Source organism: Tachyglossus aculeatus, chromosome 10 (genome assembly GCF_015852505.1).
Source record: "Tachyglossus aculeatus isolate mTacAcu1 chromosome 10, mTacAcu1.pri, whole genome shotgun sequence".
NCBI lineage: Eukaryota > Metazoa > Chordata > Mammalia > Monotremata > Tachyglossidae > Tachyglossus > Tachyglossus aculeatus.
In genome coordinates, this window is record NC_052075.1 from 16100345 (window position 1) to 16388702 (window position 288358).

General features: G+C 43.7%; 1 protein-coding gene across 2 annotated transcripts; it reads right to left on the reverse strand.

The window, feature by feature from the left end:
• Positions 1 to 6054: 6054 nt before the first annotated feature.
• Positions 6055 to 173479, reverse strand: ARAP2 (ArfGAP with RhoGAP domain, ankyrin repeat and PH domain 2). Of its 2 annotated transcripts, XM_038752400.1 has the most exons (35): positions 173440 to 173479; positions 167309 to 167451; positions 146826 to 147844; positions 142960 to 143018; positions 137665 to 137744; positions 130957 to 131045; positions 125609 to 125968; positions 109087 to 109156; positions 99186 to 99306; positions 97740 to 97918; positions 88130 to 88245; positions 84041 to 84240; positions 81992 to 82077; positions 80857 to 81039; positions 75384 to 75558; positions 73765 to 73899; positions 68889 to 69033; positions 65845 to 65947; positions 61861 to 62059; positions 59435 to 59498; positions 52268 to 52431; positions 50311 to 50523; positions 47008 to 47113; positions 45744 to 45891; positions 44248 to 44316; positions 40742 to 40816; positions 38990 to 39107; positions 33579 to 33707; positions 30501 to 30578; positions 27563 to 27702; positions 24046 to 24128; positions 23561 to 23596; positions 21620 to 21683; positions 14800 to 14934; positions 6055 to 8807 (listed from the first exon to the last, which is right to left on the reverse strand). In XM_038752400.1, the coding sequence occupies exons 3-35, from the start codon at positions 147704 to 147706 to the stop codon at positions 8463 to 8465; spliced, it is 5148 nt and encodes a 1715-aa protein (XP_038608328.1). In that variant the 5' UTR covers positions 147707 to 147844; positions 167309 to 167451; positions 173440 to 173479; the 3' UTR covers positions 6055 to 8462. The 2 variants fall into 2 exon arrangements, with proteins under 2 accessions (XP_038608328.1, XP_038608329.1); XM_038752401.1 differs by lacking the exon at positions 30501 to 30578.
• Between the last annotated feature and the right edge of the window lie 114879 nt (positions 173480 to 288358).

Consider the following 288358-nt stretch of genomic DNA (forward strand, 5'->3'; position numbering starts at 1 on the left):
CAATCAATAGTATTTACTGAGTGCCTGTACTAAGTGCTTAGAAGAGTGAAATAGAGTCAGTAGACTTGACCCTTCCCTTCAAGGAGTTTGCAGTCTAGGGAGAGGGAGACACACAGAAATACATTACAGATAAAAGAAAGTAACAGAGGAGAACAATATGTTAATATCTAGATTCTAGAATAAACTTGTTAAGGGCTGGAAACAAGCCTGCCATCTTTGTTGTACTCTTATATCGTACGGACCTTTGCACGTAGTAAGCACGCAATAAATATGATTGATTGATAAATAAGCCAGAACACAACTTTTTCATTGCTACTTTTTACAGAATGTGATGAAAGGATCGGTGAGCATAGTGCCATAATGCAGCCGGGTATTGGCTACTGTGTTGTGATGAGATTCTTGCACAGGAAGGCTTTCCAGTAAAATCTCATGTCTCTGTTTCAGGAACACTGTATCGGTTCATTAGCAGTTTACATGGAACGAATTGTAGGCAGGAAGTGTGATTCAGTGGAAAGAGCACGGGGAATGAATGAGGTGGCCCAGGTCCTAATCCCAGTTCCGTTACTGACCTGCAGTGTGACTTAAAGCAAGTCTCCTTGTCTTCCTGGGCCTCCCTTTCCTCATGTCTTCTCTCAGACTACAAACAGCATTTGGAACAGGGATTGGGTCTGATTTGATAGTCTTATGATTATCAATCAATCAATCGATAGTATTTATTGAGTGCTAACTGTGTACAGAGCAGTGTATTAAGTTCTTCAGAGAGTACGATACATCATAGTTGGTGGGCTCATTTCCTGACCACAACGAGTTTACAGTTTAGAGTGTACATTCTAAACTACCATTTACTACCTCACTAAACTTCTACTACAGCCCAGATCATACACTCCAGTCCTCCAGGGCCAGGACTTTGCCCTGATCTGGTCTATCTCACTGCCGACCGTTTTCCCACATCCTCCCTCTAGCCTGAAACTCCTTTCCCCTCCATGTACACCAGACCACCACTCTCCACCTTCAAAGCATTTTACAAAGGTCGCATCTCCTTCAAGAGGCCTTCTCCAATTAAGCCCTCTTTTCCCCGACTTGCTCTCCCTTCCTCATCATTAATAAACCTTGATATGTGACCTTTATTATTATCATTATTTGCTGAACACCATCAGTCAGGATGTAAAGCCCAATGCAAAACTAGTATAGAAAAGATCAACACCTAGAGGGACTAGTCTAGGAGAGGAAAGAAAAGGGAATTGTGTGAGAATTGTAGCATTTTACTCTTCAAATTGTTATGTAAAATCCTTCAAGGTGATCCTCTAGAGGTGTGTTTTAGAGTGTCTCCTGCTGTGCTGTCTGCATCCTTGAATGAATGAATGAATGAATACTTTAAATTAGGAAGTGCCGACCCTCCAAGCAGGGAGCTGCAGGGCAGGGGAGACACCAATCTGGGCTCTCTAAGGTGGGGGCAGGGGGCTAGCGCTGCTATCACCACCACCACTGATGCACCCGGGACTATGAGATAATAATAATAATAATGGCATTTATTAAGTGCTTACTATGTGCAAAGCACTGTTCTAAGCGCCGGGGAGGTTACAAGGTGATCAGGTTGTCCCACGTGGGGCTCGCAGTCTTGATCCCCATTTTACATATGAGGTAACAGGCACAGAGATGTGAAGTGACTTGCCCAAAGTCACACAGCTGACAATTAGCAGAGCCAGGATTCAAACCCACGACCTCTGACTCCAAAGCCCGGGCTCTTTCCACTGAGCCATGCTGCTGGTCCAACTGATAGTGCCCCAGGACGATTTTGTATGCCAACCAAACACTTCTTACGCAAATTACACGCCCATCGCAGACCTGTCTTGTGACCATGATGAAGACAGGCAGGACCTCAGTTACTTTTCATTAAAGAATTAATCAATCAATCCATGGGATTTATTAGCAAGCCTCTGCATGCAACACACTGTACTAAATCACTGTAAGCACTTAGAACAGGGCTTGTCATATAGTAAGTGCTTAACAAATACCATTGTTACTAAATGCTAAGGAGAGTAGCATAGAGTTGGAAGTAGCTTACAATCGACTGGGGGGAGGCAGATACCAAATAGTTTATGGAAAGGAGGAAAAAGAGGAAGCAAAGATGGCTTATGTGGATGAATGAATGTTTACGTAATAGGACTCTAAGTCAATATGAACCCACACTTTACGGATGGTTGTGAGTGTGAAAGTGTGGAGGTGGTGAAAGAGTTAGGAGGTGGTAGGTGGGTGGTTAGAACGGGAGGGATAAGAAAAATTAATGGAAGGGCCATAAAGGGTGATTTTGAGAGTATTAGCGAGACAGTTATGTGCCAGGAAGCCCTATTGCCACACTGAGAGCTAAACAGACCATTTGGCACATTGCTGAACTTTTTTAGGAATAGATAAAATACCAGACAATAGCATGGGCTAGTAGCCTGAGCACAGTCCTGGGAGTCATAAGGACCTGGGTTCTAATCCCAGGTCCACCACTTGTATGCTAGTGGTGGCTAGTGGCTAGCTAGCTCTCTTCCTCCCTTCAAAGCCCTGCTGAGAGCTCACCTCCTCCAAGAGGCCTTCCCAGACTGAGCCCCCTTTTCCTCTCCGCCTCCCCATCCCCCCTGCACCTGTATATACGTTTGTGCAGATTTACTACTCTATTTTACTTGTACATATTTACTATTCATTTTAATGATGTACATTTAGTTTTAATTCTATCTGTTCTGACGACTTGACACCTGTCCACGTGTTTTGTTTTGTTGTCCATCTCCCCCTTCTAGACTGTGAGCCCGTTGCTGGGTAAGGACCATCTCTATATGTTGCCAACTTGTACTTCCCAAGCACTTAGTACAGTGCTCTGCACACAGTAAGCACTCAATAAATATGATGGAATGAATGAATGAATGCTGTGTGACCTTGGACAAATCACTTAACTTCTCTGAGCCTCAGTTCCCTCATCTGTAAAATGGGGATTGAGACTGTGAGCCCCATGTAGGACAGGAACTGTGTTCAACCCGATTTCCTTGGATCCATCTGACAAGTGCAGTTGGCACCGTACCTAAACAACGAGTTAAAACTTAAGGCCCTTTGGCATATCGCTTCCTGTGATTGCAGCCAGCCATCTTGTACTTCCCGCTGGGCTACTCACAGCCTGGACCCTGGAAGTGAGCTAGGGCCACTCTCTTGCTGTGGCTGGGATGGAGTGCTGAAGGAAAATAGGCCAAGCAAAACTCCCTGGCATGAGAGCGACCCCTGACCCATTTCTTGAGACACTCTTTTCAACATTAACTCGATCCCAACCCACTTCCTAAACTAACTCTCTCAACAAACATGATCCTCCTCATTCTGCTTTTCGCATCCCGCTAAGGTGGAGGGACCTCCAGCTAAGCCATCGGAGAAGAAAGAAAACTGCATTGTCATAACAAATGCCCCAAACCGAACTATTTGTTAGTGATAACATACCTGGGAGAACCTTGACGCACAGTATAAAAGGAGGGGGAAATGAGACCTGTTCAGTGACAGCTAAGGTCCAAAGGATCACCTTGGCTGGGGACACCTGTGCCCTTCTGGCTCATTAAGAACCTAAACACGAGAAGAGATTGATTACCACGCAGTAGGAAAACCCTTTACCTGTGTTGGACAGGGAATGGCTGCTTTGTCACTTTAGTTGAACATCTGATTTTCTTTTGATTGCGTGTTGTATATTAAAGTATCTAGTTTCTAAGTTGTGGTGATCATTCCTTCGGTGGCTCTAAGACACAAACCCTCTAATACAATCTCAGGCAACAAGTTAGCCACTAGGGACTCGACACCACCCCAGTGCTTAGTACAGTGCTTGACACATAGTAAGCGCCTAACAAATATCACAGTTGGTATTATTATCATTATTATTATTAAGCATGGGACATTTCCCAGGGGTCATGATCAGTTCTGCCTTATACTGGCGGCATCTGAAATCAATAGAGAGGCCCTCTGTCATTTGGGGCACTGAATAGAGACACTTCATCGAGTTTCAGCCTGCCATTCCAAATTCCCAAGTGACCTCTTTTATTCATTCAATCGTATTTATTGAACACTTACTTGTTAAGCCCTTACTATGTGCCAGGCACTGTAATAAGCAATGGGGTAGATACCAGGTTGGACATAGTCCGTGTCCCACATGGGACTCACAGTCTTAATCCCCATTTTACAGCTGAAGTAACTGAGGCCCAGAGAAGTGATTTGCCCAAAGTCACACAGCAAACATGTGGCAGAGCTGGGATTAGAACCCAGAACTTTCCAACTCCCAGGACCGTGCTCTATCCAGTAGGCCACACTGGCCCCTGGAAGGTAAAGCAGCATACATCAAGCCATTCTGTTGGTCCATGAACGTCATCACTGCTGGCAAGAACCGATTAACATGTGAGGGCATGGCTGAATAGACAGCAGCTTCATTCTTCACTATGAATACTGAAATACCGTAAATAATATCCTTTGACCCCTAGGCCCTTAATCACTAGTTGGTGAATGCCTATTGTGAACAGAGCACTGGATTAGGCTTCGACCTCCACAGCTCAGGGAGCCGAACTTTCAGACTGGCTCAGCCCATGTCTCTGAAAAGATAAGTTTCCAATCAGGGCCGGAGAGGCTTGGAATGGTGTCTTTCCACTCTATTTTCAGTCTTGGAAGCCTTTTTCCTCCACAGCCCCATCCTTCTCATGGAACAGCTGTCCTATTTTGTTCCTCACACTCACAGGAGAAAGTTGGAATCTCTGGGAGAGCACAATCAAAGCAGAAAACATAGCCCCTGGCCTTGCGGAGCTTACAAGCTAGTGCGGGAGAGAGGCAGACACAGATTGTACACAGCCAGCCTGTTATACTTCCCTTCTTTCCACGCTTTAATGATGAGAATGCAAACAAACAACCGAACGTTTACACAAGTCAGGAACATCCAGACTGGTAAATGTTCATAGCTGCCGAGGAGTCTAACTCCCCTCTTCTTCAGGTAAGCAGTTCTTAGTTCTCAAACAAACAGTGTGGCTTAATTGGCAAGGATATGGCCTTGGGAGTCAGAGGACGTGAGTTCTAATTCCAGCTCTGCCACTTGTCTACTGTGTGACCTTGGGCAATCCACTTAACTTTTCTGTGCCTCAGTTACCTCATCTGTAAAATGGGGATTAAGACTGTGAGCCCCACGTGGGACAACCTGATTACCTTGTATCTACCCCAGTGCTTAAAACAGTGCTTGTATCTACCCCAGCACTTAGCTTGGGACATAGTAAGCACTTAAATACCAAAATTATCATCATTATTATTTGTTACAAACCACCTGCAACAACCCAGGGGTTCAAATGTGGGACTTCCAGTGGCCAGTGTCCTGTGGTGCTAAGAGATGTTGATCTGGAACTAGGACCAATTGACCCATTAGGTCAATCTGAGGGTCAGGGTTGCCTAGCTCTTTTTCCCTCATTGGCTGTTGCTTACCTCACCCTCTCTTCCTTTAAGATTTGAGCTGCTATAAGTCCTGGGGAACAACAGCTACGTTCTGTGGCTACTGAATGCTTTCCCTGAGAAGTGATTCGGCCTCTGTAAGGTTAATGAAACATAGATATGGCTAATGAGAGTTTTTTGGTTTTGTTTCAATTCCCAGGTAGCCCTTTCCTTCTTTATGCTGACCCACCCCGTGGGCTGGGTTTTCTGGATTGCCCGGCCCTCTCTGATTGCCAATGTCTTTTCCCTCAGCATTGACAGAAACCCATTTTATATTTCAACTCATTTTTGAAAAATATCAGTGACCTTCTGTCTGCTTTCACACTCCAAGCAATCAATCAATAAATCAAAGGAATTTTTGAGTACTTACCTTAATATGCAGTGCACAATACTAAATGTTTGGCAGAGTACGATAGCCAGTAGACATGATCTCTTCCCTCGAGTTTATTTTTTGGGGGGGAAGATAGGTAGACACTCAACTGTTGCTGAGTAGATACCCAAACACTGTTGTTTGATCACCATCACTCTGGGTGGTGTGTTTTCCACACCCTTCTGTCCAACGAGAACTCACTTTTTGAAGAAAATATTATTTATTCTCTGAAATATACAATGCAGTCATGTTTCACTTTCATAAAATACAGGGCCTTTAACAGCGAAAACCAGTAGCCGTTGGAACCCCAGGGTCTCCACGTCATATTTCCGCTTCAGTTACTTATCCCTCCAACTGGAGTTCTCAGTGCAACATTGGTGGGATATTGAGTAATAATTCAATTGGAATAAATAGATTCTCAATTCCAAAATGAATTTTAGTGAGCAGAGAAATGAGTCACAGCTATGTCCCCATTCAATTCTCTGCAGTGCATGGAAAAAGGGTCTGAGAATCTTTACACTTGAATGAGAAATGTTCCACTACAATGTACGAATCCTAGATTTGGGAACATTTAGTCACTGTCAGAACAGCTGACAGCACCTGTTTCAAGTAAACATTAAAAAAAAATATTTTGATACCTCTCTCCTGGGTCAGGATGGATTTTCCTTCTGTGAAGAGATTGGCGACTGTGGTAGACTAGCTCAAATAGATTTTTAAAAATCTAGTTTTTTCTGAATAATGGATGGGAAGTTCTTAATTAATCTTTTAATACAGAATGAGAGATAGTGGGAAACTCCTCAATCAGGGCAGAAAGGACAGGGCTTTGGGGGCTTCCGCCCAGAAGACCAGTCTCCGGATCCCATAACAATGTCCTCCAGTGCGTCACCCTGCTGCAAAAATCCCAAAAGGAAAGAAAATTAAGAATAACAATAAGAATAACAACTCTTGGGAGTTGGAAAGATAAATTTCATTCTTGAAAAATTGTAGTTTTCAGCTTTTTTTTAAGCCAAAAGCCCTGTGATATCTTAAGAAACTGCCTGCAGTTTTTCTCTGTTTTTCCCCCAAAATACCAGTCACTGAGAACTTGGCATTCAGACAGAATGCCTCCTTTGCCCTCTTCCGCGTGAGGCGTGATTTCTGGACTGTGTCAGGGTAGCGATCGATCTATTCATCGTGTAAAATTGAGGCAGAGTCAGACTGCACCGTTCCATTAAACTGCTCAATCTGGCATGGAGGGGGTAGGATTAATAAGAGGAAAAGTTGTCAATCATTCAATAAGTGTTCTGGAATCTAAGGAAGAGACATGGGCGGTGAAGGAAAAATAAACCTAGGAGGAACATCAGCCTGACAGATAGTGTGACTTCAGGATTCAGCAGAGATTCCGGCCTTCTCTGGAGGGACTATAATGCTTTTGTGCAAACACTGTGGCAACTTCAGTCTTGGGCCTGAGGACCAAACGGGACCAGGAATTCGCAGGTAATTAGGGTGGTGGACACTGGTTCATTAGCCGTTGGAGGGAAACTCCCATCTTGTTTGTAGAAGGCCATTGTGATCTAGATTCAAACCACCTGAATAAATGACTGGATATTCTGCCACCAAATACGACAACCAGATCCTCTGTTCTCTCAGGGAAGAGTCGGGTGTTGCCTTAATCGTGGACCCTGACTATTCCTACTGTTGGGAATTCCCCGCTCATGAACGGAGCCCTGGAGAATGACAGCCTCAGTTTTATGTAGTAAGTGGGGCAAGGGAAATATTGGAAGTCACACAACCATCTTCCCACCCCCTGGTCAGTGCAATGGCCTGGACCTCTCTGTAACCATCTAATTAGACCCTCGCCACTGTCCCAGGGCTCGAAGGATGATTGCTTCTGTGCTGATATTGTTGGACCCATTGGTTTTATCCTAAGTCAAAGAGAAACATTGCCATAGCAGCTACTGGGTCCTTTTGGTCTGAGGTCCATCTGAGGTAGCCTCTTAGGAATGTAGCCAGCATCCCTGACAGTTTCCCGCCTTTCAGTTTTCTTCTGTGGGCCGCTTTCACACACCTGTTCCGGTTTCGACAGACTGGTGACCGATGACAGCATTTCCCTTAATTTGAAGAATAAGACCGCGTAGATGAGTTTCAGACTCTAATGCCAGACAGCAGCCCAAGGAACACAAGGTTTCTCAAAGTGCAAAATGCTTTTCTTGTCCTCATATCCCACAAGATCACCAGACCGACTCTGGGTGAATACAGAATTTTGATCTCTGCTCTCCGAGGATGCCTCTTGGAACCGAGAGGTCAGAAACTCAGCTTAGCTACTCACTTGAGTCAAGCCTTCAAAAATGTCAAACCTCCTTTCACCCAGAGATCGCGAAGGATTCCAACTCCCGACCTGTCCCGGTTTTCAGCTAACCTCACTTCCAAATGCAACAGACCTTGTAGGCTTAGAGCCGCTTAAATTAAATTTCCACATGTACATATTTTTCAAGTACTCTGAACATTTCAACTATCTACAAACAGAGACACCCAGCCACCTCAAGGCCATTTCATATCTTCGGTCCTTTGTGGCTCTGTGGCTTAATTCCAGTAATTAACTGGGAAGGTGAAAGGTGCTGTGACCCTCTCAGAGTCGGCCCTAAGGGTCCTTCGGGAGAGTCCGTGTGCGCTGCAGCACGACGCTTAGTTCCTCGATGACTTTGGAAGGCAGCTTATGATCTGAGTCCAAACCACTCTTGCTCCTTTCATCGGGTTTCCTCTGTGCCTTGGAGTCCTTGTGGAACGGGGGGTGCCCCGGGGGATCGGTCCTGGGGTCCTCCAGGCAGTTGAAGCTACGGTGCTTCTTGGTCCGATTTCGGAGTCGGTCCTCTTTGTGTTCCAAGCAGGAGGCGATCACGGAGGCACGTTCTTTCAGACTGGACTCCGGCACCTCCCTTCCCTGAGCTTCGCCGTCTTTTGGCTTCTCGGGCTCCAACTTCCCAGTCTGAAAGTCAAAAGACTCAAATGAACATGCTTGTCAGTGGCACTGGATTCTTGCCATTTAAGGCCTCGGGAAAGGAGGGTGGGGGAGCATGATTTCAAAGCTTTCAATTTACACAGTGTGGGTGCATTCCATTTACTAAAGTATTTCTGATTCCCTTCAATGCAAAGGGCACATGTGAAAGTTATGGGTGCTTTAGCACTACTAAGTTGAGCCACAAAAAAATGTTTTTGACTGCACTCTGTTTAATCTGCTTTTAGTTTCTTTTGCTTCACTTCAGTGAGAACACATCTGCATAAGAGTACCTGCTTAGTACAGTGCTCTGCACACAGTAAGTGCTCAATAAATATGACTGAATGTACCATACCTGAGCTACAATCCCCCTTCAATGGGATCACCCTGGGGACACAAACTTTACGCTCTGTTGAATACACAGAGTGGGATCTGACATGGTTTTCAGTAGCTGCAAGTGAACAAATTCCATCCCCCTCCCTTCTTTCCCTTGCCCTGCTCCTGGCCTTCCCTCCTCTGTTCCCAAAGGAGAGGTTTTCCTGCCACTGCCCTGTCTGACCCCAAGACTATTCTCTCTCCTCTCCAACTCCCCATAACTGTGATGAATACTTTTATAATAATGATGGCATTTATTAAGCGCTTACTATGTGCAAAGCACTGTTCTAAGCGTTGGGGAGGTTACAAGGTGATCAGGTTGCCCAGCTGGGGGCTCACAGTCTTAATCCCCATTTTCCAGATGAGGTAACTGAGGCACAGAGAAGTTAAGTGACTTGCCCAAAGTCACACAGCTGATAACTGGTGGAGCGGGGATTTGAACCCATGACCTCTGACTCCAAAGCCCGGGCTCTTTCCATTGAGCCACGCTGCCTCTCTATTATTTTCCCTTTTGTTTCCTACTTTTTTCCCCTTTTGAAAAAATCGAATCTTATCCTCAGTGGCATCTATAGCAACTCACTCTTCTCCAATACCTTTCTCTGGCTAGCAAGCAGCCCTACCTTCCTGTCTTAAATCAACAGCCATGAGGAAGAGGAAAGGGTCTGACTGGGATGGGAAAGTGGGGAGGGGAGAGCAGGCATTGGAGGCAGACCTATCAGAGGAATGTGCTCATTCCCTGCCAATCCTATGATGGGTCAGTACCAGTCTCCATGGAGTGAGTGGGAGGTGCTTCAGGAAATAAAATCAGTTAGTTGTATTTGCTGACCCCTTACTTCATGGAAAGCACTGTACTCAGTGCGTGGGAGAGTACAATATAACAATAAATGGACACATTCACCACCCACAACGAGCTTACAGTCTAGAGGGAGGATGGGAGATGTTTCTCTGTGTGCGTGTGTGTGTGTGTGTGTGTGTGTTTGTGTGTGTGTGTGTGTGTGTGTGTGTGTGTGTGTGTTGGGTGGGGGAGGGAAGAGGTAGCCACTGTGGCAGCTTAAATTAAATATCAAGGCAGGAAAAAGAATTGTCCAGTGTAAAGGGAATGAGATAAGCATGGGGAGAGTGAGGCCAGGAGTGGGGAGAAAAGTGAGGACAGGGTGTGGTGAAGGGGACAGGAAAGCCTCCATAGAGAATGGTGGAGAGGGAGTGAGTTGACCATTGGGAGGGGGGCAGGGAAGAATTTCCACTGTAACACAGTGTAAACTATAAAATGTAATATAAACGCAAAATACAGTATAAGCTATCAGGCATGATCTCCCTAAAAATCCCCCCTGTTCCTCTCCACTCTCTTCCTCCTCCTGCCCCTTCTTCAACTTTCCCATCTTTCCAAGCAGTATTACAAGAGGAGATCTTGAGATCATCCAATCCCTCCACCTGTGCATCCAACACCATCCCTTCACACATTAACCAAACACTTGCCGCCTCCCTTCTTCCCTCCCCGACCGACATCTTCAACTGTTTGCTCTTTAATAGCTTCTTTCCCACTGCTTTCAAGCATACCCATGTCTCCTCATCCCATAAAAATCCTCCCTTGACCCCAGGGCTCCCTCCAGATATCACCCATCTTCCTCCTACCATTCCTCTCCAAGTTATTTAAGCAAGCTGCCTACACCCACTGTCTCAATTCCTCTCCTCCAATTCTCTCCTTGACCCCCTCAAATTTGGCTCCCATCCCCTTCACTCCACAGAAACCACCCTCTCAAAAGTCAGAAATAATGTCCGTCTTGTCAAATCTAACTGCCTCTACTCCATACTAACCCTCCTCAACCTCTGAGCTACCTTCAACACTGTCAACCACCCCTTCTCCTGGAAACATTATGCAACCTCAGCTTCACAGACACTGAACTCTCCTGGTTCTCTTCCTAGCTATCTGGTCACTCATTCTCAATTCTCTTCACAGGCTCCTCCGCCTCCAACCCCCTAACTATGGGGGCCCCTCAAATGTCAGTTCTGGGTCCCCTTCTATTCTCCATCTACACCCACTCCCTTGGAGAACTCACTTGCTCCCATGCCTTCAACTACTAATGCCACTGCGATGATTCCTAAATCTACGTCTCCAGCCCTGATCTCTCTCTCTCACTCTCTGCAGGCTCGTGCTTCCTCTTGTCCTCGACATCTGCACTTGGATGTCCTGCTATCACCTCAAACTTAGCATTTCCAAACTCCTTGTCTTCCCACCCAAGCTCTGTCCTTCCTGTGACTTTCCCATAACTGTAGACAGCCCCACCATCCTTCCTGTCTCACAAGCCCATAACCTTAGCAATATCCTTAACTCTTCTTTCTTGTTCAACTCACATATTCAATCTCTCACCAAATCCTGTCAGTGCAATCTTCACAAGTGCAATAAACCCATCCTTTCTTCTCCATCCAAACTGCTACCACGTTAATTCAAGCACTATCCCGCCTTGATTGATAGAGTTATCAGCCTCCTGGCTGGCCTTCCAACCACCTGCCTCTCCCCACTCCAGTCCACACTTCACTCTGCTGCCCAAATTATTTTTCTACAAAAATGTTCAGTTCATGTTTTCCCACTCCTGAAGAACCTCCCATGGTTGACCATCCACCTCTGTATCGAACAGAAACTCCTTACCATCAGCTATGAACTCAATCACCTTGCCACCTCCTACATTTGCTCACTACTCTTCTGGTACAACTCAGCCCACATACTTCACTCCTCTAATGTCAATGTTCTCACTGTACTTCAATCTTTTATCTTGCTGCCAACCTCTCACTCACACGCAGTCTCCATTCTGGAATGCTCTCCCACTTAACATCCAACAGACAATGACTGTCCCCACCTTCAAAGTCTTTTTGAAGGCACATCTCCTCCACAAAGCCTTCCCTGACTAAATCATCATTTCCTTTTCTCCCATTCCATGTCACCCTGACTTGCCCCCTTTATACATTCCCTCTTCAGCCCCACCACACTTATGTAAATAACTGGAACTTATTTATTTATATTAATGTCTTTAATCCCCCCTGCCTCTAGATGGTAAACTCGTTGTGGGCAAGGAATGTGTCTGTTGTGTTGTACTCTTCCAAGTGCTTAGTACAGTGCTCTGCACACAGTAAGTACTACTAAATGATCGATTGATTGAACATTTACTCTCCCATCTAACTGGGGTTGATTCTGAAATGAATCTTACAACACATAAATCTATAGGAAAACGTGCTGCACAAGACAACCATTCAAAATACATCCATATTTTCAAGGAACATAACCAGGTTGGGCTATCTTTGGATAAATTTTTTACTCTATTTTACACATATTTTAAAATCAATCAAATTATTTTTAATATTTATGATCCTAAATTCACGCTAAGTTCTTAGAACATGGATCTTAATTTGATTTGCTACATTAACGTGAACTTTTCAAGCACATTACATGTATGCATGATGTAAATCTCACTGATTCAAATAAAAATGTCTCTTACAATTACACACATGAATAACAGCAGAAAAAGGTATTTTTCATCTCACCAACAGTGGTAGCTAAATGGATTTTTTTTTAAATTTCCACATGGATAAAATTCACCTTTGCACACAAACCTGGGTTAAAAAGTTTTGTCGCTAAAGAAGGGTTTTTCAGCAAGTTATGAACAAGTGAAAAATGGCAATGGTGGAGACTATTAGAATGAAAATGGTAACATCTTCTTAACTATAAAGTTTACTACTATATAAACTATAGTACTTAGTGATCTCTGGAAAACTTCCAAAGAATTTTAAACAGGACAGTCTGTTGTCATCCTAAAATGCAGTAGTATATGCTGAGTGACTTAAATGTCAGCAGATCCAGATATTAAACTATATCCTGGACATTAAATCTGACAACTATAATTGGAGACACTGACAAGCAATGTTACAATGTGCATCTTCTCCTTCTTAAGTTCAGTACAATGTTAATATCTTGCTTTTTAATATCAATTCATTTATAGGATACAATCTTCAACAGGGATTATTAAAATGATTCCATTTTGTTTCCCTAAAGGACTCTCTCCTACAGACTGTAGAAAACAGAACAGACAGCTCGTTGTGGGCAGGGAATGTGTCTGTTTATTGTTATATTGTACTCTCCCAAGCACTTAGTACAGTGCTCTGCACACAGTAAGTGCTCAATATAAACAACTGAGTGACTGACTGGCTGACTAATTGAGGAACACTATTGCAGTCATAGTGTTGGCTAACAGGTAGGAATGTTTGAACCAGAACATTGCATATTCTACTGATTATGACCAGAGGCCTTTGGATGAAGTCTGAATCAATTATCAATCAATGCAGAGCACTATACTCAGTGCTCAGGAGAGTATAACACAACAAAGTTGGTAGACACATTCCCTACCCACAAGGAGCTTACAGTCTAGAGGTTGCTACTGCCTAATGGAACAACTGTGTTTTTCCAGCTGGCTGAATCTGGATCTTATGAAAAGGGCATGGGGAAGGATGCCCAGGGGATTCCTCACTTGTTTTCCTAAAACATCACCTGCCCACAAGACCTTCCTCAAAAACCTTCGGCAGTCACCCATTTCTCACACACATCAAGAAGAAACTCTTTACCATTGGCTTTAGGGCAATCCTTCAGTTGTCTCCCTATTATCAGCTCTCTTCTGCCGTTATACCCCTGTTCTTCTGCTTTGTTCCTCCCAAGCATTTCAACTCAGCAGACATGTGGTGAGGCTGGGATTAGAACCCAATTCCATGCTCTTTCCACTAGGCCACACTGCTTCTCAGTGTGCCTCTGATCTCATGCTCATATCCTTCCCCCTGCCTGTAACTGCCTTCCCTTTCAAACCATCAGATCACAACTCTATCCATCTTTAAAGCTCTCCAGAAAACTCATCTTCTCCAGAAAGCCTTCCCCAATTAGGCTCCCCCTTACCAGTCCACATTTTCTATAGCAATTCTTTTTATGCCTTGGCACACATGCATTTTTGGACTTATTAATTTACACTTTTCAATAGTATTGACTGGACACTTACCGTGCAAAGCACTTAGTAGAGTACAAAAGACCTGCTCTCAATGAGCTTACAGTCTAGTGGAACTTATTAACTTTTGCTTTCAACGGTCCCTGTATTTTGTCAATGTCTAATATCTGTCTTCCTTGTTATTTTTTAAACTCCTTGAGGCAGTATTCAGTTTATCATATGGTCTCAGTGGATTTTAACAGCCCCATCAAAACAATAATGATATTTCTTAATAATGATGGTATTTACTAAGCACCCTGTGCCAGATATGTGCTAGGAACTAAGATAGATAGAAGATCAACCCAGAGAGGACTTCTGGTCTTAAAAGGGAGGAGGAAGATGACGATGATGGCATTTGTTAAGTGCTTACTATGTGTGAAGCACTGTTCTAAGCGCTGGGAGGTATTCTATGTCCATTTCACAGATGAAGACACTGAAGCCCATAGAGGTTAAACAGCCCATAGAGGGTCTCCTAACTCCCAGTCTTGTGCTCTTTTCACTAGTCCACAATGCCTCCATATAATGCATTAAATGCAGGAAAGTACAGTGTTTTTAAGTTCACCCTGCATCGTCTTCAGTTACCAGCTTACCTCTGCTGTCCTTCTGATGTGAGGAAGAGTTCTTTCCTGCTGAATGGGTATTAAAGGAACGCCTCCCACCTTGGGGTTTTTAGTTATTGATCGTTTCCGTTCTTTTCCAGCTGGTGGACAGATGTCATTATCATGCTGGGGAAATAAAAATCCTTTACTGTTGAAAGGCAATTTTATTATGAGGGCATTATGTTTTACGCAAAACCAACAAATTACTAAACACTCGTCGTTACTCCCATTCTCATTCATTCATTCATTTAATCGTATTTATTGAGCGCTTACTGTGTGCAGAGCACTGTACTAAGCACTTGGGCAGTACAAGTTGGCAACATAGAGAGACGGTTCCTATCCAACAACGGGCTCACACATTTGACGATCTTTTCACAGGAAGAATGTTCACCTTGTATTCATGCTGATGTTATACTAGTTTTTGATTGAGGATGGGAGACAAGTGGATTCTTAGATCGTGAGCCCCCTGAGGGGCAGGGTTGGTGTCTAATTCCCACCTGTGTATTCTTTCCCAGAGCTTAGTAGAGTGCTCTGCACAAAGTAAGCATTTAATCAGTCAATCGTATTTATTGAGTGCTTACTGTGTGCAGAATTCTGTACTCAGAGCTTGGGAGAGTAAATGATATTACTACTATTTAAGTATCAATTCAATTTCTAAGTGTCAAACATTTGCTTTCTACTCTTTATCAAAGAAAAAAAATGGGAGAATGGAAAACAAATGCATCCATTTTGGATTTCTAGGTCCCTGAATCAAAGCAAATTTGTTTTCATGCCTTCCCCTAAACCAAAGAATAGGAAAAAAGTTTTGAACTATAATAATTCGGTCTTACAAAACAAAAAAAAATCAACTCACAAGGAACCACAATTCACTCAAGGCCTGGCTATCTGATAAAAAATAAATAAAACAAACGCCACTACCTCATTTTTCATCTTTACCAAAATGTAACTTTCTTCTGTATTTGGTTTAAAGAGAAACCTTCTTTTGTAGTTGTGCAAATAGGAAATTAGAAACATTCGTCATCTCGGTGTGGCACCTTTATCCTGGCTCATCAAGCATTTATCAACACATCCTCCAAAAGAATTCATTTTCAATATGTGTTGGTTAAAACCTTAGCTCTTGATGCCGATAAAGTCATAAGATAGAATGTAAAAACATCTTCAAGAGTTCTTTTTAACTAGGAATAGTCTAATCTTCCTCTAGGGGAAAAACATGAGTTGGATATTAATGAAATGACTACTTCATTTTATGTAGTATCACACAACTCAAAATGAGATACAGCATGGTCTAGAGGAAACACCACGGGGCTGAGTCAGAGGACCTGGTTTAAAAACCCAGCTCTGGCACTTACCTATTGGGTGACTTTGGGCAAATCATTTGCCAAATCTTTGCCTCAGTTTCTTCATCTGTCAAATGGGGATTCAGAACCTATACTCTCTTCTCCTTACACTGTGAGCTCCATGTTGGAGAGGAACTGTGTCTGCCCTATCTTGTATCTACCCCAGAATTTAGTACATCTCATTGCATATAGTAATCACTTAAATACCTCATCACTTTCTTTTATTAGTATTGTAATTCTAATATTAACTCTTTGGCATATCATTATTATAACTGTGGGATTCAAAGGTGTTCATTTTAAGGTCAGTTTTATCCCTAGGGAAGTCATAGAGAAGAGAATTCATTGCAATACTCAATCCTAATCTTGTTGAAAGTTGATGCTGAGGATATTTTTCTTGCTAGAGTGTGAAACTGAATTTTCAACTGAAACATAACATTTACCAAGAAAAACAACCCTCAGAGGCCTAAGCACAATTCAATTTCTCTTTTTGCAAACTGCCGACAGGTATTTCAATCTTTCATTTCAATAATTAACATTCATTAAGCACCTAGATACATAGGAACACTTCTAAATCCAGAAATTAGCCTGGCCCATCCCCGAAATGTAGAAGAGAACGCTGCTGATAAGCAGTGTTGCCTAGTGAATAGAGCACTGGCCTGGGAATCAGAAGGACATGGGTTCTAATCCCAGCTCTGCCACTTGTCTCCTGTGTGACCTTGGGGAAGTCACTTCACTTCTCTGTGCCTCAGTTACCTCATCTGTAAAATGGAGATTAAGGCTGTGAGCCCCCCGTGGGACAAGCTGATCATCTTGTACCTACCCCAGGTCTTAGTATAGTGCCTAGGACATAGTAAGTGCTCAACAAATACCATTAAAAAAAAAAAAAAGACAGAGAGAGAACACTTCACCTTACTTACTTCACTGAGTGATAAGTCAGATCCTTCCAGAGTGTAAATTCTCCCTCAGAGAAAATTAGGGGCTTTTGGATATCTCATCTCTCCACAAATCTAAAACAAGATTTACAATGCAGAGCTCCTGGGGATCTCCAGGAATACGTTCCAACATGAAACTCCTGTCCTGTAGGGATCTAGGTGAGGGGCTGCTAAAGTGTCCTGAGAGATTTGCCAGTTTTTTTGAAGTCAAAATGAGCATTCCCGGCAATTTGTGGACTATTCCTTCTAGCCAATAACTAAGTTCATCCATTGCCACCTGGTTCAAAGATTAGTACCTTCCCCCTCACCGCCACTCACTAAACTGGAATGTCAGCACAAAACTATGTTGGAGCTTTGATCCTAGGGATGGAGGAGCAGGGTCAGGAGGGAGGGATGGGGTAAAAAGAAAAGATTTGAGGGGAGAGAGGCAGGTAGGCTGCCTGCTCTGGAAGGCTTGGGTTTACACACTTCTGAAGGTGCTTTTATGTGGATTGCGTTAGTCATTCCCTCTTCCTGCTCTTACCCAAATTTTAGATGATCCCCAGAAAAATGGGTGTGGGAGTCAAAAAGATCTGGATTTTAATCCCAGTTCCACTATGTGCCTTTTGTGTGATTGTGGACGTCACTTTACTTCTCTGTGCCTCAGTTACCTCATCTGTAAAATGGGGATTAAGATTGTGAGTCAGGGACTGTGTCCAACCCTATTTTCTGTACCCACCCCGATGCCTAGAACAGTGCCTGGCACATAGCAAGCACTTAACAAATATCACAATTATTATTATTAATTATTATTATTATAATTGTGCTTCACTTGGAAAAGCCACCAGTAACCCAAACTGGAAAATTTCTATCACAATTTGCTTTTCAAAATGGATTTGTCCAAAATTATTTTATGCACATCAAATTCAATGAGAAGAATCTTCCTCTCAATCCAAATTTAAAATGTGCAAATTTCCAATTCAAGAATGGGGAGAAAATTACATTAATCGAGAGTTGACCAGGATGAAAACCACCTTGGATATTCATATGGAGAGAATATTAATAACCATAAAGTCAGATTTTTTTTTCCCCACACAAGGTCTCTCATTCACCATAGAAAGTTCACCGAGCTTAACCTTTAAAAAAACGTAGCACATTCAAATGCACTTTATCATTCATTCTGTGTTCACGGTTGGCCGAGATTCCTCGTCAGAGTCTGTGACACAGAGTGTGGCTGTGGAAACTGAAATCTCATCCTAAGGGAGAGGGTTGATAACTTCATTTGGGACAACCTGATCACCTTGTATCCTCCCCAGCGCTTAGAACAGTGCTTTGCACATAGTAAGCGCTTATGCCATTATTATTATTATTATTATTATTTGGGAGAAAAGACCAAGAAGTTAACCAACAGAAATAGGAACTTCCCAGAATCGCTCCCGGGAGTCAGAAGGGACTCAGGCAGAAGAGAGAGTGAAACATTCCATGACACAGAGAAAGTAGTTTTGAAAACTAAGATGTTGAGTTTGGAGAATGCCATCTGTAGTGAGGGGGTGAGGAGAGTGGTAGCTCAGATAACAGAGTGGCACCTTAATTGCTACCAATGAATGCCACTGCTCTAGCGTAGTGTTGCTAGAAAAGTAATTATTCAGTCTGATGGGATAAAAGAAGAGGCTAATTCTGTGTACATTTCTCTTATAGCCTGTCCTCAGAAGAATTTTTTTTTTTATCTACCAGAGAAGTAGGACTCTTTGCAAGTAAGAAAACTCCTTGTCGATGCCAGTGTTTCTAAACCTGAAGCCACGTATGAACAAAACAGTTGTTTTGGCTTCATTATTATTTTGTTGAAGGCCACTCACATCAGCAAAACCTGAACCTATTGGGCCCAACTCTTCTCCTATTGTACATTGAGAGTTGTTCTAAATCAAGCTGATGAGAGTTTCTATGGTTTCTAGAATTTGCCCTTTTATCTCCAAACTGCTACCATGCTGTTCCAAGTACTCATCTTGTATCTACCTCCTTGACTACTACACTAGCCCCCTCACTAATAATAATTAACAATTATGGTATTTGTTATGCACTTACTATGTGCCAAGCCCTGTTTTAAGTGCTGAGGTACATACAAGGCAATTAGGTTGTTCCACGTGGGGCTCACAATCTTAATCCCCATTTTACAGATGAGGAAACTGAGGCACAGAGAAGTTAAGTGACTTGCCCAAAATCACACAGCTGACAAGTGGCAGAGCTAGGATTCAAACCCACAACTTCTGATTCCCAAGCCCGGGCTCTTGCCACTAAGCCACGCTGCTTCTCTAACCTAACCACTAACCTCCCAACCTCCTGTCACTCCCTACTACAATCCACATATGGCTGCTGGACCATTTTTCTAAAAAAAGCATTCAGTTCATGACTCCCCATGCCTCAAAAAACTGTAATGGTTGTCCGTCCACTTCTGCATTTAACAAAAACTTCTTACCATAGGCTTTAAAGCAATCACCTGGTTCTCCTCCTACCTTTCTTTGCTGCTCTCTTACAACACAACCTGCACAATCTGATCCTCTACTGCCAGCCTATTCATTCTACCACAATCTCTTCCATCCCACTGTTGGGTAGGGACCGTCTCTATACGTTGCCAACTTGTACTTCCCAAGGGCTTAGTACAGTGCTCTGCACACAGTAAGCGCTCAATAAATACGATTGAATGAATGAATGAATCTCAGTATTGACCCCTTGCCAACCTGCTCTCTCTGTCATGGAACTTCTTCGCCCTTCATATCCAACAGACCACCACTCTCCACACTTTGAAAGCTCTCCTAAAAATCACATCTCCAAAAGGCCCTCCTTGACTAAGCCCTCGTTTCTGCTAATTCACTCTCCTGTGTCACTGATGTCCTTGAAACTACATCCTACTAGCATTGGATATTCACCCCACCCTCAGCTCCAGAGCACTTAAGTAATATCCTTATGTTCTCCCCATTTTCCCTACCTGCAGTTTATTTTAATATCTGTCTACCCCTCCAGACTTTAAGCAATTATGGGTAGGTTTTGTGTCTACCAACTTTACTGCACTGTACACTCCCAAGTGCTTAGTTCACTCCTCTGGACATAGTAAGTGCTCAATAAATACCACTGATTGATTGACTGATTTCTATAAAAGTATCTCCTGCAAAAAGTAACCCCAGAGACAGATATACCCATCACGATTGAAAAATATGGGTTACTTTAAGGTGATTGCATGGCGTGAACAAAATGTTCCATTAGTGATTGACAGTTCCTGGTGGTGAAACTGGGGCCTTTTGAAGGACGATTGTCTAACTTGACCTCATTTGCCCCCAGAATAGAATGTCCACGGCTGACTGCAACTAGTTCCAGTAGTAGTAGCAGTTGTAGTAATAGTAGTAGTAAAAGTATGTATTTTTATTGAACACCCACTGGATGCAGTGCTCTGTACTAGGTGGTTGGGAAAAGAAGCACAAAGACACATTCCCTGCCCAAAAGGATGTTGCATTATAAATGGGGAAGGCAGAAATGATTATTTTCATAAAGTATTCAGAATGTCAGATGATCCAAACTACGGCTATGAGAAGGGATGAGCAGACTGAAAAATAATAGGGAGAGAGGGAGAAAAGGGGAGAATTTGGAGACATTTCTAAGCCTGTTCGATCCCCTTGCTACACGGTAAAGATCACATGGGGAAAAAAAAGCATAACTGAATGCTCACTTAAAAATGATCTGAGAGGCTGTTTACCTACCTAAGGATGAGGTAGGTGGTTTTGAGCATTCTTTTTTCAGGCTAACCCTCTTTTCAGCACTAGAGTAAGAAACATTTCCCATGACTCTGTGGTCAAGGAGGAAGTTTTACTTATTATGCCTTCCTCAGATCCACAAACCTTTGGGTTTGAAATCCAGTGAGAAATACCAGAAAGACAAGTATACAGATTCCATTCCAGAAGGTAACCTGCAAGAAGTTTGTTTCAAGTGAATCCTGGAGACATGAACCTGCCTCAGATAGAAATGGTAAGAAAGTCAAACCTTCTGAGGCTTTTGTGCAATGCCGTGAAAGAGAGACCCCAGCTACAAATTTAGGCTTGGGGAGCAAACAAATTAAAAGCCATGGACTGCTTTCAAATGAATTAAAAGCCATGGACTGCTTTGGCTGTTGGAACACAAGTATGTCTTGGGTGGAAAAAGAATGTAAAGCCAAACTAATTTGATTTCTAATTGTTCTGTTTTTAGCAGGGTGGAGTACAAACTGCATTTGTCCATCCTTCAGGCTGGATATTGGAGGTACACTTGCAAACACACAGACACAGACACACTCTCACTCAAAATATCTAGGCTCCCTACCTGTACATGAGAAAGGCTTTAATTCTGGATAATATCTATCTTTCCAGAGAATGGCAATGAACAAATGATGGGCAAATAAACCCATCCATCCAGGTAAATGGCACAACTCAGCACTCCTTCTTTGCATTTTACTTGATATTTTTTTGAAAGATTTTCCCATTTCCCCCCCTAACCCATACATAAGAACACACAGGAGAGTTAGGGCGGTTGTTATAATACCTGAGCAATGAAAATACTGGTCATCCACTCCATTTGGTTCTGTTGATTCTCACAACACATGTGCCTGCAAAAGATAATGCCTAGATATCATGGAATTTTCAATATAAGTGATGACTTGCTTAACACTTGAAAATCTTTCTGCATTTCTTTTGATTTCCTGGCCTAAATTCTAAATAAATTCTAAAGTAAAGACTATTTCAGGTTTTTTGGTAAATGCATGTAATCGAGAGTTAAACAGCCCACCTTCTGAATGACAGTGAGAGAAAGTCTTGGCTTCCGAAGTGCCAAAATTGCAGTTATTTCTTATAAAAGCACATATTGTACGAAAGGCAAAGTACCTATAATACAAATGGCCACAGCAACAAAAACAGTCACCCTGGAGCAGGAAAACTGGAAGCCAGTTCATTTGTTCCTGATAGGAGGCAGACGATGTGGATCCTGCTCCCATCTCAGGCACTGGCCTGCTGTATAACCTCAGGTGAGTTATTTAAACAATCTCTGCCTCAGTTTCCTGAGGGGAATAACAATACTTGCTTCTCCCCAACTCAGAGGGTAGCTGTGTTTCTAAAATGAGATTAAATAATGTGAAATGCAACAGTGCTGTCAAATTTCAATTTATATCCTCTAGATTTTAAATTTCTTGAAGTCAGCGATCATGTCTACCAACTACATTGTACTGCACTCTCCCAAGCATTTAGTACAGTGCTGTGTAAATAATAAGTGCTCGATAAATACTATTGATTGTTTATGTGGTTGGGATGTCCATGCTGTGCATGAGGATATTCATTCTGAGGTAAAAGATATTCAGATTGAGAGCTCTTTGCCAAAAGGAACCATGATTGGTGGAAGCTCTATTACTCACAATACCTGGGACCAAAAAAAGTCCAGATCCCAGATATCGTGGTTAATTGAGTTTCCTCCCTCAGTTCCTTCCAGGTCAGCTCTCTTAGTTTAAGGGTGACCATCATTTGATGAGAAGGGAAATTAAGCTGTTTGTCATGGTGGCATGTCGGCAGCAGTTACCGTGGTGATTGGGCTGAAGTTAGAGTGCCTACCTAATGCTGTGGCAGAAATCATGATAATAGACTCCATACTTCTGAACTCAATTCCAGAGACTTATTCTGACTTCCAGGGACCTCAAGGTGTCTGCAGTGGTTCAACCTCAAAGGCAGAGTCACTGGACTGTCCACTGGACTGAAGACTGCAAGCTCTTTGTGGGCAGGCAATGTGTCTGTTATACTGTACTCTTCCAAGCACTTAGAACAGTGCTCTGTACACAGTAAACACTGAATAAATATGATTGACTGACTTAGCCCTGACTGGATCTGGAGGCCATTAGTCACAGTAGCCTACAGGTCTAACTTGCAAGACCTGGTAGACGTTTTCTTTGTGCGTTTTTGGAGTTGAACTATGGGACCATTTGGTTCTTTAGAGGTGGGGTCAGGCTTCCAGACATAATAATAATAATAATGTTGGTATTTGTTAAGCGCTTACCATGTGCCAAACACTGTTCTAAGCACCAGGGGGGATAAAATGTAATCAGGTTGTCCCACGTGGGGCTCACAGTCTTAATCCCCTTTTTACAAATGAGGTTACTGATGCTCAGAGAAGTTAAGGGACTTGGCCAAAGTCACACAGCTGACAAGCGGCGGAGTTGGGATTAGAACCCATGACTCCCAAGCCCGAGCTCTTTCCACTGAGCCACGCTGCTCCTCTTAAGACCTCTCTCTTCTCTTTAGACATCTAAGTGCAAGTTCTCTTTGGTATTCCTGCTAGAGTCAGAAAAGCAGCAACACAGGCTGCCGATTATTTCTGAACACCCAATTCATACAGGTGTCGCAATAGGAGGAAGGCTTCAACTCAATCTTCCAGGAACCCTGTGTCCTGATGACGTGGTTAAGATGCAAAAATCAAAACAATGCCTTTTGGACGGTTTCTTACCAATGGTGCTTTTCTGAATAGACAGTAAGACCCCAACTGTGGTGAAAAAAAAAATACAGGTTAAAAAGAATTAGCACAATGCCATATAGAAAAATAACAAGTCTCAAAGAGAGAAAACCAATTTCTCCCAAATGAGAGTGAGAATTAAAGGAGAGATATTTAGAAAAGATGAAGCTAATAGTGGAGATAAGTTTCAAGCCCTAGGAAGAATGTTCTGCACATGGGACGCACTCAATATCACTGGTTGATTGATTGATTCAGGGCAAAAAGGGAGACTGTTTTAACATTAAATTTCCCTAACACATTTCAACCCATTTGTAACTGTGATAAAGTGCATTTCTGGGAGCAAGTAACTCATCAGGAAGGTCAGATTCACTGAAGGGGGCTTTAATTCTCCAAATCTTTGTTTTCCTTTTTTTTTCATGGAGTTATTCAGGGTACTTAATTATTAATTATTCCTAAGATTCTTTTGATTTAATTCTTACCTGGTTGGTGGCTTCATTTTCTTCTTCACTCCACGGTAAAACTTCAAGGAGCTGAGTGGGAGGGTTTTATCCGGTTTGCTACTCTGTAAATTTGCATACAAATACATAATCACACACAACATCTTTTCTAAGATAGCTTTAATTTCCATTCTTCAACTTCTTAATTCTAATCGCCCAAAAGCTAACTGTGAGTGTCCAAAATACTGTAGTTGAATTTCTCCAAATGTTCAACAGAACCGATGCTAATTAAATATTTAATATAATGGAGAAGATTTAATATGGTGGGTTCTTTTAGGTTCTGGGTTGATTCAATTGATGGTGCAGTCTTATCCATGTGATCGGTTTTGGCTGACCAAGTGTGGCCAAGGGGGAAGAGCTTGGGAATCAAAGGACCTGAGTTCTAATTCCAGCTTTGCCACTTGCCTGCTGTGTGACCTTTTACAAATGACAACTTCCCTGTACCTTCATATTCTCATCTGAAATACCTGTTCTTCCTCTCCTTTAAGGCTGTGAGCCTCATGTGGGACAGGGACTGAATCTGATCTAGCTTCTAACTACCCCAACACTTAATACAATATGTGACACACCAAAATTATTATTATTATTGCCATTATGATGATTATACTCAACTGTGAGGACGTTAAGAAAGCTCCTTGCAGCATTGATGTGATTCCTACTTGCAAGGCCTGTTGTTGTTATTGAATCTGTCTTCTAGTCTCCTAAGTTTTTGGAAGTTTCTGCTTAAGGAGAGAAACCCCTGTTCTGATCGCCACATGCCAAGCTATCTTTCTGCTGCTGTAAACTCATCAGTGCTTAGAACAGTACTCAGTGCTAAGAACGGTGCTTGGCACATAGTAAACGCTTAACAAATACCATCATTCTTCTTCTTCTTCTTCTTCTTCTTCTTCTTCTTATTATTATTATTATTATTATTATTATTGTGGGAAGAGAGCACATCTACCAATTCTGGACTGTACTTGTCCCAGTACTTCCTGCCCACCATAGGCAACCAATAAATACCACTGATGATTTTTTGTGTTTATTTTTTTAAATGATATTTGTTAAGCACATAGTAGGTGCCAAGCACTGTACTAAGTGCTGGGGTAGACACCTAGTAAGCACTTCAATGCCACCATCATGATCATTATTATTATATTATTATTATTATGTAATGTATTACCATGCTGGGCACATGGTAAATGCTTAACAAATACCACTATTACAATAATGGAGTTTCTTCTAATCAGTAGTTGCCCAGTGGTTGGGGTGGTCCGTTATCTTTAAATAAAAGTTCCAAGAGTTTCCCCTGAAAACTTTTTCTCTAATATGGAATGAGGAAATCAGGAACTTTGTGACAAATGTAAACCTGGGACAAGGTAGTCCCCAAACTGGTAGCCTGTTTTTCAACACCTGGTTTTCCAATGAATTTCTTAACTGAGTCAATGGCATTGCCACGCTCCTCAAGCTGCTCATGTTATCAGAGGAATTCGCTTACTGTGGCGAGTAAGTTGTAATGGCCACAGGGCAGTTAGCTTTTTTTCAGACCATTAAAAGAGCTACTGTAAAGAATGAAGGCAAAAATACAGGAAACCTTTCCCCTTTTGGATAAATTAAAACTGTGAGAAAGTTCTAGCTACAAAAGAATCCCATTACACAATATATATTCCACTATAATTTACCGTAAATGAGCATTCACAAACGATCTCTAATTAACACACATAGTCACTTAACACACTTCCCAATCTTTAATTTTCACTACCTCCTCAGACCCCTTTCTTCTAAATAGATAATACGCTTTTTTAATAGGTAACTGTCAAAATGGCCAAAAAATCTCATATCTCGAGGAGTTTTGAAAAATACCATTTAATCCTGTAAAATCCCTATAAAGTTTAATGTGGCTACTGCCACTTAACCCAAAACTTGGGAATTCAAAATCGTGAAAGAGTAAACAGGAAAAAAAGTTAAAATTTAATAACAAGAAAAGTAAATGTTAGAGATTTACTGTAAGCCTCTCATCTGCTCTACTTAAGGTGTTAATTAAGGTTGTAGACACATTCATTTCTTCTCACATGTTCAAATTTCAACTTTTAGCACTTAATGATTAGAGAGTATCTGGGATAACTCAAGGTCATTCTAAGCTAAAGAAAGACTTCCCGTGCTTCATTAAAATGTCCATCATCCTTTGAGCAGCCTTATAGTAGCTAATGATGCACACTCCTTCAAAATACATTTTCTCACAAAAGTTACACGGGAAGCAGAAACGGGAAAAATGTCCCAACGTGTGCTATTAAAAGTCACTTTGTTCTCAGTGAAAGCACGGTGTTACGATAGGGTAATCTTGTTATTGCGACTTTTCTCTCTACACATTCCTATGGAGGTTAAATTTCCTTTTTTTTTAGTCATAAAATCATTAGAAATAGAAAACTATTTTGAGGTTCAATTGGGAACTTGTGCTTGCGGAAAACCCACTGAGTGATTTATAATTTCCACATTTGCAGCCAAAGAAGACCGTATCAACTCACAGACTAAGTGCTGCACAGGGACACTTTGGGGGCTGGAAATGCTCATAACGCAGGTGGAATGATAGCCTTGGTGTTCCGTTACTGCTTTTGTTTTTAATTTTTAATTTGAAAAGCCTGAGGGAAAGCAGCAAGGCATAAGCATTTTGAAAGACCACTGGTTTCAACTGTTTTCAGCGGCACATATGACAAAACTGCTTCTATAAACTCCAACACCTCCCCACGGAGCCTCACATCGAGTGCTGGTTTCTGACAATTCACACCATGGACAGGAGGGTGAAAAATGGGTATATATGACAAAGGACTTATGCTAACCAAGACACCGGGAATCTGCTCTCTCTGCAGCCTAAATTGCTTCCTCGCATACAGTTAGATGCTGGAGAAGGTCTACGAAAGTATAAATCCAGGGTTTCCATATCTACAGGCATGACAGAATTAACATCTCCATCAGAACGCCAAATTTCTACAAGGAAGATACTAAAGACCCAGGGAGAAATAAAAGTCAGTCAATGTACAGTTAAAACCAACTAAAACCAAATGAAGTAAGCCTGATGCTTGTGAGAAGAGGCATGGCTGAGGAGAAACATCATGGCTTAGTGAATAGACCACAGGCCTGAGAGTCAGAAGGACCTCGGTTCTAATCCCGGCTCCGACATGTCTGCTGTGTGACCTTGGATAAGTCACTTCAATTCATGTGGAACAGAGACTGGGTCCAACTTAACTATCCTAGTGCTTAGAACAGCACATTCCACCTAGTAAACACTTAACAAGTACGATAATTGTTATTATTATCATTCCCAGCTCCGCCAAGTGTCAGCTGTATGACTTTGGGCAAGTCACTTGACTTCTCTGTGCCTCAGTTATCTCATCTGTAAAATGGGGATGAAGACTGAGCCCCCATGGAACAACCTGATCACCTTGTATCCCCCCCAGCGCTTAGAACAGTGCTTTGCACATATTGAGCGCTTAATAAATGCCATCATTATTATTATTATTACCTTCGTATCCCTGTAAAGAAAGAGGTGACCATCACGTAAAACACAGTAGCGCTCTTGAAATTTACTTCCGGACAGTATTTTAGATGGCTCTTCTTTGAATTTCAAGAATCCTTCTTTCACACTTTCCACTGAATTCCTCTCTGCAAAACACATGAGTAGCATTGGGGTATTTCTTAGAATTAGAAAAATAATGATAATGCTTAAAATTATGTCAGTACAGCTTTGAAATGTAATTTAAGAGGACACATCAAGAACATGCTCATAGAACCTTGTTATTTTCTCTTTCCCAAAATGCAAATCAATAGCCCGAATAATTATTAAGAACCTAATCCCAAAACATTCATATTAGAAATTCAATGCACAGGTCAAGTTTGTCCATCAGCACCCTCTTCTTGTCAAGGTTTTAACGTATCCAAACCCTCTTTCATCAAGTCACCCAATGAATGCCAAAATCCCGCCTTTTTCCTGGAGGCATTTCCCAAGCACTTAGTCCAGTGCTCTGCACTCAGTAAGTGCTCAATTGATTGATTTCTAGGTTTTGCTTGGACTTGCTTGCCCAAAGTAATTCCCTTCCCCCATCCCTACTGCTCTCTGTGAAAAGCCTGGGGTTAGAATCCTGGCACTCGATGGCTCTTTGGCCAGCTAGAGCAGACTCCTGAATACTTCAATCAATCGTAATTATTGAGCGCTTACTGTGTGCAGGCACTGTACTAAGCACTTGGGAGAGGACAAGACAACAAGATCACAGACACATTCCCTGCCCACAATGAGCTTACAGTCTAAAGGACTGTAAGCTTTGATCCTTTCCCTGGGGAAGGGATAAAACATGCAGTGGAGGAGAAGGGGAGGATGGGGGGAGAAAGAAAGCTTGGCTGCTATTTTACAGCTTTTTAGTGTCCCATAAAACATCCAAGTATGAGCTCAGGAAGAAAAATAGAAGGGATGGCACCGGCACCATTGATTCTTCCTTTCTTACGGAATTTGTTAAGCACTTACTACGTGACAGGCACTGTACTAAATGCTAGGGGTAGATACAAGCTAATGAAGTTGGGCACAGTCCACGTCCCACATGGGGCTTACAGTCTTAATCCCCATTTTACAGATGCGGTAACTGTGGAAAAAAGAAGTTAAGTGGCTGCTAAAGTCACACAGCAGACCAGTGGCAGAGCTGGGATTAGAACTCAGGTCTTTCTGATTCCCAGGCCCATGTTCTATCTATGAGATCACATTACACCTCTCAAAATATCCTGCCACCTCTGAGGCTTGAACTCACAAACGCTTCCTACTGCTCTGAGGAGGCGATTGTTCCACGTGCCTGCTAATTTTGTTAAACTGTGCTGTCCCAAGTGCTTAGTAGGGTCTTTTTTCACACAGTAAGTGCTCAATAAATACGAATAATTAGTTGCATACTGCTGCCAAATCCTGGGGATCACCTGGAATTTTAGGTACTTATACACACGTGTGTATATGTGCACATACATAATAATAATAATAATAATGGTATTTGTTAAGCACTTACAATGTGCAAAGCACTGTACTAAGCACTGGGGGGATACAAGGTGATCAGGCTGTCCCATATGGGGCTCACAGTCAATCCTCATTTTACAGATGAGGGAACTAAGGCACAGAGAAGTTAAGTGACTTGCCCAAAGTCACACAGCTGACAATTGGCGGAGCCAGGATTTGAACCAGTGACCTCTGACTCCAGAGCCCGTGATCTTTCCACTGAGCCACACTGCTTCTCTGACATACATGAATGTCCACAAGTTTATACATGCACACATATGTGCTCAGAGATCTGTAGTCTATTCCAGTTCCAGATAGAACATCCTTGGATTCAGAAGCAGATGGAGAAGCCTGAATCTGTGATTGGAGTCTATGTGCACAAAAATCAGCTAAAGTCTGGGATTGGAATTGGCTTCGTTAAAATGGCAGGGGGAATACACACACACAGAGCAGAGAGATTTTGAGATTTAACCCCAGGCGGATTTAGCGTTCTTCTCGTGACAATTAATCAAATGTTGCACAGAGAGAGCAAACAAAAGATACTCCAGATCTTATCCCAGTACATCTCATTCTGCTGCTGCTCCAGCTTCAAACTCAGAACAAACACAAATAGAACAGAACTTTCAAAAGTTATAAATGGTGACATCCTTTAAAGGAAACCGTTAGGGGCTAGGCTATGAGTTTGGTTTTTTTTTAAATCTGGCTACGGCTGACTTCTCTAAATCACTAGATCCACTGCTGGTTTAAAAGGAAAAATCAAAATCCAAGAAAAACCCTAAAAAGCAAAGAACACTCTTAAGCCCTGTTCCTTTTCTGTGATGAACAGAAATAGTGTTTCTGAAATGATGCCAGTTCTGCCAGTAACAGATTGACAGTGAAATCATATCTGATTTACTTTCATTATTTTCTTTTTAGATCCCAATTTTAAGGTGTTTCAGACGTAATGAAAGAAACAATCGCCCTGGAGTAGCTGGTCACTGTGATGGATTCAGAAGACATTTGCCGAGACAGAGAAAAAGTAAACTGAATATCCAACTACTCCCAAACCCCTGGCCAAGTTCACTCACATAAGGACCATTTACAAGGTTCTGGTTGCTACAAAACGATTAAGGGGTTGGGGTGGGGGAATGAAATGCCAGTGTTCAGGGATTACAATTTATTCCAGACAAAGCTTCTTCAAATGACTGCCCCAAATTCAAGAATAGAGCCTACTAATGGGAAAGATTATCTAGCTGAGAAAACGTGTGTATTGCAATTAGTGTCCCTTACAGTAATGTTAAAGAAAAAAAAATCAAGCTGCTTTCAGTACTTTGCCAAACATGTTCAGCCCCAGTGCAGAAATAAGCAGTTTTAGTACAGTGCTTTGCACACAGTAAGCACTTAAGAAATATGATTGAATGGGCAAAAAATAACATAATATTGACCAGCGTACCTGACATGACCCACTCCAGCTGGGCCATGGTGGACAAGAGGGATCCTGCTGTTTTCTGACACTGAGAAGCAGCATGGCCTAATGGACAGAGCACACAACTGGGAGTCAGAGGGCCTGGATTCTAATCCCAGCTCCACCATTTGTCTGTTGTGTGACCTTGGGTAAATCATTTCACTTCTCTGTGCCTCCATTTCCACATATACAGAATGGGGTTTAAATACCCTCCAGTCTGTAAGCTCGTCGTGGGCAGGGATTGCGTCTACTAACTTTTATTTTGTTACATTGTACTCTCCCAAGAACTTAATACAGTGCTCTGCACACAGTAAATGCTCAATAAATATGATTGATTGATTGTTCTCCCTTTTACTTAGACTGTGAGTGCCATGAAGGACAGGGGCAGTGTCTGACCTGATAATCTCGTATCTATCCTAGAGCTTAGTACAGTGCTTGGCACATAGTAAGTACGTATCATTACCAAGTGTTATCATTACACTTGGTTACCAAGTGTTATCATTACAAGCAGCGTGGCTCAGTAGGAAAGAGTCCGGGCTTTGGAGTCAGAGGTCATGGGTTCAAATCCCAGCTCCGCCAATTGTTAGCTGTGTGACTTTGGGCAAGTCACTTAACTTCTCTGTGCCTCAGTTACCTTATATGTAAAATGGGGATTGAGATTGTGAGCCCCACGAGGGACAAACTGATAATCTTGTAACCTCCCCAGCGCTTAGAACAGTGCTTTGCACATAGTAAGCACTTAATAAATGCGATTATTATTATTATTATTATTACTGGAAGCATCCAAGAGTGTCTTCTCCCTTGCAGAGATGAAAGCAACCTACCCAACCTGGCTAGAGATTAGAGGGCTGTCAGTCCTCTAATAGCCTCTACATTGGAGATCTGGGGTGAAGAGCAGGGCTCTACTTTTGTCTGGGGATTAGACCTGGGTATCGTTCACTCATTTTTACTCATTAAGCACTTCTTCTAGACTGTGAGCCCGCTGTTGGGTAGAGACCATCTCTATATGTTGCCAACTTGTACTTCCCAAGCGCTTAGTACAGTGCTCTGCACACAGTAAGCTCTCAATAAATACAATTGATTGATTATTGTGTGCACAACACTGTACTAAGTGCTTGTGAGAGTACACTATACCGGGGTTGGTAGACACATTCTCTGCCCACATCGAGCTTACAGTCTACAGACTGCAGCAGTGTGAGAAGCAGACTGAGAAGCAGCGTGGCTCAGTGGAAAGGGCCCAGGCTTTGGAGTCAGAGGTCGGAGGTTCAAATCCCAGCTCTGCCAATGGTCAGCTGTGTGACTACAGGCAAGTCACAACTTCTCTGGGCCTCAGTTACCTCATCTGTAAAATGGGGATTAAGACCTTGAGCCCCCCGTGGGGCAACCTGATCACCTTGTAACCTCTCCAGCGCTTAGAACAGTGCTTTGCACACAGTAAGCACTTAATAAATGCCATCATTATAATAATTATTATTATTATTACAGGGGAAGACAGAGATTGATATCAATAAATTATGGAAATGTGCATAAAGGCTGTGGGGATGAGGGAGGGGTGAATAGAAGGAGCAAAACCAAGGGCAAAGGTGATGCGGAAGCAAGTGGGAGAAGACAGGAGGTATGAGACATTACGTTATACCCTGTGTCCCCTGACACAGGTCTTCCCCTCAGCTTGACTTGGGACCTTGTCAGGTCAAAGATGGTGTGGTAGGACTATCTCTCCCAACCCTGTCTTCCTCCCTCTCCATTTTCTTAAGATAGCTGATGTGTGCACACGCATGCACACATCACACATACACACGCGCATGGGCACTTACGCACAGAGAGTCCCTCACCAAGGGGAGAATTTGACCTCTGTAAACTCTCTGCTAGGGAGAAGCTATTGCACATATCGAGAGGACCCATTCTCCCACTTTTCTGCCAGTCTGCAATGATACGACAAAGCAGTAACCATCATCACTGCCAGCGAGGTCCTGGAATGCTTTCATCTCAACAGCTTCGAGGCAATGATTGCAACCACCCACCTTAACTGAGTGCATTATCTGAGGAGAAGGGATGTCAGCAGGATAGCCAGGAAGACTCTGGGGTGGTGAACTGAATGGGGGCAAGGTCCAACAGGGAGGGCATGAAGAACAATTCAGTTCTGCGTTCCCGGGAGTCCACAGTAGCAGAAAGAACAGTCTGCTCAGCAAGAACTGGGAGAGACCTTACCCTTCTCCAGCTAAAACTGTACACGGATACCAAGAGAGAGCCTGAAAAACAGACTGGACCAGTATGGGGCAAAACCATTAATACTGCAAGGATCCATCCTTATATGCAAACAGATAAGGCTGAAAACTGCTCTGTGCCTCAGTTACCTCATCTGTAAAATGGGGTTTTAGGATATAGACTATGTTCAAACTTTATCTTGACTCTATCTCGGAGCTTAGGACACTGCCAGGAACAGAGTAAGTGCTTAACCAACACCTTTAAAAATGAGCCCCATGTGGGACATAGACTGTGTCCAGCCTGATTATCTTGATGTACCTCAGTGTTTAGAACAGTGCTTGGCACGTAGTAAGCACTTACATATGAATTAAAAATGAGCCCCATGTGGGACATGGGCTGTGTCCAACCTGATTAGCGTGAACCTACTCCAGCACTTTAGAAAATTGTCTGGCACATAAGTGAGCGCTTAACAAATACCATTAAAAAAGTACCACCACCACAAACTGGGAGTCAACTGCCAACGATAAACCTACATGGAGCATCACCATTGAGAAAGGAGTGACTCTCTGAGCAAAGATTTTACGTGGAAAGAGATTCAAAGCGGCAAAAGAGAAAACAGCGTTAGGCACTGAAAGCATTAAGCACGATAACCTAGCAAGGGACAACCTTTTTGTACGCACGGTATGACTGGGACCATGGATCCCATGATGGCTTTGTCCGCCACCCACGCACTCATAGTTGAACTTCACAGCCGTGTGAACGGAAACTACACGTGCGCAAACACCATGGGTGTGAGAACAATGAAGAGATGAACTCCTCTTGACTGTTCAAAGTCTGGTTCAGGGGAATCATACCACGCACCATTATAGTGTTGAATGACATCCATGGAGAGAAACTTCTTCACCACGAGATAGGCAGTTCCAGGCTCTGCCAATGAACTCCACTGGAGCACTTGTTCCAGCACATTGTCCGTGTAGTGCAGAGGGCGCTCTGAAAAAACACCGAAAGGAGAGCATTCAGTGGGTTAATCACTGAGCTCCTACTGTGTGCAGAGCACTGTGCTAAGTGTTTGGGAGAGTACAATACAGTAGAGCAGGTGGTCACGATTCTTGCCCCTTAAAGAGCTTACAATCTAGAGGGCAGAGAGCTCATGACAAGCAGATGGTTACTGTATAGCCCGGGCATACAAAGGAGGACTTGACAAATCAATTAATCGATGGCATTTATTGAGCATTTATTTTGTGCAGAGCACTGAGCTATCACCTTGGGAGAGTACGACAGACACACGACTGAAAGGTGACTCTGTGACCTTACAAATGCCTTGCGTCCTATTTGTCCCTTTGTCTTACTTGTGTAGCACACACACTCAGCCCTAAGGACTTTAACATAAAAAATAAATGATTCCTATGCCGACTGAACCCTGTCACTTTAATTTTTCATTCAAGAGATGATTGCGAATCCAGCGAACAATATACTTTAAGCAAAGAAAACAATCAAAACATTAGTAAAAAGATAAAACATGACTGTTCATTGCTCATCTTGTTTCATGACGAGATTCCTTGGGGCACAGGCTTGCTTCCATTTTTCTTGCCCATAATGCTATAATGTATTCTAGTACAGTGTACTCTAGTACAGAGTACTCTAGTACAGAGTACAGTGTACTCTACTATAGTGTAGAGAAGCAGCATGGCTCAGGGGAAAGAGCCCGGGGTTGGGAGTCAGAGGTCGTGGGTTCAAATCCCGTCTCTGCCACTTGTCAGCTGTGTGACCTTGGGCAAGTCACTTAACTTCTCTGTGCCTCAGTTACCTCATCTGTAAAATGGGATTAAGATTGTGAGACCCATATGGGACAACCTGATCACCTTGTATCCTCCCCAGTGCTTAGAACAGTGCTTTGCACATAGAAAGCGCTTAACAAATACCAAAATTATTATTTTTATTATTACTCTCCCAAGCACTGAGTACAGGGCTCTGCTCCCAGGAAATGCTAAATATGATTGATTGACGGCAACAGACCCAGTGAAGGACGCACGGGGAGACTCACAGTAAGGAGCTCAGGAGAAATGCTTGAAGGGCTCAGCAAGTGAATTGAAGCTTCGGATAACAGAACTGAAAGCCAGCAGAGGACCAAGGACAATAGCAGGTAGAAGCGTCAGACACTGATCAAGGAAGCATGGCTCTTTTCTAGTAAAAGCCACAAAAGGATCCAAAGAGGCTCTAGGCACCACAAACAGTACAACTAAAGCAGTTTAGGTTTGGGCTAAAGATTACAACCTGAACTGTCAGTCACTCAATCATATTCATTGAGGACTTACTGTGTACAGTACACTGTACTAAGCACTTGGGAGAGTGCAATATAACTCCCATTTATATTTCTAGTTACACTCACACCCGTTGGTCACTTTACTGCCACTAGTTTTTATCCTTTATTTTTTATTTTTTTAATGGTATTTGTTAAGCATTTACTTTGTGCCAGGCAGGGTATTAAGAGCTAGGGTAGACACAAGATAATTGGGCTGGACACAGATCCTGTTCCACATGGGTTCACAGTCTTAATCCCCATTTTACAGATGAGTTAACTGAGGCACAGAGAAGTGAAGCGACTTGCCTTAGATCACTTTTCAGACAAGTGGTAGGGCTGGGATTAGAACACAGGTCCTCTGACTCCCAGGCTGCTACAATTTCCACCAGGCTATGTCATCTTCTAACACGAAGATCAGCTACACAGGGGTGGGGTTCTCTGATGCATGTATTTAATAATAATGGCATTTGTTAAGCACTTACTATGTGTAAAGCACTGTTCTAAGCACTGGGGAGGATACAAGATGATCAGGTTGTCCCACATGGGGCTCACAGTCTTAATCCCCATTTTACAGATGCAGTTAAGTGCCTTGCCCAAGGTCACACAACTGACAATTGGCCGAGTCGGGATTTGAACCCTGTTGCTAAAAAACCCAAAGGAGATGATAGGTGTGATGGAAAAAATGATCAATAGCTCTTTCAGAGCTCTCTCTTTGGGTCTTGAAAACATAAAGAAGAGGGATGCATCTAGACTGACAATTGATTGATTGACTCTGGGTTAGAATTAAATGCTGGATATTTAGGACCAACCATAAAAAGTGCAGTTTTCTCCACCTGCTCTACCTCACCATGGGGAGAGACGGCAGGGAATTGTGTGTTTTCCCCATTCATTCATTCAATCGTATTTATTGAGCACTTACTGTGTGCAGAGCACTGTACTAAGCACTTGGGAAGTACAAGTTGGCAACATATAGAGACGGTCCCTACCCAACAGCAGGCTCACAGTCTAGAAGTGACTGCTAGAAACTGCCACTGCATGGGAGGGTTGGCTGCTGTGGGGAGGGTTCACTATCCAGGAGGGCTTTCTATTAAGCCTCATTTCCCTAGGTTTTCAGACCTGGTCAGCTTAACATTTATTCCTTTACACAAAGTCAGGATGGTGCTTCATGATGACCTCAAAGAACAAGTGCCACTTATAACAAGGCATAACCTTCTTCCGGGGAGTGACTTCACCCACGGGTAGAACGCGGCTCATGTGAAATAAAATGAACAGGCTATTTGGAAAACCTCAGCAATACCCTGTTACCCTGCTGGGTGAAACAGCCGAACCAGTTGGGCATGGATGGTGGAAGGGCTGAATTTTCCCACCTCGGGTTAGTTTTAATCGTTTCATAGTGGAGTTCACCCACCAAATGCAATATTATTCTAATCGTAAACCAGCAGGGATGGGAGTAGGCCGCTGAACGCAAGCCCAAAATCTCGGAGTCTTCAGTCAGCTCTGGGAAGGCCTTTTCTGCGGCTATAATAAGGTTAGGATTACAGATATTCCCAGACACCAAATCCTCAGACACGAAGGGACAATTTACAGGGCTGAATTTAACTCAATTTGGCCTAAAGAGGGAAGATGAAGTCTGTTTAAATGTCTTTTAATTTGTGTAAAAATAAATGTGGCCGGCCGATTGAAAATGAGCCCCGAAGTCTACTCTAAATACTCCTTCCTTTTCCTCTTTCTCGTGTGACGGAAGATCGGCAAGCTTAGTTAGGGAAGGCATCAATTTCTACCATCAGTTTCTCTCTCTCTCTCTAGTCTTCAGAGTCTTTTTCTCATCTCTTCCTTGACCGTCTCACCTTTTCTACCCTGCGGGAGGCTGGAATCAAAGCAGTTAAAGCTTCAGAAGGTCAGAGGGAAACATGCAGACTTCAATTACCTTCAATAAACTAGCAAGATCAGCCCAATCATTGGGATGTTTCCCTGGCACTTGACCACAGCAGGGCACAGCACTCTCACAGGTGGGTAGCAGGAAAGGACTGCAGCCACATCTGCCAATGAGGAGAGCTAGATGTGCCACCTGCCCTGTCTCCAACTGAATGGGGAGGAGGAGGAGGACCTGCTAAGAGAAGCAGTGTGGCTCAGTGGAAAGAGCACAGGCTTTAGAATCAGAGGTCAAGGGTTCAAATCCCAGCTCTGCCAATTGCCAGCTGTGTGACTTTGGGCAAGTTGCTTCACATCTCTGTGGCTCAGTTCCCTCATCTGTAAAATGGGGATTAAGACTCTGAGCCCCATGTGGGACAACCTGATCACCCTGTAGCTTCCCCAGTGCTTAGAGCAGTGCTCTGCACATGTAAGTGCTTAATAAATGCCATTATTATTATTATTATTATATCCACAGAGACGGTCATCCTGAAGAGATCCAGGAAGCAGCCCTGGCCTAGTGGATAAAGCATGGGCCTAGGAGTCAAAAGGACCTGGGTTCTAATCCTACCTCCACCACTTGTCTGATGTGTGACCTTGGACAAGTCACTTCATTTCTCTGGGCCTTAATTCCCTCATCTATAAGCCGGGGATAAAGATTGTGAGCCCTATATGGGACAGAGACCGTGTCCAACCTGATTAGCTTGTATCTACCTCAGCGCTTAGAACAGTGCTCGACACATAGTAACCACTTAACTACTGTTATTATTATTATTCGATCTGATGAGACCAAGAGGAGATGTCAATGGACACTGCTCAGTAAGGAGCAGCTGATACAGGGCACACCCTGAAAACATATGTCACCAACTATTGCTGGATGCGAAATCTAGATGTCAACATAATAATAATAATAATAATAATAATCATGGCATTTATTAAGCGCTTACTATGTGCAAAGCACTGTTCTAAGCGCTGGGGAGGTTACAAGGTGATCAGGTTGTCCCATGGGGGGCTCACAGTCTTCATCTCCATTTTACAGATGAGGACACTGAGGCACAGAGAAGTTAAGTGACTGGCCCAAAGTCATACAGCTGACAATTGGCGGAGCGGGATTTGAACCCATGACCTCTGACTCCAAAGCCTGTGCTCTTTCCACTGAGCCACACTGCTTCTCTTGGATCCAGAGAATGGAATCCAGGAGCCCCGATCTCCCACCTTGACCCGAACACTGAATAGGAGGCAGGTTTAAAACAGATTTGCTAACCTAGCATGCTGCCTGTTCTGAACCCCGGGGGTGTGGACTGCTGCTAGAGGAGCACCATGGCTTAGAGGAAAGAATACTGATCTTGGAGTTAGGAGACCTGGGTTCTTAACCCAGCTCCACCACTTGCCTACTGTGTGACCTTGGTCAAGTCACTTCCCCATGCCTCATTTTTTTTTTAATGGTCGTTGTTAAGCACTTACTATGTGCCAGGCACTATACTAAGCCCTTGGCTAGATATAAGCTTAAACAGGTTGGAACCCTCCCTGTTCCACATGGGGATCACAGTCTTAATTCCCATTTTAGACTGTGAGTCCCATGTGGGACTGGAACTTGTCTGACCTGATCATCTTGTATAAATCAATCAATCAATGGTTTTTATTGAGTGCTTACTGTGTGTGGAGCACTGTGCTAAGCACATGGAAGAGTATTATATAATAGAGTAGGGACACAAAATATACCCCAGTACTTAGTACGGAAGTTGGCACAAAGGTCTTAATCAATATTATTATTATTATTATTATCATCATTAACATGTTCACTGCCTGAGGGAGGGTGTGAGAAGAGAAGAGGCGGGGACTTGGACATTTCTCTAACATCCTCTTTTTTTTAATGGTATTTATTAAGCATTTACTCTGTGCCAGACACTGAATTAAGCACCGGAGCAAACAAGCTAATCGGGTTGGACACAATCCCTGCCCCATATAGGGCTCAACGTCTAACAGTCCCTCTGTACTGATGATTTCTCTAAAAGGATGTACTCTTTAAAAAGGCTCCAACCCCACCGGGGTCACCAACCTAGTTCTTCATTTTCAATGACCTCAAATGTCGCCCAGACATCCCCCTTGGCAGGGACAATGTTTTTGATGGCCATCACGTCGTTGGTTAGCTCTTCCGCCTCTGTGACAGGAGATATCTGAAAGACAAATGGCACCTATTCAGAGAGAGAGGAAGAGAGGGCAATGCTTGGTCTCTAAAGTCAGTAGCAGAGGCCTACTCCTTGTTCCACGGTTCCCTACTTGGGTTGCGATCACTGGCTTCAGGGCAGCAGAGAGGAGCAGCATAATCTCGTGGAAAGAGCATGGGCCCGGGACACAGAACACCTGGTTCTAATCCTGGCTCCTCCACTTGTCCGCTATGTGACCTTGGGTAAGTCACTTCATTTCTCTGGGCTTCAGTTACCTTATCTGAAAAATGGGGATTAAGACTGTGAGCTCTATGAAGGACAGGGCTGTGTCCAGTCTATCTCGTAACTACTCCAGAAATTAATACAATGCTTGGCACATACTACGTGCTTAACAAATACCATCAAAAAAAAATACAGCAGAGCAAACCTCAATCTCCAGTCAGAAACAGAAGCAGCTGAGATTTCCCTGTATTCTCTGTGTTCGTAGCCCAGGGAGCATCATGGTCCCGGTGAACAGTCGGGATCTGCTCCTGCTCATGTTGGGCTGGCATGGGCAGACGCTGCCAGTCCAAGGAGTGAGACAGGAGACCAAGGCGGAGTGGGGGGAGAGAGAAACTTAGCCATAGAGGTGGGCTTGAGAGGCTGAGGCGGAAGGCTAGGACTCAAGGCAAGCTGGGGAAACAGCATGGTTTAGTGGAAAGATCGCGGGCCTGAGTGTCAGAGGATGTGGGTTCTAATCCCGGCTCCACCACTTGTCTCTTGTGTGACCTTGGGCAAGTCACTTCATTTCTCTGTGCCTCTGTTGCTTCATCTGTAAAATGGAGACTAAGACTGTGAGCCCCATGAATACTATCCAGTCAGAAACGGAGCAAGGAGGAGGGGGCTAGTCACGAATACAAGGGGAACTGGGAGCAGGGAAATGCAATTTTCCATTTGGCTGGCTGACTCTCAACACTCTGGATCCCAGCAAACTGTTGGGGTTTCCTGTTTGGTCTCTGATGGACCTCAGCATCACAGCTGGGCCAACGTGGCCCAGAAATGAGGTTAGTGTCCAGCTGGAGCTGCTGACGACTGCACGCTGCAAGACAGAATTATCCCAGGACCTGATCGAGGCAGGCAGCTTCTGGTAAAATAGGGCTTCGAGAGGAGGGTCAATTCTATAGCTTTGCTCCACTGGGAGAATGTCAATTGTTTTGTACTAGAGGACTGAATCACTGTCAAATACCAAACCAACCGATCCATAAATGATATTCTTTGAAGGCTGTCTGCAAAGCACTGTACTAAGCATTTGGAAGAATACTATACAGTTGGTAGACACTTTCCGTGTCCTTTTTGAGGAGCTTTCCCTTTCTGTGCACTGTAAGTGCAGGGGTCTGCACCTGGACTTAAACTCCAACTTTTCCTAGGAACCATAATAGCAAATCAAAGAGGAAAAAGAGGGCAAAAAATGACAGTTGAATTAAATTAATTTGGATTAAACAATGATTCCATGTTATTTTCCCTTCCACCGTTGGAGCCGGCTGTCAGGCAGATTTTTTTTGGAATACAAGGAAATTGTGGGGGAATTCCCGTGGGGCTTTCATGACCATGAACGAGTGGCAGGAGCCACCCCTGCTTTCAGCCCACCCAGACCCGATTAATACCCTGATGATGGAACTGAGATCCGGCGACTTGCTTCCCACAAACACTTCAATCAACAAGTCTCCAGCCTGGGACACCTGAAAGAAGAAGATATGTTCAAAGTCCAAGAGTTGATATCGGATCCTCTGTGCTGCCCCAGGATCCTCCCACTCAGATATCTGGGCTCAGAGAGGGGGAAATGACTGGGATTGCAATTTAGCAGCACTGTTCAATTTCCGGTCCTATTTCCAGTCACTGGGTATGTTCTCCACCACCTGCACCTCAAGGAACTACATTGGACCCTGAGTCAAAAGCCTGAGACTACAATCAATCAATGCTATTTATTGCGCTGATTCTGTTGTACTCTCCCAAGTGCTTAGTACAGTGCTCTGCACATAGTAAGTATTCAATAAATCCCATTGATTGACTGAGCACTTCGTGTGCATAACACTATACAATACCATAGATATCGCAGACAAGATCCCTGCCCACAAGGAGCTTACAAACTATGGGGGAGACAGATAACAAAATACATTACAGATAAGAGAAATGGCAGAGAATAAGGAGCAGAATATTAGTGGGTGGGATGAATATCTAGACCAAGTTCCATCGGTGATGCGGAAGGAAGGATAAGGGAAGCAAGGGCTTAGATAGGGAAGGCCTCTTGGAGGAGATACGATTTCAGTAAGGCTTTAAAGATGACGAGAGAGGTGGGCTGTTGGATTTGAAGAGGAAGGGAGTTTCAGGCCAGAGGGAGGACGTGGGCAAGGGGTAAGTGGTGAGACAGTGGCTTGGTGCACAACTTTGGAGTGGAAAGAGACCGCACCAGACAAGTTCTGAAGCCTACCAAGGATTTATCCGAGTTCCTTCCAGGACGTTATTAGCCCGATACAGGACTCTACTGGCCCAATATACTAACGTACTGGAAGGAGCTAGAAGTGGATACAAAATAACCCTGATTAAATGCCCCTAAAACCTAACTTGTCTCCTAAAAACTTTTCCTTCCAGAAGCTTTCTGACCCACGCAGGAGATGCAAGGAGGAGATGCACGAGATGCAAGTACATGCAGAGCAATGAGATCTGATGATAACGTAGACAAAAGTTGACTTATGATCATAAATGACAAAATAAGGAGGGGAAAGTAAATTGTTTTAAAGGAAATGATACCGAATTCTACAGTTGTACAGAGCAAAGCTTCAGGGGGGAAAATTAAAGCAATGAATTGATAGTGCAGGTTGTAAGAGCAAAATAAGGCTACTTTTCATTTTAATGTTTTTGATTTAATTTGTGGGAAAGCATGGAAGTGATAAGTGATGCAGGGCTATTATTTGGCATAGAAATGCTCAGTAAATTATAACGAGGACAGATCCAGAAATGAAAAAGTGGAGGATGAGGCTACATACATAGTGTGATACTGGGGAGATTAACGAGGAAACATGGGAAGCCAAGAGGAAGCTTTTTTGTGATTTTTAAAAAACGGGCTACCCCGGAGAACACTCCAAGTGATGGCCAAAATAGAGGTGTGGAGACTTTGAAAGACTGCTTTCCTCTGAAAATTGAAATGACTTGGGAAGAAACCATTAAAAAACTACTTCTGCAAAACTGTCCTAATTATTCAAGCACCAAAGGCTTAGAAAAATCATATCCCTGTATGTTCCATCCCTTTTAGATGGCAGTGCAGAAAAATACTGGCGTGGGGAGGGTGATGAGGATGAAGTTGTTATTGCAATTTCCAATGGGCTTGTGTCAACAGTTGTAGATGGAAAAAATGTATTTCAAAAATTAAAGCAGCAGTTAAAAAACGGTTCTTTCAGAGGGAAGGAAGATGAAAAGTGGTTGACGTAAGCTCCATAGAGCAGGAAAACAGATAGTCTGAGAAGCATTTCAGTGGAGACTCAGGTGGTTTCTAGAAAAAGGGAACTCGGCATTGCCTTCATCCTGAGGTATTAACAACATCAGCAGTTATGGAAATGGAGGGCATGGATTTTTTCCCTCCTACAAAAACAGGTCCTGCCAATGTTAATAGCCAGTAATTGGTCCAAAAGACCTTTAGCTACAATCTGGTCCCACAGTGGAAAGTGGTGAGACCCTGAAATTGTGTAGGAGAAGCTCTGTGGCCTAGTGGAAACACCCCGGGCCTGAGCATCAGAGACCCTGAGCTCTAATCCCGGCTGCATCACTTGCCTGCTGTGTGATCTTGAGCAAGTAACTTCACTTCTCTGTGTCTTAGTTTCCTTATCTGTAAAATGGGCATTCAAAACCTCTTTCTCCCTCATCCTTGGACTATGAACCTTGGGAGGGGTAGGGACCGAAACCGATCTGATTAATAATAATAACAATCAAGGCATTTGTTAAGTGCTTGCAATGTGCCAAGCACAGTTTTAAGCACTGGGGTAGGTACAAGGTTATCAGGTTGTCCCAGGTGGGGCTCACAGTCTTAATCCCTATTTTACAGATGAGGTAACAGGCACAGAGGAGTTAAGTGACTTAACCAAAGTCACACAGCTGACAAGTGGCGGAGTCGGGATTAGAACCCAAGATCTCTGACTCCCAAGCCCGCAATCTTTCCCCTAAGCCATGCTGCTTCTGATTTTGATTAATTTGTATCTACCACGATCGTTGGCATCTAGTAAACCCTTAAAATGTACGACAGTCATTATTCTAATGGTTCTAATAACTATGGTATTTTTAATGACTTACTACGGGTAAGTCAACTCTTTCCACTTTCCTTTAGAATAAGGCGACAATGGTGGCATCTTTCAAATTCTCCCACGTGAGCAAATGTAACCTTACTATTACTTCTTGGCCTCAGGTCTCTTATATAGGGCCCAAATGGGAACTCCTGGAAGACTATCTGAAAATTAACTCCTTCCACATACCCTTGAACAAAGAGTGTAGCTGAACACTTTAGACTGTAAGCTCACTGTGGGCAGGGAATGTGTCCGTGTATGGTTATATTGTACTCTCTCACATGCTTAGTACAGTGCTCTGTACACAGTGAGCGATATGATTGAATGACTGAACAATCTGCTGATGATAATAGAAGGGAGGGATGACAGCGGTGATGGTGAGGACGGTGGTGGGGATGACTTCATTTATCCAGTCAATTCATTGATACTTATTGAGCGCTTACTGTGTGAACATCACTGTACTAAGTGCTTACGAGAGTACAATACAACAGAGATGGTAGACACATACCCTGCAGACAATGAGTTTACAGTCTAGGGGGGAAAAGGTCATTAAAATATATTACAGATAAGTACATAACTAGCTGGGGAGTTGAGGATTGGGTGAATAAAGGGTACAGATCCAATTGCAAGGGGAGAAAGAACAGTTCCAGGGAAAGAAGGGAAAATGGAATTTGGGTGAGTTGGTAGCTTGGACCCACTGTGAATGAAGAATGACTTAACAGTGGGTGACTTTAGGAAATGGACAATGTCCCACTCAAGTTGCTGTGTGGATGAGAAGGGGGAGGCAAAAAGGCACAATTTGCAGCTTTCTCTTCAAACACATGATTCGTTCCACTTACTTGGGTATCCTTCCATTTGGTGATGAAACTATTCTCTATGTCCATTTGTTTGACTTGATCCTCTCTAATCTGGTGAAAACACAATTAGATTAGTTCTGGTGAGTGTACAATAAGAACTGCAAAGCAGTTCTGCAATAAGAACTGCATCCCTGGGGATCGTCTTACGTCAGTGCGCTCCTATAAAGTCATGTCCAGTGTGAATCAGGGTGGCCATTGGGCCACAGGACTGCCTGCTTTAGGTCTTTGTCACGCTTCTTGGAGCTGGGTAGGGACCGGAAGAGGGGCCAAGATAACAACTCCATTCACTGCCCTCCGTCCTCAGGCTGGACTCCTATCTTCTCCCCATGTGTTTGAAGCCACAAATGACCATGGAGCCAGGACAGAGGCTACACTTGACCCACCCAGAGAGCCTCGAGAATGTCCAGTGAGGGGGTGGGGGGTGCAACTCGGGAGATTGAGAGGGAGGTGAGTGGGGGGAGAAGAGGGGCACAAAGGCAGGTAACTAGGCACCCAAAGTGGCCATCCTGTCCAGCCCCTACAATACACTTATGGCTGGTGTCCTAATGATAATAATAATTATATTTGTTAAGTGCTTTACTATGTGCCAAGCGCCAAGGGCTGGGGTAGACACACGATAATGAGGTTGGACACAGTCCCTGTCCAATATGGGGCTCACAGACTTGGGGGGAAAAGAGCAGACATTTGATCCCCATTTTACAGAGAAGGAAACTAAGACCTGGAGAAGTTAAGTGACTTGCCCAAGGTCACCCAAATGGCGAACAATGGAGCTGGGATGAGAACCCAGATCTTCTGACTCTCAGGCTTGTGCTCTTTCCATTAGGCCACATTTCATTATCTTCTGTGTTAGTCCCCCCACAGCCCAGCTGGCCAAACCTGGATCACTTGGAGGGTGCTGTCAGTGACCAAAAAAGGACAGTGAAAACATAGCAGCAGCCTCAGTCACTGTCCCATTCTAATCCCGCCTCTGCCAGTTGTCTGCTATGTGATCTTGGGCAAGTCTCTTTACTGGGCCTCACTCACCTCATCTGTAAAATGGGGAATCAGACTAGGAACCCTACATGGGACGTGGACGACTGCGTCCAACCCACTTAGCTTGTATCTACCCCAGCGACTAGAACAGGTCTTGACACATAATAAGCACTTAACACATACCATCATTATTACACATATATGCACACACACACACACACACACACACACACACTCTGATTTCCAAAAATCCCATATATATAGGAATGATTCTGTCCAGTGGAGGTAGACCAGATGGTAAGTAAGTAGCAGAAGTAGCCTGAAATTTAATGAGTGATCACTTCCACAGTTTGAAAGAGTTGATTCACTCTATAAACTCTGAAAAACTAGGAAAAAACATTCTCATCAAAAGAGACACATTCATCCCAGTTCAGCCGGGAAGCCATGATGTGGTTCACAAGAGGCAGTGCCAATGATCAGTTAAGCTTCGGGCCAGAAATACACACCTCAAAGACATCCACATAATTGTCAATCAGGTCCTCGATAACAGAGACTTCTTCACTGGTTTGTCCTTTTGTTTGGAACATGTAGGATGAAAACACCATGGCGAGGCTGTGAGAGTTCATATGATTGATTTCACAGCATTTCTGAACCCTGTTGAAAGGTAAAGCATCCCCAATTAGAAAATCCAATTTTAACTCCTCTCATTCATCACAAGACCCCACAGCCCTTACTGAACACGATAAAGCCATTATCAATAATCAGGTTTATTAAGCACTGCTAGTACGTTTCTTTTCAGTGGTTTGGGGAACTGCCCCCACACTTGCTCCCCTAATAAAGACTAAAAAAAGTTTCAGAGCTCCTCACCATCAGTTTTCTCATGGCTCGTTAAAACATCCCTTCATGGTACATATACAACATTGGGAAGGCTTTTCTAGAGAAATCATCTTATTCTTTAGTGGGTAGAACAGCTGATTGATGGATTTTATCTGAAACTTAGGGTGTACTCTTTTTAGTTTGATCCCATGAGAAAACACCCTAGTCCAACTTTCACCAATCAATTGTATTTATTGTGTTCACTCCGCACTACTAAGTTCAGAGCACTGTACTAAGCGCTCAGGAGAGTACAATTCAACAGAGTTGGCAGACATGTTCTGGGCCCACAATGAGCTTACAGTCTAGAGGGGGAAACAAATGTTAAATATGAATAAATTATGATATGTATAAAAGTACAGTGGGGCTGAGGCAGGAGTGAATAAAGGGTACAAATCCAAGTGTACCCACCTTTACACTTGTGGCTTTAATGATCATAATTTTTAGGCACTTCTAATGTGCCAAGCACTGTGCTAAGTGTTGGAAAAGATATAAAACAATCCTACTGGACCCAGGCAGTAATACGGTGAGACACGTCCAGAGCGGATATATAATAGCACAATTGCCAACCACAAGCCTGTTTCCTCTACAGCCTTGATCAGGTGGCTTCTTAAACAATGGTCTTTACCTTTCTTTCTTCTTCATTTGGAAACATGATCAGCATTATCTGGTGGCTGGATTTCTAAATCAAGTCAATGGCTGTTTAAATTTAAGTACAGAGAAATGGGGAGTTCATCTGGGAGCAAGCCTAGCCTAAATGGAACCTGAAGATTTCCTATTGACAACCAGCTGATTACAAGTCAGTAAAGCCACTGAAGTGCGAAGTGCTTAGAGAATGATACCTGCCACCCTGGAAACTGTTAAAAGAAGAAAAAAAAATGTTTGCAAGAACCTGACCTGTAAAGGTGTTCAATAAGAGCAGCCAATGTGGCCCGGTTGACCACAGGAAGGGTGCGTATAAAAGCTCCGTATTTTTTTGCACGTTCCTTGTCATCCTGGGTGTCTGAAAGAGAGAAAATGTTGGTGGCGACGATGCACCGGCCACCGATCAGGCTGATCAGGTTCCCCACAGGGAAGAGAAGAGTCATCCCATCACTCTAAACTGCAGCATTAACAACTGCACATTGGTTAGGATTTGATCATCGGCATATTTGAACTGGTAATACACAAACGTTCATGTTCAAATTGCTGCAAAATGCCCGAAGATGTGTCGGTTCCTGTCCTGAAACATCCAGAGCCTCCACACACGTCCAGAGTATTTATAGGGAATGTGTGCCAGCCCTTGGGATCACATCAGGTTCATGTATTTTGTTTGGCTTCCTCCTCCAACACGGGATATGTCTCACCACTTTTGGCCCTAGAATTCCCAAGCTACTTGGAGGGTCCCATTTGACAGACATAAAGCTGCCTTTTGTTTTTCATGATGCCTTTTATTCTTTTATGATGAATAAATCCACAAAGAGGGGCTGGAGAGGTAGGGAAATGATGAGAGGAGCAATAGTGTCTGCTTACTTTATTGCACTCTTCCAAGCACTTAATACAGTGCTCTGTATGCAATAAGTGTTCAGTAAATACCACTGACTGACTGACTTGATTGGACCGAGTCCTCACTGCAGAAGAGCTGCAGGGGAGAAGCCCAATGAAAATCTGCTTCTTCAAACAATGCATACTGAGGAAATTCAGCCAGTGAAAGACAATAGAAAGAGGGTTTTAAATTTAATCAGGTCCTGATTTATCTCACATTTGTAAAAACAAAAAAAAATCATCACAGTGCTCATCAGCCACCAAAGATTAGCAGTAGCTTAGGATGACAGGTTTTCTGTATTGGTCAACAGGGGCAGGTGGCAACCACAAAGTTACTTGGCTTTCAGGTCCAGTCTCTCCTTATCATTCTGCTGACAAGTGATTAGAGTGGTTCCCAAAGCGGCTTAGCACTGGTTTCTGTCTCTTTTACAAGATATCCTTTGAGCTGTCCAAGTGAAGTGCACGTTTTGAATGAGGTAGCATCCTCTAGGGACTAACAGGCACAGAGGAAAATTCTACCTCGTTGGGTATCCTTTCAGCGGGATGCTATTTGGAGTTAGCCCATATCAAATTACTAAGTCTCGCTGTACTCATCCGGAATCTGCCCGTTGTTCTTCAGTGCTGATTCTCTGGGAGTTGGAATTATTTTCCGGCACTTTGGTACTATTCAGGGACATCAGAGCAGTGATATAGCAAATGATGCTGTGGTTGCCTGAAATAGTTAATCGCTTCCCTAAATGGGTTGTGGGGGAAGAGGGACACCTGTTTCTGAAGGAGGGGGGTCAAGATAGGAGGCAGTGTAAGAAAAGAGAGAGCAATCACAGAAACAATTGTCTAGATTCCAAATAACCCCTTAAAAACTTTAGAAAAGAAATATAATTTTATACGGTAAAGCTGTGGGCCAGGGACTGCACTTGATCTACTTCAACCGTTCAGTTTCCAAGGGTTCCTTCCCCACTGCTTTCAAATACTCCCCATTTTTTATGGGATTTTTTTTAATGGCACTTAAGCACTTTCTATGTACAAGTTACTGTACAGAGTGCTGGGGTAGATACAAGCTGATCAGGTTGGACATTGTCCATGTCCCACATGGGGCTCACAGTCTTAATCCCCATTTTACAGATGAGGTAACTGAGGCACAGAGAAGTTGAGACTTGGCCAAGTCCACACACCTGACAAGTGGTAGAACTGGGATAAGAATCCAACTCCTTCGACTCCCATGCACATGCTCTACCCACTAGGCCATGCTGCTGCCCAATACATCCTCTATCCTAAAATAGCCCTCCCTTGATCCCACAACACCCTGCAGTTACCACCCCATCTCCCTCCTACCTCTCCTTTCCAAACTGCTTAAACTAGTTGCCTCCATTCCCTCTCTACTTCTCTGACACATGGCAATCTAGCTTCCTTCCTCTCTAATTCATGGAAATTGTCCTCTTTAAGGTCACCAACAACCTTCTTCATACCAAGTCCAATGGCCACTACTCCATCCTCAACCTCTCAGCTGCCTTTGACACAGTCAACTACCCACTTCTCCAGGAAATACTATCTAATCTTGGCTTCACTGACACTGTCCTCTCCTGGCTGTCCTCCTCTCTCTCAGGCCTGGGATTCAGAAGGACTTGGGTTCTAATCCCAGCTCTGCCACTTGTCTGCTGTGTGCCCTTGGATAAGTCATTTCACTTCTCTGGGCCTCGGTTACCTCATCTGTAAAATGGGGGTTCAGTCTGAGAGCCCTATGTGGGACAGGGACTGTGTCCATCCTGATTAATTTTTATCTACCTCAGCACTTATTAGAGTGCCTGGCACATACTATTTGACAAATGCCACACACAAAGAAAAGACAATATAAAAAATGGTAGGGTTTGCTTTCAGCCTCACTTGCTTCCCTGCAATAAATGATCTGGATTTTTCCCAGAGCCAGACAACATATATCTTTCAATCAGTCAATCAATGGTATTTACTGAGAGCTTACCATGTGCATAGTACTGAAGTAAGAGCTTGAGAGCTGGAATATAACAGAGCTGGAAGACACACTCCCTGCCCAGAAGGAGCTTACAGTCAAGAATCAGCACACACAGAAAAGAGTCCAGCCAAATGATTTTTCCCACCAGGAGGGGAAATTCTGAACTTTCAGGTAACTGCATTGTTAACACCTCTCCATCAGTGAGAATACATTAAAGTGGGTTATTTTGCTTTCTAATTTGAAAAACAGAGTAGGGTTTTCAGGCCATGCAGTAGTTGAAACTATAAATCATGCCTCAACATAACTGAAAGAGATCTCTCTGAGCAACCTTGTCCCAATTTGAAGGTTCTGTATTCAACAGGAAGCTGCCACTCCTTTACTCTCTGAAAAGGTCATTTGGGATGACTTGCATGGATAAAATCCATATATCTGAGGCTGTTAAATGGATCTCTTTGAACTGACTCAAGAAGTAATAATTAAGCAGAAAGACAGATCGAATATAGCATGGTGCGGCCATGGTTTGCTATGAACGAAAATGCTATTCTGAAATGATAAGTTCTCCTCACTCTAGCCCACCTTGTCTTTTGCAGAAAGAGTTTATTTACAGTTCCCCAAATCTGGCCAAATCAAAGGTAAAAGCATGAAAACGGTTCTACTGACAGCCTGCAGAAAGCCAAACACACCATTTTCTTAATTTCCAAATATTTTACCTAGTGCAGAGACCCAGTAGGGATAGAGTTCTTTGGTGAGAAGGGCATCGTCTGTGTCAGCCAGGAAACGTTTCAGGACGTCCGTCACATCTTCCACCTGATGCTTCCCAGCCCTCAACTTGAAGCTCCTGGCATCCTTTTTGAAACTTTCAAGGAGCTCATTGACCCGACATGGATCACCATTCTGCTGATAGATGTGCCTGCTCCCTAAGCCTCCAATAAAGGATGAAAAATGAAAAGGCTAGGGTTAGACAAAAGTTCCAAGACGTTTAGTGATATTGTTTTATATGTAGATTCAAATTTGATGGATCACAATGTGGCTGGGACTTTTGACCCCACATTGGGCTGTACAGTGACATACACGCATACACACCACACAGGCAAACTTCACTGTCAGAGATGAATTCTTCGAGGGAAAAAATAGCAATCTGCACAGATCTGGCAGTCAGGAGATTTAGTCGTGTATCCCAGCTCTGCCACTGACCTGTTCTGGTAAACTGGGACAGTCTATCTGGGCCTCAGTTTCCCATAGACACATGCAAGTGTCCCAGCTTCATTACTTGTGCTTTTGGGTGTCCTTCCAGCACCACGCAGACATGCTATTCCTAGAATCCGGGGTGGACGGGCAGTTTGGCTTCCTTGAAGCCCCTGAATTCATGCTTCACTTGCGCTCTAGCTTGGTACCTTCTGAATCGCACAGAAACCCATAAACACGGAGTTATCCATACTAGGGGAAGTGAACATGGATCACGTTTCCTTCTAAAATAAATTTCCTGCAGTGCATCAGTGCATTCCCTCATCGATTACCAAACTCATGGCAAATATGAACCCTGTTTCTTCAGGAAATCTTGGGTTTCTGAAGGGGGATACAAAAGCAATAATTGTTGGAACGGATCCATCACATTAATTCTTTGATCCAATTATAAGGCGCATGTAGCCAAATATATAGGAGAAGGAACAGCTACACCGTCTGAGAACACTGGGGAATATTTTAACTGTCAGCTTAGGAACAAGGAGAAGAGAGGCTGACCTGGAAGGAGAATCATCAGACCCTGAATAAATTGGAGATGTCTCATCAGTCTTTAACTCCCTGCCCCATGATACCGTGCCCCAAGTCTGTGACTTACTGTATCAGAAAACAGTTCATCAAAAAATTCCCCTGGCAAATAACTTCTCACAGCTCTAGAGGAAACCTAACATTCTTATCTTGGGGATTAGCACTTGGCAAACGGTGCCCTGAGGTTAAAGAAAATCATTCTCACTCATTTCTGCCTTTGTCTTGGCTTTAAGAGCCGTATAATTAACCTCTTTGGTGCCAAATGGAGCTTGTACAGTATGTTGTTAAAGAAGGGTTAAGTACCATGTGTTCTATTGAAAGCAGTGTGGCATGGTGAAAAGAGCACTGGGAGTCAGAGGACCTGGGATCCCAGTCTTTCACTTGCCTGCTCTTTGACCTCATTTTTCTGTGCTTCAGTTTCCTCTAATGTAAAATAGAGGTTCAATGCTCCTTGCTACTTAGACTGTGAGCCCAATATGGGACAGGGACTGCGTCCAACCTGATTAACTTGTATCTACCCCAGGGATTTGAACAGTCCTTGACACACAGTAAGTGCTTAACAAATACCATAATGAAATAATAATACTATTAATAAAAACTACTAAGACTGAGAAATGCTAGTCTACTTGCTCCACACTTCAGAGAAACATTTCAGTGGACCCAACAATCAGCAGTACAAAACCCCAAACAAAATTAGGCAGGCGATATTCCATCTTCTGAATGAGTATATCAAAGCTGGGACAGGGACAGAATGTGCTGGGACAGGGATGATGTTCCGATGACTGTGATGTAATATAGAATATAAACGGATTTAATTCAATCCAAGAGAGACATTGCTGAGGGACTAGAAGAATGATTCAGTGAGTTCAGTGAGATGGAGAAGAACTCCACAACACTTACCATACTGTGTAACAAATGCTATGCAGCTGTTCACTATAATGGGAACGTCGTTTCTGCTGAGCTGCTGGTCCTGTAATGCATTACCATCTGTACCTGCTGCTTTTTCAATTGCAGCATGCCAGACTGTGAAATCCGACTTGGTGTGACCATGGATGTATAATGTTCTGCAAAGTTTAAAAACATTTTGGAAAATCCTGTTTTAATCTGAACAAAAGCACTATCTTTACTAAAGCAGCATAAAAGGCTACATGTGAAAAAATGAATATTGAGCAAATTACAGTACTCAGAGAAACCACTGTGATTAGGCCAATATCAAGAGAGATATCAAATTCCTCTTAATCTTCCTGTGGGGGGGGGGGGGTATCCAAAGGTAATATTTGCTCAAATACTCTCTAATGGTAACCCTCAGTCTCCACCAATGGCACCTTAAGCGCCTTCGCTCTTCCATGAAATTATGTGCAGGCTGGAGGAAACAGTGTCAGGAGGTTTGCCATGTAGATCCCAGAATAATGTCAATCCTACAACTCTGTACCACATGACCAGAAATGTTGCCAAACTCCTCAGAATGGACTGAATGCTCCTAAGAAATTCAGGGGCAAACCTTCCACAGGCCTCAAAGCGCAACCCTTTTCTCATTCACTCATTCATTCATTCAATCATATTTATTGAGTGCTTACTGCATGCAGAGCACTGTACTAAGTGCTTGGGAGAGTACAAGACAACAACGAACGGACATATTCCCTGCCCACAGTGATCTCACTGTCTAGAGGGGTCTGGGAAGAACAGTTACCTCCCACTGGCGTCTTGGAGAATCTGGTGATGGGTCTTAATCAATCTTTCCCCTATTTAACATCTCTAATATGAGGTTGAAGTGAGACACGGTATCACACAATCTCACGAATCTGGCTTTTTTGTTGATGGTGGGAGGTAGAGGTCTGATAAGTGTTGCCTGGAGCAAAATTTAGGCCACAAACACACACACACTGGCCCCCCTCACCCCAGAGGCCTCAAATTCTTAAATCATCACTCCCTTCTTTCTACCACCTGTGGCTCTTTCCACTTCCTGCTCTAACTCATCTAACCTCACCCAAACCATTAGTTATATGGGAGGAGTCATTTAGATGTCTTACTGCCAAGATCCAGGTACTTTCTGGTCAGCCCATGGATCCTCCCTTCAACTGCAGCACCAAAGAATACCTGCAGACTGCAGAGGGGTCCTTGGGGTTTGTTTTGGGTAAGGGAGCAGCACTTGTCTCAGAACAAGAAAAGAGAGACATTAGTTCTCCAAGGAAACTTCAAAGTTCTTGAAGGCCCACATTTACTTTTCAGAGTCACTTTGGGGGGTTCCTAGAGAATAGGAAGAGTCTAGTTCTAAACCTGCTGCCTCTGCACTTGACATTTTGTGTGTGTGTGTCTGTGTGTGTGTGCGCACATGTGAGCGCACAGCATTTGTGCACCTCTGGGCATTAGCAGGTCCAGAATGTACAATACTTTAAAGGTGAGTGCTTTAGAAAGGAGGGCACAGGGTTTGAAAGACAATGCCGATTCCCAAATACCAGCATAAATCTTGAATTAAACATGAACCTTTCAAACCTCCCATTTTAGTTCTAGTCGGAAGGACTGCCTGGGGACAAGAGTTTGAAGTGACTGCCTTTGTGTTAGTGAGTGGCAGCAAGGACTGGTGACAAGCAAATCTGGGGGTCACCTTGTCACACTGCAAATCCCCAAATATCATGTAAAATGGGACAGCAGATACAGTACTTCCAGCTGAATGAATAGAGCATTGGTGCTGAGCCAAACACTGTGACAGAATACCCTGTGTGATATTTTCAGGGGAAATACAATTGATATGGAAATTTCCAAGGAGGTACCGTGGCCTATGATAAAATACCTAGGTATACTTTCCAAGGGGAACCCATGATAAACTGCATCCAAAGGCCAGTGCATTACTGCAGCAACTGGGTAGAAGAGAATTGTTTGACTGTTTTCTCATATTAAAAAAAAAAAAAGGACAGAGGGAAGAAAAAATAGGCTAAAGGGTGGTTGGCCAAGCAAATCAATCAAATGTCTAGAGAAGACAAAGAGGAAAGAAATCTGGAAAGATTTGGTGGGAGGAAGGCAGAAGACTAAGTCATTATAAAATTCTGCTCTTGTTCCTAGCCCATCTCCATTAAAGTTTCCATGGTAATTTCCACTTCTGGCAGAGCCTCAATCTGTGGAAGCTTGCCCAGTGTGCAGTCTGCTTCCATTTTGGTAAAAATCCAAGGTGACCGAAGAAAAAATGTATTGTACCTTTGCCCGGGTTGCTACCCGAATACAATGGAGTCTGGGGTGAGCTTGGCCCCTGGATCTTACTGGACCATGGGGACAGTGTATCAGGGAGCCACAAACTGGCAATCACTCAGTAGTATTTACTGAGCACTGACTATGTACAGAGCACTGTATGAAGCACTTGGAAGAATACCACAGAGTTGATAGACATGCTCCCCAACCACAAGGAGCTTAAAATCAATAGGAAGGCACTTACAGTCTACAGGGCAAAGAAGAAGTGCCCTCCACCCCAACCCTAAGTGCACCCCCCAGCCCCCAGCCCAAATGTTCCAGCGTTGTGGCCATGAGGAAGACAAAATCTCCTACCGGGAAGTATTACGGCCTTAAAAAACTACTTGGCTCAATACCAGCACTCACCAACAGATGAGGCAAACAAAAGAAAGGGACATTAAAATAATTTATTCTCAAGACTGTGAGCTCCTTGAGGGGAGCGGAGACCAAGTGCTTTGCTTCTGACAAGGTAGGGTGGCCTTAATGTAAAGAGTATGGGACAAGGAATCAGGACTCTGAGGTTCTAGTCCCAGCTCTGCCACTTATCTGCTCTGTGCCTCAATTACCTTATTTGTGAAATTAGGATAAAAAAACCTGTCCTCCCTCTTCCTTAGACTTTGAGGCAAGAGTGGTACAAGGACAGTGCCCAGTCTAATTATCATGCACCTACCACAATACTTATCACAGTGTTTGATGATGATGATGATGACATTTGTTTGTTGCTTACTGCGTGCCAAGCTCTGTACTAGACCCTAGGGTAGATACAAAATAATCAGGTTGGGCACTGTCCCTGTCCCACCTTGAGCTCACAGTTTAAATGGGAGGGAGAATGGGATTTGAATCCTCATTTTATAGAGGAGTCAACTGAGGAACAGAGGAGTACGTGACTTGCCAAGGTCACACAGCAGGCACGTGGTGGAGGCAGGATTAGAACACAGAACCTCTGTCTCCCAGGCCCATGCTGTAGGCCACAAAGCTTGGCATATACTAAGTGCTTAAAAACACCATCATTATTATTATGAGCTCACCCAAGGACTTAGTAGGTGCTCGGCACAGAGTATTTGCTCAATAAATACCACTGATCGACTGAATGCAAATGGATCAGTGTGGCTACTGTCTATCCCATTAGAAAGTAAGCTCCTTGTGGGCAGAGAAATGTATCACTTCTGTATTCTGTACTTCCCAAGCACCTAGTACAGTGCACATGGGCATTCAATTAACATTGCTACTACTACTACGAATGTTGCATTCTGTTTACTCCTCTTAATTAGTTCCATAGTAATAGCGTTATGTAACAGAGTAACAAAAATAATGATAATAATAACAATAGTGGTATTTGCTAAGCGCTTACTGTGTGCCAGGCACTGTACTAAGTATTGAAGCAGCATGGCTCAGTGGAAAGAGCCCGGGCTTGGGAGTCAGAGGTCATGGGTTCTAATCCTGACTCCACCGCTTGTCAGCTGTGTGACTTTGGGCAAGTCACTTAACTTCTCTGTGCCTCAGTTACCTCATCTGCAAAATGGGGATTAAGATCATGAGCCCCACATGGGACAACATGATCACCTTGTATCCACCCCAGTGCTTAGAACAGTGCTTTGCACATAGTAAGCACTTAACAAATGCCATCATCATTATTATTATAAGGGTAGATACAAGATAATCAGGTTGGACACAGTCCCTGACCCACATGAGGCTCGCAGTCTCAATTCTCATTTTACAGATGAGGTAAATGAGGCACAGAGAAGTGAAGTGACTTGTCCAAGGTCACAGAGCAGACAAGTGGCAGAGTGGGATTCGAACCCAGGTCCTTCTGACACCCAGGCCCATGTACTAAGCAGGGTTCAGCTTCCCATGGGAAATAAGGTAAAGTGGGCTAACATTTGACCAAAACAACACAGGCTACAATTACTTCTGTCACAATGCAAGGATTGTGTTCCTGAAGTACCTGAATCATAGTCAGCTAGGTCTGACATCATCATCAAAGAAATTTACTGGGTGCTTACTACCCACAAACTACTGTACTAAGCACTTGGGAGAGAACAACGGAACTAACAGACACATTCCGGGCCCAAAATGAGCTTACAGTCTAGAGACCCAACACAGGCATTTCCAATTCCACAACAGGACATAATCAATCAATCAATGGTATTTACTGAACGCTTACTGTGGGCAGAGCACATTACTAAGGGCTTGGGAGAGTACAATACAATGTATGTTGACAGAGGTTGTCGCAACAATTACCAAATTGGGCAATTCCATTCTATCCAAAATGCATAATGAAAATATGTAATATGGCAAAGCTGACTATTAAAAATCAAGTGAGAGCATCTATTGAGAACTGTCTGCGGAGCACTGTACTAAGCATTTGGGAAAATACAATAGAGACAGTAGAAATGATTCCTGAGTGCAAAGGAGCTTAAAATAGAGTGGGGAGGATAGGCACTGAAATAATTTAAGGATAAAAGGAAGGAAAAGGTATAATGTTGCTTAAAATGACTAATGCTTCTAAGTATACACTTGAAGTATACACTTCCCCTGTTTCCCCCTTTCCAGTGGGCACCTACAGTGTTAAACCTTTTCAGAGTACGAGTTGTCATACATGTCTTCATTTCATAAAACTTAAAGAAAACTCTCGTTTTTCTCCACAACTTCCACACAGAGAGCTCTCCAGAAACTAAATCATCTAGAAATGGCCCATACAATAGAGTGCAAGTTGTAGGCAATTGGCTACTGTTTAATTTGCAATTACATGCACGATTTAGAAACTACTTTTGGAAATGGAGCCTCAAGAGAGTTGCTAATATGTCGGTGGCTGTAAAACATAATTTAAGAAAAAGCAATATGAAATAGGAAGATATCAAGTAAGGAGTTCTGAACTTGGGGTCTTAATCTCCCTAATAGAGAGAAGTAGCTGGCTCCACAATTGTGGAACATATTGAGAAAGTGTTTTATTGCCTAGTGTTCACTTCTTTATGACTGGGATTTGCAATTAAAACTGAAATACTCTCAAGGCCTGGAAGCCACCCAATGGATTCTATTTTAATACCGGTCAACTATGGAATTTTTAAAATCTGCCTTTGTGTAACTGGCACCACATGCTACTTTATTTCAAATGAGAACCTCTTAGCTACACTTCAGCAATAGACTCGTTTGGGTCATGAGAAGTTACTGGGTGTAAAGAAGGGGAGCCCATGGACACATTTTTTTTAAACTTAGAACAGTGCTAAGAACCACACTTAGAAAAGTGCTTGGCACATAGTAAGTGCTTAACAAATACCATCATTATTATTATTTTAAAAAAGACGTAGGAGAAAGGGATCCAAAGGTCAATCATGTCTTCTGAGAGGCAATGAAAGGTTTTGAAAATTGACTAAGTATCCAAATCTATGGGGAGATACATGCTCTTCTCAGAAGATGGGGTTTTCAGTTTCTTCTACATTCATGTCTATTCATTCATTCAATCATATTTATTGAGCACTTACTGTGTGCAAAGCACTGTACTAAGCACTTGGGAAGTACAAGTCAGCAACATATAGAGATGGTCCCTACCCAACAACAGGCTCACAGTCTAGAAGGGGGAGACAGACAACAAAACAAAACATGCAGACAGGTGTCAAAATAGTCAGAACAAATAGAATTAAAGCTATATGCATGTCATTAACCAAATAAATAGTAAATATGTACAAGTAAAATAAATAGAGTAATAAAGCTGTACAAATATATATATTTGTATATATATATATACAGGTGCTGTGGGGAGGGGAAGGAGGCAGGGCGGGGGGGATGGAGAGGAGGAGAGGAAAAAGGGGGCTTAGTCTGGGAAGGCCTCCCGAAGGAGGTGAGCTCTCAGTAGGGCTATGTCTATCTGCCCTAATACTCAGTCTCTTTCAACCAAGTGAAAATCTGACCAATGGTTGACTTAAAAGTTTGTGATGCCATTACCCCAGGAGCCAGAAACCCTTAAGGCTGAGTAGGAAAGGTTTATTCTTCAAAAGATTCATTTTTAAAGTACAAGGGAGTACACATGAAAAGGAACCAGCTGGAACACCTCCTTTGAGGTTTTTGGTTCAAAGATTTAGCCCGAAAGTGCCCCATTAGAGTAAAAAAAAAAAAAAGCCAACTGTAATATTATTCTTTCTGATGGCATTCATGTGCAAATGAGAAAAAAATTGCAACGAGGTCATCGTAGCCAAAAAGAAGTGAGGATTTCAATGATCTGGTTCATTCAATGCCTACAGATGATCAACCTTGATAATACAGAGTACAGAATGGATTTTATTACTAGAACTGTCTTCTTAGATTGACTACGCAGTTCAAATACTTTGGCTGTGAAGACCCATCTTCAATTTACTGCTGATGGGCCAAAAGCAGTAGAACTGGATAGGAAAAAATTGTTTCAGATTTGTAGTCCTGGCCATGGCCTTGGGCAAGTCAGTCTCTGTGCCTCAGTTCTGCAAAATGTGGATTCAACACCTGTTCTTCCTCCCCCTTAGACTGTGAAATCTGTGTGGGTGTTGTGTCTGATCTGATTGCACTGTATTGACCCTAATGCTTAGTACGGTGCTTGGCACACAGTAAGTGATTGATAAATATCAGAACTGTTGTTATTATTATTTCACTTAGTTATGAAACTAGAATGAAAATCTATACACTTTGGCTCTCTCGTTCTAATCAATAAACAAATGGAATGAAAAGAAAAAAAGAACTAAGTTGTCACATTAGATTTTTCAGGCCATTATGAATAATTCTGCCTTTTTAACCCCATCAGCTGCATTACTGAAGACAATCTACCAACATTTCAAAATAACAGTAATTAAATATCCAAACACACAAGGAAAACATTACCTTCCTTTTTCTACCAGGAGCAACACATCTATTTTTTCTCCATTTTGGACCACTGTGCTGATTGCTAGGGATGCAAAGAAAGAGAAAAGGTGCATCAATTTCCAGGTGACAGCAAAAATTAATAGATTTTCGTAACAGAATGAACACATGTGGGATAGCGACTATGTCCAACCTGATTAACTTATATCTACTCCAGCACTCAGAATAGTGCTCGACACACAGTAAGCCTTTACAAATATCATTACTAGCAGCAGTAGTAGTAGTAATAATATGTGAGGTTTCCAGAAGCTTTAATTTTAAGTAAATTTTTGAAGGACTTCACTGTGAATCAGAAAGTCTAGCCAGGAAAAATTAAAATATTTGAATAATAAATCAAAGATAATGAAAGGACTCCCTAAAATGACTGCAATGACAATGCTTATGTTTCAGAAGGTCAAGCTTCATGCAAATTCCCAGCTGTTTTTTCACAGACTTACGGATTGTGGTAAGTCTTAGGAATTGTAGTAATTCATCCTCAATATTCACTTAAACTCTCCAAATAAAGTAAAACTAAAATTTTAATGATGTTTCCTGAAACAGCTTCTCCTTACAAAGGCAGTTTGGATAAGATCAGAAGATAAAATAACTGTAATATTTGAAAAATCTCAAAAGCACAAGGTAAAATATGATGAAATTTCCTGAGTACCTATGTGGGCCGGGAATGTGTCTGTTATATTGTTGTGCTGTACCCTCCCAAGCGCTTAGTATAGTATTCTTCACACAGTAAGCACTCAATAAATGATTGATTGATTCATAAAGGAGAAGATGAAAGAGACCTGGTACCAGAAATAAAGAAGTTGATAAACACTTCCTACAGGACTCAGATACCTTTTATATGAAGTGTTTGATGTAAATTATATTCTTACTTCTAAAATATATATTTACAAGCACTGTCCTTCAATCAATGGTATTTATTAATAATACTAATGATGGCATTTATTAAGTGCTGACTATGTGCAAAGCACTGTTCTAAGCGCTGGGGAGGTTACAAGGTGATCAGGTTGTCCCACGGGGGGCTCACAGTCTTAATCCCCATTTTACAAATGAGGGAACTGAGGCACAGAGAAGTTAAGTGACATGCCCAAAGTCACACAGCTGACAATTGGTGGAGCCGGGATTTGAACCTATGACCTCTGACTCCAAAGCCCGTGCTCTTTTCCACTGAGCCACTTACTGTATGCAGAGTACAGTGCTAAGCACTTGGGAGAGTACAGTATGATGGAGTTGGTAGATACGATCACTTCCGATAACACTATATCCCAAAAGTTTAATACAATGCTCTGCACACAGTAAGTGCTCAATAAATACCACTGATTGATTATTGCGTGCTCAGAAAACTAGTGACTTGTTGCACTGATGCATTTTTTGCTGTATTTCAGTGCTGTCTATATGCCAGGCATTTTTCTAAGTGCTGGGGTAAGTACAAGCTAATCACATGGGGTTCACAGTCTTAATCCGCATTTTACAGTTGAGGTCATTGAGGCACAGAGAAGTTGACTTGTCTAAGGTCCTAGAGCAGACAAGTGACAGAGCTGGGATAAAAACCTAAGCCCTCTGATTCCCAGGCCCATGTTCTTTCCATTAGTCACACTGCTAATTGTCAGCAGGGATCACATCTACCAACTCTATTGTATTACATTCTCCCAAGCACCTTGCACAGCGCTTGCACATAATAAGCATTCAATAAATACCACCGATCAGTTGATTGACTTCTCTGAATAACTCCTGCAACAAATCCCGTGGATCAGTGACCACCTCCCAGGTATTTGGATAACTATCGTTTTCTAGAACCACAGAATCATTTCTGTTTATGTGTGGAGATTTTTCTCTTCACTCCAGATAGAATTTATTTCATCAATGTGTTACTGCCCACTTTTCAGCATTGCAGAAAAGTGCATTGGTTATAAGGAAAAATATCCCAATAATGAAGTCCACTGGACTGCGAAACTGCCTTCTAATGAAATGTTTGAAGTCTCATCACTTCAATCAACATGATCAAAAACGCAGATCAAACTGGAGCCAGCATCGCTGCACTGGAAAGAGGTTGATTGGACTCGATTAAGAATTCAAACTGAAAATCACCTACAATCCTATTCACAAGACACCAGAATGGCACTTTAAGTTTTTCCCCACACCATGAAGAAGTCTACCATGCAGTGGGGAGTGTGCAAAATATAGGGAAAATAACATTTAGCAAATAGTAAATTTCATTTGTTTCAGATAAACAACAAATACATAATACAGAGTAGGGAATTACTTGATTTGTTTTGTTGCAAAAACGAACAATGTCTGGTTTAATAGCATTTATATTTTCAGACGAGATGAACCACGAGAAACCCAATAAAAATCTAAGTGCTAATGGAATGTTTAAGAAGATAAAACCATACTTAGCTCCTGGAGTCTCCTCAGATGCATTAAACTTTCTTGAGCATTCTCAAGTTCAAGACAAAAATGCAGACTGGACTTGTCTATGGCAAACCAGCCTTTTCTCCATTGATCTAGGGTGTGACAATCTTTGTAGTAAAGTTGCCCGATCAGATCATAATCTGCTTCTGCTAGGCTTTCGGCGACAACTGGGACAAAATGCTTCAAAGCAAAATGCAAAGAAGTACATGTTACAAATGTCCTCACTGGCATAGACATATTCAGGCTATGAGAATCATCATTCCTTGGGTCAGTCCCACCATCCATCCAGCCACAAATTGATTTACCCTCCAACATCACTAATATTTACTGAGCACTTATTGCGTGCAGGTCACTGTGCTAAGTGCTTCGGAGAGTACGCTATAACAAAGTTAGAAGACATGTTCCCTGCCCACAACAAGCTTACAGTTTAGTCTCCAATAGTGGCTCTGCTACTGGGATTCATGAAATGGCTGGCTTACTAGATAGCCATCTCCCTGCTACAGGATGGACTATTGAGCATCCTTCATTCTCCCTCTGATAACCTACTGTAGACAGGTTTTCCAGGTACCTATCCAAATCCCCCTCGAACCTTCACTCAGTTCTCCATATAAACCTGAAAGATGCCCTCTTCAGAAATCCTATTAAGGACAACTCACTTTGCAATATTCTCCCCACATCCAACACCGAAATGATCATTTATTCCGACACCCGCAACACACTGCATTCAGACAGACATGTACTAGCAAGAGAATGTCTACTAGCTGTGCTGCACATTTTAACCAAAATGCACAAGGAAACTAGCAGTCAGGCAGATATTTCTGTTTGCATAGCTTCCTGTGTTCACCACCTTCTGTAAAGAACTATTTCTATTGGCCTTGGACTCACTACCTTCATGATTCAATGGAGACCCCATCGTCTTGGAAGTGTAGAAATCAAGAAATTACTTATTTCCTCACTAACTTTAATTTTTATCCTTCGTATAGATGTTCTTATTCTTATTCTGGATTTTTTATGGCACTTATTAAGCACTTGCTATGTGCCAGGGAAGGAGCTATGGGATGGATTTCTGTCTTTTGTGTGTTGGGTAGGTTATGTCAGCTTGTTTCCACCATTAGGTTGTAATCTACTTGAGGGCTTGTTCCAGGAGTCTGGAACAATGATCCACAAACTCACTAAGTGCTCAGCCAATCTACAATGTGGCTGTTGATAGTGAAGATTAGCAACAATTCCATGTTTGCCCCATCGTTGAATCTTCCATCAGGTCCCCTCTGTTTATTTTTTTTAAATAGCATTTGTTAAGCACATATTATGCTTAAATATGATTGATGATATTATGTGCCAGGCACTGTACTAAGGCCTGGGGTAGATACGAGTTAATCAGATTGGACACGGTCCACGTTCCATATGGGGCTCACAGTACAAATCCCCATTTTTACAGATGAGGTAACTGAGGTAAAGAGAAGGTAAGTGACTTGCTCAAAGGCACAAAGCAGACACGTAGCGGAGCCGCGATTAGACCCGAGTCCTTCCGACTTCCAGGCTTTTTCATTCATTCAATCGTATTTATTGAGCGCTTACTGTGTGCAGAGGACTGTACTAAGCACTTGGGAAGTATAAGTTGGCAACATATAGAGACGGTCCCTACACAACAGTGGGCTCACAGTCTAGTCTAAGCTTGTGGTCTAGGTCACACTGCTTCACTCAGACTTCTTTCCAGACTTATGGAGTCCTAATCTTCTCAGTTTATCACATCTGGAAACTTCTCCAACTCCCTGATCATATTACTTCTATCCCACTCTAAGATAAGTTTAATATTTACATTTTCTGGGTGATTGGAAATTGTGCTCTAGTCACTTCTACCATAACATGCCTTTTCATTATGTATTTTGGATAGAATGCTATTGAGGAATTAGAGAATGTTTCTCCCAAGCACTTAGTACAATGCTCTGCACACAGTTAAGTGTTCAGTAAATATGACTGAATATGATTGAATGTTCTTCCCACAGGGTGAGCCTTCTCTTGCTACAAAGCTACACTTCGTGGCGCAGTGGAAAGAGGGTTAAAATCCCTGCTCTGCCAATTGTCAGCTGTGTGACCTTGGGTAAGTCACTTCACTTCTCTGGGCCTCAGTTCCCTCATCTGTAAAATGTGGGTGAAGACTGTGAGCCCCACGTGGGACAACCTGATCACCTTGTATCCTCCACAGCACTTAGAACAGTGCTTTGCACATAGTAAGTGCTTAAATGCCATTATTATTATTATTGGAGAAACAGGCAGGTTTTTCAATCTTCAAGGTCATAGTAAAAATCATTTCTCCTCCAGGAAGCCTTCCCTGATTCATCTTTCAATGAACGGCATTTACTGAGTGCTCCTGTGTTCAGGGAATGTGTCTATCAACGCTGTTAAAGTATTCTCTCTCAAGTGCTAAGTACACTGCACTGCAAACAGTAAGTGTTGAATAAATAAGATTGATTGATTGAATTCTGGTCACTGTACCAAGTACTTTGGGGAGAACAATACTATTGAGTTGGTTGACACATTCCCTACTCATAAGACTAAAGGGGGAGAAAGAACCTCTCATCATTTCATGCTAGTCTCCCTTTCTTCTGTATTGCCTATGTACTTGGGTCCAAACCCACTACGCACTTTAATATACCCCAATCCAACTCTTCTAGCACTTGTATCCATATCCTTATTCTCTGTTGCTTCCTTCCTGTTATTCTCTGTTGCTTAAAATAAATATCTGTATTTATTTTAATGTCTGCCTCCCTCACTAGATTGTAAACTCCTTGAATGCAGGGATCATGTCTACCAACTCTATTGCATTGTACTTCCTTAAATGCTTGCTACAGTGCTCTGCACATAGTAAGCACTCAATAAAAACCACCAAATGATTAATTACAAGTTGAATTTTTGGTAGCAGAGGTTCCTCCCGAAAACCAACCCTTGATTTACAGGAGAGCGATACTTATATTTAGTAGTAATGCTATCTCCTATAAAGCAAAAAATAAGTATGACTTGCATTTTGTTGTTCTTTTCTCTATCATCCATTTTCTTGCACAATCTCTTATTTTATTGTTTTATTTCATTTATTTGTTATACTCTCCCAAGCACTCAGTACTGTGCTCTGCATACAGTAAGCACTTAATAAATACAATTGACTGACTATTTTGATGACAGCCTGGGTCTCAGCCTGGGTGACAGCATGCAGAGTTTATTTGTTTTTTAATATACCTATGCACATACCATTCGGTAGTACCGATCACTAGTCATACTGCTGCTCTTAAGGATTGTACAAGAATATTAATGCTGAAGTCTGCATTCCTTTTTTTTTTAATGGTATTCATTAAGCGCTCACTAGGTGCCAAGGACTGTACTAAGCACTCAGGTAGATACAAGCTAATCAGCCCATGTCCCTAACGGTCTCACACTCTTAATCTCCATTTTATAGATGAGGAAGTTGAGGTACAGAGCCGTGAAGTGACTTGTCCAAGGTCACACAGCAGACAAGGCAGAAACAGGATTAGAACCCAGGTCCTTTGATTTATTTTAATGTCTATATCCCCCTCTAGACCCCTAAGCATGTTGTGGGCAGGGAATGTGTCTGTTTATTGTTATACTGTACTCTCCCAAGTGCTTAGTGCCGTGCTCTGCACAAAGTAAGCGCTCGATAAATACAATTGAACGAAAGAATGAAAGGACCCCCTCAATCAATACAAGTGAATGAACAAATGAAAGGACCTAGAACTGTGCTCTTTCCACTAGGCCACACTGCTTCCTTCATAATACAACCGTATCTTCTTGGGGGAAGATCCATAGAAAAGATGGGTGGAGTAGCCCTTCAGACTCTGGACAGGTCAGCGTTCATCACTGTCTCAGAGAAAGTGGTTTGTCAAAGGCTCCCACTCCAGAATGGCTTTATTCTCAGAGCCCTGAGGTGGACACGAACAGCTAATCGGAATTACCTTGGCTATGGCCTGGGTCCATTTCCTTTGACAATGAAGGGTCTCAGCACCTAATAAGAACGTGCGATCTGAGGGCAAGTAGATCTCAAAGGTAAAGATGGCCCTGCAGCAAAAAGGAAAATAAAAAAACAAAAAACAAAAAAGCCACTGCATTTAGACGCCAAATCCAACGTCCTGTTTCAAACTGCATTTTCTAAGAGATTATTTTATGAAATATTCATTCAATCGTATTTATTGAGCGCTTACTGTGTGCAGAGCACTGTACTAAGCGCTTTGGAAGTACAAGTTGGCAACATATAGAGGTGGTCCCTACCCAACAGCGGGCTCAGAGTCTAGGAGGGGGAGACAGACAACAAAACAAAACATATTAATAAAATAAATAGAATAAATATGTACAAGTAAATAACAATAATAGTATTTGTTAAGCATTCACCTTGGGCCTAGTGCTTGTATTATATGCTGGGGCAGATACATGATAATCAGATCAAATACAGTCTATGTCCCACATGGGGCTCTCAATGTGAGAGGGAGGGAGGAACAGATAATTCAATAATTCAATAATCCCCATTTTGCAGATGAGGAAACTGAGGCACAGAGAAGTTACATGATTTGTTAAGCGCTTACTATGTGCCAGGTACTGTACTAAGCACTGGGGCGGACACAAGCAAATCAGGTTGGGCACAGTCCCTGTCCCTCATGGGGCTCACACTCTTAATCCGCCATTTTCCAGATGAGGCAACTGAGGCCCAAGAAGTGAAATGACTTGCGCAAGGTCACACAGCTGACAAGTGGCAGAGCCAGCATTAGAACCCAGGTCCTTCTGTCTCCCAGGCCCATGCTTCTCCTCTCCAAGTAAATATGTGTCTTCCTGACCCTACTGTTTTTATATGTAATCTAATTTACGATTGTCCCTCAAATAAATGGGGGGCTGCCTTTTCTGGGAAATTCTGAGCTTCTTTCCTTGTTTCCCAAGGCTCAGGCTGTCCACAGGGCGTGCCTTAAACATTCATTTCATTACAAAGCTCACTGGACTCAAAGTGTTTCAGAACATCTGTGGTCCTAAAGCTATAGGAAGGATACGGTCATGTGAATCAAGATTTAATGGGATCGTCTGAGCAACCTCATGAATTTCCTTAAAGATGGATTTCATCTGCATTTCCAACCACCCCATCTGTTGTGAAATGCACAAAGTGCACCAATGTGTAGTAGTAACAACTGTAAATTTGTGTCTACCATCTCTCTGGTATTATACTGCCCAAGCACTTAGTACACGCTCGGCAAACAGTAAACACCCAATAAATATCAATTGATTGACTGAATCACAGGCAGGGAACGTGTCTACCAACTCTGCTGTATTGTACTCTCCCAAGTGCTTAGGCCACATAGTAAGTGCTCAATAAATACTGATTCACAGGCAGAGAACATATCTACCAACTCTGTTGTACTGTACTCTCCCATGAGCTTAGTCCAGCACTCTCTCTGCATGCAGTGAGCATTCAATAAGTACCATTGATTGTGACTGATTCACAAGCAGGGAAATTGTCTACCAATTCTGTTCATTCATTCAATCATATTCTAAGATTTGCAAGTGAAATCTCCTGTCCACACTAAAGCCCCTACCCTGCCAGTGGGACAAAGCAGGACACAGCTTCTGTCTTGATGCTACACTGTGAACACAATTTTAGTTTTAATTCACAGTGTAAGTCATGCCAGAGCAGCAAGCTAATACACATACATAAAGCATATACGCAGCTCATAAATGAAATAAGTAAATAACTTAAACTATCAGCTGGATGAGTCTAGAAATTGTATTTGGGTTTGTGTCCCTTATTTCCACAGCTGGAGAAAAGGGTTACTCGACCCTTGGGTAAGGGATTGGGTAGACAATCCTCTTTAATAAACCATTCTTCCATGTCTAGTCCACTCCCCTTCTTTCTGGAGAGACATATAAACTTCCCAACTGGAATTTTTCAGTCAGTCAACTGAATTTACTGAGTGCTTACTGTGTGCAGGGTAATGTACCAAGTGCTTGGAAGAGTTCAGCATAACAATATAACAGACACATTCCCCACCCACAACAATCTTATTGCCTAGAGATTTTTTTGTTTTGAATGGTGTATAAATGATGGATATTACCAAATGTCTTCTATTGGTCCAGTGGAAAGAATACTTCCCTGGGAATCTAGAAGACCTAATGACAATGATAATAATAATGATAATAATGTGGTATTTGTTAAATGCTTACTAAGTGCCAAGCACTGAGGTAGATATGAAATAACCTGGTCTGACACGGCCTCTGTTCCACACAGCCAAAGTAGGAGACAGAAGAGGTACTTAATACTCATTTTAGAGATGAGGAAATGGAGGCACAGAGAAGTCAAATGACTTGCCCTAGGTCATATAGCAAGAATGTGGAAGAGCAGGATTAGAAAACACTCCTTTCATATGCCCATGCTGCTTGCTGTAGCTGGCTAACATGGACATTTGCAATAATAACTGTGGTATCTATTAAGCTCACCATGTTCCAGGCAATGTACTAAGTGCTGATGTCCTACAATTCTGCCTGCCAACTCGATTGTGGCACTCTGTGCTTCAGTGGGAACACAACCGGCAGGGACGAGTGGACGTGGGTGGCCCCGCACAAATCACTAGCCCTATTATCAATTCCTCTGTGCAGACTTTCAGTCAGTCCTGAAATCTTGGGATCGTTCTTATCTGTTCTTCCTGATCAGAGTGTCCATCATCACTGTCGAACTCCAGATCTGAAGATCTGAATCCTGTGAACTTGCTCTGGTGAGGGCTTAATTCACACTGACCTTTCAGATTTCCCTGCATAACATTTTCATTTTCTCACTTGTTAGAAAATTCCCCCAGAGATTGTTTAGCAGTCTCTTCTCGTAGCGTACATAAAGCTCACTCTTTTAGGAGAAAGAATCAGATGCTAATGAAGAGCAGGGGCACCAATAAAGCATTTGCAACCTGTTGGGATAAATCCTTGAATAATACTCTGGTTTACATATTCAATGTCTCCGCTCGGAACTTACCCAGTGGTTAAATAGGAATTCTCCTTGTGCACCGCCAAGCTGATCACGTCATTGATGTTAATTGTGCCATTAGGAGAAGTGGCCTTCTCATTTTCATAATAACTCAGGAAGCCTGCTTCTAACACACACCACTTTTTATTGGTCTCTGGAAAATATACAAGATGAAATAATAGAATGGAGATTGAACAGCGGAATGGGCCACTGAACACAGCCCCGCTTGGGCCTTTATGCTACCATCTCAACAAATATTTCAAGAGCGACCTGACAGAGGAAGGGTTTTGTCTGGCTGCTGAAATGTCCAGGATCTGATGCCCTAGACAAAGGGCTGTCAAGCCTCATGGACCTAACAGCCACATACCAAAAGCATCATACGACTGAGAGATGTGTGGGTCTCAAATGAGTCCTGTAACTGGGAAGGCGAGCAGGCGTTATGAGGTGGAAATGGCAGTGAGCTGGTATTACTGGATGAGGGGAGAGGGTGGATGGTGGTCATGGTGGAAAACCCAGGCCCACTTTGGGTAGAGGGGCAAGAAGGGGTCAGAGTAGTGGCCCACTGCTGCCCATTCCAAGCCAAGCCGGAAATGCGTAGGGTACTCTCGAGAGAACGGTACTAATAACGATGCTATTTGTTAAGTGCTAACTATGAGTCAAACACTGCTCTGAGCCCTGGGGTAGATACAAGCTAGTCAAGTTGGACACGGCCCCTGTCTCACATAATAATAATAATAATTTTGGTATTTGTTAAGCGCTTATTATGTGCAAAGCGCTGAAGAGGATACAAGGTGATCAGGTTGTCCCATGTGGGGCTTGCAATCTTAATCCCCATTTTACAGATGAGGTAACAGGCACAGAGAAGTTAAGTGACTTGCCCAAAGTCACACAGCTGACAAGCGGTGAAGCTGGAATTTGAACCCACAACCTTTGACTCCCAAGCCCGTGCTCTTTCCACTGAGCCATGTGGGGGCTCAAAGTCTTAATCTCCGTTTTACAGATGAAATAACTGAGGCTCAGTGAAGCAAAGTGACTTGTCCAAGGTCATACAGCAGATAAGCAGCAGAACCGAAATTAGAATCCAAGTCCTTCTGACTCCCAGGACCTTGCTCTATCTGCTAGGCCATGCTGTTTCCCCTGCCAAGGACCACAGCTGTCATACATCAGCCGCTAGTCCGGTCACACATACTGCATCCCCTCGGCAATCCTCTCTCTGCAATGTTATTTCCGTTTGGATTCACAGATTTCAGGATAGCATAAAATTCAACAAAGGCGTTTTAAAATTTGCTCTGCCCCGAGAGCCCTAAAAGCCCAATTTCTGACTGGTGTAGTTGGCAGGAAGTGATCATCAAGTGCTGCAAGTTTTTTTTTTCCACTTTGCCTCTGATAGAGAACGGATAGCCTAAAGCAAGTGACAAGAAAAAACCTAAGCAAAAGTGCACCAGAACTGGGGAGGAGGAGGCAAGAAACTGGTAGAAAATGGGGAAGGGAGAGGATTTCACTGCTTAATGAAGAAACCAGTATGTGTTCAGTCAAGAACTACAAAAAGACATGCCAGTATTTTTTCAGCTTTAACCTTCTTGGACACAGAGACAGCTGAATTCATTCATTCAATTGTATTTATTGAGCACATACTGTGTGCAGAGCACTGTACTAAGTGCTTGGGAAGTACAAGTTGGCAACATATAGAGACGGTCCCTACCCAACAACGGGCTCACAGTCTGGAAGAATCTACAGTCTGAATCTACTAAGCAACCAGATTCCAAATGCTTGCCTGGTTCAGCACTCTGCAGACTTTCAATAAAAAGGTGTAAACTCCCCTTGATTTCCTTTATAAACTAAAAGCTACATATCATAAGCTCCCTGAGTGCAGGGATTATGCCTACCAACTCTATTGTACTGCACTCAATCATGGACTTAGTTTAGTGCTCTGTCCACACTATGTGCTCAAAAATACCAGTGATTGATTGATGTCATCTGCACACAGTAAGCTCTCAAGAAATACCATGAATTGATTAACTGAAATGACAGAAAGTCTCCTTTCACCTTTTAACCCATTCTGACCCTTCCGGGGTCATACAAACAATAGACAAGCACAAAACTGGTTCTCTGTATTTTGAAGGGTCCATGAATCCAGGCCTCTGATACTCATGGAGCACAGACATAATCATAATAATAATGACAGCATTTATTAAGTGCTTACTATGTGCAAAGCACTGTTCTAAGCACTGGGGAGGTTACGAGGTGATCAGGCTGTCCCACGGGGGGCTCACAGTCTTAATCCCCATTTTACAGATGAGGTAACTGAGGCACAGAGAAGTGAAGTGACTTGACCAAAGTCACACAGCTGACAATTGACGGAGCCGGGATTTGAACCCATGACCTCTGACTCCAAAGCCTGGGCTCTTTCCACTGAGCCATGCTGCTTCTCAGACATGGTTAACTAAGAGGTGGTGGTTACGTGTGTGAACTTGCATTATTGTTTTATTCACGCATTTGTGTCCTAGTGGAAAGAAAATAGAAGACCTGGGTTTTAATCCCAGCTCCACAATTTACCTGCTGAGTGAACTGGGGCAAGTGGTAACTTCTCTTACTTGAGGTCCCTCATATGTAAAATAGGGATTAAAAAACTGTTTTCCCTCCTCCCTTAGATGATGAGTCCTAGTGTCAGAGAGGGACTGTGTCCAACCTGATTATTCTGTATCTACTGCAGTATTTAGCAAAATGCTTGGCTCACAGTTAGCACTGAATGCAGCACTCTGTACAGAGGAATTGCTCAATAAATACAATTATTTGATCGACTGAACTAATACCACAATTATTATTATGTACTCTGTAGAGACAGACTTACCCTTGAAACAAGGGAAAAATCAGAACAGTGTTGCCTAGTGAAGCAGTGTGGCTCAGTGGAAAGAGCCCGGGCTTTGGAGTCAGAGGTCATGAGTTCAAATCCCAGCTCTGCCAATTGTCAGCTGTGTGACTTTGGGCAAGTCACTTCACTTCTCTGTGCCTCAGTTACCTCATCTGTAAAATGGGGATTAAGACTGTGAGTCCCCTGTTGGACAACCTGATTGCCTTGTAATCTCCCCAGTGCTTAGAACAGTGCTCTGCACATAGTAAGCACTTAATGACTGCCATCATTATTATTATTAGTGGAAAGAGCATGGGCCTGGGAATTTGAGGACTTATGCACTAGTCTCAGCCACACCACTTGTCTGCTGTGTGACCTTGAGCAAGTCACTTAACTTCTCTGTGCCTCAGGTAGCTCATCTGTAAAATGGGGATTAAGATAATGACCCCATGTGGGACATGGACCATGTCCAACCTGACAGTCTTATGTTTACCCTAGCGCTCTGTAAAGTGCCTGGCACATAGTAAGCACTTAAATATCATTTAAAAAAAAAATCAAGCCCAAAGATGACATATTTGTAAGCACACACACACACACACACACACACACACAAGACACACACACACCAGTTTACCCCAATAACCCTCATGGTTTTAACTGTTCACCTATTAGACCGCTTCATCAATCTTCCATTAGCAATACATTAGGCTGACGAAAAGAGAGCAAACCAGGGCTATCTCTCTTCACCATTCCAAACCAACCAGAGGCACTTATTAACACTCAAAGCTGGAGGGGATGCATGCCCTGACAGGTTGATTTCAAAATGAACAGTTGAATCTGAGCTGGCAGAGGCGAAAATCTGATACTTCCTCTGCAGACCCTAGAAACAGGAGCCATCGTGCCGTCAATGTAATTCCCGGAGGTGATGTTCCAGGGTCGCTCAGTGCCACTGAGCGAAAGATAGAAAGAAAACAATTTGCACCTTCCCTCGGCTCTTCACAAATCGCAAAATGCCATTCCTTTCCCAAGGATATGCATTTCAGCCGAGGAAAAATGACCTTACACTGTTCTCAGTGAGTTAGAGGACGAGGTGGTAAAACTACCTTCCGAAGTAGAAATGTCCATATTAAATTAAATGAGGAAAATGAGAAGCTGCACACGCCAGGACTTAACCCTGGAAGAGTCGATGCAGTGGGAAGACTGAGCGCTGTGGAATTCTCCCCTGGAGTGGGTGATCCCATTTTCCCAAGCACCCATCATGCTTTGTCAGCAGCTCTGAAGACAGTTTTGGCAGGGAAAGAGGTTGAAACTGTTATATTATAATGATATTTGGGGACTATTAACATTTTAGTGCTCTACATGACCCCCCCCCCCCCAACTTTTTCTTAACGGTATTTTTTAAGAGCTTATTTTCTGCCAAGCACTGTGCTGGGGTAGATAAAAGCTAGTCAGGTTGAACACAGTCCCTGTCCCACAGGGTGCTCACAGTCTAAATCCCCATTTTACAGATGAGGTAAGTGAGGCACAGAGAAGTTAGATGATTTTCCAAGGTCACACAGCAGACAAATGGCGGACCTGAGATTAGAACCCACATCTGTGCTCTTTCCAGTATGCCACACTCAGTTATCAGCTGAGAGTCAGTAGTATATGCACTTTCTAGGCACCAAATGACAAAGAGTAAAAGATGATTAAGCTAGGTCAGTAGTTACTCCTGGAATGGTCAATATTCACTGAAAGAATTAAGGCAAATGACCTAAAAGGAAATTGTACCTTCAGTCATTCAATCAGTGGTTTTAATTGAGAGCTTGCAGTGTGCCGAGTACCATACTGTATGCTTGGGAGAGTGCAATAGAGTTGGCAGACATGATTGCTGCCCTCAAACAGCTTAAACTTTGCCAGTACTGAGGATCAGACCTGATAGTGGTTTCATTTCTGAAATGTCAAATGAAGCTGAGAACTCAAGCTTAGCTGTGTCATCAGTGAACTCTCATGTTTACTTCACGAAAAATATGTTAATTTAAAGAAATATAATACCTTCTATTATTTTTTTCTCCGTAAACAACTTAGCAGCAGTAGAAGAGACATGATATAAAAAGTCACAGAGGAAGGTTGAATGTGAAGAGTCTTGGGGCAGGCCGCTCTCCGGATGAGTTTCATGTTGGGGAAAATCTATGAAGAGAACAAAGAACAAAATATCAAGAATACAAATCTTTCCCAGTTTGTATCATAATGCTTCACTGGTCACTTAGAAAGGATTCTGTTTGTTGACATAACCATTGTATTGTACTCTCTCGAGCACTTAGTTCAGTGTTCTGCACAAAGTAAGCATTCAAAAAATACCATTGATTGATCGACTGTATGACTATGATTTATTCATGTTTTTAAATGTACTTATTAATCACTATGTGTCAGGCAGAGAGTAATCAGGTTGGACATTGAAACATCCCCAAGGAGGGCTCACCGTCTTAATCCCCATTTTACAGTTGAAGTAACTGAGGTACAAAGACTTTAAGTGGCTTGCCCAAGATCACACAGGCCCTCTTACTGCTAGGCCCATGTCCTTTCCACTAGGCCATGCTGCTTCTCTTAAGTGCAGTCATCTGAATACTCTGATTTCATGTGTGGAAATTGATGTCAACGATTTTGTAATAGAAATACGCTGCATTGACTCATTATAAGATAAAAGTGCAGGGCCCTGCCTGCATCGACAGATAGAGAGGACTCAATAACTATGAATGATTGATGTGGCCTTTGCAATTTACTTAACATCGCTGGGTCTTAGTTTCCTCAACTGGAAAATGGGGATTAAATACTTGGTCGGTCTCCCTCAAACTGTGAACCCCATGTGGGACAAGGACTGTGATAAGAGTATCTTTTATGTACCTCAGTGCTCAGCAAATAGTAAGCGCTTAACAAACACCACAATTATTATTGCCAATGAATAAATGAATCACACTAACCATATACGGTATAAATATGCAACTCTAGAACATCATTTTCAATGGATTTAAATGAATGGTAAGGAATTTAGGCTTTACTCCAGCATAGAACTCCAGTTAGAGGACTGCTTACCAAATTTTGACCTTCCATCATCATCTCCCACAGCTAAAATGGGTCCTTTCGCTAAAAGGCCCCACCCCTTATCACTCCTCCCCACCCCCTGCAAAACACACAAACACACACACAGCAAAGAGAACACAAGCAGTATGGCCTAGTGCATAAATCAGTCAATCAACTGTACTTATTGAGCATTTACTGTGTGCCTAGCACTATACTAAGCACTTGGAAGAGTAAAACATAGCAATATAACAAACACATTCCCTTCCACAATGAGTTTACTGTCTAGAGGGTTAAAGCAGGGACGTGGGAGCCAGAGGATCTGGGTTCTAATCCCAGCTCAACCACTTGGGTGCTGTGTGACCTTGAGCAAGTCACTTCATGGTGCCTCGATTTCCTTAATTGCTAAATGGGGATTCAATTGCTAAATGGAGATCCAAGACCTGTTCTCCCTGCTACTTAGACTATCAGACCTTGTGGAACAGGGATCGATTCTGACCTAACTGTACATAGCTCTTAGAACAGTGTCCAACACATAATAATTGCTTAACAAATACCATAGGAAAATACTAAACACAAGGAAAAGAACCATGTACCTGAGAATTTGTTATGGAAGAGGAATTCCATTTGCAGGCCCTGCCCAGCTCTCTTGGCTAGTAGGTATGGGGTGCTATAGACTGGGTCTCCCGTCGCACACATGACATCAGCCCCGCTGAACAACAACGCCATGGTCTCCAGCACATCCGGTTTAACAACAGCAGCACAGAGAGCCTACACCGGATTAAAAAATGAATTAAATTTTTTCAGTGGGTGGCAGCTAAAGTCTAGTTTCCTCCAAAATGGCAGTGACGGAGAACGTCGACTGCCTATACCTAAGAAACTTTAATATTTCTGATTCTCAGGGAAGACAGTGGATGACAATGCCCCAGACTAGAACTGGGGAGTCTGTGGATTGTTCCCGCCTTCCTTGTTATATTTTCACGATGCTATTTTTCATCAAATCTTTCCTGTTTTCTTTTTCCAATGAAATGTGTGTGTGTGCATGTGTGTACATGCGTGTGTGTATTCCTGTGCATGATCCTATTATAAAAATCGTTAGGTCCCATTGTTCAATGACTTTGATTCAATATCCTTATTCCTTTTCCTAAGGCTTAATAGTGCTTGGTACAAAATTCTTAATAAATGTAATGCATAATAACAGTTCCAAACAAACTCTATGTTCCTTTATGTCAAAGGGAACGAAGGCTAGATTTTTCTCATCATGATTATGTAGCAAACCTGTTACTCCCCACTTATGCAGTAAAAAGGGCCCCGAAGTCACAGGTAAGGCAGGGTGCCATCACGTGCCTGTCACCAACCAGTACATTGTTTTCTCCCCCATGGTGGGAATCAAGATCGACACTCTCTGGGGTACATTAACAATATTTCTGACTAGCCAAAGGAAACGCTTCTTCACCCGCTGGGTGGCAAGCAAATTGAATCTGTTACTGGAGAAAGCTGTGTGGTCAAAATATCAGTGGGCAAGAGTAAACTGGGGATCGAATAAAGTCATGAATAAGCAGTTCTGTTACTTGAGAGAAAGGGATAAAGACGGGAAAGTGAGGAGCTGGCTAGTTGGTCAATCAATCACATTTATTGAGTGCTTACTGAGTGCAAAGCACTGTACTAACTTCTTGGGAGATTACAGTAAATCAGAGTTTGGAGACATGTTCCCTGACTACAGTGAGCTTACAATCTAGAGGACAGTCTAGAGGTGGAACCCTCTCCATGAGAACATGCATCCTGGACAGCTGAATTATAGTAGGAGAAAAATCCGTTTGGAAGGACAGAAATCTGCCTGGTCTCTGGATTTCTCCACCAGCTCTAGTCAGTCAGTCAATCAAGTTTATTGAGTGCTTACCGTGTGCAGAACACTGTACTAAGCACTTGGGAGAGTACAATAATAGATATTCCCTACCCACACACAGCAGATTGTGGGGAGGTAAGGAGGGGGGTGCTTCAGGATTGGGGTTCAGTGATGCAAGAGTGATGGAGAGAGAACAAGTTGGCTGGACAAGGAAGAGTTGAAGGTCTGGACTTTAGCATTTTTTAGTGACCACAACAACTGAGGTGGGAACTCACCCCCAGGAGCAGTGGTGCGGTCACATCACACCAGAGGATTATTTTGATTTTTGATTAGATATAATGGAACAAAGTGATTGGCTGGGACTCAGAGAAAATGAACTGGGGAAAAAGGAAGAGAGAAAAACGTACATTAGCGCCTATGACATTCTCTGGCTTTTAGGTAGAAATGGGGTAACTGGGGCTGATAGCTCTCCTATAAAATGGCCCCAGGCTGGCTGCAGGGCTGAGAAATGGGTTCTGCACATTTAAAACCCTCATGTGCACTTTGCAGCATGCGATACCCCATGCCCACCGACTCATTCACTTCTGTCCATGAAACACAACTGGAAGTGGACACACAACTAATTGGTGGGGAGGGCAGAGGGGATAAGTAGTACTTAGCAAGTCATTACCCCTAATTTTCAAGGTGCATGCTTATAATGAAAGACTGGATTTACTTCAGGATTGCCTCCACTGCATACCTTTCCACCAGGCCACAGTACTTCATTCCCGGAAGGTATCGGAACGGAGTTGGGGTAAATGACAGCAGTTTCTGATTGGCCCTATCCTAGCATCAGCTTGCTCCTCCTTAGGATGTGGGGTGGGATTGTCAGAAAAAATGACTATGTAATAACCCTTAAAGCACCTCAGCAACAGCTGCGCCAACAGTCTATAGCCCTTCGAGGGCAACCGTTGGCTCAGAGCCTTCAAGAGTCCAATTTTCCAAATGCTGAGGTGGTCTCTCCATGTGGCCCAGGGGTCTCCTTCCCTCCAGGATCATGGAGGGAGCCACGTCAAGGGAAAGAGCAAGGGCCCGGGAGTCAGAAGAACTGGATTCTAAACCTGTTCTGCCTCTTCCCTGCTATATAACCCTGAGGAAGTCACAACCTCTCTGGCCTCAGTTTCCTCATCTGTAAAATAGGGATCAAATACCTGTTCTCCCTCCTTCTTCGACTGCCATGTGGAACAGGGACAAGGTCCCACCTGATTTTCATGCATCTACTCCAGTGTTTGGTTCAGTGGTTAGAACATAGCAAGTGCTAACAAATCCCATTTTATTACTATTATAGGGACTTATCACCTCGATGGCCTGAAGCCTCTTCAGTAAGAGAGTCAGAGCTCATGGGTTCTAATCCCGGCTCTGCCACTTTTCAACTGTGTGACTTTGGGCAAGTCACTTCACTTCTCTGGGCCTCAGTGACCTCATCTGGAAAATGGGGATTAATCCATGTGGGACAACCAGATAACCTTGTATCTCTCCCAGCGCTTGGAACAGTGCTTGGGACATAGTAAGTGCTTAACGAATACTATTATTATTATTATTATTATCATCATCATTATTATTATTATTATGAATGAGAGATCATGGATCATGTGACTGGTTATTCTTTGCTCTCTAGCAGCTCCTAAATCAAGGAGCTAAGAGCCCGGGTTATCTCAAGGAGAGACTTTGTACTCAACATGAAATTCAAAAGAATGGACACCTGTGTCCAGTGATAGCAATAGACAGAAGTGAAATGTTTACACAAGTTCTTCTGGGATATATTTTAAAATGAAATTGATTTATTAGTTATGAATATATCTTGCATTTTATAGCATAATTAGTCATCATTATATTAACTATTATACATTATCTATGATATGATTTATCATGCTAGATATAAATTATAGTGTTCATATATTATGTTTCTATGGTTTGCATTTTTATTAATAGCTTCCACATACTGTGGACAATTAAATACACATTATTGGGTAATGAAATCTGATGCTATCTGGAGTTTAAAAAACTGCTATTAGACTTTAGAATTCAAAAAAACCTAAATGTATGGCACTGGAAGACATTCAATAGAGCAATTCAATAAAGGAATGCCTTCCATGTACAGAGAGAATTGCTATCCAGAGCTGACACTGGGAACAGTAATGTCATCCTGACATAGAAGTTATTTGGACCAGAAACCCTTAGTCAAACCCAAGAACAGAGTTTAGAACAGTTCAACTGAAGCAGACAACTACTTTGCAAGTGATTTCTACAAGTGGTCAGAGCCCTTGTGAGTGGGCTCATTACCTTTAGAGAGGATTAAGTGGTCTCTTTGTCTCTGGAATTTGTGACCTTGGAACAAACTCCAAAATACTTGGAACAATTTCAGATAATGTTTGAGTCCCTTAAATAGTGTAAAATGAAGGAGGCTGAGCATACTAAAAATAAGGCAACAGTGGAACTTTGTAAGCTCATCTTCTAGACTGTAAGCTCGTTGTGGGCAGGGAATATGTCTGTTCATTGTTGCATTGTACTCTCCCAGGCGCTTAGTCCAGTGTTCTGCACACAGTGCGTGCTCAATAAAGATGATTGAATGAATGGCCATTTTGAAGGAACGATTTGAATGCGGGAATCAATCCCTGAGACCTTGTCTCTCTCCCTTCATCCATGTTCATTTTAGGTTCCTATTTGTAAAATAAATTAAAAAAAAATGATGGTATTTCTTAAGCTCTTACTATGTGCCAAGCACCGTTCTAAGCGCTGGGGTAGATACAAGGTAATCAGGTCGTCCAACGTGGGGCTCATAGTCTTAATCCCCATTTTATGGATGAGGTAACTGAGGCACAGAGAAGTTACGTGACTTGCCCAGAGTCACAAAGCTGACAGATGCAGAGCAGGGATTAGAACCCTTGACCTGACTCCCAAGCCCGTGCTCTCTCCACTAAGCCATGCTGAGGTTGTCTCCCATGCACAAATATGCATCAGATATGCGAGCACTGATGACAGTGCCAAATCTACAACTAGTCTAAGGGCTCCTTCAAATAAGGTGACGTGGTATCAGGGGGGAAGGGACACATTAAGAAGCAGTATGGCATGTATGGCATGGCATATGTGGCCTTCAGAAGTCACTTAACTTCTCTGAGCCTCAGTTACCTCATCTGTAAAATGGGGATTAAGACTGTGAGCCCCATGTGTTACAGGGACTGTGTCCAACCCAATTTGCTTGTAACCAATCCAGTGTTTTGTATAGTGCCTGGCACAAAGTAAATGCTTAACAAATACCACAATTATTATAATTATGAGGTGAGGGAGTGAAAAAGAAGTGAGATGGTGTGTGTGTGTGTGTGTGTGTGTGTGTGTGTGTGTGTGTGTGTGTGTGCACGTGTGAGTGAGTGAGGGTGTGTGTGTTTTCACATGCAGAGAGAACAGGACCAGAACAGCTTAGAGGAAAGTCAGAGAGAGATTCAGCTGTGGGGATTACAGTTCTAATAGTTGTATCCACCCAGACCTCTCTGCTCCAGATAGTCGATCAATCAACTAATGCTATTTATTGAGCACTTCCTCTGAGCCTTATTTATCTCTTCCAAGAGGCCTTCCCCAAGTCCTTATTTCCTTTTCTCCCACTCCTCTTCTCTCCTTTATTCACCCAAACTCAGCCCCAAAACACTTGTGTGTGTGTGTGTGTGTGTGTGTGTATATATATATACATAAATATATATATATATATATATATATATATCCATAATTTATTTGTAGTAATTACAGTGCTCTGCACACAGGAGCTCAATAAATACGACTTACTGATTGACTAAAAGGCCCTTCAGAAAGGTGCTGCTCTAAATAGTTATAAATTAAAAGGGATTATTAAGAAAACAGAAGATGCAATTACCCATCCTTGAAGGATAGGGTATTTGTGTGTATATTGGAGCAATGTGCTGATGGGAATACAAACTGGTTACTTTTAAACACATAATCTCAGAGAATATCTAGAATTTAACCCACTTTTTCTGCACAATAAACGCTTTAGGTTTCAGGCATAAAGGTTCAAAAAGGTGAGTAATGCTTAGAAACCAGTGTGCACTTGGTTCGCTCAGACTGACACAAGGTGAACCGATACTTATGACATCCTTCTGGTTTTGACTATGCCGGCCTGGCACTTGTTTTTAAAGGCCTTGAACCTTGAAATAACTGAATTCGCATTAACCCACCTTATTTAATTCTTCCTTGGTGAGAGACGCCAGAAGGGTTTTCCTGAATCTCCCTTCTTTGTACTTTTGGGTAATAAACAGCTTTCTCTTGTCAACTGGGGAGTCTTCATGCAATTCCTCCTCTCTCTGAAGGGTTCCAGCCCAAAAGTCATTTGCTCTTTTGTTCCCAATGACAATGAAAAGCTGTTGTAGGAGAGAGAAATTGGGGGCATTCCATTTGGACAGTTCTAATTAGTTGAACAACACATGTTGTGTGAAAAATAAGAATGAGGGCAGAGATGAGCTGTGGTCTATGGAAGACTAGGAATTGACAATGTATCATGGTCACCAGTAAGGACAGTGAACCCCAATTTTCAACTTTAATTCTCCCCTTCCAAATCTCCCCTTTTAATGGTTGCAACAGGTAACAGTCTTAATTTGGAAGTCAGATTCATTCATTCATTCAATCATATTTATTGAGCGCTGACTGTGTGCAGAGCTCATATATGTATTAAGCACTTGGAAAGTACAATTCAGCAATAGAGAGAGACAATCCCTGCCCACACCGGGCTTATACTCAAGAAGAGGGGAGACAGACATTAAAACAAGTAAACAGGCAAACCAGGCTTACTGAGGAGACAGAAGTGGGAAGCTTTGGGACACAAAATTATTTGACTGTCCCATGTATCAGTAAAACCTGAATGGTATACACTTGCGAAATGCCAAGAAGAAAAAAAAGTTCTGCCATCTGGTCTTTTCACGTGGAATTAAATTATGTTGTACATCACAGAGTTGAAAAATAGTTTTTGAGGAGGGGGAAAAAAAGCATTACACCATTAAGCATTTCCTAAGGAAAACTACAATAATTATTCCAGTAACCTTTATCTTCACACTTTCCTTGGCTTATAATCAACAGATTTCAGGTAGAAAAAATAAATTCTTATTTTAATAGTAGAAGACTATGAAAGATGCTCTACCTCTACAATACCCTTTGCTCCAGAACATAACTTAGTTAATTAACACAAAGTATTTTGTTTGAGGTTCTAAATCCTTTATAAATGTAGAAAGGAGCAAATTGAAGAACTACTAAAGAACTCATTTTACTCCTAATCTCCTTCTTTAAGCGTTATATGAACAAATCAATCAGGAATCTGACCTCAATAAGTTCATTGCTCCAAATACTGGCATCCATTTTTAGACTCCGAACCTTTGAATCTTTAGGTCCTAATGATCTGTGCTGACCTGGATAAGATGCAAGAAGAGTTACATTTTAAATAATGCTTTCATTTAGAATGAGACTTTTTTCATTTACAAGTAAAATATAATAATGGTGGTATTTGTTAAGTGCTTACTATGTGCCAAGCACTTTTCAAGTGCTTAGTACAGTGTTCTGCACATAGTAAGTGCTCAATAAATACGATTGAATGAATGGATGAAAAACAATTTCCCTTGACTTGGACGTAATCTATTTTTACATCTATCTCCCTCTATCAACTGCAAACTCCTTGAGGGCAGGGGTCACGTCTACCAACTCCATTCTCACGCGCTTAGTTCAGTGCCCTGCACACAATAAGCACTTAGTAAATACTATTGGTTGATTAAGGATTTGGATGAAACTGAGGGCCTAACTACAGCACGGATTATCTGTGTGCCTTTGATCAAAAGCTGAGTTTACCTGCACTCTAAACCAGGGGAAGATCAGGTTTACTCGATTCTAAGTTACACCTGTACAAAAGACTAAGCAGAGATATCTAGTTTCCCATGGTTTGAGACAGCCCATCCATTGAGGAGCCCATAATCAGCCAACCCAGGACCTCAACACCCTATCTCGGACCCACCTAATGCTTCAGCAGATAAAGCTGCTTACCTGGGGACTTGGGGACTAAGCCCTTGGGATGGGCTTGATGCACCAAGAGGCCATTGTCAAGTTTGGGTGCATATCAGATGAGATGGGCCTCCAATGATCTCACACACACAAGGCTACCCAAGGCTGAGGGAGAGAGAGGAGCAGGTGGAGGAGAAAGAGGAGGGAGAAATGGATGGGGGTGGGGGGCAAGTATCGGGAGTCATGGGGAGTCAAAATCTGGTACCTACAGCCTTCCACATCCAGAGGAGAAAAGTTACCCAGAAGTGCCTTTCACATTCTATAACAATTGTTCCTGCATAATGATCTTTATAATAATAATAATGATGATGGCATTTGTTAAGCACTTACTATGTGCAAAGCACTGTTCTAAGCACTGGGGGAGATACAATGTGATCGAGTTGTCCCACGTGGGGCTCACAATCTTAATCCCCATTTTACAGATGAGGTAACTGAGGCACGGAGAAGTTAAGTAACTTGCCCAAAGTCACACAGCTGACAGAGCTGCGATTTGAACCCATGACCTCTGACTCCCAAGCCCATGATCTTTCCACTAAGCTACACTGCTTCTCAGATTACTGCAGGCCTCAATGATCTATGTTGATTAGGGATCCTTGCTCTTTCGTTTGATTTGCTGGACCCCAGTGAGCCAATTGTCTGAGTAACTTTATTCCAAGTACCCCTTTAGTCTTCTAGACTGAAACGAGGGTGGAAATTCTGAAACTGATGCTTTTACAAGTCCATGCAGGCACCAGTTGATGAGAAATGTTATTACATGCGCCAAAAGCCGTTTTCCACATCTTATTAATTCATGCATAAAAGGTTTAGAATAATAATCTATCACTGTATCTGATTTAAAACATAATCCAATTCCTCTGATCTGATTTTTTTTAAGGCATGAGCCAGGGCCATTTCCATTTATTGCAGGTACTAAGAATCAGACTGTAGAAGCACATGCTGTAGATGATACAACAAGGTTCTACTCCCGGCTCCTCCACTTGCTTACTGTGTGACCCTGCGCAGGTCACTTCACTTCTCTGTGCCTCAGTTTCCTCATCTGTAAAATGGGGATTGGACTGGAGAGCCCCAAGTAGTACAGGTGTCCAACCCAATTGCCTTGTATCTACCCCAGCATTGTTTGGCACCTAGACTGTGAACCCACTTTTGGGTTGGGACTGTCTCTATATGTTGCCAACTTGTACTTCCCAAGCGCTTAGTACAGTGCTCTGCACACAGTAAGTGCTCAATAAATACGATTGAATGAATGAAGTGCTTAAATATCAGTTATTATTATTATTATTATTATTATGGATCCAACAAATTGGAGCGGTTGACAATTACCTGCGCATTTTTTACAAATGACAACACAGAGATTGATGGAGGCCCAATCAGGGTCAGCCGCTTTACAATCAGCACAGCTCCGGTTGGATTCATTGAACCAGATTTTCTCAGCCACTTCGTAATCGGAAAGAGTCTCAGCTATCGATTGCTGGACCGCTTCAATCCACTCTTGCTTCTCCTTTTCCGACTCCGCTGTAAAGCTGAAACAATTGGCAGACTGCATTATTGATCTCAGTTTCAAAGCCCAATTAAACGGGGGGAAGGGGGGTGACCGCATTCTCACTCACTCACAGGTGAAATGCTACAGGGGTGGAATGGCAGTGGAAATACTGCCTTTTGCATTGGGGTGAGAAGAAGATTGGATAGGAGATTGGATTGTTTTGTTGTTTAAAATCTTCTGACATTCCCAGATATACTCTGAGAAGCAGCGTGGCCTAGTGGATAGAGCACGGCCCTGGCAGTCTGTAGGACCTGGATTCTAATCCTGGCTCGCCATTTGCCTGCTGGGTGATCTTGGGGAAGTCGCCTAACTTTTCTGTGCCTTGGTTCCTTCATCTGTAAAAATGGGGATTGAGATAGTGAGCTCCATATAGGACAGGGATTGTGTCCAACTTGATTAGCTTGTATCTACCCCAGCGATTAGAACACTGCTCAACACATAAAAAAGCACTTAACAACTGTCATCATCATCAGATATATGTCTCAAAAATAACCTAAAGTGATTGTCTTTCCCTTTGCTCACATGCTTTGCTTTAGAATTTATTTATACAATAGTTCAATTGTAAACTCCTCTACTAAACACTAACTCCTGTAACAGATCTAGTTTACTCTCAAAGTGTTCAGTACAGCGTTCTGCTGTACTCAAATACACTCAAATACCACTGACTGATTGTCCTCTAAATTAGGAGGAGACATCACTGGCTGTGAAGTTCACCTAGGAGAATGTGTGTGCCTAAAAAAACCAATGTGAGATCTGTTTATTGTTATATTGCACTCTTCCAGGTGCTTAGGACAGTGCTTGCACACAGTAAGCACTCAAATACAATTGAAACAAATCCACTTTCTCAAACACATTTTGTACACAAAAATGCTGCCCCTTTTTGTGCTGTTGTGTTTAATGTTTGCCAGCACCTGGTGCTGCTTACTTTTTTGCCTCCTTGTATCTTGTTCCTATACGACCCCAGGGTACCACACAAGTATACACTGACCCTGTGCCCCAATAACCACAGTAGAACACAAGAAAATATGACTTCATCTCCTGAACTGACTAATCAATTGATAGTTTGGGGCTTTGATTAGCTGGTTCAGTCTAGCTGTAGTCTCACACAGCATCCGTGAGGAGCCTGGACTTCTCGGTGTATGCTCCCAGGCACTTAGTACAGTGCTTGGCACACAGTAAGTGTTTAATAAATATGACTGATTGATAGTCTGGGCTAGTTTAGTCTAGCTGCAGCCTCATGCACAGTCTATGAGGAGCCTGGCTCCTCAGTGTACCCTCCATAGCACTTAGTACAGTGTTTTGCACTCAGTGAGAGTTCAAAAAATACCACTGATTGATTGTCCTACATTCCTCTTCTCTCACTCCCTTTGTTCATCACCCCCCCCCCAGCCCCACAGCACTTAAGTAAATATCTCTCATTTATTTATTTATATTAATGTCTGCTTTCACCTCTCTAGACCGTAAGCTCATTATGGGTAGGGAATGTGTCTATTTTTGTATTGTAATCTCCCAAGCCCTTAGTACAGTGCTCCAAACACAGTAAGTGCTCAATAAATATGACTGAATGAATGAATAACTGAATGAGTGAATGAATAAGGTGACCATCTCCATCTAAGAAGGCAAACCTTAGATTCTGCTAAAATCATCTTTCCAGAGGACTGGATTTAGTTCCAAAAAATGAGTTGGCATCTGCTGGGTAATGTTGGGCCAGGAATAATAGGGGTCTGAACCTCCTTAGGACTCTGCTGGCCAACAGCTGTGAACCAGATACACAGCACAGGCATACACAACAACAACCTGTTGGATACTATACATAATGGTTCCCTGTGGGAAACAGGAAGGCAGCTGCTCTTAAGAAAGGAACCTTCTCCTGATGTTGCTATCTCCGGGAAGCACTCCCATCCGCTAACCTCCACTGCTTCGGGAAACCAGTGAAAAACTGTGGGGCATGAACGTAGAGGCTGTTTACAATAATAATAATAATAATAATAATAATAGCATTTGTTAAGTGCTTACTATGCAAAGCACTGTTCTAAGCACTGGGGAGGATACAAGGTAATCAGATTGTCCCACATGGGGCTCACAGTCTTCATCCCCATTTTACAGATGAAGTAACTGAGGCACAGAGAAGTTAAGTGACTTGCCCAAAGTCACACAGCTGAGAATTGGCAGAGCCAGGATTTGAACCCATGATCTCTGACTCCCAAGCCCTTGCTCTTTCCATTGTGCCATGCTATGGCATTTGTTAAGCACTTATTATGTGTGAAGCACTGTTCTAAGTGCTGGGGAGGATACAAGATGATCAGGTTGTCTCATGTGGGGCTCACAGTCTTAATCACCATTTCACAGATGAGGTAACTGAGGCACAGAGAAGTTAAGCGACTTGCCCAAAGTTACACAGCTGACAAGCAACCGAGCTGGGATCTGAACCCATGACCTCTGACTCCCAAGCCTGTGCTCTTTCCACTAAGCCACGATGTTTATGTTTGTGGGTGTGTTGGTCTCATGTCAGAAATGGAATGGGGCTGAAATTGCATCCTCTTCCTCAATGCAATGCCCTGTGGTCTACTGACCCATCAGTAGAATTTATTGAGTGCTCACTCTGTGCAGAGCAATGTATTAAGCACTTGGGAGAGAAGAATTTTCTTAACAGACATGAGCCAAGCCCTCATGGAACTTACAATCCACAGTGGGGGACACACTAAATTATGGTGGAGGGAGGAACCAATGGAATGTAAAGACCAATACAATGCACAAGGTGAGGTGAGAGTAATCAATTAATTGATCATATTTATTTATGTATTGAGTGCTTACTTTGTGCAGAGCACTGTACTAAGCCCTTGGGAGAGTACACTATAACACAGATTATAAACATGTTCCCTTCCCATAACAAGCTTACAGTTTATAGTACCAAGTGCACAGGTGACACAGAAGTGCTGAAATGGCAGGAGAGGTGGGGAATACGGAGGGGAGATGAGAGGCTTCCTGGAGGAGATGTGATTTCAGAATGGACTAGAAGATGGGGAGAGCAGTTGTCTTCCTGATGTCAAAGTGGAAGTGGTTCCAGGCAGAAGGGGGTGGTGAGCAGGAAGTCAAGAGAGAAAGAGAGCAAGGTACAGTGAGCAGGTTGGCTTGAGAGGAGCGAAGTGGGCAACTTGGAGGGCAGTGGGAAAGGAGCGATGGTAAGTAATGGGGAGAATGCTGACTGGATGGTGCTTTCTCAAGTCAGCTGTCTCTGATCTCTTGAACTGGTTTAGCCTAGTGTTAAGGCTGAGGAAGACCAAATTCCTACCTGAAAAGCAATCACTGAGATTGCTTAACGGCTGACAGGGTTCACTTTATATTTTGCCATCCCTCATGGTGCAAGCTCTCCCTTCTGCATCACCTATGCCCTCGGATCTCTACCCCTTAAATACTTGCTATTCACCCCACCCTCTGTCCCACAGCACTGATGGATGTAAAAACTGATGTGCATATCCTCATACTCTCCCATTTCCCCTCTCTGTAACTGATTTTAATGTGTCACCCCCTCTAGACTCCAAGTACTTTGTGGACGTGTAAGCTGTCTTCCAACTGTGTTGTACTGTACTGTTCCAAGTGCTTAATATGGTGCTCTGCACACAGGGAATGCTCAATAAGTACCATTAATTGAGTGATCGATCCATCATTTTTGTTTTCAGGGGTGTTCTTCCATTCGAGATCCTGGAATCTTTTCATAAATACCCCAGCTTGGAGTTACAACTTCTTCCTGTCATTTTTCAAAGGAGCTAGCCCCACTCCCCTCGAAACCCCAAATGGCTCATCTCTACTGTCTGAATTCATAATGCCAACAGCATTAGAAAGAGACAGTATGGTCCAAAATGTCTTACCTAAAGCTCCTGTAAGGAGTGATTATCTCAAAAGACTGTTTTGTAGGCCGGTCCACTTGCTTAACATTTGCCACATTCATTGGGATTATGGTAATGCCGAGTCCACCCTTAAAGTCCTGGTTTGGGGAAGAAAAAGATTTTTGAAGACTTGTAAATGTGCACACTCAGGTAACCTAACCCTAACTTTCAATGAATCATCTTCCTCTAGAATGGAAGCTCCTTGTGGGTGGGGAACATTACTATCAACCCTGTAGTACCATACTCTACCAAGTGCTTAAACATTGCTCTGAACAACAATAAAAGGTCAGTAAATATCAATTGATCATATATTATCCCTCTGAGGTCTGGGAAGAGGTGACCAATCAGGAGAAGAGATGTGATCAGCCAAATTGTATAAGAATAAATTAAAATAAATTTTTCAATTAGATTTTCAGTAGGATTTTTGAGCCCTAAGAAACTATGGTAAGGTGGATGGGAAAATTCACTCGTGCTCCTCCAATGGGAGGATTCTTTTTCTGAGAATCCCTGGAGCATTGACAGTGGACCAGGTGGAAAAAAATCCCATCTCTTGGAAGTAACCAGAGGATGAAGCCTAAGGAGAAGGGCCTTCACAACCTTCCACCTCCTTCCAACCCCAAAATTTAGGGTCTCCTTCCCATTCACTGTTCCATAGAATTGATCTGCTCAGCCAGTCTTTCTCTGGCCAGATTAACTTTTTTAAAAAAATCTAAATCAGACAAACCAAATCAAAATTGTGATGGTCATATTGAGGAGAAGCAGATGTGGTCTCTACTTTGCTCCTTAACCAGACTTGGAAGGTAGCGATCATGGATTCAACAATTTTATTTTGTTCCAGCATCTTTGCTTCAATCATAAATAGAATTATACTCTGAAAAAGCATTCCACAGAGGAGAGGTGATGATCTGAGCTAACTAGGAACAAGGTTAGTTTGGAAAATTCACACAAGAGAAGCAGCATAGCCTAGTGGAAAGAGCTTGGGCATCAGTGGACCTGGGTTCTAATCCTAGGTTTGCCAATTACCTCCTGGGTGCCTTGGGCAAGTCATATTAATCCTAACTTATAATACGTAACAAGCAAAATGCATACAACTCTTATTTCCTTCTACTGTAATTTATTCACATGCCTATCTCCCTGGCTAGACTGTAAACTCATTGAGGACCAGGATCATGCCCACTTATTTCTATTTTATTCTACCAAATGTCCAGTACTACACTTTTCACAAAGTAGGCACTCAATCAATGTTATTAGCTAGTTAAGTATATGTCAAAATGTATCCTGTGACACAACCACTCATGACAAAACCATATTTTCAGGATCATAATGCAATTGTATTGTGGGCTTCATCTGTTCTTAAATAACAGATCATCTAAGATCCACTTTGATGCTAATTGTGATGCTAAAGAGAGGGATCTCATGATTCTTAAATATACTGGTGAAGTAGTCCCAGGGAATAGGAAGCAACCACATAAAAATGTACTTTTTTTGAGCAAAGCTAATTAAGCCCTAAATTCTTGTACTGTAGTAAAATTAGAAAAGGAGTTTTTCACCCTAACGCAAAAGGATGTTCTGTGATTTTTAAAAGCCAAATAACATAGAATTAGTAATAGAAATACAGGAGAATTGTAATTGAAATGGCTAAAGCTGGCAGAATGTGTTAAATATTAAAGGAAAGCACTTAAGTAATATTAATGACACTGCAGTATTCTGTAAAAGAAAAAAAACATTTCTGAGTTGATAAAATATCAGGCTATGACTCTTGTGCTTAATCTAAGCCAGAGGGATAAATTATTGCCGAGAAAACTCAGCACGGGGCCTCTCTTACCACTAGTATTTTATATGTATTTCAGTTTCTCCCCAATTAAGATGTTTTATTTATTTATAAGGAGCACAGAAGAGGAAAGAGAATGCCTAGAATTGTAAACAAAAACATTTACAATGTCCCCATACTGCACTCAGTCAACTTTTAATTTGCAGGACAACAGACTGCTCTTACATTGGGGTCAAAGCCAATAACCCGTTTTAGGAGCAGCAAGCATGAAACATGAGGAGTTTTCCTAAAATTTGCTTTCTAGGAATTGATTGAATTGGCAAAGGCTGAGAGACACCCGAAGAAATTAAGAAGCATGAAAACAGATGAATAGGTGTGCCGGGAGTAGTGTCCGAAAAACACAACTTGCACACGTTCAGGAGATAATTTTCCTGGAAGGCAGAAACTCTGTGGGCTCTTCTGTATCTCTACCTCCACCTGTGACACCCTCCTGAAGATTCAATCAATCGTATTTATTGAGCACTTACTATGTGCAGGGCATGGTACTAAGCGCTTGGGAGAGTACAATGCAACAAAGTCGGTAGACACGTTTCCTACTCACAGTGAGCTGACACAGTTCAATCTCTGCTCCTCTCCTTCAAAACCTGCTCCTACGGGGCTCTTCACTCAATCAAGGATATTTATTGAGTGCATACTGTGCACAGAGCACCCCACTAAACACTTGGATTACAGGAGTTTGCCAACCAGGCTCTTGTGTGCTAATCTGTGGGTGCAACGCACCTCTCTGGTTATGACTCAGGAAAGAGGGAGAAGTCAGACTAGATGCTGAACCCAGCAAATCTCAACCTGGGCCCTGAGGAAAAACAAAAATTCCTCACAGATAAATCCATCAACTGTATCTTGGTGTTTACTGTGCGCAGTTGATGGTACTAAGTCCTTGGGAAAGTTTGATATAATGGTGTTAGTAGACATAGACATGTTCTATTAACAGTTGTGCCTGAAACGGTGCTTGCTCATGGAAAGCAATTACTCAGAGAAGTGTAGATCAGGGGAAGGTCTCAAACTATTCAAGGGAATGGGTGAAGGGAGGGGAGGGTTGGGGGGATAACTACTGGACGGTGGTGGTGTTTAGTAACCACTTACTATGGGTCAAACATTGTACCAAGTCCTGGGCCAGATACAGTACAATCAAGCTGGAAAAAGTTCCTGTCCCTCATGGGGCTTGCAGTCCAAGCAGGAGGAGAACAGCTACAGAATGTCCATCTTCCAGATGAGGAAAGAGACTGTTAAATGATTTTACTAACATCAACACAACGGGTAAGTGGCTGAGCTAAGATGACAAGCAGGTCCTTTGGCTCCTGGGCCTGGGTTCTTTTCACTTGGGTTTCACTGCTTCTTCAAGTTTTCTTGGTGCTGTTGCCACAGAGTCCTGAGCTCGACAGACTATAGATGTGATTCCGGAAGGCATTGCTTGTGGTCTCATGTACGGTCATTTCCCTCCCCCAGGCCTTTTTTTTAAAAAAAATTGGTATTTGTTAAGCATTTATTATGTGCCAGGCACTGTACTAGGCACCAGGGTAGATACAAGCTAATCCGGTTGGACACTGTCCCTGTCCCATTTGGGACTAACAGTCTTAATCCCCATTTTCTAGATGAGGCAATTGAGGCCCAGAGAAGTTAACTGACTTGCCCACGGTCCCATAGCAGACAAATGGTGGAGCTGAAATTAGAACCAAAGTCTGTCTGACTTCGGGCACTGTGCTCTATTCACCTGGTCATGCTGCTCCTCCTGGCCTCCTGGCCAGAAGGGAAGATTACAGACCCTGAGATACTTCTGCGAAAAGGAAAAGGGGGCAGGGGAAAGGGGATGTGCGAGGAAGGATATATAATATGGAGGGTAAGACCAGGCAAGTGACCTCACATTTCCAAATCATTCTTCAGCACCCAAAAGCCTCAAAGAATGGGCTAAAGCTGAAAAGATGCTGCCATTCCATGCCATTCCTTCCTCATTCAATTTAGGAGTGTAGGAATTCAAAACACTCCTAAATGCCTATGGCACTGTGCAAAGTATCGCCTCGCCAAACACACAGGAAGTGTTACCTGTGGCTTTTAGTCAGCATGTGGCTACACAACGTCCTAGGAAAGAATTTAGCCCTTTTGCATTCATCGCCGCCATTAGGGCGTCGGTTAGTGGTTTATACGGTAAATGCGTCATATATCCACTGACCTGATCGGGGACACTGCAAGCCTGTTTCTGCTCCAGTCTCAATCTCAAACTTGGCTAGAGCCTCCTATCACTTCTCACCCCAAAGCAGTAGCCAGCAGACACCAGGAGGGGTTGAGCAGAACTTTAGACTGTAAACTCCTCCCCTGGACTGTACGCTCCTGGTGGGCAGGGGATGTGTCAGTCAGTCAGTGGTACTGATTAAGCGCTTATTGTGTGTGGAGCACTGTACTATGCACTTGAGAAAGTACAATATAACAATAAACAGGCACATTCCCTGCCCACAACAAGCTTACCATCTAGAATGTGTATACCACCTCTGTTATACTCTCCCAAGAGCATACTGAGCACTCAATAAATATGATTGATCATCCATATACATATATTTAAATCATATATTACAAATTACTTATTTATATTGATGTCTATCTCCCCCTCTAGACTGTGAGCTCGTTGAGGACAGGAAATGTGTCTGTTAATTTTGTTGTAGTGTACTCCCCCACATGCTTAGTACAGTGCCGCTTATAAAAGCAGAGTGGTCTAAGTGGATAGAGCATGGGCCCTGGAGTCAGAAGAACCTGGCTTCCAATCCTGGCTTTGTCATTTGTCTGCTGTGTGACCTTGGACAAGTCACGTCCCTTCTCTGTGCCTCAGTTACCTCATCGGTAAAATGGGGATTAAGACTGTTGGATACAGACTGTGTCCAACCCCATTAGTTTGTATCTATCCTAGAGTTTAGTACAGTGTCTGACACATAGTAAGGCATAACAAATACCACGATTAGTATTATTACTGTTTCTCTGCACATGGTAGGCCTCCAATAAATACCACTGACTGACTGATTCATTGATTTTCCCAAAATGAGAGGAAAACTCAGTGTAGATGCTGACTCCTTGGGGCCATCTGACTCAAGGGGAGCGAGGGACAGAACACTTTGTGGTTCACTGACAGAGGGCAAGAGGGAGAATTGGTGCTTGTTGCTCTGAACCGCACAACGGAACACCTGTCTACATGTTTTGTCTTGTCTGTCTCCCCCTTCTAGACTGTGAGCCCGTTGTTGGGTAGGGACCGTCTCTATATGTTACCGACCTTTACTTCCCAAGCGTTTAGTACAGTGCTCTGCACACAGTAAGCGCTCAATAAATACGACAATGAATGAATGAACTCTAACCCCATGATTCATCCAATACAGTAGCACTGGCACCAACTGATGCAGATTATGAACTTCAACCTTTATCCTATAAGGAAATCACTAGTCACTTCTACTGTCTAGCCAGAGAATTTTCATTCAATGCAGGCACTTTTCAAAGCTAAAGAACCTTATTCCAGTTACCTATCTGAGCTACTAATGTGTTAATGACTCTCATGGCATCTATTGTTTTATTCATTAAATGCTTACTACAAATTAATGGTATTTGAGCGCTTACTGTGGATAGGGCACTGTACTAAATGTTTGGGAAATTACAATACAGTTGACCTGGTCGATACAATCCCTGCCCAAAAGGAGCCTGTTCTGGAAGTCAGAGATCCTGGGTTCTTATCTTGGCTCTTACATGTCTTCTGGGTGACCTTGGACAAAGTCACTTCACTTCTCTGTGCCTCAGTAACCTCTTCTGTAAAATGGGGATTAACTGTGAGCCCCACGTGGAACATGGACTGTGTCCAGCCTGATTAGCCTGCATCTACTCCAGCCCTTAGTACGACGCCTGATACATAGTAAGCATTTAACAAATACCATTTTTAAAAAGGAGCTCACAGTCTGGGGGTGGGGATGACAGACATTAAAATAACTTTTTGATAGGTGTGCATTCCTATGAGCCAAGTAATGTGCTAAAACCTGGAGCAGAGACAAGATAATCACACTGGATAAAGCCCCTGTCCCACGCGCAGTGGTAGAACAGGCATTTCATCCCCATTTTACAGATGAGGAAACAGACACAGAGAACTGGAGTTGCTTGCCAAGGTCCCACAGGACGCAAGTGGCAGTAGAGTTGGGAAGAGAAGCTAAGGTCCTCTGGCTCCCAAGCCCGTGCTCTTTCCACTATATCACCATTTATATATATGTATATATTACTATATACATATCACTATATATATCAGTATATATGCATAGTGGTATATATATGTAGCGATATGATATATCACTATATACATAGTGATATATATGTATAGATATATAGTGATATGCTATATCACTATATCAGTGCTTCCTCCTGTTACATGGGCTATGTTCAATGGTTAGATTTTCTTTGAAATATCATTGGTTGGTGTGAACAGGCTGACTGACTTTCCTTATTTTTGACTCATTAGGATATTTCTGCATTTTATCCAATGAGGTTTCTTCGATCAGAAAGAAGAAGCAAAGCTGAAACCACAGGAGGTTGAGGTTTAAGCTGCTCCCAACCACCAGTCCAGACCAGTTCTCAAATGGGACTAACTATGAAAAAAACCACTTACAGGACACAACAGTTGTTAGTATCAAAACTCAACACCAGACATGTCTACAGTGGTATGAACAGCCTTCCAAAGGCAGGTTCAGTGATAAAATACCCACCAAGGTAGAGGTGTGTTGCCATCTAATCCCAAAATTCCATTTTCCTCAAACAATCAGTGATATTTATTGAATGCTTACCACATGTAGAGCACTGTTCTAGGCACTTGGCAAAGCACAGGACAATAGAGTGGGTAGACATGATCCCTACCCACAAGTAGCTAACAGTCTTCAGGGCTGCTTTCTTCTGAACTGGACAGGGTGGGTATCAGAACTACTGTTCCCTCAGTGTCCTAGAATTGCTGCTCATCATGTGACCCCCCAAATGCAATGCAAAATGTCTCAACCCACTTCTCAAGGCTCCCCCTTCCCCTCCCAGAAGGGTGGGAAGAGAGAGAACTGGGAACATCATTTCATTTTGCTATGAAGTAAATGGGCACTTCCATTTGTTTAGAGAAATGAACTCTGGGTACACCTGGAGATAGTCCAGCAAAGGGCCAGAGTGTCCTTGCCATTACTTCTTCCTCATTTCTCATCTGCTCCAGCTCTGTGCTCCAGAGAAAGGATTCTTAGAGCTCTAGAGCGCTCTACTGGTACAGTACTGCTCTGTGAGTTTTCTCTTCTCAGGAAAAGCCCAAGAATCAAACCACATTTTAACAATTAAGCCTTTAATCTGGAAATGGCAAAGTTGTCCATCCCGAAACAAACAAAAAGAACATGGTGCTTTTTCTGGGTGGATTTTCAAGGAGCTTCTAAGGCTGAGAAAGTGTTCTGCCCCCAGAGATTCAGATCAAGGCTTTTTTTGTCTTTCCTTGTGTCCCATTTGACCCTAAGCCCTTAAATGCAGCCCCGATTGTGACGGGTCAGTACCTGGTGAGACAGGCCCCTGACATCACCCAGACCACTGGAGATGTAGTGAATAGGGCTACGGAATCTCTTTCCCGAAGAGACAATTTTGCAATCACCCTTCCCCACTGCGGCAACCCATCTCTCACTCTGAAAAAGTGAAAGTGGAAAAACAGGAGGGAGAGCTGCAAAACCAGCCTCAGAAAAGTGTGCGCGCTGTTTTTCAAAGTGCTTCTTCCTAAAAGGCAGTGTCTGTGACAGTTGGACGATTTGCGGCTGGAAGACTGTGACTGTTCAAGAGAATCTTCTCTAAAGACCTCGTCAGATTGGAGGAGAAACTTGCGGTCAGGAAGCTGGGTTGGGAGGGCAGCCAGAGGAGTGGTCTGCAAATGCCATTGCAGGCAAGGTAGGAGAAGAGACAGGAGGGCCCATCACAATGAGAACAATGATAATAATGTGCCACGCACTGTACTAAGCACTGGCGGAGATACGGGATAATCAGATTGGACTCAGGCCCTGTCCCACAGGGCGCTCACAGTCTAAATGGGAAGAGGAACAGGTGTCTTATCCCCACTTTAGGGACAAGGAAACTGAAGCACAGAGAGCTTAAATCACTTGCCCAAAGTTACTCAGCAAGAGAGTGGTGGTGTCAAGATTAGTACCCAGGTCTCCTAACTCCCAGGACCAAGCTCTTTCCACTAAATCACAACATCATCCTCCTAATGTGTGGAACCCAGGCCAGTCAGCCTCTACTTGACTTTCTTGGCCAGCTGGCTCGCCAACCCCTCTGTCACGCCTCTTGGACACTTCTGATTCATGCTGAGGCACCCCTGACCTCACTGCTATGCTAATTTAAACCTTTAGGTACTGGACACTACCAAACAAAAACTACAAAAAAAAAATGATAATCATAATAAGAACAATTATTATCACAGTATTCATTAAGCACTTACTATGAGTCAAACACTGTTCAAAGAGCTGGGTGGATACAAGTTAATCAGGTCAGTTACAATCTCTGTCCTACTTGGGGTTCAGAGTTTGAGTAGGAGGGAGGTCTGGTATTGAATCTCCATTTTACAAATGAAGAAACTGAGGCACAGACAAGTTAAGTGACTTGCCCAAAATCCTCTGAGTCCCAGGCCCAATATCTTTTCCACTAAGCCATGCTACTTTCCAAAAGTCAAGATTGTTTGGGTTTTTTTTTTTTCTATCAAAAGGTAAGAACAGTTAAAGTTTATACCAGTCAGGATGTTCATTTCAGGCAAAACATGCCATCTGATCATTACAATTTCCCAAAGATACTTCCACACTAAGACAATCACCTCACCTGGTATTTCTCATGAAAATAGGAAAGAAAGTAAGGAGGCAAAAAAGGGCCAGAAATGTTTAGAAGAAGGGTGGGGTACACGGAAGAGAAACTGGGAGACATGCCAAAAATCAATTGATAAGAGTTTCCAGTTTCAATAAATCACCTCTTAATTGAAGATAAGTGACACTAAAGAAGTACAAGAAGAAAGGCAAGGTTTGAAAACATAAAACAGCTGCAGATAAAAAAAGAAAAAGGCCATTCATTTATGGAGGAGGAATAAGACAGGACAGGAAATAACTCTATAATCGTCCCCTAACAGAACAGTACTGTAGCTAGTAGTATCAGTGAAAGTTAATAAAGCTTATCAAAAAGTTTATTTAGGTGGGGGATTTGGAAATTGTTTTCTGCTTTAATGAGTCCTTTAATTACATCAGGTTATAAGCAAATAAGTAAATCCTGCTGCACACAAGCTCCAATCTCTTAAATCCTTGACTCCTTCTGGACGCAGCAGTTCACCAAGCATACCTGTTGGGCTACTAAACCCACTTCCTTCACTGGGCCACTAATTTCTGCTGGATTACAGCCTGGCAGGTGAAGAATATGACTGTTTGCCTAGCAGCTGGAAGCAGGGAAGAAATGATTAACTGTTTTGTAATTACCCTTTGAGAGACGTTTAGAGTCTTACTCCAGCTAAGCAGGATTCTTTCCCCCCCAAATTAATTTTGCCTATTCTCTTCCATAAGCCTCTGGATAAGAAAAGAGGGTGGACCGAATGTGCTTGGAATATGTCTTCCCTGCTGCTGGAAGAATGGAGCTGCCCCAGACAAATGATGCCTTCTCTCCTCATTAGAAGAGGGCTCAGAACCAACACTACCACCAATGGTCATCCAGGCACATGTCCCTGGACTCATTGAGATTACCTTGAGTGGAAATTTCTACAACAAGTCTCACCTGTTCATTTTTGCAGAGCCACACATTGCTCCCACTCAACACGGTGAAGATTTTGGCTTTATAGCCTCTTAATTCAAGGTATCCGCATTTCTCCGGAGGGGCTCCAGCTCCCATCTGAGAGGCGATGGGTTGTGACTGCAAGGCGTCTAGAAGTGTGCTGATCCAGTCATTTCTCTCTTCTGAAAACAAACAGCATCAAAAGTGGATTTACGATAAGGAGAGAAAACCCAGACTTATCTAATTTCAATTCTCTCCCTTTAATCATATTGATCAAAAGTGGTCAGTTTGGTAAAGAGAAAAATCTCATTGGATTGGACAGTCTTAGGACCATTCTCTCCTCCAGTGTCAGTATCAAAAATATCTACGCTGATTTGGACAACTTTATATTATAGGGCAAAGCTCGAAGCCCTTAGAGGTTGCATTTTATCTTTAAGAGCGCAAAGCGCTTTACAAATGTCATTTTAGGATCCCAATAAGGAACTTGATCACGGTTGATCAAGTCAGAAGGACCTGGGTTCTATTCCCGGCTCAGACACTTGCCTATGTGACCTTGGGCAAGTCACTTTACTCCATCTGTAGAATGGGGATTAAGACTGTGAGCCCCAAGTTTATCCAATTTGATAAACTTGTACCAACCCCAGCACTTAGAACAGTGCCTGGCACATGGTAACAAATGCCATTAAAAAAAGTAAATAAATAAGGATTTAAGGTGGAAGGCCTTGTGTAAGATGAAATGCCAGGCATGGGAAATATTGACTGCCAGAAGAGGACTCCACAGGGGGCTTGGAAGCAAAAGCCCTAGTGGAAACTAGTTGAGAGCAGAAGATGGGGGACAACGGAGAGGAACAGATACCAGCACACCCAGCTAACCACTCCCAGAAGGACGCAGAGGGAGAAGGGGACCAATAGCAGAAGAACGGACCTGAGGGAAGGTTTACATAAGCAGGTAGATTGTAATGGCCAGTGTGACTCGCTTTGGTTCACACTGTCCCCCAACAGATCATCCTTCGAATCACGACCGACGTGGAGCCCCTTCTTGATAGGTTGACAACGCATCTGCAGTAGCTGCTTCTGAGCTCCTCCTCACTGGAGTAAGTGGTCCCCTGCTCCCCACCCCCAGCAGAGACTCCAGCTGCTTCTTGCAGCTTCTGAGCACCTTCTCGTGGTGGCTCTGCAGCATCGTTCCTCCAGGGATGATACCTCCCAGGGCTAACAACGGTGAAGGGAAGTCATCTCACACTGTAAAAGGCTCTGTGCAGAAGATCGTGCCCACTGATGACCTGTTTCCCACATGCCATTGGCACCGAGGTGGGGGAGAGGAGTACCAGAGTGTGGGGCAGAAGATTCAATGGTGTCAATTTAGAGTTTGGGATGCAAATAAAAAACACCTATTTGGAAAGGTGCAGCTATTAATCGGAGAAAGGAAGTGTTGCAGACTGTGCTTACCTTCTTTTTCTACTCTGAAAACAAAAACCCTCTGGGACGTAACGACTTCAAATTTGTTTTCTCCCTGACTTCGGATGGTCACCATCGAAGACAGGGGAATGATTCCTTTCGAGTAGATCTCCTGCATGAGAAAACATGAAAATGCTATAAGGCATGACATCCAGTGCACAGAATTTTCACTGATCTTCGCTAGGACCTTCACCTCCACATTTACCAAAACCTGTTCCCATGAGGAGCGATCTTAGCTCAACAGGCCGGGAACAGTCAGCCGAGATACTTGCTCTCGGGCCGTATATAATCTCGGGAACAGCAATTTATAGTGTGAAACGATTCTGGAAAAGGCAGCCAACCTCATTGATATTATGGTGTTTGCAGGGCATCTACTGGCAGGGATTGGGACTGTAACCACTCTTAGAATTTCACATTTTTTCTAAGAGCATCACCTAGTAAGGAAAGCCAAGCAAAGATACAACAAAAACATGGGAATTCCTTTGCTATGAAATTTAAAATGATTACACCAAACGAAATGGTTGAGCAGAAAAAAACTTCACTTCTACATTTGCCATGTTTATTTGGTTATTTGCATCCCTTGAAGTTCACTGAATTCACCTAGACAAAACTGAAATAAAACATGACTTCATTTTCAACCAACGGTGGACATATCGGTTTAAAAACGAGAAGCAGCGTGGCCTGGTGAAAAAAGTACAGACCTGGGAACCAGAGGACCTAAATTCTAATCCCAGCTTCACTACTTGCCTGCTGTGTGACCTTGGGCAAGTCCCTTCACTTCTCTGTGGCTCCGTTACCTCATCTGGAAAATGGGAGTTAACACTGTGAGCCCCATAATGAAACCCGAATTGTGTCCAACAGATTAGCATGTATCTACTCCAGTGCTTAATACAGTGCCTGGCACAGAGAAAGCATTTCACAAATGCCATTAAAATAAGAAAAAAAAAGACTTTCTAAGATAACAAATGGTCAGAATGCCTGGAAAGGATTACTCCTGAAAGATTCTGCTTTGCTGTTTCGAAAGAAATTGAAAAGTGAAAAGTAAGCTAGCCACAGAGAACATTCTGAAAGTCTCTTTTCAGAGATATGGAAAATGCTGTTTTTAATGACAATCCTCCCACAAAGCCAAATATACTTCCAAGCCATCTACTTTATATCCCTGTCTTATTGATTTGGCTTTCTGTATGGCCTGTAAATCCCTTTCTGGAGAAGGGAATACATCAGGGAAATTCAGGGAGTTTTAACTTCACATCACAAAAAGTATACATACCAAGCAAAAGATAAATCATGCAGTTTGTTTTTTCAAAAAAGTTCAATGTCGGCAGGGAACGTATCCACCAATTCTGTTGTATTATAGTCTCCCTAGTGCTTAGTACAGTGCTCTGCACATAGTAAGTGCTCAATAAATACCACTGATTGATTTAAAAGGCATGCATTACCTCTAAGTCTGTGTACCAAAAAACAAGAGTGACAATATAGACAAGAAAAATAGAACTGAATCCAGATATGGAAAACTGAAGATGATGACTTTGAAGGTTGGCAAATGAGGTGCAAACTGGATTAAGAGGAACAAGTAGTTTTAAATGTTCCTAGGCTTCCTAGAAAAATCCCGGCATGTTCAAGGACGGGGAGCTTTTGAAGGCCTCTGTTTCTCTTGCGGTTCTGAATAGATACAGAAGTAGAACTTGAAAAAAAAATACAAGTGACCTCAGTTGGCTTTAATGTCTAGGCCATAGAGCAGCATGGCCTAGTGGAAAGAACGCAGCCTTGGAGTCAGAAGGTCCTGGGGTCTAATCCCAGCTCTGCCACTAGTTTGTTGTGTGACCTTGGGCAAGTCACTTCACTTCTTTGTACTTCATCTCTAAAATGGGGATTAAGACGGTGAGCCCTATGTGGGACAGACACTGCCTGTCATGGTTTAATAAATGCCATCCAAAAAACAAAATTAACAAGAAAAAAAAACATCCACATAGAAAGCACTAAAACATCAATGCAGGAACCTCTAAAGAGGGTGACAGTCCTCGACTGAATCACATGGAAATAGGCCTAGGGATTTGGTCTTCCCCTCCTCCCACCTCTCTTCAGTCCAGAGCTGGAGCCAGTTTAGAAAGGGCTTCTCCCACTCCCTTCTGCATCACACTGATTTGCTTCCTTTATTCACCTGCTCAGCCCCAGCACTTATGTCTGTAACCATAATTTATTTATATAGATGCCTATCTCTTCCTCTAGACTGTAAGCTCATTGTGGTCAGGAAATGAAGACTGTGAGCCCCACATGGGACCCTCTGATTACCTTGTATCTACCCCAGCGCTTAGAACAGTGCTTGACACATAGTTAGCGCTTAACAAATACCACCATTATTATTATTATTATACTCTCCCAAGCACTTAGTACAGTGGGCTCTGCACACAGTATTCATTCATTCATTCAATCATTTATTGAGTGCTTACTGTGTGCAAAGCACTGTACTAAGCACTTGGGAAGTACAAGTTGACAACATATAGAGACTGTCCCTACCCAACAATGGGCTCACAGTCTAGAAGGGGGGAATAGACAACAAAACAAAACATGTGGACAGTAAGTGCTCAATAAATGCCACTGATTGAGCTACCCCAGCACTTTATAGCATATGATAGCACTTTAATAGCACACTTTTTATTGTTATTATGATCAATAGGACATCAGGATACAAAAGAAGCTGCTGTGGAGTGAGCTGAACTGGACAACTGAAAACAAGTAGATCAGAGCAAAGGTTTTAAGGATGCTATAACTTGAACTACAAGAGGAAAACGGCAGCAGTCAGACCGGCTCTTTCACAGCATAAGTTTCAAGAAGGTTCGTAGAATAAGTGGCAAAAACAAAAACAGCAGCAGGAGCTGAGTACCACAAACCACAAACATCACGACAAGGGACAGTCCATACGCCTGCACTTTGTGGTGGGACCTGTCAGCCTCTTCAGGCACATTAACAGTTCAGTAAACTTGGCCACCAGTAGTGTGATCTTCAAATAGCGAGGACACTTATAGGTACATGGGTGTGTGCGAAAATAGAGAGCTCGCCCCCGGATAGATTTCAACAAGCTTAAAAACACCTTCTGACACTGTAAATTACATGTATATAATGCGAGATATAATTGCCCTCTTTTTTTCTTTAACTACACAGCAAATAATTTAAATTGAAGTAATCAGTATAATTATGGTGGCATATAGTGAGGGCTTATTGCTCAACCCTGTCAACTGTAAGTTCGCTGTGGGCAGGGAATGTGTCCGTTATATTGTTGTGTTGTACATTCCCAAGCACTTACTACAGTGCTCTGCACATAGTAAGCGCTCAATAAATATGCTTGATTGCTGACCACTGTGGTAGAGACCAGCTAATCACACAGGATACACTCCCTCTCCCACATGGGGCTCATAGTAGTTTCACTAAACTGTGGGAGAAATGAATCCAATCATGAATGGAAAGGCTGCACAGAGAGCGAGAAATGAAGGAGGAGGCCGTAACTTAAAGAAGCTTCTGCTGAAAGCTAAAATGTGACTCAAAAAGAAAATCTCATTTATCTACAGATGATTCCCAAGAGCTGGATATTTTCTGGCAAAGTAAACAATTCGGGAAAATACCTTTGTCACTTGAAAACATGGGGTCAAATTGGGCCAGACCCCAGGGTTCATTCTCCCAGAGCACTTTGACATCTACTCCAAACAAGAATTCTCCCCACACAAACTATCAGAGGTGTTGGGGCAGCGTGGTCTGGCAGAAAGACCGTTGGTCTGAAAGTCAGAGAAATATGCTCTAATCCCAGCTCTGCCACTTCAATCGTTGGATCCATCAGTCATATTTACTGAGTGCTTACTGTGTGCAGTGCACTGATCTTAGCGCTTGGGAGAATACAATATGACAGAGTTGGTAGGCATGTTCCCAGCACACAAGGAACTTACAGTCTAGAGGGGGAGAAAGACATTAATAAATAAATATTTATTTATTCTTTGCCTGCAGTGCAATCTTGGGCCAAACACTTTAATTTGCCGGGCCTCATTTTCTCCATCTGAAGAACAGGGGATAAAAATGCCTGCCTTTTCTTACTTCACTGGGACGTTATGAAGACAAACCTGAGTTGAGTAGGGGCTGTGGGAATAAAAGTGCCCCAACACTCCACCATTACTGCGGTAAATAAAAATAATTATGGTACTTGTTAAGCACTTACTATGTGTCAAGCATAAGTGCTAAGCGCTGAGACAGATAGAAGATAATCAGTTTGGACATAGTCCCTGTCCCACGTGGGCCTCACAGTCTTAATTCTCATTTTACAAATAACTGAGGCACAGAGAAGTTTAAGTGACTTGCACAAGGTCACAGCTCAGATGTGGCAGAGTCAAGGATTAGAACCCAGGTCCTCTGACTCCAAGGCCTGGGCACTTTCCACTAGGCCATGCTGCTTCTCACTTGGCCGCACTGCTTCAACTGACCCACCCCATGACTTAGTTACAGGTCCTCCCAAGCGAGGGGAGGACTTGGTCAGAGTTCACTATTGGACCTGTTCAAGTGGGAGCTGAAAGTTGAGCTCAGAGAGGTTTTCTGAATCTTAATCGCCACTATGAGGTGGACAACCGGGACCCAAAAGCCACAGGCTTTCTGCTTTATGGACGAGAAAAAGAATCTTACTTAAGCTAAAGAGAGTTTGGGCACTAAGTCATAAATAGCAAGCAGCCTTTAATAATAATAATAATTATGATAGTTGTTAAGCGCTCACTATGTGCCAAGCACTGTTCTAAGCACTGGAGTAGACAGAAGTTAATCAGGTTGGACACAGTCCCTGCCCCACATGAGGCTCACACTCTTAATCCCCATTTTACGGATGAGGGAACTGAGGCCCAGAGAAGTGAAGTGACTTGCCCGAGGTCACACAGCAGATATGTAGCAGAACCAGGATTATAACCCAGGTCCTTCTGGCTCCCAGCCCGTTCTCTATCCACTAAGCCACACTGCCTAACAATCTCACAGCAGATTCCAAGGTGGTAGATATGAGGTCAGAAGAAGCAACATGGCCTAGTTGCTAAAGCATGGGCCTGGGATTCAGGGGACCTGCGTTCTAATCCCGGCACCACCACTTGTCTGGTGTGAGATCTAGGGCAAGTTCCTTTACTTCCCCGTTCCTCAGTTAACTCATCTGGAAAATGGGGATTAAGACTGTGAGCTCGATGTGGGAAATGGACTGTGTCCACACTGATCAGCTTGTATCTACCCCAGTGCTTAGTACAGTGCCTGGCATAGAAGAAGCACTTAACTACTATTAAAAAAAAAAGCACAGAAGAAGATGCAGTCACAAAACACCACTTCCTCTCTGATCCTGGATCTGTTCTCCCTGAGCTACAATTCGGGTTCACAATTCTCTCCAAGTTGCTTATCCATCCTCGGACAGGAGCCGCATGTCACATGCTTTTCTTTCTGCCTGGCTTCACCTACAAGCTGGGGTTGACCTCCTTGGCATTTTGCCCTCATGGAAAAAGCCCCAATTTCCTGTTTCAAGGTCTTTTATGCCCTCAAGGGTCTCCAGCCCCAGACCAATTCCTTAACTGTGTGATTTGGCTCAGCCTCGGTCCCAGTGTCTTGCCAACTCTCTCGTTTCAACCCATTTACTAGCCAGCCGGCTGCTTGGATGCGCTCTGCCACTCAAGCCAGCAGTGCTCCTTTCATTAATTCGTTCGTATTTGAGCACTTACTGTGTGCAGAGCACTATACTAAGCGCTTGGGAGAGTACAATATAAAAATATGAGCCAAAATGAGACAGGCCCCTGATGGCTTAAAAGTTCAGGCTGCTCCTTTCAATTCCTGTAGTCGAAAGTTATTTGCACAGAGCTAAGCAGAATCCTGGTCCTAGGATTCTGTCCATCCCTCACTTGTTCAATATTATTGATCACATTCTTCATTTTGGATAATGTTATTTTCCTTTCTCTGCTGCCCTGCAATTGAGCCTGGTTTCCTACACCAAGCTTTTAAGAGTTTAGGGCAAAAAGGTTCCAAACTGTAGTGTTACTCATTAGTCTCCAAATTGCAGGTGCATTATAGACGTATTTTGTGGCCTATAAAAAACTTTCCTCATGGGAAATTTTTAGCGTGGCTCAGTGAAAAGAGCATGGGCTTGGGAGTCAGAGGTCATGCGTTCTAATTCCGGCTCTGCCACTTGTCAGCTGTGTGACTTTGGGCAAGTCACTTACCTTCTCTGTGCTTCAGTTACCTCATCTGTAAAAAGGGGATTAAAACTGTGAGCCCTGGATCCAGGCTGGGGAAGAACAGGGTTAAAATGGGAAGCGCCAAATCATTGGCAAGGAGATAAGTCTGGAAGCCCCTTGGAAAATGACACACATTATACTCTCAACAAAAGAACAGAGGAGAAATGTTTTTCTTTCAAAATAATTATCCATTTGAAATCAACAAATTCAGAGCGAGTGTATTTATTTTAGCAAAATGATTTAGAAGTATGATAAAGTACCTCTAATTTAATGAGAAATGCAATCTAAATCAGTGAAAAAATTGGGAGTTCTAGAATATTTTTGAAAAACAGTTTTATTATTGTAAAATGGACATGGAGCTACTTAGCTGGGTCATTTTGGATCCCTTCAACTTCATTTTCCTATGTCTCTCCTGAACTGTCTCTAGGTCTCTAGGGAATCAGAGTTCATTATTGTTCTACACTTACCCCAGTGTCTCTGTGTCCACTGCATAAGTTTTCTACAGCCTGCTGGTTAGCCTAAGTTTTGTTATCAATGGTATTCATTGAGCACTTACTTTGTCCAGAGCACTGTACTATGGGCTTGGAAGAGAAAAATACAACAGAGTTGGTAGCAACATTCCCTGCTCATGTTCACAGGATAGATTACAAGCTTCCTGCTTCAGGCCCCAAATTGCTTTTTTTGGCAGCAGGAGTTTGGCCAGAGAGAAGACGCTCCGAATGGTTGATTGCAGAAGCCAGGAATAAGTACTTTTGTCTGAATTATTACGAATTATGGACTGATGGGATCTAGATTCATGAAGCTTTTCACTATCACTCTATGTTTTGTTTCACTAAAACCCAATTATAAACCATTCAAGGAGTTGTATTCCTGGGATCAAATTTTCTCATCATATGAAACAATAACTGAACTTCAGGTAACAATGCAATTTAAAAGTGGAAAACTCGATCTCATAAGCTGGAAAAAATCACTTCCTTCAAATTAGACACTATTTGAAAAGAATGGATAATAAATGAATGAGGTTTCACTGTACTAATTTAGCAAATGGGGTGCATAAATACATAAAGCAAGCAATCTTCCCAACAGGGCAACACAAGTATCAAATTTCAGAATAAGTTCAAAAATAGTTTATCCTATTGAAATCAATCAATTAATGGTAATCACTGAGCGCCTACTGTGTGCAGAATAAGTTCAAATTTCAGAATAAGTTCAAAAATAGTTTATCCTATTGAAATCAATCAATTAATGGTAATCATTGAGTGCCTACTGTGTGCAGAGAACTATGCTAACCAATACGGAGAGTACAATACAACAGAGTTAGCCAACACATTCTCTGCCCCCAGCGAGTTTAGGGTCTAGTGGGGGAGACAGACATTAACATGAATAAACAAACTGGATATCTACATAACTGCTTTAGGACAGAGGATGGGGTAAATAAAGGGTGAAAATCCAAGTACAGAGGTGATGCGGAAAGGGGAAGGAGCAGGGAAAATGAGGGTTTAGTCACGGAAGGCCTCTTGGAGAAGATGTGAGTTTAATAAGGCTTTGAAGACGGGGAGAATGATGGTCTGTTGGATGTGAAGTATGAGGGAGTTCCAGGCCCAAGGTAGGAGTGGGTGAGAGGTCGGTGGTGAGAGAGATGAGATTGAGGTACAGAGGAGTGAAGTGAGCATTTTGGGTTGTAACAGAAAATCAGTGAGGCAAGATAGAGGGGGAAATAAATACGATTGAATGAATGAATGAACTGAATGAATGAAAGCTATTGAAAGAGGTTAAATATGCCAAACTAAGTGATAAAAACCTCAGTGGGTTTCCCTCAAGTTCAGAAAACAAGCCAGTGAATATGAGTTTGTTGCGCAATATGAGAAAATAATAAAATGCAAGGAAGGAAGGGCCTTTCTGTTCCCTGGGGTTGGTCTTAAACCATCAGTGCACCTGGGAATCAGTCCTCTACTGTGTTAGCAATCCAGCTGTCCCAAGCCTGATTCTGAGTATCCATGTTTCACGCCTTGAACACCATTTGTACTCCTGCCAGGGATGGTTTTGAGTAACCACAATTTACCATGAGCAGCCACCACCTGCCAATTCACATTTCCCCCTGTGGTATCCCTACTATGAATCTGTGAGGTCTAAGGGTATTGGTATTTACTGAACGTCCACTGGGAACTAAGCATAAGGCTGGGGGCACAAGACACTCTTCGTGCCCACAACGAGTTTACCCTCTGAGGGGGGATGACTATAAAAAAATTTTTTAAATACGTTAGAATAACTGTACAATTGATTTTATACACACACACACTGAGGAAAGGTATAAATACATGTGAGTACAAAAGTTGGCTCCTGAGTTGACATGACTAGGGGTATTGGCAGTTCACCAACTTTGTTTTATGGTAAGTGCTTAGAGCAGTGCTGTGTACACAGTAAGCACTCAATACATAAAACTGATGCATTGACAGGAAGGCTTATTGGAAGAGTTAGAATATTTGAACAAAAAAGAGCTAACATCAGTTGGATCAGCAAAGGAAGGTATTAAAGGCTGGGGGAACTGCATGAATGAAGGACGGAGGCACAAGAATTGAGAGTGAGATACAAATAGAAAGTTAAATTAAGAGGACCCAGGAGAGCATGCTGGGGAGTAGTGGGTGAAAGGAGTTGAGATGTAGGAGTGGGGGAGTGAGTGGACAACCTTGAAACAGACTTTGAGATGCTTTACCTTGAAGCAGCGGAGAATGGGAAGCCATTGGTGGGTTATGAGGAGAAGGGAGAAGTGAGATGAGTGATGTTTCAAGATGATCTGCGTGGCCATGAGTAGTGTAGAATGGAGTAGGGGGAGTGTCTGGAGGTGGGGAAACCAGTGAGGAGACATATACAATAGCCTAGCCATGATAGGAAAAGCGCATAGACCAAAGTGGTAGCAGTCTGCAGGGAGAGGAAGGAAAAGATCCAGGAAATGTAATTACACCCAGTCTTACTGTGTTCTATCAATCCATCAATTAATGGTATTTATTGAACCGTTACTGGGTGCCGAGCACTGTACTAAGCACTTGGTACAACAGAGTTGGTAGACATGTTTCCTGCCCACAGTGAGCTTCTGTTATAGAAGGGGGAACAGACATTAATATAAACAAATAAATTATAGATAAGTACAAAAATGCTGTTGGGCACATGTTCACACCATATTCATTCATTCAATCGTATTTATTGAGTGCTCACTCTGTGCAAATCACTGGACTAAGCGTTTATTAAGATCCAGTCACTGTGCTCTGCAGTTTCTCCCAGTTTTCTCTATTCTCATCATTTTTGCCCTTAATCAGGGCCTCCAAGAGAAAGGGAGTGGGCAGTTCAAGAAGAAGAAAAGTATCTTATTTAAAAAGAGGATAATCTTTCTTGAAATTGTAACTGCATCTACACAAAACCAACTGTGATTTTTGCACACCAGGTTCTTTCACTACTTGCATTTGCCTTGTTCAGTATAGCTTCAGAATGGTGATCTTTGACCAACCAGCACTTTCTTGAACTTCTTCCAGTGTGACAGGCATGGAGTCATTAAAGCTTATTTATCTCATAAGCCTTTTGTCTCGCCAGCCACAGCCCTGGCAGACACTTATCTGCAGCAGTTGGCAAGGAAAACCTGTTTGACGTATTTACTCAAACACACTTACCTTGTCATTGTTGTAATAAGAAAGGCTCAGCCCGTCAAATTTGACCCAGCGCTTCTGAAACATGCGTTTTCTGCAGAATGGAGAGAAACTTGGTCTTAATTTAAAAGGAACATACATATACAGAAATGCAAATGTGCATCTGAGACATGGCCAAGGATTAAAGGTAGGAGTGCCAACTGTAGCCCTACCCAAACAAGAATGAAAACAAAGGTAAGTATTTGCTTTCAAACTGCTTTGAAACACTCCCTTTTTCTTAATGGTATTTGTAAAGTGCTTACTATGTGCCAGGCACTGTTCTAAGCACTGGGGTAGATACAAGCTAATCAGGTATAACACAGTTCATGTCCCAGATGGGGCTCACGGTCTTAATCTCCATTGCACAGATGAGGTAACAGATACAGAGAAGTTTAGTGACTTTTTGTGGTGTTGTCACACAGCAGACAAGCAGCAGAGTCAGGATTAGAACCCAGGTCCTTCTGAGTCCCGGGGACATACTCTACTTACTAGGCAAAACTTCTTCTGTTAGCAATGGAGCATGCTAAAAGAGACCAGTCTTAAATATAGGGTCATGCTAGGCTACGGCATCACAGAGAAGAGTTCTGTCTCGTTCAGCTCAGTATCCCTCGGCAACAGAGACACCAATGGATACTTGTAGGAGCTTAGAACAGTGTTTTAAACCTAGTTAGTGCTTAATAAATACCATTGATTAATTGATTGTAGGGACTGAGTGAGAATGAGGAAGAGGGGGAAATAATCATGTGTTCTTGTCCACCAGGTATTTCATCTAAGTGGAGATGGAATTTCCACTCGCACAATCTGCATCCAAGAACTTTCCCCCGGAGGATGGCTAGGATTCAGACTGCAGTTGGAGACAAGACAGCACAGAAGCTGGGGTTTGCTCCACCTCTGCAACATGGGATGGAAGCAAGTTCACCAGAAGCTAATTCACCAAGCACTCTTTAAGCAAGGAAACTCAATGCCATAGAGCCACGGGGAGGTCAATTCTCCAAAACACCCATCTTCGCTGAAATCTTGTAAGAGCGATCGATGAAGAAAGGATTCTTCCAAAGGAGCTCTGTTTCCATGGGAAGTTGTCAAGCAAATGAATACCTTTAGTGACTGTTAGTAGTTCTGTGTACCGAATTATTTTTCTTATTTCTTTTTGCTATTGATCTCTTCATCTTGCCCTGGGGTTTTGCTGTGTTCTTTCTGAATGAGAATCACTTCTCCTCCACTCCCAGCAATCGCTTAGAAATGTGCATTCAACCACATCAGCATTGTTTAAATGACTAAGCAGCTTGTGGATTCTGAAGGCCCCCACCCTTCAATCAAGTTATTGTTTTAATAGGTATGAAATGTCTACTGTGATTTTTGAAACACACCATATCCTTGTACTGCTGAAAACAATAAAGAGGTGAAATGAATTTGAAAATGAAGGAAGGCTAAAAAGTATCAATCATACATAGTTAAAATAACCACAGAATTTTATATTGAGTGAAGTTCTTTAAAATATAACAGACTTACTTCTTTACAGTCTTTCTGGAAATGTTAATTTGCTTGCTAAAGACCGTCATTTAAAAAATGAAATTTTTATATAAGAGAAGCTTATTATGTTCAGTGACAGTGTTGACCACCCATTTCTTACCTTCTATATATTTTTAAATTTCTAAATCTAATAATCACAGTTAATTAAGGGATAAGAAGTCCTTTTTTAAAAATCTCTTTTTCCCAAAAATATTCCTTTTCCTGTTAAATGACAAAATCAGGGAACTATAATCCTCTTCTCTGTAACGCTTCCAGAATCAACCACTTCACACTCCATCCAAACAGACACCAGACCCTTGTTTTATCCCAACTGGACTACAACATCAGTCTCCTCTTTACCTCCAGTTTCTCCCTGCTCCTTAGACCATACTTCCCTCTGCTATTCAGATCAAATTTTCTAAAATGTCATTCTGTATAGGTCATTCCACTCCTCCTAAGCCTTCAATTAATCAATGGTATTTATCGAGTGCCTACTGTGTGCAGAGCCCTGTACTAAGCGTTTGGCAGAGTACAATACAACAGAGTTGGTAGACCCGTTCCCTGGCCACAATGAGCTTATAGTCTAAAGGTTGTGGCCCATTCTTCTTTGCATCAAGCAGAAATTCCTGATCAATCAATCAATGGTGTTTATTGGGCATTTACTGTGTGTAGAGCATTGAGCACTTAGCACAGTGCTTTGCACATAGTAAGCACTTAATAAATGCCATTATTATTATTGACTGTGGAGAGTGCTCATCAGCTCTCATATCACCAGAAAACTCCTTTTCTGGAGACGTTTCCACTAAACACCCAGAAAATGGTGATTGCAGAGGAATTTCACAGTAATAATTGTTGTATTTGTTAGGTGCTTATTAAGAGCCGAGCACTGTACCATGCACTGGGGTTAAATACAAGATAATCAGGTTCCAAATGGGGTTCACAGCCTAAATACATTTCCACTGAACACCCAGAAAATGGTGACTGCAGAGGAATTTCACAGTAATAATTGCTGTATTTGTTAGGTGCTTATTAAGAGCCGAGCACTGTACCATGCACTGGGGTTAAATACAAGATAATTGGGTTCCAAATGGGGTTCACAGCCTAAATAGGAGAGGGATCAGGTATCGAATTCCATTTTGCAGATGAGGCAACTGAGGCACAGAGAAGTTAGGTGACTTGCCCAAGGTCACACAGCTGCCAAGTGGCAGAGGCGTTATTAGAATGCAGGTATCCTTTCCAATAGTACATACTGCATCTCATGTTTGGCAAAGAACCAAAACTGAGCAGTTAGAACTCCAACCCTAGAGCTTGGGCTATGCCCTGCTCCTTCTAATACTATTTTCTGCTCTGTAGAGTTTACTTCGATCTAGTGTGGTCAGTCACAACGCTCCCCTCTCAAGATAAGGGAAGACAAGCTTGGGCTGTGCCATCATGCTGTACTGCATCGTTAGTTACCCCGAGAGAATTAAAAGCATCCTAATTAGAAGCAGTATGACCTAGTGGAAAAAGCACAGGATTAGGAGTCAAGACCTGGGTTCTGATCCCGGCTTGGCTACTTGTTTACTGTGTGCTCTGGGGCAAGTCACTTCACTTCTCTGTGCTTCAGTCAATCATATTTATTGAATGTTTATTGTGTGCAGAGTACTGTACTAAGCTCTTGGGAGAGTATAGTACAACAATAAACAGCCACATTCCCTGACCACAATGAGCTTCAGTTTCCACATTTGTAAAATAAGGATTGAATATCTGTTCTCCTCCTCAGATTGTGAGCCCTGTGTGGGACAGGCACTGTGTCTGATCAAATTGTATTATATCTATTCCAGTACTTGACACATAATATATGCTAAAAAAGGCTACAATTATTATTATTATTATTAATATTACCCAATCTATCAGTGGTATTTACCGAGTGCTTACATGTGCAGAGCACTGTACTAAGCACTTGGGAAAGGGCAATAAAATAAAGTTCATAGATGTGATTCCTGTTCACAAGGAGCCTACAGTCTAAAACGGAAGACAGACATTAAAATAAATTATAGACAGAGGATATAATAGAAAAAGGATAAGTGCATAAGTGCTGTGGGGCGGGGGTGAATAACACGGTGCTTAAGAAGTACATAGCTAAATGCATAGTCGACGCAGAAAGGGGTGCATGGAGAGGAATGAGAGCTGAGTCAGAGAAGGCCTCTTGGAAAAGATGTGAGGCACTTCAAAACATTCCTTAAATACCCCATGGCTTGAACATGAACTCATGTACATTACCCTCATTTCCTTGCTCCTCATTCAACTATATTTATTGAGAGTTTACTGTGTGCAGAGCACTGCACAGCACGGAGTTGGTAGGCGTGTTCCCTGCCCAGAATGAGTTTACAGTCTAGAGGGGGAAACAGACATTAATATAAATAAATTATGGATATGAACATGTGTTGTACTTTACATCTGTCTCCGCTGGTGATCATACGCTCCTTGAGGGCAGTGTCATGTCTTACTCTACTGTACCTTCTCCAATGCTTGGTACAGTACTCAACTCAAAATAATCATTGAACAAATACTACTGATTAGTTGGCACATTAATGGTGCTAGGAAGTAGTTCAGAGCCCTCTCTCTGTGCTCCTCCTAGCTGTAATTTAATTTGGGGTCTGTCTTCCCTGCTGATTTTTGTTCTTTGAGGGCAGTGTAGTGGGTAGACCCCGGACTTGGGAGTCAAAAGGTCATGGATTCTAATCCTGGCTCCACCACTGGTCTGCTGTGTGACCTTGGGCAAGTCACTTAACTTCTCTGTACCTCGGTTCCCTCATCTGTAAAAAATGGGGATTAAGAGTGTGAGCCCAATGTGGCACAGGGTCTGTGTCCAACCTGATTACCTTGTATCTACCCCAGCGCTTAGAACAGTGCTTGGCACATAGTAACTGCTTAATAAGTACCATAATTATTACGTCTACTTACTCTCTTGTACTATTCCAAGTACAGAGCTCATCCCAAAGTAAACTCTGAATACTATTTTTTTAATGGCATTTATTAAGCACTTACTATGTGCAAAGCACTGTTCTAAGCACTGGGAAGGTTACAAGGTGATCAGGTTGTCCCACGGGGGGCTCACAATTTTAATCCCCATTTTACAGATGAGGTAACTGAGGCACAGAGAAGTTAAGCGACTTGCCCAAAGTCACACAGCTGACAATTGGCAGAGCCGGGATTTGAACCCATGAACTCTGACTCCAAAGCCCGTGCTCTTTCCACTGAGCCATGCTGCTTCCCCCAGACGGACAGATTAATGCTACAAGGATGCACTACATCACCTGTATCTATTTTTAGAAAGAACTACCATTACCAAATACTATTGATTGACTGGCTGCAATCATTATCAAAACTTTAAACAACAGCAATTCCAGCTGAATTAACTTGTACTGGGTGATAGGTGCTGTGGCACTGCGGTGAGTAGCAAGGTGCTTGAGAGGTACATAGTTAAATTCATAGCCAATGCAGAAAGGAGGGCGGGTAGGAAAATGAGAGCTTAGTCAGGAAAGGTCTGTTGAAAGAGATGTGAGACACTTGCATACATATTTTGAACACAAACTCATGTACACACCCCTAATTTCCTTGCCTCTCAATCAATCAATTGTATTTACTTATGGGGAGCTGCACACTGTACTAAGCACTTGGGAGAGCACAAAACAACAGAGTAGGTTGACACGGTCCCTACTCACAATACGCTTACAGTCTCGATGGAGAAAAACACTTTCCTACAGACTGTATGAGATCCAAGTTCCCCTTATATACTAATAAATCCTATATCTAGCAATCATTTGTTTTGGGAAATGCTTCCATCCCCAACTCTTCTTGATCCCTTAAGTGAGACACTGCTGTTCTTGTTCTATTCATCGGATACTCTCTCTTAGTCCTAATTCACACGTAAAATTAAGCCTCTTCTGTGCTGGTGGGCTTGTCTGATACTGAACTTGTCTCTGTTTTCAAGCCTGAAATACTACTAATGATAATAACGATGGCATTTGTTAAGCGCTTACTACCTGCAAAGCACTGTTCTGAGAGCTGGGGAGGATACAAGGTGATCAGGTTGTGCCAGGTGGGGCTCACAGTCTTAATCCCCACTTTACAGATGAGGTAACTGGGGCACAGAGAGGTTAAGTGACTTGCCCCAAGTCACACAGCTGACAATTGGTGGAGCCAGGATTTGAACCCATGACCTCTGCCTCCAAAGCCCGTGCCCTTTCCACTGAGCCACACTGCTTCTCTAATAAATCCTATATCTGGCAATCATTCATTTTGGGAAATGCTTCCATCCCCAACCCTTCCTGACCCCTGAAGTGAGAAACTGCTTTTCATGTTGTTCTGTTCATCAGACCCTCTCTCTTAGTCCTCGTTCACATATAAAATTAAGCCTTCTCTGCGCTGTTGGGCTTGTCCTATACCAGACTTATGTTGCCAACTTGTACTTCCCAAGCGCTTAGTACAGTGCTCTGCACACAGTAAGCATTCAAATAGGATTGATTGATTGATTGACTTACCTCTGTTTTCAAGCCTGCCTCTAGGTACCTTCATCTTCCCACTAGACTGCAAGCTCACTGAGGGAACGGTAGAGTCTACTTACTCTGTTTTATTCTCCCAAGTGCCTGGGATTACAGTATGCTCCGCACAGACTAAATCAATCCATCAAGCCTATTTATTGAGCACTTACAGTGTGCAGGGCACTGTAGTAAGAGCTTGGGAGGGCACAACACAATGATGTAACACATTCCCAGCCCACAACAAGCTTACGGTTTAAAGGGGAGCTTACAGTCAACAAATACTACTGATGGATGGATTGTGCCACCTTTACTTGAGGAGAACAAACCCCTGTCTCCATTGCTGCAGGACTGTGCCTGCACCTACAGAGAAAAAAAAACTGCAAATTTGTGTACATTAGCTGGACACTGTGCTTTCCTTTAGTTAAGACTGACCCCAACTTACATTTTCATTCATTCATTCAATCGTATTTATTGAGCACTCACTGTGTGCAGAGCACTGTACTAAGCACTTGGGAAGTACAAGTTGAATAATGTTGGTATTTGTTAAGCGCTTACTATGTGCAAAGCACTGTTCTAAGCACTGGGGGGGATACAAGGTGATCAGGTTGTCCCACAGGGGGCTCACAGTCTTGATCTCCATTTTACAGATGAGGTAACTGAGGCACAGAGAAGTGAAGTGACTTGTCCAAGGTCACACATCAGACAAATGGCAGAGCTGGGATTAGAACCCATGACCTCTGACTCGCAATCCCGGGCTCTTTCCACGCGGCTTAAGACCTAATTTTAGTGGGTCATATATCAGATGGGCTACCTGTGTTCTACTCAGTGAGGTCCATCAATCAATGGCATTTATTGAGCACTTACTGTGTGCAGAGCACTGTACTAAGCACTTGTGAGGGTACAACGAGAGAATAAGTGGACCCAATTCCAGCCCTAAAGGAGCTGACAATCTATCATGGGAGCTGCATATATCCTGCTGATAAAGCTTTCAATGATACAAGTTGCCGTAAGCACGTGGAGGGCAAGAAAAGTGCCTACCAACTCTGTGGTACTGTACTCTGCCAAACGTTTAGTACAGTTTTCTGCACACAAGAAGTATTCGATAAATACCATTGATTGATGATTGAGTGATAGGTGGACTCACACTGGCTCTGATATTGTTCCTGTCACTTCTCAAGGCTTCCCCCTTCCAGACCCGGGGAGGGGTGGAGATAGTCTCTCTGCCTCCAAGTACCAGCCTGTCAATATTGACTGGCCTCTGGCATGGCTCACGTCCTCACAGGATGAGCGCTCTGCTCTGGGTTCAGGGCACTCTATCGCTACATTCCAACCCTGTTAAGGTCTAGTGGAAAGAGAATACGCCTGCAAATCAGAGGACCGGAATTCTAATCCCAACACTGCTACTTTCTTACTGTGTGACTTTGGTCAAGTCACTTCACTTCTCTGTGCCTCCCTTTCCTCAACTGTACAATACCCGTTTTCCCTCCTACTTAGACTGCGAGCCCCATGTAGGACAGGAACTCTGTTCGACCTCATTAACTCGTATCTACCCCAGCCAAATTAAAACAGTGTTTGACACAGTAAGCACATACAAAATACCATAATTTCAGCCCCACTGCCCAAATGCCTAAACTCTGTATGATTCATAGCAGGAACGAAGTTCACAGCCAAAGCCAAGGCTGTAAGTCGGTCAGTCAATTATATTTGAGTGTTTACTGTGGTCAGAGCACTGAACTAAGCACTTGGGAGAGTACGATATAACAATTGAGCTTATAGACTGAGCTTACAGTCTAGAGGGGGAGACAGACAATAATATAAACAAATTTCAGGTACATAAATCCTGTGGGGTTGGGAGGAGGAGTGAATAAAGGAGCAATTCAGGGCGACCCAGAAAGGAGTTGAAAAAGGGAAAAGAGGGCTTGGTTAGAGAAGGCCTCTTGGAAGAGATGTACCTGGGATTCTATATCCAGTTTCAACTACAAAGGCGATAACTGAGTTTGCCAGTGGTCTGAGACTCTAAAACACCCATGATCAGAGATGCAGGAGCCTTTGAAAAGAAACCAGGGCAACCGGAAATCAGGATATTCATACCTTTTTCCTGGCCAAATCCAAATTCCAGTGACAGCACACAACCAACACCATGCCTTCCTGTAAATTCACCTAAATGTGTTATTGCTGTTTTGCTTTTGTTACAGTGTTTTCTCAACCAGCACACAATTCAGGGTTTCATATCACCCGGGGCCATCCAGCAGTTTGCTATTTTTCAACTGTGAATGTGGTTTCAGTTCACTGGCAAAGAAAGAGCAGGAATCCTTATAAACAGTTTGTACAAGAGTTTACAGCTGGTATAGGCCTTTGGAATACCCTCAGGAAGAAAGGCAATTCAGTTCACTAAAAGATATTTGCCTGCATTTCCATTTTATTGAATTTTCCCAATTCTGGAGGGAGACATCGGTTTACAAAGCCTTTCATAAAATTGATGATAAGGGTTATGCAGTATTATTCAAAGAGTTGCCACAGACTGCTCTCCAGAGTCTCAATGGGGTGAGAAATACAGCAGAAGCAATGGATTTTTGATAGCATTCATAGACATAGGTCCAGGGGCTTTGTGTCATCATGTATTTCTTCCAACTCTGACCATCATAAAAAATCTGAATGAGATTCACTACAAAAGTGTATACGTGTGCTCCTCCTTGGAATATTAGATATCCAGAATTCATTGGACATCTAGAGTCATGACCCAAACTCATCCTGCAGGTGGACAAAATACTGACTGAAGCAGTAGTAGCCGTGACAGTATTAAGTATTATTAAGTATTAAAAAGAGTTTGGTATGAATTTGTACTGTGAGACTACAGTTTATCTATATATACACTTTCCATGTTGCTGCTGAGTGGTGCATGAAAACAAGGAACATACCAAGCCTAGGGCAAAAACTCTAAAATTCTGTGTTCTTACACTAAGGCACAAGGCTACTTAAATGCCACAAAAAAAAATTACCACTTGATCATCATATTTATATATATATATATATATATATTTATATATATATGTATATATTATGTGTATGTATGTATATATGTATGTATGTATATACATACATGCCTACATACACACACACACAGCCTACTTAGCACTTATGTATTCACTCAGTTCTCCTAAAACATGAGGGTGACATTTTTGACGAATCCCACATTAGAGGAAAAGTCAGACCAAGTTCCTTGAAGCTTTCCTTCAGCTGTATTCCAGATTGATAGATGTGCATTGTGAGTTGAAAGAAAGTGAACTCACGTATTCAATGTCATCAAATCCCTTCGGTTCTCCCTCCTTAACTTCACTAATATCTGCTCTTTCCTCTCCATCCAAACCACCACGTTAATCCAAACATTGGTGCTATCCTGCCTTGATTACTTTATCAGCCTCCTGTCAGACCTCCTTGCCTCCTGCCTCTCCCCAGTCCAGTAAATACTTCTCTCTGCAGCATGGATCTTCTTAAAATTTTTTTTTAAGTGTTTAGTCCACATCTTCCAACACTTCCAACATACTCCAATTGTTTCTCAAACGGAAACTCCTTTTCATCAGTTTTAAAGCGCTCCATCAGCTCTCCCCCTATCTTACCTCCCTGATTTCCTGCTGTAACTCAGTCTTCCCACTTTGCTCCTCTAACACTGTTATTCCCTGTACCTCGAATCTCATCTATAATAATAATAATAATGATGGTATTTGTTAAGTGCTTACTATGTGCAAAGCACTGTTCTAAGCGCTGGGGAGGTTACAAGGTGATCAGGTTGTCCCATGGGGGCTCATCTCACCAGTGACCCCTTCACCCACATCCTCACTCAGGCCTAGAACTCCCTCCCTACTGATATGATGATGATGATGGTATTTGTTAAGCGCTTACTGTGTGCCAAGCACTATTTTAAGCACTGGGGGAGATACAAGGTTATCAGGTTGTCTAACTTGGGCTCACAGACTCAATCTCTATTTTACAGATGAGGTAACTGAGGCACAGAGAAATTAAGTGACTTGCCCAAGGTCACACAGCAGACAAGTGGCAGAACCGGGATTTGAACCCACGCTGTCCAACAGACCATCACTCTCCCTACCTTCAAAGCCTTATTAAAATTGCAACTTCTCCAATAAGACTCCCCCAATTAAGCTCTCGTTTCCCCTACTCCCTCTCCCTTCTGCATCACCTATGCACTTGCATCTATACCCTTTAATCACTTCATATCTGCCCCAAAGCACTTATGTACACAACCATAATTTGTTCATTAATATTAAAGTCTATCTCCCCTTCTAGACTGTAAACTCACTCTGGGCAGGGAACATATCTACCAACTCTGTTATTGCACTCTCCCCAAGCACTTAATACCGTGCTCTGCACACAGTAAGTGTTCAATAAATAAGATTGATTGACTGATTGATGCCAACCAAGGGAAGTGCTCTTGGGAGCTCCAATCTTAATCTCCTGCCACCAGAATTAGAACATGCTAGTCAATGAATCAATCGATCAATGATATTCATAAAGTGCTTGCTGTGTGAAGAGCGCTCAACTAAGCACTTGGGAGAGTACAATTCAACAGAAATGGTAAACACAACTCCTGCCCATATGGAGCTGATGGTCTAAAGGGGACGATAGAAATTGAAAGAAATTACAGAGATGGGAGATGGCAAAGAATAAGGAATATTACATAAATGCTGCGGCCCTTTGGGTGGGGTGGGTATCAAACTGCTTAAGTGGTACAGACCAAAGGCTGTTGGCTACAGAGGAAAGAGCAAATAATAATAATAATAATAATGGCATTTGTTAAGCAGTTACTATGTGCAAAGCACTGTTCTAAGCACTGGGGAGGATACAAGGTGATCAGGTTGTCCCATGGGGAGCTCACAGTCTTAATCCCCATTTTACAGATGAGCTAACTGAGGCACAGAGAAGTTAAGTGACTTGCCCAAAGTCACACAGCTGACAAGCGGCAGAGCCGGGATTTGGACCCATGAACTCTGACTCCCAAGCCCGTGCTCTTTCCACTGAGCCACACTGCTTCTCTAATAAGATGGGGAAGTGAGGGGTTAATAAAATAATAACTGTGGTATTTGTTAAGCACTTACTATTGTGTCAGGGATTGTACTAAGCGCTGAGGAGGATACAAGCAGACTGGGTTGGACAAAGTTCCTGTCTCACATGGGGCTCACAGTCTCAATCCCCATTTTACAGACAAGGGAACTGAGGCGACTTGCCCAAGGTCACACAGCAGACAAGTGGCAGAGCTGGAACTAGAACCCATGACCTTCTGATGCCCAGGCCTCTGCTCTATCCACATTGCCATGAAGGTCTCTTGGAGGAGATAGTATTGTAGGAGGGATTTGAAGATGGGGAGAGTAGTGTTCTCTTGTAGAGAAAAGCAACATGTCTGAGTTGAAAGGGAACAGATCTGGGGGTCAGAGGACTTGAGTTCTAATCCTCACTCTACCGCTTTCCTGCTGTGTGACCTTGGAAAAATCACTTAAATGCCTCTGTGCCTCAGTTCCTCATCTGTAAAATGGGGATTAAGTCCAACTCCCTCCTAGACTATGACTCCCCTGTGAGACACTTTGTAACCTCCCCAGCCCTTAGAACAGTGCTTTGCACACAGTAAGCACTGAATAAGTGCCATTATTATTATTATTATTATTAGACAGGGACTGTGTGTCCAATCTTGAACCTACCCCAGCATTTGGTGCAGTGTTTAGCACATAGTAAGTGCTTAACAAGTACCATAACGAATGAAAAGGGAGGGAGTTCCAGGAAAGTATTTCCTTCTCCTACAGGACTGACACTTGGCCATCCCAGTAGCTGATGCCTAGAACAGTTCCTCCAGGTAAGCTCCCCCTCTGGACTCTAAGCTCATTCATTCATTCAATCGTATTTATTGAGCGCTTACTGTGTGCAGAGCACTGTACTAAGCGCTGGGGAAGTACAAGTTGGCAACATATAGAGACGGTCCCTACCCAACAGTGGGCTCACAGTCTAGAAACTGTGGGCAGGGAACGTGTCTACCAACTCTGTTGTACTGTACTCTCTCAAAGGTTTAGTACACTGTTCTGCACATGGTAAGTGCTCAATACAACTGATCGATTGACGGGTGAGCAACTTTCAACCAAAAGAAGCTGGATTCATTCATTCAATTGTTTTTATTGAGCGCTTACTGTGTGCAGAGCACTGTACTAAGTGCTTGGGAAGTACAAGTTGGCAACATATAGAAATGGTCCCTACCCAACAGCAGGCTCACAGTCTAGAAGGGGGAGACAGACAACAAAAAAAAGCCATATTAACAAAATAAAATAGAGTAGAAAATATGTACAAGTAAAATAGAGTAATAAATATGTACAAAGGATCAGGTCACACATTAAGGTCCTGGCAAGCTGTTAATAATCGTGATATTTCTTAAGTGCTTACTATGTATCAAGCACTGTACTAAGCACTGGGATAGATACAAGATAATCAGGTCTCACAGTCTAAGTAGGAGGGACAACTGGTTGGAATCCCCACTTTGCAGATGAGGAAACTGAGGCACAGAGAAGTGACTTGCCCAAGTTCACACAACCAGGAAGCGGTGGAGTCAGAATTAGAACCCAGGACCTCTGACTCCCAGCCTGTGCTCTTCCTACTAGGCCATGATGCTCCCCTCTAGGACACTGTCATGGGGCAATGCTCAAAACGAACACCAGTTCACTGGACAGGACCCGTAAGTGCTTAGTACAGTGCTCTGCACACAGTAAGCACTCAGTAAGTAGCTCAGTCCTTCTAGACTGTGAGCCCGTTGTTGGGTAGGGATCGTCTCTATATGTTGCCGACTTGTACTTCCCAAGTAGTTAGAACAGTGCTCTGCACACAGTAAGCGCTCAATAAATGTGATTGAATGAATGAATGAAATATGATTGAATGAATGAATGAGAGGAAAATGGACAACAGATTCCCAAATCTGTTAACTGTGGAGCGGACCCGATAATAAGGGAGTGCAGAAGAAATGTTTTCAAGAGCAAAAGAAGCCAAATCTTAGACAATGCCGTAACGGCTGGGGACCGCAGCTGCATGCTGCAGAGAGGCAACACTGTCATACTCGAGGGCCGAGAATGAGGCAATCGTAGATGAGGTCAACTCTTGGAACTGAGCCTTGGGGAAGCTGTGACAGCGAGGAACCAAATCGCAAACAATGAGAGATGCTGAAAATAGCCCGGGCCTGTGTTCCTGCAGGCACAGTGTGGAGGGATTCAAAGCTGCCTTTTAGCCTCATTCACGTGAACGGGGTCATCATCATATATACAGGACGGCTATCAGAATTCCTTCTGTTTGCTCCAAGATACCATTTCCAAGCACCAAGTGCTGTACTAAGCACCAGGATTGAAACAGGATAATCAGGTCAGACACCATCCCTGTCCCACATGGGGTCCACGGTCTAAATAGGAAGGAAAGCAGATACTGAATCCCCATTTCACAGATGAGAAAACTGAGACACAGAAAAGTGAAATGATCACACAGGAGGCAAGTGGCAGAGCCAGGGTTAGAACCCAGATCCTCTGGCTCTCAGGCCTGGGCTCTTTCCACTAGACCACACTGCTTTTTAAAGAAAAAAAAATGCTGTGGCCTCAAACAGGGTAACAGTAGAATGGTCCAAACCAAAAGCCAATAACTTTTCCCATCTGGAAATCCCATTTGCTTCCATCTTAATCCTGGGTCATAATCCTCTGTCATGAGCTCTTCTATTTAATCATAAATGATTTTCCCTGTGAATTTACTTCCAACAGGATTCCTGGGAGATCAAACCCCAGCAACGAGAAGCATGTAGCTAGGCAGGGGTGCAATGTAGAACAGAAACTCATTATAAGGGCTCATTAATTAAACCATGCAGACTCACAAGGGCTAATTACAGAACAAAGGAAACAGCAAAGAAAGAACAACCCAAGTAAACATTTCAAGGAGAAGGTCCTTAATCAATATGTCAGACACGTTGCATGGCATGGCCTAGTACAAACAATATAGTTCTGGGAATCAGAAGGACCTGGGTTCTAATCCTCGCTCTGCCACTCATTTGCTGAGAGAACTTGGGCAAGTCACTTAAATTCTCTGAGCCTCAATTACCTCATCTGTAAAATGGGGATTAAGATTGTATCGTATGGGACATGGACTGTGTGGACTACATCCAACCAGATTAGCTTGTATTTTCCCCAGCGTTTAGTACAATACCTGGCACATAGTAAGTGTTTAACAAGTACTATAAAAAAAATGCATCTTGACTGAACTTTCTCCCTTCCCACAAGGGAGGTGGTTGGTATTCCATAAGAATATTTGTGAGGGAAAAGCGTCAACTTCCGTGGCAATGCCAATAAGCTAAATTTTGAATTGCATTCTGAAAGACAAAACTTTAAAGATTATCATTTGGCAGTGAAGTTAAATTCAGGTGAAAATTAATTCCACCCAACAGGAGGGTGGTAGGAGGAATGGTGGGTGAGTCCCTGAAATAATAATCCCCAGAAGAGGCTGGCATTGCTAGTCCATGGTGTGAAGGTCTAGAGTTACCAAACACTCTGTTCATTTATATCCACAGAGGGTATCTTCCTGGGTAAGAAAGCTTTTGCCTAATACAAGATAATCAGATCGTTCACAGTCCCTGTCCCAAATGGAGTTCACAGTCTAAGGGTGAAGGCGACATGAGGGGGAGCTACTGAAGTCCCATTTTACAGATGAGGAAACTGGGACATAAATCAATTAAGAGACCTGTCAAGGGCCCATAGCAGGCAAGTGGCAGAGATGGTATTGGAACCCAAGTTGCCTGGCTTCCAGTCTTGTGCTCCTTCCATTATTTCTACTAAATATGATGGGTGGGCCACACTGACTTATACTGGCATTTTCACTTTCAACAACTTCAGTTAGCTGTTACAGAAAGTCATTGTGTTGTGAATGTAGATTTGACTGACACAGGGAAATATTTACACTTTACCACTGCAATGTAATTACATATGGTCAATTATGAAAGAGATCACCACCACAGAAAAGATTGAAAACTGACTGCTTTGAACTCAACTGGAGATGCTTTTGATTCCCATTTGGGGTGGGCAGGGGGGAGGAGGAGGCAGGGGCAGGGATGTGTATCAGAATTGGATTTGCCCAAGTTAGCCATTCTAAACCACACCTGAAATTTTTTTAAAAAATATTCCTTGCAGCAACTTGGGAAACAAAAAGATGTAAAGATTCTGCAGTTTGACAAGTCAAGTCCTGTGCTTTTTGCTGGAAATCCCAGTAAGGACTCAATTAAGACTTGTCCCCAAAAGTCCCCTCCCCTGTACCTACACACCACAAATTTTGTTTTAGAATAAAGCTCCCTCACCACCCTAAGTTTTGTTCTCAAAACACTTTGGAATGAAGGGCACACCCCCATCTTGAACTTCTGCCACCTCCTCTGTTATGGTAAACTGTAAACTCCATGAGGGCAGAGATAGAATCTACTTACTTTGCTTTACTTTCCCAAGTTCTTAGTACAGAATTCTGCACACAGAAAGCACTCAAAAAATACCACTGATTGACACTGCAGGTTACAGCCACAGTGAACCCCCCCTAACATTTAAAATGACCCTCCCACAGAAAGCAGAGCTATTTCAAAAGCAATCTGGGTTTCCCACTGTAGAAGCAACAGAATTCCTGGAGTGAAGCCAATGGAACTGAGGAATACAGATTCAGATTCTGACAAATTCACAAGACAAATGTATGAGTTTCAATCTTGGTCCTCTCTCCCAACCTCTCAGCATGGCCTGGCAGACAGTGCACGGGTCTAGGTTCTAATCCCAGATCTCACCACTTGTCTGCTACATGGACCTTGGGCATGTCACTTCTCTTCTCTGAGCCTCAATCCCCTCATCTGCAAAATGGGGATCCAATACCTGTTCTCCCTCCTACTCAGATTGTGAGCACCAAGTAGGACCTAATTACCTTGTATCTACTCCAGCGCTTAGTACAATGCTTGATACACAGTAAGCACTAAAATACCACAAATATTATTATTACATCTAAACTTACTCTCCGCAAACTGATTTACCTCACAGCTAGAAGAATTTTTTTAATGGCATTTATTAAGTGCTTACTATGTGCAAAGCACTGTTCTAAGCGCTCGGGAAGTTACAAGGTGATCAGGTTGTCCCATGAGGGGCTCACAGTCTTCATCCCCATTTTAAAGATGAGGGAACTGAGGCCCAGAGAAGTGAAGTGGCATGCCCAAAGTCACACAGCTGACAATTGGCGGAGTCGGGATTTGAACCCATGATCTCTGACTCCAAAGCCCGTGCTCTTTCCACTGAGCTACAAATGTCACTTGTGATGTTACTAAGAACTGCCAGAAAAGAAACTCATTATTACTTATGACTATATAAGGCTGGGAAGTAGAACAACGGCATAAAACACTGAAGTTACACTTCCAATACTCAGAATGGAGGACCTACCCTTGTGGTGAGAGTTTATCCAGCCAACCTGCTTTCACCTTCCTCGTCGATGATCCATAAAAACAAGCGTAGGGGGATATTGAGTTTCGAGTAAACGTGGGCTGCTCAGCTGATCCGCTGGCAGAACTGAGGGGATAACTGTGCCTATTTACAGGAGGCTCTAAGTTCCCCTTCTGAGTCCGGGATTTAGCCGCCTTTGAATTTTTTCTCCGTAAGCTCTGAAAACATTCTTCCACGGTTGAGTACTCAGAGTCAGATTCCGAAGCGGAGGTTGGTGAAAAAACACGTTTCTCCTCCCGAGGTATCCATATGTCTTCTACTTTATCTCCGCCTGTTTTCCCCTCTTTGCTTTCACACCGGCTAGGCAAGAGAATGAAACTCAGGTCACTATTTCTTTCAAAGTATCCACTCACAAAGTTGCACACGCCATGCCCACTATCCACCCCATGCCACAGGCACTTACAGACATACCTTTAATTTCTCTGTAATTTTTCACATCTGTGATTTATTTATGTTAGTATCTATCTCCCCCTCTAGAGTGTAAGCTTGTTGTGGTCAGGGAGTATTTCTAATTATTTTTTATGTTTTATTATTTATTGTTGAACTCTACTTTCCCAAGTGCTATTGCACCTTCCTTTCTCCTGGGCTAGGCTAAACTCTGGGAGGATAGTGTCCATGTCAACTAATTCTATTGCACTTTTCCAAGCACCTGGTACAGTGCTCAGCACAAATTAACACTTAGTAAAAGGTACTGATTGATTGTTAGACAAATGCTGCAAAAAAGCATTAGCCTTTTTTTTAAAGAAACAATTACAGTCATATAAGTGAGAGAGATGACAGGGAATCTAGACAGTCATTAAATCTGTTCCCAATTCTCTATAAGCTCCTTGAGGTCAGGAGTTGCATCTTCTAACTCTATTGTAATAATGATGGTATTTCTTAAGCGCTTACCATGTGCAAAGCACTGTTCTACACGCTGGGGAGGATACAAGGTAATCAGGTTGTCCCACGTTGGGCTCACAGTCTTAATCCCCATTTTACAGATGAGATAACAGGCACAGAGAAGTTAAGTGACTTGCCCAAAGTCACACAGCTGACAAGCTGTGAGAAGCTATGAGAAGCAGCATGGCTCAGTAGAAAGAGCACAAGCTTTGGAGTCAGAGGTCATGGGTTCAAATCCCAGCTCTGCCAATTGTCAGCTGTGTGACTTTGGGCAAGTCGCTTAACTTCTTCGTGCCTCAGTTCCCTCATCTGTACAATGGGGATGAAGACTGTGAGGCCCCTGTGGGACAACCTGATTACCTTGTAACCTCCCCAGTGCTTAGAACAGTGCTTTGCACATAGTAAGCACTCAATAAATGCCATTATTATTATTATTATTGTTATTAAGTGGTGGAGCCAGGATTAGAACCCATGACCTCTGACTCCCAAGCTCGGGCTCTTTTCACTGAGCCACACTGCTTCTCTACTCTTCCAAGCACTCAGTTCAGTGCCCTGCACAATGCAGGCACTTGATAAATATTACTGATTGGTTAAGTGATCCCCAACCTCCAGAAAGAAAATGACCAACCAAGCTAGATTTCTCTTAGTAATGTATATTAACCTTTAGGATCCCTGACAAAAAGCCTTTTGTAATAACAACTGTTGCATTTGTTAAGTGCTTACTATGTGCCAAATACTGTACTGAGCGCTGGGGTAGATGCAAGATCTCGCCTATGAATCAACACCATACTGTGGCAGGGGCATTTGCAGACACCAATGCAGCTTAGAGCTCTGCCAGTGAATGATATTATTATATTATATATATATATAACATTATATTTTATATTATATTATTATATTATATTATGTTATATTATATTATGTTATTAGATTATATTATATTATTATTATCTCATCAGGGTTACCGATAATGGAAAGTTCTAAGCCGAAGGATCAGACAAAAGTTGATTCACCTGTGCTGGGTAGCAGCAGCAGCATGGAAAAGAGTCACAGGAGTTTGATCCAGTGATGAAAGTGTTGATCAAAGACAATGGCAGAGACTTAAGTTTTTACTGCATGGAAGAAGGCAATGGTAAACCATTTCCATATTTTTTTTAACCAAGAAAACTCTATGGATATAAGTCCATAAAGTTGTTATGAATCGGAAATGACTCGATGGCATTTGACGATGAGATGCAAGATAATCAGGTCCCACTTGGGGCTCACAGTCTAAGCAGGAGGGAGAACGGTGATCGAATCCCATTTTGCAGGTGAGGAAACGAAGCCACAGAAAAGCTAAGTGACTTGCCCAAGATCACACAGCTGTAAGGGGTGGAGGCGGAATTTGAACCTAGGCTCCCAGGCCCATACGCTTTCCACTAGGCCACACTGCTTCTTTGTACCCAGGCAAAATTCAGAGTGCTGCAATGAAAGACCATTTCATCTCATACCATTCCCAGTTGACCTATGAAGCACCTGGTCACCAAACCCCCAAAGGAAACTTGAAATTTCTCCTCCGCTTTTTTGACTCCATTTACCAAAACCACAATTCCTTCTAGCAGGTCTTGTTTTTCAGCTCTTTAATCCTCTTGGTGACACTCCCCTGATCTCTGACCAGATTCTCCAGGCCCTACCCTTCCCAATCCACTCAAAAAACTGCTTGTTCTGCTGGGAATAGATGGAATCCTCGTCACAGGGATTAGAACCAGATTCAGACCCTGAGAAAGGGTCAAGGTCTGAAACGCTCGGGTAGAAATCAGGTAAAGAAAAATCATTTCCTGGAATACCCAGATAACTTGGCAAACCCAGATGTCGGGAACAATCTTGTTCACTCAGTTCTCCAAAAACATGGGAATTACTCTCTTGACAAACATTGTTTCAAAATGAACTCAAGTTAAAGCACACAGCTTGAATAACCCACACCATATGCAGTAGTGCAGTGCATTCTATCCAGATGGACAGTGCTTCGCACACAGTGAAGCAGTGTGGCCCATGGAAAGAGAAAAGGCCTGAGAATCAGAGGACCTGGGTTCTAATCCCAACTCCACCACTGCCACCTGCGTACACTTGAGCAAGTCACTTCCCTTCTCTAGGCCTCGGTTACCTCGTCTGTAAAATAATAATGATGGTTATGGTTACTTGTTAAGGATTACTATGTGCCAAGTACTATTCTAAGTGCTGCAGTAGATACAAGTTAATCAGGCTGGACACAGTACCTGTCCGACACTCTTAATCGCCAGTTTACACAAGAGGTAACTGAGGCCCAGAGAAGTTAAGTGACTTGCCCAGAGTCACACAGCAGACATGTGGCAGAGCCAGGATTAGAACCCAGGACCTTCTGACTCCCAAGCCCATGTTCTATTCACTAAAGCCACACTGCTTCTCATGGGGATTAAAATGGGGATTAACATCATGAGCCTCATGTGGAACAGGGACTGTGTCCAACCTGATTAGCTTGGATCTAGCCCAGTTCTTAGTACAGTGCCTGGCATGCAGGAAGCAATTAACAAATACCATAAAAATTAAAAGAGAAATAGAAATTGGCAATTTTTTAATTGCATTTATTAAAGTCTTAGGATGTTCTACATCCGGGGGCAGAAACAAGATTTTGAGGTAGGGCAGAGTTCCTGTCTTACAAAGGGCTCACAGTTGACTGTATCTCCATTTTACTAATGAGTGAATTGAGGACTAAATGACTTGCCCAAAGTCGCACAATAGGCCAGAGGCGGAGCTGGGATTTCAATTTAAATCTGCAGACTACTAATCCTGTCCTCTTTCCATTAACCATACTGCCTCCCCATTGAATGAAGAAGCAAATGAACACATTGTGCGAGAATGTTCCCTAACTCCTTAACAGTGTTCTGTTCAAAGCACATAAGGAAAACATGTGCTATAAAAGACCTGAGTATATCATTATACTGCTTTAATGTTAGATTAAAAATATATTTGAGGCTCTCTAAGAACAGACTCATTAAACATCTTGGACATGATTATTGATGGGAGGGGCTCATCACAATATTCTTAGTTATCTCCCTACCAACCCCAAAGCTATCATTCTACTTACCTGAAACTGGAGGTGAATTATTAATAATGAAAACAATAATAATGATAATTGTAATAATAGTGTTTGTTGAGTACTTACTATATGCCAGATTCTGTACTAAGGGCCAGGATAGATACAAAATAATCAGAGTGGACACAAGGAAGCATCATGGCCAGGTGGAAAAATGACAGGGTCAAAAGTGACAGCCATTCACCTGCTGTGTGACCATGGGCAAGTCACTTAACTTCTCTAGGGCCTCAGTTTCCTCAACTGTAAAATAGAGATTCAGTATGTGCTCTCCCTCTGGCTTAGGCTGGGATAGGGACTGAATTCAACCTGATTAATGCATACATTCCCCAGCGATTAGCAAAGTGCTTAATACATAGTAAGCACTTAACAATAGTATAAAGTAATTCCTGTCTCACATGGGGCTCACAATCTCAGTGTAGGGAGAAACAGGCATTTAATCTCATTTTACAGACAAGGAGACTGAGGCACTGAGAAGTTCAACAACTTGCATAAGGTCACACAGCACTGTGAGCTGAAGTCTAGCACATTCAACTAAGAGGTGAAAATAATTCAAGAAGATGCCAAGCACCACAGCCCTGAACGAATGGTGGCCTGGCCATGGGGACATCCCTGGTGGACACTTCAGCAAGATCATTGACTCAGAGCTTAAATTAGCCAGAGTTGGTGTCTACAGGGACCATATCTTGAGAGTTGCTGTAATCTCTCCACCTCACTTCAACCTCCCGGTAAGGTAGAACCAACCTCCCAGTAAGGTAGAATCTTTATTATTATTATTATCTTACTATGTATCACTTCTCTGTGCCTCAGTTACCTCACCTGCAAAATGGGAATTAAGATTGTGAGCCCCATATGGGACAATAACTGTGTCCAACATGATTAGCTTATATCTATCCCAGTAATTAGTACATTGCCTGGCACATAGTATGTGCATAAAAATGCCATAAAAAAGGAAAAAAGAAAACGACTGTTCTAAGTTGGATACGTGATAATCCAGTTGGACAAGTTCATGTCCCACATAGGGCTCACTGCCTAAGTATGAGGGAGAACAATTCCTGGGGAAGTAAAAACCTCGTCCCTGTGACCCAGCAATATAGATCCGATCACTCCACAGTTGTTCCAAAGTTTCTATTTGCTTCTTAAAAAAACTACTCAAAAACAGCTCCACTATTAATGGAGTTCTCCCCAAAACATGTGATGCAAATCGAGATCCTAAACTTCAGGATTTGAACAAAATAGGCAAGTTAAAATGTTTTCAATAAGATGTCAAATATATCAGCAAATTAAGGGTACACACCTTGATTTCCCATTGAGGGAATTCTTTTTAACAGTTGCTTCCCATCTGAGTTTTTCTTCAACAGTCCAGAATTCATTCTTTATAGATTTCTGTGAGGAAAAAGATAGAGTTTCCATGTGATTTTCAGTGTGACAAATACTCCATAAGATTACATTCTGAGCATGTCAGGGAGAGGCATGAAGACACTTCTGCTATAACACAGATACTGTGTTCTTGAAAAACCTTGGGTTATAGGAAAATTGCATAATAGTAATGATTGATTCAATGGGAATTACTGGGGGTGAATTATCAGGAGCTCCCTGAATGATATTTTTCTCAACATATTCCTACCATCAATGGTATTTATTGAATGCTTACTGTGTACGGAGCAATGTACTAAGTGCTTGGGAAAGTCCAATACAACAGAGTTGGTACACACATTTCCTGCCCACAATGAACTGATGATCTAGAGGACAAGCTTATACAGGCACAACCAGGGCTCTGCCCACCCCACTATTTATAAATCTGGCTCTATATTAGGCACTAATTGCTAGCATATCCCCATTAATCCTTTGCCTTAAGTTATGCCCACTCATGGCTGGTGAATCCATCCTCTCACCTCACCCAATCACACAATTCTCTCTCCTCTCTGTGTGGACCATTTTCTTCCCACCTCCAGAACCCAAACCCAGCCCACCCCTTCTTGTCTCTCCTCAGCCCCCACCCCAGTCATTTTTTTTTCAGACCAGTGGCTGCTCCCCCACAATACTTTCTTTGCTCAAGCCCAGAACTGCTGTTTCCAGCAAGGAGGAGCAGAAAAGTGTTACCAGTGGCTAGCTAGCCAGCTCCAACCTTTAAGTAACCACTCCCTAACACGTTCTGGCCACAGTGGCTGATCTGATACCGCTGGATCCCCTCTGCAGTCAGTCATTCATATTTATTGAGTGCTTTCTGTGTGCAGAGAACTGTACTAACTGCTTGTGAGAGTACAATATAACAGACGCATTCCCTGCCCAGAATGAGCTTACAGTCTGCCACAGTGCTAGGCACTATACTACGCTTTGGGATGGATACAGGACTGTAACAGCTGGCCAACACCCTTACTTAGAGGCAACTAATCTTCTCTGCAGCTGATAAAGTTGGTTGTGTGTGTGTAAGTGTGTGTGTGGGGGGGAGGAATATCGTCATCAATTGTATTTATTGAGTGCTTACTGTATGCAGAGCACTGTACTAAGCACTTGGGAAGTACAAGTTGGCAACATATAGAGACAGTCCCTACCCAACAGTGGGCTCACAGTCTAAAAGGAATAGCAGATAGCATGTCAAAGTTGAACCTTCCAAAAAGTTTTCCCAGTAGTTGGGTTTTATTTTTTTAGATATTTCTTACTCAGAAGTCTTCCCATAAAATTGATGAATATGCAAACTACTGCCATGAATGGCTTACCTTCATTGGTATCTTCTCTTACTAGTTACAGCAGTTTATCACTTTAGATCATCTGGATAAATAAAGGTTTAAGCCTGTCATCGCAAAATTCTATAGAAAGGATTTCCTTTTTTTAAAAAAAAAAAAAGAGTCAGTCAACTGGGGCTATGGCTTCCTGAATCTGATCCTGTGGACTTTTGGCATTACATCTCATACACAATTCTGCAGTCGATATTTGTGGAACTGCTCTAGACAGCAGTTGTGGAGACTGTGGTAGATCCAGACCTCACAGCAACCCAGTTTGCTCGTATTCACCCCAGCGCTTAGTACAGTGCCTGGCACATAGTGAGACCTTAACAAATACCACAATTATTGTTAACATAATTATTATTATTATTATAAGAAAAGGCCAGATGCAACACGTCTCATTTATCTTCAGTTTGGTCTGAAGCTTAAAGCCATGTTAGTGCTACACTCTTTCTTTCAGTTTCCCACATTAGTCTTCTTGCATCACTGGCTAGTGTGCTGCCTAGGTAGCTGAACTGAGTGATCGCATAGAGTCCCATGTTGCCTACAGAGTTACTAGGCTATGTATAGGACTGACCAGGTGATCTTGATCTTCTTCAGACTAACTGTCAGTCACTAGCACTTAACTGACTCTGAGAAACTGTTCATAACCATCTGTGTTTCCTGGGGTTCCTAGAGGAGTTGACAATGGATGGGAAGTCTTCTAAGATTATTATTATTAATAGTAATAATGGTAATATTGGTATCTGTTAAGTCACTTACCAGGAACCGTACTAAGTGTTGGGGTGGATACAGGCAAATCGGGTTGGACACAGTACCTGTCCCACATGGGGCTCATTCCAATGGAGTCAGAATTAGAACCCACGTCCTTCCAACTCCCAAGCCCATGCTCTATGCACCAGGCCATGCTGCTTCTCAATGTTTACCTCCCCATCGGGGACTCGAACCCTGGCCTCCCACATGACAGGCGGGACTGCTAACCGCTATCCTAACAAGGAAATCAAGGACTTTTAATGATACTTTTAGCTTGAGAAGCGGGGAGTGTTCCCCAGAACACTGGTAGATATTCTAATACAAGCTCCCAGGCTCTTTGTTTTATCCTTGATCACATCTTCCTGAGATGGGTTGAACCAAATTGGGCCTATGACAAAGCCCTGCTTGGCTCGTTTGATGATATCATCACACAAGTTCTCAAATTCTGAGAGGGCCAGCCATATCACTAAAGAGTAATCTTATCTTCTTGATAAACCTCTCACAGCAGCCAACATTTTGAGTAGCTCCAAGAGCTCAAGTCTATAGATGGTGTCAAGTGATTTTAAGTCTCCAAAAAGAAAGAGAGTAGTTTTAAAAAATTGTGGCTGTGAGCATTTTGCATTTCAGCTGCCCTGGATGGACTTGTGAAACCCAACTAGATGAGAATTCAGCAGTAAGTGCAAGGGTTTTGACTGCCTGGGATTTTCAAGAGAGGCTACTGTTATAACAGCCCTCCTTGTATTTTAACGTAAAGTCCCCATAAAAGTAGCCATATAGGTCAAAACAGCCTGCATCAACTCACAACAATAGATACATGGGGCAGCTAGGAATTTGGTGCCCCATTTCTTTATTTCCCACTGAAACAATTACTGACTTTGCTGATAACAACCTCTTCAAGAATGCCAAGAGGGACATGACTAGCTTCCACTAAGGTTGTGACTTTTTCCAGGTTCAGTACTTGGAGCACGTGCACTGGAGTAACTTCCAGTGTGCACTTCACACTGGAACTTCAGACCTCCATACCCCCAATTCCTGAGGAGGGATGGGTCCCATCCTGAACCCTTCCCCAAGGCCAGCAGGAAACTCATTACTCTACTGCTCTAGTCTCATTACTTAGCACACATGAAACCACGGTAGAGGAGTCAGCACCTCTGACACACTCTTTCCCAACAGTTAAAAGACTCAAAGTATTCATTATGTGTTAGGCAGGCATCTTAACTTCAGCAAAGGCCAATATTACAGGGAGTTCAATCCCTACACTACAAAGTAAACTTTGTTTGTAAACCCTGGAATTAATTTGTAAGTTTAGGTGTCTGAGTTTTGCCTCTTAATTAATAAGGTGATCTGGTTTGCAGGCTGTCTGTAAGATTCTTCAACTTCTTTCAGGTGGTGTGATTTCTTTTTTCCAGACTAGCACCCGCTTAAGGTGCCACTTATCTGATGGCAGATGGCACAAATATAGAGCATTGACGCAGCATCTGAAGAATGACATCATCTTTCAGTTTTATCACAAGAATCATTTTCTCCTGTATTAACTATTGTTTCCTCCTGTACTTCTATGCAAAAGACAATTGTAGAACAGTAAGGCTCAAAGAAAACTCATCATATCTCATCTGCCTGCTCCTTGCAGGCAGGACTGTATCCAGCCACATCAGACAGGAGACTGTCAAAGTCTCAAAGGAGAAAAACCCACCATCTCCCAAGCCTGGTAACAGGTTCTAAATAAATAAATAAAAATAACAGTAACAACTGACATTTATTATTTTAAGATATTTCTTAAGCACTTATATCAGGCCCTGTTCTAATAATAATGATTATAATAACTGTGGTATTTGTTAAGCACTTACTGTGTGCCAGGACTGTACTAAGCACTGGGATAGATACCAGCAAATCAGGTTGGACACAGTCCCTGCCCTATATGGGGCCCATAGACTTATCCCTCATTTTACAGATGAAGTAACTGAGGCACAGAGAAGTTAAATGACTTGGCTAAGGCCACACAGAAGACAAGTGGTGGACTAAGTTATTGGGGTCAGACACAGTCCCTGTCCCACATGAAGCTCACAGTGTAGGTAGGCGGGAGAACACAATTAAAATCCCCATTTTACAGTTGAGGAAATTGAGGCACAGAAAAGTTAAGTGACTTGCCCAAGGTCACACTGTAGTCACTATAATAATAATAACGATGGTATTTGTTCTAAGTGCTGGGGTAGATACAAGGTAATCAGGGTGTCCCACCTGGGGCTCACAGTCTTAATCCCCATTTTACAGATGAGGTAATGGAGGTACAGAGAAGTTAAGTAGTTTGTCCAAGGTCACACAGCAGACAAGTGGCGGAGCCAGGATTAGAACCCACGTCCTCTGATTCCGAAGCCCATACTCTTGCCACAACTTCTCTCTGCCTAAATTCCCTCAACTGCAAAACAGGGACTCAATACCTGTTCTCCCTCCCACTTAAACAGTGATCCCTAAGCAGGACCCAATTATCTTGTAGCAACCCCAGCCCTTAGTACAGTGCAGAGTAAGCGTTTTAAAATACCACAATCTTTATTACTGCTACTTAGTACAGTGCTCTGCACCTAGTAAACACTCAATAAATACCACTGATGGATTGAACAATCTGGAGATTGTTCAATGAGGCAAAATCTCCAAGACTTGCTATAGCATTGATTAGTTGGGAGACAGCAGCAGAAGACAGGTCGGCCTGATTTCCCTCAGAGACATGAGGACTGTTTTGGGAAGATCATGACACCAAGAAGGAGAAAAGAAAACAGCAGCAGACACTTTAACAAATGCAACAGTGCAGCAACAAGGCAACCTTTTCATGCGCTCCATGTGGTTCTCACCAGGCACACCCACGCATACTGATAAAAATCATCTCACCATCAGAAACGTCACCTGTCAACCTGAAGGAACGCTAGCACCCCATTTACAATCGACTATCAATTACATGTAAATAGGATCTAGGATCTACCCAACGTACATAACTCACAAGCCAAAAAAAGTCTTGTTTTATTCTTAATATTTTCAAGTCCGCACTTCCTCCCCATCCCCCAACCATTTAAGGTTCACGAAAGAGCAGTTCACAAAGACAAAAACAGACTCATTTGAGTTTCACTTCCTTCCCCAACAGTTCTGCAAATAAGCAATGAAACATCAGGCACAAAAGATTGTTTTGGAGGGTCAGAAATTAAGGCAAAGATGTTGGCTGATACTTCCCTCCAGCCTACCTCCTCCCCCTCCCCGTGCCAAAATAACACTTTATCATCAACCCCCAAAGGAGGTGTCTAGGCAGTAATATCTGGGTGTGTTCTGAGTTGTGAGTGTTTACCCAAAGGCTTTACGGAAACTCCAAAAAGGTATCTATCTGGTGCCAACTAATAATTGGCTGACGTATACTTCCAATAAAAAACCTTATGAACAAGCTTAGGTTCTATTGATGATGTGTTGCAGAAGTTAAATTTTGAGTGCTTTTAGTAATAATAATAATAATGGCATTTATTAAGCGCTTATTATGTGCAAAGCACTGTTCTAAGCACTCGGGAGGTTACAAGGTGATCAGGTTGTCCCACATGGGGCTCACAGTCAATCCCCATTTTACAGATGAGGTATGTTCACGTTTACCCGTGCAAAACATTTCTCATCGTGGTATACAAAGTTCATGCCTTAGACTTCCTCACAGAAGAGAATCAATCAATCAATTGTATTTATTGAGCACTTACTGTATAAACATCACTGCACAATGTGCTCGGTAGAGTATAATGTAACAGAGTTGGTAGGCATGTTCCCTGCTCATAACAAGCTTACAGTCCAGAAGGGGATACAAACATTAATATAAATAAATTAAGGATAGGTACCTAAGTGCTGTGGGGCTGAGGGACGGGTGAATAAAGGGTGTAAATCTAAGTGCAAGAGGAAATTAGGCCTAGAGGGGGAAGGCCTCTTGGAAGAGATGTACCTTCAACAAGGCTCTGAGGGTGGGGATAATGATCATCTGTTGGACATGAAGGAACAGGGCGTTCTAAGCCAGAGGCAGAAAGTGGGCCTGGTAAACACTCAATAAATACCACTGATCGATTGAACAATCTGGAGACACAATGAGGCAAAATCTCCAAAGATGTGCTATAGCACTGATTAGTTGGGAGACAGCAGCAGAAGACAGGTCAGTCTGATTTCCCTCAGAGACACGAGGACTGTTTTGGGAAGATCATGACACGAAGAGGGAGAAAAGAAAACAGTGGCAGACACTGTAACAAATGCAACCTCAAGGTAGATGAGAAAGAGATACAGTGAGTAAGATGGTATTTGAGGAGCGAAGTGGGCGGGCTGAATTGTAGTGGGAAGTCAGGGAGGTAAGGTAGGAGTGGGGGCGGCGAGGTGATTGAGTTTTTTCAACTCTACGGTAAATAGGTTCAGTTTGATGAGGAGATGAATGAGGATGGCCTCTTCTCAATGATAGGTTTACACACACCAGTCTTCCAACAAACAAAAAAAGGAAAAAATAGACCACAGTCCTCCAAACTTACCTTGGAAATTTCCGGGCTCTTTAAGAGGAAGTTTTCACCATATGGAAAGATGGATGGTGATGATTTATCGTCCTTTGAATCTTTTTGGGAGCCAAAGATAAGAGAATACATCATTAAAAGATGGTGCAGCTTGGAATTTTGTATCATTCAAATTTTTAGTGTTTATTTTTCACTATAAATAATCATTTAGCATCAGCTGTGTGCACAGCACTATCCTATTGAATGAATCCTAAGCACCTGGGGAATGAACAGGGGCATAAAACTTCATATAAAAAAAATCAAGGAAGGAAACAACTGACTTCCGAGAGGCCACCACCTCCATTTATTTTTTAATAATAGCAGGCTAGCCTGTGTTTTCAGAGCCTCTGTCTCTTAGACAACATTTTTAGACAATATTTTTCCCTCTGAAAAGCAAGCTATTTCAAACTACATTTTGGTAATTGTAGAAAACCCTGCAGAAGTGCCCAAAAACAAGGCCAAGAATATTAGTTACAGTCCTTAAAAAAAAAATGCCAAGATAAATAGGCCCCAAAAGTCAATTATGAAGTAATAATAATAATAACTGTGGTATTTGTTAAGCACTTACTATGTGCCAGGCACTAATCTAAGTGCTGGGGTAGATACAAGCTAATCAGGTTGGACACAGTTGCTTGAACCATATAGGGTTCACTGTCTTAATCCTCATTTTTACAGATGAGGGAACTGAGGCACACAGAAGTGAAGTCACTTGCCCCAGCTCACAAAGCAGCCAACTGGGAGAGCCAGGATTAGACCCCAGGTGCTTCTAACTCCCAGGCCTATGCTCTATCCACTAGGCAACACTGCTTCTCGATATAAAAAGCACTATCCCCGAGAAGGGTCTCAAGTCTCCTAAGAAGCGATAACGAGAAAATTCTCAGAGTACGGCCGATGTCCCACACACTCTGTACATGTCCCAGGGTGAATCCAAGTGAGGGACACGGAGATCTGAAAGAGGCTGTCAGTCTGAGAAACAGCACATACCAGGGTTTCTGGAAAAGAATTTGGAAGTTACTTATAGCTGGCACTTAGCCAGTTAAAGCAGATTAGAGAAGCTGTGTGGCCTAGTGGAAAAAGTACGGGCTTGGAGGTCAGAAGACCAAGGCTCTCCCTGCTCCTCCACTTACCTGTTATGTGGCCTTGGGCAAGTCACCTAACTTTCTCTGGGCCTCAGTTTCCTCAAACATGACATGGAGATTTCATGCCCATTTTCCCTCTCCTTTAGACGGTCAGCCCCATCTGCGGCTGATCTGATTATATTGTAATGACCCCAGCATTTAGCAGGGTGCTTGGAGCACAGTAAACACTTAGTAAATAAGATAATATTTGATTCTAGATCATGCACATTTATGGATTATCAAAAGCCAAAAATGCCTGCAATCTGGAATGAAGATAAAACAAAGAGTACATTCATTCAATCGTATGTATTGAGTGCTTACTGTGTGCAGAGCACTGGACTAAGCGCTTGGGAAGCACAAGTCGGCAACATATAGAGAAGGTCCCCACCCAACAACGGGCTCACGGTCTATGAAGAGTTGCTTCTCAAAGTCCTTCTAGAAGTTTCTTCTAAGCACCATGGTTTAGCACGGGACTGGGAGTCAGAGGACCTGGGTTCTAATCCTGACTCTGCCACTAGTCTGTGTGACCTTGGTCAAGTCACTTACCTTCTCTGTATTTCAGGTACTTCACCTGTAAAATGGGAATTAAATCCTACTCCCTCCTATGTAGAATATGTCAGGGATTGTGTCCAAACTTATGATTTTGTATTTACCCCAGTGCGTAGTACAGTGCTTGACACAAAGTAAGCACTTAAAAAGTACCATTAAAAAAAAAAAGTCCAGAACGCTATCACCTTAAAAATGAAAAGTGCAAAAATCTATCTAAAAGTCTATCTATCCCTCTAGACTGTAAGATCATTGTGGGCAGGGAATGTGTCCATTATATTGTTTATCTTGTTGTGCTGTACTCTCCCAAGCAATTTTTACAATGCTCTGCACACAGTGAGCACTCAATAAATATGATTGATTTATAAAAATTCAATGAGATCTCGAGCTCTTATCCTTTCCTATGGTTACCCAAGATACCATTCATCACATTTAGCCTCAGTTTACCTTACACTTTCACAGTTCTTTTTGGAGCCAGCAGAATTTGAATGATGACCTTGGAAATAGCCTGTATGCTCTGTGAGGGCAGACATCATGTCTACTTTATTATATTGTCTCAAGTATTTATTACAGTACTCTGCACTCAGTCAGTGCTCAATAAGTACCACTGACTGATGGATTATGTCTTTAATCCTTGACTAGTAAGTGTTCACTACATCTGAGTTTCGCATTCCCCCAGAGCAGAAGGCAGGATAGGGATTCTTTAAGCTCTTCTGGGCGTGTTGTATTGTACTTTGGGGTAACAGCATGGCTTATGTTATACTCTCCCAAGCGCTTAGTACAGTGCTTTGCACACAGTAAGCACTCAACTACAATTGAATGGACTAGACCATGGGCCTGGGTGTCAAAAGGACTTGGGTTCTAATTCCGGCTCCGCCACGTGTCTGCTGTGACCTCAGGAAAGTCACAACTTCTCTGGGCCTCAGTTACCTCCTCTGTACAATGGGGATTAAGAGTGTGAGCCCCATGTGGGACAGAGACTGTGTCCTGCCCTATTAACGTGCATCGACCCCAGTGCTTAGAAAAGTGCTAAGCACTAGGATAATAATAATAATAATGATGATGCTATTTGTTAAGTGTGAAGCACTGTTCTAAGCACTGGGGGGATACACAGTGATCAGGTTGTCCCACTTGGGGCTCACAGTCTTAATCCCCATTTTAAAGATGAGGTAACTGAGGCACAGAGAAGTGGCCTGCCCAAGGTCACACAGCTGACAAGTGGCAGAGCCGGGATTCAAACCCATGACTTCTGACTCCCAAGCCCGTGCTCTTTCCACTGAGCCACGCTGCTTTTCTGCAGGATAAGTGCCTAACAAGTACAACAGTTATTATTACTTTTCCAAGCATTTAATACAGTGCTCTGCACATAATAAGCACTGAATAAATACCACTGATGGATCGATGGGGTCAAGAGACTAGGCTTTGAGTTGCAGACCTGGGTTGCTTGACTTTGTTGTTTCTCCATTTCCACTCCCTAACAGAGTGAACAGGGGGGCCTGCATGGGCCCATTCTCCAGGAAAGGTGTGCTGGGCAAATTCAGAGACCATGGAGGATGCCGCAGCCTGCGGCAACCTGAACTAGAGCCCCAGGGTGACTCGGTGGGGCCCCGTGCTGGGAAAACAGGTTCCTCTCAGGCCCCTCCCAGCTCCCCTCCTCCCCCAACTGTGGCCTTAACTTGCTCAGCAGAAAGGGAAGACCTGAGCGGAGCCTGGATTGGAAATCTGCTTCTCAGCTGAGCAGGGGACCAGTACTGGACATCCCCATCAGGCAGAGAGACGGCCTTCATCTGCCCATCTGTCTGAGGGAATACCCGGAAAGACCTTTTTTTTAATGATAGTGGTTAAGCATTTACTATGTGCCGGGAACTGTTTAAAGCGCGGGGGTAGATACAAGCTAGTCAGGTTGGGCACATTCCCTGTCCCACAGAGGGACCACAGTCTTAATCCCCACTTTACAGATGAGGTAACTGAGGAGCAGAGAAGAGACTCACCTCAGGTCACACAGACAATATGTGGATTAGAACTCAGGTCCTTCTGATTTCCAAGCTTGTGACCTAGCCATAGGGCCACGCTGCTTCTCATGCAGAAGGCAACGGAAACATTGCCTGGGCCCTACTCACAAGGACCTACAGGATCAAATAGCGGCGTTTGTCAAGCGCTTACTATGTGCAGAGCACTGTACTAAGGGCTTGGGAGAGTACAACAGAATTAGCAGACTCATTCCCTGCCCATAATAAGCTTACAGTCTATCAAGCGCTAACTGGGGGCAGAGCATTGTAAGCGCATGGGGAAGTACCATACAACAGAGTCGACAGAAGGGTTTCCTGCCACAAGGTGCTTTCAGTTTGGTGGAGGAGGATTCAGGCATTTGGAAGCATCAATTTTGATTTGACTTCCCTTTCGATATAAGCTGTGAAATCCTCAATATCTTTTAATCATTAATAAAGAAGGAGGATTTTGTAGGAGCCCAACATTCACCTTGACTCACTGCAAACTGGCAATGTCTGCCTCTTAGCTCAGGAAAAAGGGTGATAATAATAATACTGGTATTTATTAAGTGCTTACCGTGTGCCAAGCACTGTTCTAAGTGCTGGGGGGATACAAGGTAATCAGGTTGTCCCACGTGGGGCTCACAGTCTTAATCCCCATTTTACAGATGAGGTAACTGAGGCACAGAGAAGTGAAGTGACTTGCCCAAAGTCACACAGCTGACAAATGGCAGAGCCGGGATTAGAACCCATGACCTCTGACTCCCAAACCCACGATCTTTCAACTGAGCCACGCTGCTTATGCACCTGGGGTGTAGGCTGCTCCTTGCTCGTTCAACCTCCTGCTAGAGGCACATTTTTTTTTTCCAAAACGCTGGGTCTCCAAGTTCCTGCAGTTTTTTGCTTTTGGCTGTTGTTGTTGGGGAGACGCTGTTGGAACTTGTCTAAGTAGTGTTTTCACAAAAGTAAGAAAGGCTTTTGTGGATGAGCAATTAAACCATAGCAACACTGCGAGCCCTTTCCTGTTTATATGCCAAAGCGGTCTGCCTGTGCTGTTTTCCTGTTTGTCAGTCTACATTTATCAGTTCTCCTGCTGAAAAACCCCTGCCCTTGAGCCTGGTACAGGACCCAGACTTTATTTTTTTTCCAAAATGCCTCCATGGATAAACATAGGAAGCAAGGAAACAAAGACTATCATCCCGGCTTTATTCCTTCAATCTGAAAAGGAGCTGCAGCAGGTGGAATACTGATAGGAACAGGACAGTTCTTCACCTCATTTCATTTTCCTTTTTCTTTCCTAATAATAATGTTTGTATTTGTTAAGCGCTTACTATGTGCCAAGCACTGTTCTAAGCGCTGGGTAGATACAAGGTAAACAGGTTGTCCCACTTGAGTCTTAATCCCCATTTTACAGAAGAAGTAACTGAGGCCCAGAGAAGTGAAGTGATTTGCCCAAAGTCACACAGCTGACAAGTGGCGGAGCCGGGATTAGAACTCATGACCTCTGACTCCTAAGCCCGTGCTCTTTCCACTGAGCCACGCTGCTTCCTATAAGGCAGTTTATTCATTCTCACACATGCTAGATGATTCCACAATCTTTACAAAATTCATGCAAAGACACTCACTTTTCTGTGCGCTTGGCTTTCCAGATGAAATACTAACATTTCTTCTCTCTCGGAGATAACTTTAAAAACAAACAGGAAATTGAGTTTTAGAAGAGACTACATGTATTTTTTTTTTCTTAAATAGGAACATACTCATGCTACAGTTTCGTGCATTCTTGGAAGAAAAATATAACTTACTGTCTAAAAACAATATAAAGACACATCAATAATGGAATCATTTTACATATATTTGCAAGTATTTTTCAATGCGTTCTAATGATATAAGATAATGTCTTAAGATGAGTTGTAGTATATGAATTCCTGTAGTTCTGGGATTTGAAATACTCAGAAATACCATCAGTCATCCTCTATAATGAACAGCACTTCAAAAGAAATTGGATTATGTTGAACTCCGTGACAAAATTATGCCTTTGGGGGCTATTCACACATCTTTCATTTGAAAATACCAATTGAAGCATTTTGCTAGATTAGCATTTTGAGGAACTGGAGAACCAAGAGGGCCTGAGTGAAAAATACAAACGTTCTTCTGTCAGGCCCTCGGCTGAAAAAGGAAAACTTCAAGTGCGGTTTCGCTTTAGACCCAAAGAGAAAGAGTTCCCAATTTTAGTTCAGAAGAAAGCCTTGGGGCAATGGTCCACTACCCTGCACAAAGGGAATGAAGAAAGAAGAGGGAGAGAGATCCCTGGTCTGTGCAGGCAAAGCCTGACTAACTTGTTTGTGTTTCGAGTTTAGAGTCATTAAAATTCCAGACAGTTTTCTCCCTTGTTTCTGGCTCTCACCCAGAGGTGAAGCTTTTTACCAGACAGTCGATAGCCAAGACTTTCTTAAGCTGGAAATATTTAGTGGCCTGATAAAGTACCACTAACAGAAATACATTGTAGCACACACACATATATGTGTGTGTGTTTGTGTCTATGGGTGCCTGACTCTCTCAATTATCATCCCATTTCCCTTCCACCATTCCTCTCCAAACTTGAGCAACTGTCTACACCCTCTGTCTCAAATTCCTCTCCTCCAGTTTTCTCCTCGACTCCCTCCAGTTTAGTCCCACCCCCTGTCACTCTAAGGAACCTGGCCTATCCAAGATGATTGCCAATGACCTCCTGCATGCCAAATCTGATGACCTCTATTCCATCCTAATCTTCCTCAAACTTCTCAGCTGCCTTCAACACTGTGGACCACCCCCTTCTCCTTAGAAATTATCCAAGCTCGGCTTTACTGATACAGTCCTCTCCTGGTTTGCCTCCTATCTCTCTGGCTGCTCATTCTCAGTTGCTTTCACAGACTCTGCCTCCCATTCCCTAACTGTGGGAGTCCTTCAAGGCTCAGTTCTAGATCCCCTTCTATTCTACATCTTCCCTTACTCCCTTGGAGAACTCATTCATTTCTATGGTTTCAACTACCACCTCTACACGAATCATTCTCAAATCTACATCTACAGCCCTGTCTCTTTCCTTCTCTGCTGCCTTGCATTTCCTCCGGCTTTTAAGACATCTGTATTTGAATTCCCCACAAACACCTCAAACTTAACCTTTCTAATACAAGACTCCTCATCTTACCATCACCTGACTTTCCTGTACTCCCCCATCCCCTCTGTCTCACGATCACGTAACCTTGGCATTATTCTCGACCCATCTTTCTCATTCAACCCACACATTCAAGACATCTCCAAATCCTGTCAGTTCTACTTGCATAACATCCCTAAAATCTGGCCTTTCCTCCCATCAGTCAATTGTGCTTATGTGCTTACTTTGTTCAGAGCATTGTAATAAGTGCTCAGGAGAGTACAATATTGCTGCTACATTGATCCAACCACTTATTTTTTCCCATGTTTGACTTTTGCAAGAGCCTCCTCACTGATCTCCCTGCCTCTCCCCACTCCAGTTCATACTTCACTCTGCTGCCCGGATCACTTTCTAAATAAAAAAACAAAGAAAAAAAAGAAAAAAAAAAAAGAAACGTTCAGTCCCCAACTCTCCACTCCTCAAGAACCTCCAGGGGGTTGCTCATCCACCTCCACATCAAACAGAAACTCCTTACCATCGGCTTTAAGGCACTCAATCAGCGTTCCCCCTCCTAACTTACCTCGCTTATTTCCCACTACAAACCATCCCGTACACTTCACTACTTTAATGGCAACCTTCTCACTGTCTCTTGATCTCATCTATCTTGTTGTTGACCCGTTGCCCTCTGACCTGTAATTCTCTCCCTCTTCATATCTGGAAGACCACCACTCTCCCCATTTTCAAAGCCTGGGAGTCAGGGCGGCGTGGCTTAGTGGAAGCAGCACGGGCTTGGGATCCAGAAGTCGTGGGTTCTAATCCCGGCTCCACCAATTGTCAGCTATGTGACTTTGGGCAAGTCACTTAACTTCTCTGTGCCTCAGTTACCTCCTCTGTAAAATGGGGATGAAGACTGTGAGCCTCATGTGGAACAACCTGATTACCTTGTAACTACCCCAGCGCTTAGAACAGTGCTTGGCACATAGTAAGTGCTTAACAAATACCATCATTATTATTATTATTCCCAGCTCTACCTCTGGACTTATGCGGGACCTCAGGCAAGACACTTCACTTCTCTGTGCCTCAATTTCCTCATCCGTAAATGGGGGATTGAATTTCTCTTATCCCTCCTTTCTTAAAATGTGAGCCCCGTGGGGGCAGGATGTGTCCGATTTATTTTTATTGTCCCTACCATAGTGCTTGGCACATAGTAAGAGCTTAAATACCACAAATATTATTGTTATTAGCCCAGTTCAATAAGGAGCGCTGTTTCAACATCAGGAGATGCAGAGATAATAGCCCTCCTGCCACAATATGAGCCATTTTGATTTGAGTCAAAACAGTTACAACAATGTCTCTTGAGACTCCTTTTCCACTGAGAATCTCTCAACTGTAAAATGGGGATTCAAAGCTTGCTTCCCTCCTACTTAGACCATGAGCCCAATGTGGGGCAAGCACTGTGTCAGACCTCCTTGTCGTGTACCTACTCCAGTGCTTAGTACAATGCTTGGCACATAACAAGTGCTTAACAGAGAAGCAGCATGGCTCAGTAGAAAGAGCCTGGGCTTGGGGGTCAGAGGTCATGGGTTCAAACCCCAGCTCTGCCAATTTTCAGCTGTGTGACTTTGGGCAAGTCACTTAACTTCTCTGTGCCTCAGTTACCTCATCTGCAAAATGGGAATTGAGACTGTGAGCCCCCCATGGGACAACCTGATCACCTTGCAACCTCCCCAGTGCTTAGAACAGAGCTTTGCGCATAGTGATTAATAAATGCCATTATTATTATTATATTAATAAACACCATTTTTAAAAAGGGAGAGAACACAGCAGAGGGGATGGAAGTTCAGAAGGGTGATGGCCCCTGAAGCAGTGAAAGAGAAAAAACTTTGTGGGAGCAAAAGAATCCAACCCTAATGTGGAGGCTCACGTCACCCAAGCTGATCAAAGATGTTTGTTTGATGGTACTTGTTAAGCGCTTACAATGTGTCAACCACTGTTCTAAGTGCTGGAGTAGTTATAAGTCAATTAGGTCAGAGTCCCTATCCAGGATGGGGCTCACAGTCTTACTTACATGGGAGGGAGAACAGGTATTGAATCCCCATTTTACATTTGAGAAAACTAAGGCACAGGTAAGGTAAATAACTTGCCCAAGGTTACACAGCTAGCAATTAGCAGGGATTAGAACCCAGATCTGGCTCCCAGGCTCACGTCTTTCCACTAGGCCACTCTCTTCAAGATAGCCACTTTTCAACACTTAGAACAGAGTTAAAACCATAGTAAACACTTAAATACCATAGGAAATAAAAATGGCCACTATTTAAACCCAATCCCTTGAGCAGAGTTCATTCAGCCCGACAATCTCACCTCCCTGAAACCAATCCCTTGGACGACGCTGGAATTTCAGGAACCGGCCGGTGTCGTAATATGAAAGACCGTGTTGGCCTGGAAACCAGCTTACTCCGGCTCCTCACAGGCGTCCGACTCCTGGTGGATGACACATACAGATCATTCACCACCATTTCTCCTTTGAATTCAAAAAACGAAGGAGGCGAATGCTCAGGTTCCTGCTCAGGACCGGTCCTGGGGACGCAAAAGCCAAAGGAAGAAAACTGGATCGGATCCTTGGTCTGAAAAGGATTGAGATTGGCAAAGTTCAAGTCTGCTGGTTTGGAGGTTCCCCCTTCCTCTGAATGAGGAGGAGTCAGGCTGGGATTGAGGGTGGGACTCCTACTTCCCAGATCAAACGTCTCGTTTTGAAGACAGTCCAGTTTCTGAGGAGACACAACTTCAGGAAGTGGAAAGGTTCTGGGTTTGGAGGGAGAGGGCTTATCTTCAGATTTGGGAGATCCCCCACTCAACACCCAGACGTCCGTCTCGTCAGGGGGTTCGGCGGATGCTTCCTGGGGTCCTGGATCGACATCCTGAGCTCCGTCGGAACACGGCATATCCAGGTGGCAGGGGAAGGCCCGAACGTCCCTTAAAGCCACTCTGTTCTTGGCTTTCCGAACACAGGCATAGATTGCTGGCACCTGCATTTTGGAGGAGATGATCTCCAGCTGCTTAAGGATACGTCTGCGGTGACCAGTGGGTAACACCCCTATTTTCAGGAGCACACTGTTATTGATTCCCACACAATCCTGTACAGTGGCATACCCTGACTCCAGAAAGCAGGGCAGGTATTGTCCCAAGTTGATGCTGGCTAACAGTTCTTGGATACCAAAGTGGGCTTCCGAGCTGGACGGCATAATGGCGGCTTCATTCCTGATTCACACTCTCAGAGAAGCTCAACAGACACGGGCAAGTTTACTTCCAAATTAAGGCTTGGTCTGCCATTTGTGAGCCGTGAAATTTCTTTTACAGTCGGGAGTCCCGTGTGGTTCAACCTGGAAGATACGGATTGAAGTCGGTGAGGAAGTCACCATGGAATGCAGCGTTTGCGTTAAAAACCACCTTCCGAGACAAATGGCAGTCGTCGCGTTGCCATCTCGGATAGCCACACTGCCTCCCCTCAGCGTCATCTTGGCGCCTCCATCCCATTCTGCCTCAGGCCTACCTGGCGGGAAGGAGGACATCAGCTGTAAAGAATGGCCACCCCAGAGAAGCTCAGGAAGGGTGAGGCGTGTTCTCCAGTGGTCATTGTGGATGTGACAACACTGGGAGTCAGGAGACCTACATTCAAATCCCCCCTCTGGCCCCTGCCTGTTGTATGACCTTGGGCAAGTCACTTCACTATGCCTCAGTTCCCTCATTTTTTATGGTATTTGATAATAATAACAATAATAATGTCATTTGTTAAGCGCTTACCATGTGCAAAGCACTGGGGAGGATACAAGGTGATCAGGTTGTCCCACGTGGGGCTCACAGTCTCAATCCCCATTTTACAGATGAGGTAACTGAGGCTCCGAGAAGTTGACTTGCCCAGGGTCACACAGCAGACATGTGGCAGAGCCGGAATTCGAACCCATGATCTCTGATTCCAAAGCCCATGCTCTCTTTCCACTGAGCCACGCTGCTTCTGCACTTACTGCTTAAGCTTAACCTGCTTAAGCACTTACTGTGTGCCAGGCACCGTCCTAAGCATTGGGGTATAGATACAAGGTAATCGGGTTGGACACAGTCAAACTCCCACAAGAGGCTCACAGTCTTAATCCCCATTTTACAGATGATGTAACTGAGGCACAAAGAGCTTCAATAATTTCCCCAAGGCCACACAGCAGAGAAGTGGCAGGACTGAGATTAGAACCCAAGTCCTTCCGACTCCTAGGCCCGTGTCCTATCCACAAGGCCGTGCTGCTTCTTATCTATAAAATAATGATGGTATTTGCTAAGCGCTTACTGTGGGCCAAGCACTGTTCTAAGCACTGGGGGTTCAGTACCTGTTTTCTTTTCCCTTAGATTTTTGAACTCCAGGTGGAACAGGGACTGTGTCTGATCTGATTGTGTTCAATCAGCGCCAGTACTTAATAAGTGTGTACCACATATGACAATTAGTATTATTTAGACTGAGCTGCAAGGAGACGGAAATTCTGCTCCTCTAGCTACAGTACTCGACTGCTTTTTGCTTTTATCTTGCGTATCTGTCCTTGACTTTCATGTTGCTTGCTTTAGTGTTTCACCAGACCCCTCTCCCCTCTCATCTCAGATGGTGATCTCCTTGAGGGCCAGGAATACCCGTGTAGTCTTTGCCAGTGCTTGCATAGCCTAGTGGAAAGAGCACAGGGGTAGGAGTCAGAGGTCCTGGGTTCTAATCCCAGGTCTGCCACTTGTCTGCTGTGCAAACCTTGGGTAAGTCACTTAACTTCTCTGTGCCTCAGTTTCCTCATCTGTAAAACTGGGGATTAAATCCTACTCCGTCCTACCTTTACTGTGAGCCCCATGCAGGAGAGGGACTGTGTCCAAACAGATAACCTTGTAGATGCCCCGGCACTCAGAACAGTGCTTGGCACGTAGTAAGTGCTTAACAAATACCGTAATTATTATTAGTACTGCAGTACTCTGCACACAGGAAGTGCTTAATGCCGTTTACTACTGAAAAGTCAATGCTTAGGGTAGGGTGTGATGCCCTGATGGCGGGGGAGTGAGCGAGGCACAAACATCTTACCTAATTGGGTAACACTTGGGGGAGGAAAAAGGAAAATTAACAGTTTTGGAAGGTGTCAGCAGCACATTTTCCTTCCTCCCCTTATATTTAATAAAAATAATAATTATGGCAGTTGTTAAGCGTTCAATACATTGCCAAGTATTGCTCTAAATGATGGGGTAGTTACAAGGTAATCAGGTTGTTCCACGTGGGACGATCCCCACTTTACAGATAAGGTAACTGAGGCACAGAGAAGCTAAGTGGCTTGCCCAAGGTCACAAAGTAGACAAGTGGTGGAGCCGGGATTAGAACCCACGTCCTCTGACTCCCAAGCCTGAGATCTTGCCACTAAGTCACGCTGTGTGGTCCTAGGATGCCCTGGTTCCCACGATGAGAGGTTCAAGTTGGATCACTCCAGAGAAAGCCAGGGTAGCAGAGAGTACAACAAGGGATGTCATTAGCCACACAGATGTCATTAGCCACCCAAGCATCCTGGTGTCCCTGGGGAAAACAGAATCCTAGGTTGAAAAGATCGCCTAGTAGATAGAGCAGGGTCTGGGAGTTAGAAGGACCTGGGTTCTAATCCTGGCCCTACCACTTGTCTGCTGTGAGACCTTGGGCAAGTCGCTTCACTTCTCTGTACCTCAGTTACCTCATCTGCAAAATGGGGATTGAGACTGTGAGCCCCATGTGGGACAGGAACTGAGTCCAACCCAATTAGCTTGTATCCACCCCATTGCTTAGTACGGTCCCTGGAACGTAGTAAGCTCTTAACCAATACCACTATTATTATTATTATTATTAATACTGTTTTTGGACTCCCAGTTAATCTCCCTATGGTAGTGTGTTTTTAAATACTGAATGATTGGAAATCTTTGGAACTCAGAAGTCTCCGGAACAAAAACAGAGACCTAACCCATGCCCCGGTGATCAATCACATGACCTCCAAAGGAAGGAAGCCAGGGCGGAGGTGGCGATCGCTGCTGGACTCCGTGAGGCCACCTCCGCTCTCCGCTCACGACGTCTCGGTCTAATGGAGACGGCTCAGCACAGGACGAGCAGGGCAGGACGGCTGCCTTACCAGCCTCACGCCCAAACGCCCTCATGTTCAGATCGCTCACTGACCGTGTGGTCACCCTAGCTGTAGCCACAAGAAGAGAACCTCGCCCGCCATTTCACCAGGGGAAAGCACACCACAGAAGGTCAGCGCACCGCTGCACAAAGTGATCAGCCACAGAAGGTCAAATCAGTGTGCATTTCCAACGCAATGGCAACATCTGAGGTAAAAGAAAAAAAGAAAAAAACCCTGGCCCTCACTGCGGACCCTCTGACGTACACGCTGTATTCGGGCCATTACCCACCCTAGCACACCCAAAATGGCCTAGCCGCCACTGAATCAATTCAGCAGCCAGAAGTCCCTCCCACAATGCGAACACACTAGATTGGGCCCATCTATTAAAAAGGCACCACGTTAGAGTAGCTAATCCCTCGCCACCACCTATCTTGCTCCTTGGAACTACCCAGCCTAGGGCATTTCTGGGGTCCAGATCAAGAACACCACCATCGACCCCAAAGCAGAAGACTGGTTCACACTGCTCAGGGACTCTATCACCATCCACAGCTCTGAGTCTCCAATGAAAAAGTCACTGCCATCCATCACACCACTTTTGCCGTTGCTTAGGCACCAGGGCAGAAGAAGATGAAAATGGTGGCACAAGTTGTACAGTCACACATTCTCCTGCCCACCTACGGGGGCATTGGGTACAGCAGTGTGGAGGAAGGGGACACAGGACAAACACTGGAACCTCCAAAAGGGCAGGGATCAGGTAATTTAAACACAAGAATAATAATAATAATGGTGCTTATTAAGTATTATGTTATTTGTACTCTCCCAAGCCCTTAATATGGATGTAGAGAAGAAGTGTGGCCTAGTGGACAGGGCACAGGCCTGGGGGTCAGAAGGATCTGGGTTCTAATCCCAGCTCTGCCACTTATCTGCTGTGTGATCTGGGGCAAGTCACTTCACTTCCCTGGGCCTCAGTTTCCTCGACTAGAAACTAGGGATTCAATCCTTGTTCTTCTTCCCACTTAGACTGGGAGTCCCCTGTAGGCCAGGGACTGTGTCCAACCTAATTAACTACTCCAGTGCTTGGAACAGTACCTGATATTTTAAGCACTTAACAAATATCATAATCATCATCATGGAGTGGGGGAGAGAGCTGGTATAATAATAATAATGGCATTTATTAAGTGCTTACTATGTGGAAAGCACTGTTCTAAGCTGTTCCCCCTGACCTCTACCTAGATACTTCTCTATATTCTAAACCATCCACACGTACCCTTGGGATTTTCATTCAGCTCCATGCTTTCAAGAGCATCTCTACTAGTTTGGGGAAGGGTGACGGGGTTATGATATTTGTCAAGTGCTTACTATGTGTCAAGCACTGTTCTGAGCCCCAGGGAAGATACAAGTTAATCAGGTCAGACACAGTCCCTGTCTCAGATGGAGCTCACAGTTAAAGTAGAAGGCAGAACCAGTTTTGAATCCCCATTTTACAGCTGAGGAAACTGGGGCCACACTGGTTCCACCTAGGGAAACATGAAGGACTGGTTGTCAATTGTTCTCAATGAAGACCCCGCTAATGGTGAAATTCACCTATGGGTATATCTCTATCTATAGAGAAGCAATGTAGCCTAGTGGAAAGAGCACAGGACTGTGAGTCAGAAGGACCTGGGTTCTAATCCCAGCTCTGCCTCGTGTCTGGTGTGTGACTTTAGGCAAGTCACTTCACTTCTCTGTGGCTCAGCTACCTCATCTGTAAAATGGGGATTAAAACTGTGAACCCCACGTGAGACATGGGCTGTGTCCAAACTAATTAGCTTGTATCTGCTTCAGCGCTTAGTACAGTGCCTGGTACATAGTAAGTGCTTAAATGCCATTAGAAGAAGTGTACCTGGAAGCCAATGGGGGACCCACAGGTCCTACGCTGTTGCCTCCTTGTCTCAGGATTCTGATCAGTCAGTCTATCACTGGCATTTATGAAAGCTTACTGTGCGCAGAGCATTGAACTACGTGCTTGGGGGAGTCCAATATAATAGAATTGGTAGACAAGTTTCCTGCCCACATTGAGCTTACAGTCTAGATTCAAGCTCTCATCCTATCCCGTCTGGACTACTGCACTAGCCTTCTCTCGGATCTCCCATCCTCGTGTCTCTCTCCACTTCAATCCATACTTCATGCTGCTGCCCAGATTATCTTTGTCCAGAAACGCTCTGGACATATTACTCCCCTCCTCAAAAACCTCCAATGGCTACCGATCAATCTGCGCATCAGGCAGAAACTCCTCACCCTGGGCTTCAAGGCTCTCCATCACCTCGCCCCCTCCTACCTCACCTCCCTTCTCTCCTTCTACTGCCCAGCCCGCACCCTCCGCTCCTCCACCACTAATCTCCTCACCGTACCTCGCTCTCGCCTGTCCCGCCATCGACCCCCGGCCCACGTCATCCCCCGGGCCTGGAATGCCCTCCCTCTGCCCATCCGCCAAGCTAGCTCTCTTCCTCCCTTCAAGGCCCTGCTGAGAGCTCACCTCCTCCAGGAGGCCTTCCCAGACTGAGCCCCTTCTTTCCTCTCCCCCTCGTCCCCCTCTCCATCCCCCCGTCTTACCTCCTTCCCTTCCCCACAGCACCTGTATATATGTATATATGGTTGTACATATTTATTACTCTATTCATTTATTTATTTATTTATTTATTTTACTTGTACATTTCTATCCTACTTATTTTATTTTGTTGGTATGTTTGGTTCTGTTCTCTGTCTCCCCCTTTTAGACTGTGAGCCCACTGTTGGGTAGGGACTGTCTCTATGTGATGCCAATTTGTACTTCCCAAGCGCTTAGTACAGTGCTCTGCACATAGTAAGCGCTCAATAAATACGATTGATTGATTGATTGATTAGAGGGAGAGACAGACATTAATATAAAATTATGGATATGTAGCTACTTCTGCAAAACAGCTGCCCCTTTCTCGACAGCAGGGCATCAAGCTGTTTCGGGACAACTCACTGAGTTTTCGGCTGAGCTGAGACATTGTCCTCGAATTGTTCATTCATTCATTCAATTGTATTTATTGAGTGCCGTGTGCAGAGCACTGTACTAAGCACTTGGGAGAGTACAATACAATAGACATTCACTGCCCACAACAAACTTACAGTCTAGAGGTTTTGTTACACTGTAGCCTTCAAATGTTTGCTCGAACTTTTGATTTCTCTGTCTCAGCTTAACATACAGGAGCTGTGGGAGATGTCCATTCTCCTCACAGGTTCCACCCATGTGAGCATAACTTCAATGCTAGGAGACTGCCTTCTCTCCGTAGCTTCATTCACTCAGTTGTATTTACTGAGTGTTTACTGTACGCAGGGCACTGTACTAAGTGCTTGGGAGAGTACAATACAACAATAAACAGACATTCTCTACCCACAACGAGGTTTCAGTCTGAGGGTGAGGGGAATGGGGGACAGACATTAATGTAAATAAATAAACTACAGATATGTACACAAGTGCTAAGGGCTGGGCGGATGGGATTTCAACAAAGGGAGCAAGTCAGATGATGCAGAAGGGAGTGAGAGAATAGGAAAGGGGTGTCTCATCAGAGAAGGCCTTTTGGAGAAGATGTACAATCAAGAGGCCTCAGCAGATCCTTCTAGAGGTAGAGAAAGACATTAATATAAATAAATGATTTAGGGCTATAAATTATCCCAGAGCTATACAAGCTTAGACAAGACACATTTCCTTTCTTTTTTTCGAACACTGTCAGTCATTTGGTGCAAGAGGGTCATAATACCCTCGGTAAAATTTTTACTCCTTTTAGAAAAACTTGATTGTTACAGTTCCAGCCTTTATTTGATATTGGGTAGAGACCACGAGTGAAGCTAATAGAACTCCAGAAGACAAGAAATTGCCACTGGAATTTCCCTTTTACACAAAACCTCACCAAAGCTTAGAGTGTGCCCACAAAGTCATTGGGACAACCAAAATGACGCAAGCCTGGATATCGGCACGGCATTCGGTTCAGGGAAAATACTATCTTAGATTCCCCATCTGCTCGGCAAATCCAACATCCAAATCAAACCAGGAAGTCCCCAACTAATGGAGGTTGAGCAAAGCTGTGGTAAAGGGCATTCAAACTCTGAAACTAAGAGGGTATGCAATGGCTGACAATCTTCTGAGAGACTCCAAACTTCCCCCAGGGGACCAAAAGTGAAAGGCAAAGTGATGTTCAGATCATCTCCATCGATGTCATTTAATGAATGCTGTCTGTGAGCAGAGCACTGTAATATGCACTTGGGAAAGTACACTACAGTAGAGCCTCAAGCAGAAACTCCTTAACATTGGCTTTAAAGCTTCTTGCCCCCTCTTACCTTACCACCCTGATTTCCTACTACAATCCAGGTAGTACACTTCATTCAACTAACGTCAGCCTACTCACTGTACTTCAACCCCATCTATCTCGCCGCCAACCTCTCGCCCACATCCTGCCTCTGGCCTAAAACACCCTCCCTCTTTATATCTGACAGATGATCACTCTCCCTACCTTCAAAGCTTTATTTAAAACATATCTCCTGCAAGAGGTCTTCCCCAACTAAGCCCTCATTTCCTCTTCTCCCACTCCCTTCTGTGCTATCCTTACATTTGGATTTGCTCCCTTTATTCACCACTCCCTCAACCCCACAGCACTTATTCATTCATGCAATCGTACTTATTAATTAATCATACTTATTGAGCACTTACTGTGTACAGAGCACTGTACTAAGCACTTGGGAAAGTCCAACACAACAATAAACAGTGGCATTCCCTGCCCACAACGAGCTCACAGTCTAGAGGACTGTACACTTATGCACATATCGATAATTTATTAATATTAATGCCTGTCTCCCCCACTGACCCATAAGGTCATTGTTGGTAGGGAACAGGTCTACCAACGCCGTTATATTGTACTCTCCCAAGTGCATAGAACAATGCTCTGCACATGGTTAGTGTTCAATAAATATGATTGATTGATTGAAAGGTAGGTATGCTCTGTGCCTTGAAGAAGCTTATATAACTCGGTGTGAAAGTTAACAGATGGAAACTGGTTTTCACTTAGTATAACAGCAAGCAAGTGAAAGGGCTCCTGAGACCACCCCAGGATTACCTCCTGGTCATTCCTTTTCAAGAGTGAATTCTGGAAACTGAGGCTTCCCACATCACTTTGAACATCACTTTATATCAATGTCCATTTCCCCCTCTAGACTGAAAGTTCATGGTGGGCAAGAAATGTGTCTGTTATATTGTACTCTCCCAAGCACTTAGTACAGGGCTCTGCACACAGTAAGCACTGAATGAATATCATTGACTTGGAACAGCACTGAAATCATTCATTCAATCATATTTTGGGGGCACTTACTGTGTGCAGAGCACTGTACTAAGCACTTGGGAGAGTACAATATAACAACAAGCAGAAACATTCCCTGCCCACAACAAGCTTTAGCTCATCAGAGACCTAGCCTAACCCTTCCAACGAAATGAATCCCAGGCATGAAGCCACACATAGGGAAGCAGCGTGGCTCAGTGGAAAGAGTACGGGCTTTGGAGTCAGAGGTCATGGGTTCGAATCCCGGCTCCGCCACATGTCTGCTGTGTGACCTTGGGCAAGTCACTTAACTTCTCTGAGCCTCAGTTACCTCATCTGTAAAATGGGGATTAAGACTGTGAGCCCCACGTGGGACAACCTGATCACTTTGTATCCCCCCAAGCGCTTAGAACAGTGCTTTGCACATAGTAAGCGCTTAACAAATGCCAACATTATTATTAATGCCCACTCTAGTTTTTATGCCAGTATGGTATTGTTAATGCCCTTGTTCCCAAAGATTACCATCTTCTTTCATTAAAATCTATGTCATGCGCTGGCAGCTTAGGCCTTACAGAATCTGTATCACCTCTTTATGGGATCCATAAAATTATCATATCCAAATCTTTGTTTTGTGGAGATTGATTATCCAGGCTCTAGATCAAGGGCCGATCACATTTTCTTGCAGAAGAGCCAAACAGATTGATATCTCGGAGCAGTTGTGCACAAAGAGCCAATCATTCAATGTAAACACACATTATTGTGTGTTTACTAGTTCACTGTGCATTTAAGGGTTGGAAATGTTCTGTCCTCCCAGGCCAGGGAGAGGTTTGGCCTATGTGGCTCAGGGGCAAGGAGATGGCTTCCTAAGGGTGTGAGGTGGGCAATTAAGATCTACCCCACCCTTCCTCCTGGTCCTGCCAGCTGGGTCCCACCTTCCTCCTCCTTTTCTGGCTCCAAAGAGCTGCTGAGGCTACAGGGGCCTACAGAGTGAGCAGGGATTCCCCTCAGCAAAACGGCAGAGCCCGCTCCTCAGGGCCGAAGGAGACAAGATTTTCCCCATACAAATGATGCAAGGAGGCTGATCCTCACCAGGGGCCGTCCGCCAGGCCCTGGAGCCCCCCTGGGCTTTCCCCTGCCCCAGGGACCGCAAAAGTACAAAACGAGGTCTGTGGCCTTTTGGGGATTGGGGACTATTGCCTCATCTGGTGGAAGGCCACAGATGAGACACTTCTACTCTTCCTCCCAGGCCCCAGAGGGGCTATACGGAATCCACTAGCCCAGCGCCATTTGTTACAGCGGCACTGCGTACGGTGGGGTGCTCGAATTAGCTGAAGCTCTGGGCGGTAGTTTCACTTGTCTCTCCACCAGCTCGATGGAGCCAAATCTGGTTCCCAGAAAAGCAGAGAGATGTCCAGAACCATAGGCTGCTGATCCAACCAATCAATCAAAGGTATTTACTGAGCGCTTATTCTGGGCAGACCTTTCTTGCATTCTTTCACAGCACTGAGTACAGTGCTCTGCACTTAACACTTGGGAAAGTAGGACAGAGTTGATCCCTGCCCACAAGGGCTTATAGTCAAAAGGAGGAGACAGACACTCTGTGCCTCAGTTACCTCATCTTTCAAATGTTTTGTTTCAAATGTTAAGATTGTGAGCTCTATGTGGGACAGGGACTGTGTCCAACCCGATTTGCTTTTACCTACCCCAGAACTTAAAACAGTGCTTGACATATAGTAAGCGCTTAACAAATACTATTAAAAAAAAAAAGAGGGGAGAAGCGTTGGAAGGCGTGGAAGATAACAGTTTGGGAAACCAATCTGGGGCCCAGAAAAGGAAATAGAACAGGTCGAGGAAAGGAAGTGACTCAGAGGAAAGGGAGCTAAAAGGAACGTAATGGGAGAAAAGCATCATGGAACTAGACTGTAGGCTCATTATGGGCAGGGAACGTGTCTACCAACTGTTTTATTGTACACTCCCAAGCATTTAGTACAGTGCTCTGCATCAGTAAGCATTCAATAAATACGATTGATTGATTGATTGGAACAGGCTCCTTGAAGGATGTCAATGGAGCGGAGACCACTGGAAGATTTTGTAGCACGAGACTGGCCCTCTTTAGAAGTGTTCCTTCTTGAGATGCTGGCTCTTAATACCTGGAAATAAGGGAGGCAGAGCAGTCTAGTGGTTAGAGCACTGACCTGGAGTCAGAAGACCTGGGCCCTAATCCTAGCTCTGCCACTTGCCAGCTGTGGGACCTTGAACAACTCACTTTTCTGTGCCTCAGTTTTCTCACCTGCAAAGTGGGGAATACCTGTTCTCCCTCCCCTTTAGACTAGGAGGCCCATATGGGACAGGAACTCTGTCCAATTTGTATATTTTATAAGCTCATTGTGGGCAGGGAATGTATTTGTCTTTTGTTATATTGTACCCCCCAAGCACTTAGTACAGAGCTCTGCACGCAGTAAGCGCTCAATAAATACAATTGAATGACTATAACATCTCAACGCTTAGTACTGTCAGCACTAAACATGCCAATTGGCAGTATTGCTATTATCAGTATTGGAAACAAAGCATCATCTGATTTTCACTCAAGAGGAGCATGGGGTTGTGGGGGAGCTCCTTTCAACAACTCTCCATCCAGCTGGGTCATATTTACATTTTAAGGATTAGATGACATCTTATTCACTAAGCATAGGCTAATCTCCTCGGACTCCATCAGTCTTTGACTTGCCCGTGATGAGTCTATTTCCCAAAGCTGTCCATCTAGTTTTGGCGTTAATTGTCTGGCATTGAGGAGCTTTGTTTAAACCCTGGATTGAAAGATCCTTGAAGCAAAGGGTTTTAATTCCTCTGCAACCAAAAGTGCATCTTAAAATGAGAGGAACCAATCAATGGTATTTTGTTGAAGGCTTACAGTGTGCAAAGCACTGTACTAAATGCTTGGGAGAGTACAGTCAACAGAGATTGTAGACAAGATCCCTGACTATATGAGCCTATAGCCTAGAGGAAGCAGAATAGTATTCAATGGACAGGGCTCATACTAAGCCCTGGAGACAGATACGCTCTTAAAAATTTGGGGCCTTGAGAGGCATAGAGAGGGTGATGAGAGCAGGGGCTTTGAGATGAATGATTTATATTTTTTTAAATGGCATTTATTAAGTGCTTACTCTTTGTCAGGCACTTTCTAAGTGCTGGGGTAGATCTAAGCTAATCAGGCCAGATGCAGTCCATGTCCCACGTGGGACTCACAGTCTTATTCCCCATTTTACAGATGAGTTAACAGGCACAGAGAAGTTTAACAGGCCCTACACTCCTTCCCTGGGAGTTTGCGTGGGGCACAGCAGGCAACGGACACAAAAAAGAGTTCACAAGAAGCTTGCTTTCCACTGCCGATTCCTCCTATGGTCTGAAGGATGAGAAGAACTTTCAGAAAGCTTGACTCAGGACTCTTAGGTGTCTCCTTCTCCTGGGCCAGCTCAGGAGTTCTCTGTTAAGGAACCAGGCCCCCAGAGCACATCTCAGCCCTTCTCCTCAGCTGTGACTTTTCTGTTTGGGTTTGAGGACAGCAGGCATAGTGATGGGGCGGAGGAGGTGAAAAGAGGGGAGTGAAGGCCCTGTTGATCATCTCCTTTCTCTGGCAAAGCCCCTCGTACCTCAACTCCAGTGGAGTGAAAGTGACAGGAGCCAAGGGTAAGGCAGACGGACCTGGGGACCACACCCTCACTCATATCAATCAATCAATAGTAGTTATGACACCCTTTCTTTATGCAGAGCTCTGTACTAAGCGCACTTGGGAGAGTACGGTACAACAGAATTATTGGACATGTTCCCAGCCCATAACGAGCTTACTGTCTAGAGATATGATAAAAAAAAATTGGGGTATTTAAGCGCTTACTACATACCAGTCCCCGTACTACGTGCTGGGGTGGGTACAAGATAAGCTAATTGGACAGACACTGTCACTGTCCCACACGGGGTTCACCATCTAAGTGGGAAGGAGACCCTATATTATATCTGAAGACCCTGAGGTTCAAGGAAGGCAAGTAACTTGCCCAAGGTCACAGAGCAGGTAAGTGACAGAACTGGAATTAGAACCCATGCCTTCCAACTCTTTCTGCTCTTCCCACTAAGTTACACTGCTCCTCATGTGCGCATCCTTCTTGCTAGCAGTGGGATTGACCCTCCTGAATGTGTACTCAAGTCAAAGTCAGGAATACAACCTTTTTCTATCGAAAGTGGTCCCAAACACACAACGCAGGCAAACAGGAGGACCAGCAAATGAATCAATGGTATTTTTTGAGTGTTTACTGCATGAGGAGTACGTACTAAGTGCTTGGGAGAGTACGATAGATTTGGTAGATGTGATCACTGCCCGCTAGGACTTTACGAAGTCCTGAACCCAAACAAGATAACCTGGGTACATTGGACATTCGTCCCTCATCTCCCTCTAGGAAGGACCTGGCCAACTGCTTCATCTGGATCATCCAAGTCCCACATTCACATCCATCCTTCAATCCTCACCTGAAGCACAAGGTCCACTGTACTAAATGAACCAGGAGGAAGCAGAGGGGCCTAAGGGAAGGAGCAAAGGATGGGTTCTAATCCCAGCCCTGCCACTAATCTGCTGTGTGACCTTGGAGAAGTCACTTAACGTCTCTGGGCCTCAGTTACCTCATCTGTAAAGTGGAGATTAAGACCGCGAAAGTAGCATGGCTCAGTGGAAAGAGCATGGACTTTGGAGTCAGACGTCATGGGTTCAAATCCCAGCTCTGCCAACTGTCAGCTGTGTGACTTTGGGCAAGTCACTTAACTTCTCTGTGCCTCAGTTACCTCATCTGTAAAATGGGGATTAAAACTGTGAGCCCCCCGTGGGACAACCTGATCACCTTGTAACCTCTGCAGTGCTTAGAATGGTGCTTTGCACATTGTAAGCGCTTAACAAATACCATCATTATTATTATTATTATTATTATTATTTGGGTACCCTTTCACCCTTAAGCACTTGATATTCATCCCACTTTCTGTCCCACGGCACTTATGTACAAATATTAGGGGACAAATTATGTATAGGGGACAATATTATGTACAAATATTAGTTAGGGGAACTACAGCCTGACCAATACACTGGGTCCATGCTCACTTATCTTTTATCTACTCCACTACTTTGTTCAGTACCTGGCACTTGGCAAATTCATTCATTCAATCATATTTATTGAGCGCTTACTGTGTGCAGAACACTGTACTAAGCCCTTGGGAAGTACAAGTTGGCAACATATAGAGACGGTCCCTACCCAACAACAGGCTCACAGTCTAGAAGGGGAGACAGACAACAAAACATATTAACAAAATAAATAGAATAGTAAATATGTACAAGTAAAATAGAGTAATAAATCTGTACAAACATATATACAGGTGCATGGGGAAGGGAAGGAGGTAGGGCAGCGGGGATGGGGAGGGGGAGAGGAAGGAGCGGGGTCAGTCTGGGAAGGCCTCCTGGAGGAGGTGAGCTCTCAGAAGGGCTTTGAAGGCAGGAAGAGAGCTAGCTTGGTGGATGTGCGGAGGGAGGGCATTCCAGGCCAGGGGGAGGACGTGGGCGGGAGTCGACGGCGAGACAGACGAGAACGAGGCATAGTGAGGAGGTTAGTGGCAGAGGAGTGGAGGGTGTGGGCTGGGCTGTAGAAGGAGAGAAGGGAGGTGAGGTAGGAGGGGGCGAGGTGATGGACAGCCTTGAGGCCGAGAGTGAGGAGTTTTTGCCTGATGCATAGGTTGACTGGTAGCCACTAGAGATTTTTGAAGAGGGGAGTAACATGGCCAGAGTGTTTCTGCACAAAGATGATCCGGGCAGCAGCGTGAAGTATAGACTGAAGTGGGGAGAGACAGGAGGATGGAAGATCAGAGAGGAGGCTGATGCAGTAATCCAGTTGGGATAGAATGAGAGATTGAACCAGCAGGGTAGCGGTTTGGATGGAGAGGAAAGGGAGGATCTTGGCTATGTTGTGGAGGTGAGACTGGCAGTTTTTGGTGATGGATTGGATGTGAGGGGTGAACGAGAGAGCAGAGTCAAGGATGACACCAAGTTTGCAGGATTGTGAGATGGGAAGGATAGTAGTGCTGTTAACAGTGATGGGAAAGTCAGGGAGAGGGCAGGGTTTAGGAGGGAAGATAAGGAGTTCAGTCTCGGACATATTGAGTTTTAGATGGCGGGCAGACATCCAGATGGAGATGTCTTGAAGGCAGGAGGGGACACAAGCCTGAAGGGAGGGAGAGAGAGCAGGGGCAGAGATGTAGATTTGGGTGTCATCAGCGTAGAGACGATAGTTGAAGCCATGGGAGCAAATGAGTTCACCGAGTGAGTGTAGATAGAGAACAGAAGGGGGCCAAGAAATGACCCTTGAGGAACCCCTACAGTAAGGGGATGGGAGGGGGAGGAGGAGCCCACAAAAGAGACTGAGAATGAACGGCCGGAGAGATAAGAGGAGAGCCAGGAGAGGATGGAGTCTCTGAAGCCAAGGTTGGATAGCGTGTTGAGGAGAAGGGGGTGGTCCACAGTGTCGAAGGCAGCTGAGAGGTCGAGGAGGATTAGGATTAGGCAAATCACATTTAAAAAAAAGTTAAGCCCGTCTCTCTGCAAAGGCAATATTCCAGGGGCTGGGAAAGAATGGCGACCCCCTGTCAAGGCACCACAGAAAGACTCCAATACTGAGAATGCACTGCTTCCTCCATCCTACTATGACAACTTTCAAGCCCTCTGTTACCTGGAGAGTCACCCCAGCATGCAGTACAACAGCATTTTAAAAACCAGGAAAGTCTATCTGAGTATAAAGGATGGGATGGAGGATGAGAGAGATCATCACTGCCCAAGTCTTGCCTGAACACAGCAAGGTACAGCTTAAGCCTGCCACAACCCAGTTCTACTGCCCTGGCTCAGGGGAACTACAGCCTGAACAATACATAATGTGGCCTGGTGAAAAGAGCACGGACTTGGGAGCCGGAGAACCTGGATTCAAATCCTGGCTCTGCCACTTGCTTTTTGTGTGATCTTGGGCGAGCCACTTAACTTCTCTGTGCCTCAGTTTCCTCAACTTCAAAATGGGTAATCAATACCTGTTCTCCCTCCTACTTCGACAGGGACCCCCCTGTGAGGCTGGGACCGTATTAGGCCTGATTAACTTGTATCTACTCCCATGCTTAGAACAGCTAGTGACACATAGTATGCGCTTAACAAGTATCATAAAATTGAAAAATAAGGAATGTGGGAAGATCTGGGGGTTTTATAGACTTAGGGATTCAAAGATTCCACACCTTTCTCCAGGGAGGAATGCCAGGCTGAACCGTAATGAGTGGCTCAGAGTGGCTGACTTGCCCCTTTTAACTGATCACAAACACCAGTTTGCATGCACCATCCAATCTGTCTGTTCTGTTGTAATTTTCAAATCTGAAACTTTGAAGGGAACCCCTTATCCCCAGTGCATCCTCTATCCAATCCCTCAGACCTCTTTCCTCTTCTCTCCCCCTAAAGTGTGCTTTGATCCAGTAAAAGATCTCCTCCCTCCTCTCAATGCTACTCCATCCACCTGTGCTTCAGACCCCATTCCCTCTCATCATATGAAATCTCTCGCCCCTTCCCTCCTCCCCTCCTTAACTTCCATCTTCAACCGCTCACTCTCCATGGTTCCTTCCCCTCTGCCTTCAAACATGCCCATGTCTCCCCCATCCTAAAAACACCCTCTCAACCCCACCTCCCCTTCTAGTTATCACCCTATCTCCCTCCTACCCTTCTTTTCCAAACTCCTTGAAAGAATCATCTACACCCTCTGCCTCGAATTCCTCAATGCCAATTCTCTCGTTGGCACCCTCCAATCTGGCTTCCGTCCCCTACACTCCACCGAAACTGCCCTGTCAAAGGTCACCAGTGACCTCCTTCTTGACGAATCCAATGGCTCCAACTCTACCCTAATCCTCCTCGACCTCTCAGCTGCCTTTGAGACTGTGGACCACCCCTTTCTCCTCAACACCCTATCCAACCTTGGCTTCACAGACTCCATCTTCTCCTGGTTCTCCTCATCTCTCCAGCCGTTCATTCTCAGTCTCCTTTGAGGGCTCCTCCTCTCCCTCCCATCCCCTTACTGTAGGGGTTCCTCAAGTGTCAGTTCTTGGTCTCCTTCTGTTCTCGATCTACACTCACTCCCTTGGTGAACTCATTTGTTCCCATGGCTTCAACTATTATGCTGATGACACCCAAATCTACATCTCTGCACCAGCTCGCTCTCCCTCCTTCCAGGCTCGTATCTCCTCCTGCTTTCAGGACATCTCCATCTGGATGTCTGTCCGCCATCTAAAACTCAGTATGTCCAAGACTGAACTCCTTATCTTCCCTCCCAAACCTTGCCCTCTCCCTGACTTCCCCGTCACTGTTGAAGGCACCACCATCCTTCCCATCTCACAAGCCCGCAAACTTGGTGTCATCCTCGACTCCGCTTTCTTGTTCACCCCATACGTCTGTCACCAAAACCTGCCAGTCTCACCTCCACGACGTCACCAAGATCCACCCTTTCCTCTCCATCCAAACCGCTACCCTGCTGGTTCAATCTCTCATCCTATCCCGATTGGATTATTGCATCAGCCTCCTCTCTGATCTTCCATCCTCCTGTCTCTCCCCACTTCAATCTATACTACACGCTGCTGCCTGGATCATCTTTGTGCAGAAACGCTCTGGCCATGTTACTCCCCTCCTCAAAAATCTCTAGTGGCTACCAGTCAACCTATGCATCAGGCAAAAACTCCTCACTCTCGGCTTCAAGGCTGTCCATCACCTCACCCCCTCCTACCTCACCTCCTTTCTCTCCTTCTCCAGACCAGCCCACAACCTCCGCTCCTCTGCCGCTAACATCCTCACTGTACCTCATTCTCACCTGTCCCACTGTCAACCCCCGGCCTACATCCTCCCCCTGGCCTGGAATGCCCTCCCTCCGCACATCCACCAAGCTAGCTCTCTTCCTCCCTTCGAAGCCCTACTGAGAGCTCAGCTCCTCCAGGAGGCCTTCCCAGATTGAGCCCCCTTTTCCTCTCCTCCTCCCTATCCCCCTGCCCGACCTCCTTCCCCTCCCCACAACACTTGTATATTTATTTGTACAGATTTATTACTCTATTTATTTTACTTGTACATATTTACTACTCTATTTTGTTAATGATGTGCATATAGCTTTAATTCTATTTGTTCTGATGATTTTGACACCTGTCTCCATGTTTTGTTTTGTTGTCTGTCTCCCCCTTCTAAACTTGAGCCCGTTGTTGGGTGGGGACCATCTCTGTGTCTTGCCGACTTGTACTTCCCAAATGCTTAGTACAGTGCTCAGCCCACAGTAAGTGTTCAATAAATACAATTGAATAATAATAATGATAATGGCATTTATTAAGTGCTTACTATGTGCAAAGCACTGTTCTAAGCACTGGGGTGGTTACAAGGTGATCAGGTTGTCCCACAGGGGGCTCACAGTCAATCCCCATTTTACAGATGAGGTAACTGAGGCACAGAAAAGTTAAGTGACTTGCCCAAAGTCACACAGCTGACAATTGGCAGAGCCAGGATATGAACCCATGATCTCTGACTCCAAAGCCCGTGTTCTTTCCACTGAGCCACCCTTCTCTTAATGAATGAATGAATAAAAGTTTCTCTGACAAGGTCAAAAGCACTGGAGGACATGGAAATGGGTGGAGAAATTTGGGCTCCCTGGGGCGTGGCTTGAAAATATAGGTTGGAGACTTGATCCCCATTCCAGGAAAATGAGGGAAACAGGTGATGGGAGAGAGGAAGAGAGAAGGTCTTTCTGACTCAGGCATGCTGGTCATGTTAATGTCACTGAGTGACGAGAGGTCAGGGAAGGAGCTGCACAAGTGCCAGTCAGGGGAGGATCTAGCGATGTTCTGGCCTGGGGTTTGAGGGCCCCTAGGTGAAGATGACATCACAGGCACCATTGCTTGGTGGGATCAGTCACGGTGTGGCCCAACTGCGTTATCATACTGCAAAATATCTCTCCAATCGGACTGTAATTCCTTCTCCAAATTCCCGGGACCACAGTTCTCCCCAGCTTCAAAACCCTTCAGTCGGTCACTCGTATTTATTGAGGGATTACTGTGTGCACAGCACTGTACTAAGCACTTAGTACAATGCTCTGCACACAGTAAGTGCTCAATAAATGCGATTGAGTGAAATACTAAGCACTTGGGAAAGAACAAAACAATATAAAACACACATTCCTTGCCCACAACTAGAGTCATACACACAAACATACACACACCCTCACATTCGTCTCACATGTCTCTAGTTACTCTAGCAGTGGCAGCAGTGGCACAGGAAGGTTGGAGAGCCTGGTGGGCTGGAGTGGTGGATCCAGTGCCCAGATGCCCCTCCAGTGATTGCAGCCATGGTATTGATAATAATAATAATAATAGTAATAATAATAATAATAATAATGGTATTTGTTAAGCACTTACTATGTGCAAAGCACTGTTCTAAGAGCTGGGGAGGTTACAAGGTGATCAGGTTGTCCCATGTGGGGCTCACAGTCTTAATCCCCATTTTACAGATGACATAACTGAGGCCCAGAGAAGTGAAGTGACTTGCCCAAGTTCACACAGCTGACAAGTGGTGCAGCTCTGCCACCAGCTCTAGCCCGGGATCCGATGCTGAAGCACCGTGGGGGGCAGGAGGTGGCAGCGGCAAGAAGTCACTGTGGGAGATGGGTAGCTCAGGTGGGCCCTGGGAGGCGGTGGTGGCAGAAGCCTGGACAGTAGCAGCAACACCACGGCCAAGCGCTGGTGGGACTTCCTTATCGAGAAGCAGCATGGCTCGGTGGAAAGAGCCCGGGCTTGGGAGTCAGAGGTCATGGGTTCTAATCCCAGATCCGCCACATATCTGCTGTGTGGCCTTGGGCAAGTCACTTAACTTCTCTCAGCCTCAGTTACCTCATCTGTAAAATGGAGGTTAAGACTGTGAGCCCCACGTGGAATAACCTGATCACCAGGGACTGTCTCTATATGTTGCCGACTTGTACTTCCCAAGCACTTAGAACAGTGCTCTGCACACAGTAAGCGTTCAATAAATACGATTGAATGAATGAATCACATTGTACCCCCCCCAGCACTTAGAACAGTGCTTTGCACGTAGTAAGCGCTTAACAAATGCCATCATTATTATTATTATCATCCCAGTGGAGCTACAAGGGCGGGGCTTCCCAGTCCCCACAGCCTCTCAGGAGCCCTGAGTCCAGGACCCATGCCCCGTGAGCCTCTGTGGCAATCTGGCCTGATGCCAGGAAGCATTTAGTGCACCCTCATCATTTCCTTGATTCACGTTGGACACTCCCAGTTCAAGAGGCCTTACCTAAGAGCAGTGGGGGTAGTGTTTCTCCAATCCAAATCCATGCAGAGCTGCCCTAACGCGGATCTGAATCCTCAGTAACAACCAGGAAGCAATCCCACGCTCTCCCAATGAGAGTGATGACAGCAGCAGCACATAGCTTCCACCTGTCGGGAGATAGAAATTCGGTTCTTAAAATACCACATAGGCTGCATGATTATAGAACCTGGGACTGGGGTAATCAGAGAGCTTCAGAAACCATTCCCACAGAGCCCCCTGGGAGGCTGGATTCATCCCTCCCCCTATGCACTAGGGAAACCGAGGAAAACAGTTTGACCCCAGAGCTTTGCGGAGCTAATGGCAGTGCTGCCCTAGTTGGCCATCCACCCTGGGATTATCTGTTTTGTAGGCCTGAGAAAAAGTTTCAGCCTCTCCTGTTTCGTTCCTGGTTCTGCTCGGGGCTGAACGTTGAATCTGTAAAGGGCTCTTACATCCACCCCGATAAATCAAACTTAAGAACCACCTAATGCTGTAAATACTAAATAAAAATTAAAAAGGCAGTGGGGCGATGGGGTCACCGCTAACTGTGGGGAGCGAATAATAAAGTCTCCCATCAGGGCAGGGAATGTGGCTGCTAATTCTGTTGTACTCTCCCTACTGCTTAGTACAGTGCTCTGCATATAGTAAACACACAATGACTGATCACTGACAGCCTGACTGACTCATCAGGCCCAACAACATGCACTGAGGAACAGATTACAAAACTGGTGGTTTGTGTGGCATCTCTTTCACTCCATCGTCCCTACTAGTCAGGTTCTCACTGGAGCATGGAGTACCAAGAGCAAACAGGGGGGCAGAGGAGCAACACAATTAAAAGCACAAATGGTAAGCTCACTGTGGACAGGGAACATGTCTAACAACTCTGTCGTATTGTACTTTCCCAAGCGCTTAGTACAGTAAGCGCTCAATAAATGCCACTGATTGATGTTAGCCAGCCAGAGGCAGAACCAGAGCCCAACTCTCTCTCTCGATTCTCAGGGCAATGCTCTTTCCACTGGACCAAGCCCTCAAGCTCAATATTACCTTTATTATTTATGTTTACATGGAGTGACTTCCTACACATATTAACTCATATTTTTTTTTATTGTTAATCATATTTATTCAGTATTTACTGTGGTCCAAGCACCGAACTAAGTGCTTTGGAGAGTACAACAGAGTTGGTAGACAATCTCTGCCCACGAGGATCTTACAACAATTTTATTGATGTTTTCTTTTTGTTCCCAATAAACATATAGTGATCTTGTAGTCTACTTCTATTTTATGTTCATGTCTAATACATTACTCATCGAGTATAATGTTCAACAGCCAAAAGGTTTTTTTTATGCCATTTGTTTAGCATTTACTATATGCTAGGCACTGTATTAAGCGCTGGAGTAGATGCAAGCTAATCAAGTTGGACATAGTCCATGTCCCACATGGGGCTCACAAGTCTTAATCCCCAGTTTACAGGTGAGGTAACAAGTGCAGAAAAGTGAAGTGACTTGCCTAAGGTCCTACAGCAGACAAGTGGCGGAACCAGCAATAAAACCCAGTTGGAATCTCAGGCCTGTGCTCTATTCATGAAGTTATGTTGCTTCTCTAAGTAGATGCTTAATCGGTATTCCTTCCAGTACTTAGTACAGTGCTCTGCACGCAGTAAGTGCTCCATACCACTGATCAATTAAACATTTAATAAATACTATTACTGCTACTGCCTTTGATGATGATGGCAGCTCCCAAACTAGGAGGGGTGAAGTGGGAAGGGGTTTGAAAAGGCTCCAAATCTGGTCTTTTGTCACAGTCTGCAATTCAAAATCTGCCTCTTTCCACATTCCCCCAGTCCATAACAGACTTGTCCCTTTTCACAACCCCAGGCTCAAAATAAAGAGCTGGCTCTTTTGCTGAGCACATTACTAATTATTGATCATGTTCCTATAAACACCATGAATTGTTTTTGTAAATAAATGAAAACCACTAAGGAAGAGTACCAAAGAAATCAAGAGAATCAACGATCGTTTTCCTGGTCTCCATCCCTGCTGATGTGCACTTAAGTCCCTGTCCAGGCTCAGGAATTATTTTTTTCAGGAGTTTTAGCCTGCTTCTGAGCTGGGTGCCTTCCCACCCCGAGCTGGGGCCAAGGTCCCTAGCCCTAAAGGGCTCACAAACTGAAAATACAAAGCAGGGAGAGGGGACTGGTGATAGACCCACAGCATAAAAGACAGGGTAAAAGACAAGGACAAATGCACAAACTGAAAACAAAAAGCAGGGGGGACTGTGGTCAGAGGGGCAGAGTTTTGAGAAGTAGCCTGGCTTAGTGGCTAGAGCACGAGCCTGGGAGTCGGAAGGACCTGGGTTCTAATTCTGGCTCTGTCACATATCTGCTGTGGGATCTTGGGCAAGTCACTTGACTTCGCTGTGCCTCAGTTACCTCATCTGTAAAATGAGGATAAGGGTGTGAGCCCCATATGGGATAGGGACTGTGTCCAATCTGATTACCTTTTATCTAGAGAAGCAGCATGGCTCAGTGGAAAGAGCACAGGCTTGGGAGTCAGAGGTCATGGGTTCAAATCCCGGCATCGCCAATTGTCAGCTGTGTGACTTCGTGCAAGTCACTTCACTTCTCTGTGCCTCAGTTACCTCATCTTTAAAATGGGGATAAAGACTGTGAGCCCCACGTGGGACAACCTGATCACCTTGTATCCTCCTCAGCACTGCTTTGCACATAGTAAGTGCTTAACAAATGCCATCATTATTATTATTATTATTATTATTATCTGTCCCAGTGTGCTTAACCAGTACCATAATTAATATCATCATCATTATTATTCAAGCCCCTCAAGAGACTAGTCACAGCAGCAGCGACAGTGACTGCTAGAGCGTTTCCAAAGCCCCACCCTAGAACATGTTCTCTTGCTGGTACGGCGGAGGTGGAATAGAAGTTTTAAAAATATTCTCTGTGAAAGCAGACAGAAATACCAGCCTCTGCCTCCAGCCTGTATCCTACTTTGTTGACCTACTTTTTAAACACCATGAAACTGCTTATCTGGCACCCCCTTCAAGTCTCTCCTAAACAGTTTCCTCTTATGGATTCAGTAAAGCCGAGAAAATACTAATCAGGGCTCCTTGTTCCCTTTTTTATTTTTTATTTTTTCACAAAATACACAATCATCATCTCGCAAAAAAGCAGAGATAACTTGAGCTGCCTCTGGCTCACGTTCGATAAACAAAGTGCACACAAGGAGCAAAACAAGAATCAATATCAGGCCTGTTAAGTTCTATTATTAGCAGTAATATCACCCGATTAAAACAGCATGAAACCGGAGAAAATTGTTTTTTCAGGGGGTAGGGGGGTGAAAGGATACGATATTCTCCGCAAGCGACTCCAAGGTCGAACCAGGGAAACAATGTAGCCAGGAAAGTAAAATTAGTGTATTTCTCCACCTTAAGTGTCTCACTGGCTGTCCGATCTATCCAAGCCCCCATTAAATGAAGGAGATGGCCGAATCTTTTTCAATCCAAGACAGTTTTCCAACAGGAGGGGATTTCAGACCTTCTGAGAAGCAGGGAAATTACTGAGGGTGATTAAACAGCAGTGTTGCAGCGCTTAGAACAGTGCTTGGCACATAGTAAGCGCTTAACAAATACCATCAGTATTAATAGCGCGATCCCAAGGCTGAAAGGCGGCCCGAGGAGGAACAAGGGGCAAAGGTGGGGCATCCCTTAGTGGACGGAGCCCAGACCTGGGAGTTGGAAGGCCCTGGGTTCTAATCCTGACTGCGCCACGTCTGCTCTGGGACCTTGGGCAAGTCACTTCACTTCTCTGGGCCTCAGTGACCTCATCTGTAAAATGGGGATTAAAACTGTGAGGCCCACGTGGGACAATCTGATTACCCTGTGTCTACCCCGGCGCTTAGAACAGTGCTTGGCACGTAATAAGCGCTTAACAAATACCGTCATCGTCATAATCATTATTATTATTAATATTATTATTCCCTTCACTTCTCATGGGTAAAATGGGGATAAGCGTGGGAGCCACTAGGAGGGAAAGGTGATGGCAATCAGACCGATCGATTGGAAGCCTGGGGGTCCCGGGGCTGCATTTCCCAGGGCTGGGGGTGGCAGCCCGGTCCCGGTAACAGAGTTTATTCCCGGGGTTCCCCACCCCCGTGCACACCGTTTTTATGGGGGGTGGGGGTCAATCTATAATAATAAATTATTAATAATAATAGTAAAAGGGGGAGACGGGGAAGGGGGGAAAGGGGAGAAGAAGGGGGAGAATGGGGAAAGGGGAGGAAAGGGGAAAAGGGGGAAAAGGAGGGGAAAGGGGAGGAAAGGGGAAAAGGGGGAAAAGGAGGGGAAAGGGGAGGAAAGGGGAAAAGGGGGAAAAGGAGGGGAAAGGGGAAAGGGGGGAAAGGGGCGAAAAGAGGGGAAAGGGGCGAAAAGAGGGGAAAGGGGAAAGGGAGAAGGGGGAAAGGGGAGAAGGGGACAGGGAAGGAGGAGGAGGAGAAGGGGGGAAAGGGAGGAAAGGGGCGAAAAGAGGGGAAAGGGGCGAAAAGAGGGGAAAGGGGAAAGGGAGAAGGGGGAAAGGGGAGAAGGGGACAGGGAAGGAGGAGGAGGAGAAGGGGGGAAAGGGAGGCAGGGGAAAAGGGAGGCAGGGGAAAAAGGGAGGCAGGGGAAAAAGGGAGGCAGGGGGAGAAGGGAGGCAGGGGGAAAAGGGAGGCAGGGGGAGAAGGGAGGCAGGGGGAGAAGGGAGGCAGGGGGAGAAGGGAGGCAGGGGGAGAAGGGAGGCAGGGGGAGAAGGGAGGCAGGGGGAGAAGGGAGGCAGGGGGAGAAGGGAGGCAGGGGGAGAAGGGAGGCAGGGGGAGAAGGGAGGCAGGGGGAGAAGGGAGGCAGGGGGAGAAGGGAGGCAGGGGGAGAAGGGAGGCAGGGGGAGAAGGGAGGCAGGGGGAGAAGGGAGGCAGGGGGAGAAGGGAGGCAGGGGGAGAAGGGAGGCAGGGGGAGAAGGGGAGGAGGGGAAAAGGGAGGAGGGGAAAAAGGGAGAAGGGGAAAAAGGGAGAAGGGGAAAAAGGGAGAAGGGGAAAAAGGGAGAAGGGGAAAAAGGGAGAAGGGGAAAAAGGGAGAAGGGGGAAAAGGGAGAAGGGGGAAAAGGGAGAAGGGGGAAAAGGGAGAAGGGGGAAAAGGGAGAAGGGGGAAAAGGGAGAAGGGGGAAAAGGGAGAAGGGGGAAAAGGGAGAAGGGGGAAAAGGGAGAAGGGGGAAAAGGGAGAAGGGGAAAAGGGAGAAGGGGGAAAAGGGAGAAGGGAAAAAGGGAGAAGGGGAAAAAGGGAGAAGGGGAAAAAGGGAGAAGGGGAAAAAGGGAGAAGGGGAAAAAGGGAGAAGGGGGAAAAGGGAGAAGGGGGAAAAGGGAGAAGGGGGAAAAGGGAGACGGGGGAAAGGGAGAAGGGGGAAAGGGAGAAGGGGGAAAGGGAGAAGGGGGAAAAGGGAGAAGGGGAGAAGGGGGAGAAGAAGGGGAGAAGCGGGGAGAGGAAGGGGAGAGGAGGGGAGAAGGGGGAAAGGGGGCAGAAGGGGGAAAGGGGGGAAGAGGGGAAAAGGGGGGAAGAGGGGAAAAGGGGGGAAGAGGGGAAAAGGGGGGAGGAGGGGAAAAGGGGGGAGGAGGGGAAAAGGGGGAGGAGGGGAAAAGGGGGGAGGAGGGGAAAAGGGGGGAGGAGGGGAAAAGGGGGGAGGAGGGGAAAAGGGGGGAGGAGGGGAAAAGGGGGGAGGAGGGGAAAAGGGGGGAGGAGGGGAAAAGGGAGAAGTGGGAAAGGGGGAGAAGGGGGAAGGGAAAAGGGGAGAAGAAGGGGAGAAGGGAGGGAGGGAGGAGAAGGGGAGAAGGGGGAAAGGGGGAGAAGGGGGAGAAGGGGGAGAAGGGGGAGAAGGGGGAAAGGGGGAGAAGGGGGAAAGGGGGAGAAGGGGGAAAGGGGGGAGAAGGGGAAAAGGGGGGAGAAGGGTGAAAGGGGGAAAAGGGGAAGTGGAAGAAGAAGACGGCCTCCCCCCTCCCCTCTTCTCCTCTCCCGTCCCGACCGGCCTCCTGCGCCCCCGCGGCGCCGCCCCAGGAGTGGGGGGATCCCCGAGCACTTACCGACCACCGGAGGGGCGGGCAGGGACCGGAACGGACGGGACGGGACGGGACAGGGCGAGGGCAACGAGCCGGGGAGGACGAGGGGAGGAGGAGGAGGAGGACAGGAGGGGTCGGACGGTGCCAGCGCCGGACGGAGCCGGCAGAGGCGAGGGCCGAGGGAGAAAGACGGGGAGGGGCGGGGGGCGGGCCCTCACCTGAAGGCCGGACGGAGGGACGGAGGGACGGAGGAGCCCCGCCCCGGCTCCGCCCCATCCCTGCCCCTCCGCGCCCCTCCGCACCCCCTGCCGCTCCGCGGCCCGCAGCCCATGTGCCCCCATCTACTCCGCGCCCCGCCTTTTCCCTCCGCTCCCCGTGTGCCCCGCTCCGCGCCCCGCAACCCCCAAGAGAAGCAGCGGGGCTCGGTGGAAAGAGCCCGGGCTTTGGAGTCAGAGGTCATGGGTTCAAATCCCGCTCCACTTATCAGCTGGGTGACTTTGGGCAAATCACTTCGCTTCTCTGGGCCTCAGTTCCCTCATCTGTCAAATGGGGATGAAGGCTGGGAGCCCCCCGTGGGGCAACCTGATCACCTTGTAACCTCCCCAGCGCTTAGAACAAAGCTTTGCACATAATAAGCGCTTAATACATGCCATCATTATTATTATTATGTGCTCCCTGCTGCTCCGCAACCCCCTCATCCCCGTGAGCCCCGCTCCGCGCCCCGTCCCTTTCTTCTTCTTTTTTTTTCTTCTTTTTTGTTAAGCGCTTACTACGTGCAAAGCACTGTCCTAAGCGCTGGGGAGGCTACAAGGTGATGAGGTTGTCCCACCGGGGGCTCACAGTTTTAATCCCCATTTTCCAGATGAGGGAACTGAGGCCCAGAGAAGGGAAGTGACTTGCCCACAGTCACACAGCTGACAAGTGGTGGAGCCGGGATTTGAACCCATGACCTCTGACTCCAAAGCCCGGGCTCTTTCCACTGAGCCACACTGCTTCTCTGCTTTCCTTCCGCGCCCCGCAGCCCCCCTCCATCTACTCCGCACCCCGTGAGCCCCGCAACCCCCATTCATTCATTCAATCGTATTTATTGAGCGCTTACTGTGTGCAGAGCACTGTACTAAGCGCTTGGGAAGTCCAAGTCGGCAACCTATAGAGACGGTCCTTACCCAACAGCGGGCTCACAGTCTAGAAAGGGCAGACAACAAAACAAAACATATTAACCAAATAAAATAAATAGAATAAATATGTACAAATAAAATAAATAAAGTAATAAATGCGTACAAACATATATACATATATACAGGTGCTGTGGGGAGGGGAAGGAGGTAGCATGGCTCAGTGGAAAGAGCCCGGGCTTTGGAGTCAGAGGTCATGGGTTCAAATCCCAACTCTGCCACTTGTCAGCTGTGTGACTTCGGGCAAATCACTTAACTTCTCTGGGCCTCAGTTCCCTCATCCGTCAAATGGGGATTAAGACTGTGAGCCCCCCGTGGGACAACCTGATCACCTTGTAACCTCCCCAGCTCTTAGAACAGTGCTTTGCACATAGTAAGTGCTTAATAAAATGCCATTATTATTATTATTATTATTACTTGCTCCCTGTTGCTCCACAACCCCACTTCATGTGCTCCGCGCCCGCAACCCACCTGCTGCCCCGTCATTCATTCCTTCATTCATTCCATCGTATTTATTGAGCGCTTACTGTGTGCAGAGCACTGGACTAAGTACTTGGGAACTACAAGTCGGCAACATATAGAGACGGTCCCTACCCAACAGCGGGCTCACAGTCTAGAAGGGGGAGACAGACAACAAAACAAAACATATTAACAAAATAAAATAAATAGTACAGTAAATACGTACAAGTAAAATAAATAGAGTAATAAATCTGTACAAACATATATGCAGGTGCTGTGGGGAGGGGAAGGAGGTAAGGCATGGGGGATGAGGAGGGGGAGAGGGAGGAGGGGGAGAGGAAGGAGGGGGCTCAGTCTGGGAAGGCCTCCTGGAGGAGGTGAGCTCCACCCCTCTGAGCCCCACCACAATAATAATAATAATAATAATAATAATAATAATAATAATAATAATAATGACAGCATTTGTTAGGCACTTACTATGTGCCAAGCACTGTTCTAAGCATTGGGGGGATACAAGGTGATCAAGTTGTCCCACGTGGGGCTCACAATCTTAATCCCCATTTTACAGATGTAACTGAGGCCCAGAGAAGTTAAGTGACTTGCCCAAGGTCACACAGCAGACATGTGTGACCTCCCCCTTCTAGACTGTGAGCCCGCTGTTGGGTAGGGACCGTTTCTATATGTTGCCGACTTGTACTTCCCAAGCGCTTAGTACAGTGCTCTGCACACAGTAAGCGCTCAATAAATAGGAATGAATGAATGTGGCAGAGCTGGGATCCCCGTGCTCCCCGCCCCGCCCCTTGCCTTCCACGTCCCACAGCCCCCACGACCTTTCTTCCTTCACTTAAGCTAAGGCTGGAGGGAGAGAAAACCAGCTGAATGTTTTTGTTTTTTTATTGATTCCATTGATTCCTATTGAAACGTAAATTACAATTGAAAGCAACAGATTAGGAGATAAATCGGCGGCAGGCATCACGGTTGGCCAGCTTGTCAGCACAGAAATAGACAGCTGTAGTTGGAGTAATTGATTTAATGGGAAGACCATAAACCTGGGAGGCAGAGGGCCGAATTCTAATCTCAGAACAACCACTTGCCTGCTGACCTTGAGCAAGTCACATAAACTTCTCCGTCCCTCAATTTCCTCATCTATAAAATGATGATTCAATTCCTCTTCTCCCTCTTATTTAGACTGTAAGCCCCATGTGGAACAGGAACTGTATCCAACCTGATTAGCTTGTCGACCCCAGCAGTACAGTACTTGACACATAACAAGCACATAACAAATATTCATTCATTCAATCATACTTATTGAGCACTTACTGTGTGCAGAGCACTGTGCTAAGTACTCGGGAGAGTACAATTCAACAATAAACAGACACATTCCCTGCCCACAACCAGCTTACTGGCTAGGGAGGGGGAAGCAGACATCAATATGAATAAATTACAGCTATGTACATGTGTACATTATTTTATTTTACTTGTACATATTTACTATTCTATTTATTTTGTTAATGATGTGCATCTAGCTTTACTTCTATTTATTCTGACGACTTGACACCTGTCCACATGTTCTGTTTTGTTGTCTGTCTCCCCCGTCTAGACTGTGAGCCCATTGTTACGTAGGGACCGTCTCTATATGTTGCCAACTTGTACTTCCCAAGTGCTTAGTACAGTGCTCTGCACACAGTAAGTGCTCAATAAATACGATTAAATGAATGAAGTGCTGTAGGGCTGGGAAGGGGGGAAGAAAAAAGGGAGAAAGTCAAGGTGATGCAGAAGGGAGTGGGAGAAGAGGAAAGGAGGGGCTTAGTCTGGGAAGGCCTCTTGGAAGCAATGCACTCTCAATAAGGCTTTGAAGGCAGGGAGAGTAATTGTCTATTGGATTTGAGGAGGGAGGGAATTCCACATCAGAGGTAGGATATGGGTGAGGGGTTGGTGGCTAGACAGGCAACATCGAGGCACACAAAGAAAGTTAGCATTAGAAGAGTGAACTCGCGGGCTGGGTTGAAGAAGGAGAGTAGCAAAGCGAGGTGGGAGGGGGCTAGATGGTGGAGTGTTTTAAAGCCAATGGTGAGGAGTTTTCGTTTGATGTGGAGGGAGATGAGCAACCACCGGAGTCTTTTGAGGAGTGGGGTGACATGGTCTGAATGTTTTTGTAGAAAACCTATCTGCACAGTGGAGTGATGTATGGACTGGAGTGGGAAGAGACAGGAGGCTGGGAGGTCAGCAAGAAGGCTGATGCGGTAATCCAGGCAGGATAGGATGAGGGATTGTACTAACATGATAGCAGTTTGGATGGAGAGGAAAGGGTGGATTTTAGCAATGTTGTGAAGGTGGGACCGACAGGATTTAGTGATGGATTGCATATGTGGGTTCAGTGAGAGAGGAGTCAAGGATAATGTCAAGGTTAGGGGCTTGTGAGACAGGAATAATATTATAATAATTATGATATTTGTTAATTGCTTACTGTGTACCAGTCACTGTACTAAGCGCTGGGGTGGTTACAAGCAAATCAGGTTGGACGCAGTCCCTGTCCCACATGGGTCTCACAGTCTCAATCCCCATTTTACAGATAATGGGGTAACTGAGGCACAGAGAAGTGAAATGAGTTGCCCAAGGTCACACAGCAGACAAGTGGCAGAGCAGAGATTAGAGCCCCCTTCTTGACTGTTCTTCCCCTTCTAGACTGTGAGTCCACTATTGGGTAGGGACCGTCTCTATATGATGCCAACTTGTACTTCCCAAGCGCTTAGTACAGTGAGTACTGAGCATACAGTAAGCGCTCAATAAATACGATTGAATGAATGAATGAATGAACCCACGACCTTCTGATTCCCAGGCCAGTGATCTACCCACTATTCCATGCTGCTTCTCTAAGAAGGATGGTGGTGCCGTCTGAAGGGATGGAAAAGTCCAGGGCAGGACAGGGTTTGGGTGGGAAGATAGACAGTTCCGTTTTGGACATGTTAAACTTGAGGTGATGGGACCACGTCCAAGTGAGACATCTTGAAGGCAGGAGGAAATGTAAAACTGCAGAGAGGGAGAGAAATCAGGGATGGAGATGGCAATTTGGGTTTCATCCATATAGAGGTGGTAGTTGAAGCCACGGGATTGAATAAATTCTCCAAGGGAGTAGGTGTAGTTGGAGAATAGAAGGGGACCCAGAACTGAACCTCGAGGGACCCCCACAGTTAGAGGGTGGGAGGCAGAGGAGGAGCCGGTGATGGAAGATATCACAATTACTATTATTACTAATTATTATTACAAGTAGTAGTGTGTGCACAATGCGGTCAGGACTGTGGGCTCTAGTAGGTAAGCGCATTATCGGCAGGAAACGTGTTTGCTAATCCCGGCTCCACCACATGTCCGCTGTGTGACCTTGGGCAAGCCCCTTAACTTCTGGGGGCTACAGTTACCTCAACTGTAAAATGGGGATTAAGAGTGTGAGCCCCATGTAGGACAGGGACTGTGTCCAAACTGGTTAACTTGTATCTAGCCACCATGCTTAGAACAGTGCTTGGCTTAACAAATACCATAATTGTAATTATTATTACATTCCATTCTGGTGTATTGCTGTGAGAAGCAGTGTGGTCCAGTGGAAAGAGCACGGGCCTGGAGTCAGAAGGATCTAGGTTCTAATTCCGGCTGCCACTGTCTGGTGTGTAACCTTGGGTGAGTCACTTAACTTCTCTGTGCCTCAGTTGCCTCAGTTACCTCATCTGTAAAATGAAGGTTAAGACTGTAAGCCCCATGTGGGACATGGATTGTGTCCAACCTGTTTGCTTGTATCCACACCAGGTCTTAGAACAGTACCTGGCACATAGTAAGTGCTCAACAAATACCATCAAAAAGAGTATTGTATTCTCCAAAGTGTTTCGTACAGTGGCATTCAATAAACATGATGGATTGATTAATTGGGCCCTCCATTAGCCTTTTCAGTTACCCACACACACACATACATCCATGGGTGCCACCCCCTTACATACACTCACTTCCCAGCTGGATTTCATCATTCACAATGTCTCAACACAATAAGGAATGGTTTGTATACACAGTACAGAAAGGAAGGTAATCACACATCCACTCTTTAGCCACACCTGCAAGCATAGATGGATTTCTCCCCCTTCTAGACTGTGAGCCCACTGTTGGGTAGGGACCGTCTCTATATGTTGCCAACTTGTACTTCCCAAGCGCCTAGTACAGTGCTCTGCACACAGTAAGCGCTCAATAAATATGATTGAATGAATGAATGAATGAATTTCACTATCTCCCCCTCTAGACGGTAAGCTCTTTTTGGGCAGGGAACACGTCTACTAATTCTGTTACAGTATCCTCTCCCAAGCGCTTAATACAGAGCTCTGCACCCAGTAAGCACTCAATAAATACCATTGATTGGTTGTTAAATAAAAGGTTAACTATGTATGGATATGTATTTATATGTTTTATATTGTTTTTCTATTTATTCTGAAGGTTTTGACACCTGTCTACATGTTTTGTTCTCTGTCTCCCCCTTCTAGACTGTGAGCCCGTTGTTGGGTAGGGACCATCACTACATGTTGCCAACTTGTACTTCCCAAGCAGTTAGTACAGTGCTCTGCACACAGTAAGCGCTCAATAAATACGATTGAATGAATGAATATGGAAATATATCATATATAGAACTGCACATATACATTCAGACAGATCAGGGTACAAAAGAGAGTTCTTTGGAACATTCACAGTTAATACATTTCAAATGTTTAGTCCCTTCTAAGGCCTATTTGAAGGCAAAATAGTTGTTTAGATCAGTTCTTCTAGTTGGGCCCTAAATTCAATATCTAACAAAGGTGATTTTATCCAGGTTTCTACCCTGGAGAAACAAACTGAGGGTACAAAGAAGTGAAATCAGGTGGATAAAGAATCTGTTGTAAACCCCGTGGGAAAGTTTTCGTGACTATTTTCTATATTGTTTTCACTTGAACTCAAAGATGAGAGTTCTGACCAAGCTGTTTCCTGTGAAGCTAAGTTTGGAAGAAAAACAGTTTCTCTGTCTCAAATGTCAAGTGATGTAGGTCCTTTGGTGAGCGAGTCCCATTGCCAGGTACTTGCTGGCTCAACTGAAAATGGCTCTTTCTCTGACCTGATATATATCTGCTCAAAATGAAGCAACTTAAAACATCAATCCAGTGGTATGATTTGGTCATTTCCACACAGATCATTTTACATGTATTCCCCCGGCTCCCAACAAAGCAAAGTGCTGTTGTTGTTGCTTTCTGAAATAAGCATTCATCTCTATTTTGATCTTGTATGAAATATAGCCTACTAGCTTTCAGTTATTCAGAAATGCTGGTGTGCTGACCTTCAAAGAACATGACATATGCTTCTAATTCCCTTCTCGCCACACAGTGTTCGTTAGCATCCTAGGCAGCTACGGAGAACTTAGAGGGTGCTTTGATTCTAACTGTGTATTTTAGGAAACTCTCCTACATGAATTCATACTGCTTCCATCTTGCTAAATTATCAAAAAGCATGGTTTTTGCCTCGTGAGTTTTGCAAGCCAATTGGAAACTCTGACAGTCATGCTTGAATGTGTTATTCATTCTTTCACTTTTACAGGAACTGCTCATGGTAAACTCATTCACTCATAACTGCTGTGCTATTTTGGTGGGTTTAAACAGGTATTGAACAATGCATTTTAATAATGGCAAATCCAGGATAATTGCCTGGAAGCTCAATGAGGGCAGAAGCAGCTGGATACAATCTCTGCAGGCTAGATTTATGTGCTCTGTACCATTTTTTTTTCTCAGGAGGAGAGGATTCTGAACCTTTGAGAATACAACAGAACAATATAACAGCCACGTTACCTTCATGCAACAGAGTTCCCTGCCCACAAATGAGTTTACATTCTAGAGTCCTACTCACTGAGATCTGTAAACCCATGGTGGTGTGCAGAAATGTGGGAAATCGTAGGAAACAAGTCCATTTTTTAAAGAGTTCTAAGCACACCAATTTATACAAGGGGAGGAATAATAATTTCTAAAGCAATGGAAAACTGAATATGTTCTAATTAAGTAGCCCATTGAAATAATTACGAATGGTCATTCATTTTCAATTCTATAGCGATGACTCAGAATCCAGGCCTAACTTGTGACTATTAGAGAACACTAAAAAATACTATATTATTGACACTGGGAGAAAATTGAGCTCTGAGAAACTAGGTTCCAGACTACTGCGGGTTTTCTCAGTTCATATCCTAAAAACAAGCAAACCCGAAGGATATTGAATAATGGAAACTTTCAAATGAAAGTCAACTGGTTTCTTCTCACCAGGAAGAGCGTATTTTAGCAAAAGCTTGTGTGAAGGGTGGTTTGTATCTCGGGTCTGATGCTGTCGAGTCATCTCTGACCCATAGCAACACCATGGACACATCTCTCGCAGAACACCCCACCTCCATCTACAATCGTTGGTAGTATATCCATAGACTTTTCTTGGTAAAAATATAGAAGTGGATTACCATTGACTTCTTCCATGCAGTGAACTTGAGTCTCCACCCTTGACTCTCTCTGATAGTGCTGCTGCCCAGCACAAGTAAGTTCTGACCTGTAGCAGATTGCCTTCCACTTGCTAGCCACTGCTTAGAATGGGTATGCCTCTGCTTGACACTCCCTCCCTTAGTTCGATATTGGTAGAGTACTGGAACTCTCTGCATCTTACCTCCTTCCCTTCCCCACAGCACCTGTATATATGTATATATGTTTGTACATATTTATTACTCTATTTATTTATTTATTTTACTTGTACATATCTATTCTATTTATTTTATTTTGTTAGTATGTTTGGTTTTGTTCTCTGTCTCCCCCTTTTAGACTGTGAGCCCACTGTTGGGTAGGGACTGTCTCTATATGTTGCCAGCTTGTACTTCCCAAGCGCTTAGTACAGTGCTCTGCACACAGTAAGCGCTCAATAAATACGATTGATGATGATGATGTTGAAGTGGATGGATGGATGGATGGATGGATGGATGGATGGATTGAGAAGCAGCATGGCTCAGTGGAAAGAGCCCGGGCTTTGGAGTCAGAATTCATGGGTTCAAATTCCGGCTCTGCCAATTGTCAGCTGTGTGACTTTGGGCAAGTCACTTAACTTCTTTGGGCCACAGTTACCTCATCTGTAAAATGGGGATTAAGACTGTGAGCCCCCCGTGGGACAACCTGATCACCTTGTAACCTCCCCAGCACTTAGAACAGTGTTTTGCACATAGTAAGTGCTTAATAAATGCTATTATTATTATTATTATTATTATTCTCTGGGTCTCAGTAGCTCATCTGAAAAATGGGGATTAAGACTGTGTTTCTCAGGTGGGGCAAGGACTGTGTCCATCCTAATTAGCCTATATGTACTCCAGCACTTAAAATAGTGTCTGGCAAATAGTAAGTGCTTAATAAATATCTTTAAAAGAGTGACCTGGCCACTCACCAAATGGATTCCGGTGAACCTGTACTTAGAAATGCTTAACTAATGCTGCTGCCGTGGAGTCATGTTATACTATTAATCTACCTATCAATGAATCAGTTGTACTTATTGAGCGCTTAATGTGTGCAGAGCACTGTACTAAGTGCTTGGGAGAGTACAATACAACGGAGTTGACAGGAATATTCCCTGCCCAAGATGAGCTTACAATCTAGCGGGGGAAACAGACATTAATATAAATAACTAAATTATAGCTATGTCCTTAAATGCTGTGAGAAAGCTACGTAAGCTTTCCCTTTAGGATGTAGAATCCACATTCCAATATACACTGTAAATAATAGAGTGTGCTTTGTTATGCAGGGTAATCCTGCTCAGGGACTTCATATGTCTGGAGAATTAAAATCTGAACACTAATGGTCAGGAAGAAGACATGACAGAGCGAGGGTCACCGTCTGTGTATGGCTAAATGTTAGTGTCTGTCTCCCCCACTAGACTGTCAACTTGTGGGCTGGGAATGCATTTGTTTACTGTTGTATTGTACTCTCTCCAGTGGTTAGCACAGTGCTCTGCACACAGTAAGCACTCAATAAATACGATTGAATGAGAAGACCACAGTCCCAGCTTTATTGGCCACTCAAAAAATGCCGTCTTTGGTTGTATTGTCATGCCAAATATGTGCAGCACCTGGTGTTGTTTTCTCTTTTATCTCACTGTCTCCCTTTCCAGGAAAAAGGTTTTGGTCAAAATGAGCCACTCCCCTCCTGAGTGGTGGCAGTGCACCTGCAGTTCTGCCCTTGGTAATCAACTCTTCATTTTCAGCTGGGACACAATATCATTCATCCATTCATTCAGTCATTTATTGAGCACTTACTGTGTGCAGAGCACTGTACTAAGCGCATCATCAGAGACTTTGTTTCAAAACGTCACATTTAAAAATTCTTCTGTAAAATGGGGATTAAGACTGTGAGCCCCATGTGGGACATGGACTGTGTCAAACTTGATTAGCTTACGTCTACCCCAGAGCATAGTATAATGCCTGGCACATAATAAGCACTTAACAAATGCCATAAAAAAGTCCACGTAGGTATTAGTGAAAAAGGCAGCCTGCAATATTGCTCTGGATTACCATTTGAGTGGGGAACTTGCATTTTTCATTGGTATTTGTTAAGTGCTTATTCTTTGTCACACGCTGTTCTAAGCACTGGGGTAGATAAAAGTTTATCAGGTTGAACCCACTCCCTAGCCAACATGGGGCTCACAGTCTAAATTGGAGGTGGGGGGCTGGGTGGTTACTCCTCATTTTACAGATGAGGGAACTGAAGCACAAAGAAGTTAAGTGACTTGTCCAAGGTCACACAGCCAAGCCACTGGCATAGCCAAGGTTACGATCAGGTTCTCTGACTCTCTGGCCCATGCTCTTTCCACTAGGCTATGCCTACGTCTCATGTGATTTAACTATGGTGGGCATGACTGGAACTTATAATTTCCAGTGCACTGAAATGAATTAGTGAAATGGTATTTAATACTATCAATTTGTTCAAATACCTAGGCTCATCTTGTATCTATAAATTATATATTCTACATGATTTATTTATTTTAATGTCTGTTTCCCCCTCTTAGACTGTAAGCTTGTGGTGGCAGGGACCGTGTCTATCAACTCTGTTGTGCTGAACTCTCCCAGGTGTTTAGTACAGTGCTCTGAACACAGTAAGCAGCCAATAAATACCACTGATGATGATGATATCCTTATCTAGCATATATAACCCTGAATTTGGGTTGAACGGCCCCTGTGAGAGATTGTTCTGGCCCCATCTGTTCTACATCATTTTAAAGGCTTGCTTGAAGTTCCACATGCATACTCGAACGTGCTCAAAACATGTTCAGTTTAGATCCCAGAGGCTGCAGCTTCTCCTCCTCACCCACTGAGGCATTAATAAGAACTTAGTGTATGCCATCCACTGTGCTAATAGGTAGGATTGATAAAAATGATATCAGGTGACCCAGTCACCTGCTTACCACCCCTCTCGTCGTCAAAAAGAAAGATGTACAAGCTTGAAATGTCGTCAAGATGTCTCAGTTTTCCACAAAAATAATACGGGCAGCTCTCAATCAATCAATCAATCAATTGTATTTATTGAGCGCTTACTGTGTGCAGAGCACTGTACTAAGCGCTTGGGAAGTACAAGCTGGCGACATATAGAGACAGTCCCTACCCAACAGTGGGCTCACAGTCTAAAAGGGGGAGACAGAGAACAAAACCAAACACACTAACAAAATAAAATAAATAGAATAGGTATGTACAAGTCAGTAGCAATCATGTTCATTACAAATGGCTATTAAGGAGCTGATTAACCCATTGGGAATAAAACGGGCAATTGAAGCAGCGTGGCTCCGTGAAAAGAGCCCAGGCTTTGGAGTCAGAGGTCATGGGTTCAAATCCCAGCTCCGCCAATTGTCAGCTGTATGACTTTGGGCAAGTCACTTAACTTCTCTGTGCCTCAGTTACCTCATCTGTAAAATGGGGATTAAGACTGTGAGCCCCACATGGGACAACCTGATCACCTTGTATCCCCCCAGTGCTTAGAACAGTGCTTTGTACATAGTAAGCACTTAACAAATAACATCATTATTATTATTAATTGCCTTGGCTAAACAGTCCAGGAACCATGGGAAAGGGCATTTGGAAGATTTTGTGCTTGTAGGCTGTTTGTTTCTTTTTAATTTCAATGAAGCAGCAAGAATGCTACCTTTTCATTTAGGTCCAGGAGGTGAGAGAAATCAAACAGTGAGGTCTGAAGGAATCTGGCATTACGACATCTCAGAACATCAGATAATTTTCTCATGCTTTAACTCGAACTGCTCTCATCTGATCTTTCCTGTGTGGTTAAGATAAAAGCACAACCCAAATGTACATTATGGTAGATTACAGAGCATTCTGAAGGCTATTTGCTTATTCTTTAATCCCACCAACCCAGATTTGATGCAGGAGAACCCAAAGGCATGTCTGTAATTTGTAATTGTGAGTGACCTTAGGTTTAGTAGTTTAAATACGACATGAACCACCCATTTCAGAATTATGTAAATATACTGCTTAAAATGAGAATAGTCTGTTAGTTGTTTTACAGAGGTTGATGATAAATGGCATTTTTCTTACTCTGATTTTTTTTTCTCTTCCAAACACTTATGAATAAGTGACGCAGTTCTGAGGAATCAATTTCAGGTCTGGGTTGCTAAATGTTATAAATTCTATCTCATTAACTTAGTACTATGACACTCAGGAAATACCTTATCAAACCTCAAAGGGAAATGTATTCTAACTGATGCAAATCAGATACAACCTAGCAGTCAACACTTATCTAAAGGGCTTAGTGTAGCTCAGTGGAAAGAGCATGGGATTCGGAGTCAGTGGTCATGGCTTCAAATCCCAGCTCTGCCAATTGTCAGCTGTGTGACTTTGGGCAAGTCACTTAACTTCTCTGTGCCTCAGTTCCCTCATCTGTAAAATGGGGATTAAGACTGTGAGCCCCATGTGGGACAACCTGATCACCTTGTAACCTCCCCAGTGCATAGAACAGTACTTTGCACCTAGTAAGCTCTTAATAAATGCCGTTATTATTATTATTATTATTATTGAGAATCAACTGACAAACGAGAACGGCTATTATCTGATGCAATAATAATCACTTCCCTGAGGTTTCCATTTCTGTTTCCCAATCACTTAAAAATAAAATTTAAAAAAGCATTTATTTGAAAGTGAAAGCAACAGAAATGGATCTAATTTTAGCTGGATACTTACCAGGCTCCAAAGGGCTAAATCAGGTATGTTCACTCAGACCAGAGAACAGACACAGATTTAGCTTGTCTCCTGAAAAATCAGAGAAGACATATTTTTTTTAATGGTACTTGTTAAGTGTTTACTAATGTACTAGGCACTGTATTAAGTGCTACAGTAGATACAAGATAAATCAGATTGGACATAGTCCCAATCCCACATGGGACTCATAGTCTTAATCCCGATTTTACAGATGAGGTAACTGAGACCCAAAGAAGTTAAGTCACCTGCCCAAAGTCACAAAGCAGATAAGGGGCAGAGTCAGGTTTAGAACCCAGGTCTTTCTGCTTCCCAGCCCTGTGTTCTATCCACTAGGCTACTCTGTTTCTCAGAAAGTTAAATAGACTATGAAGAGATCTGCCATTTCCATTGCTGTTTCTGCTGTTGTCAATTCATCCCACTCCAACCCATCCTGGAGCTAATTGGAGTGAGGTGGTTTGAGCTAGAATATATAACCTCTCCCTTGGTGTGGGTTGTGGGCTTAGGCTGGAACCACACCGCACATAAAGTCAGTCTGTTCCTTCGCAATAATATGAATAATAACTGTGGTGATGGTGAAGCACGGGAGTAAATACAAATGATCAAGTTGGACACAGTTCCTGTCCCACAGGGACAGTCTAAGGGGCAGAACAGGCATTGAATTCCCATTTTACAGATGAGGAAACTGTGGCCCAGAGAACTTAAATGATTTGGAGAAGCAGCCTGGCCTAGTGGAATGAGCACAAACCTGGGAGTCAAAGGACCTAGGTTCTAATCCCAACTTTGCCACTTGTCTGCTGTGTGATCTTGGTCAAGTCATTTAACTTCTCCATGCCTGTTTCATCACCTGTGAAATGGGGATGAAAGCTGTGAGTCGCATGTGGGACATGGACTGTGTCCAACCTGATTAGCTTGTATATACCCCAACACTTAGGTCAGTGACTGGCACATAGTAAGTACTTAACAAGTACCATTTAAAAAAATTTGCCCAAGATAACACAGCAGGCAAGTGACTGAATTAGGGGAAGTAGCATGGCAGAGTGGATAGAGCACAGGCTTGGGAATCAGGAGGTATCGGGTTCTAATTCCAGCCCTGCCACAAGTCTGCTGGGTGACCTTAGCCAGATCACTTAACTTCCCTGTGCCTCCGTTACCTCATCTGTGAAAAATGGGAATTGAGTGTGAGCCCAATGTGGGACAGGGACTGTGTCCAACCTAATTCGTACTACCCCAGCACTTAAAACAGTGCTTGGCACATAGTAAGTGCTTAACAAATACCAGTTCCTCTGACTCCCAAACCCATTCTTTTTCCACTGTGCCACAGTGCTTCCCAGCCAGGAATGTGTAGCCGTGATTTTGTCTAACATCTTGTTTCCTTCACTTCTTACTTTGTCCCATTTCAGTTCACAGACCTGCATCCTGCTGTAATCTCCCTCCACAGATGTCCAGGAGCTTCCATTCAGTAATCCTCATTTGAATTCAGCCTAACTGCCTTCCCTCCAAAATATAGAAGCACAGATTCCACCCAGAGATATATTTCATTCATTTTCTTAGTCATTTCATTTATGTATTGATCTGTACATTTAGTTATTTGTTCAGCTGTTCTGCCCTGAATGGTATGTACTGCTTCCTGCATTATCCTTGTTCTTCCTCTAGCTCTCACTGTCTATAAATAATTTCTGTTTGGGTCTTGTAAGCTCCTTAAAGGCAGGCCCAGTGATTAGAGAAGCAGCGGGCGGGAAATATATCTACCAACTCTGTTGTGTTGTACTGTCCCAAGTGCTTACTACACAGCTCTAGATAAAGTAAGTACTCAATAAATACAGTGGATCAACTGATTGATTGATTCTACTGATCGATTAATTGATGGATTGATTAAAGAGAAAGTTAGGAGCATTGGAGGACCCAGGCCTAATCATGAGAATGAGTGATTAAGAGGTTCCTCTAAATGTCTTGATGCCACTCTCACCATTGTCATTGGCATCTCTGATATTCTTGGGTTTTTATTGCAGTGATAGCTCAACTTGTTGACCATCTGGCTCATATCCTCTGAAGTCCCAGAAAGTCAGCATGATGTAGATTAAACCATAAACTTGTTCTGGGGAAACAGTGCGGCATGGGGAAGCAGTGTGGTGTAGTGGATGGAACACAGGCCTGGGAGACAGAAGGTCCTGGGCTCTAAACACAGCTCTGCCATATATCTGCTGTGTGATTTGGGGCAAGACACTTCACTTCTCTGGGCCTCAGTTCCCTCATCCATAAACTGGGGACTAAGAGTGTGAGCCCCACTGTGGGACAGGAACTGTGTCCAGCCTGATTAACTTATGTCTACTCCAGTGCTTAGAACAGTGCTAGGCACACAATAAACATATAACAAGTACCGTTTTTATTATTATTATTAGATTGTAAGGTCTATGTGGGCAGGGAATGTCCCTACCATGTGTCTACCGTCTCTATTGTGCTCTCTCAAGTACTTAGTGCAGTGCTAGGCACAGAGTAAGTGCTTAATAAATGATAATAATAATAATGATAGCATTTATTAAGCGCTTACTATGTGCAAAGCACTGTTCTAAGCACTGGGGAGGTTACACGGTGATCAGGTTGTCCCACAGGGGGCTTACAATCTTAATCCCCATTTTACAGATGAAGTAACTGAGGCACAGAGAAGTTAAGTGACTTGCCCAAAGTCACACAGCTGACAATTGGTGGAGCCGGGATTTGAACCCATTGCCCTCTGACTCCAAAGCCCATGCTCTTTCCACTGAGCCATGCTGCTTCTCTAAGCTCTAAATAAGATTGATGAGTGGATTGTCTCCCAAGCATTTAGCACAGTAAGCATTCAATAAATATAACTGAGTGATTGATTGACTGAGTGGCCTAAATGAGGGCTGGAAGTCACTGCATGCTGTCAATCAGGTGAGACCAGTGATCAGTAGCTCCAAAGGTGCTACTACCTACTGTAATCTCCTCAGGGAAATCCCTGACAATAGCAGAGTTGCCTAGGGTGGCTATTACCTTGAATTGGGTGGCTATCCCATCCAGTTGCTGATATTGCTCAGCAAAATCCTATTTGGAAACTCCTGGACAAGGAGATGTGTGAGGAATAGGAGAGGGGAGGATTTAGTTTGAATCTACCTTCGCCTCTGAATCGCCTGCTTTTGAGACGTGCAGGGACTCCTGGATCCCATTTTTGAGTTTGGTGGGATCCAGGCCTCTCTGGGACAACAGGAATCCCTTCTCTCCTAGTGCTCTGAACTGGGAACCAGGAATATTCTGTTTGCCCATATTCCCACCCTTGCCCAATCCCTACCACCTACTCTCAAACTTCCCAGTGGGATACTTGATAATGTGACATCATGAGTGTCCTATTATTTTGGGGGAGAGTCCCATATGATTTTCAAGTTTTTTGTTCACCCTAAGCCTGCTAACTGCAGATTCAGATATAAAATAGGAGATTTTCTCACAGAATCATGATTTTCCAAGATTCTCAGCCACAGTGGCTGTTTCTTTTTCCTCCATTTCACAAGCAATAAACTTGATTACTATTATGCTATTTAATAAGTACTTCCAGAAAAGTCCTTAGCCTGAAATATACACAGCTGTAATTTTAGCTTTAATATCCAAAGTTGCAGTGCCATGAATGGAGGTCATTATTTTCAGCCGTTTTAATGCTCAGTGAGTGTTGAAACAGTCTAAAACAGAGCAGTTTAACTGGTGCTCAATCACAATCCAAAGCAGGAGAATTCATTAGAGTCATTTTTAAGGAATATAAAGAGTTTCTGGGTTACCCAGATGGCTGAATACCAACAATATGTGGGTATAGTACAGCTCCTGAAAGTCCAGCTCTCATCAGACTTCTCAGACCAATAACTGGGGGGGCAGGGGGCAGGAGGGGTGTGTGTGTGTGTGTGTGTGTGTGTGTGTGTGTGTGTGTGTGTGTGTGTGTGTGTGTGTGTGTGTGTGTGTGTGTGTGTGTGTGTGTGTGTGTGTGTGTGTGTGTGTGTGTGTGTGTGTGTTTTTTACGAGCTCGGCACCAAGACAAACTTTCAGTATATGACTGCCCCTTCACATCAGCAAGGTTATTGCTAAACAGTAGCTAAGTGCCGTGATTAAGTGGCAAGGATTCTGAAAGCAGTGACATCATCCATGGGACTGGTCTTTCCCAAATTCTTCCTTCTGGTGACCTACTTAAGAACCAGCTCCTTTGCCCTTCCCCCATGCCTCCCATTCAAACCCTCAAAGGAAGAAATCAAAGCATATCGACCAACCAGGCATGACAAATTTGTATGTCCCATCCATCCTTGTCCTTTCAGTGGAAAGGAAAACGATCAACAAACGAACTTCCTGTGTATATGGTTATGTTAGGTGATCTATTTCTGGAAGGGAAACTTGTAAAGACAAAGGACTTGGGGCTTTTGCTTATTTAATTCTTTGAAGCACCAAGGACATATTGTGGATTCTTGTTATGTGCACTCCGATCAACCCCATCCTGTCTTATTGTTTTGGCTCTTCTTTACTTTCAAGTTTGTTCTACAGAAACAGCCATTAAATTGCAACATTTTTTTTTTCTGTTGGGGTTTCCTCAGAAAGTCAACCACTACATATATCAAGTAGGGCTGCATCTTAAATGAACCTCTTGATATAATCAAGGGGAGATTGAAGGGAATGATTTTTGAAGCCCCAGGATCCTGGGAACTTTTAAAAAAAAAGGTATTTGTTAAGCACTTATTATGTGCCAGACACTCTACTAAACTGGGGTTGATACAAAAGGATCAGGTTGGACACAGTCCATGCCCCACATGGGGCTCACAGACTTAGTACCTATTTTACAGATGAGTAAACTGAGTCACTGAGAAGTTAAGTGGCTTTCCAAGGTTACAAACAGCAGACAAGTGGAGGAGCAGGATTAGAACCCAGGCCCTCTGATTCCCAGGCATGTGCTCTTTCCTATAGACCACTGCTTCTCAGGCACTTCCTAAGTCTGAGGTGGTGTCTGCTACTCTAGAGATACCCAAACCCCTGGGTTCAGAATTCAAATTATGCATATTTGGGTACATGGCAGCTCCTCAAGCTCCTCACTCTTTCCTCGGGATCCAAATCCAAGAGAACCTGGATCTGTGTGTTTGGAATGACTGGAAGAGACAATGAAATCTGACTTGGGAGCCCCTCAATCAGTTGATCAGTCAATTACTTGATGGCAATTAGTGAGTGCTTACTGTGTGCAGAGCACTGTACTAAGTGCTGGGGGAGTACAATGGAATAGATTACAGACACAAACATTCCCTGCCCTCAAGGAGCTTACAGTCTAGTGTGAAGAACTTGTTTCACTGTTGGGTTAATTCTATATAATTGACTCAGGATTCAGGTAATCTCTGGTGATCAAATTTAACTCTTGCCTTGTGAGATGATTAGTGGCTCGACATTTTAAACATGGATTTGTCCTCAGGCCCGTGTTCCCTCTGCATCTCCAGTCACCACCTAACTTTTTTGCCTCTGCCAATTATACCCTTCCCCTGAAGGTCCTCCCCATCCTCCACAGAGAAGCATCGTGACCTAATCGATAGAGCACAGGCCTGGGTTCTAATCCTGAGTTAGAGGTCCTCTGAGTCAGAGGACCTGGGTTCTAATCCTGCTCCACCACTTTCCTGCTGTGTGACCTTGGGCAAGTCGTTTAACTTCTTGGTGCCTCAGTTTCCTCATTTGTACAATGAGACTTTAATACCTGTTCTCCAATTTACTTAGATTATGAGCCCCATGAAGGAAAGGGACTGTGTCCAACCTGATTATCTAGTATCTACCCTAGTATTTATACAGTGTTCGGCATATAGTAAGCCCTAAACAGTTATTATTATTATTAATTATTATTTTTATTATGAAGTTCTCCAGAGCAAATCATTTGGGGAATTTTCCTCTGTTCTGGCTTCTTGGAGAAAGAAGGAAGAGAGGGAGCCAGCTGCCTCTTGACATCCTGCTGGGCTTTTCCCTTTATCACTTCATTTTGGGTGGGTAACATGTCTGCTAATTCTGTTGTATTGTACTCTCCAAAGTGCTTAGTTCCATCTCTGGATGTAGTAAGTGTTCAGTAAATACTACTGATTGATTGATTAGCCTCTCAGAGAAACCATTTCTGAGGCTTTCTGTTCCTGCCAAACCCTCAGGCACCTCAGCACTCTTAAGCACTTATCCACTGATTTATTTATTATTGATTTGTTTCTCCACCTGCATTATTATTCTACCTGATCACATGCACTTTAAGCTGTCATTCCGTCAAGTTATGTCTGCCTGCAAACTGTGAACTACCATAGGACACAAGACATGGGAGTTTTGAGAAAAAGCTTGACCTACTTGATAGAGCACGAGCCTAGGAGTCAGAAGGACCTAGATTCTAGTCCTGGCTCTGTTCCTTGTCCACTGTGTGACCCTGGGCAAGTCATTTCACTACTTTGTTTCTTAGTTTCCTCTTTTGTAAAATGGGGATTAAGACTGTGAGTCCCATATGGGACAGGGGCTGTGCCCAACCTGATTACTTTGTCTCTACTCCAGCACTAAGAGCAGTGCCTGGCACATAGTAAGCACATAACAAATTCCATAAAAATATATCACATGTCTTCTGCCAGTTACCCAAGCACCTAGTGCAGAAGGCACTCAGGCAAATACTACTATTACTACTATTATTACTAGAGAAGCAACGTGACTCAGTGGAAAGAGCCCGGGCTTTGGAGTCAGAGGTCATGGGTTCTAATTCCAGCTCTGCCATTTGTTAGCTGCATGACTTTGGGCAGGTCACTTAACTTCTCTGTGCCTCATTTACCTCATCTGTAAAATGGGGATTAAGACTGTGAGCCCCACGTGGGACAACCTGTTCACCTTGTAACCTCCCCAGCACTTAGAACAGTGCTTTGCACATAGTAAGTGCTTAATAAATGCTATTATTATTATTATTACTATTACTACTAATATTTGTTAAGTTCTCACTGTGCTGAACATTGTGCTATCTGCTGGAGGTGTTACAGTGCAAGCAGATCAATACTAGTGACGATGATGGTAATTACGTAGTTGTGTTGATGATGATGACCGCTCTTCATAATCTCCTTTTTCAGGGACATACAACCTTCAGTTTCAAGTCAGAAATTTTCTAACCTTCATGACATCACTTCACTGAAAACAAAAAGCAGAAACTGGCAAAAACTAGTTCGGACAAGTCACCAGCACAACCTGCCACGGATTCTCATGAAGCCAGAAGGAGGTATTGTCAGCTCAGGCCCGAGGCAGGCAAGCATCAGTCAGATGGAGAACTGGTTTTATACCTGCATGGCTCCTGAAGTCTAGAAGGATGTTACAAATTCGTGTGCAGTAACATTCCAAATTTCAGGGTTAATTTTTCCATTTAGTCAAGACAAATACAGAGTTAAATTTTCATGTGAGTCACTCAATAAGTAGTATTTGTCAAGCTGTGTGCAGAGGTCTGCTGTCAAGCTAGAGAAGCAACATGGCTCAGTGGAAAGAACACAGGCTTTGGAGTCAATGGTCATAAGTTCAAATCCCAGCTCTGCTAATTGTCAGCTGTGTGACTTTGGGCAAGTCACTTAACTTCTCTGTGCCTCAGTGACCTCATCTGTAAAATGGGGATTGACTGTGAGCCCCCCATGGGAGAACCTGATCACCTTGTATCCCCCCAGTGCTTAGAACAGTGTTTTGCACATAGTAAGCACTTAATAAATGCCAAAATTATTATTATTATTAAGTTCATAATTTATCAGGGGAGACTACATGAAATGATTTATATACAGAAATTAAAAGAAAAGAGAAAGATAAGTAATAGATAAATAGTAGAGTACATAACCAATCTATACAAAAATGCTAAGGGCGGGGGGGGTCAGTCTATACAAAGAGTTAATGAAATCTTTGTCCTCCTCCTAACTTTTCCATCACTGTAGACAGCACCGCCATCCTTTCTGTCTCACAAGCCCATGAGATAATAAGAGTACAGTGCTCTGCACACAGTAAGTGCTCAATAAATATGATGGAATGAATGAATAATAATAGTAATGGTATTTATTAAGCACTTACTATGTGCAAAGCACTGTTCTAAGCACTGGGAAGGTTACAAGGTGATCAGGTTGTCCCACGGGGGGCTCACAGTCTTAATCCCCATTTTACAGATAAGGTTACTGAGGTACAAAGAAGTGAAGTGACTTGCCCAAAGTCACACAGCTGACAATTGGCGGAGCTGGAATTTGAACCCATGACCTCTGACTCCAAAGCCTGTGCTCTTTCCACTGAGCCACGCTGCTTCTCTAAGAGGGGAGTTATCCTTGACTCCTCTCTCTCATTCAACCCTCATATTCAATCACTGAAACCTGTCAGTTCAACTTTCATAACATCAATAAAATCCACCTTTTCCTCTTCATCCTAACTGCTACCAGGTTAATCCAAGCACTTATTCTATCCTACCACTGTTTCTAGGATTACTCCATCATAGGAGGATTACCAGGCTACAGATTACTTGGTCAGCAAGAAGACTGCCTCCTGTCTCTCCCCACTCGAATCCATACTTCACTCTGCTGCCCGATCATTATTCTACAAAAATGTTCACTTTCCCCACTTATCAAGAACCTCTAGGTGTTGCCCACCCACCTCCACATCAAACAGAAACTCCTTGCCATCGGCACACTCAATAACCTTGCCCCCTCCTCCCTTTCCTCACTGCTCTCCTACTACAACCCATCCTGATCACTTCACTCCTCTAATGCTAACATACTCACTGGACCTCAGTCTCATCTATCTCACCACTGACCTCTCATCCCTGTCCTGCCTCTGGCCTGGAACTCCCTCCCTCCTTATATCCAACAATTACTATTCCCCACCTTCAAAGCTTTACTGAAGTCACATCTCCTCCAAGAGGCCTTCCCTAAGTCCTCATTTCCTTTTCTCCCACTCCATTCCGCATTGCCTTGATTTGCTCCCTTTATTCACCCCTCTACCCTCACCCCCACAACACTCATGTACATAACCATAATTTATTTATATTAATGTCTGTCTCCCCTTCTAAACTGTAAGGTCGTTGTGTTCAGGGAATGTGTCTGTTATTTTGTTCATTCATTCAATCATGTTTATTGAATGCTTACTGTGTGCAGAACACTGTACTAAGCGCTTGGGAAGTACAAGATGGCAACATATAGAGACAGTCCCTACCCAACAGTGGGCTCACAGCTTAGAAGTTCTCTTGTACTCTCCCAAGCCCTTAGTACAATGTTCTGCACATAGTAAGTGTTCAATAAATATGATTGATTGGTTGACTGAAATCCTTTTGTGCTTATCAGGAAAAGGAACAAGTCAAATAGATCCAAGAAATCTCAATAAATATGATTGATTGGTTGATTGAAATCCTTTTGTGCTTATCAGAAAAAGGAATGAGTCAAATAGATCCAAGAAATAAAATGGTAGCAAGAACCGAATTCAGGAGTCTAAAACTATTCATCCCATATTATAGATTTCTTTGGCTTTACTTTTTTTCAGCTTCCTTCGAAGATAGAGCTAAGGAAAGACTATTGCAGCAATCCTGGCACGTGCGTGTGTGTGTGTGTGTGTGTGTGTATGCGCACACATGCACACATAGCAGTTCCCCAGTAACTGTTTACATTGCACATGGCAACCAATCCTTTCTATTTGAACTAGAGCTACTGTCCAGATTTTCTTGTTCATTTCCTTTCTCTCTTGCCATCGACCCTGATTGAGGCTCTCCTACTTGCCTGGAACTCTCTCCCATTTCATATCCAGCAGACCATCCCTCCCCCATTCTTCAAAGTCTCACTAAATCACAACTCCTCCAGGAAGCCTTCCCTGACTAATCTCTGATCTCCCCTTCCAATCCTCCCATCTTACTGAGTCTCCTACGCCCTTGATTTCACAACTCCTAAGCACTGAGGAAATCACTCCATATACACAGACACAAGCACTTATGTGCATGTCCTTATACTCCTCACCTCTTCTGCTTATAATTTATTTGAATATCTGTCTCCCCAACTTATATTGAAAGTTCCATGAGGGTAGGGATCATGCCTACTTACTTTATCATCTTCTCCCAAGTGATTAGTGCCGTGCTCTGCACAAAGAAAGCACTCAATAAATACCAGTGACTGATATAGAATGAGATCATTTATCTATTCAAACAGAGTACCATACGGTTAATCAGAGACCACGAGCTCTCCTCCACTGTCAACAGTCTCCGCTAGCAGGTCCAATTTGTCCAATTTGTAAATCACCCCACCCAGCCCCCAAGAAGATGATGATGTTGGGAGGATTTTTTAAAATCCTTTGTCTAAAAGTGGCCTGATCTCTCTTGATTAAAAAAGTACTCTCCAAACAATGCTTGTCTTTGTTCCAAGTTCATCTTCTAAATGAAAAGCAAAGTCACATTTATTGCACAGAGGATTTTGGCCCACTCCATGCAGTTCTTTAGATTTCAGAAGCTCTTTTGAACACTAACAGAGTGAAGGCAGGTGGAACCAATTTACCTGTATTAACAAATGTGTTGACTGAGTCTAGCTTCCTAATGATTCATGCTCTGTCACTGTCCAGACCCCAAGTCATTTATCCTAAACGATCTTCCAAAGCAAACCTTGCGAAAGTAAGGGTGGAAGCCTTTATTGTACATCATCCTCTCTGGGTTGTAAGTGCTTAAATCTGCTCTGTGTACACAAGTTCCCAGGGTGCCCTGCTAGCCAATACATTCCAGAAAGCCCCACCTTTCACCACCTAGTAACTTTCAATAGTTGATGGCAAGCTAAAGAGAGGAAGAATCGGATTCACAAGGGCTTGTTTGGATGCGGCTTCAGCTCTTTAGATGGTTCTAAAAATTTAGAGTCAGTATTTTTTATCTAGGTTTGAAGTTGGTGAGAGGTCTTTGCCTTGAGGTTAAAGATGGAAGCCCATATTTTCAAAACATCCATCGGGTCTGAGTGAAAGTGTTGTCAAAGAGGATACAGGAAAAGTTCTGAAGCAGATCTGGAAGCCAAACCAGATTGTCAAGCAGGCCCTTCTTCACAGTGACCTGTGAACCGAGGTTGAACTGGTGGTGTGGATAGCTACACTAATCTACCTGAGTAATGAGCTTAGTGTCATCCTCTGTCGCCGGCTAGAACATTCTGTGGAAATCCTGCAAACCACATGCTCTCTACTCCATGTTTTCCAAGACCAGGAGAAACCATCCTTTTAGACACAAGTCAAGTGCGTACAGTTTACTCCATAGATATCCAGGGGCATATTTCACTGCTTCTCCCTTGTGACAGTCCCCCATTGCTATATTGAATGTCCCTGCTATTAATAACAATAATAATAATAGTGGTATTGGCTAATGCAGAGGGCAGTTGTCACAGTTTGGGAAGGGTAACTTATGAGCTCTTGGCTTTACCTTTATGAAGGATGGGAAGATTGTCCCCTCCCCACTCCTGTGGTTGTCCAATGACTTAGTTGAAGGGAGGACTGGATGGGGCAAATCTAGTTGCCCTCAGCCTGCTGGGCACCAAGGCATCCTGGAGGCATTTCTGGAAATGGGAAACGCGGTATTCCTCTAGACTGTAAGTTCCTGGTGGGCAGGGATCATGTTAACCAACTACATTGTATCGTACCTGCCCAAGCATTTAGTTCAGTGTTCTGTACTCAGGAAGCACACAAGAAGTACCATCAATTGTTAACACTTGTACATATTTATTATTCTATTTATTTTGTTAATGATGTGCATATAACTTTAATTCTATTTGCTCTGACGATTTTGACACCTGTCTACAATGTTTTGTTTTGTTGTCTGTCTCCCCCTTCTAGACTGTGAGCCCGTTGTTGGGTAGGGACCGTCTCTATATGTTGCCGACCTTTACTTCCCAAGCACTTATACAGTGCTCTGCTTACAGTAAACGCTCAATAAATACGATTGAATGAATGAATGAATGCAGGAAATACGTAGATAGAGATCTATTCCTTTGGCTCATTGAAGAAGGGAGAAGAGGAGGAGAATGGAGAAGGGAGGAGTAAATCATGGTTTCTCCACAAACTCAAGAGGGAATCCAGTTCATCCCCCCTCCACCCACCCACATACAGCAGGATAGGAAAAGGAGGGTGACTCTCCAAAGAGTGATGCCTTACAGAGACTAAAGAGGCCCCAGGACCTGAGGGAGAATCAGTTCAAATCAACCCGACTTAAAATAAGCAACAGTAGCTTTTGTTTAGAAAGAAACCAGATATTAAAAGTAGGGAGTGGGTATGGTTGCCCCAGTGTAGTCCCAGCAGTGGAGAAATGCAGTTGTTTCCCGGACAATAAACAATGAGGCATTCACTTCTTCTAGATGATTGATCCTGGAATGCAAAGAAAGGTAGATCATTTTCCATTACCCGTCCAAACAATAGTGATCTGTCTGACTTGGAACCCCCATCCATCAGAACGAACAAGCCTCTCCCCTCCCCGCTCCTCATTTAACCTGACCCAGCACCCACAAGTTCTCAAGGACCCCCTCCAGGCCTACATCCCTCAGTCTGAGATTGATGGGAACTCGGTCTGGGTAGAGCTTGGTGCTTTCTTTTCACCTTCTTTCCTTTTTATTTTCTTATGGTATTTGTTAAGCGCTTACTCTGTGCCAGGCAATGTACTAAATGCTGCAGTAAATACAAGCTAATCCCAACTGGGCACAGTCCATGTCTCACATCGGACTCCCAGTCTGAATCCTCATTTTACTGATGAGTTAACAGGAATACAGAAGTTGTCACTTGACCAAGATCACAAAGTGGACAAGTGGCAGAGCTGGGATTAGAACTCAGGTCATCTGGCTCCCAGGCCCATAATCTTTTCATTAGGCCATGCTGCTTCTCAGCTTTCTGTTCTCTCCTGTCCTATCAATCACAGGCATTGACTGAGTGCTTCCAGTGTCCAAATCAGCATACTAAGCACTGGGGAGAATACACAGACAAAGAATCAGACATAGTTTCTGACTTACAAGGAGCCAGGGCAAACTCACAGGGAAAAGTCAACAAAATCTACCAGATAATACAGTCAAGTCAATATATAAAAACAATACCAGTAAAAAATTTTGATGGTGGGGGGTGGGGAGGTATCATTAGGCTCTTTTCTGCTCCAGGTAGGACTATCTGTTGAACAAATTGCCAAACATTTCCCCATGTTTTACAAGCTTCTACTCGTTCTCTACTCCCTGCCATTGATTAGCCTGAAGGAAGGGACCACTCCAACTTTCTCTGCTCAGCTTGGTTCTTAGAAGAATGGGCTTGACCACTCTGTTTCTTAATTTCCATCATTCAAATGGGCCACTTCATTCTCCTTTCATATTTGAATCTTTCTTCCCTTCGTCCCATTCAGGATAGGGCCCACATTCAGTGAAAAATTCTCACCCCATCACTGACAAGCTGTAATCAATTAGTGGTAACTATTGAGTATTTACCTTGTGCAGAGCACTGTACTAAGCACTTGGAAGTATACAGCACACTAGAGTTGGTAGAAACGATCCCTGCCTTCAAAGAGCTTTAAATCTAGCTGTACTTGTGACTTAGATGTTTTAGCTGGCCACTCTGGTGTTAGGCAAGTAGTTTGTCAAAGACAGTAGTATTCCTTGACTCTCATTGCTCAGAAATAATAATAATAAGAAGAAGAAGAAGAAGAAGAAGAAGAATGACATTTATTAAGCACTTACTATGTGCAAAGCACTGTTCTAAGTGCTGGGGAGGTTACAAGGTGATCAGGTTGTCCCACGGGGCCCTCACAGTCTTAATCCCCATTTTCCAGATGAGGTAACTGAGCTACAGAGAAGTTAAGCGACTTGCCCAAAGTCACACAGCTGACAATTGGCAGAGCCGGGATTTGCTCTTTTCCACTAAGCCACGTTGCTTCTCTAGCCATGCTGCGTCACTCAGAGAAATACTGAGTGGTTGTATTGTTGCTTTTATCTAAAAATCGTTGTCTTTTTGTACTTTCTCATAAACATAAAAGAATGCTTGTGGGGCACCCCGACTCACCCGGAGGAGTCTTATTTCCAAGAAACATGTTATGAAAGCATTCCAACAACACCTGTTGAATCGGCCACTCCAGGTGCCTTCCATGGAACAAAAGTCTTTGAAAACCAGAAAACTGAAAGTGTCGAAACAGCCATTAATATTACTCAAAAACTCCAGAAAATGGCTCATACAGATGAGGGGAAAACTCTCACTACAAACCAAGCCCAAGAAAGGAAAAGTGGAATAAGGAACAGTTCCATGTTGGTGAGCAAACACTAAGTGGAAACCATGAAGTTCGAGAAGAAATAAAATTAAACGAGCTGTCCCTAGTGCAGCTCAATGTCAGTGAGGATTATTGACACTTGGGGGTTTCAGCCATACATCGCCCACATTCATTCATTCAATCGTATTTATTGAGCGCTTACTGGACTAAGCACTTGGGAAGTACAAATTGGCAACATATAGGGACGATCCCTACCTAACAATAGGCTCACAGTCTAGATGACACTGGGGAAGAGGATGTTTCTGGTACAACAAGAAAAGGAGACTTCAAGAGAGATGATTTCTGGAGCTCCTGGAAGCTTGCTGTAGGTAGGGAATGTGTCTGTTATATTTTTCTATTGTATTCTCCCAAGTTCTACAGTTATAGTGCTCTGCACATAGTAAGAACTCAATAAATACCATTGATTGATTGATTACTGAACGTAAAAGAGACTGCAAAACCAAACCTGTAATGTCATATAAAACTGAAGTTCTACTTCCTGGGAGTGATTTTTGAGAGTCTAGATCAAAGAAACCAATTTTTATGGTATTTGTTAAACTCTTACTATGTGCCAGGCACTGTACTAAGCACTAAGGTAGATAGATATAAGCTAATCAATTTGGGCACCGTCCCTGTCCCACATGGGGCTCACAGTCTTAATCCCCATTTTACAGATGAGGTAACAGGGAAGTGAAGTGACTTGCCCATGGTCACACAGCAGAAAAGTGGCCGAACTGGAATTAGAACCCAGATCCTTCTGACACCCAGGCCAATGCTCTTTCCACTAGACCACGCTGATTCTCCTGGCCTTGTCTGAAAAGAAGTTTGAGAAGTATTTCTGGTGTAGTCTTTTAGATACTAGTGATTTACAATTACTTTGTGGGGCTGTGGCTTCTGAAGCCAATATTTAACTAATGCTTCTGTCTGCATCTTGTCCGTGTTAAGAGCTTGGCTTGCTCTTCGGTTACGTTTGCTTCCAGCGCTGTCTGGTATCTTCTCGTTTCTCCCTCTTTGGGTTGCAGTCTTCTGTGTCCTTCCATGGCTAGCTAACCTTTCCTATTTCTGATTGTTGTTTGCCTGACTAATCAACCTCCTGAACCCCACCAATCTTCACCTATTCCCCAAGCTTCCTTGTGTCTTTAAAGCTTTTGGGGGTTTTGCGGGGGAGGTTTTTTTGGCTCACCCTGCTTATGGTGCTCCAGTTTCAGCTGCTCGGGTATCCTGCTGCCATCCACTCACCTCGCCTGTCTGACAAGGGAGGGTGTGTGGTGATGAGCTTGGCTTTAATGCTAATTGGCTGATTGCCTTTTAGGATCTTGCTCTTTATGGTCCAGTCTTGCCATTTGATATTGCTTTGTTGTCTGTCTCCCCCCTTCTAGACTGTGAGCCTGCTGTTGGGTAGGGACCATCTCCATATGACGCCAACTTGTACTTCCCAAGCGCATAGTACAGTGGTCTGCACACAGTAAGCGCTCAATAAATACTATTGAATGAATAGTCCAGTCTTGCCATTTAATATTGTTTTGTTGTCTGTCTCCCCCTTCCTGACTGTGAGCCCGTTGTTGGGTAGGGACCGTCTCTATATGTCTCCAACTTGTACTTCCCAAGCGCTTAGTACAGTGCTCAGCACATAGTAAGCGCTCAATAAATACAATTGAATGAATGAATGAATGAATTAAGCATGATGTGGAAGTGACCCTTATGGAAGTTGTATGTGGTATCCGTGGTAATTCCAGATCTCACAAACAGATGAAAGGTTGACTGTAAGCTCGTTTTGGACATGGAACATATCTGTAAGTACTTAGTACATAGCTCTGTACACAGTAAGCGCTCCATAAATATAGATTGATTGATTGATTGGAAACTACAGTTGGCATAGAGACTTCAATTTACTCTGAATCTTGATGCTGTACGCTCTGCTCCTCAGGTGCTAACCATCCCTCTGTGCCTCGTTCTCGCCTGTCCCGCCATTGACCCCTGGCCCACATCCTACCCTCCTACCTCAAATCCAACAAACAATCATATTTCCCCCCTTCAAAGCCCTACTGAAGGCTCACCTCCTCCAAGAGGCCTTCCCAGGCTAAGCCCCCCATTTCCTCAGCTCCCCCGCCCCTCTACATCGACCCGACTCACTCTCTTTGCTCTAGCCCCCTGTCCCTGCCCCACAGTACTTGTGTATACATGTACATATCTATGCTTCTATTTATTTATATTGATGCCTGTTTACTTGTTTTGATGTCTGTCTCCCCCCATCTAGACTGCAAGCCCAGTGTGGGCAGGGATTGTCTCTCTTTATTGCAGAATTGTACTTTTCAAGTGCTTAGAACAGTGCTCTGCACACAGTAAGCGCTCAACATATACGACTGAATGAATGAACTGGTTTCACCCTTCACTTGCTAGTGACCTGCCAACATCAATCAGTGGATTAATGGTTATTATTGAGCACTTAAAGTGGCATCAAGATTCAGACCAAACTGGAGCAGTATGTTCTACTGGAAAGAGCAGGGGACTAGTAGTCAAGGGACCTGGATTCTAATCCCTGCTCCATCACTTGCCTGCTGCACGACACTGGGCAAGTGATTTAATTTCTCTGGGCCTCAGCTTCCTCTTTTGTAAAATGAAGAATAAATTATTGTTCTCCCTCCCTCTTAGACTAAGAGCCCCATGTGGGACAGGGACTGTGCCCAATCTGATTGCATCTACCCCAGTGCTTATCACAAAGTTTGGCCCTTGGTAAGAGCTATACACATACAGCAATTTTCATCATTATCATTGGTTCTGTGGGGCCATTGGGGTGAGGTCTGGAATTACCACGGATGCCATACACAACCTCTTGAACAGTTCCATCGAGGGCACCTTCACATCACTCAACATTACATAGAAGAGAGGATCCCATGGCACGTCAGTCAGCACAACATTCACAACTGACTCACAAGACCACCTACTGAGTCACTTCCAATGCCCTCCCTGCCTCACGCCCTAAGGTGTGCTCTTCTTAATGATTTCTCCTGTGCATATTAGCCCATTCCACTCCAATCCGGCATGGTGCATGTACCTTTCACAACCCCTGAGGCTCTGGAGACACCAGACTCCTAATGAAGACCCTCATAAACACGATTGATAAATCGTGAAAGATAAACCAATAAATACGATTGATGATAAACAAATAGCTCTCTTGGAACTGGACTGGTTCCACCATGCATGACTCATTGTGGAGACGGTGATCTCTGCTCAGACGGAGTTTATAGACTAAAAAGACAAGAAAGACCAGAATATTCTGGTGTAGTTTTATGGCACTTAATCCAGCAGGCATGGTGAAGTTGGTGAGTGGCTTGTCTCCTCTGTCTCTCTCAAACTAAACTTCCTGGAAAAAGTGAGTGTTGAAGTAATTCAGTCTATGTGGGGAGAGAAGGAGCCCAGGGGCGTTTATGTTCCCACAGATGGAAAATTTCTGTCAGTTTTCTGAAATGCCATCACTCCCATCATCATTTATTAAACATGGCTATAAGTCAGACAACCTACCTCTCCTTTCTGTCTTCATTTTCGTCTCAAAATCATCTTAGTAAACCTGTGCTAATCATCGTCAATGATATTGATTGAGTGCTTACTGTGCACAGAGCACTATACTAAGCACTTGGAAGAGTAGACTACAACAGAGTTGGTAGACACATTCCCCTGCCCACAAGGAGCTGACAGACTAGAGGGGGAGACGTATAAAGATCTGCCACTGTCCGCTTCAGAGAGTAACTGGAAATTTGAGTGAGCTTTGGAGTTTTGGAGAGGTTTCAGATTTCAGTTTAAAGACACTGTAAAGTGTGAGGTATTCCCTTAGGCCAGGGATCATATCTACTCACTCTTTTGTGCTCTTCCAAATTCTTAATCCAACGCTGTGCACAAAGTGCTCAATAGGTTCTACTGACTGACTGATTGACATCAACAACTGAAACACTAACTCTCAATGATTTAGGTACTCGCTATTCAGAATGACTCTGCAGTACTTTGACTTTCTTCCTTTTCTTTCTCCTTTCTGCTGCTGGCGCTTTGGCAATTTTATCATCAGAAGAAGGGCAGGGGCAGTGGAAGGAGGTGGCTCCTGTGGTAGGGAGAAAGTTATAATTAGAAGCCAGAATTGTGCTTTTGGATGATTTACAAGTCTCAGTGTCTCTACCCTATTACCATGAATCAGTGAGTTGGTTTGATTTCTCTAAAAAGGACTATTTCAATAATTTAGAATACCCAGTTCTTCTGTATTATGTGGGGGTTGCACTCTTGCAAAACCCAGCATTAAGAAAGACTACCATTGTAGAACTCCCCCATTTTCAATGCTTCACGTATGTACATGTGCACAACATTCCCGGCTCACAAGGAGCCGACCCTCAAACGAGTGAGACCAACATAAAAATATTCACAGTGCTGGAGGGGATCAGTGGTCCACCAGATGCAAAAGAGAAAGGAGTTTCAGACAGAAGGGAGGGAGTGAGCAAGAAGTCAGCGGCAAGAGAGATGAGAGGGAGACACAGGCAAACAAGGTGGCCATTAATCCTACTGGCAAATGGCCTTTCTTTGGACCGCTTTCCAGACTGATTCTCGGTTGACATTTCCAGGATTTGTATCCCCTTGCATCACAAGTCAACCTAACCCTGGCTAAGGTTCATATCTTCATTGAGCTCCCCACTCCTTCCAATCAATCAATCAATGGTATTTATTGAGCACTTCCTGTGTGCAGAGCACTGTACTGGGCGTTTGGAGGAGTATAATAGAACTGAGTTGGTAGGCACTTTCCCTTCCCTCAACGATCTTATAAACTAGTCAACATCCAATTGATGTTGGTACTGTGAAGTCTTTGTTCAGGCCAATAAGCTCACTTCAGTGGTTTTAATTGTTAACGATAAGGCTCTCACTGGCCTTATCTACTAAGTTCTCTCCTGGTGGGTATTTTCTCAGGAAGGTGCTGGTTAACTAGCATTTTGGTCTAACCAGACCGCCTAGTCTCCCAGCCTGCTGGAGGGCAAAGCTTTTAACATCATTAAAGGAAGTTGGGTCATCCAGGATCTATCAAATTACAAACCACTCTGGGCAAATAATGAGGAAATATCCAAACGTATCCATTCAGGGGTATAAGTCAAATACTGCCCAAGAGGAAAAAAAACTATGAACATTTTATTTGCAGTTATCTTGTTGGCCCTAAGGGTGAAACATACCCCAGATTAACCTTTGGGGTTGCCTCTAGAAGGTAAGCTCTTTGTGAGCAGGGAATGTGTCTGTTTATTGTTATATTGTACTCTCCCAAGCACTTAGTACCAATCTCTGCACACAGAAAGTGCTCAATAAATATTATTGACTGACTAATGTTATTTTAAAACACCATCAACTAGTCTACCAAACCTTAGGTGCCCTGTAATGAATGATAGGAGCTCCTTGGTGGTGGCCAATTCTGATGAGCTGCTCAGTGACATCATCGGTGTCAAATGTTTGGATGGTGAAAAAACAAAATCTTCTTTCCGATCAGCATGGCAATCCCATTTAGTGCACATCACAGGGGCAGTTAGCAAGATGTCACTGTTGAAGAAACTGACATAAAACTTCAACGAAGCTACCTGAAGCCAAGTTCATGAAATGAGTCCATGGAAGTCACAAGATTGGTAACTACTCCCCAACATGTGTTGACCTTTCGTTTACCAGGTACCCAAATAAAGTTTCTACACTTGCCTGGCCCCATATTTAAATTTGTCAATTTATGTAATAGTAAGAAGAAAACCTGTGTAAGAATGCAGTTCTCTCAACATTACCCTTATGTAAGATTTGCAGCCTTACACAACACCAGTTATTGCCACAGTGGTGACCAAAGCAACATTGCGAAAGTGGAAACAAAACTAGAAGAAAGGTCTTCTGCTTTCTGTATGTTCAAAACCAAGCTTTGATTTTGTTTCCTCAGTGTTTCGGTGCTGGGCATTTTCATTGCCGGTCTCTATTTTTAGTTCCAAATATCGTCTGCCTTCATGAACTCATTGAGTTGGAATACAGAAGGAACCTAACCTCCGTACTCTTGGTTTTTTTTTTTTTTACTCTCGCAAGCACTTAGTACAGTCCTCTGTACACAGTAAATGCTCAATAAATACCAATGATTGATTGATTGCTAGGGATTAATGTCTAAATGTCCAAGTGGATTAGATTATTAATTGTCACAAAACAATAGAGATCATAAACTCATTGATAGCATCTAACAACTCTGTTATTTTGTACTCTGCCAAGAGGTTAGTACAGTGTTCCACACAAAGTACTTGCTCAGTAAATATCATTGATTGATTAATGGTTAGGGATTGGTGTCTAAATGTTCAAGTGGATTAATTTATTAAGCCTCACTCTGGGGTCAGAACCTTGCAAAACAGTGGGGATTTCATTTGGATTTTGTAAGGTCATTTTTCATACAAATCCACAAAATCCCATGAAGACTGTAGGGAATAAAAAATGGACTCTTCCATAGCCTTCAAACCTGTGAAATGTTTTTACCCAAAATGAGGTGGAGAGTTCTTTTATTTTGCCATTTATGATCAAACAAGAACAACAGGGTTGAAATTTTCACCTAAAGGATTTGGGCTAGTTCAGAGTAAGGCATTCTTGGGAGAAGGAAATGTTAACCACTGAGGCTGGAATCACTTTCTCATTTTTTTTTCAAACAAACAAGCTAGCCACTCAACACTCAAGTGTCCTCTAAGTATGGGTCTGCCTCAAAGCTGGGATTTTTGTGACTCAGTCCTTTTCTTTTGAGTTATGTATTCATTTATGTCAGGTCTTACTAGATCAGGGGCTCCAAATAATCTCATAAGCACATACCTATTGTCCTTGGGACCCAGCACTTAGAACAGTGCTTTGCACATAGTAAGCGCTTAACAAATACCAAAATTATTATTATTAAATTATTATCCAAAGAAGGTAAGCAGGAGAAGCAGCCTGGCCTAGTGGAAAGGGCACGGGCCTTGACAGTCAGAGGACATGAGTTCTAATTCCGGCTCCACCACTTACTTGCTGTGTGACCTTGGGCAAGCCACCTAACTTCTCTGTGCTTCAGTTCCTTCATCAGCAAAATGGGGATTCAGTACTTATTCTCCCTCCTATTGAGACAGTGAACCCCATGCGAGACCTGATTATTATGTATCTACCCAAGAGCTTAGTATAGTGCTTGGCACATAATAAGCACTTAAATACCACAACTATTAATTTTCATTATTATACTCCTCCTCCAACAACCTCCACACCTGTCAATTTACCCCATCCCCCTACCCCACAAAACTGTTCTCTCCCCCAGAGCCTCCACAGAGACCTCAAATCTGTAGAACACTTCTATTCAAGACATCCCTCTCCTACGTGCAAAATCTACCCGCCTCTACTGTGTTTCCACGCCCACCTCCTCCCACTTTCTAAAAACACTTGCTCCCACACATCTTACCTCCTCAATCACCATCTTCAACTGCTTGCTTTCCACTGTCCCTTCCCCTCTGCCTCCACACATGCCCAAACCACTCTTAAATTAGAAAGTCACCCCTGTACTAAAAGAAACCTTTCATGGCGCCCACTTTCCTTTCAGCTATTGCCCCATCTCCTTGCTCCCATCCTTGTCTGAGCTCCTCCAACTGTATGCAACGGCTGCCTTTTGACTTCCTCTTCTCTGAATCCCGTTGTCTAGACCATCTGGTTTCTGTGCCTATGACTCCCAATCCTGTGTTCTTTCCAACAATCCACGCGGCTTTTATTCTCCTGTAATATGATATTCTCAGAGGGGAAAATCAGTGGAACTAAGCTTCCTTTTCCTATTGATTCCTCAGATTTCAGGTCATCACTGCCCCTATTAAGTGGGCATTCAACTTGTCCTACCAGACACAGCAATTGAGTAGAATTTTCTCTAGAATACCAGGGATAAGCACAGGGAAGGTCATTTAATAGGCCATTTAATGTGATCAAGTAGATAGAGCTTGGGCCTAGGAGTCAGAAGGCCTGGGTTCTAATCCCAGCTCCACCACTTGTCTGCTGTGTGACCTTGGGCAAATCACTTCACTTCTCTGTGCCTCAGTTCCCTCATCTGTAAAATGGGAATGAAGACTGTGAGCCCCATGTGGGACATGGACTGTGACCAATCTGATTAGCTTGTGCTTAGTACAGTGCCTGGCCCATAGTAAGCACTTAACGAATAGCGTAAAGTGGAGATGGAAGATATTCAAAAGGGAATCTGATTATTTGGTTATTATTTCAATCTTTAAATTTTAGGAGGTGGTTTTCAAGAGCGGCTTATGCTAGCATAGCAAATAGAGCATGTTAGAAAAGCAACTCTATAATTAGAAGGGAAAGGTTTTTTTAATAATCTTAAAGTATTAAAATAAATAATAATAATATCAAAATAAATATAAAAGTTTCAATACATCCGTGGCTAGTACATAGATGTGCATATTCAAAGATAATGCTATTCTGCACACAGGAGGCATCCAGTTAATGTTATTGATGCTGATGATAATGAGATGCAGTTGAAAATATCTATGTATGACCACATCCTATTCCATATTGGATGCTTATAAAGATGGGCATCTTTTCTGTATGAATGTGATTGCCCTTGGCCCCAATCACTGTTCTCAACTCGGCCACTTGATTTCCTGATCTTCCCCACACCTCTGTTCAATCGATCAATCAATCAACTGTACTAAGTGCTTAGGAGAGAACAGTATAACAGAGTTGGTAGACACTACCCCTGCCCGCAAGGAGCTTACATTCAGGTTTGACTCTGAGGATCCATGCAGATCAGAATGGCCTGTCGATGGTTTTCTCCCAACATTACACTGCTAATGTCACATGATTGAGCCTGAATATCAATGAGTTTTTAATGTATCTGTCCCCCCTTTCTTGCTTGGGAAGCAGTGTTGCCAAACAGAAAGAGCACAGGCCTGGGAGCCAGAGGACTTGGGTTCTAGTTCCGGCTCCACCATATGCCTGCTCTGTGACCTTGGACAAGTTACTTCACTTCTCTGTGTCTCAGTTACCATCGGCAGACTGGGAATTACGACTGTGACTCCTATGCGAGACATGGACTGTGTCCAACCTGATTATCTTGTATCTACCCCAATGCTTAGTATAGTCCCTGGCACATAGTAAGCATTTAACAAATACCATCTATTCTATTTATTTTATTTTGTTAGTATGTTTGGTTGTGTTCTCTGTCTCCCCTTTTTAGACTGTGAGCCCACTGTTGGGTAGGGACTGTCTCTATATGTTGCCAATTTGTACTTCCCAAGCACTTAGTACAGTGCTCTGCACACAGTAAGCGCTCAATAAATACGATTGATGATGATGATGATTAAAAAAACCCAAATAGGCACTGCCTCTCCTCCACACCCCTAAGAAGACTCCATCCCATTCTGCCTGCCACCACCCCAGAGCGAAAGTGAAGAGCCCTCGCAGTGTGAGTCCCCCACAAAAGTTTGGGGAGACTGGAGGCTGCTGTATTGGTTGCTATGGCTGCAGGTATGCCTTGGACTCTCAGCACCAAGAGCCTGAAGTTCTGTTCCTCTACCCTACTGATTTTGTTTTATTTTGTGCATTTGCTTGGTGTTGTGTTTCATTGTTTCATCACTCCTGCTTTGTCTGTCTCCACTTCCTTCTCCCCACTTATGGTCTTGGGACAGGAACCAAATCCCACCTGTATATTCTCTCCAAGAGCTTAGTATAATGCTGTGAATGTGGTAAGCACTTAAGAAATACTCTCACTGCAATTCAGTGGTATTTACTGAGTGCTTACTGTGTGCAGAGCAGTGTATTAGATGCTTGGGAGAGTACATTATAACAGAGTTGGCAGACACATTCCCAGCCCACAGTGAGCTTACAGTCTACAGTACACAATACTTGGTGTCTTGCTCAGCAAAGCTGCGTTGCGATAAGCCTCACTCGAACCCTGGTGAGCTGACTCGCTGTGGATGAGCCTGACCTGTCATTTGATTTTGAAGATGAGTAATACTCTTCCATCTGAGGAGGGTTTTTTATGGTATTTGTTAAGCACTTACTACTAATAATAATTAATAATTATGATATTTGTTAAGTGCTTACTATGTGCCAAGCACTGCCTAAGTGCTGGTAGATACAAGGTAACCAGGTTATCCCATGTGGGGCTCACAGTCTTAATCCCCATTTTACAGATGAAGGAACTGACCACAGAGAAGTTAAGAGGCTTGCCCAAGGTCACACAGCAGACAAGTGGCAGAGCTGGGATTTCTTTCTTTCTTTCAATCATATTTATTGAGCGCTTACTGTGTGCAGAGCACTGTACTAAGAGCTTGGGAAGTACAAGTTGGCAACATATAGAGACGGTCCCTACCCAACAGCGGGATCACTTAACTTCTCAGTGCCTCAGTTACCTCATCTGTAAAATGGGGATTGACTGTGAGCCCCCCGTGGGACAACCTGATCACCCTGCAGCCTCCCCAGTGCTTAGAACAGTGCTTTGCACATAGTCAGTGCTTAATAAATGCCATTATTATTATTATTATTATTATTATTATCATTATTATTATGGTTATCCTGAAAAATGAGGACAGAAGAAAGATTTTAAAATGACAGCCAGGGAAAACGTCAGATAAAGCCCCTTAGCTGTGAATGGCAGGAACCAGCAGCAGCAGCAACAGCGGCTGCTGGCTAGACCTGTGTGGTGTACATCCTTAGAAATGGGTGACTCTCTTAGACCAAGATTTCAATCCATCATTCATATTTATTGAGCGATTACTGCATACAGAACACTTTACTTAAGCTCTTGAGAAAGTACAATATAACAGACTTGGTAGACATGTGCCCCAGCCACAAGAAGCATGGCTCAGTGGAAAGATCCTGGGCTTGGGAATCAGAGGTTGTGGGTTCTATTCAAGGCTCTGCCACTTTCCCACAGTCACTTAAATTCTCTGTGTCTCAGTTCCCTCATCTGTAAAATGGGGATTAAGACTGTGAGCCCTGTGTGGGAGAACCTGATTACCTTGTATCCCCCCAGTGCTTAGAATAATAATTATAGCATTTATTAAGCTCTTACTATGTGCAAAGCACTGTTCTAAACGCTGGTATGATGATGGCATTTGTTATTTGTTACTATGTGCTTTGCACATAGTAAGTGCTTATCATCATCATCATCATCATTATTATTACAGTCTAGTGTTTTAGTCTTCAGAAAGATTGAAACACCGAGAGGCAGATGTAATATTGACACCAGGCACTATGGACAGCAAATGATTCTGCTCAGCAAGGGCTGTTGAAGGGAGTGTTGGTCATTCAATAATCTTATCAGATACAACTCTGTTGTATACGTACTCTCCCGAGCCCTTAGTACAGTGCTCTGCACATAGTGAGTGCTCAATAAACACTATCAATGAGGATGATGATGATGATACACATGCAAATGCTGGTCAAATCTCATCTTTCTAGACTGTGAGCCCGTTGTTGGGTAGGAACCGTCTCTATATGTTGCCAACTTGTACTTCCCAAGCGCTTAGTACAGTGCTCTGCACACAGTAAGCACTCAATAAATACGATTGAATGAATGAATGAATCTTTCATAAGAATGTCTCTGAACCCCAAAGGACAGAAAGAGAAAGAGGAAGGAAGACAAAGGAGAGAGGAAGAGAGACAGAGAGAGACGGCAAATGAACAAACAAATGCCAATAAAAACTAACTACAAATTTTCCCTAAAAAAGGGTCTGAAAAGAATTACAAAGGCCAATTGCCACTAAAATAATTCAAGGGGATGGGAAATACGGTGATTTGTTCTGGCAAAAAGTTGTGAATGTACATTTCATATCTGGAGTTAGGTGAAAGGTTGCTGTTATAAACACCCAGGTTTAGCTCAGTGCTTGGCACATAGTGAGCACTTAATAAGTGCCATTATTGTTGTTATTACTGGTGCAATTATTATGATCATTATAATGAGGGTGATCACCAGAAAGGGCAGTCCTCTTGGAGATTGGAGACAATGGACTTTTAATACAAGAAGAGAGGTTACCATTATGTTGTGTTGCTTCTTTAGTAAGAAAGCCAGGTAGTGTAGAATCTATACAAAAAAATATACAGGTTTATTGACTTACAAATCAATTCTGCAGAGCTCCCTCCTCTTAGCTCTCACTTCAGCACTTCCTGTCTGCCATTCAGACAATGTTAACTCTTAATGGTGTCCAGCCCAACTGAAAAGGAAGTTTCTTCTTCCCCTCCTCTGGTTTGCCTCCAGAATAGTTCCGAGACCTGTTCTGAGGTGAAAGTTTACAAGCAAGGATAGTTTTCAGTGGCCTGGTGCCTCAAGAAAGAATTCTTCCTGGTTCTCAAGAAAGGACTTTCCCTAAAGGTGAGCGTGGACTCTTCTTGGATATCTTTCAGTTACCCCTGGATGTTACCAGCTCTCCATTATATAAACTCTACAACTTTACACAATTGTTGTATTTTTTTATGCCTCCCCTGTTAGAGAATAATCTCTTTATTGGCAGAAAATGTTTCAATTCTTCATGCTATCCATCAGTGGTATTTATTGTGCATTTACTATGTACAAAGCACTATACTAAGCACTTGGGAGAGACAGTACAACAGAATTAGCAGATACATTCCCTGCCTATAATATTCTTACAGTCTGTATTCTGTACTCCCCATGCACCTAATACAGTGGTCTGCACCAAGTAAACATTCAATAAATGCTGTTAATCTCAATTAGTCAATCAGTGGTATTTATTGAGTGCTTATTTGGTGTGGACTACTGTACTAACCACTTGCAAGAGTACGATACAACAGAGTTGGTAGATAGCCTGCCACCAAGACCTTAAAGTCTAGAGAGGGAGACAGACATTCAAATAAATTATAGGTAATTACAAAAGTGTGTTACTATTACTTCTATTACTATTATTACTACTTTTACTACTAAAATCAATCAATTGTATTTATTGAGCACTGTACTAAATGCTTGGGAGAATACAACAATACATGGCTACATTCCCTGCCCACAATGAGCTGCTACTACACCACTACTAGCACTATCTAGACTGTGAGCCCACTGTTGGGTAGGGACCATCTCTATATGTTGCCAACTTGTACTTCCTAAGCGCTTAGTACAGTGCTCTGCACACAGTAAGCGCTCAATAAATGTGATTGAATGGAAGTGGCTCAGTGGAAAGAGCCCGGGCTTTGGAGTCAGAGGTCAGGGGTTCAAATCCCCACTCCGCCAATTGTCAGTTGTGTGACTTTGGACAAGTCACTTAACTTCTCTGTGCCTCAGTTACCTTATCTGTAAAATGGGGATTAAGACTGTGAGCCTCCCGTGGGATAACCTGATCACCTTGTAACCTCCCCAGTGCTTAGAACAGTGCTTTGCATATAGTAAGCACTTAATAAATGCCATCATTATTATTATTATTACTACTATTACTACTACTACTGTAAGACTGATCCAAATGCTCTTCACTTAGGGAAACATATTTCCGAAGCATGTTCCCAAGTCACCTGATAGCAGCTCTAACCAGCTGAGCTAACCAGGCGTCCCAAGGGAGCTAGCCAAAATCATGTCCGCCCTACCTCCTTCCCCTCCCCACAGCATTTATATGTATTTGTATAGATTTATTACTCTATTTATTTTACTCGTACATCTTCTAGACTGTGAGCCCGTTGTTGGGTAGGGACCATCTCTGTGTGTTGCCAACTTGTGCTTCCCAAGCTCTTGGTGCAGTGCTCTGCACACAGTAGGTGCTCAATAAATGTGATTGAATGAATGAATGAATATTTACTATTCTATTTATTTTGTTAAAGATATTCACATAGCTATGATTCTATTTATTTTGATGGTATTGACACCTGTCTACATGTTTTGTTTTGTTGTCCATCTCCCCCTTCTAGACTGTGAGCCCGCCGTTGGGTAGGGACCGTCTCTATATGTTGCCAACTTGTACTTCCCAAGCGCTTAGTACAGTGCTCTGCACACAGTAAGCGCTCAATGAATACGATTGATGAATGAATTGAATGAATGTCACTTGGGCTGAGGTCACAGCGCTGTGAAGGCAGTATGACCTCCAGTCAAGAGTAGACAAAATGGCAGTGTTCACTCTTTCAGAGGAAGCAGTTTCAAGCCTCAACTGCAGCTTTCTCCTTGAGGGAACTATGAACCCTTGACTTTGGCTGATTCTTAGGATTCTTGGAGAGAGATTTGGGGAACAGAAATAGACTTTCTGTCTTTATTGTGTTTTGTGGTTTCACTTTCACAGTGAAACATCCTTTCGGTTCTCAGAGCTGTGGATAGTGCTTGACTGGAAAATCGTTTCGATGTCTGTCTGGGCTGTCACTGGCCTTGCCCTCTTACTTCTATTTTTAGTTCTTCTGAAGTCGAAGTCGGGCAGTCTGCTGACTAACCCCTTGCCTTCAGACAAATCCACCTCCTTCTCTGACTTGCCATTATCATACTTCATTCGAGAACTGCTGCGTGTAGATGACGGTATCCTGAAGGCCCACACCCAAGAAGACATCAAAATGACTGTTTCATTGAATTAGGCGTGGCAGACTGATGTTAAGCCAAAAAAAATCAAGGTGTTATGTCAGCCAGCATTCATTCATTCATTCATTCAATCGTATATATATGTATATATGTTTGTACAGATTTATTACTCTATTTTACTTGTACAAATTTACAATTCTATTTCATTCATTCATTCAATCGTATTTATTGAACACTTACTGTGTGCAGAGCACTGCACTAAGCACTTGGGAAGTAAAAGTTGGCAACACAGAGGGACGGTCCCTCCCCAACAACGGGCTCACAGTCTAGAAGGGGGAAACAGACAACAAAACAAATCATGTGGACAGGTGTCAAGTCGTCAGAACAAATAGAATTAAAACTAGATGCACATCATTAACAAAATGAGCCCGTTGTTGGGTAGGGACTGTCTCTATATTGCCAACTTGCACTTCCCAAGTGCTTGGTCAGTGCTCTGCACACAGTAAGAGCTCGATAAATACGACTGAATGAAAGAATGAAATAGAATTGTAAATATGTACAAGTAAAATAGAGTAATAAATCTGTACAAACATATATACAGGTGCTGTGGGGAGGGGAAGGAGGTAGGGCGAGGGGGGATGGGGAGGAGGAGAGGAAAAAGGGGGCTCAGTCAGGAAGAACAACCAAAATTTAATATTGGCAACAGAGAGCTAAACACTGTCACCGAATTTTGTTGCCTAGGCAGAGCGCTAACCAATGACCCAGTGATAGATAAGGGAATTAGAAAACCGAATTAAGGTGGCCACCATATCCGGGTATCACAGGGATTGGAGAGGGCTCTCTTTCTTTCGCATCCCTCTCTCAACAGGGAGCAGGACAGAGCCCACCCAGGCTTGTCGTCCGGGAGTTGGCTAGAGAGGGAGAATTCTGACCTTGGCTGCTCCATTTCTAGCTTGCTCCCATTGGCTCCAGAGGGCTGGGTGAGTTACTTACGGCTGCTCCACCCAATTCAATTAGTGCCGGGGAGAAGTGAATGATTGCAATAAGAATTTGACCCACAGTGCCCATCCCTAGGTGCTGCCTCTTGTTCCTGTACATTTGGCATTAATGAGTCTTGAAGGAAAAGAATCAGTGAGAAACAGTATGGCCTAGCAGAGAGAATACAAGTCAGGAAGTCAGAAGGTCATGGGTTCTAATCCCGGCTCGGCCACTTTGTTGTGTGATTTTTGGCAAGTCTCTTCACTTCTCTTTGTATCAGTTACCTCATCTGTTAAATGGATCAAGACTGGGAGCCCCATGTGTGACATGGACTTCGTCCAGCTTGATTAGGTTGTAAATACCCCAGCGCTTAGAAGAGAGCTTGACACACTATAAACACTTAACAGTGGAGAAGCAGCACGGCCTACTGAATACAACATAGGCCCTGGAGTCAGAAGGTCCTAAATTCTAATTCCGGCTCTGCCATTTGTCTGCTGTATGACTTCCCCATCGAGAGGAACTGGGCACCAGGAAGCAGCATTGCCGAGTCTAAAGAGCATGGACCTAAGAATCCATGGATCTGAGTTCAAATCCCCACTCTGCCACTTGTCTGCTGAAATGTCTTGGGCAGGTCACTTCACTTCTCTGTGCCTCAGTTCCCTCATCTGTAAAATGGGGATTAAGACTGTGAGCCCCATGTGGAACAGGGACGGTGTCCAATCTGATTATCTTGTATCTACCCCAGCTCTTAGTACAGTGTGTGGCACATACAAAGGGCTTAATAAGTATATAAAATAATAATAAACCAACAACCTCTATTGTGTTCCCATAAAGCCAAGGCCAAAAGGCAGGTAAACTTTTTTTCAGCTTGGCACTGGGAGTATAAGCAAAGTATAAGCCTCATAGAACAGTAGCGTTGAAAGCTATTCGAGGCTGAAACTTTGGGTGAATGGAAAGAATAAAAGTATCTTTATTCTTTGACAATCCGTCATGAATGAATGATTGCCAAAGGGAATAAAATGGAGCCAAGTAGTTCAGTGGGTGTGCTGACAAGATTATTCTATGCAGAATAGAAATGGCATACAAGGATAAAAGCCAATTATTAAGGAAAAATCTGTTCTGCACTCACAGTGGAATATTTCAGAGCGCTACATAGAAAAATGAGTTTCTCACAAAAAAAAATTCATTTCTCACCCCCCACAACATTTTGCTCAATTTAGATTTTTGTTGCCTTACTTTTTATTCTGAAAATGATTAAAGTTTAGAACCAGAAGTACAAGCTGAGGAGGGGAAGATGATGAGGTAGAAAGGATCACACCTAAAAACTGGTTTCCTCTTAGTAATGGAAACAGAAGGTATTATAGACTCCCGGGAATAACATTAGGGAAGAACATTTTAAAAATTGTTTCAGATAGTGATAATTGTGGTATTTGTTAAACACGTACTATGAGTCAAGTTAATTAGGTCAGATCCAGTCCCTGTCCTGTGTCGGGGCTCACAGCCTGAAATAGGAGAGAGAAAAGGTATTAATGTTGGCATTTATTAAGCGCTTACTATGTGCACAGTACTGTTCTAAGCACTGGGGAGGTTACAAGGTGATCAGGTTGTCCCACGTGGGGCTCACAGTCTTAATCCCCATTTTACAGATGAGGTAACTGAGGCAAAGAGAAGTGAAGTGACTTGCCCAAAGTCACGCAGCTGATAAGTGGCGGAGCTGGGATTTGAACCCATGACCTCTGACTCCAAAGCCTGTGCCCTCTCCACTGAGCCATGCTGCTTCCTATTTTACAGTTGAGGAAACTGAAGCATAGGGAAGTTAAGTGTCTTGCCCAACGTCACACAACAAGCAATTGGCAGAGTAATTAGCATAACTGGGATTAGAACCCAGATCCTCTGATTCCCAGGCTCATACTCTTTCCTCTAGGCCATGCTGCTTCTCACTTAACTTCTCGGTGTCTCAGTTTCCTCAACTGCTCCCCCTCCTATTCAGCCCCATGTGGGTCAGGACTGTGTCCAACCTGATTAACTTGTATCTACCCCAGAGCTTAGAACAGTGCTTGCCCACTTAATAAATAGAATAATAATAATAATAATAAAGGAAGAGACTGAGGACAATGAGGAGGAGGAGAAACAAGACAAGGGAAAGGAAGGAGAGAGAGGAGGAGGAGGAAGAGCAGAAGGAACTCCTGGTGAGGAGCAGCAGGCTTTGTCCAACTCCCAGCCTCTCACCCCTCCCCAGGTCCAGCCACCCCTGCAACTCCCAGCCCTGGTGTTGCCCCTGAGGAGGTTGTCTGTGTGTGGAATTGGTCATGCGGCCAGCCAGCTGCCTCCACAGGCTCACACCCCCGGCCCAGGGAGCGCCTGCCCTCCGCCTCTTTGGAGTTGTGACTCTTCAGTGCATGAGCCTAGGCTACCTCCGCCACGGACCCGTCAGCCTGAGTCATTCAGATGGGTTGTTGACACCATTCGCATTCACCAATTGCACAACTCGGTGATTTTCAGGCTGACGCCTGCTCCTTCTACACAAGAGCCTCCTCTTCCAAGCACCCTCTCTCCCCACCCATTCCCTGGAAGGGGGCAGGAATATCCCCTGCACATATCACGGGAGTTTACTTCACGGGGAGAGATGAGACCAACATGGCACCCATGATGCTGCCCTCACCCCTCCGACAGGAAACCAGCCGGATTTTTCTCTGCCACATGTCAGCCCAAGACTGTGAGCCTCTGAGGCTGGAATGGTTTAAGGCCTCCAAGTTGGTGAAGGTCAACATACCAAGGTCCTGACTTGTCTCCAAGGGCCAAGCTTCAGAGAGACCTCCTGCCATTCTCTTGCGAGTGCCACTCCCCTCCTCCCCTCACCCTTACACTCTCCAGCATGCAGTGCTCGGTAAAACCTCTTTGAAGTGGATGGACATGGGAAAATACAGTTTTAAACTCCATTCTACGCTATACCCCTGGTATTTTACAATAGCCCCACTAGGTTGTTTATTTTCTGAGGGACTCTTTGTAATCTCTGTAAAGTGGGCTCTTGGACTCAGGATCTGGCTGTTCTGTTCCTCGGGGTGAAGGGAGCTTCAGTGAGAAAACCCAGGGATGGAGGCAGTGAGACAAGACGGGGATGGAATCGATGAGAAATCACTGGGACAGAGGCGGTGAGAAAACACAGAGATGGAGGCAGTGAAAAACATGCAGAAGGAGTCATTGAGAAAACACGGGGATGGAAGGGATGATTCTTTGAAACTCTTGGGCCACAGAGGCCGTATCAACCGTCGGTCTGGGCTCGATGACGTTACCATGAGGAAACTTTGAAACGGACTGGTGTCATTGATGTCGGTGAGCGTTTAGACAGGTAGACAAATGTCAAATATCGTAGACAAATAGGATGGTTAGAACCTAATTAATCTGTACCTACACCAACACTTAGAACAGTGTTTGACCCATAGTAAGCCCTAAACAAACATCTTTTTAAAAAGTGGCAAGAAGGGTAGAGGGGGTGTTCGTTCCATTGGAAAGTGTCTGGGGAGACTCCATTAATTAGTGGGCCCGGGCTGGGGCTCAGGAAGGGTGTGGAAACTTGCCAGTGGTGGGAGTCGGCAGGGCTGGGCACTGTCAGGGCTATTTAAGAGCCTGCATTTCAGGCCTCTTCCTAGAGCTGAGTATGGGCTGGGCTGCAGAGTGTGGGAGCCCACCAGTTCAGCCCTCTTTCAGGCCCCTTCCATCTGGGTCAGCGAGGGTCTGGCCAAGTGTGGAATAGTAGTCCCTCAACCCTATGGCACAGAAGCTGTTCTCTCGGGCCCAAAAGTCAGACGGTGCCCACTTGAGCCGAGAACACTTTTAGGTGGCTGAGATTTCAGCCAGGAGGGGCAGGCCCTCTAGATTTTAGTAAGGTAGACTTTAGAGAAGCAGCGTGGCTCAGTGGAAAGAGCACAGGCTTTGGAGTCAGAAGTCATGGGTTCTAATCCCAGCTCTGCCACTTGTCAGCTGTGTGACTTTGGGCAAGTCGCTTCACTTCTCTGTGCCTCAGTTACGTCATCTGTAAAATGGGGATGAAGACTGTGAGCTCCACATGGGACAACCTGATTACCTTTTATCCCCCCCGAGCTTAGAACAGTGCTTTGCACACAGTAAGCACTTAATAAATGCCATTATTATTATTATTATTATTATTATTATCAAGCTCATTGTGGGCAGGGAATGTGTCTGTTATATTGTTATTTTGTATTCTCTCAAATGCTTAGTACAGTGCTCTGCACACATTATTCTCTCAATAAATACATTTGACTAAGTATACACTGTACATTAATGATTCTACCATTCAGAAAGATTGAGGAGAGAGAGTGGAGGGCAGAGAGGGCAGAGGGTGTCTTTTCGAGTAGTTTCCTCCTGGGTCATTTCCTTGCCCTCTTCTCTTCCTTTCCTCCAGACTGAAAGCTCCTCTCTAGACTGTAAACTCAGCTCTAGATTGTAGGCTCATCTCTAGACTATAAGCTCATTATGGGCAGGGAGCTGTTGTACTCTCCCAACTGCTTAGTACAGTGCTCTGTACATTTTAAGTGCTCAGTCAATGCCACTGATTGATATCACTCTGCCAGCATAGCCTCTAAACTGGGGCCTCTCCAATTTATAACTCTGCATTGCAAATGAAATTTTTTAAACTTTTTGAAGGCAGAGACCTGCCTCTTACATCTATTTCACTCTCTTAAATGTAAAGTATATTGCTCAGCACACAACAGGTACACAGTAGATTAATCAGCATGGTGATGTGGATAGAGAGCATGGTCCTGGGAGTCAGCGTATCATGGGTTCTAGTCCCGGCTCTGTCACTTGTCTGCTGTGTGGCCCTGGACAGTCACTTTATTTCTCTGTGTCTCATTTCCCTCATCTGTAAAGTGGGGATTGAGACTGTGAGCACCATGCGGGATAGGGATTGTGTCCAACCCAATTTGCTTGTATCCACCCCAGTGCTTAGTGCAGTGCCTGGCACATAGTAAGTGCCTAACAAATAGCACAATCATTATTATTGACTGCTTACTGTGTGCAGACCATTGTACTAAGCATTTGGGAGAGTACAATATAACTGAGCTGCTGAATTACAACCTACAGTTAACCTAATCTTACTCCCCATCAAGGTGTTTTTTATTAATACGGAATGCATCTGTTATACTGTTGTGCTGGACTCTCCTAAAGCACTTAGTACAGTGCTCTGCATACAGTAAGCACTCCATAAATACAACTGATTGATTAATAGAGTTGTAACTTGCAGGTTACGGATTATGGCAGAGGACAGGATGTTCCGGGGAAAGTATATCCATGGAGTCGCGATGAATCGTAAACGACTCGACGGCACTTAATAATAATAATAACTTGCAGGTGGTGATAAAATGGATTAAATCAGATAGAATAGAAGACAGAACAGAGGGATTGGTCTTCCAAGACCCAACAGTAAATTTCTAAATAAGACTGTATCTGAGCCCATGCTGTGGTTGGATTCCATATCCACTCTGAGGGAAGTTGATGGTTTCGGTAACAACAAGGACAAGGGCAGTGTCCTAAAGCACGCTGAATTTGGGAATAATTTCGCACTCTGGTGGAGAGAAGTGGGAAGGTTTATTTATGCTTCTGGCAAGAAGGCACTTCTCTGAGTTCTAGAGTAAAATGTTATCTTGTTGAAGAAACTCCTGATTGATATGAGCTACAGTGACTTGAAAGTGTCCGCAGGGAAGTTGACCTTTGGAAATGCATTCCTGAAATTTAAATATTAATATAGTGAGTTTTTACTTTGGCAGCCTAATTGTCTTTATATAAGTTTTTTCACTCCCTCCCTTCAAGGCCCTACTGAGAGCTCACCTCCTCCAGGAGGCCTTCCCAGACTGAGCCCCCTCCTTCCTCTCCCCCTCCTCCCCCTCTCCATCCCCCCAGCATTACCTCCTTCCCTTCCCCACAGCAGCTGTATATATGTATATATGTTTGTACGTATTTATTACTATACTTATTTATTTATTTTACTTGTACATATTCTATTTATTTTATTTTGTTAATATGTTTTGTTTTGTTGTCTGTCTCCCCCTTCTAGACTGTGAGCCCACTGTTGGGTAGGGACCGTCTCTATATGTTGCCAACTTGTACTTCCCAAGCGCTTAGTACAGTGCTCTACACACAGTGAGTGCTCAATAAATACGATTGAATGAATGAACTCCTGACCACTGGTTTCAAGGCATTCAGTCAGTTCTGTTGCCTCCAGTTAGCCTCTCTCCACTCCTATTACAACCCAGCTGGCTCACTTCAAACCTCTCAAGCCAACCTTCCCACTGTCCCATTCTCTTTTCTTTTGCCTCTTTCTCTCTTTTTTATGGTATTTGTTAAGTGTTTTTTAACTGTGCTCTACCACACTCCCCACCCCATAGCACTTGTGTATATCTGTACTTATTTACAATCATAATTCTATTTATTTTATTAATGATGTGCATAAATCTACAATTCTATTTATTTATAATGATTCTACTGGTGTCTATTTACTTGCTTTGATGTCTGTCTTCCCCCTTCTAGACTGTGAGCCCATTGTGGGCAGAGATTGTCTCTGTTGCTGAATTGTACTTCCCAAGGGCTTAATACAGTGCTCTGGACACAGTAAGTGCTCAATAAATCCCAGACTGAGCCCCCTCCTTCCTCTCCCCCTCCCCATCCCCCTTGCCCTACCTCCTTCCCCTCCCCACAGCACCTGTATATATGTTTGTACAGATTTATTACTCAATTTATTTTACTTGTATGTATTTACTATTCTATTTATTTTATTTTGTTAATATGTTTTGTTTTGTTGTCTGTCTCCCCCTTCTAGACTGTGAGCCCATTGTTAGGTAGGGACTGTCTCTATATGTTGCCAACTTGTACTTCCCAAGCGCTTAGTACAGTGCTCTGCACACAGTAAGCTCTCAATAAATACAATTGAATGAATGAATTAATGAATTTGTATGGGCAAGGAAAGTGTCTGCTAATTCCGTCGTACCTTACTCTCCCAAGCGCTTAGTGCAGTGCTCTGCATATAGTAAGTGCTCAATAAATACAATTGATTGATTGACTGACTGCCAGGCACTGTACTAAGGGCTGGGGTGGATACATAATCAGGTTGGACTCAGTCCCTGTCCCACATGGGGATCACAGTCTCAATCCTTATTATACAACAAACCTACAGTCTCAAGGTGGAATTTAATCTGCTTCTACTCATTGGAAAGGCAGTAAGCATGCAACATCTTTACCTTTTTCCTCTGTGATTTCAAGAAGCTACAGGGGCTACTCAGCTTGATTCCCTCCTCCTTCCCAGCAAGAGGAGGGAAGGATTCAGGGCCTAGAGGAAGCAGAAGGAGCAGGGGAGGGAGAAGAGGATAGGGGGCATTCAAGGAGCAAGATCTCTCTCCCTTTGGCCTCACTGCTCTGACAGCCTCAGAGCCTAACACTTGCTCTCCTACTTGGCTCCAGCCCACCTCTGACTTGGAGGTCATCAGGTAGTGGATGGGAAGCATCATCAGAAGCAGCCTGGCCTAGTGGAAAGAGCACAGGCTTGAGAAGTAGGGGACCTGGGTTGTAATTCTGGTTCTGCCACTTGTCTGCTGAGTGACCTTGTGCAAGCCCCTTCACTTTTTGGTGCCTCAATTTCCTCATCTGTAAAATAGGGATTCAATCCCTGTTCTCCCTCCTACATTAAAGCACTCAATTTGCTTGCCCAATCCTACTTCACTTCACTAATCTACTACGGCTCAGCCCCCGCACTCTGCTCCTTTAGTACCCACTTACTCACTGTGCCCCAGTCTCATCTATCTCACCACCAACCCCTTTTTCGCATTCTCCATTTAGCCTGGAACTCCCTCCCCCTCTGTATACACCACTCTTTCCACCTTCAAAACATTATTAAGGTCACATCTCCTCCAAGAGATTAAGCCCCCTTTTCCCTGGCTCACTCTCCCTTCTAAGCCATCTACACACTTTAATCTGTGACCTTCGGACACTTGATATTTGGCCCACCCCCAATCCTACAGCACTTATGTACATATCTTTAAATTATATATTCTAACCATTCATATTCATGTCAGTCTCCCTCTCTAGACTGTAAGCTTATTAGGGGCAGGGAACGTGCCTGCTAATTCTGTTGTACTCTCCCAAGCACTTGGTACAGGGACTGTGTCCAATCTGAACATCTTATGTTTACCCCAGTGCCTGTTAAGGGGTTTTGGGGTACTAATTCCAGCCCTGGCACTTGACTGCTTTGTGACCTTGGGCTGTTAAATGGGGATTCAGACTGTGAGCCCCACGTGGAGCTGTGTCCAACTCTATTTGCTTGCATCTACCCCAGTGCTTAGTACAGTGTCTGATACATAGTAAGTAGTTTACAAATATCATTATTATTATGGATAGGGATTTCTAGGAGAGGCTGAGCCAGCTCTCAGGAAATTTGCACCATGGCCCATGGAAACCCTCAGAAATGTAGGGCTGGAGTCACTGCTTCATTCCACCAGAGTTCCACCTGGATATTTTTAGGCCCTGAGAATGCTTACTTAACACAGTTGATCCTCCCTAAACTAAAACTCATAAGCACAGACAGGTACAGGGACAAGAAATGGAAACAACATCTGCCTCACCCAAACCCACACAGGCTTAGGGGAAGGCCAAACGTGGTGATCCTGAACATAAGGCAGTGCCAACGCATACAAAGCACAAACCTACCAAACACAATAACATTTGCTGCACATGGTGCATAAAAGGTTGCCACTCATCAACCAGAGTAACAGAGTTGGTAGGCATGTTCCCTGTCCACAAGGAGCTTACGTGCATTGTTCTTATCCAGCACACCCACACACATGGATAAATTCTCTGTCATTGTTTTCATCAAATTTGAAGAGCAGATGTGGGCATATCTATATATCTATATATATACTCCATAGCTATGTATATAGAGATAATATATATATAATATATATAGAATATATATAGAATATAGAGAAGCTACGTGACTTAGTGGAAAGAACAGCGGCTTGGGAGTCAGAGGATGTGGGTTCTAATCCCAGCTCCACCACTTCTCAGCTGTGTGATCTTGGGCAATCCATTTAATCTCTCTGTGTCTGTCACCTCATCTGTCAAATGGGGATTAAGACTGTAAGCCCCACGGGGGACACCCTGATTACCTTGTATCTACCCCAGTGCTTATAACAGTGCTTGGCATATAGTAAGCACTTAACAAATGCACTTAAGAAACCATAATAATAATAATAATAATAATTATCTAAAGATACATAAAGATACAGATAAGGATATGCACACATATAATACATATATACACGTGCACACATGTACTTGCATACATATATGTGTACATATATGCAAACATGCATATATAATATACATGCATATACACACACCCATCTGTGGGTACATTCATGCAAAATAATATATACACATATGAAAATATTATCAGTGGTGTCACCCACACTTCTGGAAGAATCAGACCCACACAGACCAGTTTTGTTTTTTTTTTTTAGAGGGAAGCTTTATGATTAAACTAAGTGATCTAGCTGAAGTCAACAACAATGTGAGAATGAGAATTCTTCTGACCGACTCTCAGCTCCACTCCTCTCCACCCCATTGGTCATCGATCATTACCTGAAGGTTCAATGAGCTTCTCTTAGAGAGTGTATGAACTCTTCTAGGCCGTGAAGAACAGAAAGCAGAAGCAAACTACCGTTCCTCACTCACCTCCTTCAGTCAGTGCTCAAAATAGAGATGCGATGGCCTCATTCACACATTCAGGTCATATTTCCACAGGAAGCCCCAGCCGAGGGACTTCAGAAAACCATGCCTGAATCTGCCTGATGGCTACAACAGGAAGTCACTGGAGACTTGAGGTTGTTCTAATGTCCCCCCCAGATGTTTCCTTTCACTGGGGGTTCTTTCCCCTCTGCTCTCACTGACTGTAACATTTTGCTTGAGAATCCATGTCCAAACCCCTAAGGTTTCCCCAGGGGGTCCTGGATCTAACAACACCCTGGTGACTTGGGGAGTTCCAGAGGTCCAGTGAACTCCTCACCTGCTTTCCAGTTCACTCATTTGAATGAATGAATATTCACTTATCATATTTATTGAATGCTTATTGTGTGCAGAACACCATACTAAGTACCTGGGAGAGTACAATATAACAATAAACAGACAAATTTCCTGCCCATAATGACCTTAGTCTTCATTCATTCATTCAATTGTATTTATTGAGCGCTTACTGTGTGCAGAGCACTGTACTAAGCTCTTGGGAAGTACAAGTTGGTAACATATAGAGACGGTCCCTACCCGACAACGAGCTCACAGTCTAGAAGGGGGAGCCCAGGAGGGTGATGAGAGTGGCAGCAGAGAGATTAACTGAGGGGTTTGCCATGACAGAGCTAGAGGAACGCCACTGCAGTCAGTCACTTGTATTTACTGGGCACTTACTATGTGCAAAATACTGTACTAAGCACTTGGGAGAGTACAATACAGCAATATAACAGAAACATTCCCTGCCCACAATAAACACTGAAGCTATATTTGATATTCAAAATGGTGTCATGTTCAGAGCCTAAATGAGCCTGCTTAGCCTGCAGTTTCTCACTTGAGTAGGCACTGTGGAGGGGGTGGTGGTGCATAGGAACATGTTGGGTCTATGAGGGCACCCTTTAGGGTTGCATAGTTTCCTGTAATGTGGTGATAATTGGTAAATGCTTACTATGTGCCATGCACTGTACTAAGTACTGGGATAGATACCAGATAATCAGTTCACACACAATCCCTAGCTCATATGGGCTCACAGTCTAAGAAAGAAGGAATAACAGGCACTAAATCCCCCCTTTTACAGATGAAGAAACTGAGGCAGAGAGAAGTTCAGTGACTTAGTTTTAATCAATCAGTCGAATTTATTGAACAGAGCACTGTCGTGGGTTCAAATCCCAATTCCGCCACTTGTCAGCTGTGTGACTTTGGGCAAGTCACTTAACTTCTCTGTGCCTCAGTGACCTCATCTGTAAAATGGGGATGAAGACTGTGAGCCCGCCGTGGGACAACCTGATCACCTTGTAACCTCCCCAGCACTTAGAACAATGCTTTGCACATAGTAAGTGCTTAATAAATGCCATCATTATTATTATTATTACTATGCACTTAGGAAAGTACAATATAACAGACTTGGTAGAATAATTCCCTGCTTACAAGGAGCTTACAGTCTAGAATGGGAGACAGACATTAATATAAATGGATAAATCACAGATAAATAAATAAATGCTGTGGGCTGAAGGGTGGGGGGGTAAATAAAGGGTACAAAGCCAAGGGTGATGCAAAAGCGAGTGGGAAAAGAAGAAATGATGGCTTAGTAAGGGAAGGCCTCTTGGAGGAGATGTGATTTTTATGAGGCTTTTGAGGTTTAATTTATTATTTGATTTATTCATTTTCATTTTAATAATAATAACTGTCTAAACTGTAAGCTCCTTGTGGGCAGGGAGCACATCTACCAACTCTGTTGTACCAATCTTTCCCAGGACTGAGTACAGTGCTCTGCACACAGAAAGTGTTCAATAAGTACCACTGATTGATTGATTTATTGCCTAAGGTCACTCAGCAGGCAAGTGGCAGAGCTAGGATTAGAACCCAGATCCTCTGACTCCCAGGCTGTTTGACCTTCATAAAGTTGGCTTTTTCTCTCTACTACCTTCTGGACCCCAATAGCTCTCTAGCCTACTTTCCCCCATTTTTTTATGGTATTTGTTAAGCAAGGATCCAACAGTCTGTTTTGATTGATTGTATTGCAGACTAAGATGCACTTAAGACATGAGTACTTTAATGGTCATGAATATCATTCTCATACCTCAAACCCCTGTACTTTGCTGAGGGATTAACTGACCTGCCAATGTCATTTATAGTTTTACACACTCTACTGCTATGGATATTAACTTCCAACCATTCCACAGAGACTCTTCTATCAAGTTCTCCTAATTACATTGGACTTCTGTGGTTAGCTCTGCTCTCCAAATCCACGTTCCTACAGAATATGGAGAGAAATTCCAGCTGCTGCAGTCCGAAAAGGGTTATAAATTAGAGACTAGATTCTGCTTTATAGTCACTGAGGACCATTTATAGAACAATACATGCTATGTAGTTCATAAAATGTTTAAACCATTTATTGTTCTAGCATTAAACCTAGACCATCTGCAGTTTTAGTGAGGTTTATTTGGAAATCATTCTGAATAAGTATTCTGTAGTATTTCATACATTCTACCATCATGCCCAAAAAGATTATTACATTCCATCTACTTGCCTACAAGAAAAGGTTAATTTTTTATGGTATCTGTTAAGTGCTTACTACATGCCAACCACTGTATTAAGCTCTGAGGTAGCTACAAGATAAATCAGGTTGGGCACAGTCCCTGTCCCACATGGAGCTCACAGTCTAAGTAGGAGGGACTAGGATTTAATCCCCATTTTACAGATGAAGAAAATGGGGCAGAGAGAAGTTAAATGACTTGCCTAAAGTCACACAGCAGGCAAATTGTGGAGCTGGGATTAAAACCTCGGTTCTCTTACTCTCAGGCCCATGCTCTTTGCACTAAGCCACCCTGCTTCATCTGATCATGCAATTCTTTTGAACAATCAATCAATGATATTTATAAAGCACTTACTATGTGCAGAGCACTGTCCCAAGCGCTCAGGAGAGTACAACACAACAGAATGGGCAGATGATTACCCAGACCACAATGAGTTTAGGGTCTGGAGGGAGAGACAGATATTAATATCAATAAATAATTCAAAATATGTAATTTAAAGATATGTACATAAGTGCTGGGGGTTGAGTGTGGGGAGAATATCAAATGTCCAAAAGTCACAGACCCAAGTGCATAGACAATGCAGAAGAGGATGGGAGCCGGGGAAAGGAGGGCTTAATTAGGGAAGGCCTCTAGAGGAAATGCAACCTTAATAAGCCTAGGAAGGTGGGGAATAAATCGATCAACAATGGCACTTATTGAGAGTTTACTTGTGCAGAGCACTGTACTACAAGCTTGGGAGAGTACAATATAACAAACAAATCAGGACCTTCTCCTTGCACATGTATAATTACTTCCAGCTGGATCTGCCGGATTAATCTGGATAGGAGTTGCTTGATTTGTGACCTTGATGGTGAAATCAGTTTGCCAGGTCTGAAACAATCAATCTATCAATCAATCGATGGCATTTACTGAGTGCTTACTGTGTGCAGAGTACTGTAGTTTATGTATTCTAATGTCTGTCTCCCCCACTAGACCGTAAGCTCATTGTGGGCAGCGAATGTGTCTGATATATTGTTGTGTTGTACTCTCCCAAGCACTAAGTATAGTGCTCTGCACACAGTAAGTGCTCAATAAATATGAATGAATGATTAGTTGACTGTGCTAAGCACTTGGGAAAGAATGATACCATAGAGTTGGTACACACAGTCCCTGATCACAAGAAGATACTGCAACAGACATTTAAAAAGATTAGGGTTAGAGGAATGAGGAAAGTATAATAATAAGGTAAGGAATTTTTACACATGTATTTTGAGGCTGAGGCTCAGCACTCCTGTTTGGGAGTTAAGTGGCTTTGCAGGAAATGGTCATGACAGTGTGAAGGAGGAGAAGATCCTGTGTTGAAACCACATGATGACATAAACATGACAAGAGGTAGCATTTGGGAGGAAGAGAAGCACTTGTTTGCAGGCTGTTTAGTCTTCAATGACTTATGCATGTGAAATAGACTCTGGACTGTAAGCTCGTTGCAGGCAGTGAATGTATCTTGTTATATTGTATGCAGCACTTTCCCAAGTGCTTAGTACAATGCTTTAAACACAGTAAGTGCTCAGTAAATGCCATTGCCTGACTGGCAAATAAAGAAACTCTAGTTGATGAGAGATAACCAAGGCACAGAGAAGTTAAGTGACTTGCCCAGACAAGTGGCAGAGACAGGATCAGAGCCCAAGTCCTTCTGAACTTCCAGACTGGTGCTCTATCCAGTAGGCAACACTGCCTCATAGCAGCATGCTCTCTGCTGACAATCAGAAATCCCTCTCCCAAGCAGAAGTAGTAGCAAGTAGAAGTAGTAAGGATATTTATTGCTTGAGCTCCTACTGAACGGGAGCCTTCTCTGCCCATAGTGAGTCTGTAAGCCTCCAACTGAGGAGACTGACAGAAATGTCAAATATGCATCATTACCCTAGTGTTTAGGAGAGACATAAATAAACAGATATATAACTACAAGAAGATTGATAAGAATCAGGATACTGATTGGGAAAGGCTTTTTGGAGGAGGTGGGATTTTAGGAGGGCTGTGGAGATGGGCAGGATTGAGGTCTGGTAGATTTGGGGAAGAAAGGAGTTGTAGCCCCTGAGAATGACAGGAGTAAGAGATGAGAGGAGGGCAAGATGAAGACAGGGGACGGGCAGGAGGGAGGCTTGAGAGAAGACTGAAAAGTGTGAGTATGGGAAGGGGAGAGGAGGAGCAGAGCCCATACGTTAGGAGAGAGCTGGGCATTTGCTTAATATGTAGAGAAATGGGCAACCATTGGAGCGTTTTGAGGACTGAGGAGAGGAGTACTGAAAGATGTTTCAAGAAGATGATGCCTGGAGTTGCGGGGAGTAAGAACTGAAGAGTGGGGAGGCTGGAAACAGGGCGACCAGCAAGGAGGCTGAAAGAAGAATCCAATCGTGCTCTGACTATTGTTTGAAATTGGGTATTGGTTGTATGAGTAGAGGGGAAGAAAGTATTTATGAGGAAAATCTGCTGATTTGAGCAGGGAATCGGCATTGAGAGCAAAATGGCGGTGAGGAGTTGGGGAAGATAGCAAGCTTGTGCTCTTCAGACACAAGAAGGATGGTGGTTACCCAGAAAGCATTAGGCATCTTCTTCAACTTCAATCTCTGTGGGAAAGGGCAGTCCAAAGGGAACACCATCATTGACATCTTAAGGATCACGTCACTTCTTGATTCTTCACTTCCCAAGCACCTAGTACAGTGCACCAGACCAAATGGACACTAAATATATGGGAGTCAGAAGACCTGGCTTCTAATCCCAGCTCTGCCACTTGCCTGTTGCAGGACCTTGGGCAAGTCACTTGATGTTCTCTGTAAAATGGGGATTCAATACCTTTTCTCCCTTCTACTTAAACTGTGAGCCCCTTGACAGGCGGGAATTGTACGTCCAGTCTGATTAACTTGCATCTACCCCTTTGCTTAGCACTTAGTAAGCACTTAACAAATACCACAATTACTAGGAATACAACCCTGAGGATGATCACAATTACTACTACTACTGCTGCTACTACACACCTAATGATGTTAGTGTATGAATCTGAAAACCCTCAGAGGGATTATCCAGGCCTAATGTGCCAAACACTCTATTAAGATCTGCGGCAACTACAAAATAATCAGGTCAGACCAAATTCCCTTCTCCCACAGGGCTCACAGTTTAAGGGGGAGGTGAAAAGGCATCTAATCCCATTGTATGGATGAGGAAACTGACGCACAGAGAAATGTCCCTGCAGTACAGTTAGGTCCCTCCTTCATAGACAATAATAATAATGATGGCATTTATTAAGTGCTTACTATGTGCAAAGCACTGTTCTAAGTGCTGGGGAGGTTACAAGGTGATTAGTTTGCCCCACGGAGGGCTCACAGTCTTAATCCCCATTTTACATATAAGGTAACTGAGGCACAGAGAAGTTAAGTGACTTGCCCAAAGTCACACAGCTCACAATTGGTGAAGCTGGGATTTGAACTCATGATCTCTGACTCCAAAGCCCATGCTCTTTCCATTGAGCCATGCTGCTTCTCTAACTGAGGTCTGAATATTTTTTTGCATAATCTCTCTCCCCAACACACACATAGACACACACACAAACATACACACACACACAGTCACACACACACTTTCTCTCTCCAAGGTTAACAGGCTCTTTATGCTTCTACGCACACACATTCGCAGGTAAACAGGTTCTTTATGCCTCTCTGAACCTTTCTCCTCTAATAGCCTGCAAAATTGATCAAGCGGCTTCAAGGGACCAAAAGAATTTTTATAGATGCTTCGGGAAGGGATCATTTTTCTCCCTAATTATTCATGTCTTTGCCCTATTTATATCTTCCCAGGAGGTCCTACTCTATAATGAAATGAATAAAATCCAAGTGTTAACACGTAGGTGATGAGAACAACTGACCCTGGGACAAATCCATCCTGCTGTGTCTTTTTTAATTTTTATGGTATTTGTTAAGCACTTATTATATGTCAAGAACTGTTGATAACTTAGAAGAGTCCTGCTCCTACTGAGGGCTTATAGTTTAACTTACCCTTCATCCACTCCCGCATCCCCAACCTGCTCCAAAAAATAGTAGAAGAGGTGAGGAAAGAACAGGGGAAGGGAATTATCACAGAAAACAAAGAGAGACCATGGGAGGCTGATGGGGCAGACGCGATCCCTAGAGAGTTAATCTCTGCTGGCTCAGATTGGGGTTGGGAGAAGCTCTGCCTGTAGTCCACTGACCTCTTCTCTGTGAAGCTTTGAGAAGCAGTGTGGCCTACTGGAAAGAGCACTGGCCTGGGAATCAAAGGACCTGAGTTCTAATCCCAGCTCCACCTCTTGCTGTGTGACCTAGGGTAAGCCATTTCTCTGTGCCTCGATTTCCCCATCTGTAAAACGGGGATTCAATACTCGTTCTCCCTCCTACTTAGACTGTGAGCCCCATGTAGGACAGGGACTGTGTCCAATTTATTTTGTGTCTACCTAGGAAGTGTTTAAAAAATGTGGTTATCATAATCAAGCTTCCAGGGATTAAACTGAGCTTCTGTCCACTCTCTGCTTCTGTGACTTCCCCTCTTCTGACTTCCTCCCCAGCCTGCAAGCCCGCCTCCTAATATATCATGGAGCTCTTCGACTCCAGACTATATGATGGGACGAACACATACATTTCCTCTTAAGAAAGAACACTCCAGGTGGCCAACACACATGTACACAGCACATAGAGTTTAGAGGTCTTTTAGACTGTGAGCCCACTGTTGGGTAGGGACTGTCTCTATATGTTGCCAATTTGTACTTCCCAAGCACTTAGTACAGTGCTCTGCACATAGTAAGCGCTCAATAAATATGATTGATGATGATGATGATGACAACATTGCAGTCTAGAGGATAACCAGGTCCTACATGGGGCTCTTAGAGTCAGTAGGAGAGAGAACAGGTTTTGAATCCCCATTTTGCAGAGGAGAGAACTGAGGTACAGATAAGTGAAATGACTGGCGCAAGATCCCACAGAGACCCAGGGCCTCTGATTCCCAGGCCCATGCTCTTTCCACTAGCCAAGTGCTATGTGAAATGGCTTGCCTAAGGCCAAACAGCAGACAAGAGACAAGAGCTGAGATTAGAACTTGAGTCTCCTGATTCCCAGTCCTGTGGAAAGAGCAAACAGTGCTGTGTGCAGTCGGGCCCAGAGTAACTCCAGGAGTCAGCTGACACAGGTGGTCATCAAATAGATGGAGGGTGACTGGGCTTACCTTCACTGCAGAACAAAGTGGCCTAGTAAGAAGCATCATGGCCTAGTGGATACAGCACGGGCCTGGAATTCAAAAGGCCCTGGGTTTGAATCCTGACTTTGCTGCATCTCTGCTATGTGACCTTGGATAAGTCACTTCAGTTCTCTGCGTCTCAACTGAAAAATGGGGATTAATAATAATATAATAATAATAATGGCATTTATTAAGCACCTACTATGTGCAAAGCACTGTCCTAAGTGCTAGGGAGGGTACAAGGTGATCAGGTTGTCCCACGGGGGGCTCACACTCTTCATCCCCATTTTACAGATGAGGGAACTGAGGCCCAGAGAAGTTAAGTGACTTTCTCAAAGTCACACAGCTGACAATTGGCGGAGCCGGGGTTTGCACCCATGACCTCTGACTCCAAACCCCGTGCTCTTTCCATTGAGCCACGCTGCTTCAAGCTCCATATGGGAGATGGATTGAGTCCAGCATGATCATCTTGTATCTACCCAGCAGTTAGTACAGTGACTGGTTCTGAGACGATGCTCAACTACCATTAAAAAAAGAAAACAAAAAGCCTTGGTGAGGTATAGTCACAGTTGCATCCACATGAATGTTGATAACTAACCCCCACTAGGCCAGGAGACCTTGGGCTTCCCTGGGTACCTTAGATCTAACTCTCTGCCCCCCACCATGTGAAAGCAAAGGATAAATGGATTAAGGTACCTCTATTTGACATATTTTCTCCAGCTCCTGGATCTTCAACAGGCAATTGCCTGCGTAATGAGGATCCACCAACAAGTCATTTCAATTATGAGGAAATTTAAATAGAAATAGCTAATTCCCCAGCCAGTCCCCAGCTCGTTATCTGCCATAAAAACCATGAGAAATAATAACCATCTTTCAGGGGAAATGCAGGGAAAGTTTCTCACTTTCTAACGTCGCTGACAGTGCCTAGGTAACTCCACAAGATGGCTGCAGTGTCTCATGCAAACCGCGACTAACGGACGCTCTCATTCATTCAATCGTATTTATTGAGCGCTTACTGCTGTACTAAGCGCTTGGTCATTCCGTGGCATAGACGTATTGCTTGGGAAAATGAATCCCTGCCCACAGGAAGAGGCACTTGAAGAAGTTGCAACTACCTCCTCTCCCCAGCACTTAGTAGTTCTCTGCACTCAGTGAGTACTCAATTGATGATGGTGGTGTGAGTTTTGTTTTGCACTGATAAAGTCATATAAACTCATACTAACCACGGCAGTGAGAAGAAATCTGCTTCTGAGGCGGAATTGGTTAAGATCTGGTCAGAAACATTTTTTCTGGAATAAACTGGAAATTTAAATACAAGGCGTAATTTATTACATCCGTCATTTATTTATTATATTCACAATTTATTTATATTAATGTAGAGCCCACTGTTGGGTAGGGACTGTCTCTACATGTTGCCAACTTGTACTTCCCAAGCGCTTAGTACAGTGCTCTGCACACAGTAAGCGCTCAATAAATGCGATTGATGATGATGATATACACTATTATCTTCTCTTTCAAGACTGTAAGCTTCTTATGGGCCGGAAGTATGTCTACCAACCCTGCTGTATTGTACTCTTCAAAGTGGTTGGTAAAGTGCTCTGCACCCAGTAAATCCTCAATAAATGCTATTGATCGATTCACTGATAAAGCCCAGAGCTGTTTATTGTGCTGAGAGAAGAGGTGAAGGTAGCAGACACCTCTGGGTGATTTCTAGAGAAGCAGTATGGCCTAATGGAAAGAGCACAGGCCTAAGAGTCAGAGGACCTGGTTTCTAATCCCGGCTTTGCCGAATGCTAGCTGTGTGACCTTGGGCAGGTCATTTAATTCCTCTATGCCTCAGTTCTCCTGTTCTCCTTCCTACTTGGACTGTGAACCCCAAGCAGGACAGGGACTGTGTCCAATCTAATTCACTGGTATCTACCCTAGCATTTAGAACAGTATTTGGCAAATAAAAAAGTGCCTAACAAATGCCATTAAAAAAAGGGGGGGAAAAATTTGCCTTCTGAATTGAAAACAGGACTGAGGATCCAGAGGGAGGAAAGTGGGAGTTCCAGAGGAGGGCAGCCCCTAGCTCTTCTGAGCCTGTCCTTGGAGGGGCTCCAACTACTTATTGGTTCCCCTTCCTCAGAGTATACTTTTGGGGTGGTAAAATCAATCAATCAATCAATCAATGGCACTGATTGAGTGTTCAGTATGTGTAGAGCTCTGTACTAAGAGCCTGGGAGAGTACAGCACAACACAATTAGCAGAAACATTTTCTACCCATAGCCTAGTAGCTAGAGGACTATAAATTCATTCATTCATTCTATCATATCTATTGAGCACTTACTGTTTGCAGAACACTGTACTAAGTTCTTGGAAAGTACAATTTGGCAACAGATAGAGACAATCCCTACCCAACAATGGGCTCACAATCTATAAATACCTACATATATAAATCATAAAATATACATTGGTTCATGTTCTGAGGTAGGCAATTGAAAATAGAGCATGGCCATTCCCATTTTATTTCCACAGAATCTCAGAATCCAACTCCCAGAGGTAGGTAGGAAGAGGCCAACAGGTCCAGCCGCCTGCCTCCTGTCTGATGAATGTATTACCCATCCAGACGGATGAGTGGATATCCCTTGACTCCTTAAAGATAAGCCTGTTGTGGCAGGGAACTTATCTATCAACTCGGTTGTATTGTACTCCCCCAAGTTCTTAGTACAGTTCTCTGCACACAGTAAGTGCTCAATCCATTAATAATAATAGTAATAATTGTGGTATTTGTTGAGTGCTTACTAAGTGCCATGCGCTACACTAAGCTATTGTCTGTAGTACCATTACTACTTCTACTACTACAGAGGAGCAGAGTGGCTCAGTGGAAAGAGCACGAGCTCTGGAGTCAGAGGTCATGGGTTCAAATCCCAGCTCTGCCAATTGTCTGCTGTGTGACTTTGGGCAAGTCACTTAACTTCTCTGTGCCTCAGTTACTTCATCTGTAAAATGAGGATTAAGAGTGTTAGCCCCCTGTAGGACAACCTGATCACCTTGTAACCTCCCCAGCACTTAGAACAGTGCTTTGCACATGGTAAACGCTTAATAAATGGCATCATTATTATTATTACTCCTGAGCACCATTATTGATAAATGTGGGTTACACTATTGCTAAGATTATTTGGCTGTTTAATAACAATTTTTGTATTTGGTTAGCTCATACTCCATGCCAAGCACTGTACTAAGTAGTGGGTAGATGCAATACAGACTCTGCCCCACTTAGAGCTCACAATCTAAACTAGAAGGTGCTGAGCCAGTAGCAACAGTGAGGTGTGGATGTGGGGAGGGGCAGCAGTGTGTCAGGTGTGTCAGTTTAACAACAAAGTAAACACACATTTATACATTTATATATTTACCATCTCGGTGGGTGAAAGTTCTCTGGAAATGGAGCCAACCCAACCTTAGAGAAGCTGTGTGGTCTAGTGGATAGAAGACAGGCCTGAGAGTCTAAAGGACCTGTGTTTTAATCCTGACTCCACTATGCATCTGCTTCATGACCATGGATAAGCCACTTCACTTCTCTGGGCCTCAGTTACCTCATCTATAAAGTAGGGATTAAGACTGTGAGCCCCATGTGGGACAGGGACTGTGCCCAACCTGATTAGCTTATATCTACCACAGTCTGGCACAAGGTAAGTGCTTAACAAATACCACCAAAAAAAAGATAATAATAAAAAAACCTTACCCTACCCCCCCGATCCCCACAGCCACTGTGAAACAGGGATTAAATACCTATAGACTGGAGCCCCAGATGGACCATGGACAAATGTTATTGGTATTGCTATTATTATTATCATTATTATTATCATTCCAGTTATCGCCCCATATCTCTCCTACCATTCCTTTCCAAATTCCTTGAATGAGTTGTCTACACGCGCTGCCTAGAATTCCTCAACAGCAACTCTCTCCTCGATCCCCTCCAGTCTGGCTTCCGTCCCCTACATTCCACGGAAACTGCCCTCTCAAAGGTCACCAATGACCTCCTGCTTGCCAAATCCAACGGCTCATACTCTGTCCTAATCCTCCTCGACCTCTCAGCTGCCTTCGACACTGTGGACCACCCCCTTCTCCTCAACACGCTATCTGACCTTGGCTTCACAGACTCCGTCCTCTCCTGGTTCTCCTCTTATCTCTCCGGTCCTTCATTCTCTGTCTCTTTTGCAGGCTCCTCCTCCCCCTCCCATCCTCTTACTGTGGGGGTTCCCCAAGGTTCAGTGCTTGGTCCCCTTCTGTTCTCGATCTACACGCACTCCCTTGGTGACCTCATTAGCTCCCACGGCTTCAACTATCATCTTTACGCTGATGACACCCAGATCTACATCTCTGCCCCCACTCTCTCCCCCTCTCTCCAGGCTCGCATCTCCTCCTGCCTTCAGGACATCTCCATCTGGATGTCTGCCCGCCACCTAAAACTCAACATGTCCAAGACTGAACTCCTTGTCTTCCCTCCCAAACCCTGCCCTCTGCCTGACTTTCCCATCTCTGTTGACGGCACTACCATCCTTCCCGTCTCACAAGCCCACAACCTTGTGTGGAAAGTACCACACAACAATAAGCAGAACAATCCATATAAGCAGATGTAACAGTGTCTCTGACCCCCCTGGGTCTCAAAGTCATTTACCACAAAGTTTGTGAGAAGGGGAAGGACTTGTTAGGGAGTGGAGAGCTGAGGGAGATGGGATAGAATCCCTTCCCCTCCACATTCCCTAGGGCACCAAACAGGATTGTTCTGGGCCATTGACTCTCACTGACCTCACCAATGGCACAAGGTGATTTGAAGGACTTCGTGAGAGCTCCCAATGAAGTGGTAGTAGTAGACTCCGCCACTTGTCTGCCGTGTGGCCTTGAGCAAATCACTTCACTTCTCTGTGCCTCAGTTCTCTCATCTGTAAAATAGGGATTGAGATTCTGAGCCCCACATGAGACAGGGACTGTGTCCTACCTGATTTGATTGTATCCACCCCAGCACTTAGTATAGTTAGTGCCTGGCACAAAGTGCTTTACAAATACCCTAATTATTATTATTATTAGTAGTAGTAGTGGCTTAATGGAAAGAGTGCGGAACTGGAAGTACTGGACGTGAGTTCTGATTCAGGCTCCACCACATGTCTGCTGTGTGACTTTGGGCAAATCACATAACTTCTCTGCGCCTCAGTTAACTCATCTGTTAAATGAAGATTAAGACTGTGAGCCCCATGTGGAACAGGTACTGCAACTGACCTGATTACCTTGTATCTACCCCAGTGCTTAGAATAGTGCTTAGCACATTGTAAGTGGTTAACAAATACCACAATTATTATTAGCACTAGTAATAGCAGCATCATAATAGTAGTAATAGTAGCAGTAGAAGTAATAGTAGCAGAAGTAGTAGTAGTGAAAATAGTAGCAACAACAATAGTAGTAATATTAATAGTAGTATTTATTGAGTGCCCTTTTGGTGCATCCTACCAACATTGATTGGTCTGCATGGTATCAAGAAGGCCGTTTTGTGTAATGAAAAATACACTGAAATTTTAAGAATCTTAAGCTGTAGAAGCTTCAATATGGGGACTCATCAGGCCAGCAGATGTCATACCAAGCCCAAGATATGCATTTCTCCCCTTCTTATAGTCTGTCCAGAAAGCAGAGTTTTGGACTGAAAAAATAATAATCTTCCTTTAGTTTGTAATGATATTTTGCTTTATTTCTCTTGCATTAAGGAGGAAATCAAATAATATTTATCAATTCCCTTGTGGTCCTTTTTCAGTGAATTTGAAGCAATTAAAAGTCTATTCAGTTGTTGCATGATTTGATGAGTGAAATTCAATGGTTTACCCCTGGTATTTCAGCACTCCACAATCTAACTGTGTCAATGAGAGACTGAGATGAGCATGGAGAGAGTGTCAATTGCATGTTGGTTTTCAGAAATTCATAGGAATATGAGGAGAAAACCTCAACTTCAGTAACATCATCTTCGGTCCTGCAGACTGTACGCTCCTTGTGGGCAGGGATCATGCCTACCAACTCTGTTGTACTGTTCTCTCCCAAGAGCTTAGTATATAAGATACTCTGCACACAGTAAGCACTCAAGAAATACCACTGATTGATTGGCCCAAATTTCCCTGCACTCTCTCTGTCTTTCTGTCTGTCTCTCTTTCTGTTTCTGTCTCACTCTCTGTATCAATCTGTCATTCTCTCTCTAATGCTCTCCCTATCTGTCTCTTTATCTTTATATCTCTCTGTATTTGACTCTCTGGTTTTATTTCTTTTTCTATCTTTGCCACTCTGTTTCTCTTTATCTCTCTGTGTCGATCTCTTTGTCTCTCTGTCTTCCTGTATCTCTGCTTGCCTCTGTTTTTCTGCCTTTGTCTCTCTGTCTTTCTGTCTTCATCTCTGTCTCTGGCTCTCTCTGTCTCTCTCTCCCTTCTCTTAAATAGCAGGTTTTTCAGTTGGAATTGGTTCAAAAGATCCTTCAGCCTGCCCCTTCCCCCACACATAGATTTTCTGCCTTTAATAAAGTTTTGGCTTTTCCCTGATGACGTCTATGGCAGTTGACACCTGAATTTAGAGGAATTGTTTCTAATAATAATAATAATGATGACGGTATTTATTAAGTGCTTACTATGTGCAAAGCACTGTTCTAAGCACCGGGGAGGTTACAAGGTGATCAGGTTGTCCCTCGGGGGGCTCACAGTCTTAATACTCATTTTACAGATAGGGAACTGAGGCACAGAGAAGTTAAGTGATATGCCCAAAGTCACACAGCTGACAATTGGTGGAGCCAGGGTTTGAACCCATGACCTCTGACTCCAAAGCCTGTGCTCTTTTCACTGAGCCAAGCTGCTTCTTCTCATCATCACTAAGTGGTATTTCGTGAGTCCAGAGACATGCCACATGGAGCCATTTTTGACATCGTGTCATTGTTCCATTCTTCAATGCCAATGAATGCCCCAAACTCACCTGGAGTGCTGACATCCCAGTGCCCCAAAAGGTCTGTGCCACCTCCTGGACCTCTCCAGCTTCTGTCCTTGCTGAGGGGCTCTCACCACTCCTGGAAAGAACTCCCATGTCACTCATTTCTAAATAAATTAGAGTCCTCACTCAGACTTGTTACTTCCTTTTTCCACCTTTGTCCCAGATTCTCACCTCTGTATTGTGTTTTCCCACTCGGTTTCCTTTGGTTTCTTTGGGAAAGTTCTCCTAATTAGAGAAGCCACGTGGCTCAGTGGAAAGAGCACAGGCTTGGGAGCCAGAGGTCATGGGTTCTAATCCCAGCTCCACCACTTGTCAGTTTTGTGACTTTGGGCAAGTCGCCTAACTTCCCTGGGCCTCAATTACCGCATCTGTAAAATGGGGATTAAGACTGTGAGCTCCTCGTGGGACAACCTGATCACCTTGTATCTCCCCAGCACTTAGAAAAGTGCTTCACACATAGTAACTGCTCAACAAATGCCCTTATTATTCATTAGACTAATACTAATAATAATGGGATTTGCTAAGTGCTTTTTATGTGCCAAGCACTGTTCTAAGCACCGGGGTAGATACGAGGTAACTAGGTTGTCCCACGTGAGGCTCACAGTCTTAATCCCCATTTTACAGACTAGGTAACTGAGGCACAGAGAAGTGAAGTGGCTTGCCCAAGGTCACACAGCAGACAAATGGCAGAGCCAGGATTAGAACCCACATCCTTTAACTTCTAAGCCCGCACTCTTGCCACAAAGCCATGCTGCTTCGTCCCATACCCACCCACTCTGTGATTGGCTTTTCCCTTTGGGAATAGGGTTATGGAGTCCAGTTTACAGAGCCCTGTAGCCTCAGTCAAGGTCTGCCAATAGACCCAAAATGGTTGAGAGGGAGGGTAGGGGAATATTTTAGCTTTATCCTCATTATAACACAATAAAAACTGTGGTATTTATTAAGCACTTACTATGTGCCAAATACTGCACTAAACTCTAGGGTAGTTACAAGGTAATCAGGTTGGACACAATCCCTGTCCTATGTGGAGTTCACAGTCTAAGGGAAAGGGTTAACAGGTTTTGAATCCCCATTTTATGGATGAGGAAACTGAGGCACAGAAAAGTAAAATAACTTGCCCAAGGTTACAGTAGCAGGCAAGTGGAGGGGGTGGAATTAGAACCCGGTTCTGTGATTCCCAGATTTGTGCTCATTCCACAGCCTCATTAACATGAAACCCCTTTCTCTCCCCCCTCTAGACTGTAAGCCTGTTGTTGGGTAGGGACCGTCTCTATCTGTTGCCGACTTGGTTGCCAACTTGTACTTCCCAAGTGCCTAGTACAGTGCTCAACACACAGTAAGCACTCAATAAAGATGAATGAATGAATGAACGAATGAATGAAAGTGCTTACTATGTGCCAGTGGGGTAGTGGAGTAGATTTGGAATAATCAAAATGGACATTGTTTCTGTTCCAACACCGTAGCTGTTGAAAACACGTGGATTTTACAAAATGTTTCGAGGCTAGCAGTCATCAAACCCATTCAGTCTGTGGCTCAGAGGAGGCTGCTCACCTCTTTTCCCTCCTCATCCCATCACCATCCCAGCAAGCAGTGAACTGAAGCTGACAGGGCCTTAGCAACTGGTCTCCTTGCCCCAAATTCTCCAATGGATGACTTAAAGCATTTAATACAAAGGACAGAGAATCTTCAAAGTCATCATTCGATTAAGAAAATTGTTCATTCTGGGGAAATGAACCAGACAATGACTCTGTGGCTCTTTGGAGAAGTCATGTCAGGAAAGCAGTGTGGCTCAGTGGAAAGGGCACGGGCTTTGGAGTCAGAGGTCATGGGCTCAAATCCAGTCTCTGCCAGTTGTCAGCTCTGTGATTTTGGGCAAGTCACTTAACTTCTCTGTGCCTCAGTTACCTCATCTGTAAAATGAGGTTTATAACTGTGAGCCCCCCGTGGGGCAACCTGATCACCTTGTAACCTCCCCAGCGCTTAGAACAGTGCTTTGCACATAGTAAGCACTTACTAAATGCCGTTATTATCATTATTAAGCCCTTTATTCCTAAGCAGGTTGGCTGGGAAGGGATGACAAATTAAATAAAGCCTTTTGGAGATCAGATTTGAAGAAAAAAACACAGGGTTCAATGAGTGGTATGATTTCTGTATCTGAATCATTTAGGACAGTGTTGTCTTATTTAACATGTGCATTTACTTTAATAAATGGCGATGTTATTCGACAAAGGGTTTCAACCATTATAGACTTGCTCATTGTTTCACTTGGGCTTACATCTCTTAAATGCTTTATTAAAATTGATGGGGTGGGGAGCAAGGGGGTGTAATCCAAGTCCCTTTCATTTTCTTTTCAATTTCAGAATAAGCTAGGTATCAATATTTATAATGCAAGCATAAATATTTAAATAAGCAAACCCATTCCAGCCAATAATACGTTTCGCTGCTTGGTAATATTTTCCAACTGTCAGCTATGTTAATGTCATACACTTTCTTCTCAGGATCACTGTTAAATAGGAACATTGCATTAGAACACTGTCATTGACTTTCTTTTTAAAGCAGGACTCACAGAAATGCCTTTGACCTCTTAGAATCCATGATAACGGGAGCATCTGGTTGATTTATTAGCATCTGTGTTCTCCCTTATAATCAAATGTCACAAACAAGGTAAAGAGGTCCTCCACAGTGGCAGAAATCAGGTCTGGACAAGCAGAAGGAGAGAGACAGGAAAGGAGCAGTCTTTGAGTCAATCAAACTGCTCCAGAGAGAGAAAGAGAAAACGTCCAGAAGAATGAGGGGTCGCCGTAGGATCAAACGTTAGCCAGGGTACTTGTAATAGGACAAACAGGATCTCAACTTCAAGGCAGCGACAGATAATAATAATAATAATAATAATAATAATAATAATAATGGTATTTGTTAAGTGCTTACTATGTGTTAAACACTGTTCTAAGCACAAGGGGCTCACAGTCGAAGTAGGAAAAAGAACAGGTATTTAATACCCATTTTACAGTTGAGGGAACTGAGGCACAGAGAAATGGAGTAATTTGCCCCAGATCACACAGCAAGTAATTGGCACAGCCGGAATTGGAACCCAGGACCTCGGACTTCCAGGCCTATGCTCTTTCCACTCTGCTACTTAAAGGATGCATGTCTGCTTCAGGGTGTCCTTCCTCCCAAAATTCAGGAACAGGAGAATTTAGGGGAACAGATTTGTCCATCTTGGGTTAGCTCAAGTCTGGCCCTTTGTAGCACTTTATCTTCATATCTTCATACTGTACTGCTTCCCACTACTGGAAGTGTATTTTAGTGCCCATTTCCTTTGCTAGGGTGTACACTCCTGTAAGGAAGTGATTTTATCTCCTATCTAAATTGTATTCTTGAAAGTGTTAAGTGACTTAACCAAGGTCACACAGAAGGCAAGTGGCATGTCTCCCTTATTAGAGTGGAAGCTCTTTGTGGTCAGGAAATGGGTCATTTCATTATCCTGTACTTCCCAAGAGCCTACCTAGTGTGTACCTTACCAAGGGGGTGTTCAGTGAATGTTATTGCTACCACTAGTACTACTACTACCACTACGAGTACTATAACTCCTTTTGCTCTCTCTTCCTCTCACTCTCTGCTTCACTCTAACTCCCTTCTCTCCCATCCCTTATTCTCCTTCTTCCATAAATCAATTAGTTGATCAATCATTGGTATTCATTCATTCAATCATATTTATTGAGCGCTTAGTGTGTGCAGAGCACTGTACTAAGCGCTTGAGATTTATTGAGCTCATCCCTGTTTGCAAAGCACTAAGTGCTTGGGAGTGTACACTACAACAGAGTTGGTAGGCACATTCCCTGCCCACAACAGGCATTTTTAATGGTATTAGTTAAGCACTTATTATGTGCCAGGCACTGTACTAAGCACTGGGGAAAATACAAGCTAATCTGGTTGGACACAGTCCACGGTCCATATGCGGCTCACAGTCTTATTCTCCATTTTACAGGTGAAATAACTGAGGCATAGGTAAGTTCATTAACTTGACAATGATCACACAGCACACATGAAATGGGAGACTCTATTTGAGGAGATGACAACATTCTCTTTCTAATTTTGGCTGCTGCCATTTCTCCAGCCACATTAGATTTCCCAAAGCACCACAGAGAGAGGGCATTTTTTAAAACTGAGGTCTTAATTTTAAATTCAGAGACTCTTCTCTGATCATTTAGACATTTTATGACTCCTTGCTGAGGAGTCAAACTGTGGGTTTAAAGAGAGGGAATATTTATTTTTTCTTCTTTTTTATCCACCCCAGGAAGTCTTTGATGAAAAGGGCTGAATAAAACATAATAGAGATTTGTAACACCCCACCATTGAAGTGTCTAGAAGCCCTAAGTGGGTTCATTGTGTGATGAGTTCATTAATTTTTCTTTATAATCATCCAGGGGAGACTCTTTGAAATACATTTCGGGAAAGCTTTCCTATGTTTGAACCCCGAGGTTCCCCGGAGAGGATCAAGTTATTGACCCATTGTCAGGGTAAACCAGATGATGTTTCAGAGAGAAACAATTCTCCCAGATGCAGGCTGTCAGAGTTGATCTGTGGGATTCTGCAAACAGTCCCCCTCCTAACCCCGTAGCAATCAGTTTAGGCCCTGAACTACAAGGTAGAGGTTACCGTCATCTGAGCGTCTACAAAACCTTAGCGACTGGGTTGAAATTGTCTAATCCTTCTAAACTCCCCCTCACACCGGGATCCAGAACCAGGCCACCTCTGCTCTGCCATTCTCTGTTGACAGACCTTGGGCAAGTCAGGTTACATAACTGGGCCTCAGTTTCCTCATCTGTGCAATGCGGATAAGTTGTTCAATTATTTGACTGCGAGCCTCAGACAGGATGAGACAACGTCCTACCTAATGACCTTGTGTCTACCCCAGTGCTTACCTAGCCCAGAGTAAGTGTTTGATAAATATTTTAATCATTTTTAAATGCCTGCTCTCTTTCCCCCTTTAGACTGTGAGCCTTTCAGCTGGGTGTGAGGGGTTCCCAACATCTTCCTGAGATGCATGCTCACTTATGTGGGGTACACTGGGGATTCCAAGGCAGCTTGTAAAATTTGTCGGCAGGAAATGTGTCTGTTATATTGTTAGATTGTACTCTCCCAAGAGCTTAGTACAGTGTTGTGCACACAGTAAAGCGCTCCATTAAATACGATTGACTGAGTGACTGATTGAGTGATTGACCACCTGTCCTCCCGGAGGCAGTGAAGGAGGTGAAGGGAGAATGAATTCCACTCTGCAGATCCTGCTGGAATACGGCGGCTTTCAAATTAAGAACCGTATGGGAGGAGTTGGCAGGCCCCATAGAAACAGCCACAGTCTTTCAATCTCAAACCAAACAGCCTCGTTTCCCCCTGATATTTAAGTTGGATTTTAAAAATCCCATAGGCTGGGAAGATCATTTCTGCTTTGTGGTCTCAACATTTTCATTTGTTTGAACCTGGCCACTGGGTCTTCCCACCGCCTCTGAAAAGCACCGGAGCAGTTAAAGAGCTGCTTTGGTCGAACAATGTTCATTGTAATACACCAGTTATTGTTCTGGTAAAAAGTACAGATTTTCTGAAAAACAGCAGGCCCCAAAGTGCAATTTAAATTCTGCCATCCTTTGTGGTGAGCAGTGATGTGATTCCTGCTTTATATACCTTATCTTGGTTTCACGATGAACAACGCTTTTCTTTCTTTTTTGTTTCTCCCTTCCAAACAGCTAGGAATGAATCAGTCAATCAGTGGTATTCATTATAGTGCAGAGCACTATATTAGGCACTCGAGAGAGTACAACAGAGTTGATAGACATATTCCCTGCCCACAAGGAGCGTACAGTTTGTGGGTGAAGGAGGAGTCAACATTTTAGCCCAAGCTAATCTGAGATAATTTTCCTGCAGATACAACCATGGATGCAATGGGAGACAGAAAAGGAAAAATATGGGAGCCAAAACAGAGTATTGTCATTATTAATATAATCATCATTAACATCATTTTTCTTACTCCAGAGCATTAACACAGAAGTTTGAAAAGACTGAAAACATTCTGAGCAGACTCACAGGCAAGGTGGCGTACCACACTCCACCTTTATTTTTAATCCCAAAGGATGATGAACCATGAGTGCTTTCCATAATGAATATAGAACTATTCTCCATTCTCTGCCACTTGTCAGCTGTGTTACTTTGGGCAAGTGCTTTGCACATAGTAAGTGCTTAACAAATACCATCATCATCATCATCATCATCATCATCATCCTTGAAGAAAGCACTAGCTAACAGCATGTCTGTGACTAATAAAGACCCATGTTGAAATCCACAGTTCCAATCATATTGTGCATTGTGCACACACTCAAAGGCTGTCTTGTGTTGGCTTGATAGGAATGCTGTTTGCAGTGCTTGGGGATGTTTTCACTCTTGCCCCTTGGCTTCATTTTTTTTTGTTTGTTTTTTTTTTGTTCATTTGTTAAGTGCTTACTGTGTGCCAGACACTGTATTAAGCTCTAGGGTAGATACAAGGTAATCAGGTTGGACACAGTCCATGTCCCATATGGAGCTCCAAGTCTTAGTCTTAATCCCCATTTTACAGATGAGGTAACTGAGGCACAGAGAAGTTGGGTGACTTGCCCAAGGTCACACAGCAGATGGAGTTGGGATTATAACCCAGGTCCTTCTGACTCCCAAACCCGTGCTCTTTCTACCAAGCCATGCTTCTTTTTTTTTTTTATTGCAGTGTGCCTTGCTGGCCCTTTGGCAGCCATTGATTCCCAGTTTCAGCTGAGAGGCAGAGGATTGTCTAAGCCTTCATTGGATTCTATCCTTACAATGTTTCTTCTTTCCCAATTTCAACTGACCCTATACCTGATTGGATATCTTGTTTCAGCCATTCTCCTCACCATGCTCCACCAGCAAAGTGTGTTGAGCTAAGTGCAGTCTTAAATCTAGGATCAAATGATCAATCAATCATATTTATTGAGCGCTTAAAGGGTGGAGAGCACTGTACTGAGCACTTGGGAGAGTACAACAGAGTTGGTAGACATGCTCGCTGCTCACAATAATAATAATAATAATGGTACTTGTTAAGCGTGTACTATGTGCAAAGCACTGTTCTAAGTGCTGAGGAGGTTACAAGGTGATCAGGTTGTCCCACTGGGGGCTCACAGTTTTAATCCCCATTTTACAGATGAGGTCATTGTCTCCCTCTTCTAGACTGTGAGCCCACTGTTGTGTAGGGACTGTCTCTATATGTTGCCAACTTGTACTTCCCAAGCACTTAGTACAGTGCTCTGCACACAGTAAGCACTCAATAAATATGATTGATTGATTGATTGATTGATTGAGGCGCAGAAAAGTTAAGTGACTTGCCCAAAGTCACATAGCTGACAATTGGTGGAGCCAGGATTTGAACTCATGACCTCTGACTCCAAAGCCCGGGCTCTTTCCACTGAGCCATGCTGCATCTCACAGTGAGCTGATAGTCTAAGAGGACAAGCTTGTAGTCTAGAAGAGACTGACTTGACCCTGGGATTTTATTATTTGAGATCCCATCTCACCATCTGAAATGGAGTATGATTCAGACATGGAGTGTGGTGCAGTGAAACTACTCCATCGGCAATATTTATTGAGGGTTTATTCTGGACAAAGCACTGTACTAAGCACCTGGGAGGACATAATAGAGTGATTAGACAAGATAGTTCATTCTCCATTGCCATTATGGGCAGCTGTCCTTGACATGAGGAAACTCTGATACTTCCCCAGCTCCACAGGACTCGTTTACATATCTTTATTCTCAACAATTTCCCCTGCTGGCAGTTTATTTTTAAGTCTATTTCCCCCAACTAGAGGGTAAGCGCTTTGTGGGCAGGGGCTGTGTCTGCCAAATCTATTGCATTATACTCTCCCAAGTACTTCGTGAAGTATTCTGCTTACACAGTAGATGCTCAATAAAAACTATTAATAGATTGATTGATTGAAAGTAGAAGTATGGATAGCATCCAATCTAAAACACTGGCAAATTTACACAGTTTAAATGTATGATTTTCCTTCTAGCTTTTTGTTTTATTTTGTTTTAATGGTATTTCTTAAGCACTTACCATGTTCCAGGCACTGTGCTAAGTGTTTGGGTAGATACAGGCTAGTCAGGTTGGGCACAGTCCATGTCCCATATGAAGCTCACAGCCTTAATCCCCATTTTCTGAGGTAACTGAGGCACAGAGAAGTTAAGTGACTTGCCCAAGGCCACACAGCAAAGTGGTGGAGTCAGGATTGGGAACTCAGATCCTTCTGACCCCCAGGCCTGTGCTCTATCCAATTGGCCACCCTACTTCTAGTTCAGTACAATGTTATGTTCACTACCAAAGACATCTTTGGGGAGATTTGTAAAAGGAACATTTCTGTATTAAGTCATGCCATGTCTGAAATATCCCTGGAAATACCACTTCAACTGTTGGGAGAATATTGTGAAACTGAAATGTTGCTTCGATTCAAGATTCAAGTTAGCTGTTCTGAAACAAGTAGTTGAAATAAATGGAAGTATGTAGCACTGTGGGCTAATGGCCATGCGGGGACGCCCCTGATTCTTAAAAAATTATAATGGTAGATTTGCAGAGCCTTTTGGGCATCAAATATATTGTTTCAGAACTGGAAATCAAACGCAGTGTAGCTAATTACGGTCTTTGAGGATTTAAATAAAGATTTCATTTCAATATGAATTAGTAGTGAACAAATTCACCTTATCCATTAGCAATGACTATCACCCCATTTTCCTACTTCATTTCTTCAGACACAAGAATTTCTCTGATGAAAAGCCACAGCAGGTTTGCAATTGCTCCAGCCTCTTAGCTCCTCCATTATTTAAAGTGGGTAAATCTATCGCAGAGATGAGGTGCCAGGAAAGTCAAGGGCAACTGAAAACCTGTTATCCTGGCATCAACAAACACTTGACTTTCTTCCACGAGCCGAACCATTTTGATGCCTAAGAATGCTGGAAGAAAGTGCCGGAAATGGAGCACTTTGTTGGCAGATGGAATCAGTGACCTTGATTTCTGATGTACAGGGAGGGCAGGCAACCATTTTTTCTGAGCTGGCAAATGGGAATCAATGGTACTTGAGGCAAACGGTCGGAAGGATAAGCACCGGTTGTCTGTCTGGTCCTTGTCATTATCAGTGGTATTTATTGAGCGTTTACTGTGTGCAGAGCACTGTACTAAGCACTTGGGAGAGTACATGCAGCAGAGTTGGCAGATACATTGAGTGCCCTGCCCTCATGCTCTGAGCTCTGGTGGCATGCCAGTTACACTGTTTCGCTGAATACGATTTGCAAGTCTGCCTCATCTCTCATCAGTCTTAGGGGTGAGTGGGATTTTATAGTTACCTTTTAGTCACCGATTAAGAAAATGTCAGTGCAGCAGAACTGTTTTTTACATGATAAATGATGCGTAATTACGAGCAGGGACACCTACTGTGATTTTCCCATTAACAGACCTAGAGAGCCACATGACTCCTCTCTTCCAATTGGAATGTGTCCAGTCTACTCGTGGCAAGAGAAAGTTTGGATTAAGTAAGATGAGCAAACCTCCTCCTTGAAAAGGGCTGGGATAGATTGGTGTGATGAAATACTGTTTGAAGTGACCCACGGGGTGGGCAGGTTAAGTCGCATGGTGGAGTGACAGAGGCAGGGGGAAATGGCAACTTTCTGAAGAACTTTCTCACACCCACTGTCCTTTCCAGAGCCAAGCTGCATTTGGGAAGCAGCATGGCCTAGAGGAAAGAGCACAGAACTGAGAGTCCCATGTTCTAATCCCAGTTCTGCCTCTGGTTTGCTGTGTGACCTTGGGCCAGTCACTTAACCTGTGGTGGGCCTCAGTTACCTCTTCTGCAAAATGGAGATGAGATAGCTTTCTGAGCCTCATATGGGGCAGGGACTCTGCCCAATCTCACAACCTTGTATCTACCCCAAGGCATAGTCAGAGTAAATGCTTCATAGATGCCATAAGAAATATTATTTTTAACTGCTTTTGTGCTCCAGAGAGTGACTAGGCCTGGGAGGGTGACTGGTGTACATATTTATTTTATTAGTGGTGTATGTAGCTATAATTCTATTTAGTCTGATGGTATTGACGCCTGTTTACTTGTTTTATTTTGTTGTCTGTCTCCCCCTTCTAGACTGTGAGCCCATTGTTGGGTAGGGACCACCTCTATATGTTGCTGATTTGTACTTCCCAAGTGCTTAATACAGTGCCCTGCACAAAGAAGCGCTCAATAAATAAGATTGAATGAATGAATGAATGGTGAGCTGAGGAGGGTTTGCATGGTTCTACTAAGGTGACTACCCACCTCAATTCCCAAGAGACAGAACCAAATCTGGGGGTCTGCTTCACATTTAGCTTTATGTCCTTCCAAACATTTGTGGAGTTGATTTAGCTGAAGGAGGAGCCAGAAGAGGGGAGGGGAATTTCACAGGGAGTGAGATGGGTTCTCATGCACTTCTTGCTCTGTATGCACTTCCCTCTCTGAGATGAATTAGGAGGAAGACAAGGGAAGGGAAAGAGAAGTGGAAGTCGGGGGGTTCCCAGGGCTATGGTTGCTTTAGCCAGGACCCAAGCTCCCCCAAATCCCAACTCCGCCAATTGTCATCTGTGTGACTTTGGGCAAGTCACTTAACTTCTCTGGACCTCAGTTCCCTCATCTGGAAAATGGGGATTAATACTGTGAGCCCCACGTGGGACAACCTGATCACCTTGTAATCTCCCCAGCTCTTAGAACAGTGCTTTGCACATAGTAAGTGCTTAATAAATGCCATAAAAAAAACTGGTTGCCTTAAATTTTACCCTTCCACCCTCCACACTGATTCATCCGAGCGGTGTTTAGTTGACAGTGACAGGGTCCATCTTTGCCCTCTCCTTCCTTTCAGCCTCCTGGGCACTAGTCCTCAGACAAGGATCCCCCACTTGCCCCTTAGCCAGTTTTTGAGCCCGGGGCCTCTGCCCTGAGACAGACAGTGAGAGTCCGTCACGAAAGGGAGGCCATTTCCCCTCCCACCCACTGCAGCATTTTGCAAGGAAGCCTCTTTGCTTGGTTGATTCACGTTGTTAATTTATTTCACCAAGAGTAGGAAGTCAATTTGAGGCAATTTCAGATCCGTACTCAGTCTTATCAATAGTGCCAGCCCCAGAAACAGCCACGGTAAATACCAAGAGTAAAAGTGTAAGACTCTCTCCCTGCTCAGATGATTAAATACAAGAGAAAGGATTCTGACCTAAATAATGATCTGAAAACAGGGGAACAATTTTTCCAGTTAACGCTTATGAGATGTGCCTCCTCCCTCCCTAAGCAGATGGTGGAGGGCTAGAGTTTACTGCTTCTGGTCTGCTTGGTTCCCCTCTAGACTGTAAGCTCTTTGAGGTCAGGGAATGTGTCTGTTTACTGTTATAGTGTATTCTCCCAAGAGCGTAGTACAGTGCTCTGAGCACAGTAAGTGCTCAATAAGGATGATTGACTGACTGACTGGGCTCAGGGGAAGCAGGAAGATGGGGAGATTTTTAGCCCTGAAGATGTTACAGTGGTCAGGGCAGGATGGGTGACCAGACACTCACTGGATCCTGCTGCCCACAAGGTATCCACTACATGTTCTGTCAGCTGGAGCGGTCCTGCTGGGCTGGTGATAGCTTGCATTTTTTAATGGCATTTGTTAAGTACATACTGTGTGCCAAGCATCTTACTAAGCATTCATTCTTTCAATCATATTTATTGAGTGCTTACTGCCTGCAGAGCACTGTACTAAGTGCTTGGGAAAGTACAATATAACAATAAACACATTCCCAAGCTAATCAGGTTGGACACAGTCCACATCCTTCATGGGGCTCGCAGCCCTAACCTCCATTTTACAGATGAGGTAACAAGGCCCAGAGACACTAAATGAATTGCCCTCAGTCACCCAGCAGACAAGTGGCAAGGAAGCCAGCAGTGTGGCTCGTGGAAAGAGCTCGGGCTTTGGAGTCATAGGTCATGGGTTCAAATACCGGCTCCGCCGCCTGTCAGGTGTGTGACTTTGGGCAAGTCCCTTCACTTCTCTGTGCCTCAGTTACCTCATCTGAAAAATGGGGATGAAGACTGTGAGCCCCCCGTGGGACAACCTGATCACCTTGTAACCTCCCCAGCGTTTAGAGCAGTGCTTTGCACATAGTAAGTGCTTAATAAATGCCATTATTATTATTATTATTATTAAGTGGCAGAGCTGGGATTAGAACCTAGTTCATTTTACACTCAGGCCCATGCTCTTTCTACTAAGCCATGCTGCTTCTCACTGCAGTAGACCTCCTGCTGGCTGGGTTGGCCAGGTAAATCCAAGCCAGGTTCACTTCGAGCCTTATAGTTGAAAACCCTAAACCCAGAGATCATGGTGTACTGAAGAAGCATCTTACCTCCCCTACTCCTGCTGGAAGCTATGCATCTGAAAATAATGGGAGATTCCAGGAGGTTGGGAAAGTGCCAGGGATGGAGAAGGGGACAGGAGAGACGTGAGCCGTTCTGTCTCTTGGGCTTTGGTATTTTATCTCTCTATTTTTGCCCCCAGCCTCAGCACTGGTGCGTTTATGTGCATATGCCAGTGTCTGTTGTCTCTACTAGAATGTAAGCCCTTTGTGGGCAGGGATCAATCATATCTTGTGCTTTGGTTGAATCACTCAAGCACTTGTTAGTGGACACCTCACTCTGTAGATTCATTCATTCAGTCATATTTATTGAGCGCTTACTGTGTGCAGAGCACTGTACTAAGCATTTGGAAAGTACAAGTTTGCAACATATAGAGACAGTCCCTACCCAACAGCGGGTAGATGTAGAAGTAGATGTTCAATAAATACTGTTACTACTACTACTGTGAGGGTGAGTGTTCAGGAAGGTGGCCTTCTCTCCCACCCTGGCTAAGATAGCCATGGCAATCCTTAGAAGAGGTGGGGTAGGAGAAAGTTGTGAGTAGGAAGAGAGATGAATAACTGGGGAAAATTGGTCATTTGCAAATCATGCCCAGCTGTTCTGACCAATGTTTTGGTGCCAGTCAGCGGCTCAGCTTACCCTGCAGAAAGAACTCGTTGCTGCCATCTCCTAACTCTCCTCCCTGCCTTCTCTGGCCCCGGTTCCTGCTGTGTCCACCCATGCCACCCATTTAACTTCCTTTCTGGCCTCTTCCTTTCAATGCTGTCCCCACCCACTGGCTTAGCGGAAAGAGCATGAGCCTGTGAGTCAGAGTACCTGTGTTCTAATTCGGATACCACCTGCCTGCGGGGCAACCTTGGACAAGTCATTTGACTTTTCTATGCCTCAGTTTCCTCATCTGTAAAATGGGGCTGCAATGCCTGATGTCCCTACCATTTATATCATGAGCCCCATGTGAGACAGGGACTGTGTATCACCTAACTTGTATCTACCCCAGCGCTTAGCACAGTTTTTGACATTTAATAAGAGCTTAACAAATCCCACAATCTCATTAGTATTAGCACCCAGCGGGTCCACACCCTAACTCCTTTCCCTACACCACTTGGTGGACAGATGAACACCACACTTTCCTCCATCTTAACAATCTGCCTGGCCCTTAGCAAAATCAGGAGAAGTCATTAGCTTCTCCCTGGGAAAGTGACCATGACCACCAGCACAATGAAGACAATCAATCAATGCAATCAAAGGGTGACTTTACCCACTTCCTTCACCTTTCTTTCTGGGCCCTTAAGGGGAACATCTGCGCCAGACAGGGGTGGCCCTGCCCTCCCCGCTCACTGTCGTGATTGAAACGACGAGCTGAATAGCATTGCCCACTTGCAATCAAGTGGCCATTCTCTACTGGTGATGAACGCACCGTCATGCTGAAAAGCCAGCTTTTCTCCAACTAATGAGGCAACTCTCGCTGCTTCTATAAATAATGGGTGACAAGTCTTAGATGCTCCCCCAAATTCATGTAGCTAGCTGAATTCTAATCATGTCCCCTTTTCTAGTCTGCTTACCAGGGTTCTTTGGTTTCCTCTAATAGCTGTGTTGCCTCCAACAAGGATACTGAATGAAAATGCCCCAAGCATGATCTTACTAAAGTGCCCTGGGGATAATAGTAATGATAATTGTGATATTTGTTGAGTACATAGTATGTGTTAAGCATTGTTCTAAATGCTGACGTAAATAGAATGTCATCAGAACTGGCACAGAAACGAAGCCTAAGGAGATGGAAAACAAGTATTTAATCCCCATTTTGCTTATGAGGAAACTGAGACACAGACTAGTTAAGTGACTTATCCTAGGTCAAGCAGCAAATTAGTGGAAGAACTGAGATTCATTCATTCTTTCAATCATATTTCCTGAGTGCTTACTGTGTGTGGACCACTATTCTAAGCCCTTGGAAGAGTACAGTACAATACTAAACATATTCCCTGCCCACAACAAACTTTCAATAGGATCAAGTTCTACCAACTACCAGTTCTGTCGGGGGTTTTGTGTGTGAGTGGTACTTGTTAAGCACTTACTATATGTCAAGTACTGTTCTAAGCACTGGGGAAGATGCAGGATGATCAGGACAGACATAGAACCCATCCCAAGCAGGGCTGCGAGTCTAAGTAGGAAGGAGAACAGGTATTGAATCCCTACTTTACAAATGAGGTAACTGAGGCACAGAGAAGTTAAGTGAATTATCCAAGGTCACACAGCAGGTTTGTGGTTCTTGCCCCCTCCTACCTCACCTCACTTCTCTCCTTCTACAACCCAACCCACACACTTTGTTCCTCTGGTGCTAACCTTCTCACTGTGCCTCGCTCTCGCCTGACTCGCCACCGATCCCTGGCCCACATCCTGCCTCTGGCCTGGAATGCCCTCCCTCCTCAAATTCACCAATTACTCTTCCCCTCTTCAAAGTCTTCTCCTCCAAGAGGCCTTCCCAGACTAAGCCCTACTTTTCCTCATCTCCCACTCCCTTTTACATTGTCCTGACTTGCTCCCTTTGCTCTTCTGCTCTCTCCCTGCCCCACAGCACTTATGTATACATCTGTAATTTTATTTATTCATATTGTTGTCTGTTTATTTATATTGTTATCTGTCTCCCCGCCGCCCTGGCCACCCCTAAAGACTGTAAGGTCACTGTGGGCAGAGATTCTCACTCTTAATAATAATGATAATGGCATTTATTAAGCACTTATTATGTGAAAAGCACTGTTCTAAGCGCTGGGGAGGTTACAAAGTGATCAGGTTGTCCCACGGGGGGCTCACAGTCTTCATCCCTATTTTACAGATGAGGTAACTGAGGCACAGAGAAGTGAAGTGACTTGCCCAAAGTCACACAGCTGACAACTGGAGGATCCAGGATTTGAACCCCTGATCTCTGACTCCAAAGCCCGTGCTGTATTGTACTTTCCCAAGCACTTAGTGCAGTGCTCTGTCCCCAGGAAGTGTTTAATGAATACTACTGAATGAATGACTGAATGCTGGAGCTCGGATTAGGATCCAAGTCCTCTGACACTCAGGGCTGTGCCCCTTCCACTAGCCCTTCAAGGACTGTTTCTTCATTTCAAATATAAACCAGAGCATCAAATTGAAGTGTTGGTGGACAAGGATGCCTCTCATCAGTTTGTTTCTAAACAATGTTGTGAAGTGAGCTCTTCAACTCAGAATGAAGTGAAGCAATCACAGGGACTAAATTCCTTCCCCAGGAGGAAATCAGGAAAGTGTTTGGAAGAAAGAGGCTTTAACTCTTCCAGGTATGAGGACACCCTCCCAGCAAATATGAAAATGTTCCAGAATGCCAAAGATGGAAATCCAGCTTCCTTATGCCTCCTTGACACTGGGCAAAATAATTTATCAAGGAGAATATTTAGAACGAAAATGATTATAAGAAAGGAGAGTGTTGTTGAAATCAGCGGCTTGAATAGCTCAAAGACCATACTATTCAACTTTGCTATTTTTTAAAAGATAATCTGAGATTCTGTAGATTCACAGGGCACATGCAATGGATTTGTGTGATTTTATTTTCTTCATTGCTCTTCATGAATAATTCAGAGCTACTGACACTGCAGCTGGGTAAGGAGCCCCCCAGCCCTCCCCAGTTTCAGACAGACCAGTATTTCCAACACATAAATGTGGCATTTTGCTTTCATTGTCTTTCTGCCGCTCATGACCAGACTGTGGGAGAGAATAAAAACAGGAATCTTCTCCTGGTATTTAGATCGGCATTTCCTTTTGTGAAAGATTTAGAGTTTTGCCTTCTTTGAGTGCAAACTGGATGAATTGTGAGATTTTCCTCCTAGGTTAAAGGTCCCAGGGAAATCTGAAGGGTTTTAAGGAATTTAATGCATGAAAATACAAACGTCAAAAATAAATGGACTGAATAAATAATAATTGCACTATTCATTAAGTGCTTACTATGTGTCAAGCACTGTTCTAAGCACTGGGGTAGATACAAGGTAATCAGGTGGGACACAATCCCTATGTTCCACACAGGGCTCACAGACTAAATAGGAGGAAGAACAGGAATTGAATCTCCACTTTGCAGATGAGGAAACTGAGGAGCAGAGAAATTCAGTGACTTGTCCAGGGTCACACAGCATGTATGTAGCGGAGCTGGGATTAGAACTCAGATCCTCTTCTTCCAGGGCCATGCTCTTTCCACTAGGCCACACTGCTTCTCACTGTGGCCTAGTGGAAAGAGCCCAGGACTGAGATTCAAGAGACTTGGGTTTCCATCAGACCTCTGCCTCTGGCCTCCTGTGTGACAGTGGGCAAGTCACTAAACTTCTCTTTGCCTCTGTTTTCTCATCCAGCAATCAATCATATTTAATAAGTGCTTACTGTGTGCAGAGCACTGTACTAAGCTCTTGGGAGAGGACAATATAACATAGTCGATGGACATGTTCCCTGCCCTGCTCATGAGCTTAGTACAGTGCTTTGCACACAGTGTTTAATAAATATGATTAATAATAATAACAAGCTTACAGTCCTCATCTGTGAATGGATATTAGATACCTTTCCCTTCTCTCCCTTGGATTGTGAGCCTCATATCAGTATGGACTGGGTCTGATCTGATTGTATCATATCTCTCCAACACTTGGAACATAGTACATGCTTAACAAATATATTTTTAATATTAATGTCATTAGTAGTAGTAGGAGGAGGAGGAGGAGGAGGAGGAGGAGGAGGAGGAGTAGCAGTAGCAGCAGCAGCAGCAGCAGCATGAGAAGCTGGGTCTTCTAGACTGTGAGGCCGCTGTTGTGTTGGGACCGTCTCCATATGTTGCCAACTTGTACTTCCCAAGCGCTTAGTACAGTGCTCTGCACACAGTAAGTGCTCAATAAATATGATTGAATGAATGGAAAGGTAGTTTTGCTATGAACAAGGGTCCAGTCCTACAGAAAACCCCTGCACCCATGGGCCCAACGTAATAATTTTCAGTCCTTTTGTGGTATTTGTTGAACTGTTATTGTGCATGGAACACTGTCTAAATACTTTGGAGAGTACCACAGAGTTCAGGCATGACCCTTGCCCTCAAGAAGCTTACAACTTAATCTAGTCTAATGGTTATTATGCTTCACACAAACTAAACCTTAATCAATCTTATTCTAACCAGGCTACTTCCAATTAATTAGAAGTTGCAGATGTTAAGCAGAGGCTGATTAAACTACTATGGAGAAATGAAAACAGGCTCCAGACAGAAGTCTTAACTGCTGTAATTATAGCTCAAGTGCTGCCTTCTGCCTTTGTGCTTAGATGACAACATGTGCTAAACACTCAAATCAGGGCATTGCCAGTCTGGTGAATGGTTTTCAACATCATTAAACCACAACCATTCTAGTTGGCCCAGGACATTTCCAACCATAACCATTCTAGTCGGCCCAGGAGATTTCCTTTTCTTCCCTTCCCTTCCTTGCTAGTGGATCCCCCTTCCTCCCCACACCTCCTCCTTCTCCTTAACTGGATCCATCTCTTCCCCCTGCCTCTACCTCTTTCTTGAGTGGATCTTCCTCTCCTCCAAGCCTCCACCTCCTTCTGGAATCGATCCCCCTCTTCCCCCAACTATGCCTCCTTCTGAAGTGGATCCCTCTCTCCCCCCGCCTCGGCCTCCTCCTTGAGTCAATCCTCATCTCCCCCTATTTCAGCCTCCTTCTTCCTCCACAGGAGTAACCACTCCAGAAGAGAAATCAACTGAAGGATAGTGGAGTCTCATGAAGACTTTTTAATCTGGGCATAATGGCCCCCCGATGAGTAGATAAGTACGCCCATGGAACATCACTTGTTATAGTGAACACACAGTATAACATGATAATTACATAGCTATCATTTTTAAAATTATGCCAATTATAAGGGAAAATAATGGTAATTGAGGTGTTTGTGATTAGTTTACTCTATGCCAAGCACTGTATTAAGTGCTAGGGTAGATACAAGATAATCAGTTCCAAAAAGGGGCTAGCAATCTATGTAGTAGAGAGAAGAGGTATTGAATTCCCATTTTCCAGATGAGAGAAGCAGCATGGCTCAGTGGAAAGAGCACGGGCTTGGGAGTCAGAGGTCATGGGTTCAAATCCTGGCTCTGCCAATTGTCAGCTGTGTGACTTTGGGCAAGTCACTTAACTTCTCTGTGCCTCAGTTACCTCATCTGTAAAATGGGGATTAAAACTGTGAGCCCCCTGTGGGACAACCTGATCCCCTTGTAACCTCCCCAGTGCTTAGAATAGTGCTTTGCACGTAGTAAGTGCTTAACAAATACCATTATTATTAAAAGGGAATTCTCATTTTTTTTCTAGGTTCACTGTGATTTTCCTGACTTAGCTTGAGTTCATCAAGAAGACCATGACCTCCTGATGACCAGGCAACCTTCTTGAATCCATCACAAACACGCTTACCCCACCAACCAAACTGTGGCCTTCCCAAGGCCCGTAGCCCACTCAGAACCCCTAGCAGCGCTCTAGATTCTTGCTGAGCTAGAGACTCCAGGCAGCACCAGAGTCATTCATTCATTCAATCGTATTTATTGAGCGGTTACTGTGTGCAGAGCACTGTACTAAGCGCTTGGGAAGTACAAGTTGGGAACATATAGAGACAGTCCCTACCCAACAGTGGGCTTACAGTCTAGAGGAGCGGAGGAGAGTGGAGTCATGTGATCAACTTCTCAGGCACTTCAAGCTAGGATGAGGGCACCCACCCCAGTGCTCAGTCCAGTGTCTGGCACAATGTAAGTGCTAAACAAATACCACTATTATTATTATTATTATTGTTATCTTTAACTCAGAAAGGCAAATGCTGAAGTCTGCACCCAGCACACCCCGAGCCAAACGCAGCACACTGGATGTCAAGGAATTAAAGAGTGCCTCTTTCTATGGTAGGGAAGAAGAAGAAGGGACATTCTCAGGGGAGCAGACCCTGAGGAGGGACAGGGAAAGGCAGAGGGAGAGGCAGGCATCCAGCAGAAGAATTCTGGCAAGATTCAATTAGGAAGGAAGGGTCAGAGCTAATTGGAGCTGCAGCCATGTGGCAGGTCTGGCCATGAGAACAGGGAAAGAATCCATCACATATTTCCTGCTGATCCTGCAGGTTTGGTGTGGGGGCTGATCTGTCTATCCCCGAGGGGCCACGGTTACTGCTGGCAGACCACCCCTGACCTGGGAGACTGAGTCTCTGTGTTTCCTGTCTTCCTCTGCTGGCTACTGTCCCTGTTTATGCCTGATCTGAAGGAATCTCTACAGATGATCACAGATTCAGACCTGGCACAAAGGCAATCAGCTTGGGGGATAAGTAAGACTAGGAGAAAAATGGAAAATTGACCTGGCTCGAAGCAGTGTGAGCAGGCTTCTATTATCAACCCATCTTCTTTGGCCACTAGTCCAGCCTAGAGGGCAGAGCCCCCAGAGAATTGGCTCATTCTTTGAGGCCAAGCTATATGTATGTAGGTATGTATATCTACAGATATACATTCCACAATTACTATAGATATGGTAAAAGAAAGGACCCTATGGTAGAGAAAATATGTCCATAGAGTTCCTATGGATCAGAAACAACTAGACAGCATTTGATGATGACGATGTCAGTTTTCCCAATGAGAAGTCAAATTCTTGGAGATGACTGGACAATGGCAGAAACAATCTAATATAGAAATCCATGTTCAATTCATTCCCTCATTCAATCGTATTTATTGAGCATTTACTGTGCCCAGAGCACTGTGCTATGCACTTGGGAGAGTACGATATAATAATAAATGGACACATTCCCTGCACACAACAAGCTTAATAATAACTGTGGCACTTGTTCTATGCTTCCTATGTGCCTGTAGTAAGCACTATGTAGATATAGGATAAGCTGCATGGCCTAATGGAAAAAGCACAGGACTGGGTGTCAGGAGATCTGGGTTCTAATTCCAGCTCTGCCACTAGTCTGATGTATGACCGTGGGAAAGTCTCTTCACTTCTCTGTGCCTCAATTTTCTTATCTGTAAAATGGGATTAAGTGCCTATTCTCTGATCTACTTACCCGGTAAACCCCATTTGGGACAGGGACTGTGTCTGACCTGATTATCTTGTATCTACCCGAGTCCTTAGTAGAGGGTTTGGCACATAGCAAGTGCTTAGCAAATACCACAATTAACTAAAATAATCAGATTGGACACAATCTACAAAGGAGGGAGAACAAGTAGTAATCTCCATTTTATAGAGGAGAAAACTGATGCAAAGAGAAGTTAAATAACATCCCCAAGGTCACACATCAGACAAGTGACAGAACCAGGCCTAAAGCTCAGATCCTTCAGACTGAAAGATCTGTGCTCTTCCCACCTGGACAAGCTGTTTATCACTTATTTTAATATTGAAGGAGTAGTCTGCTCATAATTTCTGCTTTTCTCTTCCCCTCTAGATTGTAGAGCACTTCCCACAGGGCATTTCTTTAATTCAGTGTTCTATGTTTAGGCCCAAGTGCCTAATTGTTGGACTTCCCCTAGGCTTTTCCCTTGGGAGATTAAAACTGGGGCTGCTGTGCTGAAAAACCATAAATGGGGATCAAAACTAGCCATCCTATATTTAGTACTATTAAAGGGAGTTGTGGAATTAAGAACCCATCCTGGATCCAATTGTTAGGTCTGGGTAGACCCCGAGACTATGGATGAACTAATCAGGGAAAGTTTCTTTGGGGGAGTGAACTACCAGAAGGGCTTTGAAGATAGTCTGATTTGAAAGGGAAGGAATTCAGTAACTTGAAGCCAATGAAGCTTTAAGCAGAGGGAAATGGATAGCTATTGGAAGTTGAGTCAAATGGTGATAATGTTTTCAATCAGTGGTATTTACTGAGTGCTTACTGTGTTCACAGCACTGGACTAAATGTTTGGGAGAGTACAAGAGAATAGGTGGACACATTCCTTGCCTACAAGCAATATGAACATTAACCAGGCAGTAGAGGAAAGTATGAGAAGCAGTGTGGCTCAGTGGAAAGAGCCCGGGCTTGGGAGTCAGAGGTCATGGGTTCAAATCCTGGCTCTACTACTTGTCAGCTGTGTGACTTTGGGCAAGTCACTTAACTTCTCTGTACCTCAGTTTCCTCATCTGTAAAATGGGGATTAAGACTGTGAGCCCCACGTGGGACAACTTAATCACCTTGTATCCTCCCCAGCACTTAGAACAGTGCTTTGCACACGGTAAGCACTTAACAAATGCCATCATTATTATTATAGATTAAAAGGGGTAGAGACTGGAGGCAAGAAGACCAGTGAGGATGCTGAGTTAATAGTGCCTTCGTGAAATGATAAGAGCTAGAACTGAGGTTCTAGTTTTTTGTTCTTTTGTCTTTTATGGTATTTGTTAAGTACTTACTAAATGCCAGACACTGTACTAAGTTCTGGATTAGATACAAGATAATTGGGTTAGACCCACATGGAGCTCACTGTCTTAATCCCCATTTTACAGATGAGGAAACTGAAGCACAGAGAAGTGAAGTGACCTTCCCAAGTTTGTACAGTAGACAAGTGAAAGAGATGGGATTAGAACCCAGGTCCTCAGACTCTCAGGTCCTCAGACTCTCAGGTCTGTGTTCTATCCACCAGGCCACTCTGCTTCTCGAGTTACGTATTTGCGTGTAGTGGAAGAGACAGATCTCGATTATGTAGAAGGGAAAGAACTGGCAATACTTATTGATAAACTGAGTATGAGAGTTAAAAGGCAGAGACGAAAAGGAGGAAGAGGAAAAGGAGGAAAAGGAGGAGAAGGAAAAGGAGGAGGAGGAAAAGGAGGAGGAGGAAAAGGAGGAGGAAGAAAAAGAGGAGGAAGAAAAAGAGGAGGAAGAAAAGGAGGAGGAAGAAAAGGAGGAGGAAGAAAAGGAAGAGGAAGAAAAGGAGGAGGAAGAAAAAGAGGAGGAAGAAAAGGAGGAGGAAGAAAAGGAGGAGGAAGAAAAGGAGGAGGAAGAAAAGGAGGAGGAAGAAAAGGAGGAGGAGGGAGAGGAGGAGGAGGGAGAGGAGGAGGAGGGAGAGGAGGAGAAAGAGCATTTATTAAGCACTTACTGTGTGCAGAGCACTATACTAAATGCTGGGAGAGACGACACAGGTGGGAAGATGACACCAAAGCTGATAAGAGAAAGTTGGGAACCACTCAATCCTACCCACCGCCCCTTGATAATAGTACAATTTGTAAGGTTTGTTAAGCACTTACTATGTGCCAAGCACTGTGCTAAGGGCTGGGGTAGATGCAATGTACTCCTCAAAGGACATTACGAAAATACCTCCAAGTCATGGAAGTTACTAAGGGCCAATTATTCGGTGCCCCATTTGTTCATTCATTCAATCATATTTATTGAGTGCTTACTGTGCGCAGAGTGCTGTACTAAGCTCTTGGGAAGTACAAATCGGCAACATTTGTGTCCTAGAAGTCATAGAGTGACAGAGAAGGAAATCTGATATAATTCCAGATTCCTGTTCTGAATGCACACTAGTAAGTCAATCTTGACATCTAACTCAGGTCAGCTCAGCTCACAAAGTATGGATGGAATGAGGAAAGTCATGGTGAAAGTTTCAAAAATTCAAAGTGTTATTTGGCCAAACCTCAGCCCCTCTGTCCTGCTTCCCAGAAATGCTTTGTAAAGGATTGGTGCTACTTCACTTTTCCCTTCAGGTTCCTGCCATTAAGATGGAAGCACTTGTCCAGGTCTCTGAGAAACAAAGGTCCTTGAATGAATGGGCGAGGCACTTGATTTTGAAACAATAGCCTTAAACAGAAGAAAAGCAATTAGTCCGTCTAAGCTGCACTTTGTATAAAGAGAAATCTACCATTTAAATTATAGGTGGTTTCAGAAGCGTTTTGTCAAACCTAAAGGAGCTGGAAACACTGGTGAAATAATTTTCTTTTCCAACAATTTTAGAACTTCCCAACCCCAGCAGAAAGCATATATTAACTACCAAGATTCTACGATAAAGGGACCCGATACTTTGAATCTGGAATTTCAATAACGGCCATCTTATTGATGGAAGGAACTTTGAAGCAATTTCAGGACCAGACAAAACTAACAGAAAAAAGTGATCAGCTGTCTGAGCTAATTCATTCTTTCATCCAATTGTATTTATTGAGTGTTTACTGTGTGCAGAGCACTGTACTAAGTGCTTGGGAAGTACAAGTTGGCAACATATAGAGATGGTCCCTACCCAACAACGGGATCACAGTCTAGAAGGGGGAGACAGACAACAAAACAAAACATGTAGATGGGTGTCAAAATCGGCAGAACAAATAGAATTATAGCTATATGCACATCATTAACAAAATTAATAGAATGGTGAATATGTACAAGTAAAAAAGATAGAGTAATAATTCTGTACAAACATATATACAGGTGCTGTGGGGAGGGGAAGGAGGTAGGGCGGGGGGGGATGGGGAGGAGGAGAGGAAAAAGGGGGCTCAGTCTGGGAAGGCCTCCTGGAGGAGGTGAGCTCTCAGTAGGGCTTTGAAGAGAGGAAGAGAACTAGCCTGGCAGATGTGTGGAGGGAGGGCATTCCAGGCCAGGGGAAGGATGTGGGCCAGGGGTTAATGGCGGGACAGGCAAGAATGAGGTACAGTGAGGAGGTTAGCGGCAGAGGAGCAGAGGTTGCAGGCTGGGCTGGAGAAGGAGAGAAGGGAGGTGAGGTAGGAGGGGGAGAGGTGATGGAGAGCCTTGAAGCCAAGAGTGAGGAGTTTTTGCTTGATTCGTAGATTGACAGACAGCCACTGGAGATTTTTGAGGAGGGGAGTGACATGTCCAGAGCATTTCTGTGCAAAGATAATCTGGGCAGCAGAGTGAAGTATAGACTGAAGCAGGGAGAAACAGGAGGATGGGAGATCAGAGAGGAGGCTGATGCAGTAATACAGTCAGGATAGGATGAGAGATTGAACCAGCAAGGTAGCAGTTTGGATGGAGAAGAAAGGGCAGATCTTGGCAATGTTGTGGAGGTGAGACCGGTAGGTTTTGGGGACGGATTGGATGCGTGGGGTAAACGAGAGAGCAGAGTTGAGGATGACACCAAGGTTGCGGGCTCGTGAGATGGGAAGGATGGTAATGCCGTCTACAGTGACGGGAAAGTCAGGGAGAGGACAGGAGTTGAGTTGGGAGGAAGGATGGGGGATACAGGGGAGGGGCCCATAGTTGTGGTCCCTGACTGGACCATGTTCAAAAGGAGGTAGACAGCAGGAGTCAGGTGCAGTCAATGTCTCGCTGTTCTGCCCCCGAGTTTCCCCTCTGTACCTCTCCCTCATCCTTCTCCTCCTCTTCTCTATCCCTTTCCCCACACCTTTGTCCGTGCCCTATTTTGACTCCACCTCATTGGCCTTACACCCTTTTCTCCTGATCAAGATGACTCAATTTTTGGTTGTCTGCGTATTAAGTGATACAATGTTCCACTAGAAGTTGTAGATGATTGTAACTCCTGGGGCTCCGTGTGCTGTACTCTTCCTAGTGCTTAGTGCAATGTTCTGCCCACATTCAGCACTCATTAAATTCCACAATGATTCCACCAGCCACCTGAAAGCCCTGAACCCTTGTACAGTCTGCTCTTGGTTTGGATGAGGGGATGGGAATCCAACAGCATGGAGAAATAATGGCCCACGTTCCTTGCCCTCTACTTTCTTGGTGAAGGCCACTGTGGTGACTTGAACTGACATCTCCACAGGCCATTCTTTGTGATTTCCAGGTTAGCTGCATGACAGGATTTGGGACTTTACAGAAGCTGCAGGGCACAGTCAGGGAAGGGCTCTTTCTTCCCTGGTAGAAAATGCTGTTGCTATTACTGCTGCTGCTACTGCTGCCCAGAGCACTTCAAAAGGGTGATGAGGGCAGTGCCAGCTGCTTCTGAGGGTGACAGGTGCTGGCAATGGACAAGCATTGGATAAGTCCCTGGGTCCCATTTTTCACCTTCTTTCTGGCCCCTTCCTCTTCTTTCTCCTTCTGCCTCTTTTTTCTCTGCCTCAAGTTCTCTCTCCCTCATTCTCCATACTCTCTCCTTCTCTGTCTCTCTTTTTTCCTTTTCTCTCTCCCTCCCTTTTTCCTATTCTTCCCATTCTTCTCTCAGTCTCCTCTCCTTCCTGCACTTTTGGCCCATCTCCTACCCATCTCACTTGATCCCAACCCCCTTCTTAGCCTCAATTTTCAAAAATGCAAACCTTTTCTTTGTTTTTTTTAATATTATTTGTTAAGCACCTACTATGCTCCAGGCATTGTACTAAGTGCTGAGGTAGATACAAGATAAACAGGTTGGACACAGTCCCTGTCCCACGTGGGGCTCACAATCAATCCCCAATTGTTCATATTGTCTATTATCATTTTTATTGGTATTATTATTATTATATCTATTAAGTGCTTACTACGTGTCAAATAGTGTTCTAAGCTCTGGAGTAGATAGAAATTAATCAGGTTAGACATACTCCCTGTCTCACATCGGGCTCACAGTCCAAGTAGGAAGGAGAACAGGTATTGAGTCCCCATTTTACAATAAGGGAAACAGGCACAGAGAAGCAAAGTGACTTAACTGAGGTCAAACTGCAAGCAATTGGGAGAGTAAGAATTAGAACACGATTGAATGAATGAATGAACACGGGACCTCAGACTCCCAGTCCCACTCTCTTTCCCTTAGTCCACACTACTTCTTATTATAAACATTACTTTTGAAAAGCTCTCGAATATTTTGCCAAGTTATTTGACCTTACCCCTTGACATCTTCTGTTCCAATTTTTTTCTTGACTGTGTATAACGAACAACTGTGCAACAGGCTTCCACTTGAACTTCCCACAAAAACCTTATTCAGGGTCCCAGTGGATTTTCACTCAAGACCTTAATCCATTAAGGTTGTTGGGAAGGGTTATTCTGGGTAGCTTCCCATGGTCTCCGGACTTGGCATCAGTCCCATGTTTCCCACATCGAAAGATCCATTCGAACAGAATGCTACTTCAACATTATGAAGGTATTAATCTAATTTTCTGCAGAGTCGAACATTTTGGGGAGACAAGAGGATCTGTGTTGGGTTGACAACATTTTGTCAGTAAGTAGGTGGCCCCTCTGTGAGTAGAGTAAAACAATAATTCCACAGCCGGCACACACAGGCAACGATTATCTCCCCACTGTAGCGGCAGCCAATCAAAGAGGCTTGTGTGTGCTTTCATCGTCTCTCAGACTTAATGGGAGCCTTACTGTTTGCTCAAATTTCTTTTAATTTTCAGAGCCTGCACTGCCACAGCTACTTGTAGGTATCAAAGGAGACAAAGAGATCTTTGGGATGTCTTTGAAGACAGGGATGACACAAAGCTCTACAGGTCGAGAGACCCGTGGACAGAAAACCGGATGAAGCAGGGGAATTAGAAAACTGTGCTAAGAACCAGCTAGAGGCTGAAAAGCCAAAGTAGGCTTTGTACATTGAGAACCGAGTCCAAAGGTAACACGTAACTGGAGTGGGAGGCATACTATTTCCTGATATAATGCATCAATCAATCAGTGGTATTACTATTGTGTACAGAAGACTGTAATAATACCGATGGCATTTGTTAAGCGCTCACTATGTGCGAAGAACTGTTCTAAGCGCTGGGGGGTTACAACGTGATCAGGTTGTCCCATGTGAGGCTCACAGTCCTAATCCCCATTTTACAGATGAGATAATTGAGGCATGGAGAAGTGAAGCAATTTACCCAAGTCACACAGCAGGCAGGTAGTGGAGCTGAGATTAGAACCCAGGTAATCCTGGCTCCCAGGCCTGTGCACTATCCACTAGGCTACCTTGCTTGGAAAAGTATAATACAACAGCGTTGGTAGATGAGATCCCTGCCCACAACACTTACAGTCTACAGGGGGAGACGAACAATAAAATAGATGAGGGGTGGGGGAAATAGAAGAGATAAAGAATGTTTACAGAAGAACTATGGGACTGGGGTGATAATCAAAGTGCTTAAGGGGTACATGGCAAGTTCACAGTCGACACAGAGAGGAGGGCAAATAGGGGAAACAAAGGATCAGGGAAGATCTTTTGAAGAAGATGCAATTTTAGGAGGGTTTTAAAGGTGGGGAGATGACTGTTGGATATGAAGAGAGGCATGGATGAGAGGTCAGTAGTGAGATAGATGAGATCGAGGTACAGTGAGTAGGTTGGCATTAGAGGAATCAAGTGGGCAGTCTGGGTCATAGTAGGAGATTAGTGTGGTGGGGTAGGAAAGAGCTAGCTGATTGAGTGCTTTTAAGCTGATGGTAAGGAGTTTCTGTCAGAGGCAGAGGTGGATGGGCAATCACTGGGGGTTGATGAGGTCAGGAGTATATCAACCCTGCAGGTGAGTCACTTGTTTCTTTCTGATGACCCAGACTCCTATATATTCGAGGCATCACCTTCTTTCTGATACCTATTATTGAGGAAATTTCTTCTTATAGTGCTCAGCCAATATCTGAGCCCACATGCAAAGGCACTACTGTCACTTCTACCACCACATGGTGCTGTATCCAGGCAGACGGGTGTTTTAGGGAGAACTTGCCTTTATTCTGCTGTTGGCATTTTATCCATAGTGTAAACATGCCTTCTGGCAGAACTGAGTGTCTTTCTCCCTTAAAAGAATGCACCATATTGCCAACATCGTAAAATTCCAAATGGCATGATTCTTACTGATTACTATGGAGTTTTCAAAAATGACTTTCGCATCAGTGGGAATTAGAGTGATATATTCAAATGCTGTCTCCATTGCACTCATGCTTCTAAGATGCATCAAACGAGTCCCTTGTGGTCTGAGAGAGGTCACACCCCTGCCCAAGAGTTCTAAGAGTGCACAACTGACCAAATAGCCTTCTCTAAAGGATTCTGGTTAGAATCTTTCTGACAGGGGAATACAGGAAGCTACAGCTAAATATAAGAGTTCATTCATTCAGTCGTGTTTCTTAATAATAATGATGACATTTATTGAACGCTTACTTCATGCAAAGCACTGTTCTAAGAGCTGGGGAGGTTACAAGGTGATCACATTGTCCCACGGGGGACTCACAGTCTTAATCCCCATTTTACAGATGTTGTAACTGAGGCACAGAGAAGTTAAGTGACTTGCCCGAAGTCTGTGTGTACAGCACTGTACTAAGTGCTTGGAAAGTTGGTAGGCACACTGATAGACATGTGTACTCGGTTATATAGTACACTCTCAACCCTTTAGTACATTGCTCTGCACACAGTAAGCACTAATGATTGACTGATTGATGCAGCCTGATGAAAAGCTCTGTTCAAGGAGAAACCGTGTTCCGGATTGAAGTGTGCTAACTTGTCCCTGCTCCTATCCCTTGTCGTTGGTCCTTAGTAGCCATGCATGAACATCATCACACATTTAGCACACATTTAGCTCTTGGTAAAGCTACACTTTCCTTATACAGAATAATGATAAATGAAAGTGACAAGTTTTGTCATGAGGCAGAATAATATTCGGGAACTTATCCCTAAGACACAGGAGCTATAAGCCAGTGACTCATCATGGCCAGCTGCCCCAATAGATGATCCAGAGTCACAAGGATTCCCTCTTGTCTAGGTGGACATCAAAGGGATGTGACAAGGGGGCTACCAAGCCTCAACCTCTCATCTGCCAATTCTATTCTAATTCTGTTGTATTGTACTCTCCTAAGCACTTAGTGCACTGATCTGCACATAGTAAGTGCTCAAGAAATACTATCATTTGATTGATTAATTGCAAGTGTCCAAGGCAGCTGCAGGAATCGCCTGTGACTTCTGGTGATTTTTCGGGTTGCATTTATTGGATTGGCTATTAGAGGTAGTGGATTTGCTTTTCACTGGGTCCCTCTCACCTAGGGGCTTAAGCATGTTTCCTTAAAGTTTATGCCCCTTTTGTTGCTATATTGAGATTGCTCTGACCCAGGGACCCAACCTCCTCTAGGGTCTGTAGGGGTATGCATTCATAAAAGAGAGGAGACCTAGACTTATGCAATAAAAGGTAGGGAATACCAAAGGATGTAAGGGGGAATGCCAAGAATGCAGAAAAGGATGTAAGGTGGGAGGTCAGGTGTAGATGAAAAGCCAGGCTTGGGAAATAATGACCACCAGAAGAAGACTCCACTGAGGGCTTGGAAATAAGGTCCCAGTGCAAGCCCTAGCTGAAACTGATCTAGAGCAGGAGATGGGTGGACCATAGAGAAGCAGTGTGGCTCAGTGGAAAGAACCTGGGCTTGGGAGTCAGAGATCATGGATTCGAATCCTGGCTCCGCCACTTGTCAGCTATGTGACCTTGGGCAAGCCACTTAACTTCTCTGGGCCTCAATTCCCTCATCTGTAAAATGGGGATGAAGACTGTGAGCCCCACATGGGACACATGATTACATGGGTTACAGATGAGGTAACCAGGCACAGGGAAGTTATGTGACTTGTCCAAGGTCATACAGCAGACAAGTGGTGGAGCCGGGATTAGGACCCATGGCCTTCTGAATCCCAGGACTATGCTTTCCCCAGTACACAAGCAGCTTGCCTAACTTTTCTTCCTGGTTAGGAGCAAATCAGGGAGGGGTCTGTCTCAGTTATCACTGGTACTTTGTGCACCAAGGAAATTGGATTTGATGCAACCCAGATTCCCAAAGTCTGCTTTGAGACCTTTGGATTGCCTTCTCCTTACTAGTTTTCCATTCTTGAAGCTGTCCCTCTAGACTCTGAGTTACTTATCGGCAGAGATCATGGCTACCAACTTATATGTATTGTCATATTTGTGATTAAGCAATTACTATGTGCTGAGAACTCTACTAAGCACTAGAGTAGATACAAGATACCCTCATGGCCCACGTCATCCCCCGGGCCTGGAATGCCCTCCCTCTGCCCATCCGCCAAGCTAGCTCTCTTCCTCCCTTCAAGGCCCTGCTGAGAGCTCACCTCCTCCAGGAGGCCTTCCCAGACTGAGCCCCTTCCTTCCTCTCCCCCTCGTCCCCCTCTCCATCCCCCCATCTTACCTCCTTCCCTTCCCCACAGCACCTGTATATATGTATATATGGTTGTACATATTTATTAGTCTATTTATTTATTTATTTATTTTACTTGTACATATCTATCCTATTTATTTTATTTTGTTGGTATGTTTGGTTTTGTTCTCTGTCTCCCCCTTTTAGACTGTGAGCCCACTGTTGGGTAGGGACTGTCTCTATGTGTTGCCAATTTGTACTTCCCAAGCGCTTAGTACAGTGCTCTGCACATAGTAAGCGCTCAATAAATACGATTGATGATGATGATGATGATGATGGAGCTCAAACTCTAAGTAGGAGGAAGAACAGGCATCAAATCCCTACTTTGCAGATGAGAGAACCAAAGCCCAGAGAAGTTAAGTGACTTGCCCAAAGTCACACAGCAGGTAAATGGCAGTGCTAGGATTAGAACTCAGGCCTCCTGACTCCCAAAGGCTAGGCACAGTGCTCTCCACCCAGGAAGTGCTCAATAATTACCATTGATTGAATGATTGCCACCAGCAAGATGCAGCCGACTACAGTAATGAGATTCCACATTTGAGATTGCCAGAATGGGTCTGAGGATATTCAAGTGATGTCCAGGACTGGACCACGATTGAAAGATCTTCATCATCAACCTCAAGTGACAGCTCATGGGCTTGCCCCTGCTAGTCTGGGTGTCTTTAATCAAACCAATTTTTTTCGTTTATGCGCAATGACAGCTTAAAAAATGTCAGAGAAAATATCTACCTCTGCTAAGAATCACAGTGCACTTTATGGAGCAAAGAGGAAGGATGCAGCTGAGCCACTCACTGTTCGACAGACCAGTACTGGGTAAATTAGAGGAGTGCAATTCATTTTCACTCCTAGAGTGGTATGAAATTTACCTTCATTATCAAAAATCTGAGCCGCTATGTGTCAGCTTCCACAGTTTTGTTGTCACCTCAGGAAAAACTGACACCTGAGCCTGTTAGCCAGGCTTTGATAATCTGAAAGCCCCTCTCTCAGCTGGGGAAATCAGCCGAACTCTTTGCAAACTGAGGGGAGGCCTTTTTTTAATTGTATTTGTTAAGCACTTACTATGGGTCACACTGTTATAAACGCTGGGGTAGATACCAAAGTGGACACAGTTCCTGTCCCTCATGGGGGCTAACAGTCTAAGTAGGAGGGAAAACAGGAGAACTGAGGCACAGAGAAGTTAAGTTATTTGTACAAGGTTACACAGCAAGAAATTGGCAGAGCCAGGATTAGAATCCAGGTCCTTTGACCTCCAAGTCAATGCCCTTTCCACTAGGCTATGCTGCTTCTCAGCTAATGAGGGAGTCAGCCCCATAGGCAGACTTCCAGGACCAATCAATCAATTGTATTTATTAAGTGCTTACTGTGTGCAGAGCACTGTACTAAGCACTTGGGAGAGTACAACGAAACAGATTTGGTAAATATGCTCCTTTACAAGGAGCTTACAGTCTTAAAGGGGAGACAGACATAAACATAAACAAATACAAACAGGTAAATAAGTGCTGTGGGGCTGAGGGTGGGATGACTAAAGCATTCAAATCCAAGTGCAAGGGTGATGCAGAAGGGAGAGGAAATGAAGAAATGAGGACTTAGTTTGAGAAGGCTTTTTGATGAAGTGTTTTCAATAAGGCTTTGAAGGTGGGGAGAGTGGTGGTTCGTTGGATATGAAGATGGAGGGAGTTCCAGGCCAGAAGCAGGACCTGGGAGAGGGGTTGGTGGTGAGATAGATGAGATTGAGGTACGTTGGGTAGGTTGGCATTAGAGGAGCCATGTGAGCATGCTGGGTTGTTGCAGGAAATCAGCAAAGAAAAATAGGAGGGGCCGAGGTGATTGAGTGCTCTAAAGCTAATGGCAAGGAGTTTCCTTTTGATGTGGAGGTGAATGGGCAATCACTGGAGGGTCTTGAGGATTGGAGAAACACAGACTAAACGATTTTGTAGAAAAATGATCCAGGCAGCAGAGTGAAGTATGGACTGGAGTGGAAAGGGGAGGTCAACAAGGAGGCTGAGGCAGTAATCCAGGCTGGATAGGATAATAGTAAGAATAAGAATAATAACAATGGCATTTGTTAAGTGCTTACTATGTGCGAGGCACTGTTCTATGCACTGGAGGGGATACAAGGTGATCAGGTTGTCCCATGGGGGGCTCACAGTCTTAATCCCCATTTTACAGATGAGGGAACTGAGACTCAGAGAAGTTAAGTGACTTGTCCAAGGTCACACAGCAGACATGTGGCAGAGCTGGGATTAGAACCTATGACCTCTGGCTCCCAAGCCCATGCTCTTTCCACTTAGCCAAATTAACATAGTAGTAGTTGGACACAGTCCCTGTTCCTCACATAGCTCATAGTCTAAGAGGGAGGGAGAACGGATATTTAATCCCCATTTTACACCAAAGTTATATGAACTGCCCAAGGTCACAAAGCAAGCGTCAGTTCCAGGATTAGAACCTAGTTTTCCTGCTATCCAGAGCTATGCTTTTTCCACTAGGCCATGACTCTAGTAGGAAGGGACACTTTTGTGTGTTTTCTTTTGTAGAAGGTTCTTGTGAGAAGGAGTGTAAGGGTGAGAGAAGCTCGGGATTAATCGTGACCTGGATTCAGTGGAGACAGTTTATCACTTGTAAAGTTGTTTTAGAAGGAAAGAGAAATGAAAAAGACCTGCTGATGGGTTTTTTGGAAGAGGAAATTCTTTGTGCATATCTAATGAGGACAGTGGGAGTGTGTTGGAAATGCTGGCACTATAAAAAGATGGTTAAAAATAATTTACATCCTTCCATGCAATTGCAGCAAATTTCTGACAAAATGCCGCTCGCTAGATGGCAGGATATGCCACCCCTCTAAGGTAGCTGTGCCTCCTGACTTATTGGAGGTGGGGGGTCTCAGGACCCTGAGTCCTTTAGAGCTATTACCTCTGGCACCCCCAAACCCACCCCCCCAAACACCGTAACCTCCTGGTGCTCAAGAAGGTGGCACAGTCAGGAAAGACTGAGGGACCAGGGAGATAATAATTGCGGTTACTATGTACAAAGCATTGTTCTAAGCATTGGGATGGATATAGGATAACCACAGGGCTCAGAGTCAAAATGAGAAGGGAGAACAGATGTTTAAGCCCCATTTTACAGAGTAGGAAGCTAAGGCATGGATAACTCAAGTGACTTGTCCAATTTACACAGGTAGATCTAGGTAAGTTGTCAGTGGTCCACAGCGGCAATTCCTTACACCATAGGGGAGGGTCACCACTGCCCCCCCCACGTAGTAAAATATATTTATAGTCCTTATGATGATGATGGTACTCATTGAGTGCTTACTATGTGACAAACACTGTTCTATGTGCTGGCGCAGTTTCAAGTTAATCAGGTAGGACACAGTTCCTGTTCCACGTGATGCTCAGTCTACTTAGGAGGGAGTAAGACTAAATCCCCATTTTACAGGTGAGAGAACTGAGGCACAGAAAAGTGAAGTGACTTGCCCAAGGTCACATATCAGACCAGTGGCAGAGGAGGGGTTAGAACCCAGGTCCTCTGACTCCTAGCCCATGCTCTTTCCACTAGGCCACACAGCTTCCCTGACAGAAGAGAGATATTTAATAAAGAAGTAAAATGTGACAGTTCAGTTGAAGATATAAATAGGATAATTGCACCCTTAGGTTTTCTGTCTCTCTCCTTCTTCCTTTTCCCCACTTATCTCCCCCTTTCCTCCCTCTTTCTCCCCTTCTCTACCTCTTTTCTCTCTCCCCTTCTCTCCCTCAGCTTCTCCTTTGGCCTCCCCCTCTCTTTCCACGTCCCACCATACATAATAATGCAAATAGTGCCTGAAGTATATGTGGGAGAACATTCAGCAATATTTCATCAGACTCAGTTGCTCCGAGTAGGTCTGCCTACTACTTCCTTTTCCTGACAGCCAACTTTGTCTTTCTTGATTTTTCCCATTTATTCCCTCCTTTCTCAACCTTTCCTGTTCCTTCCAAGGAAGACAGACTCAGTGCAACCTAGATCACTGAGTCTTTGAGCCAAGCCACTTCATCTCTTTGGACTGGGCTTTGCTGGATCATGTCAGTCAACAGAAAAGTGTTCGTGGTTGTTCAGACCGGCTTTTAAAGTGGGGAAAACCTAGATTTCAGGAGCCAGGCCACCTCCAAACTCCCTGGGGGAGTGAAGAATCCCTCCCCCTTCCAGCAGGGAATGAAATGTCTCCCCCCATGGCTGGGTCCGTGTTTCATTAGCACTTATTCATGAGGCATCCCAGGGGATTATCTGTGTTAATTTATGATGTGTTCCAAGTATTTTTCTTACTCTCTCAATCCAGCGATCAGACCTCTAGATTTGGCAACCTCAGAGAACTCAGCAGACCAGAGACACCTCCTCAACTGACATCCTTCTATTTCAGTCCTCTGCTCCCCAGTGGAGGTGTCAATCACACCACCAGGAATGGTGCTGTGTTGGAGTTCTCTCCCAGTTCTCTTTCGTAGGAAAAGTCTCCAGTTAAACTGGTTCTCAAATGCCACCAACCATGACAGAAAAACACATGAGAATTACCATATTCACCAGCATAACTGCCTCCACAGAATAACCCTCCACCCCAGCTCTCCCCGTTTTTGAGGAAGAAATACAAGGTGACTTTTGTAAACTGAGGTAGTGGTTTGTGCCAGGGTTAGAAGAAGATAGGGGCCACAGTGTCACAGATTTCAGCTCATGGAGTTGTGCCAACTCCAGGGCAGTAAGAGAAAGGTCAGAACATGCTAATACTGCAGATGCAGGCTGGCAGACACAGCAAACTCCGGGTAGAAAGAGGAGAAGAGACTTTACCGTAATTCAGAGTGCTTGGAAGAGAGACCTGGGGCAAGTCACTTCACAACTCTAGGCCTCAGTTTCTTCATCTGTAAAACAGGGAGAAGAAAGATTGCAAGGCCCATGTGCCCAATCAAATAATCTTGTATCTGCCCAGCAATTTAGCGGGTGCTTAATAAATATGCCATCAATCAAATTACATACACCTGTCCCACTACTTTACATTTGATTCCTCCAAAACCCAGAATTCCCTTCCAACTGAGAGTCTGGTGAACCCCTGGGGTCCTTTCCATCATTGATTTGAATCTTGCAGTGTGGTGTTTCAGAGTCCTGGATTTCCTCTCCCCACAGAATCAGGAGTGAAAAGGCAGCACAGGTTGCAGGCCTCCAAGCCCCCCACTGAAACAAAGACAGCCTTCATTTTCCCTTAAATAGAAATTGCTTACATTGGCAAATTCTCATAACAAGTCTTGTCCCTCGCTGCCTGGGTACAGCCGGGGTCGCCATTCAGTAGAGCCGTGTCTTTGTTAGCAACCTGGCTGACATTTCAACTGTATGGGGCATTGTGATCATTCTGAATAGATTTGAATAGTTTAATTATCCACCTTAGTGGAAACCAGGAAGCACCTTTCTCTCACAACCGGGAGAGGGGACAACTGATCCAGTGAATTCAACTCAGGAGATGCTAGAGGCTTCAGGTGACTCATGAATTGATTAATTAAGCCCATCAAGCTTTGCAGATAGCTTTGCAGCTATTGCAGTGGCACACCACAGAGATTCTGGAGAGAAGCAAACAGATCCCAACACCGCTTCCTCCATTGACTGTGAGACTCTAATATAGACATCAAATCGAAGGGAGCTATAATTTGTGGCAATGGATATGGGGAAAGCAGTGCTGTTGGTTGTTGAATTCCCAGGCATTCTGTAGAAGGGGAATATGTGAATAGATGATCAATTATGGAAATCTGCCCCTTGCACTTCCCTCACCTGAGTGTTGAAGGGAATCACCATTCTAAGAAACAGATTCTTGAAAAGCAGCATAGTGAGTGGAAAGAGCGTAGGCCTGGGAGCCAGAAAACCTGGGTTCTAATCCTAGCTCTGCCACTTACCTGCTGTGTGTCTTTGGGCAAGTCACTCAACTTCTCTGTACCTCAGTTCCCTCATCTGCAAAATGGGAGACCCGTTCTCACCATTCTATTTCCCCAACAGCCCCACAGATTTGGGCTCAGTCATCCTCCAAAATGGGGGGCAAGAGGGACCCTGAATATCCACTTCTGCTCCAAGGGAAAGGCAACAGATATGGAAACCACATCCTTTAATGGATTCATTCATTCAGTCAGTCAATCATATTTATTGAGCGCTTACTGTGTGCGGAGCACTGTATTAAGAGCTTGGGAAGTTCAAGCTGGCAACATATAGAGACAGTCCCTACCCAACAGTGGGCTCTCAGTCTAGAAGGGGGAGACAGACAACAAAACAAAACATATTAACAAAATAAAATAAATAGAATAGTAAATATGTACAAGTAAAATAGAGTAATAAATCCGTACAAACATATATACAGGTGTGGAGGGGAGGGAGGGAGGGCAGGGGGGTGGGGGGAGAGGAATGGGGGAGCTCAGTCTGGGAATGCCTCCTGGAGGAGGTGAGCTCTCAGTAGGGCTTTAAAGGGAGGAAGAGAGCTAGCTTGGCGGATGTGTGGAGGGAGGGCATTTGGAAGATTAGGGTGTCAGATTTTCCAGGGTGATGGGAAAAACCAACCTCCTTTGGATAGATGGAATAAGACTGAGACTTTTAAACCCTCAGTCATGAGAAACAAACCCAGCTCAGGGTCTCTTACCACATACCGTCACATCATGTCATTTATGTAGCTAGAAATGCCATTCCCTGCAACTGGCCATAAATTACTTTCCCTTTTCTCAATATCCTGGTCCGATTGGGTGGTCTTAATTTTCTACAAATTTCAGAGTGGCAATGAAGCTGGTACAGAACAGGTTACCTAGATGCGCCTTCTGAAATGACGTTAAATCTGCTTATTCTCTTTCTCAAATAATATTAAATCCAAAATTATATATTATTCAAATATGCTCTGCAGGACAGTATGATGAATTTGAGGTAAAAATCCAGTCCTATGAAATTATTTCCCCTGTTCCAGAAGTGGATGTTTAAAAAGTCTCTGCCATCATCTTGGGAAGGTAGTCGCGGTCTAATTAATTTTCCAATATCTCTTAAAAGAGGTCTTTGGCTCTGTAATGACAATGACAAATTTGCTGTCAGGAATGCTGGAGTGCATATAATCACATTAGGTACTGAAATCCAGCTAGATGCATCCCTGAATCAATCCCAAGTGACTCATGCCTTTGACATCCTTTTCAAGACGCAGAGCATTGCTGGAGCCAAGCGGAGCCACACCCTATTGTCTCTGGTCATTGATGCGTGAGGACCAGGTCTTCAAATCCAGGTGGAGTGTATTATCATAGTTGGGCAAGACAAAATGGTGGTCTGAATCTGGGCTCCAGCTTGAAGAATGAAACAATCTCATCTAGAAACAGAGCAGAATCTCTCTGGATGCGGTTCTGAAAAAAGGAGTCCAACCTGCCAGGAACACAGAATGTAACATGGTTGGGTGAGACAAAATGGTGGTCTGGACCTAGGTTCTAGCTTGAGGAATGAAGCAATAATAATTAATACTAATTATAGTACTTGTTAAGCACTTACTATGTGCCAAGTACTGTGCTAAACGCTGGGGTAGATACAAGTTAATCAGATTCAACACAGTTCCTGTCCCACATGGGGCTCTTAATCCCCATTTTGCAGATGAGGTAACTGAGGCCCAGAGAGGTGAAGTGACTTGCCCAAGGTCACCCAGCGGACAGGTGGCAGAGCTGGGATTAGAATCCAGCTCTTTCTCACTTCCATGCCTGTATTCTATCCACTAAGCCACGCTGTTCCATCTAGAAACAGAGCAGAGCCTCCCGTAATCTGATTCTGAAAAAGGAGTTTTCACTCCAACCTGCCAGGAATAGGAAACGTCCCTTTAGCACTGAGATGTCTATTATCTCTGTTTTTGGAAAAGGCACACTATCATTAACTAGCTGTCCTCTGACTTTGTGTACCCATCAATCAATCAGGCGTATGGTGTTAGCGCTGTGTGCTTTGTTCTTCTAGAGAAAAAAACCAAATGTTTTTTTCAGGGGCTTTGATACTACTAACTTACTCAAGATTGGGCTTGTTCAAAAAGAGAGTGAAGCAGAGATTCAGGGGCCAAAGAGAGGCCACAGTAGGTCAAACTACTGGTCCTCCCATCCCTGGACTTGGGCCCTGAGAGTGGTACCATTATATTGAAAGCTTCTTGGGGGCAGGGATCCTATCTTCTTTCACAGTGATCTTCTGAGGCCTGAGTACAGTGCTCAGCCCACAGACACTGATGAAGAACTTCCCAAGCGCTTAGTACAGTGCTCTGCACACAGTAAGCGCTCAATAAATACGATTGATGATGATGATGATGATGAAGAATGGAGTTTCTCCTAGAGAGAGCTATGCTCAACAGTCCCGAAACTTCAGCACTCATAGTCTGTGCAGGGTAATGGATTCTAGCATTATTCATTCATTCATTCAATCATATTTACTGAGTGCTTACTGTGTGCAGGGCACTGTACTAAGCACTAGAAAAGTACAATTCAGAAAGAGAGACAATCCCTGTCCATACCGGGCTCACAGTCTATAAGGGGGGAGACAGACATCAAAACAAGTAAATGGGCATCAATAGCAACAATATAAATAAATAGAATTATGGATATATCCACATCATTAATAAAATAATGTTATGCCACTCACACGCCATCATTCCTGCTGGTTGTGTCCTCTCCTGGGCACAAGAGTTCAAAGGGTGGGTAAGCAGGCAAAGGTCAACATATGGTGTGGGGAACACAAAAGTTTTTTTGAGTTTTGTTTAATGCAGGGCTCATTCAGGACAGTAGCATGGTGTTGATGCTTGTTGTAAAACCACATCCCATTATTATCTTTGCTATTATTATTATTATATTTGTTAAGCACTTACTTAGAGAAGCAGCGTGGCTCAGTGGAAAGAGCCCGGGCTTTGGAGTCAGAGGTCATGGGTTTTAATCCCGATTCCACCACGTCTGCTGTGTGACCTTGGACAAGTCACTTAACTTCTCTGAGCCTCAGTTACCTCATCTGTAAAATGGGGATTAAGACTGTGAGCCCCACGTGGGACAACCTGATCACCTTGTATCCCCCAGTGCTTAGAACAGTGCTTTGCACATAGTAAGAGCTTAACAAATGCCAACAATTATTATTATTATTATTATGTGTATCAAGCACCATTCTAATTGCTGGGGTAGATTCATTCATTCATTCAATTGCATTTATATCATATTCATATCTATATTATTAGTAGTAGAAGTAGTAGTAGTAGAAGTGTTATTAACAACAACAACTAGAATGATAACGATAATACCTGTGAAGAGTTTTCTATGTGCCAAGCACTGGACAAAACGCTGGGATAGATATAAGATAATCAGATCAGAAGCAGTCTCTGTCCCACACGGGGCTCACAGCCTAATGGGGAGAGATAACAGTTATTGAATCCCCATTTCACAGATGAAGCGACTAAGGCACTAAGAAGTTACAGACCTGCACCAGGTCACCCAGCAGGCGAGTGGCAGAGTTGAGATTACTCTTTTCCCTGGACCAAGAATAATGGATAAATGAATGCTATTAAATCAATAAATAATGTCTGGAGAAGCCTTGGCCTGACTGCTTTCCTGGACATCAATCCTCTAGATTTGGGATCTACCCTACTCCACTTTTGAAGTCTTCCATTATGGTCTGTATATCTCCCCACCAACCTCCTGATCTGCTGATGTTTCTTTTACTTAGAGTCTTCTCATCATTCCAGCTGCAGACATACCCCATGATGCAGCTTTAATTTGTTCCCTGCAAATGAGCACGTAATATAGAAAGTTATACCATGAGAAGAAGAAGCATGGATAGCACAGTTCTGGGAGTCAGAAAGTCATGGGTTCTAATCCCAGCTCGGCCACTTGTCTGCTCTTTGGCCCTGGGCAAGTCACTTCAATTCTCTGTGTCTCAGTTCCCTCATCTGTAAAATGGGAATTAAGATTGTGAGCACCATGAGGGACAGGGACTGTGCCCAACCCAATTTCCTTATATCCACCCCAGCACTTAGCACAGTGCCTGGCACATAGTAAGCATTTAACAAATACCACAGTTATTATTATTATTGTTATTATTGAGGTACATTTTCCCATAGACTTATTTGATATGATGGGGATCCATTTCAAAATAAATACTCCAAAGTTCTTTACATGGACTATTCTATAACTTTAAAGTTCACTAAGCAGGTATTCATTCTCTATTAAAATAATTCTAAGTGGGACAACATGGCATTAATCAATCAATCATATTTACTGAACACTTGCTGCATTCAGAGCAGTGCACTAAATAAGGTGGTTTAGTGGAAAGAGCCTGGGATTTGGAGTCAGAGGTCATGGGATCGAATTCCGGCACCACCACATGTCTGCTATGGGACCTTGGACAAGTCACTTAACTTCTCTGAGCCTCAGTTACCTCATGTGTAAAATGGGGATTAAGATTGTGAGCCCCACATGGGACAACCTGATCACCTTGTATTCCCCCCCAGCGCTTAGAACAGTGCTTTGCACATAGTAAGTGCTTAACAAATGCCATCATCATCATCATCATAAAGTGTTTTAATATGTTTATCTGCCTCTGCAGGAGGCTCCAGGAGCAGAAGTTTGCTGATTAAGGTAGGGAATTTTCACCTTTAGTGAAGAATGCATCATCCAATTCAGGGTAATTAGTCTTCATCATAAAGGACCTTTTAGCAGCTTCTAAACACACCACACACCTTTGAACTCCTCTCTCTGCTATTCTCTTCTTCAGTTCGGTTTAAAAGTTCATCTGCTTTCTTGAAAATTGATGCTTCACTTCTTAATCCAAAGATCCTAGCTGGTGGTAGAGCTGTGATTCTAGCCTCAGCGGCTGCCATAGCAATCTCCCACTCTGCTTCTACAGCGTGAGTTTCTCCAATCCATCCAAAAGTCATCCAGAATTGGAGTGAGGTAGAGGGGCGTAAACGTTAAGTGGATTTAGTCAGGCCCTTCTACCATTCCACAGCTCTGCTGCTTGCAGAAAAAGCAGAACACCAGCCTCCCAGATTTTTGGTGGAGAGAGACAGATGAGTGGTTGAATGGGGATTTCCCCATTTCATCCAAAAGCAGTCAGTTCATGATTCACCTCCAGGCTTTATGTATTGTGGTCCTTCAGACCCTGACGGGGTGGGGAGGGAGGAAGGAAGGAAGGGGAATCCCTCCTCCCATGCTCTGTGAGAAGAGATGACTCTTTTGGACACAGAAGACATATTTGATCAATTCTATTTTTTGAAAAATCATGCAAATACAAATTTTTGAAACTATTAGTGACATAGAACTTGGATGTCTTTTGTCATTATGTCATTATGCAGCACTGAGCTCAGAAATCTGCACTGAGCTCTGTTGATAGGCTGTCATTCATTTCATTGAGGAAGGATCAAGCATCATTCCTTAGGAGGTATAGCTATAGGACTGATGGTATTTAGTATTGGTATTATTATTATTACATTTGTTAAGCACTTACTATGTGTCAAGCACTGTACTAAGCACTGAGGTAGATGCAAGTTAATCAGGTCGGACCCAGTCCCCTGTCTAAGAAGGAAGGGGAACAGGTATTTAATCCTGTTACAGTTGAGGAAACTGAGGCACAGAGAAGTTAAGTAATTTGCCCAAGGTCAGAGCAAGCAACTGGGAGAGCTGAAATTAGAACCCAGGTCATCTGACCCTCAGGTCCCCATTTTTCCACTTGTCCATGCAATATAATACAAATTGTTGTAAAATACCAATACCAGCACTGCCACTCCTTGCACCTCACCCTTTCTACTCCTCAAAGACCCAAGGGAAATTAGAGGGCAATATGACTTTCTCAAAGCAGATTAAATGTCCTTCATGTTCGGTCTTTCAACAGAAGAAGGCTTTGTCATTAACCATCCTGAGTCTTCTTCAGAGACAAGATTGACATGTTTTCTACGATTTTCCCAATGCTCAATTTCCCTTTGGAGTAAATGTTTCCAACTTTGCTCTGCTTGAAAGATTCCCCACAAGGAGTCCATGTGGACTATCTGGAGGAAACCAAGGAGCTCAGGGGCCTGAAAATCCCATGATACCATCTGGGTCTGGACTCAGGCAATGCTGTTGAACCAGAGAGCTCAGGAAACCAGTTCTCAGGGGAAACAACCAAGCAAAGCTGTCATCCCACTGCTACATGCAGTTCAACTGATCCAAATGATGTTGAAACCCAAAAAAGATCCTGTCAACGATTCTTTTCCCACAGGGTGTTATCTCTGTGCTGTTTGGAAATTAGTGAAGAAAATGAAAATTCTCATTTTCCCCACCCTTCTCAGTTACATTTAGTATTAGAGATGGTTAGTCACTAATGGAATTTCTTTCCATTAATGAGTCTTCTCATCCTTCTAGATTGGGTTGGAAATATCTTTGCTCTCATGGGTAAAGGTGAGAAAATGGCATTTCCACAGAAATTTAAGTTGAAAGAGTGGTGTTTTAGGGATGTCTTGAGTCTTGCAAGTAGTTGTCAGAATGATTAAAGTCATAGCAAAATGCTGTCTCAAACAAATGTGTTGTAAGAGTGCAGATTCACAAATGGTTTAATAGAAAGCACATGCAACCTGGTATCAGGAGGCCTGAGTTCAAATCCTGCTTCATTTGCCTGTCTGCTGTGAGAACTTGGCAAATCACATGACCTCTCTGTGCCTCAGTTTCCTCTTCTGTAATAAGTAATTAAAATGCTTGTTCTCCCTCCTTCTAAGATGGTGAGACCCATGTGGAACAGGACTTTGTTTCTGATCTGATTGGTACTGTATCTAACTCAGTGCTTAGTGGATTGCTTGGGACATAATAAGTGCTTAACAAATAGTACAATTAAATAACGGGGCAAACAGCCTTAATTCCCAAAAGGTGGGTTCAGATGGATTTCAACTCATCCCCAAAGGGATAACTTTGATTTGACATTTTAGGTGAGACCTCGAAATCAGAGCTTCTAACTCACACTCCCAATCAGGGAATTGCAATGGACTTTCTGAATAGATTTGCCCTCATATGTGCAATTGAGGTGAGATTTGGGGAGTTTTAACGTCTGCTCAGAAACCTTATGGGACAAGTTCTAACACTGACTTCAAGTAGATGGATCAGAATAAATAGACTGAGACCCTACGTGGCAGTGAAAATGAAGACCAAGTGCATAATGGGGATTTAACACTCTTTGATATGGGATTTCTTAGTAAAATGAAATGAAAAACATGATCAAGGTGGGAGTTTCCCCACTATAGAATAAGGCATTTTTTGCACCTATTGGACTGGTAGCCAAAGGACCTGCCTGCTTGGTGACCACAAAACAACTTACTTAACTTTTCAGTGCCTCAGTTTCCTCATCCGGAAAAAGGGGTTTCAATACCTGTTCTCCCCCCTACATAGACTGTGAACCCCATGTGGGACAGGGACTGTGTCTGACTTAATTATCTTGTATCTACCACAGTACTTAGTATGGTGCTTAGCACAGAGTATATGCTTAATGAATATCACAATAATTATTATAATTATGATTATTATCATTATTATTTCCCAGTGAGGACATCAGATGGGACCAACAATGCAGCTAGCTTTCATGCCATGGAAGTGGTGCATTAGTTACATTTTTTTTGTTTGCTTTCAAGTGGAGTGCACAAGCAAAAGCAAATAAGCAAATCAAAGAAGAATCTAACCTGAAGTTCCATCCCCCACTGGACAACTCCTTCTTCCTGGCTCCTTCACAGGGCAAGGAGTGGACTTGTTCCATTTTCCAGTCATACCACTCACACCATACCATTCATGCCACCCAATGAACAAGGCATTTCACTTCTGGGGACCACAAGACAAAGGGTTATGATTTTCTTCAGGGCTCTTGCGTCTGAGCTGTCCCACACAGAGAGAGGAGATTCCACAGTGAGGTTCTCCCGGCTCAGCCTCGGCATTGATCTCCCCGTAATTGGAGCTGGCAGGTGAAGGACTCCCAAATGATGTTCTCGGTTGGCCAGATGGTGTAATTAATCTGCCTTAGAACTCGAGTGTAACATTTGGTTTAAGTGGGGCCAGGCTGATGAATTAATTCAGAAATAAATGACGAGCCCGTGTCACGGAGAAGGGGAGTACAATTTACTGCCAGTTGCGTCTACCACGCTGAAATATTTAAATGAGATGCTTGGTCACAACATAAATGTGACCATTGTTTACTACCCACCCTGTTTGAGGTTTTCTAATATTCTGTTTCACCCTGTTTCAGCTCAGACTTTATTCCTTATTGAAGAAAAGCTGGAATTTCAAGATGTATTTCCTTCCCTCTAAGTCTGTCCTGGCACCCACCCTCTCTGTTCTGACTGTGAGCTCCTCAAGGTCAGGGTAAAGGACCCTGTCTGAATTATTATCCTCCTGCCTCTACCCACAGTACTTTGTACACCATTTTGACCAAAGTGATTACTTAGCAAAGGTCAATTAATAATAATAATAATAATGTTGGTATTTGTTAAGTGCTTACTATGTGCCAAGCACTGTTCTAAGCACTGGAGAGGTTACAAGGTGATCAGGTTGTCCCACGGGGGGCTCACACAATTTTAATCCCCATTTTACAAATGAGGTAACTGAGACACAGAGAAGTTAAGTGACTTGCCCAAAGTCATGCAGCTGACTGTTGGCGGAGTGGCATTTGAACCCATGACCTCTGACTCCAAAGCCCGTGCTCTTTCCACTGAGCCACGCTGCTTCTCTTTGTCAGTTACCCTTATTGAATGAGCGCTTACTCTGGGAGTGTACAATAGAATCAGTCAAGGAGTCTACAATCCAGTGGAGGAGACAGACACCTAAATAAATTATAGGTGGGGAGAACTATATTGCATGTATGCACAGTGTGACATGGTGATAATAGTAATAGTAATAATTGTAGTATTTGTTAAACACTCACTATGCAATGTGGAAGACACAGGATAGTCAGGTTGGGCTCATTCCCTGTCCTACACAGGGCTCACTGTCTTAAAGGGAGAGAGATAACATGGCTTAATGGTTAGAAGACCTGGAAGCCAGAAGGACCCGGGTTCTAATCCTAGCTTCGTCACTTGTGTGCTGTGTGACCTTGGGGAAGTCGTTTCACTTCTCTATGCCTCAGTTAACTCATCTGTAAAGTGGAGATTAATACTGTGAGCCCCACGTGGGTGATATGTGGGATATATATACAGACTGTGTCCATAGGCTCTCCATCCCCTCGCCCCCTCCTACCTCACCTCCCTTCTCTCCTTCTCCAGCCCAGCCCGCACCCTCCGCTCCTCTGCCGCTAACCTCCTCACTGCACCTCGTTCTCACCTGTCCCGCCGTCGACCCCTGGTCCACGTCCTTCCCCGTCCTGGAATGCCCTCCCCCTACACATCTGCTAAGCTAGCTCTCTTCTTTCCTTCAAAGCCCTACTGAGAGCTTACCTCCTCCAGGAGGTCTTCCCAGACTGAGGCCCCTTTTCCCTCTTCTCCTCCCCATCCCCCCCCACCCTACCTCCTTCCCCTCCCCACAGCACTTGTATATATTTGTACAGATTTATTACTCTATTTATTTTACTTGTACATATTGACTATTCTATTTATTTTGTTAATGATGTGCATATAGCTATAATTCTATTTGCCAATTTTGACACCCATCTACGTGTTTTGTTTTGTTGTCCGTCTCCCCCTTCTAGACTGTGATCCCATTGTTGGGTAGGGACCATCTACATACATATCTAGAATACATATCTATTCTATTTATTTTATTTTGTTAGTATGTTTGGTTTTGTTCTCTGTCTCCCCCTTTTAGACTGTGAGCCCACTGTCGGGTAGGGACTGTCTCTATATGTTGCCAACTTGTACTTCCCAAGCACTTAGTACAGTGCTCTGCACACAGTAAGCGCTCAATAAATATGATTGATTGACTGATTGATTGATTTGTGATTGTCCAGCTGCTCTCATCCATCACTGGCCCTCTGCTCCTGTATGGACGGTGTAAGGTCTTGGAGCCAAAACTGGCTTCAGACAGTCCATCTTCTTGAAGTCCCTTCTAGACTGTGAGCCCACTGTTGGGCAGGGACCGTCTCTATATGTTGCCAACTTGTACTTCCCAAGCGCTTAGTACAGTGCTCTGCACACAGTAAGTGCTCAATAAATACGATTGATTGATTGATTGATTGACTGAGGTGGGGACGAATAAGGTTGCCCCTTCCATATTTGGCATTACACCAAACACTGGACTGAGAGTCAGAAAACCAGGGGTCTAATCCAAGCTCCACTACTTACTTGCTGTGGGACCTTGGGTAAGTCACTTCCCTGTCCCTCAGTTTCCTCATTGTAAAAATGAAGATAAAATATATGTATATATATATTTTAATAGTATTCGTTAAGCACTTACTATGTGGCAGGCACAGTTCTAAGCATTGGGGAGGATTCATTCATTCACTCAATTGTATTTACTGAGTGCTTACTGTGTGCAGAGCACCGTATTAAGCACTTCATTCATTCATTCATTCAATCATATTTATTGAGCGCTTACTGTGTGCAGAGCACTGTACTAAGTGCTTGGGAAGTACAAGTTGGCAACATATAGAGACAGTCCCTACCCAACAGTGGGCTCACAGTCTAAAAGGGGGAGACAGAGAACAAAACCAAACACACTAACAAAATAAAATAAATAGAATAGATATGTACAAGTAAAACAAATAGAGTAATAAATATGTACAAACATATATACATATATACAGGTGCTGTGGGGAAGGGAAGGAGGTAAGATGAGGGGGATGGAGAGGGGGACGAGGGGAAGAGGAAGGAAGGGGCTCAGGAACATGGGGGAAGACATGATGGTTTGAATCAGAGATAGCCCCACCTGTGGAGGGTGGAAAGGAGAAAGGAGTGTAGATTACTCTGTTAGTCTCTCCTTGGGGGCCTGTAGTAATAATAGTAATGGCGGTATTTGCTAAGTGTTTACTATGCCTCATATGCTGTATTAAACACAGGGACACATATAAGATAATTCGGTCCCACATGGGGCTCAAAGTCTAAGTATGAGGCAGAACAGGTTTTGAATCCCCATTATGCAGATGAAGGAACAAAACTCCAAAGAAGTTAAGTGATTGCCCAAGGTCACACAGCAGACAAGTGAGCCCGCTCTTGGGTAGGGACTGTCTCTATATGTTGCCAACTTGTACTTCCCAAGCGCTTAGTACAGTGCTCTGCACACAGTAAGTGCTCAATAAATACGATTGAATGAATGACAAGTGGCAGAGCTGGGATTAGAACCTAGGTCCTCCAACTCCCAGGTCCAATCTCTTTCTACTCTCTGTTCTTCTCCCCCTCCCCAGAGGTGGTAAGCACCCTTTGGGCAGCAATGTGTCTGAGTCCCTGTC

Coding starts and splice junctions, on each gene's coding strand:
- ARAP2 (XM_038752400.1), bottom strand. CDS start 147,706: ATGCCGTCCAGCTCGGAAGCCCACTTTGGTATCCAAGAACTGTTAGCC. Junction 99,307..109,086: donor CTTATTACAACAATGACAAG/GTAAGTGTGTTT, acceptor TTTCTCATGCAG/GAGATCTACTCGAAAGGAAT. Junction 39,108..40,741: donor ATCTCAGTTCCATCATCAGG/GTATTAATCGGG, acceptor TTTGTCTTTCAG/ATATCTCCTGTCACAGAGGC.